General features: G+C 35.5%; 4 protein-coding genes and 3 long non-coding RNA genes across 16 annotated transcripts; 2 read left to right on the plus strand and 5 right to left on the minus strand.

Annotated features, from left to right (window-relative positions):
• The first annotated feature begins 13,325 nt into the window (after nucleotides 1-13,325).
• LOC127882238 (uncharacterized) lies at nucleotides 13,326-21,920 on the plus strand. Of its 2 annotated transcripts, none has more exons than XR_008050457.1 (3): nucleotides 13,326-13,592; nucleotides 14,291-14,438; nucleotides 20,153-21,920. It is a non-coding gene; the product is annotated as an uncharacterized LOC127882238 (long non-coding RNA). The 2 variants fall into 2 exon arrangements; XR_008050458.1 differs by lacking the exon at nucleotides 13,326-13,592 and adding an exon at nucleotides 13,668-13,744.
• Nucleotides 21,921-23,386: 1,466 nt separating this feature from the next.
• Nucleotides 23,387-27,566, plus strand: LOC127832419 (uncharacterized). The gene is made up of 3 exons (XR_008026892.1): nucleotides 23,387-23,578; nucleotides 25,484-26,611; nucleotides 26,874-27,566. It is a non-coding gene; the product is annotated as an uncharacterized LOC127832419 (long non-coding RNA).
• A 27,112-nt stretch (nucleotides 27,567-54,678) lies between these two features.
• Nucleotides 54,679-120,749, minus strand: LOC127881935 (uncharacterized). Of its 7 annotated transcripts, none has more exons than XM_052430173.1 (7): nucleotides 120,726-120,749; nucleotides 117,770-117,961; nucleotides 117,221-117,382; nucleotides 113,194-113,273; nucleotides 112,763-112,834; nucleotides 110,047-110,137; nucleotides 54,679-54,931 (listed from the first exon to the last, which is right to left on the minus strand). In XM_052430173.1, the coding sequence occupies exons 2-7, from the start codon at nucleotides 117,942-117,944 to the stop codon at nucleotides 54,747-54,749; spliced, it is 765 nt and encodes a 254-aa protein (XP_052286133.1). In that variant the 5' UTR covers nucleotides 117,945-117,961; nucleotides 120,726-120,749; the 3' UTR covers nucleotides 54,679-54,746. The 7 variants fall into 7 exon arrangements, with proteins under 7 accessions (XP_052286133.1, XP_052286135.1, XP_052286132.1 ...); XM_052430175.1 differs by lacking the exons at nucleotides 110,047-110,137; nucleotides 112,763-112,834; nucleotides 113,194-113,273; nucleotides 120,726-120,749 and adding exons at nucleotides 56,090-56,180; nucleotides 58,723-58,794; nucleotides 59,792-59,862; nucleotides 120,159-120,317; XM_052430172.1 differs by lacking the exons at nucleotides 110,047-110,137; nucleotides 112,763-112,834; nucleotides 113,194-113,273; nucleotides 120,726-120,749 and adding exons at nucleotides 56,090-56,180; nucleotides 58,723-58,794; nucleotides 59,783-59,862; nucleotides 120,159-120,317.
• LOC127881937 (uncharacterized) lies at nucleotides 81,048-87,658 on the minus strand. Its single transcript, XR_008050340.1, has 2 exons — nucleotides 85,261-87,658; nucleotides 81,048-84,500 (listed from the first exon to the last, which is right to left on the minus strand). It is a non-coding gene; the product is annotated as an uncharacterized LOC127881937 (long non-coding RNA).
• Nucleotides 120,750-129,280: 8,531 nt separating the features above from the next.
• Nucleotides 129,281-133,355, minus strand: LOC127881936 (uncharacterized). 3 transcript variants are annotated; one of them, XM_052430177.1, is made up of 4 exons: nucleotides 133,012-133,355; nucleotides 132,455-132,526; nucleotides 130,513-130,596; nucleotides 129,281-129,468 (listed from the first exon to the last, which is right to left on the minus strand). In XM_052430177.1, exons 1-4 carry the CDS (start codon nucleotides 133,030-133,032, stop codon nucleotides 129,292-129,294), a joined length of 354 nt encoding a protein of 117 aa, XP_052286137.1. In that variant the 5' UTR covers nucleotides 133,033-133,355; the 3' UTR covers nucleotides 129,281-129,291. The 3 variants fall into 3 exon arrangements, 2 of the variants coding, with proteins under 2 accessions (XP_052286137.1, XP_052286136.1); XM_052430176.1 differs by having other exon boundaries at nucleotides 133,003-133,355; XR_008050339.1 differs by lacking the exon at nucleotides 130,513-130,596 and having other exon boundaries at nucleotides 133,003-133,355.
• Nucleotides 133,356-151,589: 18,234 nt separating this feature from the next.
• LOC127831560 (tyrosine-protein phosphatase non-receptor type 12-like) lies at nucleotides 151,590-229,553 on the minus strand. Its single transcript, XM_052356540.1, has 19 exons — nucleotides 229,325-229,553; nucleotides 220,525-220,633; nucleotides 206,604-206,680; nucleotides 200,140-200,297; nucleotides 188,701-188,827; nucleotides 187,123-187,251; nucleotides 186,384-186,455; nucleotides 185,579-185,793; nucleotides 184,574-184,640; nucleotides 182,385-182,462; nucleotides 180,202-180,300; nucleotides 178,109-178,121; nucleotides 176,627-177,858; nucleotides 176,309-176,375; nucleotides 168,616-168,677; nucleotides 159,623-159,693; nucleotides 158,946-158,970; nucleotides 158,002-158,037; nucleotides 151,590-157,004 (listed from the first exon to the last, which is right to left on the minus strand). The coding sequence occupies exons 1-19, from the start codon at nucleotides 229,451-229,453 to the stop codon at nucleotides 156,933-156,935; spliced, it is 2,838 nt and encodes a 945-aa protein (XP_052212500.1). The 5' UTR covers nucleotides 229,454-229,553; the 3' UTR covers nucleotides 151,590-156,932.
• Nucleotides 229,554-230,247: 694 nt separating this feature from the next.
• LOC127832698 (uncharacterized) lies at nucleotides 230,248-232,070 on the minus strand. The gene is made up of 2 exons (XM_052358333.1): nucleotides 231,880-232,070; nucleotides 230,248-230,564 (listed from the first exon to the last, which is right to left on the minus strand). Exons 1-2 carry the CDS (start codon nucleotides 232,007-232,009, stop codon nucleotides 230,317-230,319), a joined length of 378 nt encoding a protein of 125 aa, XP_052214293.1. The 5' UTR covers nucleotides 232,010-232,070; the 3' UTR covers nucleotides 230,248-230,316.
• Nucleotides 232,071-239,700: the final 7,630 nt, after the last annotated feature.

A 239,700-nucleotide genomic window follows, 5' to 3' on the forward strand; every position in this document is an offset into this window, starting at 1 on the left:
AAAAAATTTATATGCAGAAATATGCAAGTACTATACTGCCATAGATGATCTAAGATAACATAGCACATGTATGTATTCTATATGATTAAACTATATATGTCAGTCTATTACAAATTATTTGCAAAGTATCTTGTGGAGCTTGCTAAAAATTGTATAATGAGTGTACGAACTGAATGTTCTAAAAACAATCCTCTTTAACCATTGGTGGGTTTTCATACTCAAAATACTTTTTCCAAGTATATAATCACAATGATGGTATTGTTAAGTTGAGTGTCTTTCAAAAATCACTTTAAGTTTCAATAAAACATTTCTCATTATGAATAAAATCTTCCTTGTTGAGGAGAACACTTCTAGTTATTAACTAGTGGTTGAAGTATGCATTCATGACTCTGTATTGAACCACTTGAGAACAATCTACCATTCATCCTCCTCCAGTCTGAATGTTAAATTATTAAAAGTGCTTTTGGAAGAGAGCATAACAAAATTGCCAACTAAAATGTTTTTTTTTATAGATTAAACAATGTCTAGCATTAATATTTCATGTTCAGTAAAGTGTGGCCTTCAAATGTTTACGTAAAATCTACTTAAGTTTACATGGAAGGCAGATTGTTTGCGTGAAATCTACTAATGTCGACATGGGAGGAAGATGAAAATAGCATGAACATACAAAAAACATGAACATGTGCGCAATTATATCTGCCATCAATTTTCAAGTATGGAAAGGAATCTAGATCAACACCTCTGGATAAGACAGCTACAGTAAAACAAGAAGGTCAACACACACCCTTGTTGACTGTGAGTACTTAAATAGTGGATGGCTGGAAATAGCAATTAATAAAAATTGCATCCGTTTTCTGAATTAGTGGCTCTTGACTGACTTCATAGAAATACAAGTTGAATGATATTAAGCACGAATCTTTCCCCACTGCCATGTCTTGATAGAGATACATAATTATGTATTTTGGGCACCTATTATACATATTTTCATGTGAGCTGGTAGGGTGTTGGTAGTGAAATTCTGTCTAAAAAAGGACTTTTAAAAACACATGATGAGACAGCATACTTTGCACAAGTAACAGATTTTAATATACGATGTATAGATCAGTATTGTAAAGTCAGTAATTAGTCACTAGCCTTAAAGGGGCAGTCAACCAGATTGACGAAAAAAGAAAAGTTCGAAAATACCGTTCTAACTCTAACCCTGCGAGTAACTCGCAGACTGTTCAGGTTTTTATGCTGTTCGCTGCTAATCATTATCTAAGGGTTGAAAATGAGACCTTTACAACTTGCATCTTGTTAAATAGGAATTTAATTTAATAGTATTTTGTAAGAGACTACAAATGTGTACAAATATGTATCTAAGTTGAAAAGGGTTAAACAAGAGATTGGACTCTGCATTAGTCTGAGCCAAATGTAGGTCAGCGTCAACAGCAACATGAGGTAAGGTTAGAGTGGGTGTGTTGATAGTGTTCAAGGACAACATCCATGCAAGTATGAAAGCTTTGTAGGAAACATAATTGATATTCTATGGAATGTGCCATTTTGTGTTAACCATGTAGAGATGGAAGGATGAGTCAATCATTATATACCTCTCAGTCAGTCAATGCCGGGGCATACACAATATTTTCGGATTGGGTCTACTTTTTAATATATTACTGTAAGTACCACATACAATTTGGTGTCACAATCAAGATCAACGGAAATAACTACTTGTGAGGAGCGGCAAGCAGATCTGGTAAACGAAAGGGCATACTTAAATGTTGACTGTGAAGGACCGATAGTTAAGTATTGCTATTATGAACATCATAGTTCATAGATACAATAACAACCAAATTAAACACGATAAGAGTTAATAACTTAACAGATATATCAGATAGTCACTAACAAATTGTCCTATGAATATTTCGCTCCGGACAAACATTGCTAATTTTGACCGGAAAACACTAGTTGGACTGCCACGATCATGCTGACAGCAAAACTTAGAAAGGCAATATACATGTTTTAATATTATTTGCAACATAGCACTTTTTTAAATCGCCATACCCTTAAGGATGTTTCCTATTGATCTTCTATATTTGTATGACACGGAAGTTTTGCCTAACTGCTCCAGATGTATTTTTTTTTGTTATTAAAAAACAATAAATCAAATAGAAATGTAATGAAATAGATTGTGGGTAAATGACATGTATTATTTTACAAAAATTAGGTCTATGCCCTGCAATGTTGTTGCCTTCTAGCACTTAAACAATATATCAGAGGAAGATAAAACGCTGCAATTCGAAAAACTCGGATATCAATAAGAAGAGCAAATGAACGAAAAATCAAATGCATACATCGTTGTAAAAACTAATTTCTTTGTCAATGTATGAATGGCCATGATTTAGTTTTATTATGCAGAGAACACACTGACCTGATTGTTGTATAAAGCAGGGAGCACATTTACCTCAGTGTTGCATTATACAGATAACACATTAACCTGATTTTTGTATTATGCAGCCAACACATTAACCTGATTGCATTACGCAGCGAACACATTTATCTGATTTTTGTATTATGCAGCAAACATATTGACCTAATTTCGTTGCATTTTGCAGCCAACGCATTGACCTGAGTGTTGCAATATGAAGCAAACTCATTCACCTGATTTAGTTGTGTTATGCAATGACCACATTGACCTGATTTAGAAGTATTATGCAGCGAAAACGTTGCCCTGATTTAGTTGCATTTTGCTTCAAACACATTGAAGTGAGTGTTTAATTATGCAGCATTCACATTCAAGTGATTTAGTTTCTTAATGAAAAACAACACATTGACCTGATTGTTGTATTATGCAGTGAACACATTGACCTGTTTGATGCATTATGCAGTTAACAAATTGACCTGATTGTTGTATTATGCAGTGAACACATTGACCTGTTTGTTGCATTATGCAGTGAACACATTGACCTGATTGTTGTATTATGCAGTGAAAATATTGACCTGTTTGTTGCATTATTCAGCAAATACATTGACCTGATTGTTGCATTATGCAGTGAAAACATTGACCTGATTGTTGTATTATGCAGTGATCATATTGACCTGTTTGTTGCATTATTCAGCAAACACATTGACCTGTTTGTTACATTATGCAGTGAACACATTGGCCTGATAGTTGTATTATGCAGTGAACATATTGACCTGTTTGTTGCATTATTCAGCAAACACATTGACCTGATTGTTGCATTATGCAACAAACACATAGACATTAACGTTGCATTATGCAGCGAACACAATTTGATCTGATCGTTGTATTATGCACCAAACACATTTAACTGATTTAGTTGTTTTATGCATTGAACACATTAACCTGATTGTTGCATTATGCAGCAAACACATTGACCTGATTTAGTTGTATTATGCAGCAAAAACATTGACCTAATTTAGATGTATTATGCAGCGAACACATTGTCCTGTTTGTTGCAATATGCAGCGAACAAATTGACCTGTTTGTTGCGTAATGCAGTGAAAACATTGACATGTTTGTTGCATTATGCAGTCAACACATTGATCTTATTGTATTATGTAGTGAACACATTGACGTCATTGTTGCATTATGCAGCAAACACAATATGACACGATTTAGTTGTATTATGCGGTGAACACATTTACCTGATTTAGTTGCATTTTGCAGTGAACATATTTACCTGATTGTTGTATTATGCAGCAAACATATTGACCTGATTTATTTGTATTATGCAGTGAACACATTGACCTGATTTGGTTGTATTATGCAGAAATCATATTCATGTGATTTAGTTGTTTTATGCAGCGAACACATTGACGTGATTTAGTTGTTTTACGCAGCGAACGCATTGACCTGGTTTAGTTGTATTATGCAGCAAACACATTGACCTGACTTAGTTTTATTGTGCAACGAACACATTGACCTGGTTTAATTGTTTTATGCAGCATACACGTTGACCAGATTTAGTTGTATTATGCAGCAAAGGCATTGACCTGATTTTCAAAATCTCAATTTAAATAGGTTTATGTTAATTCATTATCTACAAGGCTGTCCGGTTACGGTTAGCGCAGTGGTTGGTACATGCACTTCTCACTTCTGCTACCGGTATTCAATCCCCATTCCCAGGGCACGTGAGTTTGGTAGGTGGTCACTATAACGGACAGGTGGGTTTCCTCTGGGCAATCCGGTTCCCCCCCCCCGCCCACAGCATAAGACCACACCAAAATTGAATAACTTTTAGTAAAACCTAAATACATATGTAGCTGCAAACTGAAGCTTTAATTTAAAATTCGTTTCAACTTTCATGAGTCTAGTAATTAAATTAGGTAGGAGTGGTGGGACACACTATGGGTCTCCACATAATGCAGGCACTGTTCCGGAAGGACCTCATGAACTTAAGACATTATCTATGCTTATAATCTTTTTTTGTAACACCCCGCATCAATTTACGTAGATCACTTGTTTAAGCAATGAATGATTATCAGCATGTTTCTCAGCATGTGACATCCTGCCAATCTCTCTTAGAGTAATAGTTACGTTTACCTTAAGTCTCGAATAGCATCACGCACATCAGGGTGTTATACTTTACTACGCATGCATCACTGTTTCCACATAGTTTTTTTATATTGTAATGAAGGACATGACCACAAAAGCCAATAAGAAACATACAAATTTAATTTAACACAAATAATGCTACATTTATGAATACAATCAGTCAATATGTTAGGGTCGAATGGTATAACAAGGAGGTATTTTACTCAAGTTCAAAATGTAATTCACGCACATGAAATGGAGAACAAACATAAGTTTCCCTCCTACCAGTTTATAATACACACATTATAATAATTTTAAACAAAGTAACAATACTAGTATTATGCATGAGGAATTTGAGTTAAAACCTATGTTACTATTTTTTTATACCAGACAATGGGTATACAATGTATTAAATATTATAGTCTGATCGGGATATATGTTAATCCAACCTCATTCATATTCACATAATTCAGGGATTGTTTTCAATATTTTACAATTGCCATTAAAGGGGGATGTGCCGAGTCGTGTAAGGACACACTTATCAAAGCGCAGAGCTATTTCCAGAGTATATCACTTAGATTCGAAATGTGTTTGCAAAGCTTTCTTCCAGAAGACGTTAGCTATTGGTGGCAGAATGATAGATACAGCACTGAAATCAGTATCTTCAGGAACATTTGCTTCCTTTGACAGGCGTGGAAAGCACACTCCCCATAACAAAACCCCTGATGCAATCATAGAAGATGTTCGTAATCATATAGCATCATTTCCTACTGTAGAAGCACATTACACACGCCAAGACACTAAAAGGCGTTTTCTACGATCTGATTTAAATATTAGTAAATTGTATTAATTATACAAAGAAAACTGTAAAGAAACGGGCAGGCAATACATATCAAGTTCAAAGTATCGTACAATTTTCTGTGAGAAGTTTAACTATTCATTCCATATAACCAAGAAGGACCAGTTTCAGACGTGCGCTGTGTATAGAAATAAGGATATAGCAGGCGAGCTAACCACCAATTTGAAATTTGCTTATAAATACCATATCAAAAGGAAAAACAGAGCTAGAGATGAAAAGAAGTTGGATAAGTCTCGTGCAAAACAAGACAAGTCATACCATGTTGCAACATTTGATCTAGAGGCCTTTTTACCGATTCCATGTTCTCTTGTGGGTAAAGTTTATTATAAAAGAAAGCTCAATTGTTACAATCTTTCCTTTTATTATTTACAAAACGCAAGTTCGACATGGTTTTTGTGGAATGAAACTGAAGGAAAACGGGGCTCTTGTGAAGAGGGAACTTGTCTTTTGACTTACATGAAAACTCTTCCTATCACAGTAGAGAATGTCTGTTTTTATTCTGACTGTTGTTGTGGTCAAAATCGAAATACGGTTGTTACTGTTGCATTGATGCATGCTTAAGAGAAATGTAAAAACATAGAGACACTATTAAACAAAAGTATTTAGAAAGTGGACATAACCTGATGGAGTTGTGATAGTGTACATGCTTCGATAGAACGAGCAAAGAAACGTACATCGGTATATGTACCAAGCCAGTGGGAAACAATTGTGAAGGTTGCACGAAAAAGAAATCCGTATGTTGTAGTGCCGATGAAATACTATGACTTTTTAGATATCAATAATGTAGCCAAATATGTACTACCGTTAAACGTTGTAAATGTAAGTGGACAAAACGTTTTATGGACAAAACTAACATGGATAAAACTGCAAAAAAGTGATCCGGGGCGTGTGTTTTCTAAGAGCAGTTTCGATGACACCAGTTTTCAGTGTGTGTAACTTAAATCCTCAAGGAAAGGACCTTCTATAAGATGTGACCTAAAACCCTTGTATGATGCCAAACTTCCAATTACAATAGCAAAGAAAAAAGACCTGCTATTACTTTGCTCTGACGAATAATTCCTTCAGAATATGACCAGTATTTCAAGGATATTCCATCTGATAAGACAACTAGGGACAGTCTTCCAGAACCACATACAATGGAAGAAAGTGAAGATTAAATGTGGAATAGATACTCTAAATCTTGACTTTCTTCCATTGTGAATGTTGGAGACAAACAAGTCCATACTAATTTAAATATATGTATTGTTACATGTGTATGTCATTTTAAAATCTAGAATGCAAAAGGAAATAATGATGTACTTCTGTATAATAATATCTCGTATTATGAATATTAATATGAACTTGTGTTTAGTGCACATGTTTCGTTCAGTCTCTCAAAATAGATGCATAGCACAGGGCTGTTTTGCCTTAAGGGCACTTAGACCTGTATGGCATAGGAAAAGCAGGGTACTATTCTTATGCTAAGTAGCACCAAGTGCACTTAACACAGTGGCACACAGAAAATATATATGTTTTACCTTAGGCCATAATGAAGTAAGTGCTATTTTGAATACAAAAGCATTAAATATTGTATGCAATTCTATGATATGTTTATAATGCCATAACAATACTTTTACCTAATATTGTAACATAATATTATGCTAATATTCATATTCAAATAAAAGTTGTAGTTTGTCAAACCTTGTTTTGCGTTTTTCTCCACTATTTGAAAAATGGACTTATTACGTTCTGGTTTGGTTTAAACACTATTTATTTAGTTCAAAAGAAAGTACATATAAGCAATACAATACAAACATACATATTATTTTCGAACAATACACAAGGCAGGAAGAAATTGCAGTATTGCTTAATATAAAGGCTGTCGGATACAATTTGACAGAATTGAGAAAAAAGCTCGAGGCTTATGCCTCTCTTCTGTCTGTTAGAAGCGCTGCTGATATGGTGTAAACAACCAAACGTGTAACTACAACTTATAAAAATCACAATATTATGAAACGTATAGTTCAGTTATTGGTATTTGAATACCGTTTAGAAATGGAGAAAATATATATGTGGTAATACACATCATATAACAGGGTAGTATATATACCAAAAAATGTAATACGTTGAGAAGGAAATGGAAGGAAGTGTAAAAGTAGAGTTCGAATAAGAGAAGTTGCGATAAGAAAGGAAGTAGTCGCGGGACGGGGCATCGTTAGCAGAAATGGTTTGTTCCTGAGATGGAGAAGGATTAGAATCTATGACTATCTCGGATGAAAGAATGAACATGTTTGAAAATTAGTGAATTTACTTCGTATGATCCGTCTTTAACACCAAAAAGAAGTAGTTGCAGAGTTATTGGTTGAAAACTGGACAGATTGTCAAAAAGGATAACTCTTTTTGCAGTATAAATGGGACAATTGAAGAAGAAATGGTATGTATCTTCAATTTCACCACATTGACAATATGGACTTTGTACAATATTTTTTGTGTACAAATGTTCATTTAAGCTGCTACAATGCATTCGTAAACGTGCATGTAGAATATTAGACTGCCGCTCTCCATTGTAGTAATGCTGGGGAATTATTTTTTTGTCTTTGTTTAGATTTGCTTTGAAAGCTGAGAGAGAAGGAGCTGTTCTTACAGATTCAGGTAAATTGTTCCATAAGTTTATAGTTGATGGTAGGAAAGATCGTGAAAAAAGTTGTGATTTACATTGAATGCTGCGAATATTGTTAGAATTGCGAAGTGAATAAGCCGAACTGTCTCCAACGCTAGAGGGGATCAGAGTACACAAATAGGAGGGTGATATAGAATTATACATTTTATAGAAATTGGTGAGTTTATGGTTTGTTCTCCTATTTTTTAATGGTTCAAGAGCCGTTTCATTATATAGATTCTGCAGAGATGCTAAACGTGTTCCTCCGCTAATTATTCTTGCCGCTTCCTGTTGAATCTTTTCAAGTTCAATTTCATCTTGTGTAGTAATGTTGTCCCAGACAACATCAGCATATTCGAGAATTGGTCTGATAAATGTTGTGTATATCAATAGAAGGGACTTTCTATCGAGCGTAAACTTGAACGTTCGCATTAAATTAATTCTCTGCCATTCTTTCTTCTTGATTGATTCAATATGCTCGTGCCAGGAACATGAATCAGAAAAAAGTAAGCCGAGATGTTTATGAGACGAAACCTCAGTGATTTGGCAGTCGTTGAGAAAAAGAGGGGGATGGATTGGGCGGTTGACTTTTCTAGACATTACTAAGGATTCGGTTTTGGATGGATTGAAGGTAACCAACCACTTATCAGCCCAAGAATGGATTTTTGCAAGATCAGAGTTTAGATGGTTAGCTGCATCAATCGGGTTGTCGACGATTATATATAACGCAGTATCGTCTGCAAATAGGCGAATTGGACAGTGTATATCTCGTACAATATCGTTGATGTATATAAGAAAGAGGAGGGGCCCTAATATAGACCCTTGAGGAACACCAGCATTTATGGGTAATGGGTCAGATTGGCAGCCGGAAATTACAACACACTGGATCCTCTCCTGTAGGTAGTCTTTTAACCAAGATAGAAGATATCCAGAGATACCACATAGTCGGAGCTTGTGAATAAGTCCTTCGTGCCATACTCTATCAAATGCCTTAGAAATGTCACAAAATACGGCTCTAACCTCTTTACCTTCGTCGACAGCTTTAATAAAGGTATGATATACCGAGACTAATTGGTTGACAGTGGAATCTTTTGGTATGAAACCTGATTGAAATGGGGTTATAAAATCGGTAGCCCTTAGATGGTTAAAAATGTATTTGTGGAGAATTCTCTCAAGACATTTACTTAACACGCTTAAAAGTGAGATCGGTCTATAATTTCCAACATCCTGAGGATCAGACTTTTTGTGAAGTGCACAAACAATTGCTTCTTTCCAACTCCGAGGGAATCTACCAGTACTGATGGAACAATTGAAAAGATTTTGTAGTGGACCTGCAATCTCAGATGCAATTTGCTTTAAAACTTGGCTATTTATTTTGTCTGGTCCTGATGCCTTTCCCGTTTTCATTACTTTTATGGAATCTAAAACATCTTGACGGGAAATGATGAGATCTTGAAAGACTGGGCAATCTGGCTCGTGGAAATGTAAGTTGTGCATGTGCGTACTGGGTATAGTTAAAGTCGATTGAGATTGGAAAAAGGAATTTAGGATATTTGCTTTGTCAAGAGGTGACTCATATATTGTACCATTGTGAATTAAGGGAGGCAACTCGTTATGTGAGGTGTTTTTATTCGTGAATCTTTTAATTATCTTCCAGAAGTCGGATGAGGAGTGTTGATTTTCACGTATTTGTTTAGCAAGATTATCAAAGTGAACTTTTTTTGCTGATTTTACAAGATAATTTATTACGTTCTGGCTCTAACCCCTCGATTTGTCCCAATAATATCTTATTATCTCAGGTGAGCGACTTTGGGCCTTACAGGCCCTCTTGTTTATTATAGAGTAACATGCAGATAAACTTTATTCATATTGATGATATAAACAAATAATATTGAACTAAGACTGTTGGGTGTTTTGTCAAAGGAAACCTTTAAATGATGAAAACATTACCAAGTCTTGTTCTTTATTAAACTTCACAGTCATTATTGTAATTATGAAATTATTATTAAAAAGGAGCAAAATTTGCAAAAAATAGGAAGAATTAAAGGAGTGAATTAAAAAAATAAGTGCAAATAGATTTGTAATGCACGGTCATCCCTCAGTCTTAAAAATGCAAGTGGAAACTGTAAAAGGCAGCAATAGATAAAATATATTTAAAGTTAAAATGTGTTATTGTTATCTCCTAAAAATAATTACCAGCAATGCCAATAAATGCAAAATCTAAGAGTATAATTTATGATCACAAGTTCACAAGTCTGTCTCCTTTTCAGCTAAATCTCACAAATTAAGTATAAAAATACTACAAAATATGTTTAAGAATCTGAACTTGAACATTATAAATTAGATCAAAGCTTTATGCTGAATGAATTATATTGTGACTGAAATAGTTTTGTCAATAATGAATGTGATTGATTGTACAAATGCATCAATAAAATAAAATATTTTTATTTAAAAACGTTTATTAAGTTATCAATTACTGGTTATATTTTGTTCAGTACTTTGGTTTAAATTAAATGTATTAAGTTATTGTTTAGCTTCATAGAAATTTGCTAAGTCCAATATTACTCTCTGTAAAAACTACTAAGCTCAAAATTCCGTCATGTGGCTTCACAAATATTTTATAAGTATGAATTTCTGTCCCGCGAAAGAAACAAATTGCAAAATTCCGTCCACAAATCTCCATTGTTTTATGCCTGGAAAAAAAACAGTTGAATTACGCACAGAAATAATTTTAGTTCCGGGCGTAAAACTCATTCCGCCAGTTGTACGGGCGTAATTCCAACATAACGTGCCGATTCCGCCCCTATTACGCCCGGAATCCGCCCCATTGTTTCGTACAGGTCGACGAAATTTAGTAAATACGATATTAACTTTATTCCGTTTTGATCACAATGTATCAGAACGTAATTTGATTAAATATTTTCCAGGGTCACCGTATTGTACTTCCGGAAGAAGCCGTAATGCATAAACCTTGATTCCAAAGCTTTTATTTATATTTAAATGTTATATATAAACTATGTACTACACGTCATGTTAATTTAATCAAAATTACTTATTTCTGCAAACAATGAACACACTAGGCCTTATAAGTGTACGTGTAAGTGTATAATTGAATAATGTATGGCAATATTATATTAAATGAATATTTAAATAGCAGTTTGGTAGATGTACAAACTATGTAGTAATTGCTTTAATTTATGTTATCTTGGGTTATGGAAAATTGGAAAAAAAATGTGTCCTTACATGTTTATTTTGAAGCTACGCAGCAGGTCACTAGGCATATAAATACTTCAACTAAGTGTTAGCTGAAAGTGGTTTAATGACAATCACTTAAACAGCGCTTTGATGTCATAACTCTAACAGAACATATGTTTCCACGAACATAACAATAGCGTGCTTCTATTTAGAGTAAAACAATAATCAAGCAACACATGAGAGCAACAAAAAAACAATCTGAATATGCTGGGTAGTTTATAATATTATGTGCACGTCTTTACAGAGTAATTTAAGTGTTTGAAAAAAAAAGTTACAATAAAGTTGCCAACAGTAATTTAAAAATACAAAGTACTAGTATGTCATTTTTATGTCATCTGTTTACTGCTGCAAACTACTGGCTTTGCACAGTTCTTGAACTTCAGGGCCAATTTCTTTGATAAGTGTATATGCCACCCACTGGACAAAAATTAAGCTTTTTATTTTAAGTGAACAGCAATATGGCTATTTAGTCAAAAGGCCAAAAAAAAAAATAGTCTTGGTTCAGGGAACCCGACCGACCCTATTTTTTGCCCCCGACCCTAACGATTTTTTGGTCCATGGAAAAAAATCTGATGGCGAAAATGCTAAAATCTCGTAAAATTTCATTGAAAACAGCCACCATTAAAACCTGGATTGGTTTTCTATATTTTTCTCTTTGTTTCAATGAAAGTGTTCGCAATTTGAACAGTGAACAAAAACCGGTCTGCACCTGTATACGAGACATTGCTTGACCTTATTGTTATTGAAGTGCGCATGCTAGCTGGCCAATCAACATTGAGCTCGCTTACACATGAAATAACGTTGTTGAATGAAATGTAAAAATGGGTGGAGCTATGGAGTAATATTCGGTAATTCATGCGCATACACTGTGCACTTTGAATACACAGTTAAAATTGTCGTCTGCAAACAAAATAGCGGCCGGTCGCAAATGTCGTATTATTAAAGATTAAAAATGAAAAGAAGCGTGACAATAATTTAATTATTTCCAAGCTGTCTATTGATCTGAATTTAAAAGTGATAATATAATAATTAGTTCTATGTCGATGATGTTACAACTTTCTGTCAATTTCCCATCAAATGAAAAGATGATAATTAATTAATTTGTTTGTTTTACTCGCACACTATGCTAACTGACAGCAGCGTATTTTAATCAAATGAAAATGTGAAAAACACGCGCGGTTTAATTGTAATTAAAGTTTCGTATTTTTAACACATAGGAAGAGTCATTCATCTAGTCTACTATAAAAATGGAATTAACCACTTTGTCTCTACAGTCGCTAACATGGCGTCTTTAACCTTAAAGCGTCGTTGGACGAAAAAGAGTCATAAAAAAAAATAATTAAAACACAAAACACTAGAGCATTCCAAGAGTCATGGAAACTTGACAACAATTGGCTTCGCTTTGATACTGAATCAAAATCAATGTACTGTGACGCCCTTAGCCTGTACAAACCAATAGCAACATTCAAATGTATGTACACTGCTCACTTCTTGTGCGATGCGCTCAAACCCATTGCCATTTTATAAAAAAATGTACCAGAAGAAAGACTTGTGTTATTCTGAGGTTACCCTCCTTTTGACAGCCACTATTCAGACTCTTGAGCACCTGTCGGAGACTAGGTCAGGTCTCATGATGAAAAAAATTCTGAAGGTCACACCCCAAACACCAGAGACTGATAAAGATGGCTTGTTCACTTTTGAATATGAAGGTCACACTATTACAGACAGACAAACAAAAAATGGTTGGCTCAAAGAAATTTTGGGCCAGCGCTAGCCCTGAAGAAGTGCATAAAGAGCTAGGAATATTGAATAATATACAACGACTAAATACCACATGTGCAATGTTAATCATTTGGTCAGTGTTTAAACAATCATGGGTGCATTAACTGACCCTTTTTCACCCTGAAATCAGTCGACTGGTAAAAAAAAAAAAAAAAAAAAAAAAAAAAAAACCTACCTACCCTCCTACATTTTTCTGGCCATGTTCCCTGAACCAAGACTATTTTTTTATTTGGCCTAAGGAATAGCATTCGACCGCTTTCATTATACTATTTGAGTTGTGATTCACTTTCGTTACATAAATGAGAAGTGTACTGCGAAACTTTTCTTGTACAATAATGATATTCACTCGGCAATATTGATGGGAAATCTTTATATTCTTGGAGAAAGGGCAAATTAAGGGAGTGCCATAACTCGAAGAAACTATTTCTAATTGCGTTTGACGAATGCACTTTAAAAATTGACACACGGACTGATGATCATCTTTTGTAAGAAAATCGTGATGTAAACTTCCTCCGCAAAATGTAAGTCATTTATTTATAGAATGGTATTCTTGTCGACCATTTAATAATTTCTAAGTGACTTCCTTTCCACGAAGAATGGTACTTGAGATGTGTATAAACGGGAGAAAAATAAAGCATCGCTAAATTGCTTGTCAACATTGACGCTATAATTTGTAACTGAATTCTAGAAAGTGCTTTTGCTGTATCATTGTTTTAATTGGTGGATTAATAAGCATTGCGATATTTAAGATGCTTTTTACTAAATAAATATAATTCAACTATATAATTATTACATTGTAACCATCAGATTTGTTGTGTTTGCTCTTTTCGCATTTTACAAACTAACAATAGTTAGAATACTAATAAAATGTCATAGAAGTGGTAGATTGAAGCAGTAATAGGTTTTGTTATTGGTGTTTGGTTGTTGCAGTTGATGCACATCTAAGTTGTTAACATGTATGACTACACAAACTCAGATCATTTGATCGATTGGCACTATTAACTTACTTCCAGTTTTGTAAATCAGCAAACCATCAATGATAACGACTATAAATTATCAAATTGCCTTATTTGACTCAGCCAGATCAAATTTATGATCTTTACTGATAAAACCTCAATCATAAGCACATAATATACACGTCGAATCGTAAATAAATGTATTGCAAATGCGCGAAATTACTTCTTAGCTGTTATTTGTAGCATTTTATTCTCAATTTCAGACGATGATGCGTTACCTGATGTGCATGGTAGTCGTAACGTTGCTGCTGAGTCAAGTGGCCGACGGGAATGCATCCGGACTATGTGGGAGGCGACGTTGTCCACCTGGTTTCCGGTGTGTTCGCTATGGAAGCTTACTCAGGTGTCAAGGTGGGGACAGGAAATGGGTGATAAGTTGGTTCCTTTTCCCTAGTTCCTTATTCCTTATTCGAATAAGGAATAAGGAACTGTTCCTTATTCCTTATTTACGCGTAACATATTTGCTATAGAGTTTAATAGAACAATAATACAAACATTTCTGAAGTAAATCAAAACAAAATAACTCGAATACATTTACTTTATGTTTTACGTTACATATTCATGTACATTCTTCGCGCTTGCATAGGATTTCTTGTTTAAACCGAACCGAAATTTTTTAATTCGAATACTTATTTCAAATCAACAAAACCTAAAGCACATACTATTATTTTACATGTATGAGATATAAAAAAAATCAATATTGTACATTTATTTCCTTACATTTCCTACATTTCATTATTCCTTATTCAAGCCGAATAAGGAACTGGCATTTTCTTACTTAAACATCAATGAAATTGATCCAAAATTAACCACATATAAATGAACATATTATTTATATATTGGTTGTATATGTAAAATTCTAATTGCAATACATTTCTAATAAAATTTAAGTGATTATTATCCAGTTCCTTATTAAGTGTGAATAAGGAATAAGGAACTGGTTCCTTATTCCTTATTCAAATCGAATAAGGAACTGGAATTTTCTTTCTATAAATTATAAGTCAAAATGAACCAACGAGACGAATAACTCAACGAAAATTATTGTAAATGTATGTAGGATGTAACAAATAATATTTGCAGTACATTTCTACTTTGTTATATTTAATAATAACATAGTTCCTTATTCGGTTTGAATAAGGAATAAGGAACTGGTTCCTTATTCCTTATTCAAATCGAATAAGGAACTGGAATTTTCATACTAACCAAAATATTAAAATGAACCAAAGGGACCAATAAATCAATGAAAATCATTGTAAATGGAGGTTGGGTATCATTAAGTTTCATTTAATGATAGCATAGTTCCATATTCGGATTGAAACAGGAATCAATACGGAACTGGTTCCTTATTCCGTATTCAAATTACTAAACAAATTATTAAAATGAACCAAAGAGACCAATAAATCAATACAAACCATTTTTAATGTAAGTTGAGTATAAAAAAACAGTATTTGCAGAACATCTCTAATAAGTTTAATTTAATGATAACATAATTCCTTATTTGTATTGAACAAGGAATAAGGAACTGGTTGACGCATTGAAATCGCTTTGCATCCCTAATCATATCCCCTTGTAACTGTTTAGGTATAAGAACGGAATGGGATAGTTAAACCATGACTGGTATTCAGCTATCGGAAAGTCTACTCTAGAAGTTAGGGTCAGGAAAAACTTCAAGAACTGTATCAGACATATAAATTTATAAAAAATCTAACATGAAAATAGCCAATAATAACGAATTTATATCTGTGCTATTCTAGAATGATCCGAATTTAAATATCCGAAATTATGGCCTCTGAATAAGGAATTGGAGTTAAGCTAGTTCCTTATTTGGAAGCCTGTATTTCGGAAAAATTACTTTCGGATATGTTATATATAAGATGTATTGTGGGTTATTTAAGCACGATTATGTTATATGGACGTATTCTGTCACATTTCTTTTTATATTTTATGTCACTATACACGCTGAAAACAAGTATTATGAAGAGGATAATTAGGAAATGGTATTGCCTTTCTCAAACATAAATTAAAATTAACCAAATAATATAAAATGTCGATGAAAATCATGGTTTATGTAGGTTCGAAGTTAAAAATATGTATTGCTATATATTTCTGCCTTGAATTATTTAATAATACCACAGTTCCTTATTCAGTGCGAATAAGGAATAAGGAACTGGTTCCTTATTCCTTATTCAAATCGAATAAGGAACTGGCTTTTTCATAAATGTAAATTGTAAATTTAGGTTGAGTCTCAAAAACATTAATTGCAGTACATCACTACTATGTTTCATTTAATGATAACCTTGTTCCTTATTCGGATTGAAAAAGGAATAAGGAACTGGTTCCTTATTCCTTATTCAAATCAATAAGGAACTGGCATTTTCTTACTTAAACATCAATGAAATTTATCCAATATTAACCGCATATAAATGAACATATTATTTATATATTGGTTGAATATGTAAAATTCTAATTGCAATACATTTCTACTAAGTTTTAAGTGATGATTATCCAGTTCCTTATTCGATTTGAATAAGGAACTGGTTCCTTATTCCTTATTCAAATCGAATAAGGAACTGGAATGTTCTATCTATAAATTATACATCAAAATGAACCAACGAGACCAATTACTCAACGAAAATTATTGAATATGTTGGACTGGTATTAAATAATTAATTGCAGTGCGTAGTAAGTCGTTCCTCGACTAAGCATATCATGGGGACAAGATAGAAAAAAAGAGGTGTGCAATTTTAAAATCAAATAAACAAGGATGATTGATTTTCACATCTATGCTACAGTAGAATTAGGTACTGGCTTTAAAAAAAATGTGTTATTGACTGTATTAACCCTTTGAATTTTAATTAATATTTCTCGCTCGTGCAGACCAACGATATATTAGGGGACCATCAGATATATTTAGGACAACGTTGCCGTCAGTAAGACATGATTGGCGTCACCATCAAGGCGAGACTGCACCGTAAGCAGCGACCCGGGTGCCTCTTTTAGACTGGAAAGTTTCATTAAAAATGCGTAAACAATCCGTAATTTAGTGTTTGCATTTAAACAGATGTTCTTTCACTGGAAACGCGTTTTCTCGATCTTGGATCACAGGCGCTTGATGGCAATGTTTTTTTATTGTTTTTTTTTCATGTTTAGTTTTTTGTTTGTTTAAGTTACCCGTTGTTTATTATGATGCATGCACATTCTAAATCAATGAAACATTTCCGACAAAACGTCTTCTTAAAAAAGATAGTTCGACTATGTATATTGATATTGACATAACTATATACATAGTCGAACTATCTTTTTTCTAAGAAGACGTTTTGTCGGAAGATTTTTATTGATTTAGTATGTGTATGCATTATAATAAACAACGGGTAACTAAGAAAAAAAATACAAACATTGCCATCGAGCGCCTGTGTCTTGGATGCAAACGATATATCCGGCAACTTACAACATTGGCGCGCGATAAAAGGTCACAGGAAGCGAAGAAATCGCGCTTTTCTTTTTGATTATCAGGCCTACCGGTATTTTTCCTAAGTTAAAGCAACTGGTTACTTGTGCATTATTTAGTAGCAAAAAACGGGAACTGGGTTATCATTTTAATAAACAAAGTAGAATTGTACGGCAATAAGTATTTTTTTAATTAAACTACATATACCATGATTAACATTGACGTTCATTAATGTTGGGTTACTGTATTTATGTTTGATTATGAAAAGGCCAGTCTCTTACTATCGTCTTTATAATACTTATTTTCAGCGCTTATCGCAAAATATAATATACAGTAGAAAAGAACATTTCCATAGAACATAATCAAGCTTAAATAACCCACACTACGTAGTAAATAGAACATATCTGAAAGTGATTGTCCGAAATCCAGGCTTCTGAATAAGGAACTAACTTTACGCAAATTCCTTATTCAGAGGCCATAATTTCAGATATTTAAACTCGGATCATTCTAGAAAAGCGCAGCTATATATTTGTTATTATTGGCTATTTTTAATGTAAGATTTTTAAATTTATATCTCTGATACAGTTCTTGAAGTTTTTTCTAACCCTAACTTCTGTAGAAGACTATCCGATAGCTGAATACTAGTCATGTTTTAGCTATCCCATTCCGTTCTTATACATAAACAGTTACAAAGGGATATAATTAAAAATGCAAAGCGATTTCAATGCGTCAACATGAAAGCAATACTGCAACGGAAGCAGCGGTCTAGGTTCCTCAAGTAGATTTTAAAGTTTAATCGAGATGCCTCAATATTTTATTTTATAATTCAAACGCATGCGCGCATACTAGCTGTACAAGTGTGTTTTCTTCATAGATTTGTTTAAGTGCGAAAACGCGTTTTCTCACTCATTCAGACCAACGGTATATCCGGCGACCTTTAACCTCAGAACACGACTTTTGACTGTGGGGTCTACAAAATGGTGATGGCTTCTTTGGTAAACAGTCCCTCGCCGATCTTATCGTAACAGTTCCGACTTTATTCGTACCGAATGCTGGTGGAATATTTCGTACAGCGTTCTTGTCAGTGCGACGTCACTGACGTCACCATAAAGGCGAGGCTGCACCGGAAGCAGCGACTCACAGGCCTCTGGAAAGTTTCATAGAAATTCCTCCGTATTTTGTTTTTTAATTAAATAAACAAATGCGTATACCAGCTTTACTTGAGTGCTTATATTTAAATATATTTTCTATCTCCGAAAACGCGTCTTCTTCGTCTTGGATGCCAACGGTACATCCGGCGATCTTCAAAATTGCCACCAGATTAAAGGTCGTGATAAACGACAAAATAGCACTGGTCTTGGTGGTAACCAGTCCTTTTTGTTCCGAAGACAGTGCACCTGATTACTTTTTACCACAAAAATATGGTTATCATGACGCAAAAAACTATTTAGAAATGTACTACAATACATATTTTAGTACCCAACCTACATTTAAAATGATTTTTATTGATATATTGGTCTCATTGGTTCATTTTATTTGTATGTGTGTGTAAGGAAATGGCAGTTCTTTATTCGATTTGAATAAGGAATAAGGAACCAGTTGCTTATTCCTTTTTCAATCAGAGTAAGGAACTAGGTTATCATTAAATGAAACTCATTAGAGATGTACTGCAATTAATGTTTGTTTATACCCAACCTACATTAACAATGATTTCCATTGATTTGCTGGTCTCTTTGGTTCATTTTAATAGTTTGGTAAATATGAAAATGCCAGTTCCTTATTCGATTTGAATAAGGAATAAGGAACCAGTTCCTTATTCCTTTTTCGCACTGAATAATGAACTGTGTTATTATTAAATAATACTAGACAGAAACATATTGCATTAACTTTTTTAAACTTCAAACCTACATAAACCATGATTTTCATCGACATTTAATATTATATGGTTAATTTCAATTTATGTTTGAGTAAGGCAATACTATTTCCTTGTTATCGTCTTCATAATACTTGTTTTCGGCGTGTATCGTCACATGGAATATGAAAAGAAATCTGACAGAATACGTCCATATAACATATTCAAGCTTAAATAACCCACACACCATCTAAAATATAACATATCCGAAAGTTATCGTCCGAAATACAGGCTTCCGAATAAGGAACTAACTTTACGCCCAATATCTTATTCAGAGGCCATACTTCGGATACTTAAATTCGAATCATTTTAGAATAGCACAGCTTTATATTCGTTATTATTGGCGATTGTTTGTGTAAGATTTGTTACTTATATCTCTGGTACAGTTCTTGAAGTCTTATCTGACCCTGAACTTTGGTCAAGACTATATAAAAGCTGAAAACGAAACATATTTTAGATGTATTGTTCCGTTTTCATACGAAAACTGTTACGCAGGGATATGATTAAAAATACAAAATGATTTCAACACGTCTCCATAAAAGAAAGACTGCACCGGAAGCAGCGGTCCAAGTGCCTCTATAAGACTGAAAAGTTTCATCGAAATGCCTCAATATTTTATTTTATTTTATATTTGAAACGAAAAAGCGTGCATCCTAGCTGTAAAAGTGTGTTTTCTTCTGAATATGCGTTTTTTCGCTCATGCAGACCGACTGTACATTCGGCGACTTTCAACCTCTGCACAAGACGAATGCCAATGTTCCGGACAGAGTTGTCATCAATGCGACGTCACTGATGTCACAATAAAGCAAGAACGAACCGGAAGCAGCGGCCACGGTGCCTCTATTAGACTGGAAAGTTTCATAGAAATTCCTCTGTATTTCGTTGTTGTTTTTTTTTTCAATTAAACACGAAAACTTACATAGCTGTAATTTGGTAGTTTTATTTCAATAGATTCTCTATCTCCGAAAGCGCGTTTCCTCGCTCTATGATGCCTACGTTACATCCGGCCACCATAAAAATTGGCGCACGATTAAAAGTCGTGAAAACCGACAAAATGGTACTGTTCTCGGTGGTTATAAGTGATATCTTTAGATATTGCAACTTGTTACGCTTTCCTTTTTCAGCCGCGAAAACGGCACTAGGTTATCATTACACAAGAATACTCAAAAGAAATGTACTGTAATAATTACATATTTTGTTTTCCCAACCTACATATACAGTGATTTTCCTTGATTTATGCGTCTCTTAATTCATATTATTTTATTTGTTCAGTAAGAAAATATCAGTTCCTTATTCGATTTGAATAAGGAATAAGGAACCAGTTCCTTATTCCTTATTCAAACCGAATAAGGAACTATGATATTAATTAAAACAAAGCAGAAATGTACTGCAATAAATATGTGTCACACCCGACATACATTTACAATAATTTTCGTTGAGTTATTCGTCTCGTTGGTTGATGTTGACTTATAATTTATGAAAAGAAAATTCCAGTTCCTTATTCGATTTGAATAAGGAATAAGGAACCAGTTCCTTATTCCTTATTCACACTGAATAAGGAACTGGATAATCATCACTTAAAACTTAGTAGAAATGTATTGCAATTAGAATTTTACATAATCAATCAATATATAAATAATATGTTCATTTATATGTGTTTAATTTTGGATCAATATCATTGATGTTTAAGTAAGAAAATGTCAGTTCCTTATTCGGCTTGAATAAGGAATAAGGAACTGGTTCCTTTTTCCGTATTCAGCCTCGAATAAGGAACTGGATTGTGAATTATGAAAGATTGATTTTTTTTATCTCATACATGTAAAGTAATAGTATATGCTTTAGGTTTTGTTGATGTGAAATTAGTATTCGAATTAGAAAATATCGGTTCGGTTTAAAGAAATACTATGCAAGCGCGAAAAGAAACATGGATATGTAACGTAATACATAAAGTAAATGTATTCGAGTTATTTTGTGTTGATTTATTTCAGAAATCTTTGCATTATTGTTCTTTAAAACCCTACAACAAATATGTTACGCGTGAATAAGGAATAAGGAACAGTTCCTCATTCCTTATTCGAAAAAGGAATAAGGAACTAGGAAAAAGGAACCAACTTATCACCCATGGACAGGAAAGCCATGTTACTGGGAAATACGGGATATACGGACGATGATGGGAAATAATCGTTTCCAAAAATGAGTTTCTATCCGATGAACCGAACATCATTTATGATTACTATAAAACTTCGTTTGAACATACAAGAAATATGTTGTTATTTATATCCACATGTTTATTTTAGTTTGTATGTAAGTAGGAAGATATGTGGACATTAAAGAGAATGAGAACTGATTTATAGTGCAGACTATTGCCTTGACCTTTTTAATTACTTTATAACAATGACCGGTCTTATTGTTACATGCATATACAATAAATTTTGTTAAGATTTTTAGTTCAGATTAAAAAAAAATAGTTTGGTATTTTTGTATCCTTTGGCATGAGCTGTTTATGAACACCATATTACTGATATTTAAAATTTTCAGTCGTAAAACGTTTAAGTTTGGATTACATCACCAAATCATGTTGCTGCACTTTACCCAGCGTTTGTCTCCAACTCTTATCACTGACGAAATCAAATGACTGGTCAGAGCGTTTCACTTTATTCCGATTGAAGTCTCCATTTATTCATGAAAACCACACACTCCGATATATATTTTTGGACTCTTGCGAAGCTTAATTTTCATGTATATATTCAATAGTAAAAAAACAAACACGTCAAAATTATTTTGTCGAAAATCCTGAGAATCTAATTTAAAGAGGTGTGTATTTCGTCATAGGACCACGAGAAGCGTCGTGAATTGCGTAACAAGTTTAATGGAAATAATCATAGTTCGGACAGCTGGTTTGGAAATACATTTTACTAAACGAACAAAAAAGGTTGATGTGTAATATAAACGATAACACATGGCAGGGGGTTTAGCCGGACGATTTTGGTCGGCCTAATCAAAAGGCCCTCGAGCTGTTAGATAGGCAGCGGGCCGATAATAGAAGCCCTGTCCAGCTGTAATCATCGATGTTTTATGACATAATGTATTTTTTGTCATGTATTAAATTGGTGTATGGTTTATTCAATATATACAATAGACATACAGTCCATAAGTGTACATGATCAAAACAAAGTAACATTTATTATACATCAAAAGGTCTAGGACAATTTTTTTTATTACAACATTTAGAATCTATTTAACAATAAATGCTATAACTATAACTACAACATCAAAAACAACAAAGACGAATCTACAAGAGAGCGAGAAGGCAAGTTTAAGTTGTTAATTATAAACAATTAATCATAAGACTATTTATACAGGTTTCTTTGACTAAATGCTTTATGTACATGCATAGCTAAGTTTCTGATGGTTTATTATCTGATTTCATTAATTCAATAAATTGTATCATGTTTGGTCTTTTTTAGTAATATTTATTCATATACAATTTCCTAATATCATCTATTCTAATAAAAAATGATATCCATCTTCAAGAACATTGCAATGTTGACATTTTTTATCTCGAAATGGGATGGCTTGGCAATTATGAATTGGGAGTTGGTTACTAACACGAAATAAACCTAATAGGATGTTGATTCAACAATAAAATAAGACAACAGACTTAGCCAACTTTATCAATGAAAAAAACACATGTAAATAAACTAAAACCTTATAGCTCCGTTCTTCCAATTTAAAAAATAGACAAAAGAGAACTTGAATTCAATTTTATTGAAATTTGATTTTACAAAGTAGACAAATATTGTACAACTCTATGAGGCATGAAATTAAGTAAACACAATATCAACTTTATTCCTTCTTGTTTACAAGATACTTGAGTCATTTAGCACTAAAACCGGATCACCGTAAAACAGGAAGTATTAATGCATATTTTCAGATTTTGCACCATAACTTACTTTATTAGCATAACACCCGCAGGTATGTGAATTAACACTTCCTGATTGCTTAAACTAAGTTTATAATCACCGGTGTGTGAATGAGAAGAGTGCACTGAAATAAAGACTGAGGATTTGATAGAAAGTTTAATAATCATTTAATACTAGTGTATGTTTAATGTAAGGAGCCTGTATTGAGGTAAGATTTGTTCTTGTGAATTTTATAGTGTGGCGTATATTCATTATCGATACAAAATATGCTCCGGATTACAAATTAATGATGACATAAACATTTATTGGAAATGACGTTTTGAATTGGATTGCATTTTTATTTGTGAACGAAGCTCACAAATAACTCAGACGCAATTTTGCAAATCAGTATGGATCAGTATGGGCGTAGGTACGGCAGAAACCGTAACCCGTGACTGCATGTGTGGATAACTCCAGTAAACTTTAGTAGACGATAATGCTAACAGCGCCTGCTTTAATCACCGCATCTACCTGTTCTCACTGATACAGTACATAGAGTGCAATAAACAACTTGTAGTAAGACAACCTTGGCCAGTTTATCATTTAAATCTGTACATATTGGCTGCTTTCAGGGAAAACGAAGCTTAAAAGCCGGATCTCACTTGCTTGGTTGTGAGGTGGTAAAATATTACCTAACATTAAAAAGTAGGCTTGGTTTATCTGCCAGGGATTTGCTGCTAACATTAGAGTGTTTATAAATAGAAACACGTGTTTGAGCAGACAGCATTTGGTATATTGTTGAATCTGTATGTATATGTAAACTTGATTTGAGTCATTCGCTAGCTTCTGGCTGAGAGAAGTTCATAACCTTTCAAGTGGGCGGTGCTTAGCATTTACAGGGAAATTTGAATTTCAAGCAGACACCTTAATTTTTCTGTAAATCAATAACTATATAACTTTCGACCACCAAATTACACATACATATTGTTTGTATACTAGAGTATATGTATGCCAAATTTAATTGGAAAATATTAAATACAAACTTAAATATTATGAAAATAATCATTTTTGTTTTCTGCTGTTTACACATCAGTGTACAACTGAAAAGTAGACATTTTGTGAGTTTGTGGCCCTTTTATACTGCTTCTCTGGTCTTTAATGCATGTCAAATAAGATTAATCTGTGCACATTGATTAGGTGTATCAATGATTTGGAAAAAAACCACGCATCTCGACCTGCGTTTTAAGACACACTCTTTATAAATTTAAATGGCTTGTGATCATTTCAAACGTGCGATATAAAAAGCTATAACATAATTTTGAAAACTGAGTCGCGTCTAAGATTATACAACAGCGAACAAATTCAGTGCCTCCAGCGCTTTGATTGGTTTACACATTATTATCGTGTTTTGTTTGGCAAAACGCCCGAAGTTTGTCATTTGCGTACCTCTCAACTCTTAACAGCGATACGCCTAATTGGAATCAAGTAACCAAACCAAGCTTGCTCGATTAGCTTTGTCTAAAGGCCTCATAGGCGAAAGTCTCCCGACGTCAACTTGCGTGAACTGGCGAATAAAACTTCAGCAAAATTCGTTCTCATTAGTATATGTACGTTGCACATCGTTGGTGGTGTTCGTATGGATGCGTTTGTGAGCTTTTGCGTCCGTTGCGATACGTTCTGTTTGTCAGAAAATTTTCAACATGTTCAAAAATTGTTGGCGAATAAAAGTTTCGTCTATCGTTCGTCAAAATTCGTTTCAATACGTTAGCCGATCGGAAAGTCTTTTGAGGCGTTAGATGTCGCAGCTCTCGGCCATTTTGCACATCATGATTACTTGATTTGCATATCAAGCGAAAGTGGACGATTCGAAAACAAATCTTTGCGATAGCTTGCGAACTTTTGCGAACTAAAGCGAGGATTTGCGTATTGTAACAAATCGAATCTGACGCATTTAAGCGATTTATAACGATAACTTAACGTTCAGAAAACGAACGGTATACGCTCGTATACGAATCAATCCGAAGGGTAACTACGATAGGCGAATCTATGCGAATTCATCCGAATAATAGCGCTCTTGATTGTTTTAGTAGTTTGTGCAGACATATGACTATATTTCATATATATTATGTTGAAGGTATCATTATTTCTTCGTCAAATGGAAGATATAAAACGCCTGAAACTGCAGTATGATGCTGCTATGGCCAATCAAGAAGTAGTCCAGCAACAACTAAACATACACCGCTTTCTCAGAGGCCGACTAAGGTGGAGAAGAGGAGCCAGAGCACGTTATATATGGAGAAGACCATGGCTGCTTTCCGGGAGACGGCGCCAATTTGGAATCTATGATCAGCTCATGGTTGAGCTCAGAAGTGAAGATCCTGGAACATTTAAGAAATCGCTCCGCATGCCTACTGAAATGTACGATACAATTTTGGGAAGGTTCGTCATCGCCTCGTAAAGCAACACATTCGGTTCAGGGAGCCCTTGGATCCAGGGCTTAAGTTAGCTGTCACACTACGTTACCTGGTTTCTGGTGTCAAGTAGACATGCAGTATTCCTGGCGGGTCGCTGAGAATACCCTCTCTGTAGTAGTCAGAGACGTGTGTCATGCTTTTTGTGAAGAATATGTTGATGAGGTTATAACAGTCCCCTCCACACCTGAAGAATGGAGACAACTGGCTGATGGTTTCCTCAAGAATTGGAACTTTTCAAATTGCGTTTCTGCTATTGATGGCACGCACATAGCTATCCGAAAGCCTGTCAGCTCTGGTTCCTTATATTATTATTATAAGGTATTCTATAGCATCATCTTACTGGCCATTGTCGACTCGGACTACAAGTTCGTATGGTGTGATCTGGGTTGTGGGTATTAGTCTACATAAATTTAACTGCATTATTTTGTAATTACATGAATTATATACATTTAGTTTTCAATGTACAGTTGTATACTGACAATTTCTAATCCTTTTGTATTTTCAGGATACGGTTCAAGTGGAGATGCCAAGATTTGTAATGAATCAGAAATCCTTTAGATATTGCAGGATGGTTCCATTGGATTTCCAGACTCACAGCCCTTTCCAAATGACAACGTCGACATCCCCTATTTCTTGGTTGGAGATGACGCTTTCAGTCTTAGCGAGAACATGCAGACACCCTATTGACATAGAGTCCTGAGAGAGACGAAAGCATCCTGAACTACCGGTTATCCAGGGCTAGGAGAGTATCAGAAAATGTATTTGGGATTTTGGCCAACCGATTCCAGGTACAGTAAAGTTCTGCTATTAAGACCAGGCAAAATAGTGGTCCCAATAGCGAAGTGGTCTTAATATCGGACCATTTTCCTTCATAAATGAACCATTTAGGACTTGAATAATGTCAAAAAAGCATAATTTTTTAAATCTTCGAAGTGGTCTTAATAGCTGAAATTTACTGCCATACCCTTTTTCAAAACACAATTTCATTTATAAAAGAAATGTTCACGTTAACTTTTAACACATAACAATACTGGTAATCTGTAATTTCAGATACTTCTCACAAAGATGAACCACAGCCCATCCACAGTAAGGCTGATTGTAAAGACATGCTGCATTCTCCACAACTTGATGAGGATCAGGTACCCCACCATGCAGAATGTACTGGTTGCACTGGTTGACCATGATGATAGAAGAGGCGATCTGGTTCCTTGGGAATGGAGAAGAGGTCGCAACTTGTAGGATACCAAGGATGTCAATATCAGGGACCACAACACAGGAATAAATCAAAGCGCTGAAGCCACTGAAGATGTTCGCTATTGCATACTTTAACACGCATTTCATTTTTGAAAATCAATCGCAAGTTTGAAATGAACACACGCCATTCAACTTTATAAAGTGTGTGTCATAGCGCACGGGTCGAGTTTTGTGTGCACTTTTTATCATCCTTATTATTTCATAGAAATAACTAAGACAAAATAAAAACAACATGCTTTTTGGAAGTTCTGAAAGCATAGAAAAGTATGACGAAAATGGTAATGAGAACTTAATATAAAGAAAATTTGCAGTCACCATCATATTAAAGGAACATTTTTTTCTAATATCAAAGACTATCTCACCAAGAATATAAATTCATGATGAAAGTTCCGTGTACAAAACTTTTGATTTTTGACACCATATACAAATTCAAAATATACAATAATCTTCGTATCTTGTATATGGAGGAATAAAAGTATATAAACATTACTGTCTATGCTTTACTTGTTACCCGAGCAGTTCACACGGTGTCAACAACGCTAACATAAACATAGGTATAGAGCACTAATGCGCTTTAAGGCGTAGCTGTTTCAGTTTTCATCTTAGTGACTTTAACATAACGCCAACAGACACGCATGAATATTTTCGAATATTTAATAAGCTGATTCGAGAAACAACCTCTGAATTTTTGCTACATCACTGCGTATGTGCTCAATTCAAAGGATGTAGCACTGTTCAGTGTAAGGAATTCCGGACTACTCTCTGTATGCTCAAACGACACAAATTGTGGCCCTGTTACAATTACACGTTACAATCCATCTCGCAGAATTTCACTTTCGCCTCCAAGATGAGAAAACAATCATTAGCGAAATAGTATAGTGTCACGATAAGAGAAAATCGTTTAATTATCATACCACAATGTTTGCCGTACTTGGTCAGCACGTCTGGAAATCATTCCTTAATGTGTGGATAGGCTGCCATTATTAACAAGTTTGCTATTTTCAATTCAATTTTGTATCAAAAAGCATTGTTCTTAAATGTGGCATTTTCAATTCGCCATGAGATTTGTAATGACCCTCGTCATGCGAAAATGGGTCTTATTCCATATGCGCCCATCATATAAATAGCCCACTCAGCTATGCCTCCTTCTGGTAAGGAGAAACATAACATATTGAGTGATTTTAAAGCGAACAGCATCGCCTTTGGCCTGACTGCGCAAAAGCACATGTTGGGTTTAACAAACGCTTGCCGAAACGCATAAGACCCATTTTCGCATGACGGCGCTATTGACGTGTGATATAAATGTGTCGAAAGAAAACTGCGTTTAAATCAAATATAAACATACGATATATTTCGATAGTGAAGAAAGATACTCATAACAAGGCATATGAGGACACATATGAAGTGCTCTCCCGTTGTATATTTTTTATTTACTCACACTATTGTGTGGTTTGACAATGCTAACACACATTTCATGCGGTGAATATGCAGCTTACAAGTTAAAAACACAACACAATAGTTTAACTTTTGTTTAATTGTATTTAATTATTTAGAAAAGTAAATTGCTAACTTTATTTCAAAGTCAGCGTATACGCCGACTACATTTTTAAAAGACATTTATTGTTATAAATATATATAATATTATATATTAAGTTGTTGTCGGTTTTAGCGATTAAAAAGCATTTTCGAGGTTGCCTATAGTATGCCTGTAGTAATTGATGAACTCATATCCAACTGTCTATGTATTGAGAACTGTGAATATAAACAAGCTTAACCTTCTACTAACCTTCTACTATTGCATTCGTATTATTATTATACATTGTTTGTTATATTCGGGTTTAGCAATTATGAAACTTTTTTTGTGTCTATCGTATCGCTGAATTTATTGTTGAACTTATGTTCAACGTTTTATAAATTGAGAATATAAATAAGCGTCAACTTTTTCCCGAATCTCTCAATTTACGACCTGTACTTCGTCATTGAGTTGTATGCGAGAGCGTAACCTATTGCGTTGTTATAACCCGTAAACTTTCCTTTGTTTATCGACAGGCGCATCTATTAATAGCCTCATATCATGAATGCCAAAACACCCGCGAAAAAGAACCACGTGACCAAATAGGACGCAAAACGCAAATACCATGCGACTACGACTTTTATTATGTAAGAACGCTCCGCAATTCCTTTGAAGCCGGAGCCTTGTGATTGCTATTACGTAAATAATTGACCTCTAACTGAAGTAAGCAAAGGAAACGCAGCACCTAATTGACCCATTCCTTCTATGTGCGAAGGCAGATTGAATTTTACTAATGTATGGTTTGCCTATTATAACACATTATAATGCGGTAAATATGCGACTAACAAGTAAAAAACACTATAATTAAACTTTTGTTTTGAATTAAGTTATTTAGAAAACAAAATTCCAAACCTTATTTCAAAACAGCAAGACTACTTTTTTTAGAGAATATTATTGTTATATTAAAATGTTTTTTAATAGTTTCAGCGATAATGAAACATTTTTTTATGTTGTCTATCGTATCCCTGTAATAATTGTTGAACTCGTGGTCAACGTATTATTAATTGAGACCTGTGAATATAAACAAGCGTAACTTTATACTATTGCGTTATTCTCACACGGACTCCCCTTTGTTTATCGCCAGCCTCAGATTTATGAATGAGCTGAGCGAAAATACTACGTCACGCACACGCAGCAGAAAGTGGACTATTTTAATCATTCATAAACAATCTCCTCCGCGACACGTACAATACGATCATTGTTTATTGATTCTTTTCTATAAAACACCGTTCGAAAATATTGAATGTAACACGATATTAATATAATGTTCCCATTTGTGAATACACATAATTGGAGAACTCAAACCTCTTGCATAAATTATACAACTCTTTCTTGCGCGGATACGCAAGCGGGTATTGGGTTAATCATACCTAGACCGTATCGACCTGAATTTCACATTAAGCACTTTAGACGGTCGCTATAAACAAGATTTTTTATGCAACAATACAGTTTTATTTTTAACTGAGTGCCAAACTTGTTTGGTATTATTGTTCGTCTATGTGTTCATTCGCTCCAACAAAAACTACAAAAACAGCAAATCGGGTTGACTATGGCCGTCTTGTCTAGCGAAAACGTTGTTTTACTATTAGCACGTCGGAAATATTTGTGTATAAATACAAGTAGACATAAATTAATAGTCATGCCTGTCGGTTGTTTCCCCGATGTTGAAAGGTGAATCAATTGTTTTATTGACTGACCGATCGACCGAACGACCGAACAACCGAAGGACCGATGAATTTGTATGAACAACTTATTTGAAATACCATAAGAAATTGAGTTTTTATGTTTCGTGCTTTAAAGAAAAAAATGGATCTTAAGTTGTGGTGTTAATAAAAAAAAAAGTTAACGAATGTAGAGAATCTTTAAACAGTAAAAGAAATATTTTTACTTGACAATTGAGTGATTAGAAAATTTAACGTCATTAAAAAAGCTAAAGAAATATCAAATATGTATTTGATCATGATATGTAACGTTAAGTCAATCTTGTTAGACTAACAGTAACATCATTGGGTTAAATGTTTGATTAAATGGCATTGATTTGATATTAAAAAATAGTTTCGGAAACTGTTTGTGAAAATCAAACAATATTTTTGTTATTAACCGTACACACAGTTATTACATAAATTGTAAGAAACACAATTAATCAATAAAAGCGCCGAAAATTAAAATACAGTGTGACATTACATGATAGGTATGGATAGTTAAAAAAAAATAATGTCCATTAATTATAACTTTCAAATTGTTTTTATTTTTATAATATATTCTTTTTTTCGCATATGTTTCAATAGATGACTTATAAATGTGTGTCCTTTTACAAAGTTAAGCGACCTAAGCGATCATAATAAAAACATATATTTGTACCGTATAAGATAACAATCAACATAACACGAATGTTTTCGGTATACTGAGTTTTTATTATTATGTTTCATACCGAAAAATTGACGAAACAAATAAATAACACCATTTTAAGTCTTACACAATAAGAAAAAAAAGCTATATTTGATATCATTCTAGGATGTAAACTGTTTCAATAAACTTCCCTTTTATTGTTAATGCTTACCTCATTCTGTATTACATGTTTAAGGATGGTTGAAATGGGACATACATAATGTTTCTTGGATGTGTCTGTTCTTAATCTTAACAGATCTCAGCAGGCTGAATGACACGAACACTTCAGCCACACTTGGTTTTGAAAGGGAAATACCGATTATAGCACATTTTGATGTTTTGTTCGTTGGGTATTTCCCTTTCTTATTTTTTGGTTAGACATTTTTTTGCAATTTTGAAAATTGGTAAAATATGATATAATTGGAAATAAGATCCAATGTTATACCAGGAACGAATACAATAGTCCTATTTGTGTAAGAAGTTTTTTTAAATTGCCATATACGCAATATTGCATTACGCCATTCACACATACGCCATTTTGCAGGGTTTTTGTGCTACCTGGCAATGAAAGTATTTACAGTCTAATCATCTGGAAGTTAAGCTTTACACTTGCCAAGCCAACAACAATTTTTGGGTTAGCAATTAAACTTAGCTTAACATTTTTGCCTGTTAAATAAGGATCCATTTTACTTTTTGAATGACATGTCTGCAACATGAACATATTTATTTGGCTACGATATTGTGTATTTGTTTAAATATATAGTGACTTTTTTGCTTGTGTTTTTGTTTAACATTAAGTTTTAGCAACTACCAAATCACACGGCAAACAAGTGATGAATAAAAACGAATATATGCTATTAATAAATGCCTGATCAGTTGATCTATAGCTGCGTCAGAATAAAGTAGCATAGAAAATCGTATACACAACTAAATGAATGTAAGATATTGAAAATAATAATTAAAAAAAAAACGGAGCATGCTGTGGTATTTAAACCAAATCATTATACCTACTTAAACACTTGATTAAAATCGACTATAACTAATTAACTGCCAATTGCTACCTACTAGTGTAAATAATACCACGTGAACTGACAACACTCGGTAAGACTCGGTAAGAAACCCTCTTAACCAACTTAAACCGGTTTAAGGTAGTAAATGCGTGTCAAAATGCAATTACACAACAGACAAACTTAACATGGAGATGAAAATAGATGAAACATAAAACCGCTGTAAGACAGTACGAAAGTGCAATGGTTGGTACATGCGCTCCTCACCGAGCCGATTCGGGTTCAAACCCCGTTCCTGGCGCATTGGAGCTCGTTGGTGGTCGCCATACTTGGCTAATGGGGGTTGTCCGTGTACTCCGTTTTTGATTTCATGTAAACTAATAAACGAAAACAGTCAGAATTTATAATATAGCTCGATACTTTATCACGTTTGCATGTGTGATGTTGTAACAATTACCCGTGCACATAAGAGACATTCATGTCCATATCGTCAAAAGCATATTCTGAATTATTGGAAGACCGGACGAAAACAATTATTTTAATGTTTACATATTTCTTTTTCTTTCTTTCTATATTCAGTTGTTATCACTGAACAACACTGTTCTCATTTGCAGATATTCAACCAATACAAGCTTGTTAATGATGGAATAATGGATCATCTAACACAAGCAATCTTACTGTTGGCGACACTTTTAGCTATGAAATGTGGAGCACAAACAAAAATAACATCATACAAAAGGGAGCAGTTTCACAAGATACTCTTTTACAACGGCAAAGTATACGTTGGGGGTAACAAATATGTGACCAGGTTTTATACCTACCTTTTAATTGAGCAGAGAGTGGATATCTGTAGTGAAAATTGTGATGCAAACGTGAACAAGATATTGTTGATAAACAGCGCAGCAAATGAACTGGTTGAGTGTAGCAGTGGGGACAAAGGACTGTGTAAAATCAGAGACCTGGACAGTTTACCTGTTGAACGGAATAGTTCTTATGTTGTGGCCACAGGAAATAAACAAGTGCAGCAGGGTTTGACTGTGTCAGCAGAAAAAGATGAACCATCTCAATCTCATTGAAATGAAAACAGTACACACATTGCAATTGCTACAACTCCTACGAGTGGTTTGCCAGTGAACGTGGATAATAAATCTGTGTGTATTAGTATGTGGACATTAAACCCCTTTTCCAAGAGTAGTGATCTTTATATAACAAGAGACAATTACATTATTAGATATAATGCTAGTTTCAGAACAGGACATTACAGCTACTTTTTCACAAATCAGATTCAGCTTCCAAATCAAACACACATGGTTTCCAAAGTGGTCAAAATCAATCACAGATTTGCAAAACCATTCCAATCTTACACAGATTTTGTATAAGAATGTCAAGATAACACTGGAAAAGCCTACACGATTTGAAGATGGCCATTCTTATACAAATCAATGGTATACCTTATGTAGCGGCAACATTCACAACTTCAAGTGATGACGGCAGCATCCTGTGCACCAAACAATTAGCCGATATAAACAAGCAGTCTATTGACTCTTGGATCAATTTCATGAATAGGACATGTTCAAAGTCACGTTTTGAAAGTTATCTTGAACAGTCATTAAATTGTAATGTGACTTTGGTAAGTCATATTATTAATTTAAATAACTGTGTCGTTTGTTTTATTAACATATGATTTGATTTGATAATAGCATTGAGACTCTATTTTCAGACAGGCCTTGCAGCATTGTTACTTACAGAGGACCTAAAAAGTACAAATCCTTTTGATCCATTATTCTTCTACTCGGTTGATTGGACTGTTCTGCAAAAGAACTTTCAAGCAAGCTCATCCTCCCAAGAAGGATTTATGGTAACCATGCATGACCCTGTGGTGAATGAACAGCATGTCCTTACAGTTGGGACAACGTATGGATTGGTGCTTCAGGTAAACGAATAGTTGAAACCTTTTTTTATGTTAGCTCGATTGCATGGAACGCCTAAGGCTTATTTCAAACACTTAAGTCCAGTTCATGGGACTAAAACCAGTACTTGGTGTCTATTACGGAGATCTAAAGAACGCTCCCATATTGGGGATCGAACCCGTGGCCTCTCTGTCGCTAGGAGGACACCATATCCACTACGCAACGGCGTCCTTGTGATTTATATAATTACACTAAATAGTAACAAATTGGTGTCAATAATGTGCCGCAACGCGGTTCATCTAAGATTACATAATATACTCGACATGGTCCGAATGTTGTCATAAGCAAAATGAATTATATTGCATGACGTCTACAAATTAATTGCAAAGGTTGGATCTCAATGTTTTACTGGACATCTAAAGAATAAATAATGACCTAAATAACGGACTAGTTATTACAATTTGGTCACTTTTGGATTGCGATATTATTTGCTTTATATTACTTTATTTAAACATCGGAGCTCTAGTTGCCCCACGTTGTGAGTTGATTGTGTGTTTGTTTGTGTTTCTGTGGGACATTTCATGTCCGGCGCATAACGTTGCTGTGAAGGATTTCCGAAATACATTTGTTTGCACAAATTGTCATCAAGACAACGTGACGCGTGCATCAACCAAGTCGCTCGCTTACAGGTCAATTATAATTGGAATACTTGGTGTTTGTGCATTTTCCCTGTATTAAAAATAACGTCGTTGTTCATGAAGCATTAAGAAATAAAATGGCTCAAATAATAAAAATATCTGGACGATGGGTCGCATGTAAAAACATGTCTGTAGCTTTATCGTCGTACAGGTCACAGAGAATGCTTGAGGTTTGTGTATAGTCTTTAGATGTTATATAAGTAGGCAGAATGGTGCATGCGTACAGGTGAATATGGCATAACTGAAATGGGCTCTATGAGTAGCAACAGTAAGAGTTGACTAGTACACACATGCTGTGATAATAGATTACACTTTGGATGGAAAAACCTCATTCGTTTCTGTATACAGTGACATTTAACGGGCTATCTGTGCCTTTCGGACACATTTCTAGGTCAACTTACATCTGAATCATCACTTTAAACAAATGTTTAAAGCTTTTTAAAAGTATGCCCATTTGTTAAAACTACCCACACCCTGTTAGATCACAAGTTCGATACCCAATTATAAAACTTACTTACTTTAAAAGAATTGTTCCTTTAAAATTACATGTAGAAGACCACATACTGTACTGTTTGGTATAGAATTGTGTATAATGGTCTTCTACTCAGTTGTTTTTCAAACCATGCCCCTGTGGTCAACAGTGGGAAACCAATGGTTAATTTGTTTCATTTTACTAAATATTACGACATTTGAAATGGAGGTATTCTTCGTCACTATTATGACAAGCAATAGTTAATTTATAAACTTGAATACATCTTATATAATATACTTATATGGTTACAACCCCACGAACTTTTATATTATTACCACCACATTATCAGCATAACTATTTTCAGTTTTTTCTCCCTTGGCAGACCTGACTACTTACTTGTAATTAAAACAAAACCAACGTATTGTCCGCTTTATACCAGTATGTGGCCTATTTGATTTAAAACATTTATAATAGACTAGACAACAAGTTGAATATATTTTGGAAATAAACTGACTACATTTAGCATACTGTTAATGAAACCATGTAAAATTTAAGAATGAGCTTGTTTAAATATGATCTTGTTCAGAATTTACCGAGTTTGAAAATGGTTGCATCAATGTCACAATAGGGTTTTGCAGTTTTCCTTATAGGTCAATAGTTACGCGTGGTAAAAACATTATTTGTCATATTTTATCATCAAGAAAATTGTGCGTTGATAAAGTCTCGACCCAGTTCGAAGATGGTCCTGGTCCGTCGAAAAACATCGTCAACATGCGGCATTATTGTTTTCTTAATATTATTTTTGTGAAATCTTGTAAATCCTCTTAAGGTAACATTTTACCACATGATCATGACAATTAAAAAAAAACATTTGGTTTATTGTATCTTGGCCTAGCTTGTAAAATGGTTTAGGCGTTTTGAAAAACTTGACCGCAAATTATATGACTCGGAATCAACTGTAAAGTGATCATTTTTAGTAGAATCGAATCAGATTCAACAAAACAAACACGCTGGTACCAATATGTAATATATTTAAAACACAAAATGCAACACAAACTGCAAAAAAAAAAACATTTTTACAAATATTAAGCGCGCGTACTCATGACGTCATTATTAACAGGTCCAACAACAAAAGTCATATTCTTTCGCGCTTAAAGTGCAGCTTTATAGCGATTTTTTCATTATTTCTTTAAAATCGGGGACGTAGAAGTATGATAAACAGAAATATAGATCACTTCCTGATCTTTTTGTAATATATCAGGCTCGGCACGAAAAAAATAACGGCTCGGCAAGACTCGCCGTTATATTATCCTAAGCCATGCCTGATATATTACAAAAAGATCAGGCAGTAACCTGTTATTCCCTATATATCAGATTATCGTGAGACATTACCACCTCGTTTTTCTATTTACCACTATAAGAAGAATATGCAGTATTAAGTAGTTTAAGTTAGTTTAGTAAATATGATTGAATGTAGCGATCATACGGTTTTGACAACAGACATAAGTTACTTAGCTTACATGACACGCAGAACTTTATCTTACGTTTCCGAGTTTTTGTATATTTCAGTTTGTCCATTTAGACGGCAAGTATAGGCGTTACAACACATTCAAAATTGCGGATTCACCAATTTTAGGCTTATACCAGCACAACGACAGTGATCACACAATGTCGGTAATGACTAAAAACGAGGTTGATTTTCTGTTCTTTCTATTTTACTCATTTTTGCTGTTTGTATTGGCTTATAAGCTGAACATCAATTCACTAAAGACTACAAAAGTAATTTTCTCTCTGCTTGCCTAATCGCCTTTGCAAATCACCCTTTGTTTGATTTGTATGTTGTGTTACTATTCAACAATACTCCCCAGAGACAAATTGTTAACTATATGATTCCAGCTGTACAAATACGCCAGCACACGTTGTCTCGCATACCCTGGCAATCACTGTGTGAAGTCTGGTGTGATGAAAGTAGAAATCCCCATTGTGGATGGTGCATTTACGAACAACGGTACTTAAGCACTTAGTGCTTATACAAATCTTACAGCACGCAGCAGTTTACTTAGACTGAAATCTAAATGGGTATCAAATAATACAACAAAATTTACGATTGATTGAAAATTATAGGAATAATGAATATTCAATAAAATTATCAAGGAGAAATTGAGGCTAAACATTGCCAGAATTTTGTTTAATTCAATACAACAATATCATACATAAACGATAAATGCATCTTCCTCGGGATCGAATTCAAACTATTTCTAAGCTTAAAGTTTAAGTTATTAAAAAGTCCATTCCAGCGGAACAATTAGGGTCCGAAACTTGTGTTAAGTACACATTATGAATGTTGACGTAGAACTTGGACCAAGGGATCGTATGCTTGATCGCAAGACTTTGGCCCATCATGCTGATTACTTATGAGATGCAAGGATTTCTGAGTCATTAATGTACATTTACAATGATGATTGTTTATTTATATCTTTTCGAATTTCGTTGTTTTATATTTGGCTTTTTATATTGAGGGTATTTATTGTATTTAAACTTGAAATGCGGTGAAATAAGGTAAAAAATTTCACTTGTGATTTTGTGATAACTGTGCTAAGCGCGGTTTGTGTTTGCCTTTCAACAGGTTTAACCGTTCCGCATAAATTATTTAAATGTTGTTAAACAAGCTTCAATATCCTTTATGTTTAATGCCGCGTTTTGGTGAATGACATAAACTAGACAGCCAATTGTTTAACTTGAAAATGAAAATCAAGAAGGTACACCATTACAATCTTTCTGGATGGATTTCACTTACTCTTCTTGCATTGCAGTATTCCCACATTTTTGTTATTGTATACATTGGTGATTTCAGTGCATCCCGGAAGTCTGAATGTTCCTGTAAAACCACCGAATGCTGGCTCTCCTCCCTTACATCCTGTATAACATTGGATTCAGAACCAAGAGGGGCACAGGCAAGCACAGGAACGGTACACAATTAAATGTTTAATCTGGGAAAAGATCTGGGTAGTTATTCCTTTATAGCGTTATTGAAACATTCAAAACGTGTCCTGTCAGAAACCGATATTCTTACTTTTTCTACTTTCACAGAAACGTTTCTGGTTGACGGTTTTACAAATTGATTAATATGATTAAAGGGGCCATCCAACAGATTTTGGAAGGTATTGAAGCTTGTCATTAAATGCTTAAAATGCTTTATATTGATAAATTTAAACATTTGAACTAAACATCTCCAGTATAAAAACAAGAATACAATTTTTAAAAAGGAGAAAAGTAACCCTCAACAGGGCTCGAACCACTGACCCCTGGATTCCTGGAGTAAAATGCCTCCGGCATAGACCACTCGTCCATCCACGCTCATGTTGAAAGCGGATGTGTTTTTAGCTATATAAGCAATTCTCGTAGTTTCACAAAATATCGTTTCGCGTCGATACGACGCTTTATCTGTTGGACGGCCCCTTTAAGACTGCAAGAATCCGAGGCTATAATTCCCATTTAGCCTAAAATATAACTGGGCGGGCTACTAACACAGTTTATGTTATATTGATTTAGTATATGGGAATAAACATATCCCTTCAATATGTCTTTCTTGTGTTCTGTAACTTCTACAATATACTTGCGTTAAAGCTTTTAAGCTGGGTATTTAGTTACTTGACAATGGCAGTTTGTGTTGAACTTACATGAGTGTTCCTTCTCATCAGTTTGCTGGTGTCCTAGAAGTGATCCATACATTCCTGAATGTTCTAGAAAAAAAAGAAATATTTTCATATTGCAATTCGTGTCCTTTTGAGCTTGTGGGTTCGACATTGAAAGTAGGTAAAGCAGGTCACATTTAGTAAGAACATTTTCTTATTTCAGGTTGACATTCAAGTGACAACTTCACTTAGTCTTCCTGATGGTCCATTGTATCAATACCTCTGTCGATGGCAAAGTGGAGCAGTCAAGAACGCAGATCAAAATTCACATGCTGGATGGACAATACAAATAGTAAGAAACTATTGATATAATTTTTGCAACGAATTATCTATTCATGCATATTTGTGTAACTCATTAGCGTGTAAATAATGGGAAGCAACTTCGAACGAATCTGTGGAATGCCAATAAGCAGTTGTTTCCTTGTGAGTACATATATATGTTTTGGAATATTCGTGGACTTCGTGATCAAATAACTATACTTTTAAGGGACCTTTCCACGTTTTGGTAATTTGACAAAATTAAAAAAAGTTTCATATTCGCAAATTTTCGTTGTAGTTATGATATTTGTGAGGTAGCAATAATACTGAACATTTACCATGCTCTAAAATATACATTTTATTCATCGTTTGACGATTTAAATACCTGAAAATTATAAAGCGTTCCAACGCAAAATGATTGAACAATTTTGAGAGTTCTGTTGTTGTCGTTATATTTTGTGACACTACGAGACACTACGAGGATTGCTTACATAAAGTTGAGTTTTTTTTCTTTCTTTCTTTTATTGTATTCTTGTTTTTACTAGAGTTTTGTAGTTCCAAATTTATAGTTAGCAATATAAAGCATTTAATGACAAACTTCAATACATGTCAAATTCTGTGTAAAGGTCCCTTTAACAGGGGGTGGGAGAGGATTGCAATTATTACAGAATTAAAACGTATAACTGTACAAAAATAGTATATATATATAATGATTTTGAAAAAAGAACATCGGTGTTGCAGACAGTATCCTTCGATTCATAAGAGTCTGAAAAAGACTCGTTTTTTTGAAAATACGAAAAATTAAAGATTAACATTATTAGAGATTATTCCGTTGCTATTGTGCCTGTTTAAATACATTTTCAAGCCAAAGAAGAGCCCATGGTTCTGCCTACTTACTCCTCCCTCAATCGTCCTAGACGAACACTTACGTAAATCATCATCATGTCGACCTCACTTTCTTTTCACTGCTTCCCCATTCTCTCCTCACGCTTCCTTACTGTCCCCAATCTTCTTTCTCTCTGTCTGCCTATTTATCCTTATTTTCTTACATTCCATTTGTTTGTCCTTCTCAATTATTCATACTTACCATTCAAGATTACCAATGTCCTCCTCACTTCCTCCATACTTCCTCCCAATCTCCTTCACATCCATTTTCACTCTCTCCACAACGCTTTAAAAAAGATTTACACCACCACCTTCCTGACTTCCCTGTATTTTCTCCTCAAAAAAGACTGCACTGCGTCATTTGATTGGACACGTCTCCAGGCTTGAATAGTCAGCCTGTTGTTATAGTTAAACTGGGTTTTATAGCAACGCAGAACTTTTGTGTTACTCATTATTGTGCTGCTGAATTATCCAACGGTGTTTGTGAATATGTACTAAAACGGTTGATGAAATTCATTTATAATCAATATATTCGCTTTTTTTCGTTGTTTACACGTGCTTAATTTTTAAGTGTTTAAAATGGTAAACGTTATTTTGATTTGAACCACAATATTATGCTAATTAACTTTTTAAAACCTTTATTATTTTTTTTCGAAGTTTTTTTCCCTACCCCCCCCCCCCCTCTCCGATATTATTGCAGTTCCCTCATTTTTTGTCACTGAACGGCCCTTTATCACGGGCGCCACCTCTTTTTTGCGATGCATTAATTAATGAGCCAATGCTTCTTCCGAGGTGGCGCTAAGGACCGGATGTCTGAAATTTTACGGCTAATTGTTCAGGGTGAATAGGTTTTATATTGTGTTTTTTTCAACATATTCTGCATTATTTTTAAAAAATCGGGCAATGTAGTGCACTGGTAAACGGTGTGCCCTCAATGTTTATAACCATATATATTGCCCTAACCCACTACCATACACACACATTTACCTGTTTTAGTGTTTAACCTACACCTATTTAGCTGTAGAGAAAATCAGTAAAATGTAAAAAAAAACTTTTTCACACAATTTGTTTTTAAAACGCGTTCATATATACCATTTGTACATATCAATTCTGCCTTTTCCTAATTTATTAATACGTTTACATGTATATTAGGTACAACAGTGATCCAAAATATATTTATTGCTCCAGGAAAACAACTGTGCATTATAATGCAAGCGACTCGTTTGAAGTGGTTTTCCATTATTTATAGACTTATTAGTTAAATTAACGTAATGATTGATTTCGACAGTCGTTTAATTTATGTGTGTGTGTGTGGGTGGGGGGGGGGAGAAACATCACTTGAACCTGAATGAGAAAAGCCTCACTGGAAATTTGCATACTAAAATGGAGCATAACATCCGCATAGGACACATAACAGGTGGAGCTGATCATCTCCGAGATGTGTTTACTCCATCCGACCATCATAATGTACTGCTCTAAAACGTTAATACATGGCTATAATTTTTTTGTGTTGTTGTTTGTTTAACTTCTTTTATTTTAGTTGCAAACAATATCCAGTTGACACTAGAGTTTGGAGTCAAAGTGATAAATACAGACAGCTTTGTTCTACTGACTGAAGCTCCATTCCTCCTTTATTCATGTTCAAACTTCAAGAAGTAAGTTTCAATATATTTGTTGGTTACTTTTAACGTAAGCAAATGCTTTTTTGGCGAAAATAGTATGTGTTTGTTTTACATTTATTAAGTACCCCGATGATACTACAATTTTCATCTGGTTAGGAAAAACGCTTAAAGGCACCCGGTCATACTTAGGGGAACTTTTGAGAATATATCCCGTGACCTAAATACTTTGTAGTATACTGAAGAGCATCCGGGTACTTTTAAGTAGTACCTAGGCCGACAATTACGTTTTTGTCTCAATTGGTTGTTGTCGGCTCAGTATCTTCTTAAAAGTGCATAGGGTACTCTTACGTTTATTAAAATGAACCCTTGTTCAATTATTGGTATATGATTTAAAGTTCCATCCTTTTCTACATCTGATACAAAAAAGAAAAGTGTCCATTAATTCCATTAATTGCCTTAAATTAATTAAGTATACACAGTTGGTGTAGGTTTATCTTTTAAATCGGTTACAGTGGCTCAAACGTTATATTTGGTTAATCGACGGCAGCGATATAGCTGAACAATATATGATCCAGGGTAAATTATGTGAAAACCACCATTGCACATTACAGTTTTTATTCAAAAAATGTTATCTTGAATGCATTTCATTGTTGTTGTTGTTTTTTTAAACAAAATATCTTGTTTTGTGCAATGTCGCTTTATTCGTCTCAAATAAGTGTGTGTGAGGATAAATCATTACACTAGTGGTAGCTTTAGTTGATATGAATTGTACTTTAGACTGTAGTTTATTTCATTAAAGTTTATAAATTTACTATTACTATTTAGAACATCACTATACCGATTGTCAATGTTCATAAACACGTAGGTGTCTAATGACTATACTTGGCATGCGCACATATCTTTTTTAAAGGAAAACGCATGGAAACGAGTTCATATAATTCGTCGATTAAATGTAATTCTTGACAGAAAAACTCTCAAGAAAATATACATTTCGTTTTTAGGGCCAATTCTTGAGTATTAAGATGTTGTTTTTGATAATTATACACAAAATGAAAAAAGACGAACTAGAAAAAATCGAAACCGAAGCCGCGCGAATAACATCTGGATGCACGCGGCTAGTCTCATTCGAAGATCTTTATAATGAGCTAGGATGGGAATCTATTAGTCAACGAAAACGCTAACATAAATAGATACTTATGCATAAAATGAACTCTAGTAATGTACCTACTTACTTACAATCCCTTTTGCCCGCTACAGTTGGGTAAGGCAGCAATTACTTTCTCAGAAATCCTTCACATTTTCAAACAATTCAGGCCCAAACATCACTCTACTCAAATTCGTTCCGACCATCGACGTTATCTGCATGGAATTATCTTTCCGATGATGCCAAAATGCCAAATCGATACTTTCCTTCAAAAGACACATTAAAAAAGATCGACCCACTCCGAATCCTTTATTCTCATACGCGGGACGCTCTCAAATGTTGCATACGCGCTTATGAACAAAGTGTAGCGCCCTAAATGCGCATTTTTTTTCAGACGCAAAATAATAATATCACCTCTTTGTCTCTGTGGACTTGGCGAAACGACATCACATAACTTTTTCGAATGCACTCAGTATGCACATATTCGCGACGAACTTATAAATACGATATCTATATATTCCGTCCCATGCATTGAAACTATTCTATATGGAGACCACACTCATGACTACCTAACAAATTCTACAATAGCTGATGCAGTGCATAAATTCATCATTGATAGTAAGCGATTTGATGCGTAATTTGCTACACATTCTTTCAAAATCTTTTGCTATTTTCTCCAAACTTCTCCCACTGTATTGCCTAGACCTTTCAACTTTCGACCTTTTACCTTTATAAAGAGACACCCAGCCATCGCAGTTGCTCTTTTTGTCTATTGTGTTTCTTGATTTATTATTTAGTACTCTAATTATGTTCGTACTAAACCATGCAACTGTATATATTTCAATGCTACGGAGAAGAACAATATAAGACCTAGTCTTTCGTTCTCATCCCATTCAAACATATTATTATTTAGTATAAATGTTGTATGAAATTGTTTGTACAAAAAATGCTTGTTTGAAATAAATATGTTTAAATTAAGGTTTATTTATGATGCCTCACAAAAAACTGCTTACTGATAAAATAGTTATACAAAAGAATTGAGTGATACCGTTTGCAGGTGTGGGGAGTGTACACTCACCGTGGGGGCGAATTGTACCTCTAGTCCATTGGAAGGGCAGTGTCGTCAAACGAGTGCAACTTGTTCGCATTCTGTCATGGTCATTTGAATTGATTGATCTGTGAAAAGACACATTTTATGGTCATGTTTGATGATACTTATTTGAACGAAAATGTATAATTCATTTTCTGAAGAATGCCCAGTAAAAGTATTCGTCATATTTTATTAACGACGGTTGCTATGTTTAATATATTTGGCGTTTAGTATGGCGTTATATCAGTGTTGCACTTTATTGATTACCAAAAGCCCTATATAATATATATATTGGTGATCAATCGAGATGAATCACTTTTTTTCTGCAGATCTGAACAATAGTTCGAATAATAGTTCCAATACACTAATACACTTATGGCAGTAAACTGTATTGATTGTATTCAAACAACGCTGATCAATTACTGTTATTAACGAAGACCTTGTTTAAATATAAAACAAATCATTGCGAAATAACTTTCTCTATGAACTGCTTTATGCATATTTATATTTTTGAAACAGCGCATATAATGTTTAAAACACTAAATCAAAACACTAATTCAATATACGATTTTCTTTCTACCAAGTGCTGTGTAATATGATCAGGAAAAAACAAAAGTCAATCACATTTATCAGCTCTGAATTCCAGTCAAGCAATCGCACGTGCCCTCAACTTGCAAACCATTATGACCAGTTCTACCTACCGAGTGGAATCAATCGTTCATTGACGGTCAACGTTACCAACGATGTATTAACACAATTAAATGTATGTATACTATTCATTGTTTCCTCATAAAGTTTAGCTAGAGAAAACGATGGGCTTGAAAATGAATTTTATTTGAAAACTATAAGAGGAAATAATTATTTAAGATGTACAAGGTTCATACTGTTAAGTTAGAAATGGTGATAAGAAAATAACCAGCTTTAGAAAGATCGTCTGAAAAACCTAATCTAATTCTGCAGTACAAATAAAACTGCCTCCTCTATGTACCAATGATAATTTCATTCCTTTAATCATTGCAAGTACTGTAACATTTAGAGTGGTTACTGATGACGTCGGATTCAATTCGTCTTGTACTGCAACCACCTCTCGACTGACATGCCTTGTGAATGTATCAGTGAGTATGCTTTCTTGGAAAAGGCCATAATAGGCTAAAACATTTGGGTACGGCTGTATTATCTGACACGACAAGAAATGTAATGAACAGTAATTTATATGTGGGAAAGAATCGCAATTGCAGTAACAATCATTAAAACCAAAAGGGTGACAATAATCATTTGTGTTTGTCTGGTACTTGTTTTTAGCTACCAAGGATGCAAGCAGGTTTTATATCAATAATTTGGAATGAACATGTGATATGTATACACATAGGGAACTATTCTTCGGTAATTTACTATATATATTCATCAAAATTGGTCTTAGACTAATGTTGGAATTGTAATGTTTTTCAATATTTCATAGCAGTTGTATCAGCTTGAATGCTACATTCCTCATTTATGTTATTGTATTCGTATTATGCATTCGCTGGGTAAACATAGTGTAAGTTATTTGTTGAACATTTTCTGCAGGAAAATCACAGTAAAACAAAGAATATGATTTCCATGCAGTATTATAGTAGCGCCAATGGTAGGGTGTAAATCGAAAACAATCACAACAATAAAGGTGATATATTTTAACTTTTCAATTGGCAAGTAGGGTGAACTATATGTTGGGGAATTTCGATTTTCCTACCTTAGCAAACTCAATTCCATTAAATAATACAATTCTCACGGACGAGCAAATAAGAGACTAAACTCAATATTCGGATAGTATACATGTCTTAGAATGTTTGTCTCTATAGTTCTATAAAAATATAGCAACCAATTCATGTATACATTGTTCATGTATAGAGACCACTAAATGCTTGGTATTAGAATTAGGTTCGATATGCGCTAATGTTTGAATACCCATAGTCTGTCAACAGACTGATCTTTTTTTCTTTTCTAATTTCACAATTACTTCTTGAGATGTATTGCAATACAATATTAAAGCTCCTTTTCTCTTCTGGATGAATTCTGCATTTTAAGCAGATAAGAAAACGTAACTCTTTATATAGGCCCCTTAAGTTATGAGTATATGTACCTCGACGTCAAACAAATTGCAACACAGGGTTTTTTAGTTTTTTGTAATCAGTATATATGTATGGGATCGGAGAAAAACCCTGCAAATTTATCTCATCGGAAACTTGATTTATGGCATATAGTTTACGAGCACCTGCTCTTTGAATAATTTCGTAATAACATCTCTGTATTTTCAATATGTGTTGCTCTCTTGACCTTGTATGCTGTAAAATTGTAGTTATTTTGGTGTCAATCTGTGTTTAATAAATGTATGAATAATCTCAATTTGTTTTATTTTTTTTTGTCATTTATTATTACATATTTACACTCCGATCTGTATTATAGCATGACCCCACCCGCGCGTTAATCGATGTAAAAGATATGCATAGAGCTACCATTACAAAGTATAACATTTTAACATGTGAAGTAATTACAAAAATAATATAAAACAATAACTTACAACAATAATCGTATTCAGGAAGTAACGACGTTTTAAAAGTAGGTGTAGTATTCGTTACTTCATATACATATGAGCTTAAACGATAAATTCTTACACAAAAATGATTAAATACAAATACGGATTTCATTAACTTATATGATAAATTCAAATAAACAAGTTGTGTAAAAGCTAATAGAAATTTGAACATAAGTGGTAACGAAAATGTTTGAATGTAATTTACGTCACCAACTTTGTATGTTACCAAATTTACGAATGTCATTAACTTATCATAAAATTTAAATAAACAAGTAGTGCAAACGCTATTTGAATCTTGACAACAAGCTGTAAGGAAAATGTTTATAGGTAATTTACGTTACCCTTTTTGTACGTTACCAAAGTTATAAATTACAAAACCAAACACTGTAAACAAAAAATTGTTGCAGCATTTGCCGAAAAAATGAAGTATTCATGAAGAAACGACGTTTTAAAAGTCGGTGAAGTATTTGTTACTTCATATACATATGAGCTTATATGATGAATTCTTACACAAAAATGATTAAATACAGATACGGATTTCATTAACTTATATAATAAATTCAAATAAACAAGCAGTGTAAACGCTAACAGAAATTTGAACATGAGTTGCAAGGAAAATGTTTGAATGTAATTTACGTTACCAATTTTGTATGTTACCAAATTTACGAATTTCCTTATAAAATGAACTTATCATAAAATTTAAATAAACAAGTAGTGTAAACGCTAATATAATCTTAAAAACAAGGTGTCAAGAAAATGTTTAAATGTAAATTACGTTAACGTTACCATTTTTGTACGTTACCAAATTTATCAATTTCAAAACCAAACACTGCAAACAAAATAATGTTGCAACATTTTACTGCTTGTTACCACAGTCTTAACGCAAACGGCATGTATACTTTAGTTTGTTGTCTCAGTGGTCATCACTTGCATCGTGAAGGAGAGGACTATCTGAGCAACCTGTGCCACGACAACCACCACATGCTGGTGAACAAACCAGTCCGTGTTTACTACAAGAGCACTGTTAAGTACCTACTTCCTGATAAGACACTGAAACTTAAAAGAAAAAGAGATCATATAATAAGATTGTTCATGTTTCACGACTAATATATTATTAAAACCAAATAAAATACCTTTACATCAGCAAGTCGCCAAACTAAAAAATGATTTATGTAATATTAAATTTCTTTTACTCGATCATCATACAAATAGGTTAGTGCAGTTGATTATGCACCATTTTATATTATAAGTAAATCATAAATATTAAAAATCTTGATTTGTTTAATCAAATGTAAAATCAGTTAAAAAATACATCTAAAATGGCTATATTGTGTTACATACTTATAGTAAAACATTACCTAAAATTAAGTCGTACTGAAATAATTCTCAAATTAATCTGCTACTTTCAGCCACTATGAAAAGAGAGATACTTTGATTTTCAATTTACCTAGTTTGCTTAAACATTCAACCATCATCTTTGATCCAGACATATTATGTAGCATCACCCCTTACCATAGCTGTAGCGGACAGATTAAACTCCGTGGTGTTGCTGTTTGCACTACGGTTTGTCTAATCGATGCTATTTTCTTTTTCCCTGATTATTCCCAATAACCTTTTGAAAACATAAATGCAGACTCTCAGGTAAATAATCTATATTTGAAATTAAGGATGCAATTTCTGAGGCATGGGGATAAGTATTTTTGCCATTGTCCATGGCTTTTATATCGTTTAGGAATAATCTAGCAGCTGTAGATATGATTTCTGCCTTTTCAGTCTAACATTCGTCACTTTTGTTTCTTTTATAAAACGAGTGAAGGATGGCATTTGAATGTAACAACATCGTGTTTTCCATTGATTTCAGCAATAATGATATTGTTTCCAAAGTACTCCAATATTTTATTCTGCATATAAACCGAGCTGTACGAATCATTTCCACATTTTTCACTCATAATATTCACCAGTTCGACAACACTTAATTGTTCATTTTCATGGCTTTCTAAATATTTCATTGGATCTAAAAATTCGTCTGAACTTGCATTATTAGATGGCCCGCTTCTACCCTTCTGATTGACTTCACTATTCTTCCTGTATTTTTCAGGTATGTTCTTTAGTGTTCTAAAGTTACTGTTACAACTTTGGAGATAGCGTGCTTCTGCAAACGGAAGATCATTAAGAACTTCAATGCTACCAAGAATATCACATGCCCAATCATCAGTTCTGTTTTTGCCCAGAGCTTTAATTGATGCTCGAAAGTCGAATGTTTCTATTCTGTGAACAATACCACATTCTTCATCAAGTTTATCTTCATTCTGATTTTATATTTTGGTTCCACATAATACGCAATGATGTTCGTAAATAAATCTACTTCCAGCTATCTTTCTTCGTTTAGGGCTTCTTACTGTTTCGTAAATGCCATGCGTTGCTTTTTGAAAAGAAACAACATGTGATAAAATGGAACATAAAGTGAAAATACCATCAATATCCACTTTTATCTCTTAAATGAATTGAATTATTTGATCAAAATCTTTATAAATGAATATTTGTATGATATAGTTCTCAGCATATTTTTTCTTTTTGAAAAAGGCCGTCAATATGATAGAAAAAAACACTGTTTGGGACACACCTTTGGGTTTTACTGTGAGCAATTAAAGTGTTATATCCGTTCTGCAAAAGCTTGGCTTATGGACGACCATCATTCTTTACGGTACACATACACGTTTATCATCATGTTCACTATCACCACTGAAATTGTTGTTTGATGAAATTAGCTAAACTGCTTGACAAAAATTGCAATACATGAATTTTACAAAACTTGTATGAACATCATTGAAATAATTGAATCGCAGTAAACAAAGATAAAAATTTTTATAATAATAGGTTTGATTACATCTGGCACTTTTCAAATAGTTGAAAAAAATACCACTATCAGATTGTCTTTCAAGCTAGCTTGTGGAAGGTCATTGGTTCTCTAAACATGTCAATGCTCGTGCACTTAAGGTGGATATATTGAGTCTTCATTCACATTGAAAGTTAAATTCGTCACTAGCTAAACTGACCTTTATTTGTACCAGCTGTTTTATCCAACATTAGGCCAGAAACTTTTTTAATAAAATGATTTTCGGACCCGCGCCGACTCCAATTTTTGACGAAACCAAAAAAAAATCTTTTATTTTTCGGATGCCAAAAGGTGGCTTTTAAACACGAAACGCTTGCCGGGTTTTAGAAAAAGTTCAAATGAGTTATAAATCATCATACTAAACCCAGTTTTAATTACCCACATTAATACGCGAACCTCCTTCATCGTGTACATGTGCTGGAATTTACCAACAGCTACGCCATCATTGTTTGTGCAAGAACTTGATGAACGCTACAACGCTTTCATCAGCAAAGTCTGCTTATTTCCCAATAATTATGCAACCGTCAAATAAAATCCTGAATGCAATCGATTTGTAAGTAAATATTTTATTATTTCTTTACAATTTTATAAAATTGATAGTATTAAAATGACTAAAAAATATTATGAAAGCAATAAGAAAAGAACGATTTTAATTTAACAGGAGTTCGAAAGCGAAACCCATTTACGCCTATCAACTTTAAACCTTCCATATTTTACGCACAAATACGGTCATATTTTAGAGAATAAAATTTTATGTGTTGTTTAATGTAGTTGTTGTGACGAATTTGTGCATATAATATGTGTTTTTTCGTTATTGTCAATGGGTACGAAACTTTGGTTTTGTTCCGAACTGGTTCGTACCAAAAGTTCAAAAATCGAAAAATCAACAGGTTCTAAAACGATTTCAAGCCATGAATGTCCAAATAAAATAGTCAAGTTTATGGGGGTTATTATCGGATTAACAGCTCTTTCATGACATTGAACTATCAATTATGTTATCCTGGGATAAACTGTCGCGAAGATCAATAATTATAACGATTATTAGGGACGCTATTTCTTTAATCAATACCATGACAAAAACACATCTTAACTTGTTTCAACAGGCATTTGTGTTTAACAGTTCCATTGTTAAAATGTTCTGGGAATGATATATTTGAATTTAGATACCAACTATTTCTGAAATCAAAAGTAGGTCCTTCACTCGATGTACTATATTTCGGATATGTTAAAATTCGGACATATATAAAGATAGTGACATTTATGTGTTGATTTGTTGTATATAGTTTGTACAAATATGTTTTGTGTTATTTCAGACAACAAGAATGGATGGTGGCAATTATCCTGGGTCTTTCTGTCAAGAAATAGATGTGAAAAAATATTCATTTAATTGAACCTGGAAATCAACCACCCCAACTAACAGAAAACCTTTTAACAAAAGTTGTTGTTTTAGAATTTGTGAACTTTGATAACAAACAGAAGATGATGTATATTATGTCCAAATGACCAAATGTATAAATTGCTAAAAAAATTGAATTGAGATGCTTTTTTTTCTGATGTTTGGTTTATTTTTCCTTTCAGATGATATATATTTGTGTGATTCTAGGTTTTAATAAATAATTCTGAAACATTTATGCAGCATACTGTTACATTATTGTTAACGTTATTATATTATGTTGGTTTTCTGGTTTATCAAGTGGAAAACATGTTATTTATATAAAAATAAAGCTTTTAATATTAAGACTTATGAAGGTACTTATTGTTATTTATGTATTAACATACTTCTCAGAGTAAAACAAATATAGTAAATGTCATTATTCATTAATGTAGTAAGGTTCCTTAAATGATTGTCCTTATTGATTAAGTTTGAATTACGGGCGGTTTTCACACCGCGATAAAGTGGCAACAACTTTTTTTGGGCCAGTGAAACCCCTGAAAAGCGTTTTAATATGCTATTTGTATTTGTCTGCGGTATAGATTTTTACTGGACAATAAACTGTAAATGTTTCTTTTAAACCTCAATAGCTTATTGGTTGTTTGTGGAGATAAAGTTTTTTTAATGCAATATATGGATTCCTTGTGAAAAAAAACCATCAAAAAATCACCAAAAAGTTTATTAATATAGTTTTAAATTAAATTGAATGAAAAATACGGATACATTTTTGTTTGAACTTGACCACAACACATCAAAACAAAATAATAATTTGAATGTCATATTTTAGTGTGCGTATTCATGACAAAAAATGTAGTACGGCGCAGACACTGGATTTGTACAATATATAATTGACTTTCTCAAGTGAGTCTCGGATAAAAATATATTATTTTTTCTCAAAAATACGTTGTTTTTTTGTGTTGACGAGAATTCTCCTTAATTGATAGTGTCTGTGTAACGAAACAAATTGCTCAACGAAAAGAGCATGTGATGAAGAAAATGTAAGGTACTACAGAAAAACACTAACTAATAGGTTTGTGTTCGTTAAAAAATAGGCTTAATATGATGGAGAGTAAGTAAGTTTTTCCTAGTTCCTTATTCCTTATTCGAATAAGGAATAAGGAACTGTTCGTTATCCCTTATTCACGCGTAGCGCATTTTTACAGGGTTTTAAGGAAAAATAATGCAAATATCTCTGAAGTAAATCAAAACAAATTAACTCGAATACATTTACTTTTTATTAAATGAAATTTTGTAGAGATGTACTGCATTTAATATTTTTGATACCTAACCTATATTAACAATTATTTTCATTGATTTATTGGTCTCTTTGATTCATTTTAATATTTTGTTAAGTAAGAAAATGCCAGTTCCTTATCACATTTGAATTAGGAATAAGGAACCAGTTCCTTATTCCTTTATCAATCCGAATAAGAAACTAGGTTATAATTAAATGAATCTAAGTAGAGATATGCTGCAATTGATGTTTTTGATACCCAACCTATATTAACAATGATTTTCATTGATTTTTAGTCGCTTTGGTTCATTTTAATATTTTGTTTAGGATAAAAATGCCAGTTCCTTATTCGATTTTAATAAAGAATAAGGAACCAGTTTCTTATTACTTATTCGAACTGAATAAGGAACTGTGTTAGTATTAAATAATACTTGTTAGAAATATATTTCAATAAATCTTTTTAACTTCGAACCCACATAAACCATGATTTTCATCGACATTTACTATTATTTGGTTCATTCTAATGTATGTTTTAGTTAGGCAATACCATTTTCTTATAATCGTCTTCATCATGCTTGTTTTCAGATTGTATAATCAAATACACTGTAGAATATGAAAAGAAATGCGACATTATACGTCCATATAACATTATCATGCATACAAATAACCCACACATCATCTTAAATTTAACATATCCGAAAGTGATTGTCCGAAATACAGGCTTCCGACTAACGCCCAATTCCTCATTCAGAGGCCAAAATTTCGGATACATGTACTTAAATTTGGATAAGTCTAGAATAGCACAGCTTTATATTTGTTAGTATTTGCGATGTTTAGTTATTTATATCTCTTGTACAGTTCTTGAAGTCTTGTTTGACCCTGAACTTTGGTCAAGACTATATGATAGCTGAAAACTAAACATGTTCCGTTTTCATACAAAAACTGTTACGAAGAGATATGATTAAGAATGCAAAATGATTTCAACACGTCTCCATAAAAGAAAGCTGCACCGAAATCAGCTGTTCAATTGCCTCTAGAAGACTGAAAAGTTTCATCGAAATGCCTCAATATTTTATTTTATTTTCTAATTGAAACGAAAAAGCTCGCATCCCAGCTGTAAAGGTGTGTTTTCGTCTTATATATTTTAGTGCGAATATGCGCTTTTTTTTTGCTCATGCAGACCAACGGTACATTCGGCGACTTTTAACCTCGGCACATGACGAATGCAAATGTTCCGGACAGTTGGATTATAAATAAAAACAGACATGTTGAAATGTACAGGATTGCACTTTTATATAACATACATATAAAATTATGTTATATGCTTTAGGTTTTGTGGATAGGAAGTTGGTATTCGAATTAGAAAATATCGGTTCGGTTTTAACAAGAAATCCTATGAAAGCGCGAGGAAGAAAATGGGCATGAAACGTAATACATAAAGTAAATGTATTCGAGTTATTTTGCTTTGATTTGCTTAAAAAGTGCATGCATTATTTTGCTTTAAAACCCTATATCAAATATGTTAAGCTTAAGGTAGCGCACCTCTAATGGGCACATATCTAAATATAATCTAAGTAATTATTTTCTTAATCAGCATCATTTCACTAAACTACATGCAAATGTGTAGGTAGGCTTTCCATGCTTTTTTAAAAAATATACCGATTTTTTCAAAACCACCCCACGCTCGGCTTTTGTCCAGTTTATTTTCACCCCTGGGGTATATAAAAGTTCCATAATTCATTCAAATTTCCAAATATGGGCATGCAGTTGGTGTGTACAGATGCTGTAAAGGTATTTAAAGATTAAACAAGATGAAATAAGTATTCTTTTACAGACATTTATTTTTTACAAATTTTTATCTTTGGAAGAGCGCCATGAAATGTAAGTGATTTCAGCCAAGTAAAAATTGGGTCGGTTAAAAACAAAGTGTCATAAAATTCAAAATAGTATCATTTAAGTCATATTTTAAACTTAGTTTTTATAGAAACACTATATACAGCAAAAATACCAAGAAATATACAGATTTACCGTTTACTTTTTGAAATAAAAATAAAAATGCAACATGCATGGTTCGTATTTTCAACAGTAAATCACCCAATTTCGCCATAACGTTGTTTTAATTTTAATAATTGAAGAATGTGCATAAAAATTGCAACATATTTAACAATAAATATAGCTTATATGCCATATTTAATCAAATTACGTTAGAAAATAAATAAAACGCGTCGCAAAAAAGTATACGTCGTCGGCAGGATTCGAACCTGCGCGGGAATATCCCAAAAGATTTCTAGTCTATCGCCTTAACCACTAGGCTACGGCACCTAATAGTAGGCTCTTCAACCTTCGAAGAAATCGCGGGAAATCATTAGAGGTGCGCTACCTTAAATAAGGAATAATGAGGAAAGGAACCCTACTAGGCTAGCTATCGTTCCAATCCAAGAAAATTTAGATGCGTTTATGTATGTTGTAAAACACTTTGTTGAATAAATATGTTTAAACTAAATAAGGAATAAGGAACTGTTCCTATTCCTTATTGGAATAAGGAATAAGGAACTAGGAAAAAGGAACCAACTTACTCTCCATTATTTTCTGAAGGGTGTCCGCCTATTTCGCCGCCCTATAAATCTTCGTATGGTACCAGTGATTAACGTCATTCTATAATACTGTGAAAATAAGACAATAGCGTGCATTAGCATGTTTGTATGTATTGAACTCAAACAACACGTTTATTATTGTCCTGATTTAATAGTATTAATTAAAGAATACAGAGAAACGGTAATTCTTAATTTTTAACTAATGGCAATCACCGCATCTTTTTGGACACTGGGTGTGGTGTTGCGCAGTAGAACAAGTCGTCAGCAGAGAACAGACGAAAGAGAGATCCGCACATTTGGAATGGGTAGTGCGATGGGTAGTATGATGGGTAGTGTGATGATAGGTAGTCGTGGTGGTGGGGCGAGCAGTAGTTGTTGTTGCCGCTGAAATAGTAACACTCGAAAATACATATTTTGTCGATAAAGTGAAACTTGCCAAGATTTGTTACACTCGTCATTATTTCATCAATATGCATTCGCTCAAGACTGGTTAAAATGCTATGTGTACTTTTCATATTGCCCTATTCATATCAATTATGACGTACCAGGTTCACAGTCCGTCTCTCTCATCGTCTGTCTTAGCTGTATCAGTCATAACTCTGACATATTGATTGATTTTAAAAGAATTATCCACTTATTTCCACAATCATATGACGATGTGTAGCGTGTAAAACCAATATCATATCTTTGACGACACACTAAGTGGCAAAATGTTAAATAAGGCTACGGCACATCTTGAACATTCCTGTCTCAGCCATTATATTGAATATATGATGGATTTTAAAAACAAAATGCCATAAATCGAATGCAAAATATGACGACGTGTCGCGTGTAAACCATGCCTCCCCACTTTACTGGTTAATTTCACACTTGAAGTTCAAATATCAAATATGGCAATGAAACAGCATGTCCTCTCTGAAACTTTTTTTTATTTTTAAAATAACGTTCCACTCAATACCACCATGAGGAGACAACATATGGTGTGTAACACCTGTCTCCCTACCTCAGACTTCAAGGTCTTACTTAATGTTAAAATTTCAAATTTTGCCGTCAAACGCCATGTCCTGGCTGTTACTTTGTCATTCATACTTAAATTAGCAATAACTCACTTCAAATGAACAAACATGAAGACTGATGTTCGCGTTTATCGTCTACTTGAATACCTCAAAGGTCAGGGTCACACTTAGAGGTCAAACGTCAATTTTGGCAATAAACAGCCTGTTTGTGACGTAAAAGATAATGAGAGAAAAAGTGTAATGTGGGACCATCCGTTCCCTTTGATTATTTGATAATGTTTGTTTACATCACAATTTCGTTATGAGTATGTTAAATGCTTACATTTGTATAAAATTGCTAAGTGAGCTGGTTTTGTCTGATATAAGGTTTTTGTTCCATTAAATGACGTTTCTAGTTGGTACCCTTTGTATGTCATAATAAATATTTGTCCATTATGTATGAATATTTATAACCGCGTTGTGGGAATTATAAACACATTACAAATATATTCGTATAATGACGTAATATGATTTGGATGTTACATACGGATGTTGCAACGGTCTGTATCACAGCAGCTGGTGTGGACCGTGCTCGAACTTCGACCAACCATCAGCTCGTTATTGTGAGGAATGCACAGCTGTTAATACAAATCGATTTATAAAGTTATCATTTGCATTGATCAAACAATAATATCGATACGTCGTCGTTACATGGTTGTATATCATAACCGTCATGATGATGATCATCATCTTTCCTGTTACTGGTCCAGCTCTTTTTTCGACGGCCTCGATGGCAACTTTGTTTATATTGGTCTTTAGTACAGTCTTGCCCAGCGAGTCCAAACCAAGCCTATTTTCGCCATTTGATGGTTGCCAGAAAGGACTTTTGAAGGCCAAAACGTGTTGCTGTCATGTTCTAGACAAACTAATTACTACATACTCATGAGGTTGTTGAGTTCACTGCCTGTGCAAAACATGAGGTAAATGTCATCATTGAATGTCAGCTTCGTTAAATGTTCGCAACAGATAGATAAAGAGAGGTGGTTGTCTTGGAAAGTTGCCGGCATTATCTTTTCAGGAAGAAGGTTAAACAGGACGGGGGTCATCAGACATCCCTGACGGACACCCACTGATGTCTTACATAAGTCAACAGTTTGTATTTTGAGCAGTACAGTGCTGCTTGCTTTTCCATAGAGTTCTTTGAAGACCTGCACCAGCTCTTCATCAATGTTGAACCCTCTCAACGCCTGCCAGCAATCACGCCAACGGGGGTCGAGAGCTTTGTTTAAATCGACGAAGTTGTGGAGGAGAAAACGTTGGCTTTGAAGGTCTTTCTCCATGATAACTCTGCAGAAGATATGTTTAACTGGTTCTCCCCAGATTTTAAGCAAGCATACTCTTTTGCCACCTGTTTCTCGTACTTTCAATCGGAATAAGATGATGTTAGCATGAGTTATCTGGGACCTCTGATGTTTATAGTTTTTATGTTGTGCAGTTATTCTCACAAAGCTAATGGTTGCCGTTTTTCTTAAGGGGGAAGAACGGAGATTTGGTATGCTCCTTTATCACATCTTATCCTCCTAGATCTTCTAGCAAAGTGCCTTCATTGGTGCAGTTGTAGTCGCTTCCAATTCTTTATTATCTCGTAAGGGACACTCCCGCAGATTATCCCGCCGTCCGACTGTGCACTGCCTCCTCCGTCTCAGCCTGAATTGTTGAAGGAATTCCGTCGTCCGCTTCTGGTATGGTCGTCGTTCTGAAGATGACTTGATTATAGCGGATCTTTTTAGGAGTCGATGCAGTATACCATCCATCTGTTTAGGACCTCGGAACTTTTTGTCAGAGTGTTCCAGTCAACGTCTTTTAAAACTCTGGCCTCAGGCAAAGTGATCTTCGTGACGGTCTTGAGGATGATGTTGGCCTTCCTCAGCTGCATGTTATCATCTGCTTGTCAAAATTGATATATCGCCACTGATTCTATTCCTCCTTAGCATCCTCCTTTCTTACCTCCATGTTAGCCTCCTGGTATTCTGTCCTAGTTTTTAGGCTGGCAACCTTCTTATGCCTGAGCTTTTTTTCTTTTGTCACAGAGGTCCATGATCAAAATCGTCAACCATGCTTTGTTCTTTGTTCTGTCCCTCCCAGGAACTTACTCGGCCGATGATAGCAGTATTGCCTTGAAGTTGTTGGTTATGGTTTCGGACTTCACAGTTTCTCCATTTTAAATCTAATGCGATTGCTCTTGGTGATGCACTTGATCTCAAACTTCAGCTTGATTGTGGTAAGCACTTAGTCAAAGTCATTCCCGATTTCTGCGCCAAGAAACATTTTGTAATCGAATTGTTATTGCTGGCCTTGACACTTAACGTTGCCAGTAAGATATCGATCTGGTTTTGTACTTGCCCGATTGGAGCATGCCATGTTGCTGTTCTGGACGGTCTTTGTGGTTGCATCGTGTTATCCCGTGTTTACCTGCTGCATGACGGTGATGTTGTGATGTTTCGCTGACAAGTTTGAAAATGAGCCTGCTGTAAAATAGGGTACATTTGATGCCGCTGTTGACTTTCTCTTTCATCAGGATGCAAGCAAATCCGTGTCGATGAATAAAATCCATCATGTTAAAACATATCTTGCTCCCTTCGTCTGTGGATGTTTTTCCTAGCTATCTGACCTTGGCTAGTTCGATGATGTCACAGTGGTAGCATTTCAGCTTGTGACTCATTTCATGGACCTTGCCATGCGCATAGTGTCCTGTCGTAGCATTTTCCTATGGTGGTTGCCTTTGTTGGAAACTTGATCGGTGGATTTGCTCATGTATCTTACTTCTCATATCTACACTATAGACTGGGAGAGGAATGCGCGGTCGTTTATAATGCGGGCTCGACCGATCCGTCTTTGTCTTCTGCTGTTTTGTCGTCATAATTTCCTCTAAATGGCATTGAGTCAATCTTAGCAGCGCCCGTCCCCTTTTAAAGAACTTAGAGATGGTCGTACGAAAGTTGTCATTACTAACATGATCACAAAAAGAAAGTATTTTTATTAAGCGTTTACTTAAGGCCCAATGGGCATATCGGGAAATTATAAGTCCTTGTGGTCCTCGATCTATATTTTGTTCATAAGTAAAAGTAATTCGAACATGTTTTTAAAATTAAGAAGTATACATAAAATTGTATCCATTACGTCTTTTGGCATGCATCCCGCGTGGAATCCATGAGAAGCGTCGAAGTCAAAGACTTCCATCACGTAACAAGCCTGAAAAAACACGTTTGTAAATTGCTTGTGTAACTGCTCGAAAAAAAACGACAAACATAAGTACATCGCATTTATCCAAATCATATTGGTCAGTAAATTATACCAAAATATAACATATAAGCGAGAAATGAAACGTAAATTTACGTTTACCATGTTTTTACTAATCCATTAAACCCGTTTTAAAATTAAAGGCTCACAAAAGGTGACAAATCCAATTAATATGCATATAAACTGGTCTATTTTTTACCGGATTTCAGTTACTCTTGCATTATAATAATAATAACACAGCTTAAGTGCAACGTTGTGAAGAATTATGAAAGATATACCCGTTTCATAATTGGAAGAAATGTTTACAGCTTTGTAGCCTCAAAGCGGAGACGTATGCTAAAAATAGCCGAAATACAATTCAATTTAAATTCTATTTTAAACAACTTTTTACCAGCAGAAAGTAACTTATTACATCAATACAAACGATTTAACGATTTAGAAGAGACCTACTTTGTGAGTGATACCGGAAAACGTTGAAAAGCAACGATATATTGTTGGTGACCGGAGCGCTTGCTCTATCCCGAGTAAACAGCGATGTAAATAAACTGATTGTTTGTAAACACAATTGACTTGGAGGACACTGTATTTTGAGCTCAAAACAAGCTGTATTGCTCATGTTTTATGGTAATGTCAAATAGCATATATATATATATATATATATATATATATATATATATATATATATATATATATTGTTTTTTGATAACCTTTATAAATTAAATATGCAAAAAATATTTAAAAATCGGTAATAATTACGGATAGTCACCTTTTATGAGCCTTTAATAACTACATATCCTTTCATTAGGAAACACAAAATCAGAGAATGCTTCACAAAAGCAGAATGTCATATGCATTTACTTCATGAAGGAAATATTTATAACAGAAACGCAAATTTGCCTACACTGATATTTTACCACGGGTTTATATGGGTTTCACTTACCTCGCTTACTTGACACATGGTCGTCGCCCTGCATTCCGACAAGCTCCTCACCAGGGTGGGGCACGAGTAACACTCCACCGCTGAAATTCATAATATGGAGCAGAACTGGTCGACAGATAGAATCCTGTCAAACACAAATTCAAGGATGCACGCAGTTTTCGTAGCAGAAGGAGATTTATGCACAATGGGACTCTATGTGATTAGCAGAAATATGCAGAATTAAATGACAAAACCTGAAAAGGGACAGCACGGCCTCTATCACAAATGAAAAACTGCAGGACGGCAGGAAAACTGATGAAGTTACTTTTCAAGATACAACTATTGTCAACGATCAGAATTCGAGAATAGCTGAATTGTATAAATATTTGGAATATTTTCATGTAATTAGAGGAGGAACGGACAAAAAAGATGCTGGTTTGCAACCACAGTCAAACAGTTATACCAACGATTTAATGAGGAATTATGATCAGAGGTGTTTCAATAAGATAAACAAACTTTCTTTAATACTCACTAGTGCGCCATTTACAAGAGCAGTTCTACTATTTTCACTGTTATGGGCTATATAGGTTACAAACAATACTGTTGTTTATACGGGCTTCACTTTCTTTCACACATGCCAGTTTCGTCAATTGTGAGATCATTTCATTATACTTACTGTTTAACTTTACTGCTACAAAATCATACAACAAACTACGATGATTCTTATAGGTCAATCATAAAACGGCTACTTCTTTTTAAACAATTAATACTACAACTATTTTTTTCTTATACTAATTGTAGTTTCTATTGGTACAACTTGTAAATCTCCCAGCATACAAAAGAAATTGAACGGGAATTATAAGTATTCAAATGTTTAAATTAAAGTTATTTTGAATGTATCAAAATGTAACCCTTTTAATATCCGTTAAAGTAACGACCGTTTCAACATTTAAAATGCTACATGTAATTATCTTCAATGTTTTCAATATTTCCACTTCTTTTGTTATACAAAAAACCACTCAAACATTTAACTCAGAAAACATGATGACATGTTTGTTTTGCATGTTAAGTTATATATATTTAATAACAATTTTATAATAAACTTACAATTCTAATTAAAATTTAAATTCGGATCGAAAAATTCGGATCTTGCAAACACAAGTATATACAAATAATATATCACATGATCAAAATGTATTTATTTCTTAAGGGGTGTTGCTGCAGTTTTGCTGATTTTTTTCCATCAAATAAATTGTGTCCAAAATTTATATTTAAGATATATATACAAATACTATATGAAAAATGAAATTAAAACATAGGGTCACCGGCCTAGTTTTGATTTTATTCACCATTATATAACATGTACTTTTTCAATGAAACTGAAAAATCTCTAAATTGCGTAAAACTAATTAACAACTTATAAAATTGGCAACATATAGATATTATATAAGCTAAGATACATCGTTTAATTACATCACAGACTATCAATATCATGGAGTACACAAGTTAAATTAAAGAAAAAAAAATGTAATTTTTATGTCACCCAAAAATCGTCATTTTTTATTATTGTAACCACATACATGGAATTTACATTTTTTGTGTCTAATAGATTCTGTGAAACTGCTCAAATATGTTCATCTACGTATTGCCATCATAAAACACAAATAAAAAAGGTCACCGCACTTTTAACAGAGTTTTTTTTAACATTCCCTACCGTCTACGTCAAATGTTACAAGGGCTGTTTGTAAAACATGCATGCCCCCCATATGGGCTGTCAGTTATAGTGGCAGCCATTGTGTGAATACGTGTTTTGTCACTGTGACCTTGACCTTTGACCTAATGTAAGTTATCATCCGGAAACCATTGTACTATTTCGAGTCACTGTGACCTTGACCTTTGACCTAGTGACCTGAAAATCAATAGGGGTCATCTGCCTGTCATGACCAAGGAGGGAGTAAGAGGGGGGTATAATGTGGGGTGTGGTAATTAATTAGATGTTAAAAAAAAAATTGGGGGGGGGGCGGGGGAGGGGGGGGGGGGGTAGGGGGGGTGGGGGTGAAAGGGGGGTAATATGTGGTGTGTGGTAATTTATAAGTTGTTTAAAATAAAAATTAAAATAAATTTTGGGGTGGGTGGGGGTGGGGGGTATAATGTGGGATGTGGTAATTTATAAGATGTTTAAAAAAAATTATTTTTTTGAGGGGGGGTGGGGAGGTGGTGGGTAGGGGGAGTGAGAGGGGGGTATAATGTGGTGTGTGGTAATTCATTAGATGTTTAAAAAAATGTTTTTTTTTTGGGGGGGGTGGGGGGGGGGTAGGGGGGTGAGGGTGAGAGGGGGGTATAATGTGGGGTGTGGTAATTAATAAGATGTTTAAAAAAAAATGGGGGGTGGGGGGGGTAGGGAGGGTGGTAATTTCTTAGATGTTTAAAATAAAAAAAATAAAAAAAAAATTGTGGGGGGTGGGGGGTCTAATGTGGGGTGTGGTCCTTAATAAGATGTTTAAAAAAAAATTAAGGGGGGATGGGGGGTGGGGGGGGGGTAGGGGAAGTGAGAGGGGGGTCTAATGTGTGGTGTGGTAATTTATTAGATGTTTAAAAAAAATTTTATTTTTATTTTTTGGGGGGTTGGGGGGTGGGAGGAAGGGGGTGGGGGTGAGAGGGGGGTATAATGTGAGGTGTGGTGAGTTATTAGATGTTTAAAAAAAATTGGGGGTTGGGGGGTGGGGGGGTAGGGGGGAGTGAGAGGGGGGTATAATGTGATGTGTGATGTTGTTTTTAAAAGATATTTCAGTCATGGCAACCTTTTAAACAAAGTCAACTGTTTTTGACGGCGCATTAGTGATATTTTTCCAACTAAGTTTCTGTGTATACGGTTTTATCATATTTAGTCGTATGTTTATAACTATATTTCTGTTATATTTTAAACACAAAAAATACTGTTTCAGCCGAGTTTTGATTTTCTAATGGTTCATTTTGTAATTATATCAGAACGTATGTTTAACAATCACCGTTGGTATTCATGGGCTAAACACCCTCGACTGCTGGACTTTAAGATCGCAAATAATGTTCTTAGTTCACTTACGGCATCTTCAACAGAATCGTTTACAGGCGAGCTCAGCGAGACTGTCGTCGAGGCAGATGTCTGGTTTGCTTTGTTGCATCTTTTGACAGGCCAGCGTGTCGATGTCCTCACACGGCTTTGTCGTCGTTGTCAGGAACATCGTCGTCGTCTGTGGCGGCAGCGTGGAGCCTGGATCATATATATCTGAGGTCGGTTTGCGTGTTCGTGATTGGACTATTATATGTGCAACAAGATCCTTAGTCCGATCGTTCGTTAACAGGTACAAACAAAACAATCGCCAAATTATGCCTTATAAGTAATAACTAACGCAATTTGTAATTTTTTAGAGAAACATTTAATAGGGATAAAACTATAAAGAACGGGGAATGTGTTTCAAAAGCAACTTTGAAATACTTGTGTGGCTGATCCTGGTCTAAAGAACGTGCGTCACTAAAAAACGAATTAAGTTTACGCAATTTAAGAGCTATTCTACATTTTCCACAGTATTCGAGGCACGCCGATTCAGCAATCGCCGTTCCGCAGAGGCCCGGTTGTGTTGCATGCATGCGCACGCACGCCTGAGTGTCCAAGTCTGCGCATTCGTTCTGGCTATGGACGGAAGATATCAGCAACATAATACAGCAGGTAATCACGAACGGCGTCGACATACTTCTTGTTGTTCCTGAAGAAACAAAATATCGCGAAATTCGCTCGTGACTTTTCCATGTTTATCGAAAAGTTGTCGAAAATGTGAAACTTCACGTATATAACATAGAAATATGAACGGTTTTAATATAACAATAAAATATAATGACATCTTTAAAGCACGAACAAAATTGTTAAAACTATGTTTCAAACGGCCGATCGTGTTGAATTGAATTGCGTTGTCCTTCAGACCGTCCCTCACTCCCTCAGTCCGTCCCTCTGTCACAAACATTTTGGGTATGTATCTCAGAAACTATATTAGATATCAACTTATACATGATATATACTACATGGATGTATGCGTGTGTGTGTGTGTGTGTGTGTGTGTGTGTGTGTGTGTGCGTGCGTGCGTGCGTGCGTGTGTGCGTGCGTGTGTGTGTGTGTGTGTTACGGTGTTAGGGTGGGTATATAACTGTGAATGAACAATCTTTTTTGGGGGAAGGGAATTTCATAGTATGCCTGCTTCATTCTGCATCGTAGCTAGGCGCACACGCCGAGGTCTCCAATAGGAATATGTATGTATGTTTGTTTGTCTGTGTATCTGGTTGTTCACACATATGTTTCTCCTATATATACACTTTCGCAAATAAGAGTTATTTTCATTTGTAGTTTTTGTATGATGAAACTTTTAAGGGCTATATCTCAGATAAAAGGTTTCAGTATAAAATTGCATGTGTGTGTTGAAGGAAATGAGAAGGAGTGCCAATCCACACTTTCTTGAGTAAGATAAACTGACAGTTGTTGTAATTATATGCTATAACTTTTTAGGGCTATATCTCAGATACTATAACATAAAACTTCATTGGTGTATATATCAATGAGGAGAATTGCCTTGCACAAGAACTATAACCCTTTACTTTAAGAAAGAATTATTTCCCTTTGTTTGTTCTGTAATATAATATATCTGAGATAAAGTATATAGATAATAATCATGAGAATTGCAGTGCATACAAACAATAACTATACACTTAATTAGTTTGTTTAGGATTATACCGTATATCATGGGATTTGCGACCATCTATCAACAAAATTTATTTGGCTGGGTATATTATTCCAATGAATTTTCTCTGTCATTCCTTATATGGCTTTATGTATTGAGTTTGAAATTCTGTTTTCTAAGGAACATGGTTATCGTTTAAAAGAAGTGAACATTCTTCAAGATTGTTATGTTACACTAATAAGTTCAGCCATTTTGGGTAATAAAATAAGACAAAACAACCAATGCATTTTGGTAAAAACGTTAACAAAAATAAGCAATCACATACCACGACCGTCCTGTTATATGTCCAAGTGCTTTAGAATTTGAGCTGGCTTCGTGTACGTTTTTAGCGGGGTTAGATGGATGCTATCACACTGAAGATAAGACGGCACGATTTTGAAAGTGTTAAAGTCACACTGACGATTTGTTACCGGTAGTATGCGATAAAAACGTTACAGTTATAAGGCCTTGCTCACAACTTTTAGTTATGTTTTAAGATTCAAACTAGGCAAGTGTTTTAGGATCAAAATTAGCCCAGTTGACTTCAATAACAAAATACATGGTCATATAGTAATTTATGTATTGCATTAATGACAACCCTCAAAGGTTCTTATTCACATTGTTCATAAGCCACTAAACAACAATTGGGTATGGACGCAGATGACAAAAATATCATGCCAGTTTATTATTTCCTTTTGTATCACAAACGGTTAAGTTGATTTTGAATCCAGTTTTCGATAAGTTTCCATTAAGTAAATTAATGTACACACGAAAAAAAAAAGTACAAAGAAAGCAACTTTTCTAAGATCATACTATCCATGAACATTAATACTTTTGGAAAGTGATCAATATTTACCGTAGATATCTCAGAGGCATGTGCGTCTGAAAGTGAGATACATGTAGGTATCTTACAAGTTATAACACTCTAAGTTCAAAAAGCTCAACGAGTATCTATTTGACACATACTTGTGATATTCACCTTCAAAGTTGGGAAAACAAACACGTTTATGTGTTTATTGAATTACATAACTCTAAATGTTCTCCGTTAATATGTATACGCATTTTGATACAATGAATTAAATACTAGTCGTAAGGCTTTCAAAAGGAAAATAAAACAAAGAGTTAAAGAATCCATGCACGCATCCACCTCATAATGACGTTTCGTTATTATCCTTTCATACGTTTTACTATTTTTTAATCTCAGTTGTAATGAAATATTTGATTTTTGAAATATACTATAAGATATTAGAGATTGGTTCATGTAAGGCAATTATGTTAACCAGCCTTTTCTAATAAGTGACTAATTACAAACGATTTGACATAAAAAAAATACCGTTAACTACAAAAGATTCCCCTTCATGCTCTGTTAATATAGTTTTTTATTTGTAATCACTTTAATACTAATACCATTGGAGTTGGTAAAAACAAACAAAAGAGCAATGACACTGTAAAAACTAAAACAGTTATGGTCCTTGAACTCTGAACATCCTCTCAAATCCTTATCTTTAATTTCACGTACATTTGAATGTTTTGATTTATATTCGACACAAGAAGTAGACAGACGGACAGATGAAACGCACATACATGATGACATTACACGACAGGAAAAGTTAAGTCCTCAACTAACAGTAAATACAATAATGGATTGTTTTTTGTACCAGACTATTACACTTCCGTTATAAGTAAAAGAACATGTTAAATCTATTTGTTAACATACACCATATTGGAATCATTTAGTTTGTAAAACAAAATATACATACATAAAATAGTTTTGAAATGGAAAAACGTAAAAACAGTTTTCAAAACAGGAATTAATTCTTCACTCAATTTTTGTTAAACAACTGGGCCTAAGAACCTAGGTCGATCACCTAATACATGTAGAAACCAGTCTGTTATGTACAGATTATGTGATGTTTGTGAAATAACTGTGGAATTTATATAGCATTTCAACGTATCACACATGCTTGATGAAGTATAAGACAGTATAAGCACACATTTATGTTTTAACTATGAACAAGTAACCACAAAATGGGGCCTATTTTGATCCCATGAGCATGATTTGAAAAAAAAAACGGTTATTTAATGTATAAGTATTATAAATCATGCGACTTTGTACTTAGTTTTTATCAAAGGGACTTGATTGAACAAACTTAGAATTGGAGAATAATACAATTTGTCACACCAAATATAAAATCGAAACTCTTTCGGTTTCAGATAAGATGGTTTTAGTTCATCGCAATTTCATACACAAGTCTTCATAAATAACTTGGCCCCTGTTTTGACCCCATGGATATAATTCAATTAGAAAATAACCAACGGCAGAACTGGGCCATGCAAAAAAGCATGTGAAACTTTATCAACGTAAACTGGAAACTCACTTGATTCAAAAAGATTACACTGCACATGTTTACTAGAACCGCAAAAGGTTAAACATGATCAGAATGAATATGATGGTTGTAAGGATGGTATATTGCATCCCCCGTTCTTTAAGAAATTTAAGAAACCTTCTTTTGAGATAATGATGAAACACTTATAAATTAAATAATGTAACGTTCAAAGTCGTTGATGGGCCTTTAAATAGTAAGATGAAATTTTAATTTAAATCTTAATGTAATCTATTGCAAAACCAGTTGGGATTTTACGTATTGTAAAGGAACTATAATTAACTACAAAATAAACAAAAACGTGAAGACACTGTTCATTTCTCATAATTTCTCAGCAAAAAATGTATACATGACTAGTGTATTTGGATTTGACTAGATGAACGCACAAGGATTTCATAGTTTGTAAAGGATTTCAGAGTATCTAAATTCAATATCACAATGTGCGTATTACGATAGTACAAATTCGAGAAAATAATGCATTACTTCAATACACTTAACTAACACAAATATAAATATTACCAAATTATAGTTATTAATCAATGTCTTTATTTTGTACTACAATAAGGAAGGACAATATTGTGCATTTCACATATAACACATAGTCATTTAACCGTGTCGGTTTGCGAACTTCTGTGACCTCTCCCCGGCGTGTCTATGGTTTTGATCGATTTTGAACTAGCACTGTTTTCCTGATTCGGCGTAATCGATGGTAGTTTTGCTACAGTCTCTGATGGCGCTGTGGGTGCCGGCTTGTACACATCATAGTTTATTTTGATAATGTGTGGTTCTTCCTTTGTTTTCATTAACATGTCCGTGTTCCGGCGATATTCGCGCCCGATTCGCATGCCTTAACGATATGTGATCGTGGGACACTTTCACGTTCTATGAAGGTTTCCAGTCTTATGATGTTTTAGCTCTAATTGCGTCCACCGGCTAAATATTGTCCTTGCTCTTCGGGTATCGGTCGTAGTAGAATGTTTGATGATCACGAAATTCTAGCAACTTCGGTGTGACATTTTCACGGGTTGTTTTGGGTGGTCGCGCTGTTTGTTTCATAGGTATACTTGTTTTAGCGCGTCGACAATCCGATGTTGTCGCGGTTGTGTGTTTCTAACAGGGCTAAGTAGATGTCGTCCCCTGTTTCGCTACACGTTTTCATTAGAATTTCACGGTTGGTTTCGGAGAGGCCCTTTTTGTTGGTGCTTAGGTGACGACGTAATATAGCGGATGCCATATTTTTCGATGAATTCTCGCAATTCAGCATTGGTGAACTGTGGACCGTTTTCCGAGATTATTGTGCCAATGATTCCTTAACGATTCACGTTTTGCTTGAAGAGTTTTAAGATGAGGCTCGTTCTCTTTGCAATTATGCTTCTTCCATGAAGTTGGAGAAGTATTCTTCAATGATAAGCGATTTTTTTTTGTTATTTTTGAAATTTTTATTTTATAATAATATTATTATAATAATAATTTTAAAAGGCCTGAGGGAAAAAAATCGCACGAAACGCCTGATTTTGGTGGAAAATAAAAAAAAGTCTTAAAAAATTAATTTAACATCTTTTACTAATCTGGATAGGGTAAAATTAAATAATGAGATCGATTTGTTGTTTCAATTTTACTTATTTCAACAAATGAACCATTAATAGTTTTGCATTACTTCAAGAACAAATTATTTAAAACTCAGTGCTCAATTATTGAAAATACTGTTTTTTTCAAAATCCTGATCTGTTGCTCGGCAAATCTATAACCTTATTTTTAATTCTAACAAACATGTTAACTATCTATATGTAGTCCTTTCCCGAGATTTCCTTTCAAAATTTGGCTTTAAATACACTGTTTTGATACCTTTGAAAGTTTTTTTTTTTTCATTAAAATTTCGGACCGGTATTTTGCCCCCATTCCCAATGTAAAAGCAGTGGATATGGAATAAACAATTTTGCAATTAAAGGTTTCCAAAATAAAGCTTGTTTTTAGATCTCGCTTGGGGGAAAATTTCTGTCAGAGGAGATAAATACGTATAGGGGAAAGGGTCGAAATTCGGCGTGTCTCAAAGAAGGAAAAAAAGGAAGGTTATTGTTACCTTCGAGTTCGCATAAGTAAATTTCAACTTTGCTCCAGGGTAACTCAGGGCCTGGTTGGATGATCATAGGGTCATTTTCGATGCATAAGACAAGCACTACACATTCCTACACGATCTTCAATTGTGTTGTTTATGCCGATCTAACTCTCTCGTCCTCTTTTAAAAGATCATTACTCCTTAATGTGACTTATTTATTGCTTTCAACGTTTCTGCTTTCATTTCCTTCGGGATACACACGCGTTTCCCTCGGTAAGAACTCCGTTGTAGATTTATATTTCTTCGCGGTATTGCACAAATGAAACGGCTTTCCACGGGAACTTTGCACGTAGTTTTTGGCCATACTCGAATGATTGCATTTGCCAGCACTTTGAATTGTTCATCAGCTTGTGTTGCGCGTGCAATTTTGTAATGATTTGAACACTGCAGCGTGTGTATTATCATTATCAGTTCAAACCATAATTAAGGGAATCATCCCATCCAAGCAAGTATATACCTCTTGGAGTGTTCATTATCAGAAAATTAATGGAACGCTTGATATTTTATGCTAACACAGCAACGTTATATTTCCTTGCGCTTTCACTGCTGGCCAGCTGACAGCGCTAATAATCAATCTATCCTTGTGGTAGGCGCTGTCTTTTCAAATGTATTTCTGTTCCATGTTACATGACACTGCTGCTTGCAGCACTGTCGATTTCGAATTTCACTGTATTACACCCTATTTTCAAGTTTACGAGCCATTCATGGTTATTTGCACTCGATGTCACGATAATTATGTCGTTAAAATCCACATGCTCAAACTGGTTGAACATTTCGTCGACTTTGTCGTCTTCCTTTGCTTCCGTGTAGTTGACGCGTCGGTGACCCCAACGGCCCCGTTAGCAACGGTGGTTCCCCCGATGTCTTCAACGATTACTCGGTCTACGCCTGCAGCCACGCGCCCACCGTGTGATGCCCCCTCGTTGATTCGGTGCCCCACCCACTACGGGACAAAAAGTGGATGCCTTGAAATGGCTAAACTCGCTGCAATTGTCACACATTTTTTAAAGGCGAGACATAAGTTCATGTTTTATGCAACACTTGGTACAGTACTTGTGTTGCTTTAAGGGTTTTCATGTGTTCTGGCAATTTTGACTTGAGGGTTGTCACCCAATGATTAGATATAAGACGTGGTCAATTTATTTGGCTGCAAACCAGCACGTCAAGCTCGATGGTAAGAAGTGTCACTGGTATCTCCATCAGCCTTCAACTACACTTTGTGCCATTAACGCTGTTCATGAGCATGCCACATATTTAACCTTCTTTTTTGTTCCCCAAATTGACAGAGTTCGGCTTACAATCCAAATGTAATCCATAACGGATATGGTTGGTAGGCGTTGTGTTGAGAAAATATTGTCCTTTCATGTAGCGATAACTATAAACTCTGAAATGCCTGTCGAAATTTGAGAAAATCGTTTCTAAATTGTCCTCGGCTGGCACTGCCGCGACTCCAAATTCATCGTCTGTTATTACTGCCGTAGCCCAAGCGAACCAATCATAGATCTTAAACGCACTCTCTTCTCATGTAAGCAAGTAGGACATCGACCTTCTTTATTCAGACGTGTTATGCAAACCTTGCGCGTCAAAATGAATCTGAAAGTGCCGTACTGATTTCGAAAACTGAAATATGAGTTGGATGTTCCATACGGATGTTGCACCGGTCCGTATCACAGCAGCTGTTTTGAACTGTGCTCGAACTTCGACCAACTATATGTTCGTTATTGTGAGGAGTGCAGAACTGTGAAAAAACAATCCATTTGCAAATGTTTCATTTGGATTGATAGAACATTAATAACGATACGTTGCACGAGTCGTTGGGGCATGATTGTCTAGTCAATCGATGTAATATTGCATGCAGTCAATATTTATGGCATTTCAACATATCGAAACCTAACATACACAATACATGGGTCTAATTTCATATACCTTTACAGACGATTTTCTTATCCCATATCTTGACGAATAGTTGTCTTTACAAACATGATGAAGGAATTTTTTAATAAGGCGGTTATCACAATCCGAACGGTAACATAGTGATTGATAAGTCCTTTTGGTCCTCGAGTGACATTATAATTAAAATGACGTTGCGCAATAAGAAACTATAAACACTCGTATAACGTACATCTTTTGGCATGCATCTGGCCCAGAAACCTCGAGAGGTGTCAAAGTCAAAGACTCCATCGCGTAACAGGTCTTGAAAACCCGGTTTTCAACTTGACAATTCGTACAGACAGACTGTTCAAGGTCAATGGTCGAATAAAACATAATACAGTGAATCTCAATTAACCCAAATCAGATTGGACAGTATTATATATCAAACGCAAACATGTCAACGTGAAATGAGACTTTACTAAAATAACCGTGTTTTCTCAGGTCATTACAGCCATTGTGGACTTTGTATTAAAAATGGCTTGTAGCAAACACAAAATCAAAATACAATGTATACTAAACAAAGCAGAATGAACTTGTTAAAGGCATAACATACTCCTCAAAAGCAGGAAATACTGCACAACAACAGAATATACCACAAAAAGGGTGTACTACACAAAAGCTTAATATATTGCTTAAGGAAAATACGTTATTTAAAGAAGACTTTGCTAAACACAAACGGATTTGGCTACAAAAAAGGGAATTTCCTGATGAGTCACCTGGTTAAGAAACGTGTTCCACTTATCTCGATTACTTGACACGTCGTCGTTTTCATGCATTATGCCAATTTCCTCACCAGGGTGGGGCACGAGTAATAACACTCTACCGCTGAAGTTCACAAGACATATGTCGATGTGGTTTTTGGTGTCGTCGTCGTTCCGTTTACTAACGTGAACATTATATTTTAGAAATAATGTCCAGACATGGACGGCTAACTCACGTTGTGTGAGGATCGGTAATGTTATCCTTTTTTAAGGCAGTTGTCAGTGACTGGTATTTGCACTTAATAATTGTTAAACCAGCTAACCAACTTAAAATGTTATGTGTTTAAGTGAAGGCCGTGATAACACTTCCATTCTGTAAAAACAGCGCATACCCTCCCACTCCCACCTCCATCCCCCCCCAGTAAAAAAACAGCAACAACAAAATGAATATTAATAATCTGGCTAAATTTGTGTTATTGCGATAATATTTTTGGGGCATGCGTAAACGGGAGCGAACTGGGTTTGAGTGAGGTTAGATAGTCCCGTTTAACTGATTTTCGTGAAGGTATAGCAGCATTTTTTCACCTCGTAAGCAACTGTATGTTTATATTTCATTTAAACGAATTCGCCTTTTAGTTTATACAATGTTTGTGCTTCCCCCGGTTCTTTGTTTCAAGATCGTAGACGTCGGGATAAAATAGTCATTGAAGGGAAACCGTCCTCAAACATGTTGTTTACTTACGTCACCTTTGAGAAATCGGGTGTATAAATATCATTCTCTCTTATAATACACTGTATTGACGCACGTATACAGTAAAATATAACTAAAATCACGATAATTATATTTCCCTGACGCCGTTTCATCTCTGATAACTAATTTATTGCCAAAAAATAATTATTTCCCACTTATCAAATCAGCAAGCATTCAATAAAAAAAAGTATAAAAATGGTTAACAATAAATGAGATAAAGGGATAAACGAACATAAAATAAAGTGCAGTTCGTTTTAATTGTATTGCTGTAAGCATTAAAGTTTTCAAAGAGGTAGGCGAATTGTTTACTAAATTGTATGTTTGAAGATTCTTGTTCAATGTCAAAAAGTGATGTAATCTTATAATATACAGTACAGTTTCTATTGCAATCGATATTTTCAGTATCGCAATTGTGAGCTACGTTTTTGTTTTTTAATTCTTTCATTGATTTGCTTAGTGCCTAAATTTTATTTATTAACTTTGGCTAAGATACATTCTTTGTTCATCTGAAGCAGCGCGATCCGATTCTTTTCAGATATGAAAAAAGTGTACATGTTCTACACGAAAGCAGAATACACTACACAAAAGAAGTATGCACTTCAAACTTTCAGAATGTACTGATGTTTAGGCATTGGTTTTACATACCTCGCTTGCTTGGCAAGTGGTCGTCATCATGCATTCCGACAAGCTCCTCAGCAGGGTGAGGCAAGAGTAACACTCAACCGCTGAAATTCACAAGAATTTTGTTGATATTTGTGTTGTTGTTATTTTTGATGTACCAAAAGATCGAGAAATATTCATGACATCATTTCCGGACTGGCCGGTAAGCTCAGTCGGTGGAGCGCTGGACTACACATCCGGCAAGATTACTCGTGTGGGTATTGGTCATACCATCCTTTCTGCTGCCATTATCCCCCCTTTTCTCAAGGGCAGTTTTAAGCTTGTGGTATGTTCACGTACTGGATAAACCTGCTAACCCAGATAAGAGTTGGTTAACCGACCTCCTTGACGCAAAGCCTAGAAACACTATCAAAATGCCTGTTGATTGTTGGTTATTGTGGTAATAACCTACGGTTTGAAGTTCCGATTCGGAATGTTGAAAACTGTATGCAAGGTGCAAGGTAATACATTGTTTAAGCCACGGAGGATCCATGTAGTTCGCTTGCATTAAGTGCTATGTATTAATCTATGTATCTTTGTATAGTTTGACCTTATTTATGCGTGCGTTTAACTTAACAATTTTTCGCAGTTTATTTTTCATATAAGAATATATGTTCTTTATTCAAGGTATAATAGGACCAAGGGGCTATAGGACCTCAAAGACTCGAATATAAAATTTGAGATCGCAAACAATTTTATTTGATCACCGACTTACGGCATCTTCCGCAAAGTCGTTTGCAGGCGAGCTCAGCGATGCCCCTTCAATTAGTTTTGATTTTATCGTTCTGTCCATTTAATATTTGATTTCGTTATTGGTGACGTCATCGTGTCATCGCTTCTGAATTACGAATACATCCGATCGTTTTTACTGTCTCAGCTACATGCATTGGTCATCGTGATTATATCGTTCAACTTTCGTGATATTTTCTCTCTGACGGGCTATTCTCGACCGATTTATTTTTACTGTTAGTTTTAATTTTTTAAATAATATACGCGTGTACAGATCAAGCAGCTTTTTATAATTACTAGTATAATTTTCGTTCTGAAAAATTATCGCCTGAGTGGTCCGCACATATACAATTTTTTTCGTTTTTTGTTTTGCATTCGACTAAACGAAAAACGAAAAGCAACGCATATTCGTTAAATTCCGATTTCCTAATAACCGAAACAAAAACAAGATATGAAAACCAATTCGACTTGTTATATCGCTTTTTGTTGTACAAATAATAAAACAAGAAACGAAACGTATTTCCTTATTCATGTTTCGTTTTAAGTGTAATTTAACGAAAATCAAGATTTGAAAATTGAAACGAAGTATTTGGTCCCGTTAACCGTCCTTGGTTTGGTAAAACAAAAAAAAAAACAAACGAAAAACGAGAGGCGCTTTGTTGCTGTATTCGGTAGATAAGTCATGATAATATCATTGATCTTTCTACGTAGTTTTCACCCTAAGATATTATTATTTTGAATACATAAATGTTGACAATTATCAAAAAAAAGAATAGTCGAGTCTTGGGACAGCTATTGCTGGCTAGTCTAATATGAAAATAAATAGATATAGAAACTTTAATTCTGATACAAATGGTACATGTCTTTTTTGTTTAAAATCATGGGATTTGGGTACATGTATAACATGCATTTCGATAATTATGTCACAGTACAATATCTTTGTTAAGCGTGGCTTTTCTCATAAAGTTATTAAACAATGGAATACATTACTACATTGTATTTATATCTGTTTAACAAATGAAAAAAGCGCCACATTATTATTATTATTATTATTGCTAAACATATAAATTCAATTAGTATGGTGAACAACTCCCTTGAAGGCATACATTTTCTCATGAAGCCCTGTCACGCCACGTAGTGTGCCATCCTGGTGGACTCTCGTACCACGAATATTTTGCATCCAACTAGTTATGTGCAACAAGTTGCAAATATAGGGTGTGCCACATGCCCTGAATTTTACACTTAAGATTGTTATAAAGTGCAGAGCATAGGTTGTAATTCTTTAAGCCATGGGTTTACGAACTGTGTGCTTTTAAAATTGTATCAGAATGATAATGTTTGGTGCTTCCTGTATAGGATAAAGAGATTGCGCTAACAACAATTTAAAAAATTATTTGAAACTCTATACATGACTATAACATTATGATAACAGAGAAAAGAACGCTAATTAAAGTCCATTATTTAAATACCATTTAAGTTACAACTACAAATAAATTAATTATATGAATACCGTTTATGCTTTTTTGTGAAGGGTTCTTTCAACTTTTTGTATGACCGTTTAAATAAACTGGATGTGTATCAAAGGGATACATTAATGCACTTGTCGACTAATGCATGAACTTTTACAGATCACGCGAGCGAACGCTTTCTTGATGGCGCGTTCCTCTGCTGTAAAAAGTGTATTCAAAATAGAATCATCACCCAAAGAGAAATTGCACAAAAGAAGTGCGGTGTTAACTCCACCGACGAAGGGTTAGGGTTAGAGTTCGGGTTAGGGTAAGGGGGTAGGGTTATGGGTAGGGTTAGGTAAGGGTTAGGGGTTAATTGATGTGTAATATCTATTTGGCATCTGTTATTCGTGTCGTATTTATCTGGAAAATAATGCCCACCTTCTTCTTCCCTTCCCACGGCCACCACCACCAGGAAGAACTAATTCATAAAATCAGCTCTGAAACTCAAATATATTATTGACTCAGCGAATCATACACGTATAGTTACAGATGTAAAAGCTTTTCTATCAAATTCGAGTTTCATTTTAGGAGACAACCAGGGTCAATAACGGAACATTTTGTTTAAAGTAATTTTTGTATGGGCGTTATAATATCATTGAGAGGAATTATCTATATTAAACCGGGATCTTCTTTTTTATATTATACGATAAAATGTGTGTGGACAGCAAGAATTTCACTATCCGGTGGTGTTCATACACAGTACTTATCTCACTGATTGTGTGCTTGTCCCGAGTATCTATCACTCAAACATGTTGAGGAATACACATTTTAAAATGTGTGTTTTTAGACATAAAGAGAACCGCACAAGAGTCATGTACCGAATCTCCATTCTTGAAGCAACATTATATTACAATATATAATGCTGAACTGTACTATAATTTAAATTAATGAACGAATACACTAGTTACAGTATATGAATATTATAATGTTAATATAAAATTATTGTTGAATCAATTAATAACAATAATAATACAAACCATATTAATGTATGAACAACTTTTCATATTAAAAATGTTAGATATACAGAGATATTTAAAAATAAATTCACCGAATCGAAAAAAATAAATGTATAATTAATAATTTAATTTATTATCAAACCTGTTATTTATTTGAGTAAAACACTGTTTATATTTTACCTGTCACGTTAAGTCTGTTTAGCCAGTACTTAAATCGTCAATACTTGTCCGTATCTCATCACCCAATACGACTCGAGTTAGTCTGTTCAACAGGCCTTAGGTTAACGGAGTTAGGCTGTACGATAACCTGGCTCAAAGATCTATAAATAAATAGTTTATTTATAGATAACGAAGGAAAGGGATTAGGCTACGGTATCTCGATCTTCTCGATTATGTATTAAAAATAATGAAAGAAAAACGCCTTTTTGGTCTTAAACCAATAAAGAATGGAAATATTGGTTATAAATTTTATATTTTATTCAATGAATTTAGAACATTTTAAGATTAAATATATTGCACACTGATAGTGAATAGATTAATAATTTTGAAAACACAAGGGATTTGTTTGTAGTTTAATTATATTAAAGTGATATTATGGGCATGTAACAGTTTATAGGTGTCTATACTTAAAGGGATCTTTTCACGCTTTGGTAAATGGACAAAATTGAATAAAAGTTGTTTCAGATTAGCAATTTTTCGTTTTAGTTATGATATTTGTGAGGAAACAGTAATACTGAACATATACCATGGTCTAATATAGCCATTATATGCATCTTTTGACGATTTTAAAACCTAAAAATTATAAAGCGTTGCAACGCGAAACGATTGAATAATTTGGAGAGTTCTGTTTTTGTCGTTAAATTTTGTGAAACTACGAAGATTGCTTATATAACGTATAAAATACATTAATTATGTGTACTCGGCGGAATAGCTCAGTAGGCTAGAGCGTTTTTAGATGGGCGCTTTAGCGCCCGTCTAAAGTCCTTAGTGTGAAATTCAGGTCGATACGACTAGGTATGATTAACCCAATACCCGCTTGCGTATCCGCGCAAGAAAGAGTTGTATAATTTATGCAAGAGGTTTGAGTTCTCCAATTATGTGTATTCACAAATGGCAACATTATATTAATATCGTGTTACATTCAATATTTTCGAACGGTGTTTTATAGAAAAGAATCAATAAACAATGATCGTATTGTACGTGTCGCGGAGGAGATTGTTTATGAATGATTAAAATAGTCCACTTTCTGCTGCGTGTGCGTGACGTAGTATTTTCGCTCAGCTCATTCATAAATCTGAGGCTGGCGATAAACAAAGGGGAGTCCGTGTGAGAATAACGCAGTAGTATAAGGTTACGCTTGTTTATATTCACAGGTCTCAATTAATAATACGTTGACCACGAGTTCAACAATTATTACAGGGATACGATAGACAACATAAAAAAATGTTTCATTATCGCTGAAACTGTTAAAAAAAACATTTAAATATAACAATAATATTCCTAAAAAATGTAGTCTTGCTGTTTTGAAATAAGGTTTGGAATTTTGTTTTCTAAATAACTTAATTCAAAACAAAAGTTTAATTATAGTGTTTTTTACTTGTTAGTCGCATATTTACCGCATTATAATGTGTGTTATAATAGGCAAACCATACATTAGTAAAATTCAATCTGCCTTCGCACATAGAAGGAATGGGTCAATTAGGTGCTGCGTTTCCTTTGCTTACTTCAGTTAGAGGTCAATTATTTAAGTAATAGCAATCACAAGGCTCCGACTTCAAAGGAATTGCGGAGCTTTCTTACATAATAAAAGTCGTAGTCGCATGGTATTTGCGTTTTGCGTTCTATTTGGTCACGTGGTTCTTTTTCGCGGTTGTTTTGGCATTCATGATATATGAGGCTATTAATAGATGCGTCTGTCAATAAACAAAGGAAAGTTTACGGGTTATAACAACGCAATAGGTTACGCTCTCGCATACAACTCAATGACGTAGTACAGGTCGTAAAATGAGAGATTCGGGAAAAAGTTGACGCTTATTTATATCAAAGACCCATATTATCTATAGGTCTTTGTTTATATTCTCAATTTATAAAACGTTGAACATAAGTTCAACAATAACTTCAGCGATACGATAGACAAAAAAAAGTTTCATAATTGCTAAACCCGAATATAACGAACAATTTATAATAATAATACGAATGCAATAGCAGAAGGTTAGTAGAAGGTTAAGCTTGTTTATATTCACAGTTCTCAATACATAGACAGTTGGATATGAGTTCATGAATTACTACAGGCATACTATAGGCAACCTCGAAAATGCTTTTTAATCGCTAAAACCGAAAACAACCTAATATATTATATTAAATATATTTATAACAATAACTGTCTTTTAAAAATGTAGTCGGCTTATACGCTGACTTTGAAATAAAATTAGCAATTTACTTTTCTAAATAATTAAATACAATTAAACAAAAGTTTAACTATTGTGTTGTGTTTTTCACTTGTAAGCTGCATATTCACCGCATGAAATGTGTGTTAGCATTGTCAAACCACACATTAGTGTGAGTAAAATAAAAAATATACTACGGGAGAGCACTTCATATGTGTCCTCATATGCCTTGTTATGAGTATCTTTCTTCACTATCGAAATATATCGTATGTTTATATTTGATTTAATCGCAGTTTTCTTTCGACACATTTAAATCACACGTCAATAGCGCCGTCATGCGAAAATGGGTCTTATGCGTTTCGGCAAGCGTTTGTTAAACCCAACATGTGCTTTTGCGCAGTCAGGCCATAGGCGATGCTGTTCGCTTTAAAATCACTCAATATGTTATGTTTCTCCTTACCAGAAGGAGTGATAGCTGAGTTGGCTATTTATATGATGGGCGCATATGGAATAAGACCCATTTTCACATGACGAGGGTCATTACAAATCTCATTGCGAATTGAAAATGCCACATTTAAGAACAATGCTTTTTGATACAAAATTGAATTGAAAATAGCAAACTTGTTAATAATGGCAGCCTATCCACACATTAAGGAATGATTTCCAGACGTGCTGACCAAGTACGGCAAACATTGTGGTATGATAATTAAACGATTTTCTCTTATCGTGACACTATACTATTTCGCTAATGATTGTTTTCTCATCTTGGAGGCGAAAGTGAAATTCTGCGAGATGGATTGTAACGCGTAATTGTAACAGGGCCACACTTTGTGTCGTTTGAGCATACAGAGAGTAGTCCGGAATTCCTTACACTGAACAGTGCTACATCCTTTGAATTGAGCACATACGCAGTGATATAGCAAAAATTCAGAGATTGTATCTCGAATCAGCTTATTAAATATTCGAAAATATTCATGCGTGTCTGTTGGCGTTATGTAAAAGTCACTAAGATGAAAACTGAAACAGCTACGCCTAAAAGCGCATGAGTGCTCTATACCTATGTTTATGTTAGCGTTGTTGACACCGTGTGAACTGCTCGGGTAATAAGTTAAGCATAAACAGCAATGTTTATATACTTTTATTCCTCCATATACAAGATACGAAGATTGTTGTATATTTTGAATTTGTATATGGTGTCAAAAATCAAAAGTTTTGTACACGGAACTTTCATTATGAATTTATATTCTTGGTGAGATAGTCATTTGATATAAGAAAAAAATATTCCTTTAATATGGTGACTGCAAATTTTCTTTTTATTAAGTTATCATTACCATTTTCATCATACTTTCTATGCTTTCAGAACTTCCAAAAAGCATGTTGTTTTTATTTTGTCTTAGTTATTTCTATGAAATAATAAGAATAATAAAAAGTGCACACAAAACTCGACCCGTGCGCTATGACACACACTTTATAAAGCTGAATGACGTGTGTTCATTTCAAACTTGCGATTGATTTTCAAAAATGAATTGCGTGTTGAATTATGCAATAGCGAACATCTTCAGTGCCTTCAGCGCTTTGATTACTTCAGGACTCTGGCAGGACTCCAGGGGTCACTGGTTCGAAACCTTGTTCGGGCAATGTTTTTTTCCTTTTCTTAATTTTCTTCTTGATTTGTTACTGGAGCTTCTACGATCCAATGTCTACATTTATCGATATAAAGCATTCAATGAATAAGTTAAAAAATGCCAAAATCTGTGAAAAGGTCCCTTTAAACAATATCCCGGAAAGAGAAAATAATGCATTTGAATATCAACCCTACTTTCGTTTGACAACTGATCATGCTTGTACGACGTGAACCTAAATGTAGTTTTAGTCCAGATTCGTTCATACGACACAAAGACACATTGTTGTTTTACGGATCATTTCGTCTTAGAGGACTGGGCGAGTCACGTAAGAATATCGAATATAAAATATATTTTTATAAATAAGGGTAGCAAGTTGAGTTGCAGATAATAAGTCAGTAACCTTATTTTAACTAACTCTTTTGACCTGTTAATTGTGAAAGCGCGATGAAATAAATAATTTGCCGATAGATCGCTGATAAGGTGTCAAAAACAACACTGGATCACTTGACTAGTAGGTATGGTTTGTTAATTTGGGGCATTACAGGGATTAGAAATAGTAATTTAAGCCAGACAGAGCTTGATTAGCGAATTTTATTGTGAACTTATAGAAAATAGGTCATTTTTTACGAATGTCGGGACAAATTGTGCCACATCGGGACAAACACCTCAAAAGCAGGACTGTCCCGCTAAGATCGGGACGTCTGGCATGTATGTAGAATACGTCTGTTCTCAACGATTGCACTACATGGTATTTATGCACTGGGTGGAAGTAACACACAAAACATATGCTGTGGTTAAATGGTCATTGACTGGCCGTTATTATTATATAACAAAAGTTCAAAACATATATCAATATATACACCAATATACATAACTAAAGACATAAGGAGATTAAACAATTATGTTATTCGGTAAAATGTGGAGGTTTCTTTAGAAAATGGCCTTCCAAAAGGTACTACAAAATGTACTAGGTACAACAAAACAATTTATTTCCTGCAGAAAAGTGCTGATCCGATTTTTCTGTAGATAGGTTAAAGTCTTTCTGATTGTCGTTCCAATCACCCAACGCATAAAAAACACTGATACGATAGTTCGTATAGTTTGCATTTATTCACTGGGTGGACGTAACAAACAAGACATATGCTGTGGTTAAATGGTCATTGACTGACCGTTATTATAATATAACAAAAGTTCAAAACATATATCAATATATACACCAATATATATATATATATATATATATAACTTAAGACATAAGGAGATTAAACAATTATGTTATTCGGTAAAATGTGGAGGTTTCTTTAGAAAATGGCCATAAAAAAGCTTGCTATCTTCCCTCACATTTTAAAACGGTAATGGAGAGGTCCCTCCTAGCTGGCACGACTGAGGAATTATGTTCAAATAAAAAATGCTTCTGTGTTAACAAATTGAGCATGATAAAAATGAACTGTGATACTGCATATAACAAACATATATCGCTACATTACATCAGCTTAGAAATGAAAATAATGTAAACAACAAAATATAGCGACAAGAAATGGTTTGCTCAAATCAATACAATGTATTGAACACATCTAGCATGTGACGACATTCAGATGTTTTCGATAGCCAGCCCAGGCAGGTACCGAATATATTGTAATTATGAGGTAGTCTATAACATATCGTACATGAAGAAAAATAGCAGTTGAAAAATTGTTGTCGTTGACAGCCCAAGCAGGCAACGATAATGTTTCCAATTCAATAAGTGAGTGTCTTATCTGAGCATCTGAGTAATTCTCAAAAATCCGACTAGGGACAGGTATACCAGAAGTTAAAGTAAAAATAGGCCCCGGATATTGACCACGAACTGATATGTAGTCCTACAGGACATGAAATGCAGAGTGTTTAGTATGGGCATGGGAAAAGGTGATTGTGTGTGCTTAGCCATTATGATGTTTAAATCTGTGGTAAGTAACCGAAATGAAGATGGTGTTGTAATTGAATCAAATTGAATGACTGTTAACTGTAAAATTAAAGACTTTGTAGATTGATTGCAGCTTTTAATTTCGCTACAACGAGCCAAAACATGAAATGCAAATAGAAACATGGCAGCAAATAGTTTTGCATGGTAGTGAGATGCGCAAGTATGCCTTAGAGCTTATAATAATTTAATTAGAAGACCAATAGTGATGGGTAAGCGCAAGTCGTAAGATGGTGACAAATGTTGCGCACCTTAAAGTAAGGACGATATCAGGAAATGACAAGTTGGGTCTGTCACGTTATGTAACTTTTGTGCATAGCTTATGCCTGAAAGGTAAGTGGTAATGGATTTCACGGACATCGCTTTTTGGTGAAGGAAAGCCACAAATAGGGCTAGAGACGTGACTGAAAGGGGCAAAGAGATGGTTGAAATGGAATAAATATGAACTCATTAGGGACCCCCATGTATTTACCGCAATGACAATAGGATGTAATTCAAGGAAGGTAATGTTTGCTTTCTGACAGCTCTCTGGAAAAGGCCCATACAACCAACTGTTCTTGGAAATTGCTCCGAACCCTTTTGATCCAGATGCGTCTGTATACAAGCCAAGACTATCGCTGGAAAGTCTAGTTGCATTGATGAAAAAATTGGTTCCATTGAGATGGGTGAGGAACGTTAATCATACCATCATGTCATGTTTGCAGGAGACCTTAACTTGACCTTGTAATGTAACTTTTTTACGCCTATAGACAAATCTATCAGGCGTCGCAAGAAAGCTCTCCCCGGTCTGACGACTGAACAGGCAAAATTTAGTAGCCCTATGACAGATAAGAGTTCACGGAGTACAGGTATCCCTTGATCTCAAGTCATACAAAAGCCGTACTACTTTTGCAAGTTTGTCTTTAGATAAAAGTGCCTCCACTTTTAATTGAATCTAATGTTAAGCCTAAGAAAGTCAAGACTAAATTTTTGTAATAAACAGAAAGTAACCACCCAAGTATGGATTGATACTCAGACAACTGGCCGCACAAAAATAGCACCCTCAGAATTATTATAATATTTGAAATACCAAAAAATGTGCCTACCAAAGGAGACTGTCAGCTACTTGAATTTTTCCGCCACGCAAGAAAAGTTTGATGTTGCGACCTTAATACGCAATAAAACAACAATTTCTGCATGAAGAATACGCAAAAAGAATTCAAAGCAGGGTTATAAAACAATTTTTGCAGCGCAACAACAAACAAGGTTGAACACAACCTTTAAAGTTTAAGTACGCATAAAGACTTACCAAAAGGAATTAAAACATGAGTAAAAGAATAACATGTGCAGCACAATACTTAACAAACAATGATGAAATCAACATGAACAGCGTACAAAGAGGAGCAGATTAAATATAAGTGAATGGTCTTCACACAACTAGGCTCAAAACAGAACTGGTTTTGCATTGGGCAAGACTTGCAATCAGTCTATTGAAAACATACATAAATGAATATTACATTTCGTAATATATAACCGTCAAGTAAAATCATAGATTAACATGACAGTACAAGTTTTATCTATTTATTTTATATCACAGTACAACTATGATTGGTATACATAACTTCTATTCTGTATCCTTAAATGTTGTTTTCAAGGCCAGGGTAAAAACCAGAGATAAAACTTCACCAGAAAACATCCGATGCCGTAAAATAACGCTGGAAAACTGTACCCGAAAACAACACATATTAACATGTAACTGTGGACATTGTGTAACTGAAACATAACTGGTCTTGCGTAGAACGGACCAAACAATGAAAACCCCGTGCACATTCTCGCCTATGCCCGCCTGAGTGACCCTCACTCACATGAAAATCACAACGCATGAACGAACCGCATATATACAATTGTGCAGTGCATTATGTTTAGACATACGTTCTGTGCTATACTCCGTAACACACAGAACTGAACATTTTTCTGCTTTAATAGAATTTTAAAGGCCACACAGTCCAGAGTGTTCCCGAATGTTTGTTATAGATTCCACATAGGCTCACAACACCAAATCAGGTAAATGTAACGGCTTGCTTGTAGCAGGACGAGGCAGGTAAATGGTAATGGCTCGCTTGTTGTAGGACGAGGCAGGAACAAGGCGCTCGTCTGGGCACGGTCACAGAAATTGCCCAGGAAGGTTGGTAAACCCCCGATTCGGCTATGGTAACAGCTCATCAGTATCGGTACATGGTGGGAACCTTGGACAGCGTGCACGTGCAGATTGCCAGTGGAACTCCAGTACAATTGGGTTGCCGCTGCAAATATACAGCAAAGACAGACCATGCAAAAGAAATCTTTGATTTGCAAAGTTTTCCAAAATGCATAGAGATTCTACAATACACATAAAACAAATATACATAACTCTTAGCAAAATATATATAATTCCTAGCAAACAGGGTGTGGTGGGTGGTTTTAAACAATACATTACAAAATTGCAACAAGTTTCTCCAGCTGTGGAGAGAAAAGGAAGCGGAAAAGGCTTTGATTAAACCGTTCCCGAATAATTTCGTCGTTGTCAGCTAAATTGTTTACATTTCGTAGATGTATGCTAAGAGACGAACAAGTTCAAAACTTCAACAAAATAACCCGGTTTATTTTCTAAACAAATAAACCACATCATTTTAGTATATGAATTTCGAATAACACAAAATAAAGTTATAACTTGTTTATTATACCTGTCCTTTGCAATAGCAAATGACGAGAACATAGGGACTAGGTTAAAATAATTGTCGTGACACTGTTACCATATCATAGTCGTGTAAGAACCTGTTATCGAACAGCACCTATTATCGGACATTTTGTTTTGGTTCTGTATGCACATGCGCAAAAGTGCGCATGACGTCACATTGATAAACAAATGGTCGCACATGAAGTACATGACCTACTTGCCTACTTAGCTTGAAACAAATGCGCCGAAAACAGGTTAAAGAAATGCATTTATTGTTATTTACACTGTTTTGTGTGTTTTTTGCTATTACTTTTTGAATGCATTTATCAAAACGTGCATTTACACACCAAAAAGCATATTTCCGTTTGCAATTTTGATTGCATTGCAGCAGACGCACATTTTTTCGCCGAGTCCGGGTCAGGTGATAGTCATGTGACTTTGTATATACTGGAGTCGTATTTATGATGTGTCGGGTAATAGGTCATGTGTACATCGGCCGCCATTTTGTTTTGTCTGCTAGAGATGACAATAATCAGGGAATCATTGTTATGAATTCTTGAAGGTAGTTTGCTGGAAAACTTTACAGATAAATCATTCAATGATTGAACTATTAGTCATTTGTTAAAACAAAATGTTTTTGTCATTTTAAGTGTTTCAATTTTAAGGTCATTTAACGTAATTTCTTAGGTGTTCGATAACTGGTTCGTCCACCATAATATCAGGCATGGATTGGTTCCCAATTTGTCTCGTTATCTGGGAATTGGCCTCGTTAACAGCCTGGGATTGGTTCTCGTACATTCCGGGCGTGTCAGCGTCAGCGACTGGTCTTCTCGCTGCCCCATTTCTGGTATTGTCAGTTAGTGCCAAAATTGCAGGGTCATTTGTGTTGATACTGTTTGTGGCCGTATGTGAGGCTGTTTTCGCCTTCTTTGACAGTGTCGGTGGACCACCGCTGTTCTTCCTTTTCTTCGGTGGCATTTTGGAGCTGAAATTAGTTGAAAGCAAAATGTTTTATCCCTGAAACGCACTCTATATATTACATAGTAATGACTTTAAGATTTATATAGCAAAGTGAAGCCACTATAGTATCATAACATGTGATTTATGTGCATACAAATAAATTACGGTACACATACATTAAGTAAATAAATCATTCACAATTCACCTTCCACCAGTAGTAAATAATAACTTAAGGGTTGAGACAAATAATCATAGTGCAAACGTTTATTTTAAACCACAGTAGCCTTATTCGGAGTAAGGGAAGTAACTGCTACACTGCGACACACTGCGCCCAACAAAACACCAAAATAACCAAACATATTGGCGTTCAATCAAATGCAACACGCACAATCAACCAAATGTGACCACATAAAGTCTACAGGCTCGCAGACAGAGGGATATACTACACACCAATTAGATAAATAAATCCATCCACAAATCACATTAAAGTAAATGTGACAAGCACCTTCAATCAAATGTGACCGCGCTAAAGCCTACAGACTCGCAGACAGTGGGATATACTACAAACAAATAAGTTAAATAAACACATCCACAATTCACATTCAATTAAACGTGACAAGCACCTTCAATCAAATGTGACCGCGCTAAAGCCCACAGGCACGCAAACAGTGGGATATACTACACACAAATAAGTTAAATAAACACTCTCACAATTCACATACAATTAAATTTGACACGCACAATCAATCAAATGTGACTGCGTTAAAGCATACAGGCTCGCAGACAGTGGGATATATGACAAATACAAACAACCACAATTCACACAAATAATGTGACCGCGCTAAAGCCAAAAGGCTCGCAGACAGTGGTAATAAACACAAAAACCCACCACAATTCACAAAAATGTGACCGTGTTAAAGCCTAATGACTCGCAGACGTGGGGGTTTGTACAAATGTAAGAGCCCAACCACATTCACATAACAAACGTGACCTCTATAAAGCCTACTGGCTCTCAAAAAGCGGAGGTATATCAAAGATAGATGAAATAACAAAACCATACAACCTACATGAAAACAATACACATAGCCCCATTTAATGGCTCACAGTCACAGACACTGATGTATACTATAATATTAAAATACATGGACATTGTCCTTCTGTATTGTACCTCGGCCGCTATACAAATTGTAGCAATTGTTATGTTATTGACAACTTATATGTTAGGATATATATAAGAATTTTGTATTATAATCTGTAGTGACATATCAAACAAAAACGGCAGTAAATGTACACCTGGTTCGAAATCAATTTGAGTTACAATGAAATCGTCCGATTCATTGATTATTTAATGTACATGTTTTCGATCTTGGCATCTTATACTGCTTGTAATTTTAAATAAGTAATATACTTGACATTTGAGATCCGCCTTGGTTTCGATTTCATTACATATGGAAGCAGTGATCTAAAGATATCATAAAATATACTCCCCTAGAAAACTCTATGTATAATTCTCCACAGCTCTCATAACCGCATGCCACAATGACCTGTAAAAGCAACGTGACAAAATAGGGTAAGGTGGACCCCGTCTGCTACAAATATCTGTATATAGGCACTAAAGATACATGAACGTCTGTGACTCCAGAAAGCAATAGATGGATGAGATTCCAATAATGACTTTAAAAATAGAATTTGTGTAACGTCGTTGTGCCTCGTATTCCTCTACACGGACGTTCCGAGGTTTCGCACGTGTGAACAATTCACACAGAATAGACCAGTTTAATGTTATTGTTTTGATTCAGAATTGTCGCGCATGTACAATGCACCATGTAGTCCGGATGTAAACACGCTGGTGCGCGTGACGTCACGCGTGAACTGGTCTATAACCTGCTTAACACTATACTGCAGTCCTTCAAAAGCAGGACGCCGATCTCTAATGTACTCGCCATGGTTAATGGCACTATCCCAGAGCTTTTGCCTATCTTACAGTCTATGTCGTTCTCACAGAGCTGCATTACAACAACTTGTGGCTTGTGTATTTTAAGAAAATTGTCATATCGTTGCTTAAACTGGTTTTTTGTAGTACAATGATCGATTGTATTCCGTGTAGTGCACAACTTGTCAAATAAATATCACTATGCAATCATGTCTAATCAATAAAATAACGTATAATCTAGATTCATATAAAACAAAAAATCCTTTGTTCTTTTTGTACATCCGCATGGCATCTGAATGCGCATAATTAAAGATCGTTAGGGTCAATCCGGGTAAACTCGGACAGTGGTAAAAAACCGGACACTTCATAAAATATCTTATTATTGGACATGCATATAGTTCATCAAAACCAGTTATTTTTGGATCTTATTCATAACAGAGTTATTCTTAGAACTGATATTAAAAAAAAGAATTCTACGTCATTGGGAATTCCTCTTGCATAAATGAATTCTGGGATATTCTGCGAACTTCCTTTCAAAACCAAAACAACGCCATCCAAACCTTCAAAATCCGTTCAAGGAAAATCTTTACTTCATTAAGGTATTATCACACTTAAATATCAAATTTTGTATTAAAAGTGTTCCTTATTCAATAGAGAGCATTTATGTTATAAATATTCATGGATAACTTACATGTTATTAACATTAAACGAGAAAAAATGCACTGTCTGAGTTTTCCCTGTTGAAAAATCGTTCAGGAAAATATTGGACAGTTAAGTTTTCCCGCTTAATAAAGTTCGTTGCGCCGCATAAACTCTTTTCTAGAAGAGTCTTAAGGTAACAGTAAACTATAATTGGTGTTCTCATGCATATGTGAGTTGTTTCCCTTTTCCTATCTTTACTTTGCCATTATACCTTTAGATACAATAAGTTAATTTTCGTCGATATTTTTCATTGCACATTACAGTGCATATCTTTTAGCCTATATTTTTATGATCGGATTATTACTTTTCATAGAATGAAGAACGTTATCGTGTATGGGGTATACGTTGTCGGTATGCACCGCTGGGGTTCTAGCGAGTTGGAAATCGAAACACCGTTCTTTTGTTGCCGGGAGCCTCAAAACCCTGTGGACAAAAATGCCATAGCAGTCTACAGCGATGCAATATTTCACAGGAAACTGTGTTATGTCAGGAAAGAGGATGCAATTAAGCTTGCGAATGTCTTCAGGTTCGTAGACGGCGCCTTTTACCTTAAGGCGAAAGACCGCCCGCCTAAGTTTGGTCGTAAGGGTTCGATGCAACGATGCATTGTGGGGTTTAAAGTGAAAGACTGTCACGTGAACAGTGTACGAGAAGACTTGTCGCGTTGCTTTGCAATTAAAATATTTTAATTTGTGAAATAAAATATCGAAGTTAGAAAGGTTTTGTTGAAGTTTGCAGGAATATGTACTCGACGTTTTACTCGACGAAGATTATAATTGTATTGATAAACATGCATAACACATATGTATAGGATGTATACATGTATATGTATATAATAGTGATATACAATAGGGAACTTATAATATGCACATTTAAACTATTATTATAAATGTATGATCATTATTATTTCACAGAGTTATAAATTAATCAAAGATCTACCTACAAAACAATAAAATTGGTAACATGTTCGATGCACACAATGTTACATATACCTTTTATTTGTTGTAACAAGTGTAACTTATACAACCACAATGATACTTCATGCACGATAAACCATACAGCCATTTGTAACGTATTAGGAACAGGGATTATACTCACAAATAAATTGCTACCTAAGGGCCCGTATACATAATAGTCTTAATTATAGGCTCCGACTTATATTTACCTAGTCTGACAATCAATTTTCTAGAGAAAGCAAATCATGTCGAATTAATGAAAAGCGATCCTTGTTGAGTTATCTCTCCATTGAATGCGATTGCTGTGTGATAAGAATCTTTGGTACATTGTATTACACTATTTCGATTCCTGTCTTAAATCTGAGTCTATTATTTAGACTCAAAACGTAGACCAATACGGGTCCAATGGTCTAATATAATTATCTAAATCGGTCCCGTGGCCGACAATAAATTACGCAGGAGAACAACGATTATAGTTTTCAAAGTTAAATAGAAAAATATGTTGTCCGTTTGTTGTTGTCGGAATCTTAAGTTAACAACAAGCTGGAAATGTTGTGTACAAATCAAATAAAATAAAGATTTCAAAACAGTAAACAATTGTTGCATTACCAAATTTATACATGGGAACTAAATAATGAAACATTTCAATACTGTATAACATTAAGGCAGTGTAAGAATACATTGTTGTTTTATTTCTTAATGTATATTTTGTATATATATATATACACACAATTTTCTTCGTGCAAATAAGTACATATTCACATACGAAACGCATGTGTTTAACTTAATTTCATAAATATACGGATATAATGCTATTCCATTTTTAAATTATTCATGAATACATTTAATCATATATACAAAAAGCTAACATGAACATACAGAAAACATGCCAAAGAAATACGTCCCGATAAAAAGGGGTAAAACAGTGCAGTACGACGAGGCGCAGCTGCAGGCCGCTGTTGACGCTGTCCGTGAGAAGGGCTGGTCAGTAAGGCTAGCGGCCGACCATTACCACGTACAGCGGTAAACCCTATGGGGATTGCGTGTCTGGTCGCTTTGAAGTTGGAGTCCGTCGTGGACGCCCGCCGCACATCCAACAGGAATTGGAGGCTAAGATAGTTGATTCCGTCATTGTTTACAGGGAATATAGCCAAGCCGATCCGATTTTTCTGTAGATAGGTTAAAGTCTATCTGATTGCCGTTCCTTTCACCCAACGCATAAAAAACACTGATACGATATTTCGTATAGTTTGCATTTAAGTATTTCATTTAGACGCAGTTGTCTTTCCACACATTTTTATCACACATTTATGACTACTTGCGTTTCTTGGACAATCTAATCACAATACTTTACGACAGAAAATTTAAGCCAGACTTATACATAAGGGAGCCGGCCGATGTCTGATCTATATGAGATAACTTGACGCTCAAATGGATAAGAAAGGGATCACCACAGCAGGTTGCTTATATACAATGTAAACTTCCGCTGTTTAATTGTTGTAACATGTTTGTTTAGGAAGCATAGGCAAAATAATATGGAATCCAATTTTGAAATAAAAATCGTCTGAAAATAGCGCCGTTGACTTTTTAATCGAAGAGTATAGATGACATCAAAGTCGAAGAAGTGATTTTCTAGACACATGGAGATAACTGAGGACGACACATACAATTAAGTAAATAATAAAACAGCAAATAAGCATCCCACGGAGGCAGATAATATCTTACTTAAAAGTCAACAGATAGGTTCAGGCTAAAAATCGTATTTTCTAAAGGAATATAATTGCATCTCTGTCCGATTAGATGTCTTGCATGTGAATGTTTATTTCAAATGTAGTATGTGCTGTGATAGAAACCAACTTTGCACCAATATATTTAAAAAGAAAATAAATGCATTTAATTAACTAAAAAAGCTAAAACGTTGAACACAAAATAGAAAATAAATTATTAAACACATGAAAAAATGAATGCATGAACTGGCTGGCTGCCTGGATGGCTGCAGGGAGGGAGGGAGGGAGGGTGGGGGGAGGGAGGTAGGCAGGCAGGCCGGCAGGCAGGAAGGCAGGAAGGAAGGCAGGAAGGAAGGAAGGAAGGAAGGAAGGAAGGAAGGAAGGAAGGAAGGAAGGAGAAGGGAAAGGAAGAAGGAAGGAGCGTGCGTAATGTGCGGTTGACCTTAGGGGATTGGCGGGGGAGGATTGAGGAGGGTCCCCCCATCTCCACCTTGGCCTCTCCGGGCCTTCCCGACTCCTTCCGTCCGCCCCCCGTCCTTCCTTCCTTCCTTCCTCCTTCCCGCACCTTCCTCTTCTTCCTTCCTCCCTTCCTCCTTCCCTCTTCCTCTTTCTGTTTCTTTCTTCTTAGTGCCTTCTGTCTGCTTCACTTCCTTCCTTCCTTCTCCTTCCTTCGTTCCTTCCTTCCTCTCCCGTCCTGCCTTCCTTCCTTCCTCCTTCCTTCTTCAGGCCCTTCCGTCCTTCTCCTTCATCCTTCTCCGTTACTCCGTTCCTTCCTTTTCCGACTTCCTTCCCCCGTCCTTAACCTTGCCTTCCTTAGGTTTTGATCGATCGTGGATCGATGGAAAACGAACGAAAAACTCATGAACAAAACGAACGAACCAATGAACCCAACGCACGAACGCACAAAGCTAACGAAAAAACAAAAGGAAGGACGAACGGATGGGAAAGAGAATGACGGAATAAACGAATAAAAAAATTATATACACAAAACAAGCATAACACCTAATGATTGAATAAATGAATGAACGAACGAACCAATGAATGATCGAACGAACGAAAATAAGAATTAACTAAAGAACAAACAAAAAAAGAACGAAATAACAAAAGAACAAACAAACGAACAAACAAACGAACGAACAAACAAACGAACCAAAGAACGAACGAACCAACCAACAAACAAACGCACGAACGCACCAACAAACAAACAAACGGATGGACGGACGGACGGACGGATGAAACGATAAATGAATGAATTAATTAATAATTAGATAAATAGATGTTGGATAATAATTAAAAAATAATTTAATAAAATGACGTTCTCACTTCTTGTTTATTTTTATTTTTTTGCTATTTCATACTTTAATATAATTTAACTACATGTATCAACAAATGCATAGTGTTTAAGGCGTTTTTAGCATAGGTGCAACGCACCTATGCTTCAGGTATAAGCTACATTTCGAAAACCGACATGGAACGGTTGACCATTATGAAGCCTTACCTGATAAAAAATCAGACGAAATATCTATTTAATATAGTATATGGTAATTCTTACAATTTTTTTTTTGAAACGTTTTTCTAACGTTTTCTTCCAAGAATATTGCTGACACCGTTTTTAGTGAATTTTTCTAAGACCGTTTTACGTGAAAAAACCTTCTAAGAAACTTAAACAAATTTCGTTCGTAAAACAATTCTGTTCTTGTTGATAGTGACCTCACACCTACTTTCTATTTCCTTTGTTTACTGTTCTGGGAGAGGTCAAATGTTTACATAACTGAATTCATAAGGCCCTGGTTTAAGGATATGTAACATTTCATCGGTTAATTATAAATAGAAATTAACATATTCTCAGCAGTAAGTGGGGCATAAAGCACTTTTATTCTATTGAAAATGTGTAAAAAAAGGCGGAGTACGATGAATGTTTTCTGATTTATGACATGGATTCTGACCTGCCTTTCTATCGATTTGATGAAGTAGAGTTTGAAAGTAATAGAGATGTGTTAATAGAAGTTAAAATGATTTACTTTGAGCCAGAAATTAACGTTACGAGTAGAGCTAACGGTTTAAATGTGGCATCGGATTTAATGGATTCGCGCGAATTCTGGACGAGTGTTGTGTCTGTAAAATATTAAATGGAAAGCTGTAAATATATCAAGTCGGAAAAGAAAACGGATGGTTGCATAATAGTGTGCGTGAAATAATGTAATTCTACGTATTTATTTTCATAGTTATGTCATTTTGTAACCATTCACATTCGTCACTATTTGGAATTCCCGTTTCTAAAAATAGAACATTTTGGTAGCAACAACAAGGGGGGGGGGCGACTCGTGATGTCAGAAATCGTTAAGGTTACAATATACTAAATAATTGAGTCATGAAGGTGAAGGGCTGTTCTCTCTAAACAAATCATCATATTTTCCTCGAAGGCATGTTATACACTTTAGACTGTTGTTCTGGTTTTATCGTTTGGAGATATTGATAGAGTAAGCATAGGTGTTCACTACTAAATCCCTGAAATAGGATAAAGTTGGAGATTAAAGTAAAAAATGGCACTGCAAAAGGTTACAATCCACTAGAAAACGGCCGAAAAAAAAAGGTGCAAATACAGTCGATTTTGATTTGAGTCGAATTCTTTTTTGGTTTGAACATTACATATCTTTTTTATTGCTTAAATCGATTTAGCTAAGAATTCCCGTCAAGAAAAGGTATGGTTATGGGGGTCTCTATGTGCAAAATGTTGTATTTATTTTCGCTCAAAATTGTCGCTTTTACATCGAAACATATAAAGGAAACTATTTAGTATATTTTGACCTAAACATTTACTTCAGCAGCAACTTCTCTGTTTCTTGCAACTATGCTTTCAGCGCCATCGGCGCTCTCGTTCTTAATCGAGAAGAACCGTAGCCTAATCACTTTTCCTTCGTTATCTATAAATAGACTATTTATTTATAGATCTTTGAGCCAGGTTATCTAGAGGCTAACGCCATGCCAAATGGTATGATGGTATACCATTGCCTGTCCGTACAGGCTAACTCCGTTAATCTTTGGCCTGTTGAACAGACTAACTCGAGTCGTATCGGGTGATTTCATAAATACTCCATTGTCTTGGTTCGAATCTCTTTCTAATTGGACCCATATTAACGTTTCCCATCGCGAAATGTGATCAATCCCGTTTCACTTTTTTGTTGGAAATTTGTGCACAAAATTTCCTAGTGCGTTCGTGGGACAGAAGAACACTACAACAAATGAGTGTTTTGAAAATGGCTGGCGCAGAAGCGACAACCGAAATTCATTAATTGCTGAATAAGCAAGCAATAATGGAAATAAAAACATCAGACATTGGCAAAATTGTCCCATACAGTTGGACATACAATAGTCCAGATAATTAAGTTTGATGGACAAAAAAATCTGAGACTTGTGATAATATCAACATAGCATCTGTATTATGCATGCAAGTACTAATTATAGTAAAATAAAACATCGATTTTAAAATGCAAAACCACAGAAAAAATACACTGTAAATCATAACGACGCATAAGAAAGGGTTTGCATGGTGGTAAAAATTACGGTTCAGAATCAATAAAACTATTTTGTTATGAATCCTGTTGAAGAATGATGTAACTTCCGTTGTAAATTAGTAGGTTACAAAGCAGAAATAATCTGTAATCGAAGGTTACATACCAGCCACGGTATTAGCAGCGAGGGAGAACGCTTAAAATACAAATAGATTTAACTCCTGCGTTTTTCTTTTATAAATTTCGCTCTCCTTTTTTAAAGTGATATTATGCGCATTTTTTCACTGTTGAATTGAGCTGAAAAAAAATTAACAGGTCAAAAGAGTAAGTTGAAATGAGGTAACTGACCAATTATCTGCAACTCATCTTGCCACCAGTTGTTTTAAAAAAATTATATTGGATATTTGTGGTATATTGATACATTGTCCAAGGGAGATAAATCTTGTGAGTATGCTGCAATAGAACTGTAATAGTTATCTACCAAATGACGTAAGCTACTTTTCAATAAGAAGTTATGGTTGGTATGATTATGATGAAATCAATAGACTAAATAAAACCATTGAAACAGAGTAATGACTTGTTTCTGCGTTTATCCTGTGTTGTAAGGACACCACAAATTTGGCGACGAGGACGAAACGAATCTACAATGTTCAGTGCATCCTAAGAACTAACTGTCAAGCGGTAAATACGTGCAATGGCGACGTACGGCCGAATTAATGAATTCGACGAACAGACTGAAGATTGGGGTCAGTACATTGAACGTTTAGGCCATTACTTCGTAGCAAACGAAATTGACGATAATGGAAAGAAACGGGCCATATTTCTATCAGTTTGCGGTAGTAAAATCTACAAACTCATGTGTGATCTGCTGTCAACAGCCAAACCTGGTGATAAAACATTCGCTCAACTGGCTGAAATTGTCAAAAACCATTTACAACCCAAGCCATCCGAAATCGTACAAAGATACAAGTTCCACAGTTGTTTCAGAACGAGTGACCAATCAGTATCAACCTATGTTGCTCATTTACGTCATCTTTCTGCTGACTGTAACTTTGGAGACACTTTAGAGCCTATGTTACGAGACAGATTGGTTTGTGGGGTAAACAATGACCGGATTCAGCGACGGTTACTGGCTGAGCGTGAATTAACTTTTGAAAGGGCATTAACAATAGCTCAGGGAATGGAACAGGCAGAGCAGAGTGCTGCAGATCTACAGAAAAATGAGAAATTGGGTGCAAATAGTCATTCTGTAAATAAGGTCAAACATGACAAACATTCCAACTATGCAAAGAAGCAGACTCCTCCATTGAAATTGTGTTGGAGATGTGGGGGGAAGAAACATACTCCTCAAGAGTGTTTCTTTAAAGACAGTGAATGTTATATTTGCAAGAAAAAGGGGCATCTCAAGAAGAAATGTAAAGAAGCCCAAGAAGGTACTTCATCAAAGAACAAAAGTAGTTCAAGATACAAAAAGAAATCAAAGCATCTGTACTTAGATGGAAAAGAAGACAATAGTTCAGACAATGAGTATACCTTTTATAGAATGAATTCAAATAAAAGAGAGAAACCCATAGTTGTGAATTTTCTGTTAAATGGCATATCAGTCCCCATGGAAATAGATACGGGAGCTTCCAAGTCAGTCATATCGCGAAAGACGTTAAAGAACATAGACGGGAAAATGAAGCCAACTCATGTTAAGTTAAGGACATACACGGGGGAAGAGATACCAATCGTGGGCGAAACCATGATACGAGTATCCAGCGGAAACCAAACGCGCGATTTTACAGCGATCGTTGTCGAAGGCGATGGTCCAGATTTGGTCGGAAGAGACTGGCTTCAATCTATACAACTGAACTGGCATAGTATTTTTAAAACGCTCGAAAGTACTGATGAAAACGATTTAATTCGTGATTTTGAAGGCATTTTCGACGGCGAAAGAGGTACTTACCAGGGAATTAAAGCTAAGATAATACTTAAAGATGGGGCACAGGCCAAATACTTTAAGGCAAGAGCGGTACCGTACGCACTTAAAGAAAAAATTGGTAAGGAACTGGATAAGTTAGAGACAGAAGGTACAATAAGGAAAGTACAATACTCAGAATGGGCAGCTCCAATAGTGCCAATAGTGAAAGAAGATGGAAGTATCAGGATATGCGGGGATTATAAAGTAACCATAAATCCTGCGGCACAATTGGACAATTACCCCATTCCAAAGACTGAAGATTTATTCGCGAACTTGAAAGGAAAATACTTTTCCAAGTTAGATCTCAGTAACGCGTACCAGCAGATTGAATTAGATGAAAATTCAAGACAATACACTACAATCATTACTCACCAAGGACTTTACGAGTACAATAGACTTTGCTATGGAATATCTTCAAGTCCAGGAATATTCCAAAGAGTTATGGATAACATTGTACAAGGGCTAGAAGGAGTAAGGGTGAGAGTAGATGACATTTTAGTAGCGGGAAATACTGTGCATGAACACAACACAAGAGTACGCGAGGTTTTTAAGAGACTTCAAGAAGCAGGAATGAAACTGAAGAAAAGTAAATGCATCTTCATGGGTAAAGAAGTGATATATCTTGGACATAAAATATCAGAATCAGGGGTTGAACCACTTAAAGAGAAAATTCAAGCAGTGGAAGCAATGGAAAGACCCACTGACAAGAAAGAGCTACAGAGCTATTTAGGGTTGATAAACTATTATTCGAGATTTCTACAAAATATCTCGACAGTGTTAGCGCCAATGTACTTACTTCTTCAAAAAGGAGAACCATTCACCTGGGGCAAACAACAAGAAGAGTCGTGGATTAAGTCTAAAAAACTATTAGTTGAATCAGACCTTCTAGTGCATTATGATCAAAGTAAGGAAGTCATACTTACATGTGATGCGTCACAATATGGAGTGGGAGCGGTATTATCTCACAAAATGGAAGATGGTTCGGAACGACCGATTGCTTTCGCGTCCAGAACATTAACAAAGAGTGAAAAGAATTATAGCCAGATAGAGAAAGAAGGACTAGCTATTATTTTTGGGGTTAAAAAATTCCATCAGTACTTGTATGCAAACAAACAGTTTTGTATCATTACGGATCATAAGCCTTTGTTAGGATTGTTCAAAGAGGGCAAAGGGACATCAATGATGGCTTCGGCAAGAATCGTTCGTTGGTCATTAATATTAAGTGCCTACAACTACATCCTTGTGCATAAGCCTGGATCATGCATAGGGCATGCAGATAGTCTGAGTAGATTTCCGCTAAAAACGGAAAATAAGGAACCACCAGTACCAGGGGAGACGATTCTGTTAATGAACTTCCTGGAAACAAGTCCCGTGACTTCAAAACAGATTAGACAATGGACAGCTAGTGATCCTGTTTTGAGTAAGGTGAAAACATACATTCTGCAAGGTTGGCCATTTGATGTTGACAATGACTATAAGCCATACTTTAACCGTCAAAGTGAACTGAGTGTGGTTAGTGACTGCATACTTTGGGGAACAAGGGTAATCGTACCACCACAAGGTCGTGAAATGTTACTAAATGAACTACATGATGGACATATTGGCATGAGCAAGATGAAAGCACTAGGACGTTCATATCTATGGTGGCCAAATATGGACAAAAACATCGAACTTAAAGTAAAAGAGTGTCATACTTGCCAAATCAACAGTAAGACTGAAACCAAAGGACCATTACATTCATGGGTTTGGCCTGGAAGACCATGGTCAAGAGTTCATATCGATTATGCTGGACCGTTCATGGGGAAAATGTTTCTCGTGATTATCGATGCGCATTCGAAATGGATGGACGTATATCCAACTTCAACAGCGACATCAGAGGCAACTACCGAGTTGTTACGACAATCATTCGCTACAAATGGATTACCAGATGTCATCGTTTCGGACAATGGAAGTTGTTTTACCAGTGACGAATTTCAAAAATTCATGACGCTTAATGGTATAAAACACATTACATCTGCGCCATATCATCCATCAACCAATGGATTAGCGGAACGAGCGGTTCAAACATTCAAAAATGGAATGAAAAAGCAAGGAGCAGGTTCAATACAAACGAAAGTATCAAGATTCTTATTCCATTATAGAACAACATGTCAATCTACAACTGGACAAACACCTGCAGAGCTGCTGCTTAATCGGAAGCTGAAAACTCGTTTGGATTTAATTCAACCAAATCTCAGAGAAAGGGTAGAGAGGAAGCAGTGCCAACAACAAATTAACCATCCCTGCAAGAGTAAAAGTGAATTTCAAGAAGGTGATCATGTGTATGTTAAGAATTACGGTGTTCATGGTGATAAGTGGTTAAAAGGTCATGTAATTGAGAAAAATGGTTCAGTGTCATTTAAAGTAAAGTTGAATGGTCAAAATGTGGTAAAAAGGCACATAGATCAGATGAAAAAGTGCTACGAAAATGAATCAAGTGAAAATGAGTGGGAAAAGAATGTTCCTTTTCACATTGATGAGTTGGAAAAACAACGCGATCAAGTGATTATTCAGGACCAAGAGACTCCCAAGGAGAACACTGAAATGGTAACCGACCAAACACAAACAGTCGAGAAGTCTGCCAGACCAATCAGAGAACGAAGGAGACCTGTCAAACTGAAAGACTATGTGTAGACAAGAGCTGTTTGTTATACAATGTTTTCAAACTTTGTGTTAACTGAAGTAATAATGTTTTAAGTTACTATTTGTTTAAGACAATTAGAACAAGGATAGTTCTGCTTAGAAATCCTAACTGTTTCCAAATGTTGATTTATAGTTTCAATATAAAAAGTTAGTTTCTGGTTTTCAAAAGTAAACTTATGAAAAATCTAAGGAGGAGGATATGTGGTATATTGATACATTGTCCAAGGGAGATAAATCTTGTGAGTATGCTGCAATAGAACTGTAATAGTTATCTACCAAATGACGTAAGCTACTTTTCAATAAGAAGTTATGGTTGGTATGATTATGATGAAATCAATAGACTAAATAAAACCATTGAAACAGAGTAATGACTTGTTTCTGCGTTTATCCTGTGTTGTAAGGACACCACAAATTTTATGAATGTACAGTCCTCTAAGCCGAGCAGAACTGTCTTTTTAAGGATCGGAATTAGTATTCGTGTGTCGTATGAATAGATATGAACGAATCTGCACTAAAACTAAATTTAGGTTCACATCGTACATGCAAGATCAGTTGTCAAACGAAAGTACGGTTGATATTCAAATGCATTATTTTTTTTCATTTCCAGGATATTGTTTTAGTATGTTGATTCTGCATTAACAAATATATGTGTATATGAAGTGAAAACACCAAACATAATCAACGATTGCGATAGACACCTATAAACATAGCATTTACTGTTGGATGCGCATAATTTAACATTAAAGTGGTCAAAAATGCTGAAATAATATTTGAAGAGTAAACTATTTGTATAAAAAGTCAAAGTGCACAACAAATTGAGGTTAAATAGATATTTTTATCGAAATTTCAACAGAAAGTTACGCTTGCTCAACGCGCGTCATATAAAGCCTATTTACAGGAGACTAATTACTTTTTTCAAGGTAAGAAACAATATAAGCCAAAATGGCGACCAGGATATACGATATGTACATGTATCTAGTGGATTATTACGGATATAACCGATGTATTACGATTACAATTGGAGTCATGAAGTCAGACAATAAAGCTCATGCATTTTATTAAAACATGTTTACGAAAAGTATCCTTTCCACATACCACGACCGCCCTCTGTTAAATTCCGTAGTTTTATAGACTTTCAGATATCTGTGCGTACGCTTGCATCGGGCTACGAAGGAGTTTGTAAAGCTGCAGATAAGAAGGCCCGATTTTGAAAGTGTTAAAGAGACACCGACGATCTGTTACCTTGAGTCATGCGGCAGACACGTTAGTATTATTTGGCGTCATTTGAAACTGCTTGAGCAAAGTACATCGTCACAACTAATATTATCATTAACAATTACATCGCTGTTAAACACAAAAATCTAAGACATCTGAACGCGTAAACGTGAAAGCGACGAAATTACTTCATATGAAGAGTAAATGTATCTCAGCAATATTTTATTCAGTCGCTGAGCAGTATCTTTGAAGTAGAAATTCAATGAAAGTTTAAACTAGCCATTCAAATATGTTGACCTCACTTCGTTTGCACTGATAATGCCCTTGCATTGCAGTTACAAAACAACTCTGAGTGATTCCCATTTGTGCGCGTTGGTCGCTTATTTGAGAATGTAGCTGTTTACTGTAATTTGATATAAGATATGAATTAGTCCTGTGGACGTCAATAGTAGTATACATGGTTATATAATACGACTAGTATGCATATTGTTCTAACGAAAACCAATCAGGGTCCGTTATCGAATTGTGTATTGACCATTAAACTGCTTTTGGGTATGGGCGTCACGTAGAGGAAATACATTTTCTACTAGTATATGATTAAGTGTTGTCGAACAATATACGCTTTTTTTAAGGTAACTTTCAATTTCAACTTTCAATAAAAACATAACTAAAGAAATAATCTCTTAATTGACATCTTGCCGAAGAACGTAGATACAGGTGATGTAGCTGGATACACGTACATCGCCGTGTACTGTACATACTGCTGTTGGATAACTTCATTCGTACCAACCAGCGGAAGTATATATTTAGGTCGCACCAATTATATTTGTTTCAAACATGAGCGCTACGTTCTTATGATGGTCTGTCCGCCGTTCGTTGTCAACATTAACCTTGTTAACTATCTAGATGTCACATGTATTGCCAATCTTCATGAACTTTGGTCAGAAAATGTGCCCAAATGATATCTCTACTGAGTGATTACATTGGTCTCGGGGTCAAAAACTATGTTAATACGCCGAATCATCTGGGGGTAAAAAACTGTGTTAAAAAGCCGAATTATATATATATATATAAAAGCTTATGAACACTCTTGATGTTTGTATTTTTCTTCACTCTTGATGAAACCTGCTCAGAGCATTTTTGAATAGACATCTTAAGCGAGTTCGAAATTGATCCGGTCATTTTTAAACATGGCCGCCAGGGACTGAGCAGTTTGTTTCATATGGACATAATGATTCATTGTGAACATTTGAGAAGTCACATGTTTTTATAATCTTTATAAAACTGACACAGAATTTTTTTGTTATGATATCTCGGTTGAGCTCCAAAATAGTTTAATGTTAACAAAACTTGCTCAGAACAAGGGTTCTTATAACATCGCGGCTGAGTTTGAAAATGGATCGTGACCATTATAAAACATGCCCACCAGCACCCGATTGTATAAACGCTGGTTAAAGTTACCGCTCGGTAACATTCAAACCTTGGTAAGTTTGCGGTAATTCAGGTATAGTAACCTTCAAGGTAACTCGATTGTATAAACACGATATACCGCAAAGTAACTTAACCGCGCATAGTGGAATTTAACCACCGGTAACTTTAACCAAAACATCCCCACAATGCATTTTCTAATGACGTAATTTTCGCGCGAAGTGTCACGCTTATAAACAGTGACGTGTATTTTTTTTTAAATTCATTTACAATAAAATAAAGTGTAAATTTTAAGTATGAGTTCAGCAAAATGACCAGGGACAAATTGATAATGATGTCGGGATTTGCATTATTTAGCGGAATCCCTGGTGCTTCCAAACTGCAAGAGGGTGCTTACAAAGACGTCTATTCTTCTAGTTGTTATAGATGTAACATAAAAATTATACATGGTCGTCGTAACATGCTAGACTATTCTTCTAATGTGGCTTATGTTTACAATAAACTTACTTACTTTCTTGTACAATAAGGGAATTTACCATAGACAAATAAAACATTGTTCAAGTTTAAATATATCTTTGTATGCAGAAATCTGCAAATGCAACCGAGTTCACCAACGGCTATTATTTGTGTCGTGTTCTGAGAAAACTGGGCATAATGCATGTGCGTAAAGTGTCGTCCCAGATTAGCTTGTTAAGTTCGCACAGGCTAATCAGGGACGACACTTTCCGCCAAAAATTGATTTTTGCTAAGAAGGGACTTCATTTTAACAAAAAAATGTCATAAAAGCGGAAAGTGTCGGCCCTGATTAGCCTGTGCGAACTGCACAGGCTAATAATGGACGACACTTTAAGCACATGCATTATGCCCATTTTTTTCAGAACACGACACATTTGATAAACTGCTCCGGTTTTATTTAACAGCAGTCATGTACATAGAGACGAAAAAGAAATTTTATTGAGTTCTCATTTGAATATAATGATATGATGGCATAAGGGTCTTTATTTAACTATGCTAAAATAATTATCAAAGACCCTAGATGCAAACTCGTCAATTATTGAATTAAATGGATTATTTATGGATTTTAAAGGAATATTAAAAGTAAGATACTAGTTCGAACGTGTTTTGTTTTTTGTTTGTACTTTTGTTGTTCCCTTTTCTCGGAGAAATGATTTTAACATGGGCGCCATTGATGCATCGGATCACACACATAACAGAATATAAAAAAAAAACACGTTCTGTGCGTCCTTAAATTCGTCGTCCGAAGTCGGAAATCGTATTGCCCTGTAAATTAAGTCAAATAAAGTGTCAGTCGCTGCAATTTGTTGTTTACTCGTCGAAATTGTGAAGGTCGTCGATGGTTAGCTTTTATAATGTCGCGCGCCGCGGCCATTTTGTGTAAGTTACCTCTCGATTACTTGTACTTACCCACCTAGGGAAGCAGGGTATGTTTTACTGGGTTTTAACCGATCGGTATAATTAACCAAATTTTATACAAACGCTTACCGACCAGTAACCAACATGTTACCGACTTTTAACCGCCGGTATGTGGTTAACCGCCGGTTTAACTGTTGATACAATCGGGTGCAGGAGGCTGGGCGGGTTTCCTCATTTGGAAGTAAAGATTCACTTTCAATTCTCTAGAATGCTTCAATTGTTTGTCAAAAGTCTAAAAGTTTTCCCTTTATGATATAGTAAAATTGTTTGATAACTCGAGGAGTCAGCATTTGTTGTCCAATATTCATGAAACTTTCTCAAATAATTCATTCTAATGATATCCAAGCCGATTCCGAAACTGGTTCCGGTCTGTTAAAACCATGGCCACCACGTAATTTGTTCAGAATATTCGTTCTAATGATAGCTCGACCAAGTTTGACAATGGTTCCCATCCGTTGAAAAAAATGTCTACAAACATACGGTCAGGTTTCTTTATATGACTGTATTAAAATATTTTGAAAACATTATAGGTCACACGCTAAAACATATAGCATACATATTTAATCAAATTCAAATGATATTTCTGCCAAGTTTAAAAATGGTTCTGGATTTATTAAAAAAATCCCATCGGTTCTCATGTGACCTTGGACCCTTTTTTTAATTAATTTTTAAAAACAAGCGATTGGTTTTCGGTAAAATAAATGTGATAAGAAACTAGTGCCTTTTTTGAATTCGGGTTTATCTAGTATTTTTGTAGACTGCAGTATATATCGATCAGGTTTGGTGCGTTTATAGAACATATCCTCACGAGCGTATGTAAAACTTAAAACGAGAATAAACAAACATACTTTGGTGTAATGTTTGCTCAGAAGTCTGACCGATCAAATACAAATTCTCAAGATACGGAAGTCTTTATTAAATATAATTTTCAATTAAATTGAATGACAAATACGTTACCTTTTGGTTAACCACAACAAATAAATATAAAAAACAACAACACATAATTGGAAAGTCATATTTAAGAGTGCGTATTCACGGCAAAAGATGTACACCTGCGCAAACACTGAATATGGGGTTGCTGTGAGATAGCCATATTACTGTGTACGTTTGTACAATATTAAAGTTATTTTTTCGAGTGAGTTTAAGATAAACAAATATTTTTTCTCAAAAACATGTTTTTTTATGCTGTCGAAATTTTGAATTTATTGATAGTGTTGGTTTAACGAAACAAATTGCGCATGCGATGAAGCAAAAGTTAGGTACTACAGAAACAAACTAACTTATAGTTTTCTGTTCGTTAAAAAAGAGACATATTTTATGAAGTGTCCGCCTGTTTCGCCCTCTCTAAATCGGCCTATGGTACCAATGATTAACGTCAATCTATAATAATGTGAAAAGTAAGTCTATTACGCGCACTAGCATGTTCATATTTATTGAACTCTAACATCACGTGTATTTATGTCTACATTTAATTGTATACATTTACGAATACAGAGGAACGGTAGTTCGTAGTTTATAACTAATGGCAATCCCCGCATGTTCTGGGACAATCGAGGCGGTGCTGCTTAGTACAAGCCGTCAGAGGATCAATAGCACAGATGAAACCGTGATCCGAACATCGAGAATGGGTAGTGCGATGGCTAGTGTGATAATGGGTAGTCGTGGTGGTGGGGCGAGCAGTAGTTGTTGTTGCCGCTAAAATAGCAACACTCGAAAATACATATATTTTATCAATATGCATACGCACATAAGTGGTTAACAAAACTAATATGCGCTGTTTATATTGCCCTATTCAAAAAAGTTGTGACGTATTATGTTCATTGTCCGTCTCTCTCTCCGTACGTCTTAGCGAAGTTTTCTTATCAGTCATAACTCTGATTCGAAATAACTATCCACTTATGTCCACAATCATTTGACGATGTGTAGCGTGTAAAACCTCCTATCTTTGACGGCATACTAAGTGGCCAAATGTCAAATCAGGCTATTAAACAGTTATCACCTTGACAATTCCTTTCTCAGCCATTATATTGAATATATGATGGATTTTAAAAACAAAATGCCATATATGGAATGCAAAATATGACGACGTGTCGCGTGTAAAACTCTCCCTAACTTAGTGGTAAATGTCACACTATGTTCAAATATCAAATATGGCCATGAAATAGCGTGTCCTCTATGTAACGTTTTCTTTCATTTTAAAAATAACGTACCACTCAAGACCACCACGAGGAGACGGCGTATGGTGTGTAACACCAATCTCCCTACATCATACTTCAAGGTCATACTTAGGGTTCAACTGTCAAATTTGGCCATCAAACACCATGTTCTGGCTGTTACTGTGTCATTCATCATTAAAATTATAAATAACTCACTTCAAATGAACAAACAGCACCCGATTGTATAAACTTACAGTTAAACTGGCGGTTAACCACATAGCGGCGGTTAAAAGTCGGGAACTTGTTGGTATCTGGTCGGTAAGCGTTTGTATAAAATTTGGTAAGTTAAACCAATCGGTTAAAACCCACGTAAAACATACCCTGCTTTTATTTGGTGGGTAAGTTCAAGTACTGCGAGGTAACTTAGACAAAATGGCCGACATTATAGAAGTTAACAATCGACGAGCTTGACTATTTCGACTAGTAAACAGACAATTGCAGCGACTTACCCCGGGGGGGGGGGGGGGGGTAACTTCCTATATACGGGTATATAGGGGTGTGCCGATTTTATGGGGTGCGTTTTTCGACTAAAATTAAAGATATGGGTATTGTTTTTAGCATCTAAGTATAGATATGGGTATTGAAATCAGAAATTTGCTTGTATATAAATGCATATAGATTTGAAAGTATCAGTATCAAAATGGGTATGATAAATGCCATTCTTGTATATAAATGGGTATCAAAAAGTAAATTTCAGTAGCGGGAAAGATATAATAGCAAATTCAATAAGTATACTGTATTGATTTGAAAGAGATTAAAATTATAGTACCAAATGTGTCCACTTTATCAAATTCTACTATTTAAATGGGTCCAGTTTATCAAACTTCTTGTATTGAAATGGGTCCTCTGTCTCAATGGTATCGTATACAAATGGGTATGCTTTAAAAAAAAATCTTGTATCAAAACGGGTCTACTTTATCAGAGTTCCGGTATAAAAATGGGTCACATTTCGGAAGTCTCAGCGGGACACCCCTACCCTGAAATGTGGGAAGTTCCCCTCTCCCCCCCCCCCCCCCTCGGGCGTCTTACACTTATTTGGACTTTCGTCACAGGGCAGTACGCTTTCCGATCTCGGACGACGAACCAATTCCTAAGGACGCACAGAAAGTGATTTTTATTTCTTTTCGGGGTATGCCGTACGCGATCCGATGCATCGATGGCATCCATCTTAAAAACCTTCATCCGGATGGAGAACAAGGAACGTCAAAAGTACAAACAAAAACAAAAACTTTCGAAAAATTATCTTTCCTTTACTTATGCTTATACTTTAAAATCCATAAATAATACATGTAAAAAAATGATTGACGATTTCTGATTCATGGTCTTTAATAATTTAATTAAATAATTATTATTTAAGCATAGTAAAATTAAGACCCTTATGCCATCCTATCACTTTATTCAAACGTGTTTATGTACTCGATAAACGGATTCGTCACACGCTACGTCATGTACTTTTAATTACTGCTGTTCAAACGAACCAGAGCAGTTTATCAAATAATAACTGTTTTAAAATCGGTTAAAATTGCAGATTTCAGCTGAGCATAAAACATATGTACACAAAAATAATTATATATCGCAAACATTCCAGAACACAACAGACAAATGAACGGATATTGTACACAATGGGACGTTCCAAAATCCAGTGCGGTGCTATTTTTACCATCCTAAACTTAACACATCTCTAACACGAATTAATTCAATCGGACAGCAACTTCTGCAGATTATTTTACGAATTGTGCGATTTTTTTGGCTTTTGTACGGAATAAAAACAATGAACATTGTATGAAAGAAGGAAATTGTGATAATGGACAACTCAAATATGTCAATGCGTGAAATAAGTCGCGTTTATATTAAAACGTCAAAAAGACTAGCATTTTCTTAATTGAAATTTGCAAAATTGGACTTCAGACAGAGAGATTTTCGGAAGTAATTTTAAGTTTATCATTTACTCAGCGCTGTGTTTTGAATGTTTTAAAATCGAAATTTTGTGTACAGAGATTATTTTATAAAGCAGTCATAAAACCGGAACTTACACCCAAATTAGAAGAATACGCATGTTACGATGACCATGTATATGTAATATCAGTTTCAACAACAAGAACAATATGCGTCCTAGCAAGCACTCTCTCGCAGTTTGAAGCACCAGGGATTCCGTTTAACGATGCAAATCCCGACATCATTCCTACTTTTGTTTCGGCGTAAGCTGTATTAAGCCAGCTTTTCACCTTTCCTGACCTTTGTAAGTGTCCAATAAAATTCAAATAAAATTTCCCGCGGCTAGGTACGAATGAATACACTTCATTTATTCCATTGGCTGATTTGAGTATACCACCAGAAGATTGGAAACATATCCACGTCTTTGTAACACTGTTTTACTGCATGAAACAATTTTATTTCTAATGAAAAGGCTTAATAGATAGAACAGTTTTACACTCAATTCTCGACATCAATACAGTTTTGCGTGCACCTTTTATTTTCAGAGAATTACCAGCGCAACGCGTTTATACTTAAAGGCTATGTTCTCATATTTAGTACTTACTTCCATATTCTTGTCAACATGTTAACATGTAAAAGTATAAAGAGCAGTGGAAGCGAGGCCTCACTTTAATACAGTGCATTTCAACCCGCGAGGTATCGGGTCAATTCGCGGCCAGTGAATGAATTTCAGAGTTTATATACAGGTCATCACCGGAGTTCGCGGCCAGTAAAATAATAGTTATATAATTATTACGCTATCCGTGAACTAGGTGACCTGGAATTTTCTTTAGACCAGAAATATGTAGATTCTTAATGTGTTTTCAACAATACAATGATAAATATTATTTTTGATTAATTTAACAATAATTATTCCACCATATTGACCAATGTATTAAGCATGAGCGCGATGATTATCGATACTGTTAATAATCGAATCAAATAGCAATGCCCGACAAACCACTAAAACAGGTTTGTTCGAAGAACGCGCCTATAAATACGGATACTTCTCGTGTGGCATGTTGACTCGTATGTTTTAATTTCACTTCCATTCTTCTTTTGGTTTTCTGTTTTGTATCTATAGTATGACCAGCAATATGTAATAATGTAAAATAAGCCGCGAAAACTCCGCGTAACATCCCGTACTGCGTGTGATGCAGTTAAGAACTGCACAGAAAAAAGACATTCGCTATCCTTGATCTCATTCATTGAACTATCAACGCCGTATATCTTTTTAAAGATATTTCTTGTTCCTAGTTGATGTTGATTATCTTCGGGATGAACGGACCATCCGCTCATCCGTGAAATCTTTTTTGACAGTTTTCACCTGTTATATGTTCGTAAACACTTTTAATGATTTGATTAACTCATAGTTAAAATGTACACTTTTTTATTTTGAAGAGTAATTTGCAAATGAATTGGATAAACATAATACTTGTCTCTATTCATTACAATATGTGGAATATATAAATCACAATACTAATTTTGTTCAATACTTACTAAATAAATACCAACGATTGTTTAATGTTTACATAATAATTATTATTTAAACCGCAGTAATGTACAACTAGAATTATTATTAATATTTCGTATTCTTTTTTTAAATAATTGTTTTTATGACATAAATAAAGTATGTATTGCTTCATTCTTCAAGTAAATATGTAATTAAATTGAAAGGTTCTTTACCATGATGGTACGCTTCTACCTGACATGACGCATTTTGTTTGTTATCTAAGTCGTAGTTTGAGTCACTTGGCGCGAAATATACGTCATTAAAAAGTGCATTATAGGATTATTTTGGTTAAAGTTACCGGCGGCTAAATTCCACTATTCGCAGTTTGGTAACTTTTCGGTATATCGTGTTTATAGTTAAACAATCAATTTACCTGGACGGTAACTAAACCTGAATAACCACAAACTTGCCAAAGTTTACAAGTTACCGAGTGGTAACTTAAACCAGCGTTTATACAATCGGTTACTCTAAGGAAGACTGATGTTCGCGTTTATCGTCCGTTTGATTATCTCAAAGGTCATGGTCACACTTGTAGGTCAAACGTCAAATTTGGCAATAAACAGTCTGTTTGTGACGTAAGCAAGGTGTTGAGAAAAAAAGCGGAATGTGGGATCATCCGTGCCCTTTGGCGACATGTTTTGTTTATTTGTTATTATTCCATAACAAATTCTTTTTTATATGAATTTGTTAAATGATTGTGCTTAGTGCTTACAGTTGTAAAACTTTGCATGTTGAGCGCTGGTTTTGTTTGGTATAAGGATTTTGTTTCGTGTAATGACGTTTATAATTTTTACCCTTTGTATTACATAATAAATATTTTTCTATAATGTGTGACCATTCATAACCTCGTGGTGTGAATTATTGATACATTACACATGTATTCGTAAAATGAATTAATATGATTTGGATGTTACATACGGATGTTGCAACGGTCCGTATCACAGCAGCTGGTGTGAACCGTGCTCGAACTTCGACCAACCATCAGCTCGTTATTGTGAGGAATGCACAGCTGTTAATACACAATCCATTTGTTAAGTAAATATTTGAATTGATTAAACAATTGTATCGAAACGTTGTCGTCAATATGTTTGTATATCATCACCATCGTCATGATCATCATTTTCAACGTTCCTTTAACCGGTCAAGCCTTATTCTGACGGCCTCGACGGCAACTTTCTCTATAGTTGTCTAGAGAACAGTCTTGCACAGCGAGTCGTGTCTGATGAGTGTCAAAACCAAATTCATTTTTCGCCGTTTGATGGTCGCCAGAAGGGCTCTTGTAGGCCAAAAAGAGTTGCTGTCATGTTCCGGTAGAGCTAATTGTTACTCATTGGTTTTATGCTTCACTTTTCAAAGCCTTTTTGTGTCCTGTCCAAAGCATCCAGGACTCGCAGTCGTACAATAGGATGGAGACTTGTAGAGCCTGTAGTTGGCAGGGAAGGTGATGTAGCTGCTTGTCCACAACATGCTCAGTCTGGCAGTCGCCATGGCAGTTCTTATATTCGGACTGAATTGCTCCCAAGTTTTTTAAGCTGGTCACTTCTTCTAGCTTCTTCTTGTTCACGGTGATGACTGCACCATGATTTTCGACTTCCCGTGCTTACCTCCATTCCGTACGCTCCTGTTCTTTCATGAATATGTTAGTGAGGTCGTTGAGTTCACTGATTGTGCGACCATGAGATATATGTCATCAGCGAATGTCCGCCACAGATAGATAAAGAGATGGTCTTGGTGAGTCACCGGCATTATCTTCTTAGGAAGAAGGTTAAACAGGACTGGGGTAAGCAGACATCCTTGACGGACGCCCACTGATGATCTAAAGACGTCAACCTTTTGTGTTTTGAAAAGTACTGCGATGCTGGCGTTTACGTAGATTTCTAAGATGACTTGTACAAGCTTTTCATCAATGCTGAATCCTCTGAAAACCGTCTATCGGCAATCACGCCAACGGGGGTCGAGATATTTCTTTAAGTCGATGAAGTTGTGGAAGAGCTTACGTTGTTGTTGCAGTTGTATCTCCATGATAACTCTGCAAAAGATCTGTTCCACTCGTATTTCCAAGTTTTTAATCCAGCATACTCTTTCGCTATCTGTTTCTCGTACTTAATTGTCAATAGGTTTACGATGATGATAGCATGACTTATCTGAGATGACTGATGAAGCTGATGGTGCAGTAATTCGCGCAAAGCTTGTTGTCGTGTTTCTAAAGGGGGATGACCGGAGATTGGGTATACTCCTTGGGTCACATCTTCTGCTCCTAAATCTTCTAGCAAAGTACCGTCATTGCTGCTGTCGTTGCCACTACCCGTGCTTTATAATCTCGGAAGCGACACTCCTGCAGATTCGCCTTCAGACTGTAAACTTCCTCCTCCGTCTCAGTCTTAAGTATTGAAAAACTTACGTCGTCCGCTTCTGATCTGGTTGTAGTTCTGAAGAAGATTTGGTAAAAGCGGGTCTTAATAGGAGCCGTATAACATCCATTTGTTCAGGACTTCGGAACTCTTTGTTAGGCTGTTCCGATCAGCGTCTGTAAAAACTCTGATTTCGGACTTACTGGTCGTTGTGAAGGTCTTGAGGATGATTTAGTCCCTCTTAAAGCTGCATGTTGTCATCTGCGTGTCAATATTGCTATATCGCCCAACATTCCTCCTTAGCCTCTGTTACCTTCTTTCTCACCTCCATGTTCATTTTCTGGTATTCTGTCCTAGATTCAGGCTGGTGAATTTCTTATGCCTCAGCTCTCTTCTTTTATCACAGAGGTCCCATGGTTTGTTCTTTATTCTGCCTCTCCCAAGAACTTCTTCGGCCAATGACAGCTTGATTGTGAAGAGCACTTAGTCATAGTCATTCCCGATGTCTGCGCCAACAAACATTCTTGTGTTTGCATTGTTTTTGCTGGACTTGAACCATTACGTTGCCAGTATGATATCGAACTGGTTGTGTGCTTGCCCGATTGGAGCACGTCATGTTGATGTGCCGGATGTTATGTGTGGTTGCATCGTGTTATCCCGCGTATACCTGCAGGACGGTGATGTTGGGATGTCTCGCTGAGAAGCGTATCAAAATGAGCCTGCTGTAAGATGTGGTACAATTGATGCCGCTGTTGACTCCTTCATTAGAATATAAGCAAAGATGTGTCGAGCTGTGTCGATGTTTATAATCCATCCTGTTGAAACGTGGACCTTGCCAAACGCATAGTATTCTGACGTTGCATGTTCCTATGGTTGTTCCCTTTATAGGAAGGTTGATCGGTGTATTTGCTCCAGTATTTTACTTGTCATATCCACCATGGTGACTGGGAATGGAATGCGCGGTCGTTGATATTACACGCCCAACCGATCCGTCTTGGTCTTTCGTTGTTTTGTCATCATGATTTCCTCTCAATAGCATTGATTCAATCTTAACGGCGCCCATCCCTCTTCAAGAAATTGGAGCTGTTCGTACGAAAGTTGCCATAACTAACATTATTAGAAAGATGTAATAATTTTTATTAAGCGTTTATTTAAAGCCCAGCGGGCATATCGTGAAATGATAAGTCTTTGTGGTCCTCGAGCTACATTTTGTTTTACTAAACTAAACGTAATTCGAAGAGGTTTTTAAAATTTGAAAGTATACATAAAATCATATCCCTTACATCTTTTGGCATGCATCCCGCGCGGAATCCATGAGAGGCGTCGAAGTCAAAAACTTCCATCACGTAGCAAGCCTGAAAAAACACGTTTGTAAATTGCTTGTGTAACTGTTCGAAAATTTGTAAATCGCATTTATTCAAATGACATTGGACAGTGTATTATACCATAATATTACATATCAGCGTGAAATGAGACTTCTCATTATGTTGACCATTTATACTTAGCCCTTATAACCGTTTTAAAATTAAAAACTACAGATCCGTGCATGAGCAAACACAAAATCAAAGTATGCTTCACACAAGCTTACAGAATGTTATACGCAAACGCAGAATTTACTTCATGAAAGAAGTATTTATAACACAAAAGAAGATATAGCTACACACACGCGGAATGCACTAATATTAAACCACGGTTTTGCACGTGTTTCACATACCTCGCTTACTTGACACATGGTCGTCGCCCTGCATTCCGACAAGCTCCTCACTAGGGTGGGGCACGAGTAACACTGCACCGCTAAAATTCAAAGAATTATGTTGTTGTAGCATTTGAAATTGTTTTATTTAAGAAATTATTTCAGGACCAGCTATCTCAATTGGTAGAGCGCTGGACAAAAAAAACGGCTACATAACGTGTGTTGACTTTGGTAATACAGTCCTGTGTACGTCCATTCTCCTCCTTCCTCTTATTCAAATTCGGAAGTTGTCAGCTACGGGCATCATCACTGAATACTTGTTAAACGAGATAACCAGATTACATGAAATACAATTGCTAATTGATGGCTTTAATGTAGATACAATTCTTTTAAATTGTCGCTCAAGCTGGTCATAAAATCCGTTCTATTGACATACATCATTTAACGACACAGGGGCCCGAGTAACCAGAATGTTTCAGTCGCTCCCAACATTTTCACTCTTCATAAAACATTTAAAAAAATCCAATTTTACATCCAGACATTTATTTCCAGTATACTCAAATTATTCCTTCCGGTTATGCATTATTTGTCTTATTCTTGTAAAAGATGTCCCGTTTACCGAATATCATAGCATATAGACATGTTTTACGCTAGAACTCCAAGTGCGACTGCAAGAGAGCAGATATTTATATATTTAGGGAGCTCATATATTGAGTCAAGTTGCATTTTACATTTAAAAGGAAAAATTTTTTTATACAATTTGTCTCAATTTGTGAAACTTCTTTCATAAAACTAAGCTACGCAAATGGATTGCTACATGCAGAACGTGTGTCTCTTGCAACCAAGTCGTGGGTCGTAGTAAAATGAAATAAGTTATATGCTTTCCAAACATTAATAGTGTTACGTCATCGCTCGTGCAACCACGAATTTGAGTTTGACAGCATTCTATCTGTCGATCAATTCTTCTCCATTATAAATTTATAATATCAGAAAATCAGCACTCAAGCAGCCGACAGCACGCTGTCCACGTGTAGGATTGATACAATTACTGCACAAGCAACATATCAATACATCCCTACAAACGAAGCGCTGTACAGTATACAGTATAAGCAATTTATGTTTCATTTAGAGAGAATGTATGCTACATTTTCTTAAATGTACGCTACATTTTCTTAAAATGCACCACACATGAATTGTCTCACCAACAGAAAAGATCTTAACGTTCTCTGCGCTTCTAAGTTTGAAAACAGCAATCAAATATTATAAAGCCCACGCTTTCCACGTGGATAACGCGTCATTGTATATCAAATATAGTTTTTGCACTCTTAATTAAGTTATGCAAAAACAAACATGTAGATTAATGACGTCCTCAAACTATACTTATTTATATGTAAATACAAGTTATATCGCGATCCGGTTATTTCGTGATCGCAATCGGGTGTATATCTCGCGAATAATGTAATGGATCTGAAGTGTACGTGAAAATTAGGGCGGACAAAAACTGAAATAAAATAAAGATAATGCAAAACAGTGCTGTGGTAAAATAGCTCTAAAAGTAGAGTAGATTTTGTTTTAAAATATGTAGAAAAAATTGACACGCGAAAGAGGTGTCAATCTTCTGCACCAACCCACTTTCTTTGCGTTTTGCGTCCAGGGGATAGGCCTGATGTGAGAACGAAGTACAATTTTAGTCCCCTTTAAAAACGTCATTACCCAGTTGCTCGAAATACCGTTCAGGTAATGTAACCTTCCTTAGAGAATCCTAACGCTGCGTACCTAAATCAGCCATTATCTTCATCTTGCTCACACAGTTTTATTTACGTAGCGATAAGACTTTAACGACTGTGATAAATCCCACAAACCATTCTAAAACTACACTTCCTTTTCCTGTTATCCAAAATGGCCGCCAACAATGAAGAATTTTTTTCTTGAAATAAAAAAGAAACGGAATTTTAATTTTAGTCATTGTGAAATTCATTAGTTGGAAAGAGCTTGTTTAAAAAGAGAAAATGTGTCATATTAAACAATATTTTTTTAACATGGTAAGCAACCAAATAAAAAAAAAGATACTTGGCAGAGAATAGCAGAAGAGAATTAAGCATGAGGGGACTCTATGTGATTAGCAGAGATATGCAGGATTAAATGGCATAACCTGAAAAGGGACAAAAAGGCATTAATCACAAATGGAATAAAAACTTAATAATAGGAAAACTGATGAAGTTACTTTTCCAGATACAACTATTGTCAACGACCAGAATTCGAAAATATCTGAATTACAGAAATATTCGGAATAATTCTGTGGAATTAAATGAGGAACGGACAGTGAAGATGCTGGTTTGCAACCACGGGCAAACAGTTATACTAACGATTTAATGAGGAATTATGACTATAAGTATTAAAATAAAATTAAAAAATAAATTAAAATCTCAAAAACTCAGTATTGCGCCATTTGTAAAAGAATTTCTACTTTTCCACTGTTATGGGCTATGTTATAGGTTACACATAATACATTTGTTTAGATGGTCTTCACTTTCTTTCAAATATGCCAGTTGCGCCAACTGTGAGATCATTACAATATATTTACTGCTTGTCTTTACTGCTACAAAAACCACACACAAAAACTGCGATGATTCTTATATGTCTGTCATAAAAAAACGGCCACTTCTTTTTAAAAAAATTACTACAAGTATTACTTCTAAAACTTATTGTAGATTCTACTGTTACAACTATTAAATTTCCCAGTATAACGACCGTTTCGACTATTAACATGCTACAAGTAATTATACCCAATGTTTTTAATATTTCCATTTCTTTTGTTTTACAAAAAATCACTCACGGTTTAAACTCAGAAAATAGGATGACATGTTTGTTGTGCGTATTGAACTTTGTTTATATTTATCAAATAACTAAATATAAGTTATTATACACTTAATATGCTTATAAAAATGAGTTCGGATTCTGCAAACAAAAGTATGTACAAATAATACATCATATGATAAAACTGTATTTATTTCCTAATTTTCAGATGATACTAGTATATGTATATGCAATTACAGAACAAAAGCATTGAGTTTACCTGGAACATCACAGATAGCTTGGGTATTAATGCGATGGAAACCTTTCCGGTTTTTATACGAAGCCACATCATAATGCGGCACCTGTATGCAGATGTTTCTACCATTTATGCAGTCAAATATATTCGGGAATCAAGCGACTGTATACACTTTTTGCTGAACTCTTTTTCTCCGCTGGTGATTGCCACACAACGAATTTGTGAAACTGTTTATGGCGACCATGCTTCCTACTGTTCATTTATAGAATACTGGAGTGTCAACGATGTCAGAATATTGTGAACAAAACAATCTCAACGAATGTACGGATATACGACTAAGACTTAACAATACATTCAGTAACTTGTCCCAAAACTAAATGCATGAAATTTATAGGAAGACATATAATTTTTCTTGTTCCATCTTACCACGGGTCATATCATTAGCACATTGTTCGTGTTATGTCTTGTGAAAGCTCGGAATGGAAATCATGGGAAGCACTGTATGCAAAAAGCAAGTGAACACATAGTAATATAAGATGAACTAAATCTTTTCCAGAAACGAAAGCAGCAATTTATATTGATATAAGTGTCGTACTTAAGGGCATATGTTATAGGTATCCAATCTCTTTTCATCTAGGTATCCAATCTCTTTTCATCATGTACACGTTGTGAAGGATCCCGGTAGTTCGCGGATAAAACTATATTTCATAAAAATTTAATTTATTCAAGCTTTACTAAAAAGTTCACTGTTTTATGACCGCGCATTAGTTGTATGTATCAAACTAAGTATATGTGTATACATTTTTATTATATTAAGTCGTATGTTTTTAGCTATATTATTTTTCTGTTTTTTTTTTTAAACACGAATCCTGTTTCAGTCGAGTCTTGATATCCGTTGGTGCAATATGTACATTTGTATTCTTATAAGAATATATTTTCAACATTTACTGTCTGGAATTCAAGATCGCAAACAAGTGTATGTGTTCACCTACTTACGGCATCTTCCACAGAATCGTTTGCAGGCGAGCTCAGCGAGACTGTCGTCGCGGCAGAGGTCTGGTTTGCTTTGTTGCATCTTTTGACAAGCAAGCGTGTCGATGTCCTCACACGGCTTTGTTGTCGACGCCAGCGTTGTCGTCGTCGGTGGCAGCGTGGGGCCTGAATCACATATATCCAAGGTCGGTTTGTGTGTTCTTGTTTCGAATATTATACGAAACAATAATATCGTATCAATTTCTCCTTAACATGTACATAAGCCGTTTAATTAACTTATAATTAATATATGAATATATTATAATATGAACATTGTCACTTTTTATTTTATCGTCAGTATAAGCATGTATTGCCATTATGATGTATCCTTTACAGTTTTGCAGTAAGCAATTATCAAATCATTTCTCACAATGAACGTAAATAGTAAATATTTAGAGAAAAAAAACAGACACTTGATTAAAATTGCACTGTGAAATACAAGTAAGGCTTATCTTGTTTAAACAAACGTGCATTTCAAAAGAAACGCAAAGTGTTATGTACGAGTTATCCTACATTTGCCACAGTATGCGGGGCACACCGAGTCAGCAAGTGCCATTTCACAGAGGCCCGGTTGCGATGCATGCATGCTCGCGCACGCCTGAGTGTCCAAGTCTGCGCATGCGTCCTGGCTATGGACGGTGGATATCATCAACATAATACAGCAGGTAATCAAGAACGACGACGACATACTGCCTGTTGTTGTTGCTGAAGAAACAAAAAAAACGCCAAATTCGCTCTTGAGATTGTCATGTCAAACAAACTGTTTATCGTTAAGTGGTCGAAACTGTGAAAGTTCCGATTCATAACGTGAACGTATGAGCGGTTTTAATGAAGAAAAAAAATATTACTCGCTTTAAAGTAAGCGTAACTTTATGGAAAACGACCGATTGACAAATTAGGAAAACGCGGATTTATCTATCGAGGTGGAGCTTTAGCGACTATATTGTCCAACTATTGTCATTTGTTATTCCCCGCCAACGGCTCCGTCTACACTAAGAAGAAAACGTCAAATCGACTATACGCTGGGAATGTTCTCCGCGGCAAAGTTTTGTAAGGGCGCTGTAGTCACGAACATAAATATGACGACAATAAACTCAACCACAAGTCACAGCCATGAGGGAGATCAGTTTCACGTCGAAGCGATGAAGCTGCGTGAAGACAAACGAAATAAAGAATGTATTGGGAAGCCTGTGTCCGCCTCTGTTATTTTTGCGATGATGAATAAAAAAGAACCACGACTTTGATTTTCCTAATGCACTGGCCGGCGCACAATTTGATATTTTATATATATTATATATTTTATATAAACACCCTACTTGTTATTCATACTAAGTAATCATGAATATCGTAGTTCTTATCATACCAAGTAATAATAAAAATCTTAGTTCTAACATATATAATTGACGTCAAATGGGTGTAAAATAAGATTTCAATTCGGAAATATTTTAATTAGTCAATATTAAGTATAATGTTACCTACTGAAGTCACTATTACAAAAAATAAATATCTCGGATAACCGACAACAAAATACAAATGTCGGAAATGACATTCGGAAATGACCGATTTCGGATTAAAAATTCATAAATAATCGTTGGTACTTGAATTCGTGGCTCAGATTTCACGGGAGGGTTTCTGTCCGTTCCCGTTTTTTCATGGGAGGGTTTTTGTCCTCCCCCGTTTTTTTCATGGGTGGGTTTTTGTCCGTCCCAGTTCAATCATGGGAGGGTTTTCGTCCGGCCCCTATAACACTGACGTGAGGGTTTTTATCCGGGAGGGTTTTTGTGCGGCATTCGTTTTTTCAAACATCTACCACGCATAATAGTCTTCTCCACCTTGTTTATCATAGCCTGAATGGCTTCCTACATCAAAAACAAAACACACTCAAGAACTCTTTGTTTGTTATCAGTAACTATAATCAGTATTAACACCTCTATTGATCGATATGTACATCACAGGACAAGTATCTTTAAATTGTTTTGCGATATTTACAATTTGCAAATTTTTCGACCACCTTTATTAATTTCACGCGTCTTTAATCCGCTATTCACAACTTGTTGACACTAGGTCTGAGGTGCGATAAACCAACCCTGAGCGGTTTAGAGAGGAACAATTACGTATGGAATAACCTAATTTTGATCCAAAGAATGACCGGTATTCGGAATTTAGGGGATTTCGGTCTTGAGGAGATATTTTACGCATGGTTTTATAGGAAAAAAAATTGGGACCGGACATTTTGTCCGGTTTAGAGAGGATTCCGGTATAGAGAGGATCCGGTTTAGAGGGTTTCTACTGTACGTTGTCCGTCAGTTCTTTCCTTATTCCGTAAGTCCGTCTGTCTGTCACAAACAATTCGGAGCTGTATCTCAAAATCTGCACAAGATATCAACTTCATGCGTGTATAGATGTCAATGAGGAGAAGTGCCTTTCACAAGAACTAAAACCCTACAGTTTCTTGAGTTAGAGGTATTGTCCCCTGTTGTTTTTGTACGATGTAAGTTTTCAGGGCTGTATGACAGTTACGCTTCAAGATTTCAGCATTATACTTTATGGGTATATATATATCAATGATGAGAATTGTAATGCATAAAAACAATTACCTAAACTTTTTTTAGAAGTATGCCGTATATCAAGGGATTTGCATCCATCCATAAACAAAATTTACTTCGGGGTGTATATCATCTTAATGAATCTGTATGCTATTATTTATATGACTGTAAGTCTTGAATTTAAGCAATTAATTTTTCTAAGGAACATGGTTATCGTTAAAAATATCTGGACATACTTAGAGATTTCAATCTGTTGTTTAACGTGTTGTATAACAACCATGTTGGGTTCTGACATCAGACAATACAACCAAAGCATTTTGGTAAAAAAATGTGAACGAAAATAAACAATCACATACCACGACCGTCCTTTGTTAAATATTCCAGACTTTGAGATCGCTACGTGTACGTTTGTTACGGATTTAGATGGATGCTATGGCACTAAAGATAAGACGGCACGATTTGGAAAGTGTTAAAGTCACACTGAAGGTTTGTTATCGGTAGTAAGCGACAAATACGTTAGTATTATAAGGTGTCATTCGCAACTTCAAGTTATGTTAAACGATCCAAATTAGTCCAGTGTTAACGGATCAAAATTAGTTGACTTCTAGTACATAATACATGATCATATAATATTTATAACATTGCATTAAGGAGAACAAGCCAAGGCCCGTATGCACACTGTTCATCGGCCACTTAACAACTATTTGGAATGGACGCAGAGACAAGAAATATCCTGCTAGTACATTATTACAATTTGTCTCACACTCGGTTAAGAAGGTTTGGATCCCAGTTTTATGTAAGTTTTCATTATGAAAATTAATGCACACACGTCAACAGATGTCAAAGGTACAAAGCGATTCAACTTTTTGAAGACCATAATATAATTGTAAATTAAAACTTTGAGAAAGTGGTCAAAAACGTACCGTGAATATCTCACAGACGCTTTAAGCAGGACTATACGTCTGAAAGTCAGATACGATGTAGGTATCTGACAAGAGATTTCAGTGCAAGTTTCGAATGCTAATTGATTATCAATTTGACCCATAAGTGCGATTTTTACCTACAAAGTTTGGAAAACAAACACGTGTATTTGTATATTGAATAAACGAAATCTGAATGCACTCTATTAACAGATACATGCATTTTCGTTCCAATAAATTTTAAACTAGTCGTTACGCATTCAACAAGATGATAAAACGAAGGGTAAACGAATACATTCACGTATCTACCTCTTATCACAGTCAAATGTCATTAGATCTCTATATGAGGTTTCATTAGAATCCATTAAATAATTTTTATTTTTTTAAATCTCAGATGACATGAAAAAAGTAATTTTTTCAACATTCAGTAAGATAGAAGGGATTGGTAATGTAAGGCAACTATATTAACAAGCCTTTCCGATTAAGTTACCAATGACAGAAGATTCTGAATAAAAAAAATAACGTTTACTACCAAAGATATCCTCTAAAACTAATACTAATGGAGATATGCTATGTGAACAAAGAGCAATAACCTTGTAAATATTGAACAAAAAGTTATGGTCCGTGTACTCTGAACGTCCTGTAGTCAGGTCAATATACGATTTGACCCCCAACAAATTGCTACAAAAGGTATTTTCACTGATTCTGGTAGGGTAGCACGTACTTTATAACATATCAAAAGTTTACCAAAATAGGACCTCCGGAAAATTGTTTTGTTTTTTCAAGATGGCCGCCATAACCTATTTATGATCAAACTATGTAACTATCCACTCAAATTTGATGTTTTTGGTGCCTATACCCAGGTTTCGGGGACCAAAGAACACTTAAAGATCATCTGACATAGTGTAAGTTTATTATGAAACACATAAATCCAACATGGCCTCGAAAAATAGCCACCGCCACAATTAGAAAGATCACAAGTCCATAACGTTTGACTCAAAGGTGATGATTTTTATGTACAACGTCATAGTTTTGGAGACAAAGAATACTTTGATTGAATTGTTGATAAAACCTACCAGTTGATTCATCACAAAATCCAATTTATGACATTCAGCTGTCCACTATCACTTGATACGCAATCTGTATCCTCGCCGATAAACGTTCACGGGCTATGGGCGGGATCATTCTACTGTTGCTTTAACAATATCAACGTCTGCATCCCCTGGTGACACAAGGGCATACCATCCCCTTTTAGTCAGAGCTGTGCTGATAAGAGCAATCATGCCTACCTTCTTTTTGTCACGAGAAAGTCCGCATTTGTGCATGATCATTCTGTTCTTTGTTAAAACTCATACTCGGGTTCACGTTTTGGTCCTCGTCTCTGGTGTGTGATATCTTTGATCTAAATCCGTAAGGACCGTCTTCGTAACCATCGAACACCGCTGTTGCTTGTCCATGAAATCTGCTAAAGACTCGGCTATTGCGTTGGGCTTGTCGCCCTTTTTTCATGGTAAACGATGAAGCAAAGAGCCACTATCAAGCACATACCAATCTGATTCATGAATACAGTTCGTCACCGCCTCGCTCGATACGTTAACAGCCGGATCTCTAATTGACTGAATGGTTTGAGGCTTGTCTGCTTTATGAGGTATGTTCTTGGCTTCAAAGAGGGCAGGAGGATGGGGACTTAGTTTATACGTCAATGTCTTCAAGGGAAAGATTTCCAGACTTTGACACAACCAGAAAACGCTGAAACAGAAGGGCAGGGTAAATAGCACGGTCTTTAGCAATCTTAACAGCGGAGCTATTCCTAAGACTTTGGTATTTGTCTTTTCTCCTAGATTTATAAACAAAGGTCGACTTTCCTATGCTATCTCTTATGATATTGTTCCAAACCTCCTGAAATGTATGTACATACACATCTGATCCAGCCACTATCAAATTGACAATGTTTTTCGAAGAGGATCAGCTGTGTAGGGTCGAGCAGGTTGTAATCTGTGTCTGCATTTCCTCGAGATCAGAAGCATCTCTTTTTATGCGCATCTCAGTTGAGTCTTTGTGTTGTGGACTTGTAGTATAGGCCAGTTTTGTGAAATCGTGCATTGCACTGTTGTACTCAGATGTTACAGGTGCAGAAAGGGCCCAGCGGTTTTGCATTACCTCGTTGTTCCCACTGCCGCTACTGAGACAACCTGTGTTCTTAAGAGACCCCATCTGGGTGCGTTTTATATAGGCTGCTCATTGGCTGCAGATAGTTATAAGCGGATCGCAGTACTAATTGAAGTACCCAGCTGCAGAAAAGACGGAAAGACAATTGGATACTGCCTGCAAAGGCATCATCCAACAACCAGTACAACCCGCCTTGATCAACATCCTTGCCTTGCTTACCATAAGGTGATAATTCAGCAATAATTGGCTTGTCTTTGTGGTTTGGGCAAGTTCGTGATTTTTCTTCTCTGTAGTAGCCTCGAGTTTGATCTTAATGTCAGAAAATGAAGCATCTGCGACACCTCGATCATAAAAATGGAAGAGTACAACTTTTCTGCCTGAACAATCAGTATCTGAATCTCGGGATCTTCCTGATATGAGCTAGCTGTGTAGGTACTTGTTAACACGAAAATGGCCCCGCAAAGCCGTCTGAACAGCTTTCCCCGTAATACTGTACACAATGGCATTTTTCCCATAAACAATCTTACGTGTGTTTAAGACCGGTCCCTTCAATGATAAATCCTATGGGCCCCAGGAAGTTCATGAGTATATGAAAACACCCTAACCTCAGAACAATACTTATCAGGCAACTACTTTGTGAAACATCAATGATGATTTCGGCAACCTTCCAATACCAGGGTTTGTCAAACGTTGACATGGTGGGAAGGTTGTGCTTCATGGCAAGGTTACAAACAGAGTCTAATGTTGACGTAATGCACGACCTATCCCCAGAATACAAATGATTATAGGCAAGAATTTGACCGACGACTGCTCAGGGTGTTGGCAAAAGTATGCATCATTCCCTGCGAATTCGGTGTTGCCTGCTTGAAGCTGAATGAGACTTCTCACAAATTGCGTCAGGGTCTCGAATACTACTTCAGTAGAAGCATGTCTTACCAACCGGTATTCCAAGATAGGAATTTTGTCTTATTTTAAGTGTTCATCTTTGTGGTCTGTTTTTGCGGAATTAGAAAATTCGTCCGCGATGGGGGGTGGTGACGGTAAGAGATGTATAGATCTATATCACTACCCAGGATATCAGGTTCCACAACATCCGGTGCATTCGACAATTACCTTCGTACGCTGTAGATGATTGATTTGAACAGCATGTCCCACTTGTAATGACAGCTTGTGAACGCACTGCTTCAATAATAGCGTGACAAACTGCCGCAACCTTGCGCCGTGTGTGTCTTTTCCATAGAATAACAAAATGGCATCTGAACGGGAATCACAGGTCTCTAAAACAAATTGGTCAGTACGTACCCAATATGCCCTGTGTCCAATTTAACCTTACAACCACAGAGTTTGCAGTTTTTATGACTTTTAGAACCTCCACTTGATTGCCTTGTGGTTCTCTTGTGTACAGAATTAAAACAGTTACTTTAATATTCAGCATGACTTTTAATGTTATTTTCACTTGTGTACTGCTGACGACTTGTTAATGTACTTTAGTGCCAGCCTCAGTTACAAGATAATACTTTCTCTTTACACTAGCTTCATTTATTCCCTTCAATCTCTTCCATTGAATAGCACCCCAGTTATTCTTTAAAATTTCATTCACCTCCTTGCATATTGGACACAAATCTTGCCAGGATGTGTCTGCACTCATTATTTAACCATTTATGACAAAAAGAGATAACTAATAGTTTGTTTAATGCTCTGATTTGAAATATCTGCAATAACACAGAAAGGGCCTAATATAATTAAATTGTTGACGCAATCTTAAAACAAAAACAAGCATGAGGCATTGTTTAGCACAAGCAGGTCTGATATGTTGGTATAATGTTGTTCTATTCTTATATTTTGTTGTTTATGACGCTTGAGCTTCAATAACGGAATACAAAGTCATACAAGGGCTACCGATTTAAAACAAAACATAAAAATATATTTATTATAAAATTGCGAAAAAGAATAATACGTTTGAGTCAGTAGTTATACACTTGTGGTGATTGTTTTTAGCGGTCATTTGGACACCATGTTGGATTTCTCTGTTACGTATTATACTTACATAATTTTTTATTAGCTTAATGTTACACCAAAGTCATCAGTGGATACTCACATATTTATCATCATTTATAGGCTTTGGCGGCCATCTTGGACGCCATCTTGAAAAAAGCAACTTTTCGGTGGTCCGTTTTGTAAACTTTTGATATGTTATAAAGGACATTCTACCCTACCAGGATCAGTCAAAATACCCTTTGTAGCAATTTTTAGGGGGTTGAGTGGTATTTTTTTCATGTATTGACCCGACTACTGTCAAATCACTGTCTTATAATATAACGTAGTAATCGAGAAAGTAAAAAGTCGTTTGCAAAACAGAAATAAATCCTTCACTTATGTTTGGTAATAAAAAAAGGACAGGGCCTAAGATCCTATGTTGCTCACCTGAACCATGTAGAAACCAACCTGTCATTTATAGATTTTGTGATGTTTGTGTAATAACTGTGGATTTTGTATCGGCAGTATGGCACATGCATAATGTGGTATGCGACAGTATTAGAACAAGTAACCACCAGAGTGGGGGCGAATTTTTACATTACGGGCAAGATTTGAACAAACTTTATATAGAATCCTTACCTTCTCGGTTTCAGAGATTAAGATTTTTAAGGTTATGTACTGTTCAAATATATATTAATCATGCGACCCTGTAGTAAGTTTTGAGCCCAGCGACGTTATTTTAAAAAACTTAGAAGAAGAAAAGTATTCAATTGTACACACCCAAATATAAACTTTCAACTCTTAGGGTTTCAGAGAAGGTTTTATCTTTTTTAAATATAAAAGTCTTCTTAAATAATTTGGCCCCTGCGGGCTTTGCAAGTTTTGAACCCATGGGCATGATTTAATTAGACAATAACCAACGGCAGAGCTGGGTCGAACGTCTATTATATGCCCGCTTCCGACATACAGGCCCAATAGTTTTTGGAAAGGCCCTAGGCCTATAATGCGGCTAGGGCCGATTATAGACGTCCGGCAAAACTCTACAGTGTGTTATCGTTAATATTGCATATTATACGCTTTCGTTTCTTCACCGAACTAGCTTAACGTACTGTGGTTTTCCTTCAATTGATTATGCCAGTTATGGCGTTTCTCGTGTGACGTATTTCTGTGACGAAACCCACTAGTTTAAGCTAGACTCTTTAGATTTTAGAGACAACAACTCGGACGTGGTGGTTTATTTAACAGTCACATATTTTTAAAGCATCGAACGAATCCAAAAGGTATTTAGGAAATCGTGTTTTTGGTAAAAATGCGTAGTATTTGATAAAAATGTTTCCAACAAATTGGAAGGGTTTGCAATAAATTTAGATAACAGGATGGACGAATAGAAAATAGAAGTGCATATAGGTGTATTTTTTGGTTCTAAGCATTGTCTTAAAGTGATATTATGGGCATTTTTTCACGGTTGAATTGCGCTGAAAAGAATTATCAGGTCAAAAAGTTAAAATGTAGTAACTGACCAATTATCTGCAATTCATCTTGCTACCAGTTTTTTTAAATAAATATATATTATATTCTATATTTTACATGACTGTACAGTCCTCTAAGCCGAGCGGAACTGTCTTTGTATTAGGATCCGAGGTAGTGTTCGAGTGTCGTATGAATAGATATGAACGAATCTGCACTAAAACTAAATTTAGATTCACATCGTACATGCATGATCAGTTGTCAAACGAAAGTACGGTTGACATTCAAATGCATTATTTTTTTCTTTCCGGGATATTGTTTTAGTATGTTGATGCTGCATTAACAAATATAAGTGTATATGAAGTGAAAACACCAAACATAAACAACGGTTGCGATAGACGTCTATATACTGTTAGATGCCCTATAATATCACTTTAAAGATGTCAATGATGTAAGCTTGTCGTTTACTAAATTGGGTTTTCATTATGACTTCTGTTCAAGCTCAAATAGTCCCATCAATCTAATCTTCAGTTCAATTTCAGTTGCATCAACATTTGAATTATCCCAATTGTGTGCTTCGCTTAATAATTGTTTGTTTAGTTGAAGCTATGCGATCCGATTCTTGTTGGATAAGATAAAACGGCCCATGGGTCGATATGATCATATCGGCCCACCAGTCGGAAATAACGGCCCGCTCGCGACTTCAATTTGTTACTACTTTGTGTAACCAGTACAAAACTTTACATGCCAAATAACAAACTTCTAAGGTCTTACGTTTTAGTTTGTACCTATTTATTATATCTCGATTGCATAGAAAATGTAAGGCTTATTTGAAACGCCCTCGATTCCGTTTCCTGTGCCTAGAACAAGTACTTAGTGTCTATGGGGGAAATCTAAAGAACGCTTCCACAGTGGGGATCGAACCAGTGACCCCCCCCCCCCCCGATCACTAGGCGGACTTTTCTAACGTTTTAAGATAAGATTTTGAAAGTTTTAATTAAATGCATGTACGAAAAACAAGTATCCCTAAAGCTAAGGTTTTCACTCCAGAGGCATGATCTGTACACACTTGAGGATCACTGAATGATGTTAAACTAAAAAAAGCGAATTCATGACCTTAGCGGGTTAAGATAAGATTTTTGAAGTTATTTATTACTATATAAGTTTATATAATTCATGTGATCAATGAGGCGCGGTCAGTTTCACCTCAGAAAGATGGTTTGAACAAACTTATTAGATTACCACAAGACGGTTTCACACAACAAATATTAAACACTTGACCCTTGCGGTTTCAGAGAAGACTATAGCATATATATCTCTTCTTGAGGCTGGGCATTTGATAAAATATGACATTAGGCTAAACAATATTGTATAGTATAGAATACATAAAATACGACTGAATACAGTGACTGGTAAAAAAAAATATAATAAAATAAACGAAGTATTGAGCACTATTTTATCTGTTTTTTTTTTAAATATTTATATCTCGATTAACAATATTAATGCGAGTAACTCTGGATACTCGAAAGGGTACGTGGCCACCAGGTGGCGGAGCAGTTTTCCTTACATGGCTATATTAAACTCTTTGCGAACACTCTATACGTCTTATTGTATGTCAAATTTTCAGACAATTTGCTCATAACATTTGTTTTCATGATATCTCGACCGAGTTAAACAGTGGTTCCCGTCCGTTCAAAAACATCGGAACAAATTCGCGGGGTAGATTTCCTTATATGGCTTTTGTGAAACCTTGTGAACACACGTTTCTTTCCCAATCAGCATAAAACTTTAATCAAATCATGTGTTTACCCGATATCTCAGTCGCGTTCTAAAATGGGTCTGGGTAAAAAGCAAGGTGGAAAAGAACATTTATCATACAAACATCACTAAAGCAGTTTGAAACTAGAAGTAGCGCGGCAGAGGCCGACGCGTATCCCCACGCCGCATAGATGTTATATTAAAAGGCAATTTTGGGTGGGCAAGGCCTATGTTGGTGGGGCCCCGGGGTGGGTAATGTGGACATGGATGGTCGAGATAGACCGTGTTGTCATACGAGATGTTCAGTATTAATTTGATTAGCACTAGAACCTTTGAACTTACTCACATGGTGGCTATGAGCATTTGTGCGACGATGCACTATTTTGATCTGACCACTGGGTCAAAAGTTATTATCATTTTCGTCGCATGTTGTTAGTAAAATTTTACCCATTTTTTACCAATAACTTTTGACCCAGGGGTCAGATCAAAATTCCAAATAGTGCACCGTCGCATATATGCTCATAGCTTTCATGTGTGTAAGTTTCAAGGTTCTAGTGCTAAAAGTGTAGGAGGAGATAGTGGCCAGGGACTGACGGACAGAAAGCGGAGATCAATACAATATCCCCACGCTTTTAAAAGCGTGGGGATAATAATTCAGTTCCAACAGTTTCCATGTGTGAGACCTAGGCTCTTTGGCTCTCTTGTGCTTAGTCATTTTTTTAAACAAAAGAAATGGTTTTCCTAAATAAATGTCGTACGAAATAAGTGCATTTTCTGAAATGCGTGTGTATCTAGTATTTTATGTGGAATGCAGTATATTGCAATTAGGTTTGACGCGTTTTTTTTTATATTACCTATGGACTTTCACTCGCATCCACGCGCATTGGTTAAACAAGAGGAAACAGGATTTTCGGTTACGGTGTGATAGTCATGTTACTCTATATGTATCAAGGATAAACGTGTTGCTTCCTCGTGTCTCACTGAAAAAACGTAAACCTTTTATTCTCAGAGGCACGTTCCCTTCCCTAAAATCTGTTTATGGTACCAGTAATTTTTAGTCAACCTGTAATAATGTTAAAATAATGTAATAAAGCGCACGCGCATTTCCATATTTATTGAACAGTTACAACATATGTATTTATTTTCTAATTCAATTTATTAAATTTACGAATACAGACGATCGTTGCTTCTGTATTTATTAATTAATGGCAATTTCCGCATGTTCTGTCACAATCGTGGGAGTAGTAATAACACGCATGGTGATCACAACAGTCCCTGTAGTCCCAGCATTGTGTCTGGGACCTGCGACGAGTGGTAGACCTGGTAGTTGGACGAGTGGTTGTCGTGGTGGTGGTTGTAATGGTTGTTGTTGCCGCTAAAATATAAACGCTCGGATATACATTTTTGTCGATAGAGTCAAACTTGCCAAGATGTTCCACACTCGTTATCCGTTCACATATGTGTTTATTGTTTTATGACCCCCATGTAAAGATTGCAGCATAATACTGTCAGTCTGTCTTTCCGTCCGTCTGTGCGAAGTTTTTTGTCTCAGCAATTACTTTGATATATATATTTATGGATTCTGAGATAACAAGCCTTTTATTTGGTCGATCAGTGTGTAACATCCGCCATCATTAATTTGAAGGTTAAAGGTTAAAGGTCGAATTTGGGCTACAAAACAGCTTGAAAGTTCGAGGCTCAGCCATACTATGGCATATATGATGGATATTAAAATAACAAATACGATCCATAACATGATGACGTGTCACGTGTAAAACAAAACTCCCACAGGTAAATGTCACACTTAGATATAAAGGCCAAATATGATCATAAAACAGTGTATGCGCCATGTAAATGCGTGTAAAACCTGTCCTCCTATATCAGAGTTCCAGGTCGTAGTTAGAGGTCAATTTCAAAATTGGCCATGATGACTCACTATAAATGACCTTCGATGAGACTATGTGTCGCGTGTATTGCCCGTCTGATTGCCTCAAAGACAAAGGCCCCTTTTAGATGTCAAAATTCAATATTGGCTATACACAGCTTGTATGTGACGTAAGTGGAGTTTATAGACAAAATGGGAATGTGGGCTCATCCTTGCCAATCGGCTTCATGTTTTTGTGTGAATGTTTGGTTTCCGTAATCGTTTCCCTGTATAGCGTTTTTATACGAGTATGTTTAATGCACGTTCTTGCTTTAAAAAAATGATTATCGAGCTGGCGTTCTCTGGTATAAGGTATTTGTATTTAAATGAAATTCATAGTTTTCACCTTTACCTTTTGCATTTCATAATATCTATGTGTTGACAATTTCTGACCTTGTATAGCCGGCTTTAGCCGCAAAGGATGAACTATAGGTACATTAGAATTAATTTACATACTGAACTCGTATACTGAAATATTAGTAAGCTGATACATACGCAGCGGTCCGTATCACAACAGTTAATTTGAACCGTGCTCGAACTTCGACCAAATATCTGTTCGTTATTGTGAGGAATGCAGAGCTGTAAATAAAATCAAAGTACTGACAGTACTGGTGTGACGATGCTTTTGAAGAGGATTGATATAAAAGCATCTATTTAAGTTTATCTACATCCCCACAATTGTGTATGTGTGTACGAAAATTTTAAGTAGGAAAAAAATGGGTACGAAAATTTTGGGTACAAAAATTATGCCAAAAAAAAAATAAGTACGTAAAAAGATTTGGTTACGAAAAAAAATGGGTAAGAAAAAAATGGGTACGAAAAAAAAATTGGTTACGAGCTAAAATTTGAGTAAGAAAAAAAATTGGGTACGAAAAATGTAGGGTACGAAAAAAAAATGGGGGTACGGGGAATTAGTACCCGTGGGGAACTTGATCCTTTCAGCGAATCTGGGAGGCAGGTTACATTCTCGATCAAATATAACAAGAAATATCTTTAAAAAGGTATTCGACGTGTATTTTCTGTACCACTTATCTTAAAAAACTGTCTGTTACAGTAAAACGTTTGTGGGTTATAACATTACGTTTCAGCATATAAATTCAAAACTTGACATGCTCTTTAATTACACCATGCTCTTTAATTTCACATGTATATCATACCAAACTTTATATTTCGTTGTTAACTTTCCTAATTTAATGATGCTATGTGTACGGACGTGATTTCACAATCCCATGTGCATGAACATATACGTTTTCTCTTTTGATTATCGATATTTTTCTCTAATTCAATAAGCTTAGGCATGTTTGTTCGTTAAGTACGGCAATAATTTCATGATGATTCCCGATCGAAAGTGGGTATGAGCACATAGTCGTTAGAGCACTTGAATACGTGAGTTCGCCCATGAACACATGGTAAGGTTAACTAAATCTCCGCGATATGACCTTATATGTGTTTAAAACAGCAAACAATATCCAACAAACGAATGAATTGTCAAACATAGTATGTGCACTGATGTGGCTTTGTTATTTATGTTTGAAAAGTTTATAAAATATGCAAAATGAGAAAACACGCAGAAGAGCGAGTATCACAGATAAGATACGGCTATTATGCTGTTTATATACCATAGTCGCTACAACGTTTACAAATGGCAGGTTCGAAATAATTCGTTTTCTTTACACTAATGATCGCGTTGAAAGTTAATTATACACGTTTTAATTCGCAATTTATTTACTGATTCACGACAATTGTCAAATACAATACAGAAAATGCATAGTTGTTTCATTGATCTATAAACATATATAATGGATTAAATATAACTGATTAAAAATTAACGTTTTTGAACTATTATTAAATCTTTTCCCAGAATATGCTGTCCTATTTATAGCTGAGCTTCATATACCTTTATCAATGATAATCAGCGAGGTATGCCGATTAGAAAAATCGAGCTATCTCAATCGGACTGGCTCGGTCTTTTACATAGGTTGCCATTGTGAAGAATTTTTTCATGATATGATAACTTAGACGATGCTTCGCAGTATCGTCAAATCGTCAATAATACATGTGCAAAGTTTTCATTTGCGTTGCTAAAACAATAATATCGATACGTTGCACGAGTCGTTACTATGTTTATATAGTCAATCTCTATTATATTGCATGCAGTCGTCAATATTTATGGCATTTCAACATATCGAGAGTTAACATACACAATATATGGGTCTGATTTCATATACCTGAACAATGCGACTTTCTTATTCCATTTATTGACAAATAGTGATCATTACAAACATGGCCAAAAAAGGAGTTATTTCAATTAGGTGTTTGTGACAATCAAACCGGTTACATAGTGAAATGATAAATCCTTTTTGCCCTCGAGCGACGTTATTACAAAAATAACGGTGCGAAATTATAAAATAGAAATTAGAAAAATCGTTTAACATACATTTTTTGGCATGCATCCGGCCCGGAAACCGTGAGAGGTGTCGAAATCAAAGACTTCTATCGCGTAACAGGTCTGGAAAAACACGTTTGCAAAGTGTCAAATCGTACAGTTTGTTAAAGGTCAATGGTCGAATAAAATATTATTAAGTAAATCTTAATAAACCAAAATCAGATTGGACAGTGTAATATATATATCGCAAACATGTCATTGTAAAATGAGGCTTTACAACTGACCGTGTTTTCTCTGAGCAATCATAACTATTTTAGAATTTGTTTTTGTTTTTAAATGACCTTGTAGGAAACACGATATCAAAATATACTAAACAACGCAAAATTAACTTGATAAAGGCAGAATATACTACTCAAAAGCAGAATATACTGCACAAAACAGAATAAACCATAAAAAAATGTACTACACAAAAACATATTATATTGCGCAAAAACAGAATATACTATTTGAAAAAGAATTTAATCCGCAAAAGCAGATTTGATTAAAAAAAGGCGGAATGTCCTGATAAGTCAGAATATTAAGGCACGTGTTTCACATACCTCACTTACTTGACACGTGGTCGTTGCCATGCATTCTGACAAGCTCCTCACTAAGGTGGGGCACGTGTAACACTCAACCGCTGAAATTCACAAGAACCTTGTAGATGCTGTTGTTGGTGTCGTCGTCGTGCCGTTTGACTACGTTATATATACGAAATAATTTCCGGACATGGATGGCTAGTTCAGATGATAGAGCACTGGACTGCAAATTAGGCCACTTTAATTGTGAGGGTATTGATCATGATATTCTTTTTGAAGACAGTTGTCAGCTACCGGTATATGCACATGATATTAGTTAAACCAGCTAACCCACTTAAAATGTGATTTTTTTTTGTTTAAGTGAAGGCCGTAATATGGCTTCCATACTGTTACCACAGCGCATACCCCCCCCCCCCCCCCCAAAAAAAAAAAAACACACACAAACACATCCAACAAAATAAAAATAAAATAAAAATTAATTAATTATCCGGCTTAATTTTGGTTATTGCGATAATAAACAGGGGGGGGGGGGCATGCGTAAACTTAATCTTACTGGGTTTAAGTCAGGTTAGTTGGAACTTACTTCCAAGATGGCGTTGTTTTCGTGTTTTTCGTGAAGAGTATCGGATATTTTCATCCGGTAAGCCACTTTATATTTGTATTTCTTTTACACGAATACGCCCATTCGGCTCTATCGTGTTTGTTTCAAGATCGTGGACTTCGGGAGAAAAACGCTACTGAAGGAAAGCCGTCCACAATTATGTTGTCTACTAACTAACGTAATCGCTGTTCACGCGGAGGTGTTTACCAGGTTACATTACACTAAATCATTGAAAATCATTCCATGGTCCATTCGAAAGAAGTGCCCTTATTTATAAGGTTCCTGTTGTCTTCTAGAATAAAAGCCAATTTACATTCAGACTTATCTGGTGTGGTTATGTCAAGTATCCTATATGTTTCTTGAGTACTTTGATCCCTTTGATTTGAGGCTAACTTAAAAGATGAGCTTTTGGTGGCGTGTTTTCTGTTGTATGTTGCTTGTGTCAAAATAAAACTTCGAATACACTGTTTCTATCGTGTCTGTATTAAGTGGAGATTTTCTGAAGTTGCGAAAATGAACCTTTTTTTATTGAAATTATTGGAAAAAAACAGATCCATCGTTAACATGATACCAGAATTGAAAACTTGATCTATAGAAAAGACAATACGAACGCGTTGAAAGTTGGCAGTTTTAAAATGGTACCCTAGGAGAATTGAAATTAGGGTTATATAACCAACAACAAATGTACTTGTCACAGACCAACAGTGACCTCTACAACCACAGTGCTGTAGATACAGCATAGACGCGGATTACGCGACTTTGAACGTTAAGTGTAATTTTCTCATACTGTTTGAAATTTAGTCAGGACAAAAATGAGAACCGTTGATGTGTAGCTGGAATTTGTTAACGCCACATTTGCAGTAAAATGTGGAGATGCTTTTCGCATTTAATCAAATAATGAATTTGAAAATACTTACATGGAAAAATACTTACATGGAATTATGTCATATTTAACACATATATAACTCTTGATGCAACCGCACACAGGTAGGTAAATAACGTAGTATACACAAGAATGACTTGACAAGTTATATCGCGATCCGGATAATTCGCGATCGCTAGTGGGCGTGGATCCTTTGATCCGCGATGAAATCGATCTGTAGTGTATGTGAAATTAAGATAGAAGAAAAATAAAGATATAAAAAGAAAGTGTTGTGGGTTAAAAGCTCTGAAGTAGATTAGATTCTGATTTAAACATGTTGGAAGTGAAAAATAACGACACACAAAAGGGGCCGCTAATACCTTTCTATGATGAATTGTCTGAACAATTCCTGTGTAAAGGTCCTGTTGTGAGAATGAAGACTTATTCGGGTGCCAACGCTCGGCTGTGGGTTCAGTTTTGAATAAATGAAAGCATGTCAGAAGTGACCTTACCTTTGACCTAGTGACCCAAAATTGGGTGTGGCGTGTAGAACTCATCAAGGTGCATCTACATATGAAGTTTCAAAGTTGTATGCGGAAGCACTTTGATTTTAGAGCCTATGTTAACGTTTTAGCTCGACGCGGAGGGTGGACGGCAGACGGCGGATCCAAAACTTGACTAAAGTGAAAGAGAATGTACAGTTCAAGATCGCAAACAATTACCTACGGCATCTTCCACAGAATCGTTTGCAGGCGAGCTCAGCGAGACTGTCGTCTTGACAGAGGTCAGATTTGCTTCTGTGCATCTGTTGACAGGTCGGTGTGTCGATGTCTTCACACGGCGCCCTAGTCGTCGTCAGCAACACAGTCGTCGTTGTCGTCGGCGGCAGAGTGCAGCCTGAATCATACGCATCCGAGGTCGGGTTAAGTGTTTTATTGTTTTCGGTAGTTTAGATATGCGTATTTTGTATAATCGTGTTTGTATATTACATGAACGTGGAGATACTATGTTGTTGCTGAAGAAGCAAAATACGTTCGTGAATTTTCTATGTCTAATATACTGTATACCGTAAAGATTTCAAAAATGTTAAGTTTTTATTTCAATAACGTGAAAAGAAACAAAGCGCTGGAGGCACTGAAATTGTTCGCTTTTGCATAATCTTAGACGCAACTCTTTTTTTTTCAAAATTAGGTTATAGCTTTAGTAACGCAAGTTTGAAATAAACACAACCCCAATTTATAAAGAGTGTGTCTTAGCGCACAGGCCGAGATGTGTGTGCACTGTTTATCATCCAATTTATTTTATAGAGATAACTTAGACGAAATAACAACAGCATGTCCTTTTTTAGACGTTCTGAAAGCATAGAAAATATGATACAAATGGTGTTATGAGAACCAGTTACTATAAAATAAAATGTGCATTCACCATCATATTAAATGTACATTGTTGGAATATCGAATACCCATCACACTAACAATATAATTTCATGATGGAAATTCCATTTTCAAAACATTTTCAAAACATATACACGTACAAATTCAAAATGTACAAAATGTTTTTTTGCAAAAAAAGTTCACAAGGTTTTGGCATCAAATTTTCAGTACATCTAGTGATAAGCATTAATGGTTTGAAGAAAATGATGTAAAACCTTGACAATTCTATCTTATGAAAAATTTAAAATAACTTTTTTGCAAAATGTACACTTGGGACAGGGACAAATTCTGACCACATTTAGTATTCATCTGTTCAAAATTTACATGAACAAATAATTGTATAAATACCTGTACAAATGTGTAGTAAAAACATGTGACAGGTTAAAAGGACACTTTTTGCCTATAAATATTGAAGCACTTTATGATGCCACCTCTTAATATACGTGAAGAGAGTTGAAATTTGTGGCACAAAATTGACAAGAACACAGAGCTCCAGATAAGGATTTGTGAAATTAGTAACGGTACTTCCACTGACAGAAAGAAAAGGAGTAACCCTGAAAATCAATTAGTACCTGTACTACCATATCCAAAAATACAGGTAGTACTGTACTACCCGTGTTCTTGAATATTGAAGGGTGTTTAACTGAAAATATCATTTGCAAAGTGGATTCTTTGGGGGCACAGAATGCAAAGCAAAAAATATGTTGCTTCCTTGAGAATTTTTTTTATACCTATGAACAAGTAAAACTACTTTAGTTTATAAAAATACTGTATAATTCAAACCTTCATAGGCCCACACTGTGCTTAATTTACAAGGTTTAGCAGCACTACGGCAAATTTAACCGTAGAACGTCTTCTATTTTCTCGGTGACAAGCCAATCATGTGGTTTTCCAATCTTCGATAGTTTTTGTTTGGATCCGTTTCCCATCGTGTTTTCTAACGTTTTTAGCCTCCGATGCAATCAAATCGTTTAATATCGGGGCGACAATGTCTATTTCTGGGTTTACAGTTTGAATGTCAGGATGGTTAGACGACCGTATGTAGCCATTATATGACAACAAAGTGTTTTTTTGAACCGCTTTCGGTTTAGCCGGCATTCCCTTGTGCGCAGACATATTGTTTTTTACGGGTTTATGAGTTACCGGAAATCACGCGACAGAATAGACAATAAAACCGAAACCCAGTCTACAGCTTTTCGGTAATTTAAATTAACGAAAAGCGCCGTTAGGTTCGAGACCAACAAATCACACCACGCTGATGCTGACGTATCGGCACGGCCAGATTTTTTTCTTAAATGCGTAAAAGGGATATTGAAGTCGTAATTATACGTCCAGTTTATAAAAATAAATGCGTAAACTTTCATGAAAAAGCCGTATTTACGGCTGTACGGTCCCTTATCTGGAGCTCTGAGAACATCATTGCTTTGAACACTTGCTACAAGAGATATCAACCTAAGTAAGAAGCATTGTTTTATTTTTCTTAAAGCATATGCATTTTTATATTCATTAAATGATGGCAATACCTAATATTTCTGAAAGTTTTATTGAAGTATAGAATTGAAAATTGCCTTTTACATAAAATGTCACGCAAAACCAGTACACTTGGGGCAATTTTAAGGATATTTTTCAATATATTTTGTTAATGAAGCAAGTTATTGAGAAGAATTTTCACATTTAAGTTAATCACATGGAAACACTTCTGTAAGATAGAAAAAGAACTCAAACATGCTTAATGGTAAGAAAATAAATGCATGTTTTATTTAGGCTTCATTATTTTTTAAATCACCCATAGGATATGATGCGGCATTTGTCCTTACGGAATATAAGAAAAATCAATCATTTTTACCCGGAAGTTGGCGCTGTAATAAATTTGCTATTCTGTGTGTTCTTTTACCAAGCTTGATTAGGAATTTTTGAAAACGCGCCATGGAGATTTTCTTTCACCATTAAAAATAAAAGTTCACACGGATTCAAACCATAATTCCTGATCAATATGTTGCTACAGTGGATTCCTGTTCTTAGCATACCATGTCAGCAAAAATTATGCTAATAACAGGAATATGCTATTAACAGGAACACACATTTTAGCATAAATATAGCAACTGGGGGCATACAATAAGTCAAATCTGTTAATAATTGATCGTCAAAGTGAAATTTAAATTCAACATTGTATATGATTGATGTTTAAGATAACTATTTAACAAATGGAATTGTATTCTAAGGTATTTGCATTTGCATTTGAGCATATTTTTGCAGATTTAAAGCATATTTTCTTGGCATTCTGAGAATGTTCTATGCTATAAAGACTTTAAGTGAATTCTGAATATTGGGGTTAACAATTATGCTATTTATAGAAGAAAAATACATTAAAATTTAATAATTAATCAGTGCTTTGACATTCTATATGCTAATAACAGAAATATGCTATTATCAGGTATGCTAATAAGTGAATCCAGAAATTATCCTTCAGTCTGACAGAATTTCGTAGCCTGTCAGACCAAACATCTGACAGATTATTCTACATTTTGCGGTGTCTGACTTGGCTTCTCACTTTTGAGTCCATAATGCTAAATGTTTTAGATTCAACACTAGTTTCCTCAACCTCACGACACGAGAGCTCCTGTGATACAAATATACTTAAGTGGTATAAAGAGATATTTTTTTCCCTGCAAATTGCGTTTAGTTTCTCACTTCTGGTTAAAAACAAACCTGTTACCCTCCGATTGACTGTTAATTTAAATAGCAAACTCCAATACATATTCCTGTTTGTATTCTTGTATGAAAATGTCCACAACATATGGGCGTAGTTATATGGGGACTGAATATTCAAATACATGTAGGTTAAGAAGTTCAGTAAATGACATGACAAAATGCTGTTAGGACATATCATCATCCTTAATTCTAAACCAGTTATACATGACATTATTCTTAAGAGGGGCATTTCAGAATAAAGATAAAAAGATACAAACGATTCGCAATGGAAAAATTATTTCCTGCAAATATTTTTTATCGAAATTATTTCCGTCAAGACATGTTGTACAATGGTTAAAATGAGTGTGTAATACAATGCCTAAACTCTTTCTGAAAAGTTTGGGAAGTCTGCTTTAGGGACATTTAAATGGAAGGACAGATGAAAAGTAACTCATTATAGTGCCACCAATGTAATTATTATGCAATTTTTTCGCAGTTCAGAGCTGAAATAACATCCCAGAACTTAATTATGCACAGCCAAGTTATTCAATAAATAGTAAATTGTAAACATTTCAATTATGAAAAATTAAACTTGTAATTCAGACACAACTCACATTTTACCTGTTGCTAGCTTTGAACAAGCTAATTGGCCTCGGTAAAAAATAATTTACATTGAAATTGAGAAAAGTCCTCGAGAACTCAGTGTCCCAGATAATTATTTGGGAAATAGGGTTTTCAACCATTGATTTTGAAAAATAGGGTGATTCCATTCTTCATATAGAGTGAAATGAGTAATAATATAAGTTACACTGTTAGTAACTGATGGTGTATGGGATATTCACCCTCAGTAATTTCATACCATACGAGAGCGAAGCCGACTACCTTTAAAGTATATAATATATAATATAATATATAGTATAATATGTAATATGTAATAAATTTATAATATATAATATAATTTATAATATAATATATACTATAATATATAATATAATATAATATATAATATAATATACTATATAATATAATATATAATATAATATATAATATAATATATTGTTATATATAATATAATACATTACATAATACAATATATACTATATAATAAATAACATTTAGTATATAATTTATGAGATATCTACTTTCATGTATCATATATCATGTATAATATATAATATATGATATATCATGTATCATGTATAATATATCATATATAATATATACATATCTTTTATATATTATATATTATATATATTATATTATAAATATTAATGTTATATATTATATACTATATAGTATATAGTATACATTATATAGAATAAATTTTATACTAATAACAATACTTATCTAGCAGTTTATCGAACAGACGCCATTTTTACGTTGATAGAAGTATGGAAATTACTCGGGGTGTATGGAAATTACTCGGGGTGTATGGAAAATACACCATGGGCACGTGACCGCTCTAAGCCAATCGGATAAGGTCATTATTGTAGGAGGTGAGATATAAATGCATACCTTAAAATAATTGCTGATTTACTTCCGTTGACGCTGCACACTTGTATTGATTCAATAGAACTGTAAACTATCATCACAAATTTTAATAAACTGATGTTTCGTAATATCTTTAATCCTTGAAACTGTCCATGATATAAACTTTAAAAAATGTCGACAAATTCTAACCAATGACATGCCTTTTTATACTTTTGACAGGTTTGTTAAGTCACAGACTTTCCATAATGTTTTTTGGATGTCAACTCAACTGCTTCACAGTTTCTAACAAAATCGATAACACTTATTGGCTCTTGCTTTCTTGATTCGAAAAAGTTTGCGATCGGCTGATATTTTGGCGCAACAATCTTGGACGTCTTTCGACCTCTCTTAGCTATTTTTATTTCGCATCGTAATAGAAACTGAAAGTACAGACGCTTTACAAATACATGCACAATGGGCGACGAATTAGGTCAGATTGAAAACGCATAGCGTTTGAATAACTATGACCATTTGCTGAGCTTGCTGAATGTAAGCGTCACAGCGTTACGATAATAATTCCAAAGAGAAAATACCTAAAATGAGCAAAGCATTTTTAATCGAAGTTTTGTACCGTTAATTTGACGAATTTGCGTAAAAGTCAAATTGGTAACGTTTTCAATACTCATGATATTGTATTTCTTTGCATTTTTATACATTTTAATTGGGTGAAAGACGCAGATACGCAGCTTATCTGGGGCACTGAGAACTGGTTAACAGACATGATATTTTGGATAATTGTATAAGTTAGCACAGCAGATATACATGTATGGGGAGAACGAGAAACGTAAACAATGTTAACCAGAAAGGCACAATTACAGGCAATCGGCACCTGTGTCGGAAGCAATTATTAAGAATCATTAAGAAAGTAAATCGATAGAAACAGAGAACCTACACTTGCGCACCCATTGAGCAATTCTTATCAGTCATCGTCGTGATTTTCGCAAAAGTTTTAACAGCCGTTAGACATTTATGATCGATTTTCTTATTAAGCGAATGGCAACAATTTTTTGATCGACTAGTTTGCAGCAAAAATATAAAGCACTTACCTCGTGTCAATGTTAAACTTTTAACAGGTCGTCACATAAACTTGCAGAAGATGTGAAAAAGGCACCATCATGGCGGCAGCCATTTTTCCCAAACAAACCAGTTTCGCACCAAATGGCAAATAAAACAAGAGTTCTGATTGGCTAATGCCATAATCTAAAAACAAATGCTGGTCGAGCAGGGTTTTTCTGCTCGAGCAGAAAAAATGCTGGTCGAGCAGTAAATTTGCTGCTCGAGCAGCATTTTTTTCTGCTCGAGCAGAAGTTAAAGTTTCGACCCCTTTGGTATCCCATACGACACATAGACACAAGTTGTGGCTCAGTTACAATTACGCGTTAAAATACATCTCGAAGAATTTCAGGGTCTGTAATCGGTCACTATGGTCAGGGTTAGAAATATTTGACTATCGATACACACAGTTTTGCTTTCAATATGAGAAAACAAACACTACCGAAAAAGTATAGGGTCACGATAAAGAGGGAAATCGTTTCATTATCTTACAACAAATGTTTGCCGTACTCGGTCAGCAAGTCAGGAAAAGGCTACCACAATTTGCCAGTTTGCTATAATTGCTATGTTGAATTCAGTTTTATATCGAAAAGCATTATGCTTAAATGTGCCATTAACAATACGCCATGGGATTTTTAAAGACCCGCGTCATGCTAAAATGGGTCGTATGTCATATGCGCCCGTCATAGTTATAACCCAACACAGTCTTCGCATCTTGCAGTCTGGTCAGGAGATACATAATGAGACCATATAACCTTGAGTGATTTTATAGCGGACAGAATTGCCTCTCAGCAGACTGTGCAAATGCGCAGGCTGGGCTTGAGCTACGCTGACCGGAACGCCATAGGACCCATTTTCGCATGACGCGACTAAGAAGGTGTGATTTGAATGTGCGGAAAGAATGCTGCATGTTAATCAAATATTAATATACGATATATTTCGATGGGGAAAAAAGAAAAATACGCGTTTATCAAATATATACATACGATATATTTCGATGGTGAAGAAATAAATGTATGCGGTGAATATGCACAATTGTGAAATAAAAACACAATAGTTATTTCAAAGTCAGCATTTAGGTCGAATATCTTTTTAAAAGATATTTCTTGTTATATTTAATTGCTTTTTACACTTTGTTTTGGCGATTATAAAGCATTTTTGTCGTTGTCTATAGTATACCTGTAGTTATCAGTGAACTCATGTTCAATGTTTAATAAATTGAGAATGTACTAGCAAGCACTATCAACGAGATTGGGCAAGAGACGCGTGATAGTTTATTGGATTCTCCATATCCTTGTTGATCAGCAGTAGTTTTATTTTCCCTTATGATTATCGATTGATTGCCTCAGATTTCGAATGCAAAATATTACGTGATTAATACGCAGCAAATAGTGGACGTTTTTAATTATTTATAAAGATTCACTTACGCGACACGAATAATTAAAACATTGTTTAATGGTGTTTTCTATATACGCTCCGTTCAAAAATATTCCTTTTAACACGATATTCACATTATGCGTCAATTGGTGAATGAATTAAGTGGACGAACTGAAACCTCTGAGATAAATGGAGAACTCTTCCTCGGCGCGGACGCGGCAGTTATCAGGTTTTGGGTCTCTAGCAAATCTGGTTAGAAAAAAGTGGTATTAAAGTGGTATTAAACTTTGTTGTTCGCACGTTGAAATGAAAAATTACGTATCATAATAATCCCTATAAATCACGCGAAACTTTGAAAAACTGTGTTCCAAACGGCCTTACAACCAAATTCAAAACTTTTAGGCATACAATATTCTTTGCTTACGTTTCACTTTTGATATAACATCAATGTAGAGTCATTCCATTAGACATCACGAAAAATGCATTTGGGTAAAACACGTTTACGAAAATAATCAATCATTTTCACATACCACGTCCGTCCTCTGTTACAAGTTCCAGTGCTATAGACTTTCAGATCGGTACGTGTACGTTTGTAACGGATTTGGAAGAATGTTATCAAACTAAAGATAAGAAGGCTCGATTTGGAAAATGTGAAAGCGACACCGACGGTCAGTTACCGTTTGTATGCGACAAATGCGTTAGTCTGAATAAGCGTCTGTCGTAACTTCTAGTACAAAGTACATCATCACATCATCATCATACCCATCATCCAAAAATATATCAATAAACATTTTTTTCCAAGCATCATTTATTCATCATAAACCATATTAAAGACACGTGAACTCGTCAACGTGAAAGCGACTCAATAACTTCATATTTTAAAGAGATATGCATAAAATATCGTACTTTTATATATCTCATCAATATTTTTATACAGGCGAATAACGGTTTTTTAAACAGTGAAATGCAGTGCAAAAAAACATTTAAACCAGTCTTTAAAATATGTTGACCATATTTGATCTGCAATGATAACGACTTTACATTACAGTTACAAACAAGATAAGTATTGATGCAAAGCATCAAAGGGCGTCGTAAATTTTAGTGTAAAAGGCACTCAATGAAGTTACATGGACCGATTTTTTTTCTACTGTAAATATTAATATATTGGCCGATTATTTTAAACAAAATAGAAAAAGATACTGGTATAACCATTATCTTTGATTTTGTGTTATAACCCCCAAATAACCATTATCTATGATGTTGTGTTATAACCCCCAAATAACCATTATCTATGATTTTGTGTTGTAACCCCCAAATATTTCATAGTTCATTTATTAACATTGGTTTCCTTTTTACTGGCATCCGTGTGCAGTTTTCATTAATGGAACAGAACTGTGTAGGTTTTAAAAAAATCTGCTTCATCTTGTAAGCGTAATTTCATATTTTTCTCAACTTCAAGGGGAGATGATTCTGAAATTATTCTTACGTTGCTCTTTTACGATAGGGGTTGAGTACTCATTGATATGAAAACACTGTAAAAGTTTTAATGTGTTTACGAACCCCCCCCCCCCCCCCCCGCCCACCCTCTCACACATATATTTCATGGGCATAGTAAAAACAAAAAATGGTAACAATAAAACAGCATATTTATTTAAACTAAAATGTCTACATCAAAACAAAAAGTTAACAAAGAACACAAATAAAATAATTTGATTCTACTGATACTCGAACCTTGGACCTCTCACATGTGAAGCGAGCGTGCAACCACTACACTACGGAACAGCTTAACTTCTAACTAAGATATTAATAAGTGACTGTAGTGTAACGGTTATCAATAAAGCAATCATTTTATACGTAGATGGTGACGTCACTACGTTATTGTTAGTAAGACCGGTGTGTACATAATGATAAAGCAATAAATGAATAAAGCGTGAAATCGCTGTCGTCTTGTAAAATTGAAGAAAATACGCGTTAATCAAAACTCGAACATCAAACGTATGCGCTATTGTTAGAAAAACCACAAAATATATATATTTTGATTATGTTTTGTTTTTATACAAAACCAGAAAGTTTCACCGGTTCGCGTATTTGCCCAGCCCCTGTGATCTTTTATTATTGCCCAGTCCCTGTGATCAGTTATTAATTAAAAGAATTAGCTTTGCATTAATGGCAATAAATGTTGTAGTCAATGTAATAGGCACAAATGCAGTACTTATTTACACTAATTTACACAAAAAATCACCACTATGCAAGATATTCTGACAACAAAAATACATACATTGATCCGTAAAATAACTTCTCCTCCCATAAGCGAAAAAAAAACGTACTACATACTAGTCGCCGCACTTCAGTTCGCAATCTCTTGCACGACGGTTACATTACATGTGAGAGCAAGGAACGACAACTCTGCGTGGAGATTGTTCAGTGCGACGCCAATAAACACCATGCGATTTCCGAGTGTGCGCTATGGAACGCCATAGCGCCTTAACATGAAAATGCATATTTTAGGAATATATATATATCATTATATGATGTTTAATTTATATTATATGATGTTACTGTGGCATTAAACGGTTGTTAATTAACGATAGTATGAGGATATTTTACCATTATATGATGCTCACGTTCCATTATATGGTGCTCACTGTCCATTATATAATGCTCACTTTCCATTATATGAAGCTCACTCTCCATTTTATGATGCTGATTGTCCATTATATGATGCTCATTGTACATTATATGATGCCCATTGTCCATTATATGATGTTCATTGTATATTATATGATGCTCATTGTATATTATATGATGCTCATTGTCAATTATATGATGCTCATTGTCCATTATATGATGCTCATTGTAATTATATGATGCTCGTTGTCAATTATATGATGTTAACTGTCCATTATAGGATGCTCATTGTAAATTTAATGGTGTTAACTGTCCATTATATGATGCTCACTGTCCATTATATGAAGCTCACTGTCCATTATATGATGCTCATTGTTCATTATATGATGCTCATTGTCAATTATATGATGCTCATTGTACATAATATGATGCTCATTGTACATTATATGATGCTCATTGTCCATTATATGATGCTCATTGTACATTATATGATTCTCAATGTACATTATATGATGCTCGTTGTACATTATATGATGCTCATTGTCCATTATATGATGCTCATTGTACAGTATATGATGCTCATTGTCCATTATATGATGCTCGTTGTACATTATATGATGCTCATTGTACATTATATGATGCTCATTGTAGATTATACAAGGTTCATTGTCCATTATATGATGCCCATTGTCCATTATATGATGCTCATTGCAAATTATATGGTGCTAACTGTCAAATATATGATGCTCACACTCCATACATAATGCTCACTGTCCATTACATGAAGCTCACTCTCCATTATATGATGCTCATTGTCCAATATATGAAGCTCACTGTCCATTATATAAAGCTCACTGTCCATTATATGAAGCTAGCTCTCCATTATATTAGGCTCACTGTCAATTATATGATGCTCCCTTTCCATTATATGATACTCACTATCCATTATATGATGCGCATTGTCCATTATATGAAGCTCACTGTCAATTATATGAAGATCACTGTCCATTATAAGATGCTTATTGTACATCATATGATGCTCACTCTCCATTATATGAGGGTCACTGTCAATTATATGATGCTCACTCTCCATTATATGATGCTCACTGTCCATTATATAATGCTCACTGTCCATTATATGATGTTTACTGTCCATTATATGATGCTCACTGTCAATTATATGAAGCTCACTTTCCATTATATGATGCTCACGGTCCATTTTATGAAGCTCACTGTCCATTATATGAAGCTTACTCTCCATTATATGAGGCTCACTGTCAAATATATGATGCTCACTGTCAATTATATGAAGCTCAATGTCCATTATATGAAGCTCGCTGTCCATTATACGAAGCTAAATTTCAATTATATGAGGCTCACTCTCCATTATATGATGCTCACTGTCAATTATATGATGCTCACTGTCCATTATATGATGCTCACTGTCCATAATATGAAGCTCATTGTAAATTATATGAAGCTCACTCACCATTAAATGATGCTCAATGTCCATTATATAATGATTAGTGTGCAATAGATGATGCTCATTGTCTATTACATGATGTTCAATGTCCATTATATGATGCTCACTGTCCATTATATAATGATTAGTGTGCAATATATTATGCTCATTGTACATTATATTGTGCAAACTGTCCATTATATGATGTTCAATGTCCATTATATGATTCTCCATATCCATTATATAATGATAAGTGTAAAAGATATGATGCTCATTGTTCATTATATGGTGCTAACTGTCCATTACATGTTACTCACTGTCCATTATATGATGATCACTGTCCATTATATGATGCTCACTGTCCATTATATGATGCTCACTCTCCATTATAATCTGCTCACTGTTCTTTATATGATTCTCACTCTCCATTATATGATGCTTATTGTCCATTACATGATGCTCACTGTCCATTATATGATGCTCACTGTCCATTATATGATGCTCACTGTCCATTATATGATGCTCACTGTTCTTTCTATGATTATCACTCTCCGTTATATGATGCTTATTGTCCATTACATGATGCTCACTGTCCATAATATGATGCCCACTGTCCATTATATGATGCTCACTCTCTATTATATGATGCTCTCTCAATTAAATGATGCTCACTGTTCTTTATATGATTCTCACTCTCCATTATATGATGCTTATTGTCCATTACATGATGCTCATTGTAGATTATATGTTGCTTAATGTCAATGATATGATGTTCATTGTTGATTATACGATTGTCACAGTCCATTATATTATGCCGATTGTCCATTATATGATGACACTTGTACATTATATTATGCTTACTGTCCATTATATGATAATCATTGAGCATTATATTATGCTCATTGTCCATTATATGATGCTCATTGTTCAATATTTGATTCATTATGACATTCAATTACCGTTAAAGAATCTCACCTGCACACACGCAATCATAATTCAAAAGTACACATCGATTCGTTTTTAAGACCATACCGTAATTTAAAGTTGCACTTTTTTGAAACTGAGCAGAAACTGTCAGTGAATATCCAAGTGACGATTTTCAGCAGGAATATACTTCTGAACGTTTAAATACATGTAAATAACAAGTGCTGCCACTATAAGTGCAAATTGTGATATTGACCTTCAAAGCTGGGAAACAAGCAAGTTTTATTAAAGAAAAGATATCTCAATGATATCTAGTGATATATGAATTTTCATGGCAATGAATTTTATGCTAATACTTACGCGTTGAAAAAGAAAATGAAACTAAAGTGGAAAGAATCCATACATGTATACACCTCTAATCAAAGTTTTCAAACTTGATATGCAGTTTCATTTAAAATCTTTAAATGTTTTTTCAACTATTTTAACATTGCAAATATTTATTTTAAAACAAAACTGTAAGAGAAAAGGAATTGTAAAATGTAAGGCAACTTTGTTAACAAGTACTTTCAATTAATTAAGAAGGTCAGACGATTCCTCATAAACATAACCGTTTACTTCCGAAAGATCTCCGAACGTCCTCTTTCTAGGTGTTTGTTCAAATCCCTTCAATACAAATACTAATTCCGTTATTCTCCGCACAAAATTAACCAAAATGGCAATAACTGTGTAAATATTTAAACAAAATGGCTAGAGCCGATTACAGACGTTCGGTCAAGTTCTTTCGTGTGTTATCGTTTATATAAAAATATCATCTTCTTTTGTTCCTTCACTAAAATAAATTATGGAAGTAGCTTTCCGTTCTTTAATATTCATTGAATTGATAATGAAATTAATGACAATTCTCGTGCGACGTAATTTCGTTGACGAAATACACCAGTTGAAACTAAACTCTCTGGTATTTAGCGACAGCAATTCGGACGCGGTATAATAAATACAGGTGTCGATGAATATCTGATTATTTTATTGTGGCCTAATCTATAATTCATCTGTCTTGAAAACATTACAACTTCCAATATATTTTTAGTTTTAATGATTGTTTTTTGTTAAGCATAATTTGAAATTTCAAAAGAAAATAAAACTAAATCGCTCCGGCCAGTCATTCAACTTCGTAAATCGTTTTTTGGCCAGGATTGTTCGGTTTAAAATAAATTCAGATAAAGGGATGGGAGAACTGAAAATAGGAGTGCATATTATTGTGATTTTATTGTTACAAGTATTGGATTAAAGTTACCATTGCGGTAAGTTCCGTTTACTAAAATTGTGTCTAAATATTGATTTTTATGACGCGCGATAAACTTAAACGGTGTTATCAATCTAATCTACAGCAAAGGTTCAGTTGCAACCGATATTTTAATTATTAAAAGTTTTGGCTTCATTTAAATCATGTTTGCGTTCTTTCGTTGGTTTGTGGCTTCATTCTTTTATGTATCACCGTTGACTATGATTTAATGTGAACACCATGCTGTTCAGTTTAAGCCGCCATTTTTGTTTCATTTCAAAATTGGCGGCTTACACTGAACAACACGCTGTTCACATTCCTATGGGCCGATATTATCATAAAGGCCAGCTCGCGACGTCAATTTATAAAAAACACTTATTTTTGTTTCATTTACATTTTACTTATTACGGGTGAGACAAGGTTCCCACTGAAGCAAATCCAATTAGCGACAAAGTGAAGAACTATAGGATTAGGAACATGACTCAAGGCTGAAGCGCGCTACAGTTGAGATACATGTATCATCGGACTAGCCGAGGTCCGGTGGATAGGTCTTGGGGGAACAGACGAAGGGTTCAAGAATATGGTTCAGCGGGAGAGGGGATTCTTAACATCGCTACGACATTGCTTTAATCGCTAGGAAGGAGGTCGTCAAGAGCTTCATTAGTTGCAACCCAATCTCTAGCAGGCTCATTTTCATCCACAACTCAGCAAGGCCTCACAACATCCCCATCATCCAGGTCAACGCACCTACGTTAGACTAAAAAGACGTAGAAATTAAACAGCTCTATGAAGAATAAGAGCGTATCATAGTCAAGGTCCAAATAACGTTGGACTGGTCGGGGGCAGTAGGCAGATTTGGCATAGGACAGACAAACGAAAGAGGCTTGAGTTCTCCTGAAGCCACCAACTCATCCTAGCGAACATGCCACACAAACACACCATCCAGAACAGTGACCTTGCATGCTCCAAACGAGCAATTTCACAATCATATGATTTATTTTATTTGCGCCGCAAAGGTTCAAGTCCAGCTTCAACAAGGCGAACATTCGAACATTTGCTGGCGCAGACATCTGCAGTGACTATGACTTAGTGGTCATCACCATCAAGCTGTAGTCAAAGAACAAGCGTTTCACCCTCGCATTACATATAAGTTGGGGAAACTTTGTGATTCTGAAATATTTAACGCATTTCAAGCACCGATAGGTGGAAAGTTTGCAGCCCTGAAGATCCTGGACACGAACATTGATGCAATCACCAACATAATCAATTAGGTCCTACTCTCATCGGCGGAAGAAGTACTTGGGAGAAAGAGCTGGAAAAAAAAACATGGGTGACGACTGTGATCATTGACCAATGTGACAAAAGAGAACTGAGGCATGACAAGTACACCAGCCTTGACTATATGACAGAATACCAGAAAGCAAACAGGGAGGTGTGAACGAGTATTTGGACAAAAAGGAGTGGAATGATGAGTAATGTATGACAATTGCGAAAGATATCCACAGGCAGTAAGAAGGCCTACAGCACCAACAAGAAGACAACGTCCCTTTTAATCTGATTAAGCACGGAGTGGAGTAAAGGCAACAACTGAAGCAATGACAGCACTTTGCCAGAAGATTTGGCAGATAAATTGGGCCAAGGGGATGACCCAGTGTCTGGTAATCCCCCTACAGAAAAAGGGCAACCTCAAGCTGTACCAGAATTACGTCACCATCAGCCTCATCTGTTATCCCAGCAAAGTCGTGTTACAAATCATGCTTAACCAATTCAATTGAAAGGCATAGGAACGGCCAAGATTCAGAGCTGGGCGGAGAACAGTAAAAAACAAATTTAATGCCAGAGAATGCAGTATTCATTGAGAACAACTGCAACACCAACGTGAGCGCTCTACGTGAACGCCAGCAGCGCAGTGCTTCTCAAAGCACAATTTGATGACTTCTTCTGAACATCAGAGGGCGTCTGCCAGTAATCTGCCCTCCCCCATCCTGTTTAATCTTTTCTGTGCGGAGACAATACAGACCCCCCCCCCCCCCCCGGCCCCCTAGGACCATCACAACTGAATCTCAATCGACCTCATCAACATACTCTATGAAAGAGCAGGGGCATACTTGATGGAATTTAGCATGGAGAAGATGTGAACAGAATGAACAACACCACAGTAGACATCACCAGGAACGGCGAGAGCTGCGAGTATCCAGATTTAGCACGTTGTGGACAAGTAGCTCAATCAGCATTCCTACCAAGCACATGCTCTACAAGTCCCACGTAGTCTCCATCCCACCAAACGGCTGTGAGACCTGGATCCTTCACATGGACACAGAATGCAGGATACAGGCAAATCAACACATGTGTCTTCCATCTCCTACATTGAGCATAAGACCAAAGCATACGTCCAGGACATTACGGCAACACTTGCTGCAGCACAGGAGCCCTCCTGGCAACAGTCAAACAACGGCGGCTTTTATGGTTTGTACACGTAACCAGGCACAACTCTGGTGAAAAATGGTGCTCCAGGAAATACTAGAGGGAGGTCTCCGTTGAGGCCGTCAAAAATCTAGATGGACAATGTGAAAGAGTGGATATCCCTTCCAGTATATGAGCTACTCTCAGCAGCCCAAAACAGAGATTGCTTGGTGAGGGATGTCTACGTGTTGCCCCTCATACCCCCCCGCAACGGTAAAGGGAGTTATGCAGTTGATGATGATAGTAACGATATAATATATTAATGAAGATTTACCAGAAAGGGAAAATCATACTTCAAAGAACAATTTATCAAATAATGGAATTATTTTATACCGGAATATCACACAAAAAGTTACAGAAAAAACTTATTGTACACATACATCATATTCAAATGGTATTGCTTGAAAACAGAAAATATAAATATATATTTTGAAATCAAAAAGTAGAAAACCATTGCGAAACAGGAATATATCCATAATAGATTTTTTGGTAACAATAAAAACAAGTGGGAAAAAAGCCATTGGACACTCACCTGACATTAAAAAAACAAGCAAATTGTATTGTACAGCGTATGGGATATTTGTTAAAAAAAGTATTCATAAAATAAGCGATTTCGGCCACATATATTTGAGCTCTGACCTTGACCTTTCACCACTCAAAATGTGCAGCTCCATGAGATGCACATCCATGCCAAATATCAAGTTGCTATCTTCAATTTTGCAAAAGTATTTATAAAATAAGCGATTTGGGCCACATATATTTGACCTCTGACCTTGAAAGATGACCTTGACCTTTCACCACTCAAAATGTGCAGCTCCATGAGATACACATGCATGCCAAATATCAAGTTGCTATCTTCAATATTGCAAAAGTATTCATAAAATGAGCGATTTTGGCCACATATATTTGACCTCTGACCTTGAAGGATGACCTTGACCTTTCACCACTCAAAATGTGCAGCTTCATGAGATACACATGTATGCAAAATATGAAGTTGCTATCTTCAATGTAGCAAAAGTTATTGCAAAATGTTAAAGTTGGCGCAAACAGACAGACAGACCAACGGACCAACAGACAGACAGGGCAAAAACAATATGTCCCCCACTACTATAGTGGGGAACATAAAAAATTGGTGTTTATGTAGATATTTTTTTCTGCATGACACTTACTTTATGTGGTCTAAGACAGTATTAGATCAAACTCAGGCTTTCATTGTAAACATACAAAGAAAACAAGTAGACCCTAGAATGGGACCAAACACACACAATATTGATCCTCTAACACTTGCATTTCAGAGAACAAGATTTTTATAGTTATATGAGTTTACTATACAAGTCTACATAACTCATTCAATCCTATTCATCGTTAGTTTTTACCCCGAGGGACATGATTTGAACCAACTTAGAAGTAGAAAACTATACAATGTTGCGCACAATATATCAAAACACTTACCCTTAGGGTTTCAGAGATTTGTATGAAGTTTAATGCACAAGTCCTTAATGAATAATTTGACACCTGGGGCTTGGCAAAGTTTGACACCCAGTTGCACTATTTGAACCAACTTGGTAAAATTCCACCATACAATGATAAATGCAAAATACCAAATATACCCTCTTGGCCAGGCAGTTCAGTCTAAATTAATGTTATGTGCCTTGGTCTTGACAAGTTTTGACCCGAGATCCATGATTTAAACAAGTCTGGTAGAGGACCACCATACAATAATATATGCAAAATAACAAACCTCTCGGCCAAGCAGTTTCAGAGAATATTTTTATTCTATACATACAAGAAAAACAAGAAACCCTCCGGGCAGGTATAATTTTGACCTCATAGGCATTATTTTAACAAACTTTGTAAGGGACAACAAGTCAATTTAACACACCAAATATTCAATCCCTGACCCTTGCTATTTCATAGATTTAAACGTTATTTCCTATGCAAGTATATATAATTATGTGACCCCTGGGGCATTGCCAGTTTCAACCCCAGGGGCATCAATTGAACAAACTGATGAATATAATATGATGTTATACGATATGAAACCGATGACCTTTGAGGATTCAGTGAAGATTTTTTTCAGTTTAAAATTAATGCTTAGCTCTGGTGACCTCCATATGCAACAGACTGGAAAGATTAGAACAACTTTGAAAGAGCATAACCCAAAGATCGTTCCTTTCAAGTTTTATTTAATTCTGCCGCAGTTCAGGAGGAAATGTTGTTAAAATAAATTTTTTACAGATTCTCTTTCTGAAAAATAACAGACAACACACTATCCTATAAGCAAACCATGAGCACTATTTGCTCAGGTAAGCTAACAACACAGCACCATGTGTTTTTGAAATTCTCAATAGAAATGTATTAATGAAGTGTGGTCAACAATTTATAACGGCAAAACACATCAACAACAAACATAATTGTGTACACTTTGTCTTCAAACAAAAGTAAATATGTACAATAACTTGTTATCTGATCAGTGTTTTATTCATTCAGGCCAATTGCAGTTGGTCTGAAGGGTCACACTATCTAAGCTATACTGAAAATTTCCTAGTTAAAAGAATTTATTATTTCCCAAATGGCCAATTATGTTTTGTTTGGAATTTATTAAAAATTGGCAATCCTCAAATAAAGCCATAACAAATATTTAATTAATAAAGTAGACATTAACGTCATCAGTTCACAGCAATATTTGAAAAATATTAATTAACTTTATCAATAAATTATTTTGCCATTTTCCTCATGTTTTTCATAACTTCATATATAAAAATATACTGTATGTCATTTTTTGTTCACATATTTTGTCTTGACTTCAGATTTATCAAAAATGTTTTATTGGGATGTTTTAAGCTGAATATCTATGAAAGCTACTGACTTCTCAACATTATATTAATATTGAAGTGTTTGCATACAACAATTCCCGTTCCACATTTGAGATAAAGATTCAATAGAATCCAATAAATAATTTTGCCATTTCCACATGTTTTTCATAACTTCATATATTAAAATATATTGTTATGTCATTTTTTAAAGATATTTTTTCCTGATTTCAGATTTATCAATAATTTATTTCGGAATGTTTTAAGCTGAATATTCATGAAAGCAACATACTTCTCAACATTATATTAATATTGAACTGTTTGCAAACAAAAATTTCTGTACCACATTTGAGATAAAGATTCAATAGAATCCACTTACCCTGAAATTTGTACACATCTTAAACATTTTGGTTCACAGCATTGAAAACTTTTTATTTTTTGAAGACAGAGTAATTCATCATTGCATGGGCCTGAACTGTACTGTTCTCACATATCACTTAGCATTTAAACCTTTCCCACTCAGAAGCAAAGTGAAAATGGCTATGTGCAAACAGCATTAAACCAGAACAGCCTGCGAGTAACTAATTGTCTGTTCAGGTTATATGCTGTTTGCTCCTCATCAGTATCGAAGGGTTGGAACTGAAACTTTAAAAACTTGGATCAAGTAAGAAAGGCCTTTAATTAAATTAAACTTTCTAAGGGATGCAAATGTGTCAAAATACGTATCTAAGTGGTAAAGGGTTAAATACGTATCTCAGTGGTTAAGTGTTTTATGTAGTTCAAGTATGTTTATTCCATTATGACAATTAAGGTGCAGTATCATTTGTACTTTACCATTATTCTAAAATTGATCATTTCAGTTATAGTTTTGTGGTAAAAGCCATGAAGTGTTTGCAATTATAAATACTTTACTTTTTTCTTATTACAAATTAAACACTTTCGTAAGAATTTTTTAATGATTAACTTGTTATTTTAACTTCGAATATGAGTAGTAAGCTAATAAAACTAATAATAATGTATTATAACACATGATAAAAAGGTTTGGTACATTAAGTTTAACAGTGTAGTTATTACCATAAACAACACCAACATCGAGAATGTGGCATGTAACTTATACAACAGTACTTTATCAAGTAGACTGCATTGAATAATGACAACGAATGAACTTAAATGTTCTAAGAAAGACAAAAAGTACAAACACTGTGACTACTGGCTAGTTATAACATATCCTTCAATAAAAATCCAAACCTTGAAGCACAAATTGTTAAAATACAAAAACGTAAGACAATAATATCAAATTTCATATACAAAACATATAAATATTAACTTATTTCCAACTATATATACATATTTACTTGTGCATAATACATAATAATAAGTGGATTTTCTAGTATTTTCAATACAAAAGTAACGAAGAAAAGACAAGCAAGTACAATTACATTTATTTAAACAAGTTGTTTCACAACATGTTTATTAAAGCATAGTAATAATTCAAGAAAGCATAGCTACATTAACTTGACTCTTTGTAATCTGTCTTCAATTTTAAGTATATAAAATACTTGCAAATGCTTTCATTTTAAAATTTGCAAGCATAATTTCAAAAACTACAAGAGCAGAAACTAAACAAGACTATTGCCAAGCAATATATGTCCCCTACTGGCTCCACCATTGTCAGAAATTTCCACCATTGTCAGAATTTCAGATTTTTTAAATTATTATTTGTTGCCATAGCAACCAGAATTTTTGACGTAGGAACAAAATGAATTGACGTGCATAATGTCCATATTGCCATTTATCCATGTTTCAAGTTTCATGAAAAAATATGAAGAACTTTTCAAGTTATCGCAGGATCCAGAAAAGAGTGACAGACAGACTAACTGACTGACAGGACTGACTGACAGACAGACAGAGCGCAAACCATAAGTCCCCTCCGGTGAAACCGGTAGGGGACAATAACATGATGATAATTTTGTGAAAAAAAAAACAGAACATCATGTGCAATTTCATGACACAATTGTAACAGTAGTTTTTGCAGCATGCCATTTAGTATATTGGATTGTCTACATTTGTAACCGAAGTGACATGCATAGCAGCTTCAGACTGAAAATATACGGACTGAAGTTGCAAGATTAATTATCAATTATTATTTGTACATTGAGAAAAATACAAACTAATACAATTCTATATGTGGATATCATTATTATATATTTGATCATACAATTATACACGAACAATAGGAAAAGATATGATATATTGAGCAGAAAATAGTATGGAATGTAGCAAAATGGGCATACTGTTCTTTTGCAGATAAAAACCTAACATTGCCGTGTCAACTTCTAAGATGTCAACTTCTTATATTCTTTTTTGTTTTGAAATTATGATGTGAAGTTTCCAAAACTATTAAATGTATTCAGTAAAAAAATTCACTCCATTTCAATTGTTCGATCTTTTTCAGAATAATACACTATAACTTGTAATTAGATGATTTTGACGTCAAAATACTGATACACTATAAAAATTACCCATTCCAATCAAATGAATATACTTTTCAATTTAAACACATGTCAGATGTACCAGCAAACATACAAAGTAAATATAACAATATTAAAAATTCAAATTACAAACAGCAAACACAAGCTCCAACATTAACATTTGTGTTCCTTTATTTAATGTCACTCAACACCAAAAACTTGCTATACTGTAAGAAATCTCAGATTTCAAAACATTTTCTATTAAAATATTATAAATCAGATCATAAATTATATGCTATGTTCATCTTAACATAAATTCAAAACACAGAAAATGCCCAAGTGTCCTATATCCGGTTCTAAGATTTCAATTTCTGAAACCAATGCTTTGGTTTGTCTTTTGGTCCAGTGGGTTTCTTTTTGATACGCTTCCCAAAACCTGAAAACAAATAACAAGAAAATTATTGACAGCATTAACACTTGAGTAAGTAATCTTTTTGTGATTTATTCACACAAAACATAGTATTTACAAGTATAATCACATTATAATTCTTTATATTGTATGCCCCAAAGAAGTGAGAGTCTTAGAGCCTGATTTGCCTCATGTTTGTGTTGTCAACTCCCTAAACTTGAGGATTGATCTCGCTGAAACATCCAGTTGTATGACCTTTATGTATTGATGATCATAAAGAAAGGACTATGATCATAAAGAGACAACTGGGACTATTTTTGGCAGAATTATGGCCCTTTTTCTGCTTTCCCACATAAGACAATACAGTCCAAAACGTTTTTGTTTTCATCTCCTCTTTAGTTACTGGTTAAATCTTGCTGAAACTTTCACAGTTAAATGACCTTAATGTGTAGACGAGCGTAAAGAAAGGAATTGTTACTACGACTAGTTTTTCCTGAATCGCCTTTTGTCTATCTGTTTACTGCAGAATGTATATTGCAGATTTGTCTGTGTCCTAACATGTATAATAACTGGTCCTTGCACTTGGCACATCTTAGAAAAGCCCTCAATCATAACATACATTTTAATACGAATCCCTTCAATACTTTACTAATTATAATCTACACAAGAAGCGAAACAGGCTGACTGAAAGATGAAAGGACTCACTAAGCAATTACCATATGCCTTGCTTGAAGGTCATAAAAAACTCAATTAAAAATAGTTTTAATGCATTGGTTGCCATCAAATTTAACGTAAGTATACATGTAGTCTACCAGCCAGTAAATAAAGTAATTAGTAAATATATGCATCCTGCAGTAGTTTTGTTTGTTGTAAAAAAAAACAACATAATTCTATACAACAAAAAATCAGGGCAAACCGACAGACTCTTAGGGCAAACAAAATTGAGCATTGGGCTATATAGCCAGGCCATTTCATGGCTTCTTTGAGAAGCTTCTTTACTTGATTATAATTAACAAATCCTCACCTGGGATGTCACTGGTATCAACCGTGTCTTGGGTTCCTGAAAAAAAGACGTTGATAGGTTGGTTTAAAGAAAATTACTCACTAGAAAATCAGTACATCTATATCTCAATTTCTTTTCAGCATACACCAACTTGACAAGTAACTTACATCTTTACTTTACTAGGAATGTTTTGAAATAAATTTTCAAAAATCAAAAAGAAATTTGACTATAAAAGAATAACCATTTATCATCTGCTGAACAAACTTAGTTGGTGTTATTTTAATAGCATTACACATTACCGTAATTACTCAAGTTTTCAGATACCCTATTTTTTAGCCAAAATAATTATTTTTCGCGACTTTTAATTTTCCGACATACGGGTTTTCGTCAATAATTAATGTCTCTTAATTTTTGGACAGTATATTTTACTGCACTACTCTACAGACTTTGGCCCTGTTTTCGCTTATCTTGTGACGATTGGATCATGGATTTTTACAACCAGATTTAGATAATAAAACCTGACAGATGCGTGCCTGAGGGCAATGGACCATAGCATTCGCATAATTGGGTGAATAACCATGCATACAGTAGAAAGTAATGGATTCACCCAACAGCATATGAAAAAGTGTGGTCCTTTTAAGGAAACAGTATGTTTTCTGTTTTTACTTTTTGTTATATATCATTACAGCCAACAGTTAACAAACCTGCGAAGTTCTATTTATTAATTTCAAGCAGAAAAAGAAGAATTTATCACAAGAAAAATATTGTACATTGATTTATGGCACTTATTTCATTTAATTATAATTTTCAGGCGCCTTAATTTTTGTCTCCAAATTTTCGGACACCAGTATTTTTTAAATATTTTTTGTATCTAAATATTTAGACATTAAAAATAATAATTATTATTTTTAAGTGTCCGAAAACATAGAGTAATTACTGTATATTAAAGGTGAAATGTTACATACCACCTCCGCCACTTTTCCCGGACAACTGAAAAACACCACAAGTCAATTTAAAACACATTTGAGAAAAACAGTTGCTTAAAAATATTTTTTGTGCCATAATTCTACATTTCAGGTTTATTTAGACACCAACATATCTGATATAATTAGTACATAAACACATCTGACTTGAAAATAAGGAATTTCTAAAATGTTTCCAATTATACACACTTTCAATGTTAAGATAATCAGTTCCATTCTAAGATGTTTAAATAGAAAAAATCTGTTAACATCTTCTAAAATGCTTCAGCACTTCTATGGCCACAGCTGTAAATGTACCAGTAATTGCAGGTAGGAAATAACGATGAACTTGAGGAAACAAATATTCAATTGTCCAAGAATATTGAGAATATTGCCTACACAAAAATTCAAATATTACATACACTTTACCCATAACCATTCAGTTAGGCACCTCAACTCAGCTGTAGTCCCATAGGAAATTAAATTTTAAATCTTTTTTAGATTCAAGTTTCAAAGGCTTTATATACAACTCTTAGGTATTGATGAGTAGCAAACAGCATAAAACCTGAACTGTCTGCAATTTAATCGCAGGCTGTTCTGGTTTCATGCTGGTTGCATAGAGCCATTTTCACCTTGCTACTGAGTGGAAAGGGTTAACCTACTGAGCTAGCCATACATACCACATTTCCAAATTTTTGGAACGCAGAGGTAATCTTGGTCCTTGTCCCCAAGGAGCTGCTCTCATTGGCTCCTTCAAAAATCACCATGGAAACAGAAATAGGTCATACGTTAATCAACATTATGTCTTACAAAACAATATAAAACACACGCAGCCTTTTAAGTAACCTCTTTCTAAATTTAATTTGTTTGAAATCTATGACCAAACAAACAAAATATTTTTCACAAATGTTACTTATAGCCCCACAAGGCTTTTTTAGATATGTTTAACGATAAATAATGGAAAATTGGACATGACAGTGGCATGTAAATCTTCCCTTTAAGGCGATGCCATATTTCAAATTTAAATCAAGTCCTTGAAGAATTATGCTGGTAATTAGCTCCACAACTAGTAACATATCATGGATACTGACTGACCAAACAAAAAACAGACAGATTGCAATACACTTTCTAACTTTGTTTGCAAAAGATATTATACAGTTTCAATACTGCAGGCTAATATAAGACTGGGTGTCTGCTTTTTCAATTACAGTCTGAATGACTTAGCATTGTGGGATAAAGCATGCGTAGTCTATGAAAGTCAAACTCTTAGTGTTTTATTCTCAAATACTATTGTTCAAGTTATTTTATGTTTTGCATTATTTATTTTCAAAACACAGACAGATGAGATCTTTTTTTCTGCAGAGAACACTTCTCAGCAAGGCTTTCTTCTAGTAGATTACATTTTCTAAGCTTCTCTTAATACATTTATCACTTTAAAATATCTATCACATTCTTTTCATTTAATTTATGCAAGAAAACAGTCATACTTTTAATGGGTTATTTTCTAGTTATACCAAGTTTACTAGCATCTATTGGTGCTTTAGCTAATGTTTATATTTTATCAATAAAAATTTATATCTGTCACAAACATTTTCGAACAGTTATCATTAACATTTAGTATAAATTATTGAAGAATTTAAATGAGCTCATTCTGTGATTATCAATTTGATTGCTTTTATTACATAAATTAAAAGCACTGGTTGTGTTAAATATTTGATTTACGATAACTGCTTCTGTAATAGCAAATCTCTTTGATTCAAGCAAGTTCTTTTTTAAAACAACATTTGACCAGGACTTGAGAAAAGTTTCCAAAAATGATTTATTAACCATACAGTTCATGTGTATACATTTAAAATGTATTCTTGTATTGATGAGTCTGGACAAGGAAATATAATAGCAATAATGTCTCTTTTAAGATTAAAGACATTTTCATAGACATAATAATTATGATATATATATATAGTATTTTGTATTTGAGCAAACCCACAATTATGCCTAATAAGAGAGGTTTTCTCTGGAATAACAAAAATGCACAAAACAAATAATAGCAAAGGAACTAGCAAAATGAAGCAATCCTTTAATAGAAACTGATGCTTAGTTAACAGTAACAGTTACCAAGATTTGAATGCAGTCTGTTGAAAATCTATAAATTAACCAAGATATAAAAAAAGCCTTATAGGAATAATTTATTGATTTTATCTCTTATTTTGATATATAAAATACCAAGTGTTGTTTTGTTTACTATTAACAAAAGCATACATCTTTAAACTGTAATAATAAGAGAGCCACAGGCCCTAGGTAGCTCACCTGAAAACAAAGTCACCTAAGCAAATGTAATCAGCTTTAGTGATGTATGTATAATAAATGTGTCTTCTGACCTTTTTACCTGGAAACATTTTTTATAAGTTTCATACTGATTGGGCAAAAGCATGTAAATTCTAAAATATTCACAAGGTTTTGCTGTAGCTAGTAATGGAAAACTGCCCCATTTTATTGGAGTATTGATTTTCAATAGACCAGAAATTGGAGATATCATTAAACAAATATTCTGAGCAAGTATCATGTAGATTGGACCAAAATTGTGACATCTAGATTGTTCACAAAGTTTCAAAATTATAGCCATTTAGGAAACTGTCCAGCCACACTGGCGGCAATGCTTTTCAACAGACCAGAACCATTTCTGAACTCGGTCAAGATATCATATGAACAAATATTTTGAGCAAAGTTAATGAAGTTTGGACAACAAATTGGACTTCTAGAGTTTTCACTAGGTTTCACTACAAACATATAAGAAAAATTGCCAAGCCATCTCTGGCTACCATTTGTTCAATGGACCAGAACAATTTTTGTTCTTGGCTGAGGCATAATCAAAACAAATTTGACTTCAAGACCAAATTTTTACCTCATGATGCCAGTTTCAAACACAGCAAAGATATCATTTAGACAAATAAGCTTCATGACGATTAGAAAGTAAATGTGGCCTCTAGATTGAGTGTTTACAAGCTTAATGTTGACGATCAATTATTCATGGCGCACAACTGACATAAAGCAATCACAAAATGCTACCATGAGCATGTTGTGCTCAGGCGATCTAAAAAACAACAATTATACAATAGCATTAGCACACAAATAACATGTATACTGAATAAATAGAGCATTTAAAAGAAAGAAATTCTTTATAAATATATCATATCTGCAACAGGTATAGATAGAAGGAAAGGCTGTCTATGATGTGTTCTCTATAAAGAATCTGCATGAAAATGTGTATTTCGAGCCAACATGTTAAATCTGCTTGGTCACCATGGTTTGTTTATAAAAAAAAAAGAAATTTACCAATATACAAACTAAATTTTCTTTAAAGAACAATAGAAATGATTCCCACGAAGACACTCTTTCTGTTTCATATTTAACAAGAGCACCGCATAACAGGTGCCACGCTCGGCTGCGAAAGCTTGTCAGATTTTTTTATTTCTTTTAGAGGTCACAGTGACCTTGACCTTTGACCAAGTGACCCAACAAGAGATGTGTTGTCAGAAACACAATGCCCCCTAATGCGCCACTTTGAAATAAAATTTATCATTTGGCAGGTATAGAAATCATCTCCCTTTAAAGCTTATTACTTCCCTTGGATTTTGTCCAATCCAAACGGGGGGGGGGGGGGGGGGGGGGGGGGGGGGGGGGGGGGAAGGGGGGGTCTGTAGACAGTCAAAAATGACTAAGTCAGACATCACTGACAACCAAGACCTGTGGTTTATCAAAGAGATCATAGCCAGAGTTCATCATGTATCTATGGACATAAGTCCACAGGTATGTAATGAACACTACTATTAACAAGTAAGTACATAAAAGAAATGATAATTATATTATTTAAAAAAAAAAATTGACAAATCAATCAATTGAGTTATAAATAATCAAAATAATAAATCTGCACGTAACTGTGAAAAGAACTTCAATTCTTGGTAAGGAAATATATAATATGAGATTTATAATTATATAAATTACTTCCCTTGAAAATAATTGTCTCTAACAAATCTCTATTTTTATTAGCAAATAATTAAAAGCCACTACTGTGACTGTAGATTTTACCACTCAAAATGTGCAGCTCCATGAAATACACATGCATGCCAAATATATAAAGTGGCTATGTTCAATATTGAATAATTATCTCCCTTTAAAGCTTATTACTTCCCTTAAATGTGTATTTTGTACAGTAGACCTTGAAGGATGACCTCGACATTGACCTTTTACCACAATGTGTTTGTCAGAAACACAATGCCCCCTACTTCGCCGCTTTGATTTATTTAACAAAAATATATACGTGGGCAGGTCAGATAACTATGTCCATTTAAAGCTTATTACTTCCCTTTACTTTGTTTTTTCGACCCTAGACCTTGAAGGATGATGTTCACCTTGAAATTTTACCACTTAAAATGTGCAGCTCCATGAGATACACATGCATGCCAAATATCAAGTTGCTATCTTCAATATTTAAAAAGTTATGGCCAATGTTAAGGTTTTAGCACGAAGCCTATGGCGGACGACGAGCTGGCTATGACAATAGCTTGGGTTTGCTCTGAAAACAGCCGAGCTAATAAAATCAGATACAGTAGTATCATGGTCAAGCTTGGATTTGCTCCAGCAAAACATAAATTCACATAATACATCTATTCAATAACAATTCATTCAATTAGCCTGTCAGATACATGTACAATGTCTTTTATATACTTGTTTTCAAACTTCAATTTTTCATACTTGTTTTTTTCTGTTTATGACAATCGGAACATACATAATTGCATAGCTCTTACAATGCATAAACAAAATAACAATCAAGCAGCACGATTTTTGTTTAGAAATGTTGTAAGTCATAGAAAACACCATTAACATGTAGTTTTGATGATCATGCAGCTTCAAATGTGGACGAAAGTGTCTTTTATTTTAAAGGTCCATTATTGCTAAATAATTACAGGTCCAGATACTTAGGATAAATAAATTACTGGCTCCTGAGCAATACATTTCATAACATAAATTTCAAATGAGCTGCGGTTGATGCATAGTTTCCATATAAACAATAACAAAGACTGATGTGTTTTTCAAATAAAACAATAAATTAGGTAAAAGTAATAACAATACATTGTTGCATATTGATTCAGGATGATTGATAGGGGCTTAAGGTTGCTAAGTCTAACACATGTATTCACATTGAGTTAAAGGTTACATATGTATTCACATTTAGTTAAGTATGAGATATGCATTCACATTTAGTTTAGTCTAATGCAATCATCTATTTACATAAAATTTCCTCTAAAGCTGATTTTCAGATTAAGTTTAGACTAAAACATGTATTCACATTTAGTTTTGTCTGATACATGTAATCACAATTAGTTTAATCTAATGCATGTATTCACATTGAGTTCAGTCTGATACACTGATTTCACCGCGAACCACCAAAGCCGCGGTGGTCTACTGTGCAATCAATTTCCGGATAACTCTCGCCAAGCTCACCAACTGTCGCCGCGATCTATCACAATGCATATGTGGTGATTGTCCATGATGACAAATAATTGTCCACCGTGGAACTGTGTTTATGACAGAAATCTCGCTCTACGTAGTGTAAATGTATTGATAGTTTAACAGTTTAGTCTGATATTTGACAATCCCAGAAATTGATAACTCCCAGATTACCACCCCTGAATACTCGCGCGCGCCTCCAAAACGGTACTGAAGAAAACAACAGGGACATATATATTTGTATATGTCCCTGAACAAAACAAGAAGGCGAAACAATTTTATCGAATATATTTGAAGATTAAAAACGTTTCTGTTACTGATCTGATAATAACATAATAGTTCATGTTTTTTTTATATCAGTTATTACATAATTTGAAGAAATAAGGTTCATCTGCATTCAGTTAAGAGTAATAAAACTCAGCATGAACAGGGACCTGTTTGTACATGTATTGGTCCCTCAGGCGAGAATAATGTCTTGATTGTCATTAAATGTGTTATTTAAAGGTGACACGTGATATGATATCTTAATTACAGTATCTACACATGTGCAGACATGTGGTGTCACTGGCATACCCATTAGCGCTTTAAATCCACACTTGGGACATCGCCTTCCATTAAGCTCCAAACATTATCGCTGATGTTTTTTTTCAAGACCTTTATCTCACTGAAATTATCATCCATAATAAACAAAGAAAAAAATCACTTATTGTGTTCTTGTTTTTTATTTTTTAATCGTAAATTTAGACTTTATAACGAAAATTGAATAAAGACATATGTTTAGGAAATCTAGAGAACACAATTGGAACTATTCAAGTTTATTTAAGGCTCCATATTTTTCATGTTGAACATAATTATTAGGATGTTAAGATGTTAAGATTAAGATGTTAAGAAAATTTAATAAATAATGAAATCAGTTTAGAAAATATTGAAAACAGCCCAAACAGTTTATTTTAGACTATAAACTTTGATATTACATTTTAAACGTTATTTCAATAATAATATAAGAAAGTTATAGGCAAAAGCTGATATGTCCTGTTCAATAACAAGAGCTGTCAGAGGACAGCGCACTTGACTATTCGAGTGCTTGACAGTATAACGTAAGCCATCATGGAGAGGGGGGGGGGGGGTATAATGTGGGTGGGTGATCATTTAATAGATGATCTTTCTAAAATAAGGGGGAAAAAAATGTTGTTGTTGTTTTTTGGGGGGGGGGGGATTCTGGTGTGGGGCATGTGGGATGGTTTGAGTGGAGTTCATTGTGGTTTGTCAGGTAAGTGTTGTTTTGTCAAAGTATGAATCAAATGTGATCATAAATAGAGAAGTTTTGGCAATTTAAGCAAAATGTTCATTTATCTAAGTATAAAAGGGGCCATTATTCTGTCAAAATGCTTGATACAGTTGTCTGCTCTTGTTTATACATTGGGATCATGTTGGTAAAGAAGTATGCAAAATATGAAAGCAATATGTCAAAGGACATAGAAAATATTTGAGGTGGTACGCAAACTTTAACATAGATTTATCAATACATGTAATATGCATATTCTAAGTATAAAAGGGGCAATAATTCTGTCAAAATGCTTGATACAGTTGTCTATTGCTAGCGCTAACAGGAACGCTAACGCTAACGGGAACACCGACGCCCGGGTGAGTAGGATAGCTCCACTATATATATATATATATATATCATATATAATAGTCCAGCTAAAAAAGTATGCCATGTCCTAGACATCTTACACAGTTTAGCAAATGAATACCGGTAGCTCTGGTACTTGTTCATTTAGAATCACAAAATTCATATCCGGCTAGTGATTTTTGTATTGGCTTGAGAGCGATTTTTAAATAAAAGAAATTGCTAAAAAGCACTTTAGTTTTAGACTCAACCAGATACATACTTTTAATCAAAAAAATTTGCATCAACCTGAAATCTTACAGAGGTTTGCTAGTAAATATTTCTGGACCAATTTTATAATCAAAAACTTCATTTTGGCTATAGATTTTTATATTACTTTTAAAATGACACTTAGAAGGGAAATATTAATAACAAGGGACAAAATTGTCACAAAACCAGGTTTTTATTGTGAAAAAAAATCTGATAAAGGGAGACAACTCAAACTGAACTTTTGAAATGAAAAAACAAAATTAACCCCCTTTGTAAGTTTGTTTTAAAATAAATCTATTTTTAGTCGTGGCGACCTTGACATTGGAGATATTGACGTGATTCTTTCGTGCGACACACCGTCCCATGATGGTGAACAAATGTGCCAAATGATTTTAAAATCTCATAATGAATGACATAGTTATAGCCCAGACAAGCTCATATATGGCTATTTTTTACCTTTGAACTTAAAGTGTGACCTTTGTAAGTTTGTTTTAAAATAAATCTATTTTTAGTCGTGGCGACCTTGACATTGGAGATATTGACGTAATTTTTTCGTGCGACACACCGTCTAATGATAGTTAACAAATGTGCCAAATGATTTTAAAATGTCACAATGAACGACAAAGTTATGGCCTGGACAAGCTTGTTCCGCCCGCCCGCCAGCCCGCCAGCCAGCCAGCTAGCCAGCCAGCCCGCCCGCATTCGCCAATCTAATAACCAGTTTTTTCCTTCGGAAAACCTGGTTAACAAAATGGAAAATGTTTAGACAAACAAAGATATGTACTACCTATTCAATAAAAAAAAGTCGGCCTCGGTCTTGAATCTTACAAAGTTTCTTATTGAGTACCTCCAGAACTATAGAAGTACGGCATTTTATATTAAGAAATAATAAAGGGCTTAAAAAAAGGCAGATATCTACTTTTCAATAAAATTGTCTACCTCGTCCTGAAATCTTTCAAAGTAAATTACGCTCATTAAATATCTCCGGCACTATTTAAGCTCAAATCACAACGTTTACTTCGGACTTTAGATATTTCTATAACCTTTATAATTTTCATTGAATCATTTTATTCCATACAGAAATAATAAAATTTTACACAAAGGCATTACTGAGGTATGCTTAAAAAGCAAACTCGGCCTTAAACATTACGTGTTGTCACTGAATATTGTGGCACAGACACATATTTTATAAATCTTATCGTGTATATTTCATATTTAAATTATATTGATTTACGATGTGATACATATGACACTTGGTTTCATGTTTCAATTGTTTTTAATCGTACTGTGCGAAGTCATAAAGTACTGTTTATTGGAATAAAGCGGATGTACACTATGATGACGCTGTAATCTGCCAAATTCTTCAGTACCGTCAGGATCAGCGGGTCACGTATCATAGCCAATATGTCGGCAGTCAATTAATTGATTTTGGGATTGTCTATATATGTATTCGGATTTAGTGAAACATGACTCTGCTTTTTTGGTGGGTATGAACAGTTTTTTTGAAGTGTGAGGTGTTAATTATGTCATGAGAACTGGTATTGTAATATTTGTTACGTAAGTTGTATCTGGTCTTTTTGCGCTTTTTTTAAAACTTGAAGACTTTAAAATTGATTCAGAGTAACATCACATACCTCCAACAATGGACCCTACTAACCGTATATAAAAAATTACATCAGGCAACTGTGTATAAGGCGAATATCAGCATAAAGGTAAAATAAATTTAACTCGTGTATGACAAGAGCAATTTACCTGAAAACCAAATCTAATCTTACTTTAACGCCAACTTTAACATCTGTTAGATTTTCCGAAAGTAGCATCTGTACTTTTTAAGTTAATGTCTGAACAATCAAATAAAAAAACAAACCTCAGAACTGGTGCAAAAAAATAACCCAAATGTTTTGCATCAAAAGTTAATTTTTAAACCTTTTTATTGCAATAATGAACCTTTAAATACAGCTCAAAATAGCTTTTTTATCTATATTTTGTTAAAATAATCTACTTTTTTGTTTGATGCATAAATTGGCAAAATGCTGACAATAATTGTAGTGCCACTAAAGAAGTTTCTAATTGCTCAATATAGAACAAACTTTATTGTTTATGAATTTTGCTTCATATATTTATGCAAAATTCGTTGTTGTGAAAAAACAAACATATAAAACCATTTTGAATGCTTTGTAAACCATAATTTCAATTTTTGAGCAGTGTGAAACAATACTAGTAGCCCACAGCAACTTGCAGGTGTTCATATGTTATTCTATAGCTACCACCACAAAACATCCATACCTTAAAGGTCTGAGATTTTTGCAAGAAAATGTGGCGATTTCCACTCCTAAAAACTTTTGGAACTGTAAACATGCATAGAAACTATAAAATAGTATGAGTAGGTTAGAATATAATTATTTTAATAATTGCCCTTTCTTAAACATATAGAAACAAGAAACCGTCAGAGACGGGTGATGCTTCCCAAAGTGTTTTTTTGTCACAATATTGCACTTTATATTCAGATAAAAGGAAACGTCTTGAGGGCACAGTAGTTGGGGGGGGCAAGAATTTTTTTATAGAAAATTTAAAAGGGCCATAACTCTGTTAAAAATCATCCGACCAGAACCCGCTGATAATATGCACATCTCCTCTTGGTAGTAAAGCTTCCCATAAAGTTTCATTGAATTCTGGTCATTAGTTGCTGAAAAATAGCCCAGACAAGAATTGCACTATATGTACAGTTAATGGAAAATTTCAAAGGGCCATTACTCTGTGAAAAATCATCCGACCAGAACCCGCTGATAATATGCCCATCTCCTCTTGATAGTGAAGCTTCCCATAAAGTTTCATTGAATTCTGGTCGTTAGTTGCTGAGAAATAGCCCAGACAAGAATTGCACTATATGTACAGTTAATGGAAAATTTCAAAGGACCATAACTCTGTGAAAAAGCATCCGACCAGAACCCGCTGATAATATGCCCATCTCCTCTTGATAGTGAAGTCCCATAAAGTTTCATTGAATTCTGGTCATTAGTTGCTGAGAAATAGCCCAGACAAGAATTGCACTATATGTACAGTTAATGGAAAATTTCAAAGGACCATAACTCTGTGAACAATCATCCGACCAGAACCCACTGATAATATGCACATTTCCTCTTGGTAGTGAAGCTTCCCATAAAGTTTCATCGAATTCCGGTTATTAGTTGGTGAGAAATAGCCCGGAAAAGAATTGCACTATATGTACAGTTAATAAAAAAGATTCAAAGGGCCATAACTCTGTGAAAAATCATCCGACCAGAACCCGCTGATAATATGAACAAAAATTGTCCACGGACAGACGGCCACACGGACGGACGGACAGACGAAGCGGCGACTTTATGCTCCCCCCCAAAATAAATTTTGGGGGAGCATAATGACAGAAACTATTAGGTGAGGAAGGTGCTTTGATTGAGACCACTTGTCTCTAAAAAAAACTTCTCTTAATAATGAGGGCTCAAAATAACCTGTCTCTATCAGGGTTCAAAATACCTTGTCTTTAACAGGGTTAAAAATGACTAGTCTCTAATGAGTTATAAAGACCTTGTCTCTATAAGGGTTAAAAATAATTTAAATTGCCTCTATCAGGGTTCAAAATAACTTGTCTCTTTCAGGATTTAAAATACCTTTTCTTTATCAGGGTTAAAAATAACTTTTTTCTATCAAGGTTCAAATATCTTGTTTCTGTTAGGGTTCAAAATTACTTGTAATCTATGAGCACGCTGGGTATGTGGATACTTTGATAACAGATGGCACTTCGATACCAGATAACAACAAAAGCCACGCGCTAGAGGTAATTAAGTTCATCAGTTTTTTTCAAAGTTATATCATAAAGATTAGTTTTTTAGACAAGGCGCATGGTCGAGTTTATAAATGGTGTATCCTTTTCTATTGCAAAGAAAAACATCACGGAAGAATGGTAGATTTTTCCAAAAAAAAAAAGAAAATTCAGTTGGAAAACAGCATAAACTGGATGAACAGTAAACATTTCAACAAAATAAATCTACTTAGAAATATTGCAAGAAATTGTTTGATATTCCACCATGTAGAGTCATCACTGTGCTTAAAATACTGAAATTTTGATAGTATTCAATGAAATATAAACGAAGATATAGCATATTTTAATAGGTGGTATTCACGAAGTTGTGGATACTTTGATTCCCGATATAGGGCATATAGGGCACTTCCGATAACAGAGACTTTCAACAAATTGGGCACTCTGATAACCGAGTTTTATCTTCTACCTGAAATGCATTTATGTATATTATGGCTATTCTGACCAAACATTTTGAAGTACGAATCAATTTGCATTGTCAAGTCCGACACATTAGGAATTTATGCATAACGTAATTACATACATGTAAAATATAACCCATGGCGTTGTTCGTTTTCAAAAATCATATTACTATTAATTCAAATAATTAATATTATAAGAGCAAATTTTAAATAAGATTCAAATGCTTATTTCTGAAGTAATATATTTCAAGTGACGATCGAAAATTAGTGTCTACAAAATTAACTTGTTTTTAAGTGGTAAATTGGGATTAAGAGAATTGAAAATACAACGGATCACGTGGATCAACACGACTGTGTTCAATTGAACTGTTAGCAGGACTCTAGATAAGGGGAGCAAGGGGTCTTTAAGCGGCCAATACACCTCATAAAATCCTTTGTCATTGGTGCTCATTAGAATCGAATCATGAAGACGATACTTATGTGTAGCCAAAAAATTTAAAAGAGATTGGAAAACTCCCTTTATATTGAGCTCTACTTATAGGAAGCACTTCCCTTTACACTTCTCGTTCCCTTTTATTATCATATTCCAAAGGGATAAGAACATGTTTCGGTAATTTGTTTTTAATTTACGTTAGTACATACATTTTTATTTTTGCGGGCTTACTATAACAGTATTCCACGGCGAATTCTGTATTTCTGATTTCCTAAATAGGGTGTGTTATATCTGGTAAAAAGTGTCGAGTTAGCTGGAAAAGATGTGTCCATGAAAATTTGGCATCCGACTCTTAAAACATTTGAATTTCCGCAAATACGTTATTCAACTAAAATTTAACATGTTGTAACATTAATAGACATATTGATCTTTTATTTCGATAAGTTGGCACGTTCTTGATTTATTTCCAAGTATTTTTATTTTGTTGAAATACGTACTGATCATTGAATTCATGACGATTATCGATGACATTTTATCTCTTTTTTATAATCCACTGTTTTTTTCATGACTTTCTTGCTCCGCAATACGAAGTACTATACCATTAATCGACCAAACAATGTTATGTGTATGAAAACCAAGTAAACAGAACATAAATGCAAAAAAGCTGAAGAACTCAACTCTTGCGCGTGGCTTTTGTTATTATCTGGCATCGAAGTGCCATCTGTTATCAGAGTATCCGCATACCCGGCGTGATGAGGGTTCAAATAACTTGTCTCTATCAGGGTTCAAAATAACTTATCTATCAGGGTCCAAAATAACGTGTCTGTATCAAGATTCAAAATAACTTGTCTCTATCAGGGTTCAAATAACTTGTCTCTGTCAAAGTTCAAATAACTTGTCTCTATCAGGGTTCAAATAACTTGTCTTTATCAGGGTTAGGAATTACTTGTATTTTTCAGGGTTTAAAATGACTTGTCTCTATCAGGGTTCAAATAACTTGTCTCTATTAGGGTTCAAATAACTTGTAAATCGAGGTTCGAAATAAATTGTCTCTATGAGGGCTCAACATAACTTGTCTGGGTTCAAATAACTTGTTAATCAAGGTTCGAAATAAATTGTCTCTATTTGGGCTCAACATAACTTGACTATCAGGGTTTAAAATAGCTTGTCTCTATCAGGGTTGAAATAACTTGTCTATATCAGGGTTCAAAATAGCTGGTCTCTATGAGGGTTCAAAATACCTTGTCTCTAACAGCATTAAAAATGACTTGTCTCTAACGGGTTTAAAAGACCTTCTATTAGGGTTCAAAATAATTTAAATTGTCTATATCAGGGTTCAAAATAATTTGTCTATTTCAGGATTTAAAATAACTTTTCTTTATCAGGGTTCAAAAAAACTTTTCTCTATCAAGGTTCAAATATCTTGTCTCTATCAGTGTTCAAATAACTTGTCTCTGTCAGGGTTAAAAATAACTTGTCTCTATCAGGGTTCAAAATTATTTTTCTCTATCAGGGTTTAAAATAGCTTGTCTCTATCAGGGTTAAAAATAACTTGTCTTTATCAGAGTTCAACAGATTTTGTCTCTATCAAGGTTCAAAATAACTAAAATTGTCTCTATCAGGGTTCAAAACAACTTGTCTCTATCAGGGTTCAAAATAACTTGTCTCTATCAGGATAAAATAACTTGCCTCTGTCAGGGTTGAACATAATTTGTCTCTATCAGGGTTAAAAAAAACTTGTCTCTAATTGGTTTAAAAGACCATGTCTCTATTAGGGTTCAAATTAACTTAAATTGCCTTTAGCAAGGTTCAAAATAACTTGTCTCTATCAGGGTTCAAAATAACTTGTCTCTATGAGAGTTCAAAACAACGTGTCACTATGAGGTTAAAAAAATAACTTGTCTCTATCAAGGTAAAAAAATAACTTGCTTCTGTCAGAGTTAAACATAACTTGTCTCTATCAGAGTTACAAATAACATCTCAATAATTGGTTTAAAAGACATTTTCTCTATTAGGGTTCAAAATAACTTAAATTGCCTCTACCAGGGTTCAGAATTACTTGTCTTTATCAGGGTTCAAAATAACTTGTCTCTATCAGGATTCAGAATTACATGTCTCTATCAGGATTTAAATAACTTGTGGGTTAACTCTTTGAGGGTTCAAAATAACTTGTATCTAACAGGTTTTAAAATAACTTGTCTCTATCAGGGTTCAAAATAACATTCTGGATGGGCTCTGATGTGGTGTCCCCTGCCCGTTGTATTAGACAATTTTACCTTTGAAGACCTTTACAGTAAAATCTGGGGTATACTTTACAGTGTTTGAACACCACTTCTTTGACTTTTATGCAAAACAAAATATGTAAGTAACACCATTTACTGGTCCTGAAAAAAATAATGATCAAGTTTTGCTAAAAATTAATATGTTAAAAAAAAAACAAGAGATGCATTGTCAGAAACACAATGCCCCATACTGCGCCGCTTTGATTGATTTTTTTTACCTTTGACCTTGAAGGATGAGCATTTTTCGAAACCTAAACGCAGAAACCTAAACGCAAAGTGTGACGGAAAGACAGACAGACGAATGGACGGACAGTCCGATCACTATATGCCCTCCTTCGGGGGCATAACAAAAATCCAAATGTTAAATGTGATATCATAATACATTTGGGAAACATCTAGAAGATGAAATAAGATTGCCTCAATACCTCAAAAACAAGTGTTAACCTAGAAAATTACTTGCATGTAGCAATTATTTATAAAATGCCACCACACTTGTCCAACTATCATCTCTGCCACTATTTAGCAGCAACCTGAATCCTTTTGTGATCATAAATCATTTTGTATCCACAATAAATATTTAAACAGTTAAAACATTTATTTTTATTGATATTTTAGTCAACTTCACAGTTGAAGCATTCTGTTTTTAAAGTTTCAAATAAACAAGATATGTGTTTGTCAGAAACACTTTGTCCCCTACTGCGCCGCTTTGAAGCTATATATTTGACCCTGAAGGATGATTTTGACCTTTCACCACTCAAAATGTGCAGCCCCATGAGAATTGAGATACAAATGCATGCCAAATATGAAGTTGCTATCTTCAATATTGCAAAAGTTATAGCAAAATGTTAAAGTTGGAGCAAACAAACACACAAACCAACCAACAAACAGACAGGGCAAAAACAATATGTCCCCCACTACAGTGGTGGGGGACATAAAAAGGATGTATACAACATAGAATAAAGTTAACTGCTGCTGCAAATCAAGGCCCTGTTAATTGGCTGAAGTCATATCTGTGATAACCCGATAAAGGAATCGATCAGCTTTGGCAGAATTAATGGGTTATTTAAACAAGCCAATCCTTCCTGTTGAAATAAGGGTCATTCTTCACAGTTTATTGCTTTATATTTATGACACGTCAAATGTCTAGGGCACACGTCTAGATACTGGGATGTCAAAAGACTACAGCAAATTAAAAAGGAATTTCATCAGAAAACACCATAATGGCCGTCAACAGACTCTGTGGCCTGTGGTACAGATTCATCTGCAAATGTCCCCTAGAATTTTATGAAGTGTTATTTTCATAACTAAGGCTTTAATATTGAAGCATAGCTGCTTTTAAATAATATGTATGAGCAACCTTGTCACTAGGATCCTTAAGTTAAATGCCCATGCCTACCCTACCCCCAAACCGCTCTCTTAATTATAATATATGTTTAATTTAGGGCTGTCACGATACGCTGTGAGCGTACAGCGATATATCGTGGTACGGCAACACTGTATCGCGGTACGTTCCACGATATTGTACAGAATATGAATCTGTGAAGAAAACAGCAGAATAAGAAGTTTTACAAACTTTATTAAACTCAATAATCAGAAAACACTGGTATCATAGTATGACTAGAAACTGTAAAAGAAACTGTAATAAACTTGATAGAAGTAGTCATTGTTATTGTTATTGTTATTCGCGTCTTTTTCTAAAATGTCCGCCATGTTGTTTACAATAGCTGTGACTACAATCTGTGTAAATCGAACGCTTCAAGGGCATGTTTAAAATGCGGAGTCAGCAGGCCCAGTATTGAAAATCCTTAGCGTTCTGACTCTTCCTCGACTTATTCATAATCTTAAGATAACATGATTCGGAAGTGCCATGCTTTGAACAATCGATATACTAAAGAAAGAAAATAAGAAATAGAGTAAACATCTTTTGGATAATTATGAACTTATTTGCAAAGGAAATCTGTCCCAAATTCCAAAAAAGGTACGGACCCATACACCGCCGTATTTTAAACGTGAAACTTAAACATCTACCAGTGGAAGCGCTTGCTTGACCTGGATATTAACGGATTATTTATTTAGCCCTTTTGAATCGCTTCAACAGTTTTCAAAACGATATCTATATAAAAATAATTATGTAATGTATTTATATCTGTGCTAATATTATAATTTAAAAAAAAACGGTGCGGCAACGCCGTACCGCGGTGCGATTTTTTTCACGACATGCACCGCGATATACCTATATACCGGTGAATCGTGACAGCCCTAGTTTAATTCAACCAAAATATTTCAATCTCAACAACTACAGGAGAAATATCTATTAACAAGCAAATTTGTTAAATTGATATCCCTCGCCAACATGCTTCTGGACAGAAAAGGGTTATATTTGACACTAAAAAAAGCATTTTTTCAAGATACAAAGGGCCATAACTCCGTTATTAACAGATGGTGTACAATGCCATTTGGCGTGCATCATCTTTTAATATATATATATATATAAATTTATATATATATATATATATATACTCATAACAAGTTTCAATGAAATCGGCAAAAGCACTTCCAAAATATGACTCCGGACACACACAAAAAGCATTTTGTCAAGATAAAAAGGGGCATAACTCCGTTATTAACGAATGGTGTACAATGCCATTTGGCGTGCACCATCCTGTTATCCATATATATACTCATACAAAGTTTCAATGAAATCCGCCAAAGCACTTCCAAGATATGACTCCAGACGGACGGACGGAAAGACGGACAGACGGATGGACGGACAACGCCAAAACAATATCCCTCCCCCTATGGCAGGGGATAATTAAACACTGGTGCTTAAAAGTAATGGTTAACTTCGTAACAATGATAATTAAACTAAATTATTTAATTTGACGCATATATTTACACACTTCAACAGACATTTTATCCCATCAACTTCAAACACATCAAAAACAATTACTTCAGGTGTTATATATAAGACCACTGAATATTAAATAGAAACAATAATGGGGAATACCTGATTTTTCATTCAGTGAAACATTGTCTTCTTCATACCCTCTGGTCGGAATTGGAGGTGGATCATCCTTAAGAAGAGAAATCAAGGGAGCTAATATTAAGCATTAACAAACATACTAAATATTGGCTGCAAAAAAAACAGTGAACAAAATCTATTTTTTGTATGAAAAATAAATTTAAACCAAAAGTTATTTTTGAATACTCATCAATGAGACATTTATGGAGATTACTACTCTACATTATTCATTTATGAATAAATGTATGTAATCTTAGAAGTTAATCAATGTGCATAGTGGAAAAGGGGAGCTCCAACAATCACCTTTTTAGGTAAATCCACTGATTCATATACAGCATCTTTAATGGGAGTTTTCTTTTTCTCTGATTTTTCAACTGAAGTATATAAACCCCCTGCTGAATCCTGGTCCTGGTATGCATAAGAATAGTCCTTTCCAGCTTGGGTTTTTCCCTTTTCATGCTCAACTGCAAAGGAATACGGTCTTGATGGATTGATTCCATTACCATTTTGCTTAGAATTCAACACTGGTGAAGAACTATCGTTTGCAACGTCAGAATATGGATTTTGTGGCTTAGCTCCGGAGCTATAGTTTGATATGGGTGAATATGGGTGATATGGCTCTTGGGCCATGGAGTAGACACCTTGCGACAGCTGGGATGAGGTATCTGGTGAAACGCTTGCCTGGGGAATGTCTTTGAAAGGATTGGTTGAGCTCAGTGGTAACGTCTTAGTTTTGGACAAATCCTTTGATGGGTTGGACGTGGGTAGAGGCTCAGACACAGTCTGGACAACTGGTGGTTTTTTGGATGCTGAGCCGATTTGAATTTTAGTAACAAATTTATTACGCTTATTGGCAAGGTCAGATTGGTTTGTGTCACTGGGACTATTGTTATTAGTGCCTGTGTATGAGTTACTGTAACTGTTTCGTAAATTTGGGTCCGTTTTGTGATTAACCTCTGTTGGGGTGCCTGCAAAAGACATTGAAAGCTTTGGTGGAAATCCACTTTCACTGTTGGTCTGTGGTTGGTCAAACATGTTTTTCACGCTCGTTAGATTTTGTTTTCCAGCTTCAGAAGGTGCATAAGAAAGGTGTTTTTCTACTGAGTCACTCTTCTCCAATGACTCCAAGTAGCGCATTTCAACTTTTTTGGGTGGCTGAGAGTTATCTGGAATGTTAGAAATATCTTCCACCTTGAAGGAACGCTGCTTATCTCTTCTAAAAGCTGATTTTTCTGTCTCCTGAGGAAAAACAAAGGTTTTGTGTGTTGTTGGACTAACAAGGTCAACAGATGGTTTTGTTGGTAGTGGAGGTTTCACCACAGCAGCAACTGCAGGTTTTGACTCTGGTTTATTTTCAGTCCACACTTGTGTTGGGATCAGCATATCTGGCACTTTTGGTGCTTGCTCCATTGGTGGCCCATCGTGTGGGGAAAGAGTGATTTTCTTCAGTGTGTTTTCTATATCTTGCTGTAGCACTGAGTTTTTACGGCTCTGACCAGTTGATGAACTAACACTTAATGTGTCGCCAATCGTATCTTAAAATAAATAAACAAATTAATACTAATTAAGTGTCTTGTACAGGTGTACTGAAAATTCCACAGTTCAAGGTATAAATGTGTGTACTTTAAATTTTTATTACAAATTCAACAATGTATTAATCTTTTGTTTATATTTTGATCATTTCAATTTTCATAAAGCATACATATAAGGGTCATTTAACTTAATATTTGGAAGTGTATACTTTTTACACAGGGAAAAGAAAAGCTGGAATTGATCAGTCATTACCTTCCTCCTCATCCTGAAATAGAATGAAAGAATTTACTATAATACAAAAAATTGAGTCCAGCTCTTGGGAAAAATGGCATATGTCATTCCAGATTAATTTTGTGCATTCCTCTCAGTCTTATAAGGGACAACACTTTCCACATGTATATTTTTACTCGTTTTAAGGAAGTCTCTTCTTAGCAAAAATCGAGTTAAGACGAAAAGAATTGTTCCAGACTAGCCTGATCGGATGGCACAGACTACTATGGGACAACACTTGACCCACATGCCTTAGGTCCCATACTAGCCTGAGCGGATGGCACAGACTACTATGGGACAACACTTTACACACAGCATTATGCCCCATACTAGCCTGAGCGGATGGCACAGACTACTATGGGACAACACTTTACACACAGCATTATGCCCCATACTAGCCTGAGCGGATGGCACAGACTACTATGGGACAACACTATACACACAGCATTATGCCCAATTTTCCAAGAGGGAATCTACTTTATAATACAGAGTAACCAGTGAGATCAAGTGTGTTAGTTTTTCCGATCTTTATTCAGGTGTTAACAAAGTAAAATAAAAAGACCTTCAACCATCCACCATGCTGAACTCACAACCAAGATATGAAAATGGTTTTGATTGATATATCACAGCTATCATGACCACAGAAATAGATATTATCATATAATTAAAATGCAACTTAAACCCCCCCCCCCCCCAAATATTACTATATAGTTTATATAATTTCACGCTCATATGAGCAAATAATCCTCAGTTATTGGTGACATTGGTATAGTGGTAATTATTGCAAATGAGGTCAAATGAAGTAAAATTGTATGTAACCAATTTGATTAACAATTGAAGCAGTCATCTGGAAGCTATGGCTGATTGATATGGCAAACTCATTGTGTCAATGGAATGGCTGATTGATATGGCAACTCATTGTGTCAATGGAAGCTATGGCTGATTGATATGGCAAACTCATTGTGTCAATGGAAGCTATGGCTGAATGATATGGCAAACTCATTGTGTCAATGGAAGCTATGGCTGATTGATATGGCAAACTCATTGTGTCAATGGAAGCTATGGCTGATAGCCAATTGATTATCCGTATTTATAAGGCTTTTACGCTTATATTTAGCCTTCTGAAAAAATGAGCGAAAGGAAAAGGGTTAATGTTTTGGAGTGAGTTTTGTGCGCAGAAGAAATGCAATAAGCGAGTGCGTACGGATAATCAATTGGGTACCCACAACCTATTTTAGAAGTCAATATATACAGTAAAACATGATTTAGGAAGAAATTTTTATATTACTTGGAAACTCAAAGTCTTTTTTGGGAACAGCATTACATACAAATATTGCTAAATGTTGAATTAAACAGAACTTTACACTACATCAATCATAAATGTGAACAATACGCCAAATCCCTTTGTAAGCATTTGTAATGCACCAGTAACTTAAGAATGATTTGGTATGGAAAAAGTGTCTTGACATCATCAGTTTATGGTGATGACATACATGTATTTGAAGTTAAAATATCATCACTTGAGAAATGGAGAAGTTGTTAGCTCAAAAATTTAGAGGTGACAGACCTACAAAAAGACCGAGTAACATCAGGAAAAAGCCATTTATCACACGCCATACCCTGTTTCCCATGTAATATAACCATTACGAATATTTTTATCTTACACATGTGTAATATACTTTTTGAGTGTTTTCATTGACTTATTTTTCGTTCGATTGACCAATCGCCTTTTGTTATTTTGCTGAAATGACGTTGCAACATCAAATGACGTCATGAAATGTTAACAACATTCGAGATGACGTTGCAACATCAAATGACGTCACGAAATGTTAACAACATTCGAGATTCATAATTATGTTTGTGTAAATATTTATTTCATTTGCTAATTTAAAAGCATTTGATTAAAAAGATCTGACACTCTGGTCATTTCATACCATATTATATTAAACTCATCAAGGAAATTCCTTAGTAAGCTCACCAAAGGCTCGCTTACTAACAAAATTCCTGAACTCGTTTAATAAAATATGGTATGATATGACAAATCGTGCCAAATCCTTTATGTACAGATTATTCACCTGTTGAAAATTGAAATTGCCATATGTATGTTCCTCCATTAACTCCAGATGTTTCTTGAAAAGTGTCTGTATGAGCTTATGGGCCATCATGTACTGCTCCTGAAAGTGGCAAACCACTGCAGCTGATGATCAGTACTTTTGATAAACATTCAGCTACAGAGTAATATAACTCCCTGATTCAAACAACAAATGAATTTTGAACAAGGGAGAAAATTGTCACAAAACCACCTTTTCAATTTGAAAAAAAAGTCTGATACAGGGAGACAATTCAAAAGGTGCATTGTTACTCCCCTTGTGTAAGATTCAATGTATTTTTACTCGTGGCGACCTTGATTTTAATTTGAAAAAAAATCTGATAAAGGGAGACCAACTCAACAATGTGCATTGTTACTGATTGTTCAAAGTTACCCCCCTAATTTCAAAATCAATCTATTTTTAGTCGTGGCGACCTTGACCTTGGAGATATTGACGTAATTCTTTCTCACAATGAATGACATAGTTATGGACAGGACAAGCTCATTTATGGCTATTTTTGACCTTAGAACTCAAAGCTTGACCCTGACCTTGGAGATATTGACGTAATTTTTTTCGCGCAACACACCGTCTAATGATGGTGAACAATTGTGCCAAATGATTTTAATATCTCACATTGAACAACAAAGTTATGGCCCGGACAAGCTTGTTCCGCCCGCCAGCCCACCCGCCCGCCGACATTCGCCAATCTAATAACCAGTTTTTTCCTTCGGAAAACCTGGTTAAAAACTATAAATGCCACTTTAACCCTTTAACACTTAGAAACATATTTTGACGCTTATGTAGTCCCTCAGAAAATGAAATTTAATAAAAGACTTTTCTGACTAGATTCAAGTTATGAAGGCTTCATTTCCAACCCTTAGATACTGATGAGCAGCAAACAGCATAAAACCTGAACAGCCTGCGAGTTACTCGCAGACTGTTCTGGCTTTATGCTGTTTGCACATAGCCATTTTCACTTTGCTTCTGAGTGGGAAAGGCTTGAACAAATAATGACTTATGATATGCAATTCTTAACTTTATTTAAAAGATGTTATTTCTTAAAAGATCACAATTTATGTCAATATATTGTATGGGTACTGGTAAGCCCATTTTCAACCAGTAGTCTAAGAAATTTAGTAATTTAGGACTGAATTGTCTTATAATCACAGGATATTTCAGCAGTAAATGATAACAAGGGATATACTCAATCAGAGACCATAGTCAGTTACCTCCCCTGAATATCTCAAAAGGGCCTGAAAGGCTCCAAGTTGCTCACCTGAGATACAAAGAAACTGACCTGTTCTGTGAAGCCTAAGCTATCATGAGAACAAATGTTCTGACCAAGTTTCATGAAGACAGAACTATAAATTTTATTTTGAGAGAGCTAACAAGGTTTTACTATAGTCATATAAGGATGAATGCCCCGCACCCTGGTGGCCATGTTTTTCAACAGACCGGAACCATTTTCCAACATATCCAAGATATCATTAAAACAAATGTTCTGACTAAGTTTCATGAAGATTGGAATTAAATGTGACTTTAAGAATGTTAACAAGTTTTTACTATAGCCATATAAAGAAAAATGCCCGCCCCCTGGCGGCCATGTTTTTTAACAGACCAGAACCATTTTCAAACTCGTCCAAGATATCATTGGGACAAATCTTCTGACCAAGTTTCATGAAGATCCTACAATAAATGTGGCCTCTAGAGTGTCAACAAAATCATATAGAAAAATGCCCCACCCCCTTGCGGCCATGTTTTTCAAGCAACTGGAACCATTTTAGAACTCGTCCAAGATATACTAGGGACCAATCTTCTGACCAAGTTTCATGACGATCAAATAACAAATGTGGTCTCAAAAGTGTCAACAAGGTTTTACTATAGAGATTTAAGGAAATATGCCCGACCCCTTGGTGGCCATGTTTTTCAAGCAACCAGAACCATTTTTCAAACTTGTCCAAGATATCATTGGCACAAATCTTTTGAACAAATTTCATAAAGATCAGACGATAACGTTGCACAACGGATGAAAGACAAAAGACGATCACGAAAGCTCACTTTTTACAAATTGTGCTCAGGTGATCTAATAACAACCGGTCCTTTTGGTTGCTTAGTTTTAAATCAGACTTGATGTACCTTATAGCGCTATCTGAAATCAAAGGCCATACCGGTGTTTGGATCATAGATGGTCGCTGCTCTCTCATTTTTTTGACAATCTGGTTTAAATCAAACGTTTCGTCCATGTTCTGAAAGGAAAGATTTGTCATTATTTCTGATGACATTTGAGATTTTAAAACAGGTACACTGAAGACACAATTATTCAGAGTTTTCCTTTAATCTGTGTACTCGATCAGGTTGATTATGTCATGAGCAAATCATTCTTGATAAAAATTTGTTCAACAAGGTACGATGAATACAAAATCAGATTCAAAACAAGAGATATTTCTAAAACATGCATGCTTCCAGACTTACCGAAAAGTAATACCTGTTAACTTGACCTTAGACCTCTTTCTTTGAAATCATTTTTGGTCAGTGTTCTTCCCAACTTACCAGCAAACCAATTTATATGATCCTTAACAATAATGCAATACATTTCATGATACAAGCATCTATGACCTTCACCTTTGATCTGATGAACTCATTTTAGGCGTCTTACTTTCCACATAAGCCATAACATCAATTTGCATGATCATAGGTTAAAGTGTTTTCAAGCTAATGTGTGGACTCAAATTTCCTGTTACAAGCCCTTGTGACCTTTACCTTGGACCTGTTGACCTAAAAATCAATATGCATCATTTTTTTCTCTAAAGGAACCATCATACTAATTTAGATTATCACAGCCTTTTCTAGATATCATGAAGAAACAAATATCTTGATTTAAGCTCATGAGAACTTTTCCTTTGGAATGCTGACCTAAAAATCTATACAAGTCTACATTTTCTTCCCATGTAACCATTACATTAATGTACATGATTACAGGTCAATCCATTGTAAACAAATAGCGCTAACATGAATTTCCTTTTACAAGACCATGTGACCTTTGAACTAAAGCCCTAAAATTGGCGTTTTGCCTCTCTCAGAAGTAACCACTATGTATTAGGTAGCATTCTCAAGATATCTTGAAGAAAGTTATTGACAGTGACAAGCCCCATTGACCTTTGATCCTGTGACTTCAAAATCATAAGGCATCTTTCCTTTCTCAGAGGTAACCACTATACGAATTTCAATGAAAATTATGATGTGCAAACAGCATAAAACCAGAACAGCCTGTGAGTAACTCTCTGTCTGTTCAGGTGTTATGCCGTTTGCTGCAAATCAGTATCTAAGGGTTGGAAATGAAGCCTTCAAAAATTGAATTATTTATTTAAATTTAACTTTCTAAGGGACTACAAATGCTTCAAAATATGTATCTAAGTGGTAAAGGGTTAAAGAAAGTTCATGTCCAAAGGTTCGCATCCAAAATATATCAAAGGAAAGGTTAAGTAAGGGCTAAGGGAGGTAACCAGATTTACATGGCCGTAAATGTATTAGATTCCTTGATTCTCATCTTAGTAGATTGAAATAAGCGCCTTCTAACTAGAAGCTAAATAGGAAAGTCTTGCAAAACCCCTATTACTATTTGTAGGTCCATATGTGAAATGTCTCCTAAACACATCAGAAATATATTCGTATAGGGATAGGACAATTTGAATACACATTGAAGTTATGAAAATGCAATATCAGTCTGTGGGTTCTTTATTTAAATTAAATAATAATCATATGTTTTCTTCTCAAACGAACAGGTTAAACTGACAGAATGTCTGAAAAGTGCAGATGGCTTTATTGTAGCGTTATCAATTCACAGTTTGTTACTTTTTCAAGCGCTTTACTAGTCTTCTCAAACATTCATAAATAGCAACACTGTTTTTATAAGAATTTCAAAAGAAGAGATGGGTACCACTAATTTGAAAGTTTGTTCTAATACTTTTATTTTGAACCTACGCATTTTCCCGCTGATTGAATGTTGCACTAGGCTTTAGAGACCCTATTATTGCAATACTTACATCATAAGAATCTGACACTGCTGGTAATTAAATTGCAGTTGTTTCAATGTATGTAAAATGATTGCATTGTGGTATTAGAATAGATGAAAAAGACAAAATCATGGATTATCCTGGTTTTGGGCAAAAATGATAATCTACAAGTTTAAGATCAGACAAAAATGCGCAATTTAACAGATCCCAGAAAAGTTTTTAAAATGTATTCCACAATAACTTATACTCTATTTTAAAAATACATGAACAAACAAAATGAACTTGCATTGAGGATATATAGACACCACAATATTTTACATTCAAATCAAGTAAAGCTTCCCTACCCCTGATCCCAAAACATCCCAGGCATAGTCTATCGCGCATATGGTGCCCGTTCTACCACAACCAGCACTGCAACGATAAAAATCATTCAAAATATCAACTTTAAAAGAAAATTCCCATATAATAAGCTTGAATATCACCAGTCACTTGTTTTAAAACAAATTTGAAATGCAATAAATTCCCCCAAATTAGCTTCTTTTGTTTATTGTCATTTATTATAAGATTCGATTCAATATGAACTTTTACATATTATAATTTTTCATTATGTAGTCATATATATTTTATTTAATATTCTAAATGAATGGTACGAATTTTTTATGAAAATTATCATTTGATAATGGATTTCTTCAAGGCTTTAGCATTGATGGTTGATGCACAAGTACCGTAACCCTTTCCCACACAGAAGAAAAGTTAAAACGACAATATGAAACCAGCAGAAAACCAGAACAGCCTGAGAGTAAACCACAGTCTGTTCAGGATTTATGTTGTTTGCTGCTCAACGGGACATTTGGGTTGGAAATAAAGCCTTTAAAACTTGAATCTAGTTAGGTCATAAATTTAATGTGATTTTCTAAGGGACTGCAACGGTGTCAAAGGGTGTATCTTAGCGCGAAATGGAGAATTATAAGAGCTTTTTTGTATAATAAGGACTGCCAAAAAATTATATTATTTCCAGAGCACAACATGTCTGAATTTGTTGTCAGGTACTGTCAAGCACTTGTCATTGTGTTGTGCTTTTTTTCTCGAATTATTCCTTCATGGGTTTTTTAACCCTTACTCACTCAGAAGCAAGGTGAAAATGGCTTTATGCAACAAGAATAAAACCAGAACAGCCTGGGAGTTACTTGAAGTCTGTTAAGATTTTATACTGTTTGCTGCTCATTAATACATTATGGGTGGAAATGAAGCTCTTAAAACATGAAACAAGTAAGAAAGCTTATAAATTTAACATTATTTTTGAAGGAAGTACAAATGCAGCAAAAATCTGTGTGGTTAATTAACTTCACCTGCAGTGGATAAGCATTGGTGCCTTGTCTGCGTCCTTCCTCTTGATTTTTCGCATTTCGGCCATCATTTCTAGGATAATGTCAAAGTCGCTGGGTATGCCGTGATCGGGCCACCCCACGTAGTGAAACTGTGTGACCAGCACTGGGTTGAAGCCTTCCCGCTGGGCGTTAAGCTTGCGTATCAGGCAGTTCTCACCAAGAACATCTTCTGAGATCTGTTGATAAAATGGAGTATGCCAATCAAATGAGATCTGTTATGAAAATGTGACATGTAAATCAAATCACATTGCCAATTAAATCAGATATTTTAATCACATGAGATCTGGAAATCCATTGAGATACAGTCAATCTTGTATTAAGAGACCACTCAAGGTAGTAACCAAAAGTGGTCTCTTGAACAAAAAAAAATACCATTCTGGGAGAATTGGGACTGTACTTTTAAAATCCATGTAGGATTGTCTTCTTTTGCCACAATGATTACAACTTTTGTAATCAAATGACTCTAAAGATATAGTACGCAAATTTGACATTTTGTGTTTGTTCACTTGATTTGTCGGGTACAAATTACAAGAAAAAAGGAAAAGGAAAATCATCTCCACAATCATAACTCATTATATATAAATTATAAAACAGTGTGTGCTTATAAACAGGTTAAATTGAAAACTTATTGTTCAAGTAGACCCGGCTGATCTTATAATGTACACTTATAATGTCATCTAAAATGCATATGCAAAACTGATGTGCAGGAATCATTAAAATTATCCTTTCTTCACAAAGTATAATGCATCCCAATTACTATATTTACCATGGTAACTGATATATCCCCAAACTCAATTGTCCCTTCAATAGTTTCAGGCCAGTACTCTTCACACTTCCTCTGAAAACATTTTAAAGGCCTATGAACAGGTGAAACCTATCATGAAAGCAATAACAAGCAAAACCTACAAATGCTGTCCGGTCAAAGCAGTGGTTGGTACACATGCTTTTCACCTAGGCAGCACAAGTTCAATACCCCATCCCGGCAGCATGTGAGTTTACATAGGGATTACCATACAAAACGGTTGGGGTTTCTTCCAGATATTCCAGCTGGGGAAGCTGGAATATCTGGAAGAAACCACAGCAAAAGTCCAAACCAAAATGAAATGCTTTTCAGTAAAAACTAAATAGCTTGATATTGCAGATACATTCAAAATAAGTCTCAACTTCCGTGAGTCTAGCTACATAATATTGCTGAGAGCCACTTTGGGTCCTCACAGAATGCATCCTTGGGACAAAAGGACCTCAATATAGGACATGTGTGATTATCTATATAAATTGTGAGCTTGTTTGTTTTAGAAAAAAAAAAAAATAAATAAATATATATATATATATATATATATATATATATATATATATATATATATATATATATATATATATATATATATATATATATTCAGATTAATGTCATGAATATACATAAAATTTACTTGTTTTAAACTTTGCCACAATATTGACATGTGCATTAAATGCAGTGTTTTACAAACATGGCCACCATTACCCACCTTTCCCATCTCGACAACTTTGCATGCCATAGCAACGACCTTGACCTTGTATTGCAGTATCATCCTCCAGAAGTCATACACTGTGTTCTTAAGTGGTCCCTGGCTGGCGATGTAAACATTGCAGACCATTCATGTCCTGAAAGTTGAGCACAAAAAAGTGCACATGAGACAAAATGAGCCTCGATCTGGGAAAACAGGGCTTAAAGCATGTGTGTTTAGTATCATCCCTGATTAGCCTGTGCAGTCTGCACCATCTAATCAGGGATGACACTTTCTGTCTTAACTTGTTTTTGCTTAGGCAAGACTTACCTAAACGAAAACCACAATAAAAGCAGAAAGTGTCGTCCCTGATTTGCCTGTGGGGACTGTACAGGCTAATTTAGGACACTTAAAAAACATGCATTTAGCCCAGTTTGCCCAGAGTGAGGGCCAAATATGAACACATGATATTCACTGATTGGCTGAAAAACAAAGAACACACTTATTGTTGAAGAGAAGTCTTGAACCTGAGTACAGCATAGTTAAATGATTTTTTTCTAATAAACTGCAAAAATAGGACAACATTGTGCAAGAATTTATTTAAAATCAACAATGTTGTTTATCAGTGTCTTCACTCTTTTGGTAATTTGACTAGATGTGCATTAAGCAAATCAAGCTAAGCCCTCACCGACAAATATGAACTCAAAAACATTTGTTACTGGCCTATAAACCATTATCAATGGAAACTTGTTTGATTTTATATGACTAACATACATTGCACTGATTTATTCCCTTCTTTTAATGTTATGCAGGCATAGGTTTATAATATAAAAAAAGAAAGCATTCTTCCCTTGTTCTGAATCATCTTAAGGTACCAAGTGAATTATATTATCCTACATAAAATTATGTAGCTTTGGTTTGATTAAACAGCGTGAAGTGTCATCCAAAATTAGTCTGTGCAGTCCGCCTTATGAGGGACAAAACTTTCATCTTTTAATGGTATTTTTCGTTTAAAAGAAGTCTCTTTTTAGCCAAAATCCAGTTAAGGGCGGAAAGCATGCCTTCTGTGGGGACACTACACAAATGCATTAAACCCGGTTTCCCCAAGAAAGGCTCACAATTTTGCAAAAATGTAAGTCCAATAACAACCCAGCTTTCTCATAGAAGGGCTCATTTTTTTGCAAAAATGTATGTCCAATAACAACCCGGTTTTCCCATAGAAGGGCTCATTGTTTTGCAAAAATGTATGTCTAATAACTTATAAGTTGTTCAGTGATTTAAGGTGAGCATAAAGAAGTTTTAAAAAGATGGTCTTTAAGTCATGATAAAATGTCACCTGACTATGCAGTCATTGTAATAAGGATAAATTGTTGCCCTTGATTTTGGATCAGTTTATAAAGCACAAGTACATTGTGTACATGTATCATAAGTTGGCACCTATATATTGTGCAGTTCTTTACCTCCAAATTTCACATTCAAAAGTTGGTGCATGTTAAACATTTACACAACGTTATCGTAGTTGTTAAATTGCAGAAATTCATTACTCAAAAATTGCTTTCTCTCTGTATTTGTTTGTGCACACCTATATTGGCAGCTTACGTTGAGCTGGTATAGGTATGTATCAACAAGGTCTTTTTCCCAGGTAACAGTAGGTGTGAACAGGGACTTCTTAGTGTTTGCCAGTTTGGTCCTGATTGTTGGCTCCATCATTGTATCACATTCACGCCTGTGTAGTGGGACAAGCAATAACTCTACTAGTCCAACATAAAAGACCAATAGTTTTACGTCAATACTGACATTATCTATACAACTATGGCCCAGTCTCCCATGCACTGCCAAGTTTTATTCAGCACTCAAATTTAAAATGACCACAAACGACGAAAAAATAAAAGTATTTTTTTACAATTATTAGTTTATATTGATTAAAATATCACGACTGGTATATACATTACTTGAAAAAGCTGTTAAGTTTTCATATTTTCAGTATATTCGGTAATAAAATTTTGCGATGTGAAATCAAAGTACATCACGAAAATAGGTGACATAACGATATACACACAATAAATAACACAAGTAGTTGGATTGATCATTTTATATATAAAATATATTCAATTCACTACGCATGCACAATCTGCATTACTGGGTTTACCACGTGACGATGATGATCAATCTTCTGACATTATTTATGTCCTTCTTTGCAGGTAATGTAATGTACCAGTTGTGATGTTTTAATCAATATAAACTAATAATTGTAAAATGAAAGGCCCAAAGTAGTCACCTGAGATTCAAAGGAACTGACCTGTTCTGTGCAGCCCAAGATGTCATTAGAACAATATGTTCTTACCAACTTTCATGACTAGTGAACACCCTGGCAGTCCCAATTTTCAACAGACCAGAACCATTTTCATACACATCCAAGATATCATTTAAACAAATATACTGACAAAGTTTCATGGAGATTCATAAGTCCATATAAGGAAAAATGCCCCGCCCACTGGTGGCCATGTTTTTCAAGCAACTGGAACCACTTTTGAATTTGTCCAAAATATCATTGGGACAAATTTTCTGACAAATTTTCATGATGATCGTACAATAAATATGGCTTCTAGAGTGTTAACAAGGTTTAACTTTAGTTATATAAGGAAAAATGCCACGCCCTCTTGGCCGCCATGTTTTTCCACCAACCGGAACACTTTTCAAACTCATCCAAGATATCATTGGGGCAAATCATCTGACCAAGTTTCATGATGATCGGACAATAAATGTGGCCTCTAGAGTGTTAACAAGGTTATACTAAAGCATGAATATACATGTAGCCATCTTAGGAAAAATGCCCCGCCCACTGGTGGCCATGTTTTTTAAGCAACCGAAACCATTTTCGAACTCATCCAAGATATCATTAGGACAAATCTTCTGACCAAGTTTCATGAAGATCGGAAAATAAATGTGGCCTCTAGAGTGTTAACAAGGTTTTACTATAGCCATATATAGAAAAATGCCCCGCCCCCTGGCAGCCATGTTTTTCAACCAACCAGCATCGTTTTTGAACTTGTCCAAGATATTATTAGGGTGAATCTTCTGACCAAGTTTCATGAATATCAGAAATAAATGTACCCTCTAGAGTGTTAACAATAGGGCTGTCACGATACGCCGTGAGCGTACCGCGGTATATCGTGGTACGGCAACACTGTATCGCGGTACGTACCACGATATTTTACAGAATATGTATCTGTGAAGAAAACAGCAGAATAACAAGTTTTACAAACTTTATTAAACTCAATAATCAGAAAACACTGGTATCATAGTATGACTAGAAACTGTAAAAGAAACTGTAATAAACTTGATAGAAGTAGTCATTGTTATTGTTATTGTTATCCGCGTCTTTTTCTAAAATGTCCGCCATGTTGTTTACAATAGCTGTGACTACAATCTGTGTAAATCGAACGCTTCAAGGGCATGTTTAAAATGCGGAGTCAGCAGGCCCAGTATTGAAAATCCGTAGCGTTCTGACTCTTCCTCGACTTATTCATAATCTTAAGATAACATGATTCGGAAGTGCCATGCTTTGAACGATCGATATACTAAAGACAGAAAATAAGAAATAGAGTAAACATCTTTTGGATAATTATGAACTTATTTGCAAAGGAAATCTGTCCCAAATTCCAAAAAAGGTACAGACCCATACATCGCCGTATTTTAAACATGAAAGTTAAACATCTACCAGTGGAAGCGCTAGCTTGACCTGGATATTAACGGATTATTTATTTAGCCCTTTTGAATTGCTTCTACTGTTTTCAAAACGATATCTATATCAAAATTATTATGTAATGTATTTATATCTGTGCTAATATAATAATATTAAAACAAGAGCACCGCCTTGCGGGTGCAGACCGCTCATCTATTTTTCCTTTTAACGGTAAAGGGACTCTCATTTTTTCAATCACAAAGAAGGGAGGGGTGGAGTGAAGAGGGTTGTATAGTGTGGGGGTGTGGGCATTTATTACATTATCTTCCAAAAATGCGAAAAAAATTCGGGGGGGGGGGGGGGGGGGGGGGGTGGGGGGGCATTGTGCGATGGTTGGACGGTAGGGGGGGGGGTGGGGGGGTATAGTGTGAGGGTGTGGTGGTCATTTGCAAGACGATCTTAAAAAAAAAAAAAATTGGGGGGGGGGAGATTCGGGTGGGGGGAGGGGGGGAGTGGGGGTGGGGGATTCTTGGGTGCGATGATTGGACGGTATTTCAAACATAAAATAATAAACATAAATATTTGTGTTTTTTAACCGTTTCCAAAAAAAAAAATTGGGGGTGGGTGGGGTGGGGTGGGGGGGTATAGTGTGAGGGTGTGGTGGTCATTTGTGAGATGATATTAAAAAAAAAAAAAAATAAGGGGTGGAGGGGGGGGAGGGCACTGGGGATGGTTTGGTTGGAGTCTATTGTGGTATGTCAGGTAAGAGTAGTTTTGTCAAAGTATCAATCAAATCTAATCATAAATAAAGAAGTTATGGCAATTTTAGCAAAATTTAATAATTTGACCTTGAGAGTCAAGGTCATTCAAAGGTCAAGGTAAAATTCAACTTGCCAGGTGCAGTAACCTCATGATAGCATGAAAGTATTTGAAGTTTGAAAGCAATAGCCTTGATACTTAAGAAGTAAAGTGGATCGAAACACAAAATTTAACCATATATTCAAAGTTACTAAGTCAAAAAAGGGCCATAATTCCGTAAAAATGACAAGTTCCAAGTGTTCCAAGTATGAAAGCAATATCTATGATACTTTGGGGGTAAAGTGGACCAAAACACAAAACTTAACCAAATTTTCAATTTTCTAAGTATAAAGGGCCCATAATTCCGTCCAAATGCCAGTCAGAGTTACATAACTTTGCCTGCACAGTCCCCTTATGATAGTTAATAAGTGTTGCAAGTATGAAAGCAATAGCTTTGATACTGTAGGAATAAAGTGGACCTAAACACAAAACTTAACCAAATTTTCAATTTTCTAAGTATAAAAAGGGCACATAATTCTGTCCAAATGCCAGTCAGGGTTACATTACTTTGCCTGCACAGTCCCCTTATGATAGTTAGTAAGTGTTGCAAGTATGAAAGCAATAGCTTTGATACTTACGGAATAAAATGGACCTAAATACAAAACTTAACCAAATTTTTCAATTTTCTAAGTATAAAAAGGGCACATAATTCTGTCAAACTGCACGCCAGAGTTATCTAACTTTGCCTGCCCAGTCCCCTCATGATAGTAAGTAAGTGTACCAAGTTTGAATGCAATAGCATTGATACTTTCTGAGAAAAGTGGACCTAAACGCAAAACTTAACCAAAATTTTCAATTTTCTAAGTATAAAAAGGGCACATAATTCTGTCAAAATGCACGCCAGAGTTATCTAACTTTGCCTGCCCAGTCCTCTCATGATAGTAAGTAAGTGTACCAAGTTTGAATGCAATAGCATTGATACTTTTTAAGAAAAGTGGACCTAAACGCAAAACTTAACTGGACACCGACGCCAACACCGACGCAGACGCCGACGCCAAGGTGATGACAATAGCTCATTTTTTTTTTCAAAAAATAGATGAGCTAAAAACCGGTGCGGCAACGCCGTACCGCGATGCGATTTTTTTCACGACATGCACAGCGATATACCGATATACCGGTGAATCGTGACAGCCCTAGTTAACAAGATTTAACTATAGCCATATTAGGAAAAATGCCCCGCCCTTTGGCAGCCATTTTTTTTCAAGCAAGCGTAACCATTTTCCAACTCATCTAAGATATCATCGAGACCAATCTTCTGAACAAATTTCATGAAGATTGGACAATAAATGTGGCCTCTAGAGTGTTCACAAGGTTTTACTATAGCCATATATAGCCATATAAGGAAAAATGCCCTGCCCCTTGGCAGCCATGTTTTTCAAGCAAACGTAACCATTTTTAAACTCATCCAAGATATCATTGAGACCAATCTTTCAACCAAATTTCATGAAGATTGGACAATAAATGTGGCCTCTAGAGTGTTAACAAGGTTTTACCATAGCCATATAAGGAAAACTGCCCCGCCCCCTGGCGGCCATGTTTTTTCACAGATCTGGACCATTTTCAAACTCACTCGAGATATCAATAAAACCAATATTTTGACCAAGTTTCATGATGATTGGGCAAAAATTTTGTTTTCTAGAGTGTTCACAAGGTTTCTCTATAGCCATATAAGGAATACTGCCCCGACCCCTGGCGGCCATGTTTTTCAACAGACTGGAACCAATTTTGACCTCAACCAACATATCATTTAGACAAACATTTTGACAAAGTTACATGAAGATTGGGCATCAAATGTGACTTCTATAAAGTGTTCACAAGGTTTTTCTTTTTTTGACCTAGTGACCTAGCTTTTGACCCAGCATGACCCAGTATCGAACTCAGTCGAGGTATCAATGGGACAAATGTTCTGACCAAATTTCATGAAGATCAGACAATAAATGTGGCCTCTAGAGTGTTCACAAGGCAAAATGTTGACGACGGACGATGCACGACGTCAAAAGGTGATCACAAAAGCTCACCATGAGCGTGCTCAGGTTAGCTAAAAATAAGGTATTTTGGAACTTTTCTTTTTTGTTGTATGTCACGGGTTGAAGGTCCCTTCAAAGCCCAGGCTTTCCCAGAGTACAAATGAAATTATTCTTATTTTCGCATGCTTTACATGAAATGCATGTGGACTGTTAATCTGTTGCAAGAAAATTACAAAATTGTCATAAAAATATAGTGCTATGCAACCCATGCTACAAATCATAATGATGCTTGGCCTCTTTTGAATGCAAAATTAAGCTTTCCAATGATCTGGATTATTTGATTATGCAATAGTAAAATGGTGGTCACTTTCTGTATGATTTGCTTTTTTTTTGGATTTAATCTTTTTTCCTACATTTTGGAATTTTAAAATTTAGGTGCATGCTATACATGGGACAACTTACTGCATTACAACACATAACTGACTGTCTTTTGCATTTTATTCTGCGGCTTAAGCACAAGACTGCAATTTCATCAATTTGAGTGTTATACAAGTTAAATCAGCAAACAATGTAATTATGACACAAGATATTTATCAATCTGTTACAAACGACTTCAAGTACACTATTGTTCTGCAAGTCAACTTTATGACACCATGTCATTCAACCTCATTGTTCCTATACATTATAAAACACAATATCAGATTAAACAGTTCACGTCCTTAATAATCATGAAGAGTGAAATGACTCAATAATATTAACTTCCCCACTATCATACACATATTTCAATGCACTTTTAACTACATGTTGTATCAAAGTAACAATTGTGTACACATTGTCAATAAATGTAACATGAATAATTGTGTACCTTAACAACAGAAAGTGAAGCATAAAATACCAGTGCAAACAATGTCACAAACATTAAACAACAGTTCATTGCAGAAAGTAATTTTATATCATTATAATATTGGATACATACATTAATTTGAATTTATATAAGCATGCATTAATTCTGTATACTTTGAGCACTTACCTTGTTTCCAATATTGCTACAAGCCTGCATAATTTTAACTGCAAGTCTTAGCTAGTCTACAGTGCTCCAGCTAGGATTTGAAAAGGGCAGGGGGGGGGGGGGGGGCTATTTTGTCGAAAGGGCACTTTCAAGCGCCCAGTTTTTGGTCAAAAGAGCAAAAGGCACTTTTGTGCATGCGGTCGTATCTGAAATGCTCCAAGTTGCATATTAATTTGTATATTATTGATTATTCTTAGAATATATTATTTCCTAATTATGAGACCATGCAAACAAAATATCTACAATGAGGAATAAATTAATAACATGTAATAAGAGATTTATAACTTATAATGTCTATACAATAAATAAATTAAAAAGCAAAGTGGGGCCTTGCAAGGGCAGCGTGGGGCCCTCGAAGGGCAGGGCGGGGATCCTTCCATTTACCGTATATGTGCGCTTATAAGACGCCCTCGCTTATAAGACGCACCCCGACTTCGGACTTTATAATGGGTGGATTTGAGACTGACCCACGTGTAAGACGCGGTCAAATTTTGCCGTATTCATCGGCCGGAAAATGGCCGAAAAATGGCAGAATGTTAAAGAAAATCATCAATTAGTAAAACATTGAGAATTTTTCAAACTCGCGCTGCATACAATTAGTAATTCACGCAAGTCTGAAAAATAAAACAATCAAACAACAAAGTAAATAATATTTGTTTATTTTATGACATATTAGTGGGTTTTAATTTATTTTCAAGTATTATTCATGCAATAAAAATAATTGTCAAATTGACAAAATTTCTAACAACTGCGTATTAATCATTTGCCCTAACAATTGCAAACAATTGCAAACATAAAACATATTAGGTTCGTAATATCAATGCACAAGCAAAATTGATCGTGTCAGTCATCTTAATTGTATTGTTTGACAGGTATTGAAATCTTATAGGCAGATATTTTGAAAGCGTTTAGTTTTATTACCTAGATTATGCAAATTTTACGCCCATTGTCTATCAACAATAGGTAACGCCTACTTTCATAAAATTAGCCAATCGCGTGATAGAGTGATAGACTCCGAAGCGCAGATCGAAATCACGTGTCAAGAAGAAAGCCATATGCGGATAATTGCATGCGGTCGCTCTTTGCTCCCGTCGTTGTTGGCCCCTAATAAATAATGTGTCATTGGTATTAGTGGTTCGTCTGAATAAACGTGTTTATTTAACAATTGACAGTTGCAAACTGGTAACTTATTTCAGAGGATACCCTAATTGCCAATTATGTCTTAATTGAAAATTAACGACGTGGAACAAAGACGATCAGGTGATACAAACTTGTCAAATAGCATTTGTAATCGGCAGCGTGTTTACTGAGAATTGATTTTGCTGTTGTTTTAAGCATGTTGGCATTGTGTTGCCGCTTACACACGTATACTATAATGGCCAATTTATATGGCATTTAACGACGTCGCGCGCAGACAATCAGGTGATAAAAACTTTTCAAGAATAATCACGGACAATATAACGTCTTACGCCCCAAAAATAACAAAATTCAAATTAAAAATAATAGACAACAAAATCAGTAACAATACATTTTATTACAAATAAATCGGTACCTGAACATAGCGTTCCGATACACGGTACAGGCCAATACAGACTTTAGAGAAAATGCAAATGGCTGCCGCAATGATTCAAAACAACTGACAAGTGTCCAACTTGGCTAGCATAAGCCCAGTAAACTCGATATTTTGATTTTTTTTGGTTTATTTTCACCAGTATCTCGCTTATAAGACGTGACCCCAACTGTAACTTATTAATTTAAGTCTCAAAAATGCGTCTTATAAGCGCACGTATACGGTAGTCCTAGCTGCATGGAGCTATAAATTAACCGAAAGTATCAGCCTGCCTGCATTTAGCTGTAGCTTAACCAGTAAAAAGCTGAGGATATTATTAAGCTTTTTTAGGAATACTGTCATTGCAAGGCATGTATATAAATGACGATTATAATGTAAGTTCTGGGACACTGCCGAATTAACATATCACTTAGACACAATGGAATGTGTTCACAACAGCCTTAGGCATAAGAACAAAACATACGTTTTGTGAATAAAACATTTCCTTTGGGTTTCTTCAAGTTGACTATCTGTCTTCTAACAAACCATTAATTATTTACAAACAGTACAATCTGGTTTGTGCAATAAATAAAAAATGAAAGACAACAGCAATGAGTAATATTTTTAAAAACATGTTTTACACATTGCTGGGTGATGTATTAATATTTAAATTGCCATTATAACATTACCGATGACTTTCATGACTAATCATCTTGACATTTAAAAACGCTTAATACTTTTGTATCCTGTTTACATTATGTACGCTTATATGATAGCATAAACAGCATGTAAGTGAGAAAAGAAAATAACACCATGTAAATTATATAACCTGAATCCATAATTATGCATTTCAGTTAACAATCGAATCTGGCAATTTACCAATTACATGTAATTTCAAGCACAACATAAAATGCATTTTACTTTTAAAATGTTGATTCAAATTCCTTAAAAATGAACAAATGATAAAATATGTACCAAACTGAAATTTGAGATAAGTGGCGTGAAGGTGGGATGAGAGATAAGTGACATAGGTGGTTGAGGTGAGAGATAAGTGGCATAGGTGAAAGTGAGGGGGTGAGAGAAAAGTGGCATAGGATGATGAGAGATAAGAGGCAAAGAAGGTTGGGGTGTTAGAGATAAGTGGAACATGAGGTTGGGGTGAGAGATAAGTGGCATAGAGGGGTGAGAGATAATTGACATAGAGGGGTTAGCGATAAGTGGAAAAGAAGGTTGGATAGCATAGGACGTTGGGTGAGAGATAAGTGACATAGGAGGTTAGGGTGAGAGATAAGTGGCCTAACAGGTTGGGGTGAGAGATAAGTGGCTTAGGAGGTTGGGATAACAGACAAGTGGAAAAGAAGGTTCTGTAGCATAGGAGGTTGGGGTGAAAGATAAGTGGCATAGGAGGTTAGGGTGACAGTTAAGTGGCATAGGAGGTTGGGGTGACAGATAAATGAAAAAGAAGGTTGGGTAGTATAGGAGGTTGGGGTGAGAGATAGGTGGCTTAGGACGTTGGTGTGAGAGATAAGTGGCATAGGAGATTGGGGTGACAGATAAGTGGCATAGGAGGTTGGGGTGAGAGATAGGTGGCTTAGGAGGTGAGAGTGAGAGATAGTTGGCTTAGGTTAAGGTGACAGATAAGTGGAAAAGAAGATTTGGTAGCATAGGAGGTTTGGGTGAGAGATAAGTGGCATAGGACGTTGGTGTGAGAGATAAGTGGCATAGGAGGTGGGAGTGAGAGATAGTTGGCTTAGGAGACTGGGGTAACAGATAAGTGGACAAGAAGGTCCGGTAGGATAGGAGGTTGGGGTGAGAGATAAGTGACATAGGAGGTTGGGGTGAGGATAAGTGGCGTAGGTTGTTGGGGTGAGAAGTATGTGAAATAGGTTAAACAGATGGGGGCGAGAGTTCAGTGGCATAGAGGGATAAGAGATAAGTGCCGTAGGTGGATGGGGTGAGAGATAAGTGGCATTGGTTTAAGGGAGGAGTTTGAGAGATAAGTGGCATTTGAGGTTGGGGTGAGAGATAAGTTGCATAGGTGTAACAGAGGAGGTGAGAGATAAATGGAAAAGATGTATGGGAGGGGGTGAGAGATAAGTGGAATCGGTGTAACAGAGGGAGTGAGAGATAAGTGGCATATGCCGTTTGAATGAGAGTTAAGTGGCAAAGGAGGTTGGGGGGAGAGATACAGTAAGTGGCAAAGATGGCTGGGGTGAGAGATAAGTGACAAAGGTGTAAACTAGGGGGGGAGTGGCATAGGAAATTGGGGTGAGAGGTTAGTGGCACTGACTGATATGGTTAGATATAAGAGTCAAAGGAGGTCGGGGTGAGAGATAAGTGGCATAGGAGGATGGGGTGAGAGATAAGTCAGGCATTGAAGAATTTTTCCAGAGCCACTCGCCCTGCAGGGCGAGTAGGCCTGACAATTCACTTGCCCTTCACTTTAATCTACTCGCCCTGCATTTAAAAAAAGATATCTATATTTATAGTTATGATCAACCAGAACCTTTTTTACCTACGTAACATAGTGACACTAAACTGAAAACAAATTAACTACATTATCTGATGGAATTTATTTGCTTTCCTTACGTTTTCTGCACCTGTTTCCTTTTCTAAATACTTTCCGCTTCTTGTTTTGATGACCTTTTTTTCTGTTCCCTGTCTCCACCTCCTTGCAGATATTTTAAAATAGAACCCTTTTCCATGCTGAGTTTTAATATTTAAGACGAACTTTTACTGAATGACACGCTTGATTGACAAATGGTTACAATATGGTAAATTTTGGCTAAGGCTTCTGATCACAAATTATTCTGTTTATTAATAATTATTGTTTCTGTTTATTTTTAATTAAATATAAGAAGTATTATAATTAAATAGTTATGTATTATTGTCCCCTACCAATGAAACCGGAGGGGACTTATGGTTGCGCTCTGTCTGTCAGTCTGTCCGTCACACTTTTCTGGATCCTGCGATAACTTTAAAAGTTCTTCATATTTTTTCATGAAACTTGAAACATTGATAGATGCAGGGTTTTTTTTGGCCCGATTTTATAGCCGAAATTCGGCTATGTTCCCAATAAAAAAAGTATACTTTTTTCCAAAAATGTGGCAAAAACTTCCCAATTTAAAAAAAAAAAAAAAATTTTTTTTTTTTTTTTTTTAGAAAGAAGTCTTATGCGTATTTCATCTCAATTTCAATTCAATTACATCTTACAAAGTATTATATGATTTTGTTCTGTTAATTTGAATGATTATAAAGAGTTATATCAAATTTAGTATTTCCCTAATCAGTGGACTTTTCATGTGGAAAAAAAGGCTAATGAATTTATTTTCCCAATTTTATGAAAATGCCGAAAAAATTCCCAATTCCAAAGCCATGGGCTATCTTCCCAAAAAGTGGGAAAAAAACCCTGAGATGGCAATATGGAGATAATGCACATCATTTAATTTTGTTCCTATGTCAAGAATTCTGGTTGCTATGGCAACAAATATATAATTTAAAAAAATACTGACAATGGTGGAGTTTCACCGGTAGGGGACAATATTGCCTGGCAATCTTTATTGATTTTTATTGATATTTACATTATAATGAAATTTTATTCTTCACGGAATGACCAATATATTAAACTGGTTTTTTTCACTTTTAATCCATTAGCTTAGAGCACTGACACCTACCAAAAGAGTGCAGCCGATTTCGAGAATCATTTTAAGTGTGCCCAATACTTCATTTTTCGATGTCAAATGAAAGTGCAGTTTCTTTGTGTACTAAACCTATTGTTTGTTCGTTCGAAAAATTGTTCTTAATTTGTATCGATGTGGCAGGAGTTCTGGAAATTATTTTATATTTATATTTCTCAACTTGAAAAACAGCACTAGCCCGGTCGGTCAAGTATTTAACAAACTTTACTCACCCAACTGTCAACTTCACTCCCATATGCGAGCGGTCGAGTGGATTTTTCGATGCGTGGATAAGTGGCATAGGAGGATGGGGTGAGAGATAAGTGACATTTGAGGTTAGGGTGAGAGATATGTTGCTTAGGAGATGGGGTGAGAGATAAGTGGCATAGATCTGTTAAGGTGAAAGATAAGTGGCATAGGAGGTCGGATGAGAGTTAAGTGGCATAGAGGGTCAGGGTGAGAGATAAGTGGCATATGCCGTTTGAATGAGAGATAAGTGGCAAAGGAGGTTGGGGGAGAGATAAGTGGCAAAGAAGGCTGGGGGGAGAGATGAGTGACATAGGTGTAAAGTAGGGGGTGGGGGGAGTGGCATAGGAAATTGGGGTGAGAGGTAAGTGGCACAGACTGATATGGTGAGATATTAGAGTCAAAGGAGGTAGGGGTGAGAGATAAGTGGCATAGGAGGATGGGTTGAGAGATAAGTGGCATAGGAGGATGGGTTGAGAGATAAGTGGCATAGGAGGATGGGGTGAAAAATAAGTGACATTAGAGGTTGGGGTGAGGGGAGGTGGGCATAGGAAATTGGGGTGAGAGGTGGCATAGGAGGTTGGGCTGAGACACAAGTGGCATAGGAGGTTGGATTGAGAGATATGTGGCATAGACTGTTTAGGTGAGAGATAAGTTGCATAGGAGGTTGGGGGAGAGATAAGTGGCAAAAAAGGAGGTTTGGGTGAGAGACAAGCGGAATAGGAGGTCAGGGTCAGAGATATGTGGCATAGAAGGTTTGGTTTGAGAGATAAGTGGCATAGGAGGTTGGATTGAGAGATATGTGGCATAGACAGTTCAGGTGAGAGATAAGTTGCATAGAAGGTCGGAGTGAGAGTTAAATGGCATGGGGGTCAGGGGGAGAGATAAGTGGCATATGAGGTTTGGTGAGAGACAAGTGGCATATGGGGTGGGGCTGAGAAACAAGTGGGATAGGAGGTGGGGTCAGATAAAAGTTGAATAGGAGGTCAGGGTGAGAGATAAGTGGCATAGAAGATTTGGGGTGAGAGATAAGTGGCATATGAGGTTGGGGTGAGAGATAAGTGGCATATGAGGTTGGGGTGAGAGATAAGTGGCATATGAGGTTGGGGTGAGAGATAAGTGGCATATGAGGTTGGGATAAGAGACAAGTGGCATAGACTCTTTAGGTGAGAGATAAGTGGCATATGAGGTTGGGATAAGAGACAAGTGGCATAGACTCTTTAGGTGAGAGATAAGTGGCATATGAGGTTGGGGTGAGAGACAAGTGGCATAGACTCTTTAGGTGAGAGATAAATGGCATAGGAGGTCTGTGTGAGAGTTCAATGGCATCGGGGGTCAGGGGTGGAGATGTGGCATAGGAGGTCGGCGTGAGAGTTAAGTGTCATAGGAGGTCAGCGTGAGAGTTAAGTGTCATAGGAGGTCAGCGTGAGAGTTAAGTGTCATAGGAGGTCAGCGTGAGAGTTAAGTGTCATAGGAGGTCAGCGTGAGAGTTAAGTGTCATAGGAGGTCAGCGTGAGAGTTAAGTGTCATAGGAGGTCAGCGTGAGAGTTAAGTGACATAGGAGGTCAGCGTGAGAGTTAAGTGACATAGGAGGTCAGCGTGAGAGTTAAGTGACATAGGAGGTCAGCGTGAGAGTTAAGTGACATAGGAGGTCAGCGTGAGAGTTAAGTGACATAGGAGGTCAGCGTGAGAGTTAAGTGTCATAGGAGGTCAGCGTGAGAGTTAAGTGACATAGGAGGTCAGCGTGAGAGTTAAGTGACATAGGAGGTCAGCGTGAGAGTTAAGTGTCATAGGAGGTCAGCGTGAGAGTTAAGTGACATAGGAGGTCAGCGTGAGAGTTAAGTGACATAGGAGGTCAGCGTGAGAGTTAAGTGACATAGGAGGTCAGAGTGAGAGTTAAGTGTCATAGGAGGTCAGCGTGAGAGTTAAGTGACATAGGAGGTCAGCGTGAGAGTTAAGTGTCATAGGAGGTCAGCGTGAGAGTTAAGTGTCATAGGAGGTCAGCGTGAGAGTTAAGTGTCATAGGAGGTCAGCGTGAGAGTTAAGTGTCATAGGAGGTCAGCGTGAGAGTTAAGTGACATAGGAGGTCAGCGTGAGAGTTAAGTGACATAGGAGGTCAGCGTGAGAGTTAAGTGTCATAAAAGGTCAGCGTGAGAGTTAAGTGTCATAGGAGGTCAGCGTGAGAGTTAAGTGACATAGGAGGTCAGCGTGAGAGTTAAGTGACATAGGAGGTCAGCGTGAGAGTTAAGTGACATAGGAGGTCAGCATGAGAGTTAAGTGTCATAGGAGGTTGGGTGAGAGACAAGTGGCATATGAGGTTGGGGTGAGAGATAAGTGGCATATGAGGTTGGGGTGAGAGATAAGTGGCATATGAGGTTGGGATAAGAGACAAGTGGCATAGACTCTTTAGGTGAGAGATAAGTGGCATATGAGGTTGGGATAAGAGACAAGTGGCATAGACTCTTTAGGTGAGAGATAAGTGGCATATGAGGTTGGGGTGAGAGACAAGTGGCATAGACTCTTTAGGTGAGAGATAAATGGCATAGGAGGTCTGTGTGAGAGTTCAATGGCATCGGGGGTCAGGGGGGGAGATGTGGCATAGGAGGTCGGCGTGAGAGTTAAGTGTCATAGGAGGTCAGCGTGAGAGTTAAGTGTCATAGGAGGTCAGCGTGAGAGTTAAGTGTCATAGGAGGTCAGCGTGAGAGTTAAGTGTCATAGGAGGTCAGCGTGAGAGTTAAGTGTCATAGGAGGTCAGCGTGAGAGTTAAGTGTCATAGGAGGTCAGCGTGAGAGTTAAGTGTACATAGGAGGTCAGCGTGAGAGTTAAGTGACATAGGAGGTCAGCGTGAGAGTTAAGTGACATAGGAGGGTCAGCGTGAGAGTTAAGTGACATAGGAGGTCAGCGTGAGAGTTAAGTGACATAGGAGGTCAGCGTGAGAGTTAAGTGACATAGGAGGTCAGCGTGAGAGTTAAGTGTCATAGGAGGTCAGCGTGAGAGTTAAGTGACATAGGAGGTCAGCGTGAGAGTTAAGTGACATAGGAGGTCAGCGTGAGAGTTAAGTGTCATAGGAGGTCAGCGTGAGAGTTAAGTGACATAGGAGGTCAGCGTGAGAGTTAAGTGACATAGGAGGTCAGCGTGAGAGTTAAGTGACATAGGAGGTCAGAGTGAGAGTTAAGTGTCATAGGAGGTCAGCGTGAGAGTTAAGTGACATAGGAGGTCAGCGTGAGAGTTAAGTGTCATAGGAGGTCAGCGTGAGAGTTAAGTGTCATAGGAGGTCAGCGTGAGAGTTAAGTGTCATAGGAGGTCAGCGTGAGAGTTAAGTGACATAGGAGGTCAGCGTGAGAGTTAAGTGACATAGGAGGTCAGCGTGAGAGTTAAGTGACATAGGAGGTCAGCGTGAGAGTTAAGTGTCATAGGAGGTTGGGTGAGAGACAAGTGGCATAGGAGGATGGGTAAGACAGGCTGAGGTTAGGACGCTCAGTGGCTATAGTGACAGGGGGGTTGAGCGATCAATGGAACAGGATTTTTATGGGGTTGGGGAGGTTGAGAGATGAGTGGCATAGGAGGTTGAGGGTTGCGATAAAAGTGGCAATGGTGGTTGGGTGAGGTTAAAAATGGTGGCACAGAAAGTTGAGGTGACAGGGGTGAGAGATAAGTGGCATAGGGGTTTGGTGGGGATTGAGAGATAAGTAGCACAGGAAGTTTGGGGAGTCAAGAGAAACATCAATACCAGGGTTAGGGAAGGTTTATAGGAGGTCGGGGTTGAGGGATAATGGCAGAGGGGTTTGGGTGTTAAAAGATAAAAGGCATCTGGGGTTGAGGTGATGAGATAATTGGCATAGGAGGTTTGGAGACTAAGAGATAAATGTTATTGGGTGTTCGGAGGCTGAGAGAAAAGTGACACACAGAGTTTGGAGAGTGAGAGTTACATGGCATATAGGTTTTGGAGGAACAAGAAGCCTTGTCACAAATCTAAGGTTTCTCTGGTGTAATTTTTTTTTAATTTTAAGCTTACACAATACTCAAAACATGTTTTTTGACAGCTGAAACACTCATAACCATTGATCCCAGCCAATTGAAAACCACAAGCAAAAATACTTTCATTCGTTAATTCATGAATAGTAAGATATCCATTGAAAAATAGTTGTTTTACCAGACGTCTTTTAAATATTTTTGTCAATTAAATTCAAACTTAAACCAACAGGGTATAAGTTTATGAATTCTACCCCACATAAATGCACATGTACATAAAATGTTGAATCAATTACACAGTCTTACTTCAAACGTTATGGTCCACTTAATACTTATAGTTAAGATTTGTCCTGTGTCAATTTTTATGCATCTATTTAAATGGGTAGATTGAAAACCAAGCCTTTGCACATGTAAGTAAACTGCTGGGCTTAATATTTCTACACTTAACATGTTTACAATACTTTTGGAAATCTGTGCACAGACATCAAATCACCAAATATAACATAAGAACAAGGACAAAGTTGGTTCAAGTATTTGATTCCTTCAGTTAAAACACATTTAACCCCATAAATGTGAACATAGTACAGCTGAATCTTAGTCTTATTCCACAATACTAGACCGATAGATATTAAATCTGGAATGTAAGAAGCACTTTCATTGGTTATTAAACCCAAAAATGTAAGAAGCACTCTCATTTTAATAATTTAAGTGGTGGCTCAGTTGCAGGAACACAACTGTCTTAATCTTTGGGCATGGTCCTTATGAAAATCATAAATTTATAAATGTATTATTACAAGTACCCAGACAACTGTTGATTTCATTTCTTGTTCAGGAAAATACTACATAGATATCAATATGAAACTGAACAAAGCTGCAATGGTCAATTATTACATTTACCCAAATATATACTTTTGCATGTTACAAAATCTGCAATGGTCAATCTTCAAATTTTTTTTTTATAAATACTTTTGCATGTCACATGTAAGCTATTTTCATTTATGTGTAGTGTAGTTTTTAGGGACATTATGCCTATCTCTATGAAACTGATAAAAAAGCGCAATGGTCCATTCTCAAATTTACAAGCAAATTATATATATATGTATACTTAAACACGTTCCAAGTCAGCTGTTCAAGAACATCATACCATCTTTATGAAACAGATGAAAAACACAATGAACTTACCTCAGTGTTTTTTGTCCTCTAGTATACCGTAAAAACCCAGTCATAAGTCTGCCTGCTCATAAGTCGGGGGGTAAAAAATGATCTAGTTGAGTCAGAAATTGTCCGTCCATGAATTTTATAAACAGACACCATTTTAAATGTACGGAAAGTTTTTATTCTATACATAGACCATGACGTCATTATAGCACTGTGCGACGTAGACATAGCGGACACGTGTATTATGTACTTTGTGTAATATAATCAATACGATATATATTTAGGAAATCGAAAATAAGATAAAAATATAGTCAAGCACATAAACCACATAAAAACAAAATCAACAACATAGAAAACCAAGACGTATATACATGTACATCACAATTTACACAACAACGACATACGAAACACCAAACTCGTGTTCAGCAGCACTATTATTATTTGATTGCTCTGCAAATTCTATCACGTGTATTTTAAACGCATTGTCATACGCATGGCGTTTGCGTTTTCAAGGCATTTTTACAAATCAAATGTGTAAGTCAAATTAATAAATTATTATTATAAAGTTTGCACTAAATTGTCCACGCTAGTAATAATCCACAAACTTATAATTCGATGACACACTGTGATCACTGTAATCAAATCTTTGCACTTTTAATCTGACTATCAAAACAATTGATTACTTCCTCGGTAAAACACATTTTTATTACAATGATTGACATTAGCAATAGACCACTAACTCCACCTTCGTTCTACATAACAGTTTAAAAGGCTGAGCTATACACGTGCTCAAACATAATTGGACGGTTACCAGTGAATAACAAACTAGCGATTGGTTAAACATGTCGCTTCACAAATTAAAGGAATCTTATTTTATCGGCGAGAAGGGTGATTCTTTATGGCTTCTTGACAGGAAGCGGCTTTCTTTTGATGTCAAACTGTCAATTCACACAGGTTGCCAATTATCGCTCGACTTTAAAAATGACCAGATCTTTTGTTTACGCGTTCAGTTATAAAAAACACCTGCTAACATGAAAACTTTGGATTAAATTATGAAAATAAAAACAATGGAAATTGTTGCAAACTGTGGTTATATTAATTGGTAAGTATCAGTTAAAAGACGACATTTCATGTGTCGTAAATCAACGAGTTTTTTTTATACAACAACAACAATTGCAGCGGGAATCAATTTCGTCGAATTTCATTAATTTTTTTCATGGTGGACCTCATAAGTCGATACCGTAATTTTAATCAAATTTTGGACGTAAAAAATCTCGACTCATGACTGCGTTTTTACGGTAGTTCAGAAAAGTATGCCTACCTCTATGAAACTGGCATTGATGTAGTCTGAACCCTCGTCTCCTGGCAATGGATCCAAAGTAACCCTGCATGAGTCATCTACAATCATGAAACGCCTCAGTAAAATTTATACATGGATGACTGATAGGCAATTTGGCTTTCATGTGATTAATTACATAAGTAATTTTTTAACAAGTCCATAAAAGGCAAACCCTTGCCATGCTGTGACGGTATATCACAGGTCAAGCTATATGTAACCTGGCCCATGCTACGACCGACTATATCCGCCAAGATTTGTTTTTCAAGTACTCCACTTGCAGGGCATTTTTGTCTGAAGATGTATGCAAGGAAAGAATTATAGTGAAAGTTGCTTGTACCCTTCTGCTCCTCTAGTTTTGCCATAAGAAAACATTTTATAATCTGTTGAAATTTAATTTATTTTTACAAATAAGAAACTGAAAATGAATACACTATGCTTTGGAACTTTATGTACTATGTATAGCCCCCTAGATCTATTAATCTATTAGAAAAAGCCTCTAATAGATTATTAAGACTCTCTATTTTTCTTAATTTCTTAATCACCCTGTACTTCTTGTGATCGGCTATATCTTCCCCTAGGTTCTGCAAATCTTTTCATATCTAATAAGTACAGACAGTATTTTTTATTAAGCCGATGAAATGAGAGCACTTTAGATAATTGCTTTAACACTTAACAGTATTTGAAATGAAAACATCTAATACATCTTCCCTACTTTGTCAGCTAGAAAAGTGTGGAAGAAACAACAATAAAGCATAGAAGTTAAGAAATTGACCTTCATCAGTTAATTGATTGTGTACTAATGGGCAACAGTTTTGTGCCACAATAGCATTAATCCATAATTGTTAAGAGTACATTTGGCCTCAGGAGAGAGCATTATTTATCTCATTCAATAACAATTAGCAATGTTCACCATCATTTAGAAAAACAACAACTGAAAAGTGCTATTTTATGCAAAAGAACATGTCAACAAACAAATAATACTCAACCGGAATAACCATACTGCATATATTCTTACATAGTTAACAAATAACTTGATGCATTAGTTTAAGATCTGTTTTATGATTAAATTAAAATCTATACATATTTAATATGCTCATAAAACAATTCAGCCTTGTTATGGGAAAACAGGGTTTAATGCATGTGCGTTAACTGTCGTCCCAGATTAGCCGGTGCTCTTTGCCTTATCTGGATTTATCTGGATTTCAGCTATTAGAGAATTCCTTGAAATGAAAAATACAATAAAAGCTTCAAGTGTCATTGATAAGCTGGAGCAGACTGCACAGGTTAATCTGGGATGACACTTAACGTGTATGCATTAAGCACCATTTTCCCAGAGTTTGGCTCAATCATAAGTATACGGAGGCAAATCATTTGGTGATTCATAGTCACCATTCATGTTTGTTATGTTAACCCTTACAGTGCGGGAACCGAGTTGTGAAGGCCTTTGCAAACAGTTTGGATCCAGATGAGACGCCACAGAACGTGGCGTCTCATCTGGATCCAAACTGTTTGCTATTCTGATAGTATTCTTTGAAAAAAATCGAAGAAAATGCTAATTTTAGAAATTTAGCAGACGACATTTTAGCAGACGACAAATTTCCCAGCATGCAAAGGGTTAAAGTTTTTAGCACAAGCATATCTTTTCACCCTCAGTATCATTACTGGGTTCATGTAGTTCAAATGTGTTCGTGCAAACCTACTTTCACATTCTTTGGTTGTTTTGAAATGATAGATAAAAGAAACCCTTAATTTAATGTGCTCTTAAACATTATGTGACGGGAAAACAAGCAGAAATTTTTATTAACAATATCATTTGCTGATACAGGGTACACTTTTTGCAGTCACTCTGAGGTACTATTAATCTGGATATTTTTCATTATTAACGCTTAACCACTTATAAACGCACTTGAAAGGCTTCATTTCAACTTTAAGAAACTGATGAGCAGCAAAAAGCATACATGTAAAACCTGAACAGACTGTGAATTACTCGCAGACTATTCTGGTTTTATGCTGGTTGCAAAAGCCATTTTCACTTTGCTTCTGAGGGTGTAAGGGTAAACAATCATGAAATAAGAATAAACATTTGATTATTTAAAATGTACTTTAATTAAAAGTGTGTTTCACTACTCATTTAAGGCATTTTGAGAAAGTATTTAGACCTAGAGCTGTCCCACAAGAATGCTGAATGTAAACATTGACCGTATTTTTTAGTGGCCTCACATTTGGATCCCATTACAAACACTTGTGAAGTTTCATTTAAATATTTGAAGCAGGTAGGGGGGTAGGACACTCATGAAAATCACATCTTCATTTTATGGCATTAACACTACAGTCTATTCATGCTGTTGTAATGTATGTTTCCAGTTCAAATATAATCCAGTAGTTTATGCTTATGCAAACAGTATAGTATTAAAAAAGAAAGTGTTAGTTTGCACAAGGAAGGAATAAAGTTAAAGAATAAAGCTAATATTCAGACAAACCTAAGTAACTTAATGCATACATGTACATGTACAAATGGCTGAAATTGGCATTACAGTGTAAGTGCAGAAAACAAGAGTTGATACTTAATCATGCCAGTATCGTACAATTATGAAGTGCAATGTAATAGAATTATGAATGCAATACATTACTTAAGTATCCAACTTACCAAAACACTAGAGTAATTTATATGTATAAAAGTTGCAAATTAAACCTACTTTTATATATGAACCTATTTCAATGAATAGATTAACATATATGTTAGATTTTATAAGCGTAGTTTATTTATTTAAATCTATATTTTTTATACATGTTGCCTTTTGCAATTGTACAATGTGCAAACTTGTATAATGAACCATTAGAACTTTTTTATTTTGCAACAATGGTATTAAAAAACTTGGAATTAAAGTCATACGTCTGAATGTGTTCTATAATTTATCCCCATGTACATGTTATTGCTAATTTTGTAAATATTGTTAAAAATCCTGACTCGGCAACAAGTTTTCCAGTTTTAAATGCAACCACAGGACTGCACTCTCATTTGTAAAGCTAGCCATCATGAGGATTTCAAAACAACAAGATGTCATGAACATGTATTTCATTCTTAAAAAACATCTGTGTTCATTCATAACAAAGAATTATTGACCAGACAAGTTAACCCTTTCCCCCATAAGAAGCAAAGTGAAAATGGCTTTTGCAACCAGAATAAAACCAGAACAGCCTGTGAGTACCTCACTGTCTGTTCAGGTTGTATGCTGTTTGCTGCTCATCAGTATCTAAAGGTTGGAAATGAAGCCTTTAAAACTTGAATCTAGTAAGAAAGGTATTCAATTAATTTTCTATGAAACTAAACATTCGTCAAAATATGTATCTAAGTGGTAAAGGGCAAAAAACCAAATTACTAAAACAACATGAAAGTCATACATGTACAGTTTTGTTTTTCCTTCTTTGAGACGCGCCTAATGCCTCTTTCCCTTAGACAAATTTTTCCCCTCTTGCAGAGTTTTTTCCCAAAACAATGATATCTTTAAAAAAAATATAAAAAAATTCTTTTTTATATAAAACCTTTAATTTTATCACATACCCTGTTTCCCATGTAATACAACCATTACATATTTTTTTTTATTACACATGTGTAATACAACATTTTTAAGCGTTTTCATTGGCTGAGTTTTTGTTTATTGACCAATCACATTTTGTTATTTTGCTGAAATGACGTTGCAATGTCAAATGATGTCACGAAATGTAACCAACATTCAGGATTTATCATTATGTTTGCGTAAATATTTATATAATTTGCTCATTTAAAAGCATGTGATAAAAAAGATCTGACACAATGTTGTCATATCATACCATATTTTATCAAATTCGTCCAGGAAATTCGTAAGAAAGCTCGCCAAAGGCTCGCTGACTAACAAAATTCCTGAACTCGTTTTATAAAATATGGTATGATATGACAACTCGTGCCAGATCCTATATATATAAGTTAACCTGATCCAATGTAGAAAATAGAAACATATTGCATGATTAAAAGTTTCTGTTGCCTTGAATTTGTTTTAAAAACAGTAAAATATGTTAAATTGATTATTTAAGACTTTCTTATTTTTACCCAAAAGCCAGCGTTTTGCGCGATTTTTTCCCCTCAATAAAGGCCAGGCCCTTTCCCCAAAATCAGATAAAAAACCCTGATGTACTACTTCAACAACTATTTATACTTCTAATATCATGTACTTTGATGCATCATGTCATATCCCTCATTAAATAAAAGTTAACATTGATGTTGGGAAGCCATAGAAAATGTTTAATGTATCTTAAAGATCAAAATTAACTTATTCAAAATGCTTGTGTATTCAATACACAGAAATAAAATGGATAGTAGGCAGATGTTTAAATAAGGAAAGTAACACTAAACCAAACACTTGAGATGCTTAAAATACTACAAGCAGTACATATGTGCTCCCCTATATGTAATCTCAAGTACATTGTCCAATAAGGACACTACATCTTCAGCAGTTGCACTAAAACACCTTAGATTACATGTTTGACAACCAGCCTGGGGAAATAACTTGTGTGAGAATTCAGGATGTAGAAAAAACAGGGTTTCCAGGGGTTAACACACAGGCTGGACGGAATGTAAACAAGAGGTTCAGAACTTTATTTTGCAAATATTTCAAGTTATTGAAATACATTAGCAAAAATGTTTAGTGCATAAAAGACAGTTTTTCTTGCAGCTAAAAGTGCCGATATCTTAAGGTGTAACTATAAATCCTTGAATATGTCTGAAATTGGTGACAAAATTACACATTGCGTGAAGCATTACCGTTCATTACACAAGGAATTTTTTAACAACAACACAGGCTTACTAAATAAAGTTATTCTGATGAATTCCACATTGCCTTAAGCAGCATAAAAATCTGTCTTTTATGCACTTGTTGAAATTCCTAAGAAAAATTGTTTTAAAAAGTTATTTGAAAAACAAGATGCGTTTGTAAAACACAATGTCCCCCTATATGACGTTTGACTTTGAAGGATGACCTAGAACTTGTGAAGGATGACCTTGACCTTTCACCACTCAAAATGTGCAGCTCCATGAGATACACATGCATGCCAAATATCAAGTTGCTATATTCAATATTGCAAAAGTATTCATTAAATAAGCGATTTGGGCCACATATATTTGACCTCTGACCTTGAAGGATGACCTTGACCTTGACATTTCACCACTCAAAATGTGCAGCTCCATGAGATGCATGTGCATGCCAAATATCAAGTTGCTATCTTCAATATTGCAAAAGTATTCATAAAATAAGCGATTTGGGCCACATATATTTGACCTCTGACCTTGAAGGATGACCTTGAAGGATGACCTTGACCTTCACCTTTCACCACTCAAAATGTGCAGCTCCATGAGATACACGTGCATGCCAAATATCAAGTTGCTATCTTCAATATTGCAAAAGTAATCATAAAATGAACGATTTTGGCCATATATATTTGACCTCTGACCTTGAAGGATGACCTTGACCTTTCACCACTCAAAATGTGCAGCTTCATAAGATACACATGCATGCCAAATATGAAGTTGCTATCTTCAATATAGCAAAAGTTATTGCAAAATGTTAAAGTTGGCGCAAACAGACAGACCAACAGACCAACAGACAGACCAACAGACAGACCAACAGACAGGGCAAAAACAATATGTCCCCCACTACTATAGTGGGGGACATAACAAGCACCGCTTACTGGTTTGTTTAGATCAATTAACGTGTAATTGGAAACCCCACAAAGTCACGTGATCCTGCACCCTGGAATTGGTTATCAACATTTTCCAATTCACCTGTTACCTCTGATTCCAGTAGATCAGCTTACTGTTTAACAGGCATTATTTGTAGTAAAAGCTTACCCAAAAACTTTGGTTTCATTTTGCCACTTGTATTTCATTTTTAAAGTTGTTTTGTTTGTAAAATTGTGTAAATTAAAAAAAAATGAGTAAGATATCTATGTTAGGTTTCACATAATATTTGTTCACACATGCAGTCAATGACATCACATTAAATTTTAGTGGACATATTACATATGGTGTCCCTTCACTGACTGAAGTCATTTGATACTGTTTAAGAGATTACAATTATGTCTTCAGAAATGACATGATATGCTTGAGTGGTATACATGCACATTCTATTGCAGATATACAATAGACCTTCTGTTTAGTGAGATTTGTAATGCAATATGTCTCAAAATAGGAGACAGAAAATGTAAACATTCACATACTTCTTTTTTTCATGTTTACCTAAAAATTCATTACATGGTGATGTTACCTATTTCTTGCTTTTAGTAAGTTGTCAATTACTGATTTAGCATTAATTTAAAGGTTTTCATTACAATTATGAATGCTTCTACATGTAAATTCAAAAAAGTTTCTCTAAAAACTAGAAATTGCTATAAAGTTTGTCAATATTTAAGGGCAAACTTTTACTTATTTTGAAGATATTATTTGGATGAAATTGTGAAAAGAAAACAGTTGTGGTTATTTATGTTATTCTACAACTTATAAGACCGTCTGTGAATGTGCCAAGTCGTATTTTCACACTGCATTCAAAATCTGTTTAGATAACGTACATAAGTTGATCCAGTAAGTTTTCCCAAAAAGCAATTTGAGATCTATGAATTTTAATTGCCATGTTTCTGTATTATAAGCCAACTTCCTGGTCTACAGCTTTACTTCAGCCAACCAATAATAGCATTGAAATGATTATATTCACATGCTCCCAATATAGATATTATCAGAGCTAATAGGCCAACAAGAGCCAATTTTCCTAAATTACATCCATATATTTGATTGTACTTGATGTTTAATTGTTAATTAAAGCAATCTTAATTACAATGTCTGGTGTTCAAGACATCTGGTTTTATTAGTTGATATTAACTGTTAATTTGCAAAATGAAAAAGTACAATTGATTATTGTACACTATGATTTTGTCTAATTTTGTTTGCCATCTAAGGCCACTCTAAATTGATGTGCCGCACCTATTTTTTGAAAAATGGAAAAAAACAAACTGTAGTCGCTCGAAAACTCGATCGAGACGACCAGAAAAATGGCTTCCTGCGTGACCGTTTTAACAAATTGCGGTGAAAAGCTGCTGCAGCGAACCCTTATAAATATAAACATATCTGCTCCTTTCTGTGACTTATTTGATATGTTTGTTCACGTTCCAACATGCAACTATCAGCAGATACCGTTGAAGCATGCTCAATTTAACAACATAGGGAAACATGACGTAAGTTTTGTATGCATTTTCTTCATTAAATAGGCATATGGACGGTATTTCCCTATACATGTATGTAGGCAAATTTTTGCTATAACACAATTTTAAGTAAACAAAAAATAAACATACAATCATTAAAGGCTGGTTCTAAAAGAGTCACAGGGACAATGTTTTAGAAGTATTAAAATACATGGTTGACGGAACATGCTTTACAGCTTAGAGCTAGGTCCGTGTATTTTAGAAACATCAAAACAGATTTTTGAAATGTATATAATATATTTCAGAACAAGTATCGTTGAAAACGATGGATGCTCCCCGATGATGCGCTTTGTCAATCTATGTGTTAAAAACCACCTACAAAAATCTAATATTAGCCTCGGTGACCTTGACCTTGACCCCAAATGACATCAAGCGTCATCAAAAGGTAGAGGTGCATGCAAGGTACCTACATTGCCAAATATGTAAGAGATCGGTAAAGTATTGAAGGCTGTATGAGAAACTGTAACAAAACCGTGATGGAAAATCTATTATGAGCTCGGTGACCTTGACCTTGAACCCAGTGACCTCAAACCTCATCAAAAGGTAGAGGTCCATGCAAGGTACCTACATGCCAAATATGAAAGAGATCGGTACAGTAGTTAAGGCCCTATGAGAAACTGTAAAACAAGAGGGCCATCAGGCCCTAAGGCGCTCACCTGAAAGCCAAAGGCACTAGACTATTCTGAAAAAAATGCCAGCTGATTCATGAAGATTATTTTGGACCAAAAAGTGACTTTTAACATGTTTTTTTATATTTGACCTTGTGACCGAGTTTTTAAGCTCATATTACCCAGCTTCAATCTCTGGCAAAATTTCATTGGGACAAATGTTCTGACCAAGTTTCATAAAGATTGGCCAATAAATGTGGCTAATAAAGTGTCAACAAGTTTTCACTAAAGCCATATAAGGACAACTGCCCCCCCCCCCCCCCCCCCTGGCTACTATGTTTTTCAACAAACCATAACCATTTTCAAACTAACTCAAGCTATTGTAAGAACAAATGTTCTGATCAAGTTTCATAAAGATTGGATAATAAATGTGACTTCTAGAGTGTTAACAAAGTTTTGTAGTAAATAGCCATTTAAGGAAAAATGCCACGCCCCCTTGCGGCCATGTTTTTTAACTGATCTCAACCATTTTTGAACTTATCCCAGATATTATTAGTTCAAATAATCTGACCAAGTTTCATGAGCATTGGACCACAAATGTGACTTCTAGAGTGTTAACAAGGTTTTACCATACAGTAAAGCCATATAAGGAAAACTGCCCCGCCCCATGGCGGCCATGTTTTTCATTCAACTGGAACCATTTTCGAACTCATCCAAGATATTATTGGGACACATGTTTTGACTAAGTTTCATGAAGATTGGACTAAAAATGTGACTTCTAGAGTGTTAACAAGGTTTTACTATAGCCATATAAGGAAAACTGCCACGCCCCTAGCGGCCATGTTTTTCAACCAACCGGAACCATTTTCAAAGTCGTCCAAGATATTATTGGCACACATGTTCTGACAAAGTTTCATGAAGATTGGACTAAAAATGTGACTTCTAGAGTGTTAACAAGGTTTTACTATAGCCATATAAGGAAAACTGCCACGCCCCCTGGCGGCCATGTTTTTCAACCAACTGGAACCATTTTCAAACTCATCCAAGATATTATTGGCACACATGTTCTGACAAAGTTTCATGAAGATTGGACTAAAAATGTGACTTCTAGAGTGTTAACAAGGTTTTTCTATAGCCATATAAGGAAAACTGCCACGCCCCCTGGCGGCCATGTTTTTCAATCAATCGGAACCATTTTTGAACTCGTCCAAGATATTATTGGGACACATGTTCTGACAAAGTTTCATGAAGATCGGACAATAAATGTGACTTCTAGAGTGTTAACAAGGTTTTACTACAGCCATATAAGGTAAACTGCCGTGCCCCCTGGTGGCCATGTTTTTCAATCAACCGGAACCATTTTCGAACTCGTCCAAGATATTATTGGGACACATGTTCTGAGTAAGTTTCATGAAGATTGGACAATAAATGTGGCCTCTGGAGTGTGAACAAGGTAAATGTTGACGACGCACAACAGACAAAAGGCGATCACAATAGCTCACCATGAGCATGTTGTGCTCAAGTGAGCTAAAAAGCGTGACAGAAAATCTATTATTAGCCTCCGTGACCTTGACCTTGAACCCAGTGACCTCAAACCTCATCAAAAGGTAGAGGTCCATGCAAGGTTCCTACATGCCAAATATGAAAGAGATCGGTACAGTAGTGAAGGCCCTATGAGAAACTGTCAAAAATGCGTGACGGAAAATCTATTATTAGCCTAGGTGACCTTGACCTTGAACCCAGTGACCTCAAACCTCATCAAAAGGTAGAGGTCCATGCAAGGTACCTACATGCCAAATATGAAAGAGATCGGTACAGTAGTAAAGGCCCTATGAGAAACTGTATAAAAAAAATCGTGACGGAAAATCTACTATTAGCCTTGGTGACCTTAACCTTGAACCCAGTGACCTCAAACCTCATCAAAAGGTAGAGGTCCATGCAAAACATGGCAAATATAAAAGAGATCGGTAAAGTAGTGAAGGCCCTATGAAAAACTGTAAAAAAAGCGTGACGGAAAATCTATTATTAGCCTCCCTGACCTTGACCTTGAACCCAGTGACCTCAAACCTCATCAAAAGGTAGAGGTCCATGCAAGGTACCTACATGGCAAATATAAAAGAGATCGGTAAAGTATTGAAGGCCCTACGAGAAACAGTAACAAAAGTGTGAAGTAAGTAAGTAAGTAAGTAAGAAAGGAAGGAAGGAAGGAAGGAAGGAAGGAAGGAAGGAAGGAAGGGAGGGAGGGGGAGGGAGGGAGGGAGGGAGGGAGGGAGGGAGGGAGGAGGAGGGAGGAAGGAAGGAAGGGAAGGAAGGAGGGAAAGGAAGGAAGGAAGGAAGGAAGGAAGGAATTCCAAGGAAGGAACCTTCCTTCCTTCCGGAAGGAAGGAAGGAAGGAAGGAAGGAAGGAAGGAAGGAAGGAAGGAAGGAAGGAAGGAAGGAAGGAAGGAAGGAAGGAAGGAAGGAAGGAAGGAAGGAAGGAATGTAGGACAAACTGGCAACTACCGTAAAAACGCAGTCATAAGTCTACCCGGCTCATAGGCGGGGGGTATACTTGGTACCAAAATTGGAGATTTTGAGTATGTTAGCTCATAAGTCGAGTCAGAAATTTTCTGTTTACGAATTTCATAAACGGACGCCATTTTAAATGTACATGAAGTTGCGGTAGTATTCTATACATTGCACATGACGTCAATGACGCACTAGTTTCTCACTTATACCCAAACTCACGTTCAGCAGCACTGTTGTTATTTGAATCTCCGCAAACTCTATCACACGTATTTTAAATGCATTGTATAAGCCTGGCGTTTGCGTTTGTCAGGCATTTTCAAAGATTTATCGTAAGACCAGTTGTGTTTTTGTTTATCTAATTAATAAATGGTTGCACTCAATAATCCACGCTAGTAATTATCCACAAACTATTTTCCGCTTTTAATCCGATGAAACAATATTATCACTGTCATCCAATCTTTGTACTTTTAATCTGACTGTCAAAACAATTGATTAGTGTCTCGGTAAAACGTGTTTTTATAACAATGATTGACATACCCAAGAGACCGCTAACTCCACCTTTTTCTCTGAAACAGTTTCAAAGGCGGAGCTATACACGTGCTCAAGCACAATGGGACGATTGCAAGCGAGTTACAAACACGCGATTGGTTAAGCATATCGCTTCTCTAAACAAAGGAATCCAATTTTGTCGGCGAGAAAGGTGTTCTTTATGGCTTCTTGACAGGAAACGGCTTTCCTTTGATGACGTCAAACTGTCGATTTACACATATTGCGAATTTTCGCGAGACTTTAAATGATGTCCTTGATTCTTTGTTTACATGAACAGTAAAAAAACAACACCTGCTTACATGAAGACTTTGGATTAAATTATCAAAATAAAAACAAGAGTTATTGCAAACTGTGATTATATTAATTGTGAAGTATCAGTAAAAATACGACGTTTTGTTAGTCGTAAATCAACGATTTTTTTTCATACAACAACAACAACTTTTGCCGCGGGGATCAATCATCATCGAACTTCATTATTTTTTTAATGGAATTTCATTATTTTTTTCATGGACCACCTCATAAGTCGATACCGGTTTTTTAATCAAATTTTGGAGGTAAAAATTCTCGACTTATGACTGCGTTTTTACGGTATATGCTCCGCCGAAATTTTATTTCGGGGAGCATAAAAATATAATACCGTACTAGCCATCAATATGCCCCTTTTAAAATAAGGTATCGACAATGGTTTATATGCATGGCCTTTGTCTGGCTGTCTGTCATTATCATTTTGATGATTGTCCCTCTTCAGTGCTATTGGAACCTTTTCACAGCTTTCAACGTGGTATACCTTTTCACAGCTGTCACTATTGCAAACCTCGAACAAATATAAGCAGCAGTAGGTAGACATGTGTCCCTCACTTCAATGATATGGTTATATTTCATGGTCAAAGGTCATATGCAACTTACTCCTATAAATATGAGGTCGATATACATCGACCTCATATCGTTTAACGTCAATTTGCTGTAGCATCGTTCCGACATGAAATCATATCGGAAGCTTTAACAGCTGCAAATTCATATAAAAGCGCAGAATCTTCATGGAAAAGTTATTCAATATAAAAATATAAACATTATTTTACTTATTGCATTAGAAGATGTTTAATTAAAACTTACCAGTAATGCTATTCCTAATATGAAAACACTAGCTTTAGACTTGTGTTCTGCATTTTAAAGCGGGTATATAAAAAAAAAATTATATGTGTTTAATTGTAATATATTGATAAAATATGTTACAATAAGTTCACAAAATAGGCAAGAAAAATTATACATTAAAGCTGAATTTCATAAAATGCAGCAAAGACAATTTAGCGCCCCGGGCCGATAGTGACGTACATATTTTCCTACAATAACCGAAGCATTCGTCTTTGTATTATAAACCGTTAAACTACGAGGGGTGTTCCAGAAGTTCGTGGATTTTCGCTATAACTTATTAGTTTGCTGGTAAAAGTCAATGAAATTTACATATTATACAAACCAATTATCACAGACTTTATATATGAGCTAAAAATGCATGAATTCCATAAAGCCCATTTGAAACGCGTTGCCATAGAGACCTCAGTAACGACATGCGGCGCACGCGTGTATTTTATTATAAGTATGAGCGTTACGCGAATTTTAATTTGGTTTAAATGTCGTTGATAAACAGAATTTACGGCAAATTTCACGTTACAACGCATAAGTCCTCCTTATAGCCTGGATTTGACCCCTATGGACTTCTGCGTCTTCCCGGAAGTTAAATCACAGTTGCGCGGTATTCGCTTTGCAAGTAAACAGGAACTTACAGTTGAAGCAAAGCGAATCGTGTTGTCTTTTGACGCTGACTGGTATAGAGACACTTTTGACAAGTGGATTTCCCAACACATAAAGTGCATTTGCGTTGGAGGTGATTATGTGGAAGAGATTTGACAGTTGTTAACTTCACAACGTCATTGACGTTGAACAGAAACGTTACACGTGCGTCGGTGTGCGCATTGTGCACATGTTTAAATCTCTGATATATATTTATTATTTTATGTATTTCCATGATATTTGGAGAGTAGATTTGGAAAGGACGAAATATTCTTAACATGCTATTTGTTTGTCCATTTATGTTACCAAATGAAAGTTATAGCGAAAATCCACGAACTTCTGGAACACCCCTCGTAAGTTTAGATGCACATCGTACATGTATGGTATACATGCTGGTGAATTCGGCTGTACAGCCGTTTTCAATTTCAGAATTAAATATCTGGCTTATTTCGCATTTTTCGACACATGTTCTTCTTAACTTTTATTTTAATTTACATTGAAATATATATATAATAAGTTTTTAACACAGTTTATATAAATTCATAAATATTTGACAAAATCGTATATACCGGCTTTAAAGTTTAAGTGCTGAAACCTAATTATAGTGCATTTTTATTTGAAAAGTATGTAACTCATAGATATATTATTGCTTGTTTGTACAAAGATTCTTTTCTTTGTATAAGAATTGATTTGAATGTAAACTATAGCAGTTGCTGTTTAAACCTGTATCTCTTGTTAATGCAATATTTTTCTATCGAAATGTGATTTTTTTATTCTTCGCTCGCTCGAAAATTTTCCCGTTAAAAAAAAAGTTTTTTTGGGGGGTTTTCTGCTCGCCTCTTCAACTTTTTTTCAAAAAAATCCATAGACCAACAAATCACTTTGGAGTGGCCTAAAGTCTACAAGTAGATTTGACATGGTTGCAGATCATTATTATGTTAGTGCACAGCCTGAGATGCAGTTATAACCATTTTAATCACATGAAACCCACACATTGATTTGCTCCGCAAGCAAGTTTTATTTCACAACAATGCCGGTAACAAAAAATAGAAAACCCAATAGAAGGGGCGACATATTCGTTAAAGGAAGGGGAATAAAACTGGAAGGCCACCTCTGCTATTCTGCTTCAGCTAAATCCCTGTTATAAGCTTTTAACTTATACTTACATGGTAGAATATCTTTGTAACGATTTTTTCTAATATTGCATGCCTTTTTGCCTTCTTCGCTTGGCCACTGTTCATCCTCTCGCGCCTTAATACCCATTTCTCTAATTTCCTGAAAGATACAAAAGAATTCTCATTTGTTACTTTAACTCAATAATTTAAATTTACAGTCAAATAAAAATTGGTTCCAGTATTGTAGCTACATAATTTTATGTTCACATTAGCGAACTCCTGTACCAAACACTTGTAAAATTACAAGTAATAACAAGATTTCCATTGCACTAGAAGACGCCTAAAATAAAGCCTATTTGAGATATTTTTTAAAAATTCAATTGCTTTCTTATATTTTACAAATCACCTTCAATTGTGATCTTAACCTTTAACCTTGGTACATGGCTCTTGGTGAGTACCACTATCTCAGTGTGCTATAAACTTCATTCACATTAATTGAAAATCCAATTCATGGAAACAACTGCATTGTATCCTTTGACCTTTAAAGGGACCTTTTCACAGATTTTGGCATGTATTAAAGTTTTTCATTTAATGCTTTATATCGATAAATGTAAACATTGGATCTAGAAAGCTCCATAAAAAAATCAAGAATAAAATTAAAGAAAGAACAAATGTAACCCTCAACTGGGCTCGAACCACTGACCCCTGGAGTAGTCTACCGCTTAGACCACTAGGCCATCAGTGCTCATACAATGAGTGATGTATTTTATACTTTATATAAGCAATCCTCAACTTATCACAAAATATAACGACACCAAAAGAACTCTGCAAATTATTCAATTATTTCCTATTTCATCGCTCTATAACTTTCAGCTTTTTAAATCGTCAAAAGATGCATATTATGTATATTTTAAAGCATGGTAAATATTCAGTATTACTATTTCCTTACAAATATTGTAACTGCAGCGAAAATTTGCGAATCTGAAACATTTTTTTTTAATATTGTCAATTTACCAAAACGTGAGAATGTTTAATGTTTGTCAAATATTGCAAAACAAGAAACCGTCGGAGACGAGAGATGCTCCCCAAAGTTTTTTTTGTCACAATATTGCACTATATATTCAGATAAAAGGAAACGTCTTGAGTGTACAGTAGTTGGGGGGACAAGATTTTTTTTATAGAAAATTTCAAAGGGCCATAACACATGTGAAAAATCATCCGACCAGAACCAGCTGATAATATGCACATCTCCTCTTGGTAGTGAAGCTTTCCATAAAGTTTCATTGAATTCCGGTCATTAGTTGCTGAGAAATAGCCCGGACAAAAATTGTGCACGGACGGATGGACGGACAGACGAAGCGGTGACTATATGCTCCCCCCGAAATAAATTTTGGGGGAGCATAAAAACATTCATGCTGGACAATGTGATGCTCTGGACAGAGTGTTAACCGTGAAGTGTGACCCTCCACTTAAACCTATTGAACAATGCTTGTCAGTTCAGTCAGTTATTTTCAAATCAATCCATGCTGGAGATAGGTATGCTGCCAATTAATTACTTAATTTGAACCTTGAATTGTGATCTGAATCACAACACTCTGTACAGTCATGTTTATCCCATCTACAACATTATTTGAGTATAATCAATGCTGAAAAAAAGTCATGAGCAGATAAATTGCTTAAAATAAATTTTTTGCAACCTTTGACCTTGAAATTGTGGCCTGGACCTTTGACCGACAGTACAGTTCATACGTTTTCCCCAATTTCCCTGGCTACTCTGCGGGCACGCTTATGGACAGGAGGGATATTAAGAATGTCCCGCGATACGCGGAGTTTGCATGATGTGGGTCTCCGAGGTTAACAATCGGCAAATTGATAAGCCGACGTGGCGGCCCTCGGCGTTGGGCAACGCGGAGTAAATTCCGTGTTTAACGAGATAACAATCAATTTAACTTTTTTTGACTTCCTGATTATCAAATAAAATTACATTTATTACATATATATATATATATTTTATTTTTTTTCAATTAATGCCCTTAGAAATGTCCACCTGTTGATCGCGTTTCAAGCGTACAGCTTTAACACACTACTAACTAAAACTGGCCCCAACTTGGCAGTCACAGTGACCCGAAATAGCAAAATGGTTTCCAGATGATAACTCAAGAATGCTTATGCCTAGGATCATGAAACTTCATAGGTACATTGATCATGACTCGCAGATGACCCCTATTGATTTTCAGGTCACTTGGTCAAAGGTCAAGGTCACGGTGACCCGAAATAGTAAAATGGTTTCCGGATGATAACTCAAGAACGCTTATGCCTAGGATCATGAAACTTCATAGATACATTGATCATGACCCGCAGATGACCCCTATTGACTTTCAGGTCACTAGGTCAAAGGTCAAGGTCACGGTGACCCAAAATAGTAAAATGCTTTCCGGATGATAACTCAAGAACGCTTATGCCTAGGATCATGAAACTTCATAGGTAAATTGATCATGACTCGCAGATGACCCCTATTCACTTTCAGGTCACTAGGTCAAAGATCAAGGTCACGGTGACCCGAAATAGTAAAATGGTTTCCGGATGATAACTCAAGAACGCTTATGCCTAGGATCATGAAACTTCATAGGTACATTGATCATGACTCGCAGATGACCCCTAATCATTTTCAGGTCACAAGGTCAAAGGTCAAGGTCACGGTGACTCAACTTAGAAAAATGGTTTCCGGATGATAACTCAAGAACGCTTACGCCTAGGATCATGAAACTTCATAGGTACATTGATCATGACTCGCAGATGACCCCTATTGACTTTCAGATCACTAGGTCAAAGGTCATGGTGACTTGGCACAGTAAAATGGTTTCCGGATGATAACACAAGAAAGCTTACGCCTAGGATCATGAAACTTCATAGGTACATTGATCATGACTCGCAGATGACCCCTATTGATATTCAGGTCACTAGGCTATGTTAGCGTTTCCGATCGCCAAAATCGCCAAAGGCGATTGAATCTTTCAGCTGGCGATTAAAGTTTAAAATGTGAATGAAAATGGCGATTGCAAAAAAACCTGAAATTTCTCTATAAGTATATAATATAACCCACTTTTAAAGGGAACTCGGTACCGATTTCCACAATTGTAATCGCCATAAAAGCTCCAGGTGGTAATAAAAAGTCCACTGATAAAAGATAACCAGATGCCCTTATCGTATATTCAAGCCACATAACACAGTCATGTATGCTGACAGATGCATCACGGGAAATTTTCGGGTAAATTTCCAGTCGCCAAACTGTGATATTTAACGTCCAATCGGTTACGAGAATGTTTATGGAGGCGGAGTTATATAGCGATAATTATTTTTGATTGATGTCAGTCACAGAGTAAGCGTTTTTCGCAAATTTATTATCAATGAATCACAGTTGTAGCATCAATACGCGATATAAAACCGGTAAATAAAGCAGTACATTCAAGGCGGTTTCGGGTATCATCATCACACCTATTTACCGTACTCAGGGCTCGCGCTGTCGTTCGCCACTTGAGCCATTTGCGAAAATATTGAGAATTTGGCTCAAGAAAAATCCGATTTGCGAAAATGCTAAAATCTCGTAAAATTTCATTGAAAACAGCCGCCATTTTAACCCAAAACTGGTTTTCTATATTTTTCTCTTTGTTTCATTGAAAGTATTCGCAATTTGAACAGTGAACGAAAACCGGTCTGCACCTGTATCGAGACATGCTTGACCTTTGTCATTGAAGTGCACATGGTAGCTGGCCAATCCAAACTGAGCGCGCTTACACATGAAATGACGTTGTTGAATGAAACGTAAAAATGGGTGGAGCTTTGAATACACAGTTAATATTGTCGTCTGCAAACAAAATAGAGGCCGGTCGCAAATGTCGTATTATAAGATAAAAAATGAAAATAAGCGTGACAATAAATTAACTATTTCCAAGCTGACTATCGATCTAAATTAAAGAGTGATAATTTAATAATTAGTTCTATGTCGTTGTTGTTACAACTTTCTGCCGATTTTCGATTGAAATGAAAAGGTGTTAATTAATTAATTTGATCGTTTTACTCACACACTATGCTGACTAACAGCGGCGTATTAATCAAAGAACAAGAGGGCCATGATGGCCCTGAATTGCTCACCTGACTCATTAAGATCAGATGAAAACTATGACCTCTATTGTCTACACAATGTTTTTCTATGATTTGACCTAGTGACCTAGTTCCTGACTATCGATGACCCAAATACAATCCCAATCCAGATTTCATCAAGATAAACATTCTGACCACAGTTCATAAATATTGGATGAAAACTGTGACCTCTATTGTCAACACAAGGTTTTTCTATTTATTTGACCTAGATTTTTACCCCAGATGACCCAAATACAATCCCACCCAGATTTCATCAAGAATTCTGACCAAATTTCATAAAGGTTGGATGAAAACTGTGCTCTCTAATGTCTACACAAGGTTTTTCTATTATTTGACCTAGTGACCTAGTTTTTGACCCCAGATGACCCAAATAAAATCCCAACCCAGATTTCATCAAGATAAACATTCTGACCAAATTTCATAAAGATTGGATGAAAACTGTGACCTCTATTGTCTACAGAAGGTTGTTCTATTATTTGACCTAGTGACCTTGTTTTTGACCCCAGATGACCCAAATACAATCCCAAACCGGATTTCATCAAGATAAACATTTTGACCAAATTTCATCAAGATTGGATGCAAACTGTGACCTCTACTGTCTACACAAACAAATTGTTGACGGACGGACGGACGCACGGACACACGCAGGCACGCACAACGGACGCCGGACAAACCACGATCACATAAGCTCACAGTGTCACTTCATGACAGGTGACCTAAAAATATGTGTCGGAGATAAACATGAACAGTTGTGGTTAAAATCCCATAGAAACAAGGGCTGTTTGTAAAACATGCATGCCCCCCTATATGGGCTATAAGTTGTAGTAGCAGCCATTGTGTGAATACGTTTTTTGTCACTGTGAATGGTGGTGGTGGTGGTGGTGGTGGTGGTGGTGGTGGTGTAGTAGTAGTAGTAGTAGTAGTAGTAGTAGTAGTATTAGTAATAGTAGTTGTAGCAGTAGTAGTAGTAGTAGTAGTAGTAGTAGAAGTAGTAGTAGTAGTAGTAGTAGAAGTAGTAGTAGAAGTAGTAGTAGTAGTAGTAGTAGTGGTAGTAGTAGTAGTAGTAGTAGTAGTGGTAAAAGTAGTAGTAGTAGTGGCAGTAGAAGTAGAAGTAGTAATAGTAGACGTGGTGGTGGTGGTGGTGGTGGTGGTGGGTGGTGGTAGTAGTACTAGTTGTAGTAGTACTAGTAGTAGTAGTAGTAGTAGTAGTAGTAGTAGTAGTTGTGGTAGTAGTAGTAGAAGTAGTAGTAGTAGTAGTAGTAGTAGAAGTAGAAGTAGTAGTAGTAGTAGTAGTAGTAGTAGTAGTAGTAGTAGTAGTAGTAGTAGTAGTAGTAGTAGTAGCAGTAGCAGTAGCAGCATTACAAGACCAATACTTAAGAATGATCAAATGGGAAAAGGTAACATAGCACCAGCAGTAAATATGGGGCTCATTTACAGGTCAGATTTGGAATCTCTGCTGTAAAATGAGATTTTGAATGAATTAAAGGGAGGCAAATCTGTAATAAAAAGAACATGCATAAACCGTAGTTGTTTCCCTTGTTTGAACCATGCTAAATCCTTACAAGTTTGGAAAGAATTGGATGAAAAATTTGGACTTTATTGCATAAACACCATTTTCTCAATTCAAGGGGAGGTAATTCTGTACTTCATGGACCAATTTTTGTAGGGTTCGTGTCCTCATTGATATAAAGACACTGTGCAAATTTGGAAAGGATCGGACAAAAAATGTGGAAGATTTTTGAAAGTTTTCACAAAATAGGCAAAAACGAATAAACATGCAAAGTTCAACGAGCTCCTGCGGCCATGTTTTTTGACGAATCAAATTTCTTTGAACAACTTTTTCAGGGGAGCCCTCAAAGGTCATCCCTGTGAAATTTTTTGAAAATCTGATGAGCGGTTTCTGACAAGAAGATTTTTTAAGGTTTTTACCATATATGGTCATGGCGGCCATCTTGGTTATGTGATCAAATTTTTTTTAACAATTCTTTTGTCCCATGACCTAGGGATGCTCCACATGAAATTTAGTTGAAATTGGCTCAATGGTTTAGTAGAAGAAGATGTTTACAAATTGTTTACAGACGGACGGACGGACGCCGGACGCTGAGTGATCACAATAGCTCACCTCGAGCTATCCCTCAGGTGAGCTAAAAACGCGCGGTTTAATTGCAATAAAAGTTTAATTAAAGTTACGAATTTGTAACGCATAGGAAGACTAATTCATGTCGTCTACTATATAAATGGAAGTAACCACTTTGTCCGCACAGCTGCTAGCATGACTTCTTTAACCTTAAAGCGTCCTTTGGACGAAAATGAGTCTGAACAAACTAACAATAAAATTAAAAACAAAAAACTAGAGCATTCCAAGAGTCATGGAAAGTTGATAATAATTGGCTTCGCTTTGAAAATGAATCAAAATCAATGTACTGTGACCTATGCATTAAGGTGCAGAATTCCAACACGTTCATTGTAGGTTGCAATATCCTGAAAAAAGACCCGGTGACGAAACATGCAAAGTCTAAAGGTAAGATTTTGAAGATGAGAGGAATTTTAATTTGAAATTACTTTGAAATGCTATAGTCTAACTATATGTAAATATGCAGATTGACTATGTATTAAATTATTTTTGTATATTTTCAGATCACACTCATGCCGTCGATGCCAGCAAGCAGTAAAGCAGCAAAACAATGTATTTTGTGAATGAAATGTATGCTTGTATTTTACATGCCATTCATCATGTTGTTAAAAATGTGCTGTATGAAAATATCTCTATTACTATGAAAATTGTGATGTGATGTATATTATGATATGTGACATGTGCTTGTTGTCATTAAAAGAAATATGAAAAATCTTTAGTATTATATTGTTAATTGAAACACACGAAAACTGGTTGGCAATAGGCCCAAAACGCACCACAGACAATCTAGGATCCCAAAAATTTCCGGGATGGGGGGGGGGGCATGCCGGACACCCCTACATCTGAGTGGCTCAAACATTTTTTGGGCCAGCGCTAGCCCTGCGTACTGTAAACAATTATTAATTATGAGAAGTTAATTGCAATTGGTGAGCAGTGTAAATTTACTTACGGCGAGTAAGTTGTGAAAAACAAAACCCGTTAATAATTTGATGCGGTAACAAATTAAATCCAGTGCATGTATATTTTATCATGTCTATTTGTAGAACTGATTTACACCGTTTTTCTACAGCCACGTGATAATAACTATTCACTATGCATTAATACCAGTATGCATGTAGAACCCGTGTCATAAGAAAGAGCGCGAAATTATTGCTGTCGTCTGCAATGCCAAGTTCTACGCATGCAAAGCATGCTTTTTTAAAAACAGACAATGTGTAACTAAATAAAGCCTAGCCGCTCAGTACATGCAGTATTTAAGACTTACAAATTTACCGGTACGTTTGAATAAATTATATATTGCAACTATGGCAAAATATGTCAATTCAAGAATACATTGCAGTAAATGTATTTTTTCAAGAATCAAAAAGCACCAGACTACGGCAAACATTATTGGGAGAAGGGGGGGGGGGGGGCGAATAGGAGTTACGCAAGACCCAAACAATCAAAGACCAGGACATATCTGAAAGTTCTAACATTGTTTACCGTTTATGCCAGTGCATGAAAATAAATATAAATGAAAAGAAAAAAACATGAAATTATTTGATTTCAGGAAACAAATAATTTATTTAAATGTGACTTCATTGATAATTTAATACAGTCATTATTGATACCTATAGATTCATGATAATGATTATGTCGTTCATTGACCAAATAAGGTTATAATGTTGGTCGTCATCGTATTGCTGAAGTTTGGCTACAATTTTTTTCCTTAGCGCCAACCTAGACTAGGTCAAAGGTCAAGGTCATAGTGCCAAAAAACATATTCACACAATGGCTGCCACTTCAACTGACAGCCCATATGGGGGGCATGCATGTTTTACAAACAGCCCTTGTTATATTGGTTATAGTTGGAGCGTACAACAAGGGAAAGATCAAAACAATGTTGGAATGTTTTCCTTCTTTGTCTATATCGTTTGTGCAAGAATTTTGTGCGCAACATTCAAGCCCCGAATCAGACAGTTAATATCAACAGATTGCAATAATATTTACATACATGTGTAGATAATTCATTTCTCGATAATGTTCCGTAAGAATTATGTAATGATACTTTGAATTTTGCACGCCTGAGCAATTTTAATCCAACCACTATTCAAATTTTCAATATCTCTCGATTCACTTGCTGTTAAGATATTTGTTGATGAGGCACCCTCGATGTAAACCATGTGGTTTAAATGTGAAGAATAAATGGCGGAAAACACAGTTTGCGTTCGTCTGTTGTGAGCTCAGAGTGTTATATAGTAAAGCAATGTTATTATACTTTTCTGGATTAATTGAGCATTGTTGTTTTTTCTAAAGCGACAATTACAAATTTGCAAGTTCTGAAATAAATAGCATCTTTTGTTTGTATAAGACTGTCACTACCAATCGACCACCTGTGTTTCATGTGTAATTTGCATAGCTAAATATAATGACAAACATAAATATTGTATTATTAACTTACAAATTAATATTGAATAACGAAAATTACAACGCTGTTACAATTGAAAAAGTGTTTGTATCATATTGTCAAGCTTTTTAGACATGAAACGTTCCGCTACTCTTTGGACAACCCCTTACCCTGTATTCCCTCGAAAAACCATCTCCGGAAGGATCTTCTTCGTTTGTTAAATCATCAACATGCTTAATGAAATGGTCCAATGCATTGTGAAGACGAATTGAACTCTGGATTAAGCTGTCATCATCCATTTTGCAGAGAAATTATCGTACTTATAATCACATATCACAAATTGGGTACCTGTTAATGAGGAAGTTTTGTAAACTTAGCGTCACGTGACATCATACTTAATCACGGACAACGAACTATCGCAAAGATACCAAAACATTGAAAAGATCATCGAAAAAAACATTCTCCTAACAGAGTTGTCGTTCGTGCCTCAACATACATGAATGTAATGAACCGCCGTGTAAAAGAGTGCAAAAAAGACGTGTTGTGCTGAAGAGACACTAATATTACCTGTACAGTTTATCAGAACAAACCAAATATGAGCTTGATTGAATACTGAACATTTATATTTACAAACAATGTTTCATTACTTAATTAGGAATCCGGGTCCGTTCGCCCTAATTTCTGTTCGCCCTAATCCTGTTCGCCCTGGGTCCGTTCGCCCTAAATTTTATTATCAAAGCAGGGAAGCAATAAATATAACGAAATTTGTTATCTTTTTAACATTTTAATATATAAATGACAACTTAAGCTACAAACTTGCCTACATGTGTGAAAAATCAAGACGGCGCTCTTTAACGTGTAAGCGTGTTTGTAACAAAGTCGTCAAAGGCCAGTAATTTTCTCTTATTGTTTATTATATTAATTAATGAAAACTTTATGTTACACCTTTACATTAATCAATACATATGTACATGAAACAAATACATTGAACAGAACAACAATACAGAATAAAGTATAATACAATGAATTAACACATTATGCAACACATTTACATTAATCAAACCATACATATAAATCTTACAAATGTGTACATGAAACAAATACAGTGTACAATGAACACAACACACTATGTAACAGCTTAACACATGTCTTAACTTTTCATTCACTCAGAGGGTCCATACAAGTGTAAAACAGCCTTCAAAAAGGTGGAAGTGGACACTTCACCATTCGAATACTTTGTGCAGTATTCTTCCAGGCGTGCTTTGACGGTTGATGAACGCTGCTCACGCTCCAGATCGGAAGACTGCACGCTGATGTCCACCATCTCGGCTTCCTTGCGCAGGGCTGGTACCAGCACGTAGACGGGCACTGCGCCATGATGTGCCTGGCTGTTGAGTCGATGATGCCAGCCTGAAATCAATGCAAACATGATTATTTAACAAATTCAATGGCAAATTGAAAATAATTGTATAATAAAATAAAATAAATCAATTGTATAGTGCAATTACCTTCTACATCATTATTTGTTCTAATCGGACGCCTGAAGACGCTCCAATCTTCCACCCGAAAGATGGCGTTGTTTATCCATTGACGGTTGACGTAGTCCACTAGCTGCGTTAGTTGGACGGAGTTTGCACGGGCCTGAAGCTGGTGGAACGTCTCGGTTATGTGTCCGGCAGGCAGGAACGGCAACGCCATCAACTGCCGAACATACTGGCGGATGGCCTGGTTGTTTCGGGAGGCGGTGGCTAGGCATTTGGAGAACGTTTACATAATTTACGAAATTGGCCTTTAAGTTGCGCTGCTTACCATTTTAATATTTATATAATTAAATAATAATAATCTTAAACCTTAATGTATTTATTATAATTGAACATTTTCTTTGAGGCCAATTTCTACACAATTTAAAATATACCGCTCTGTTTCATTTACATAATTTATATTTATTTACTAAATCATACCCTAATAATCATATTAAAGATAATTTCTAAAAAAACTAATAATAACAGTTCTGTTTTATAATCATGATTTATGCATGCATCAATATTTAGTATACTCTTTAGGATAATAGTTTCAACTTAATAATCATATTCTACATAACTAATTTCTATATGATTTAGTAATTGTTCTCAATGTTAACTATATTAGGTTAATACGACACTCAATCAATAAATTAACACAGACCGTTATCTCTTTAATCTCTTAATTAATCGACAACGATCAATAAAGGCCAGTTGCTACTTCACACAGCGCAATACATGCGAGAATTATTGAAAGTTGATCAGTTTAGTAAATTGAATATTGATGATGTTTTTATTGAGATTTAATTATGTTTATATGAATTTTAAATTTATTTGCCTATGCAGGGATCGACAAGATTACAAGAAATTAGATAATCCGACAGACGGTGGTTATATATTGCTGAATGAAAGAACCATAAACAACGCAAGAAGTTACACTCAAAATCTCATAATCTTAATGATTATAATACACATATTAATGTACAAATAAATTATAAATTTAATATATACATCTTATATAAAATAATAATTGATGCACTTTATATTGTGTACATTATAATTTAGAGTTTACATACTCACCAGTTCCAAATAGTTTATTATAAATGATTATAGCTAGTAATAATGATAAAATAATAAAAACTTAATAGTTATATTTTATTTAGATGTTTTTATTATATACAATTGACAAATTAAATTAAACTAACCAGTTCCACAAAGCCGATGCTGCCAACGTTCACAAACGTCGCATGTAACCGCATGTTGTCTAGGTCGTACCTCCAAATTGCACGAAATGCACAACACATTATCCATTTTTGAAATAATAGAACCAGACATTTAAGCTCCATTTTATATACTGGGATAATTCACAGTTAGGTTATTCCGAACATATCAAACAAAAAAGTATTACCGAAATATAAAAGACGGCGCTCTTTAACTTGTAAGCGTATTTGTAACAAAGGCCAGTGATATTCCCTAATTGCTTATTATATTAATTAATGATGAAATCTAAGGTAAAAACTTGCTTACACGTGTGAAAAATCAAGACGGCGCTCTTTAACTCGTAAGCGTGTTTGTAACAAAGGCCAGTACTTTTCACTAATTGCTTACTATATTAATTAATGAAAACTTAAGGTTCAAACTTGCTTATATGTGTGAACAATCAACTGTTCATACCCCGATATGCAAATGATAATATAGGGCGAACGAACCCAGGGCGAACGGACCCAGGGCGAACGTGTAACTAGGGCGAACGGACCCGATACCCTTAATTAGTTTAACTATAATTTTCACTTCAAAACGTAACCTCGAGTGTCCGTTTTGTACTATTTTGACGCATATAACAACACAGAAATACATAAAACAAAGCACGAAAAAGTACCCTTACTGACTTGTATATAGTTCAACATTTTTTGAGATCGATTGCAAAAAGCTTGGTTCACAATCGTCGTGTCAATATGTTTGCGTCCACCCGTGCATGTTTGAACTTCAATTTCGGCAATCACCATTCATTTTTTCGACGTAGCTGTTTAAAGTCACTTTTGACCTTACCTGACCTTTGTAAGTGTCCAATAAAATTCAAAGAAAATTTCCCGCGGCTAGACACACATGAATACACTTCATTTATTCCATTGGCTGATTTGAGCATACCACCAGAACATTGGTCTCACTTCCTTGTACTAAAACACCCAGATACCCATGCGGTGTATGCGCTGATGCCGTCGTGGACTTTGGACAAAGAGCACTAGCCTGCGACAAGTGCGACGTTTAGACCCACAAGTCCTGCATAGAAATGAACTCCACGGAATACAATAACATAGCCGACACCAGTATACCATGGTACTGTCCTCATTGCGACTCGCTAAATAGAGCAACAATTATATATGATATACCTACACACCCAGAAGATGATTGTCACTCCTCAATGAACTCAAGCGGCATGATCAACAGTTCAAAAGTCGACATCCGTGTCACTATCTCCTACCACCACCGATCCACCAGGAGACTTCTCATCTGACATGGCATTTGCAACGCCTAACCCAAGTAACAGCCAGTCGTTTACAACAGCAAGCTCTATATTTTCAGCCCTGCATTAGCATCTTCTCCTAAACTACCCAGTCAAGCCAAACCTTCTAAAAGCAATAAATCTGTTGTTTGGGCGGTCGTTTCTGTGGACGTCAAAACCTAGTGAGTTTTCAAACACTTCTGATGAAAGAACGTCTTCACTCAACCATGTTTCTGTGCCGAGGATAATGTCCGGTTTTGTAGTTTCAACGAGCGTAGATATATGCTTGCTCTTTTTCCGTGCACTCTGGAAGTTGACATTCAATATTCTCAGACAACCCACATGGAGGAGTCTTACTTGCAGTGAAATCTGACTTAAATATCACATATGTAAGTTGTAGCAAATCATCCGAATTCATTAGTGGGACACTAAAGCTCGGAGGGAACAAGAAACTAGTAATTGGCGCCTATTACAGACCACCAGATAGAACTGATGAAGCATGACACAAGATCAGAATTCATATCATTACGCCGCAAACATGTTAGAGCAAAATGTGTTATTGGTGGTGATTTTAACCTCCCAGATATTATGTGGCAAACAAACTCTATCAGAAGAAAACCGGACTATTCGAAAAAGGTCAAACAACACTACTTAGACCTAGCATCAGATCTCGTCATAGAACAGATGGTTCCATCACCCACCAGAGAAAACAACATCCTGGATCTCATATTTACCTCCCACCTAAGTTTCACTCAGCGATGCAAGACGTTACCACCAATCTCTGCTAAGAGTGACCACGATGTAGTTCTATATGACTTTGCCATGCACCTGTTCGTTCCAGACCACAAAGGAGAACCATTTACTTGTGGGACAAAGCCGACACGGATGGGATAAAAGGTACCCTCGCTTCATTTAGAGACAAGTTCATATCAGAGGACTTCCACTCAGTCGAGGATATGTGGCAATCCATCAAGTGCGCCATCTACACTGTCAAGAACAAATTCGTCCCTACCCGCCGTACAGTATCTAGTTTCACATACCCCTGGATTAACACCAAACTGCGTCGTCTTTCAAAACGCAAGATGCGAGCATACAAGAAGGCAAAACGTTCCGGTAGTCCTGCAGACTGGACCAGGTATGCCAAACTCAAAGCCTCAACACAAAGGGATATTAGATCTGCCCACAAACACTTTCATATGGTAACATCAAGCCAAGCCGACAAACCTAAACGCTTTTGGAGCTATGTCAAGGACAGGAAACAAGATACAATCGGAGTCGCACCACTGAAAAAATCAAGATGGGTTAATCCACAGCAACAGCAAAAGTAAAGCAGAAATCATAAACATACAATTTTAATCTGTATTCACCAGAGAGAACTTTTCATCAATGCCGGACAAGGGACCAAGCCCCCATCCCACAATGAATGACATCCTTTTTAGTACTTCTGGGGTTCACAAACAACTATCTCAGCTAAAAATTCGTAAAGCATCAGGACCAGACAACATCAGCACTGCCTTACTCAGACTAGCCGCTGACGAATTAGCACCAATCCTAGCCAGTCTATACCAATTTTCCCACGACCTTGGTACTGTTCTCCAAGATTGGAGAGATTCACATGTCTTCGATATCTTCAAGAAGGGAGAACGACACTTACCATCCAATTACAGACCAGTCTCACTTACATCAGTGGTCTCAAACATTATGGAGCACATCATGCATAGCTTAGTCATGCGGTTTTACGCTCAACACAACATTCTCCACGACTGCAAACACGGCTTCCGTTCCAAACGTTCGTGAGAGACACAGCTAATAGAGCCAATACGATCAATCCCCACCAAGCTGAACGGCAGAAGCCAGGTCGATGTGATCCAACTAGATTTCGCCAAGGCGTTCGATAAAGTCCCCCACCAACGCCTCATAAACTGCATAAACTGAACTACTATGGAATCAGAGATAATACAGCCAGATGGATCCAGTCGTTCCTCAGCAACCGGAAACAGAAGGTTCTGCTAGATGGAGATATGTCGTCAAAGAAAGACGTTCTATCAGGCGTCCCCCAAGGTACAGTGCTTGGACCCTTACTCTTCCTGACGTACATAAATGACTTCCCTGACTGTATCACCTCATCCGTTACCAAGCTGTTCGCTGATGACAGCCTACTTCTCCGAGAAATCAGGAACCAACAAGACGCTGACTGCTTCCAGAAGGACCTAACAGCGCTCGAAGAGTGGGAGAAAAAAATGGCAGATGTCTTTTCATCCGGAGAAGTGTACTATCATCAGAGTATCCACCAGCAGAAGAAATGTGATTAACACCATATACACTCTCAATGACCAAGTCTTACAGACCACAGACAGCAGTTAGTACCTAGGTGTCACTTTAAGTGAAGATCTGAGCTGGCAGAAGCACGTGGACATAACGACTACCAAAGCCAACAGAACCCTGGAATTTATTCGACGTAACCTTGGCCATTGCAGCAAAGAGGTCAAGAGCAACGCCTACACGACTATGGTCAGACCAACACTCGAGTACTCATCCACAGTATGGGATCCCAAACCTCAACCGAAGGCCCAGATACACAAACTCGAACAGGTCTAACGCAAAGCTGCGAGATTTGTGAATTCTGCCTACACTGACCGTACGCAAGGATGCGTCACAAAGACGGTACAAGACTTGGGCTGGCAGTCACTCCAACATCGACGCTACCTAGCGAGAGTGTCAATGCTCTTCAGAATTCATTATCACCTGGTAGAAGTGTCTGGGGCAACAGAAGCACTCCATCTTTCAGACAGAAGAACCAGGGGTTCACACCGCTTCAGACAGAAATTCAGAAATTGGAAGCATCCACCACCTACAGGGCCTCCTTTTGCCCACGCACCATTAGCGATTGGAACCCGGACCACCGACTGCACAACGTTAGAGGCGTTCCAAGCCAGCCTGGGAGCCCTCTCACCCAGCTACTAGACCATTGTCACCTTGTAAATAGTTTTAACCTCACCTTATAACTTTTTTATCGGGCACGCACAGCGTTTGTACACAGGGTTTCCGACATTTCAATATGGATTTCAACCCTTACACTGGATTATGATGATGATGATTGGAAACATGACCGCGTCTTTGTAACACCGTTTTACTGCGTGTTCAGCACGAAACAATTTTATCTCTAATGAAAAGGCTTGATAGATAGAACGGTTTAAACTTTGACACTGAACTCTTGCCATCAATACAGTTTGTGCGTGCACCTTTTATTTTCAGAGGATTGCCAGCGCCAGAATGTTTGTACTTAAAGGCTATGTTCTCATATTTAGTAAGTATTTCCATATTCCTGTATGTGTACTAGTATATTTAAGTTCATAAAAGTATCGTTTTCATTATACTGATATATGTTTTGGCCAAACCATTTTAAATTGTTTTCGAAATTGAACATTAAACATGTAAAAGTATAATGTTTTAAACAAGCCGTCGTTCCAGCAGTAGAAGCGTGGCCTCACTTTAATGCATTGCATTCAAACCCGCAAGGTATCAGGGTCAGTTCGCGGCCAGTAAAATGATCGTTATATAATATAGACGCTATCGCGTGAACTAGGTGAACTGGAATTTTCTTTAGGCCAGAAATATGTTAAATGAAGATATTCAGCGATATAATTATGGTATGTCAATAATTGATTCTTAATGCGTTTTCAACAATACCATCATAAATATAATTTTTGATTAATTTAACAAGAATTATTCCACCATATTGACTAATGTATTAAGCATCAGCGCGATGATTCTCGATACTGTTATTAATCGAATCTAATAGCAATGCCCGACAAACCACTAAAACAGGTTTGTTCGAAGAACGCGCGTATAAATATTTAATATATGTACGGGTACTTCGCGTGTGGCCGGTTGACTCATATGTTTTAATTTCACTTCCATTCTACTTTTGGTTTTTTGATTTGTATCTATAGGTTTATGACCAGCAATATGTAATAATGTACAATAAGCCGCGAAAACCCCGCGTAACATCCCGTGCTGCGGGTGACGCAGCTAAGAACTGCACAGAAAAAGACATAAGGTATCTTTGATCTCATTCATTGAACTCCACCTTTCACCAACTCCAACCACAATCAACGCCGTATATCTTTTAAAAAGATATTTCTTGTTTTAAATAAATGATCACACATGTTCACCTTGAATAAGACCCTTGTAAGATCAGTGTCTATATTAAAGCTTTATAATCCCCACGCGTTTTGAAAAGCGTGGGGATATTGTGGTCATCTCCGCCGTCTGTCCGTCCTGGCCACTATTATCTCCGACACTATTAGCACTAGAACCTTGAAACTTACACACATGGTACCTTGAGCATATGTGCGACGGTGCACTATTCGGAATTTTGATCTGATCCCTGGGTCAAAAGTTATGGGGTTTGGGGTGGGGCCGCGTCAGAGATTTTCATTGTTGTGTACAAGATTGCGATAAAAAATTCTGAGACGAAACTATTTAGTCAACCATTTAACCTCAAAACATAACTTTTCCAAAACAGAAGCAAGAAGATTGGCTATAAGAGAGCATCTTCAGCCATCTCGTAAGTCATTCCAATGAGGATGACATGTACATAATGGACGTCAGTGAAGTTGATTCAGTATTAGATTTGTTAGGAGAGCAGGATGAGGAGGAGAAATTAGGGTATAGATTTTTGATCATTTTTATTCGCCCGTTTTTAAAAACGGGACGTATTATAGTTTCACCCTTGGCGGGCGGCGGGCAGCGGGCGACGTCCACAGCAGTGTCCGCTCTCTAATTCAAATAGTTTTCATCCGATCTTCACCAAACTTGGTCAGAAGTTGTGTCTTGATGATATGTAGGTCAAGTTCAAATATGGGTCATGCCGGGTCAAAAACTAGGTCACGAGGTTACTTAGTGCATTTCAAGCATTTAGCATGGTGTCCGCTCTCTAATTGAAGTAGTTTTCATCTGATCTTCACCTAAATTGGTCAGAATTTGTGTCTAGATGATATGTAGGTCAAGTTCGAATATGGGTCATGCCGGGTACAAAATGAGGTCACGAGGTCACATAGTGCATTTCAAGCATTTAGCATGGTGTCCGCTCTCTAATTGAAGTAGTTTTCATCTGATCTTCACCAAATTTAGTCAAATGTTACATCTAAATGATATCTAGGTCAAGTTCAAATATGGGTCATGCCGGGTAAATAACTAGGTCTCGAGGTCACTTAGTACATTTCAAGCATTGAGCATGGTGTCCGAAACCTTCGAACGGGCGTATTTTGTGACAGTTTGGCACTCTTGTTTAGGTTATTTTTTCATTAACTTCTTCATTTATACACCGAATTACTTCAAATTTATACTGAACCTCTCTTATGACAATACGGTCAATCTCAAGATGCATGGCCACATTACCAACCCTGGGGGCCCCTGGGTCAAACATGCAGCGTAGGGATACGCGTCGGCCTCTGCCGCGCCATTTCTAGTTTTACAGTATGATATCAAATGTAAAATCTTGACATTCTGACGTTTTTAGGGACTGTAGCTATAGGATCCATCATGTAGTTTTAAAATAACATAAAACAACGGTGTCTGTGGCTCTAGTTGAAAGTTAGGGATTACACTTAGACGTCAAAGGTCAAATTTGAGCATAACACAGCTTTTCATACTGTACTTAATCAATCATATACCAAATTTAATATAATATAACGTGGCGAATTATAGACACATCCGTGACATTAATCTGCTAATAAACTCAAGCAGTTCAAATCGGATCATCACAAAACTAGTCGATAATGTTTGTGGCAATAATATATCAGCAATGTTCGATTATCAGCCATATTGCTTAAATCACTTCTGCATGAACGTCTTGAATTATAAGAAAGGCCAAATTACCGTGTGCCCTCTTGAACTCAAACAGTTTAATTCAGATCATCGTGAAAATTGTTGATTTTTTTTTATTTTGGAAGGGGGGGGGGGCATATTATTTTGACTTAGTTCGGTGCCAATAATCAGCCAAAACGTAAGGCGCACTTTTGAATTATGGCTCTTGAATTATAGACAAATGTTCAAATTAATATTATGTACTCTCTAACCAACACAGTTTAAAATACGGTATTAAGGAAGCATATTGATAATGCTTTTGGGTGTCTTATCTCGTCTTAGTTCGATAATCAGCCATATTGCTCAATGCAACCATGAAGATGGCCTTTAAATATAAATAAAATGTAATATTAAACTTGTCCGCTTTCAAAATCAAACAGTTAAACAGATCATAAAAAACTTAGTGATAATATTTGTGGACAAAATGACTTGGTCAACAACCAGCCAGATATCATTAAGCACTTATGAATTGTGAACCTTGAATGATATATTTATAAATGATAAAACATGGTAAAATTAATATCGTCCGCCTTTAAATTCAATTAGTTTTGATAGTATCATTGTCAAATTTGGAAAAAAATGTTAGAAGGCATAAAATGTCGATCAAGTACGTTAACCTGAATAATGGCATTTGAAGAATCCAAAAATGCTA

Source organism: Dreissena polymorpha, chromosome 5 (assembly GCF_020536995.1).
Source record: "Dreissena polymorpha isolate Duluth1 chromosome 5, UMN_Dpol_1.0, whole genome shotgun sequence".
NCBI lineage: Eukaryota > Metazoa > Mollusca > Bivalvia > Myida > Dreissenidae > Dreissena > Dreissena polymorpha.

Coding starts and splice junctions, on each gene's coding strand:
- LOC127881935 (XM_052430173.1), bottom strand. CDS start 117,944: ATGTCGTCGTCGTTCTTGATTACCTGCTGTATTATGTTGATGATATCC. Junction 117,383..117,769: donor CCCCGCATACTGTGGCAAAT/GTAGGATAACTC, acceptor TATGTGATTCAG/GCCCCACGCTGCCACCGACG. Junction 113,274..117,220: donor ACGATTCTGTGGAAGATGCC/GTAAGTAGGTGA, acceptor TTTGAATTTTAG/CGGTGCAGTGTTACTCGTGC.
- LOC127881936 (XM_052430176.1), bottom strand. CDS start 133,032: ATGGCAACGACCACGTGTCAAGTAAGTGAG. Junction 132,527..133,002: donor CCACGTGTCAAGTAAGTGAG/GTATGTGAAACA, acceptor GTGTTTTTCCAG/ACCTGTTACGCGATAGAAGT. Junction 130,597..132,454: donor CCGGATGCATGCCAAAAAAT/GTATGTTAAACG, acceptor TTTTATTTACAG/CTCTGCATTCCTCACAATAA.
- LOC127831560 (XM_052356540.1), bottom strand. CDS start 229,453: ATGGATGATGACAGCTTAATCCAGAGTTCAATTCGTCTTCACAATGCA. Junction 206,681..220,524: donor TTACAAAGATATTCTACCAT/GTAAGTATAAGT, acceptor TCATGATTGTAG/ATGACTCATGCAGGGTTACT. Junction 200,298..206,603: donor TCAATGCCAGTTTCATAGAG/GTAGGCATACTT, acceptor TCACCTTAACAG/ATCTATGCCACTTATCTCTC.
- LOC127832698 (XM_052358333.1), bottom strand. CDS start 232,009: ATGTCTGGTTCTATTATTTCAAAAATGGATAATGTGTTGTGCATTTCG. Junction 230,565..231,879: donor GCATCGGCTTTGTGGAACTG/GTTAGTTTAATT, acceptor CATTGATTTCAG/GCTGGCATCATCGACTCAAC.